Here is a 288,358-nt window from a genome sequence, read left to right on the forward strand (position 1 = left end):
GGTTAATAGAGTGATGAATTTAGTCATCTAAATTATCAATATTGAGAAATATTTTTAAGACAACCATTCTCCCTTTTTCTATGTAATCCCTTGTTGAATTAATAAACTATTAACTATAGTATATTTGCTTAAAAGAAGGAACTTATTTATCTTGAGAAACATGTTTAAATTCAGTCTACACTAACTACAAAAATAGTTTCATTTTCAATCATTTTAACTCACAGAGCTGTAAGAAAAAGACTGAATCTTTCATAGTGTTGCTTCATTTTCGCAGTGGTTTTTAAATGGATAGTGAAAAGCTGTCCACTAGAATTCATATTACTCAGAAGCATCTGAAGACATGCTGAAATAGAAATATTTTTATTTAAAAAAAATTACGCTGCCTCTCCCCCCAAAAAATTCAGGACCTCACAAAAATTTACAAAAATAAAATATGTCTATCCTTGGAAAAGACTTTTTATGTAAATTAGGTGTATGAAACAGAAACCAAATACACTACTTACAAAATACACAAAAAAAGCTGTGTATTCAATCAACATTTATAAAACATTTATCAAAGTGCTTTCAAGTATTGATATAAAGCAAAAGTGCAACTACTGTTTCTGCTAAACAAAATGCTAGATAAACGTAAAAGAGAAATTACATCTCTGCGTTCTCCCCGACAGGATGGTCATTCACGTCTTCACACATTGCTGCTGAGCGTGGCATTTGAGGTCGGATGGTAGTAAAAGGGTGGTTGAAATTTAATGCTGACAACACCTGCTTTAAAACTCACGGCTTCTGTTACTGGGTTTATGACTCAGATGTCATTCCTAATATGGTTGTTTTTTCTATTGCTGTTTGGTTTTTAAACTCCTACTAGTTAATCTATAAAGATGAATCACTGCCTGCTTCAGATCTTTCAGCCATTTTGCAACTTTCCTTCAGACTACCCAAATTACCACTAATTATTATGAAAGCTAATGTATGTTAGTAATTATTCACAAATGATTTCAACATGTACTAAATGTTTATAGTATGTCAAGAAGTGTGCCCAATGCTGACAATCTAAAGAATAAGAAAATAGACCCTCAAAATAATTTTCAGCACTCTATATTCTACTTTGATAATTATTCAGAAAATATTGAACATATGTAAAATAATAGTGATACAAACATATTTTGTTTCTTAAAACAGGCAGCTCATAGATTCCATTCTTGAAGTTTGAATAAAGCAAAACAGGCACCACAGATAATGTAAACAATATTCCTAGATATCTTTTCACAGCTCTGGGGGAAAAAGATTGCCTTTGCTGCAAGCTAATGTGGAGAGAGATGAAGAATAAATATCATCCTGCGGAAAGAATCTGTCTCTGTCATAGTAATTTTATTGTACCCACTTTTTTTGTATTTAGTTTTTGTAATTTAAATTTTTTTAAACATGTTTTCAAAATATTCCTAAATCCCTCCTCCTTTTCTGAAGGAAGCATTAAGGACCAGAAGGCATATGAACTGTTTGACCTAAGAGGATATATTCATGGCTAGAAAAAGGAGCAAGTCCATGGACAGGCATATGAGTGCTCAAGTTTAGTTCGGTCGGTCCGGCATCAACAATAGCGCCAGCAAGCTTTAGACTGGGTCTGACAATTTTGGTTCTGAATGCCTCATCCACAGTGGGATCACTGTTTTCCATATCTTGAAGAAGCAAGTAGGATTTTTGAGCAGTAATGTTAATAGCTTCCCTGACCTGGAAAAAAATCTGTGGAAGAGAAGCAAAAGCAAGTGGAGCAAAGCAACATTTATCAATATAAATCTAAATGAAACTTAGCTCTCTTTTCATTTTCTGTCATCTTATAAGCACATTCATGTTTATTTTACGTTGCCAAGTCCTATTAGAAGCTGAAGAGGCTCAGGCCCACTGTGAGTTTACGTTGAAGTGACAAATGGGGGGAGGAGACAAAAACTGAACTGAAAAGTCGCCTACATCAAATATGCCTGGGACACAGGCCTAGCCCTCAATGGTTGTTAGTGCTTACGTGCCGCTTAAATTCTGTTACTGTAAAGACTTGGTTTGGGGGGTATTTTATTTGTTTGTTTGCTTGCTTGTTTTAATTGTTTTGATTAGATTTTGGTCTTCTTTCTGTTTTGCTTTTATTTATACTTTATAAAGTGAGTTACAACTTCCTAATGAAAGAGAAGATTAAATGTAAATGTTTAAAAAGAACACTAAAGTTAAGCACTCTGCTCACCTCCCTGGAAGGCTTAAGGGTGTGGTAAACAAGGAATGGATTAACAGGAATGTCATAAAGGCAAAAAAAAAATATATGCTTTCCATGTCATTTGGTGGGATTATTGCAACAATGAACCCTCCCTGCACAGGCTCCCCTGGGATATTACTAGTTGTGGAAAATGCCCTGAAGAAAGCAATGAAGTCAAAGGCACAGGAAACAAAAGCTGCATCCTCAGGCTTGGGGGTTGGGTGATTGTCAAGAAAGCTGAGCGCTAGCATTGACTCACATGTAACTGTCTATAAAACGTTGTCAAAATATAGCAAGTATTCTTTGATGATAACCTTAAAACACAGGTTGCAAAGCCCCATATGCAGATTCTCATTCAGTAGGTCTGGAATGAGGCCCAAGAACTTCTGTTCAGTCTTCAAATGATGCCAGTGTTTCTGATGAGACCTTGAAAGAGAGAGAGACAGGAAATCATGGGCCATAGAAGGAGAGCGAATGCGAGAAGTTGCCACAATAGAAAGGGGTAGAGCCTGCAGGAGCTCTGCCTGAAGCATTCTAGTTGGAAAGAAAATAATAATAATTATTATTATTATAAAATAAATGCTCTTCTAGCTAAACTAAAAAGGTGAGCCTAAGTCATACTGTTAGCTTCTTGAACTCAAAGATCTATATACTATTGAGATTCTCAATGCTCCAAATACACATTTGATTATGACTTTATTAAATTTGGTCTCTGCATGTTGATAGCAGAAAACTGAAGTTTATCAAGAAAACTAGAAACTGGTCATGGGAAAACTGTCTCAACAAGAAGGACTTTAAAAAAATAATCACCTACACTGAAGAATCTAGGGGTTGGCTGCCATTGGTCCCGGAAGTTCAGGAGCAAATGATAAAGTCCCAAGCGTGAGTAGCGTGTTGTGATGTGTATCCAACAGCCAGGACACAAGGAAAGAACCGACATTTATTGGGTGCCTGCTATATTCTGTGAGGAGACCTTAGAATGCTTCCCTCATTTATTCTTACAACCATTCCCGAAGGTGGTAGCATTAAAACATGTCACCCATGCAGAATCTGACATTCAGAAAGACCAGGAAAATTGCCCATTGTCCCATGTTTAGTAAATGTGGGATCAGGAACCTAAGTAAGGTCTGTGTACTTTGATGACATTTGGGGTGTTTTATTATATCCTTAGCCTTTCCCTCAGCTGAAGTATGGAGAACATTGGAGGGTCTCTCTCTTCATTAAACCTCTCCCTTGTTCTAATCTCCTATCTGAAAATAAAATTACCAAATTCCCCTTTTTCTTGCAGTCAAATAACACGGCCACAACCATCCTAGAAGACAGACTACACATTTATTTATTTCATCAAAATACTCTGGAGAAGGTGAGGTAAAATGCAAAGAGCAGGAGTCTGGGGTCCAACTAACCTGGGTTTAAATCCTGGTTTTGTTACTTGTTGTCATGCTCCCCTTCTGGGTGACATACCAGTGTGAGGGAAATGACTTCTCATTAATATTAGAGTAATCAGATCAATACGATACAACTGAGAATTAAAGGACAGAAGCATAAATTCTGCCACATGGCAGGTGATAGGAGAAGTATTTTCTCCTACTTTTCCACGAGTAATATTATAAGCCCAAACCCTCAAAAATGTTTGTACTACTTGTTAACAACCCTCTTTTGTTTTCCTCAGCCGTCCCTTATCTTAACTCTTTCACTTTTGTTTCCTGTTCCACTGGTCTCTTCCGGCTTTGCTATGCTTCTAATCTTCTACTGAGCAAAAAAATGCCTTTCGTCTCATTACCTCCTTAGAAAACATACACCAGCTAAGCTCCTAACATTCTCTGGAAAGAAACGCTGTCTAAGTGCAAAGTTGAAGCACTTAGCAGTCTGAAACTGCTAAGGAATAATCACGTTCCATAGTTCGTTTTTTTATGTTTATATTTCTTTGAAATTAGTTATAATCTTCCCTGATTATAAAGGTATATATGCTGATTGTAAGAAATACTAAAAACACAGATATTTTCTTTCCTTCTTAATTTAACTCTATTTTATTTATTGGATTTATTGGGGTGACATTGGTTTGCAAAGCCGTACAGTGTGCAGCTTAGTGAGACATCAGTGCACACTGCACTGTGTGCCCACCTCTCAATCAGTCTCCTTCATTCCCCAGTTTCCCCCCTGTGCCCACTTCCACCTGCCCTTCCAACCCCGTCTCCCTCTGGCCATCGCCACACTGCCACAGATATTTTCTTCAAAGAGAAAAAGCCCTCCAAAATCCTGCCACCAAGGGAAGAAATCTACACCGCTAATATTCTCAAGTATTTTCTTACAGGCTGTACCTAAGGTACAGTGTGTATACGTATGTTTATAATTGGGTGTTTATGGCTTATTTCACTTGAAATTATATTATCTTCTTTTTCCCTTGTCATTATAAGATAATTTAATAACACAGTTTTTACTGGTTACATAATGTTTCATTATATAGCTACCCTTGCCTTTTTTATCTGTTTGTTTATAATCCCACCCCCCACCCATGAAACAAGCCACACTATGAATATTTAAATTATCATTGCTTGAAAAATAGGATTAATGAGAAAAGACATGGTATAATGCATGTTCAATCTCATTGTTTACTTAATAATTTGGAAAAAGTATAGAGTGCACAGCTATGGATTTGGCAACAAAAGAAATTAAACTATCTAAAAGTCAGTATCAGTGGCTCAGGAGCATTTTTATAAGCTCATATTATAGATTGTTATTATGAAAATGTTCACTGACATATCATTTCTGTTACTGTTTGGAAGGCAACCACTTTCTATAAATATATGTTGAGGCAACTGAAAATACAAATGACTTTCCTATCTTTATATTTCTGTGATATAAAAAAGTACCTTTCAAGAAGAGAATCGTTGGTTCCTCGCCTTATACAAAATGTGCATGGTACATGGGTGGGGCTTATATACTCACTGAAAGAAGAAAATTTCAGATTTTGGATTATATTATTTTTTTGTTTCATATTCAGAATTCTCTGTCTACTCTTTATTCATATTGGCTACATGAATCCAGGAAATTCTTTCATTCATTAACTCAGTTTTCTAATCTGCAAAATGATGACAATTGAACTATATGATTAGTTATCTCCATAACTGCCCTATAATCACGAAATTCTGTGTTCTGAAAGGTTAATTACTACAATTTCTAAAATCAGAGCATAATAAAATCATATAAGGTGGCTTGTTTTTGAGAATGGGAAAGAATGTACCTTAAAAGCTTTATTAGTCTTTTTTAGACATACTGTTATATATCAGTTATGTTAAAACATTAGAAATTTTTAAAAAGTGCCTAAGTGCATAGAGTATCCTGGTTAACTACAGCCACTGACTACATATAACTGTCTTGTGGATGTTCCCATAATTCATTATAATGATTACTTAAAAATATTTATTCAGTTTTAACAAAAAGCTCTATAAAGAGTATAAATGTGACTGTCCAGGAACCAAAAACGTCTCATTAATTAGCTCCAATCTAGGACACAGCTATACAAACACGTGAAGGCACAAAACAGGCATAAAAAAAAAGAACCTGCTTAGTTGTAAAACACTCCTATTAGAGTACAAGTAGTTTTGATAAGACAGCATTTAGTAAGTGACAATGAATGAAAATATCCCTTTATTTTGGAAAATAAAGAATTGCATAGGAAAGGACACACTATCTCAGATTTCAAGAGTTTAAAATATCTGATAGTATAGAGTTTTTTGTTGGCTCAATAAATATAGTCCATAAGAAGTTATTTTTGAAGAATATATTAGGAGTTACAGTCTTCTCATGCGAAGGCAAATTATATGTGCATTCTTGCTCACAATGTCTCTTTGGCCTCTTTTGACTCTTTTACGAAAATCAATTTTCACTTTTTTTAGCTCTATGTAAACGGTGCCAATATGTTTGGTCAAAACATGGGAGAAAGGAAGTAAGAGCTTTTTTAGACATCCTGTAAATGAATACTTCTTTTACTGCTGGCATTTTTCACATGTACACAGCCGGGGCCTGGAGGCCTCTGTAGAGCAGGAATGGAGATATCCAGAGAACCCATCAAACATGACTAAGCCCAGCGTGGCTTCTACTCTGCCCTCCTGTTTTAGCGATGGCTCAGTCTTTAAGGAAATGTGTAAAGACATGTTTGAGGTGCAGCATGCTTCTCTTGTTTTGCTGATAGAGCCTCTGCCATTAGCCAAACAGACTTCTTGGAACAGTCCCTGTTTTTAATGGCAAGCTCCCATGTCCTCTAATAAAAACCTTCCCCCTTCACATTTTTTTCTAAGCAGTTTGCCTGTTTTCGTGTTAGTGTTTACTTCTTTCCTCATAGAAGCTTGAAATGCCTTGCGCTTTGGCAACATGAACTGATCTCCTATTTTGGCTTCTGAAGTACTTAAAATAAGCAAAAAATATTGAATGCTTGAACTTTAATGGTCATATCAATCAACATTCCTGATCTTCTTCTCATAGGAACTAACATTACTGAAGGTATAAAGTTGCTATGATTTCAGTAATATAAGTAAATAAGAAAGTATAGTCATTTACCATTTCAACTACCAAAAGTTATGGCAAAAAATCAAAATGTGTATATATCCGACCTGCAAAATAGCTGTAGTTAAATATAAGCTGTTCAACATTAATGTTAGCAACCTCACAAATACCTTCTCTACAAGCCAGGCCCTTGCAGAAAACCATAAAAGGGAAGGAATATAATTTTGTTTGCTGGCACTCACTGAAAAGCAAAAATAGAATAGTAACAGAAATCGTATTGGCCAGTTCTAACCGAAGGAGTTGTGAAACATCATCTCAGAAGATTGTAAATTATTGCAAAAATGTTGTAGTTACTGTGTTATTAACTATGTTACATAGGGGTTGAACTTTTGTTTATTTTCAGCAGAAAATGATTTAGAACAACACACAACAGTTGAGTAGCACACAGGGATCCAAATATGCTTTTAAAAATATATTCCATACAGTGATATGTAGCATTTTAAAATTTAACTTTAAGTTGGAATATGGTAACCAATTATTTTAGTCCCTGATGATAATTAGAACTTCTGTAATGGTGGTTTTCAAGTATGGTGATAGAGGTTTCAAGTAATATCTTTGAAATAATTCACTTCTTTTTCAGTGGCTAGCCTGGAAGGACAATAAACTATGTGTTGTTTATTTCATAAATTCCGAATCTTTTAAAGCAAATTTTGGTGTGTGATGTTGGCTAATGCAGACTTAGAATAAATGGTTTGGTTCCTACATTGAGTTGTCGCTCTTTGAAAAAGTGGCTCACTTTTTCATGGTTTAAAGTGATGTAACCCTTTCAAATACGCATATGTGTATATACAAATTGCACATATTTTGCAAAATTCATAAGCTGTAAATTATAGAGCATGTTTGAGTAACATGCCACTTGGCCACAACTCTAAAAATGTCAGTGCCCGATGCAGGGTCTTTCTGCTGACGCTGCAATACGCACACTTCAGTTCATCTTAAAAAGTGACTCCCTATATTGACTACCGAATCATGTCGTTACATTTTTGTGGATTTTCCAGGGCAACTGCGAAAGCTTTATGGAATTATTTTTCATTTATTTTCTAATTACAATTTTTCAATCTGTGTAATATCCAAGAGAACATAACAGGAACATAAACCAATTTATATCTCTGTGGGGTTTTTTTTAATAAAAAAACCTAAACTTTTCTGAACATTATTTCTGAAATGGTTTTATACTGCCTGAAAACCAAATTTATCTTAAAGTCTAAATTCAAATATAAAACCCTTTGCCAAGTTATGCATTCAGCATTTTTTTTTCCTTTCAGAGAACTTTGTTCTCTGTAAGAACAATTTCTACTGTTAAGGCTTTAAGTCCCCAAAATAATTTTAAAGTGGAAAAAGTGGTTTTTAAGAAACCTAAATACTCATTGTCTCTCTTAAACAGATTTACTAATGCCTCTTTTCTCCTTCCTATCTTCCAGACACTTCAACAAGCCCACCAGTCTAATAACCCACCTAGGGTTTCCTCCCTCCATCAAGTGCTCTGCAGGTGCTTTTTGGGTTGTCCATAGCTAAGGCAATGCAAATGCTATGCAAATGAGTCCCTGGGAAACATGTTACTGAAAGTTATTCAGTCAATGCTAAAAACCAGCTGGCTTCTTTGTTTCCAAATTCTGAACTATTACATAATTGCAGAATAGGTTTAGGCAATGCATGAACTTCTGTCCAGCTCGATGCTTTGTAGGGAAATAGAGCTGCTTCAAAACCAGAACAGAAAATGTGGCTCTTCTGAACCTAGAAGAGAAAACCTTGACTCCTCCTGCTTTCTTATTTCAGTGGTTTGGTGAACCAAAGTTCAACTCCTTAAACTACTTGAAGAAGTAGGTTATTTTGTAGGGCTGGGGATTTTGCTAGACTTCTCTTTTACAGGCTCTCCAGCTCCAGGCTGTGATGTATCCTGGTCTTCAAACCTCAGCTTTGTGTGCTGTGTTAGCTTCTTCTCACAAGAATTTGCTCTCAAGATTAGTTGCCTGTGGATTTTTTTTCTGTTCTTGTCTTTTCATCCATGGCATTCCTTAATTTAGTTTCCTGGTTTAAATTTCTACATGGAAGACTGTCCATTAGCAGTGTCCTCTCCTCAGCATTTTTTATTGCTTCTACCAATGCATTTGATGCTGACTATTTTTTAAAAGATGGGGAACTAAGATATAAGTAGAAATTGAGGGGTTGTGTTAAATCATAAACAAGAAAACTATTGATGCTACATTTAGCTGGTAGGAATCTATACACTCAAGTATTTGAAAAATTGCATATTCTTTTACAATCATAACGTTATAATTTAATTATGACACTGAGACTCCTTCCCAATCAGAGCACAGGAAATTCAAGCCCAGACATCCTCAGTACTCTCTAGTTTCCCTCACCTCACCCCACCCTGCCTCAGAATTGTATAGGGGACAGAAATCAAATGAGATGCAGAGATGGTAACAAATGGTACCTTTTCAAGAATTTACTCCTCCCTTACTTAGGACCATCTGATTGTTGATTCTGTTTTGACAGATCTCCTGTTCTTTCCACAAAAGCCACAAATCTTAATTTTCATGTATTTTTCCCAAATTGTGTCTATTTAAACAAAATGTAGTGCTGAGCCACTTCAGGTCAATCACCCCCATGTTACAGCTTTTTTCTTGGTGTTGGTAAGTTCCATCAGGCAAGAGGTCAGCCTGGCTACCAATTCATAACTTTTCAGGACAAGGGGTTTCAATGAAGATGTGCACTTAGATACCCTCTACTCTAACATGTGGTGATTATAATTTACTACATAACACTTTGTAGTTCTGGATTTTTCTGGTGCTAAAGGCTGCATATAACCACCAAATAAAAAATTAATTATATCAAATAATAGGCATTGCAAAAGTTCTTTATTAAACTATATTTTATTGATTATGCTATTACAGTCATCCTGATTTTTCCTCCTTTGTCCCCCCTCCACCCAGCACCCCCACTCCCTCAGGCAATCCCCCCACCACTGTTCATGTCCATAGGTCATGTGTATAAATTCTTTGGCTACTCCATTTCCTATACTGTACTTTACAGCCCCATGGCTATTGTGTAACTACCTGTTTGTACTTCTCAATCCCCTCATCTCTTCACCCATTCCCCCACACCCCCTCCCATCTGGCAATCATCAAAACGTTCTCTGTATCCATGATTCTGTCTCTTGTTTGGTTAGTTTGTTTTTTAGATTCAATTGTTGATAGATTTGTATTTTTTGCCATTTTATTGTTCATAGTTTTGATCTTTTTCTTAAATAAGTCCCGTTAACATTTCATATAATAATGGTTTGGTGATGATGAACTCCTTTAGTTTTTTCATGTCTGGGAAGCTCTTTAACTTCCCTTCGATTCTAAGTGATAGCTTTGCTGGGTAGAGAAACCTTGGCTGTAGGTCCCTGCTTTTCATGACTTTGAATATTTCTTGCCAATCCCTTCTAGCCTGCAAAGTTTCTTTTGAGAAATCAGCTGAGAGACTGATGGGAACTCCCCTGTAAGTAACTAACTGCTTTCCTCTTGTTGCTTTTAAGCTTCTCTCATTATGTTTAACCTTTGGTATTTTAATTATGATGTGTCTTAGAGTAGGTATCTTGGCATCCGTCTTTTTTGGGACTATCTGTGCTTCCTGGACTTGCATGTCTATCACCACATTAGGGAAGTTTCCTTTCATCATTTTTTTCAAATAGATTTCCAATTTCTTGCCCTTTCTCTTTTCCCTCTGGCACCCCTATGATGTGAATGTTGGATCTCTTGAAGTTGTTCCAGAGGCTGCTTACACTATCCTCATTTTTTGGTATTTTTTTTCTTCTTGTTCTGATTGGTTGTTTTTTGGTTCCTTATGTTCCATATCATTGATTTCATTTTCAGTTTCATCCACTCTACTGTTGTTTCCCTGTAAACTGTTCTTTATTTCAATTAGTGTATCTTTTGTTTCTGACTGGATCTTTTTTACGCTGTTGAGGTCCTCACTAAGTTCCTTAAGCATCCTTATACTCAGTGTTTTGAATTCTGCATCTGATAGTTTGCTTATCTCCATTTCATTTAGCTCTTTTTCTGGAGTTTTGATCTGTTCTTTCTTTTGGGCCATGTTTCTTTGTCTTCTTATTTTGGCAGCCTCCCTGTGTTTGTTTCTGTGTATTAGGTAGAGCTGCTTTGATGCCATGTCTTGGTAGTGTGGTCTAATGTACTAGATGTCCTGTAGGGTCCAGTGGCACAGCTTCCCCTAGCCCCAAAGCTGGGTACTCAAGGTACACCCTTCATGTGGACTGAGTACACCCTCCTCTTGTAGTTGACCCTTAGTTACTGTTAGCAGATCAGTGGGAGGGATTTACCCAGACCAGTCAGCTGCAAGAATTAGCTGTGACCACTTACCACCAACCTCCACCCTCCATGGAGGGATAGCTGTGCAGTGGTGGTGTCCTTGGTGGTGCTGCAACATGGTCTGTGGATCTCCACTGGCTGCACTGGCCCTGGGCTTTCCTGGGTGGTGAAGGCCAATGTCTGTACCAACCTGCGTTTTGCCAAGGGCCACCCTGCCTGGGCTATAAAGCAATCTCAGATGGTTGTTACTCGTGCTGGGCTTGGAGATTCCCAGGCAAAGCCAAGCTGTGAACCTAGGCTGGTTGCTGCTAGTGCTGGGCCTGGGGCTCACTGAGGCCAGCTGTTGCTTGTTTGAGAGGATTTAAGAAGTTGTGAAGCATGAACCAAGAGCAGACATTCATATGGAAAAATGGCGTGGGTGTGCTGGTAAGCTGGTGGGTGAAGCCTCTGGGGATCTCCAAGGCAGGTCAAACAGTGTTAGTCAGGTTGATGGAGGCTCAGATATGGCACCAGCTTGCTGGCTCTGTGGGGGGAGGGTTTAGAAAAGGGACAATGGCCTCTGCACACCTTCATGCCAGACACTTCAGTTTCTCCCTGTGTACCACTGGTGCCTTTCAAATTGCTACCCTGGTGCTGGAGCTTGATTCTATTTGTGGGTTCTTTAAAAGGAACTGCTGGAGGCTCCAGCAGTTTCTTCCACCAACTCAGTCCCTGTTGGATTTTGCAGCCAGAAGTTGTGCAGACTTATCTTCCTGGTACTAGAACCCTGTGTTGGGGTACCTGGAGTAGGGCTGGGACTCCTCACTCCTAAGATATCCCTCCCAAATTTTTATCCACCCCACATGAATGAGGGACTGGTCTGTTCCACATCTGCAGCCCTCCTACCAGTCTGGATGGATGTGGTTTCTTTAATTCTGTAGTTGTCACACCTCCATTCAACTCAATTTCTGATGGTTCTGAGTGATGGTTGTTCTATATTTTAGTTGTAATTGTGATATGGTTGTGTAAAGGGGCAAGCCATGTCTGCCTACACCACCATTATAATTAATTTAAAAAGTATAAATGAAGCATAGGTAAACCATGCTTTGTAGTGATAACATTAGTTTTATTATCAAAGTTATAAAAATTGAGCACTGCCCCAAAGTTTTTTCTGAATGCTTCCAGTAGTTCAGCAGTTAGTCACAAATTTCAGTGACTTCTAGGGTCAGACTGATCTACACCATGTACCAACATCTTGAAGGAGCTAATTCAGTGATTTGTTTAGGGCAGTAGAAGGTGGCACCAAGGTGAACTGAGTGTCCTGCTTCCACAGATAATGTGGAATAAAGAGTTAACCTATTAAGTGAGTTTAGGGGCAAACTCACCAAATTCGAGTTGAGGCAGGAGAGACAGATGCCAGCAGAGTTCACATATACAGGTAAGACACACTTTAGCATTAATAAGGAGTTTTTTTCTTAGTTGCAAATATGAAATAAGACAACAAAGTGCCAGCACAGCATCGCTGAGATAGTTGGCACTAAACAAAAGTTTAGTAAAAAGAAAGAAAACCTTCTCATATCAGGTGGAACTCGAGAATGTGTTTGGCACATTGGTTTACTCCTTGCAGAGACTCTAAAACTTGAACACTATGAGGAATATGTTACTAGAAGGAGAGACACTAGAGGCGGGGATGCCAATGTATGATATGCTTCAAAAGTCCAGGCAAGAGCACATAGCTGAGGTTTGAATACAGATGTGGAGGATGGGAAGAATGGCAATCCAAGTTGCAAGAAATAATGTAGAATAAAATGCGTAGGGTTTGGTACCAAAGATATAGAGATTGATTTGGAAAAGCAAGCTAGACATAGATGTCTAAATTCTAAAGACTGGGTGGTTAAAAACATAAAGGTTCCCTTAATCAAAACTTGGTAAATGAGGAGTTAGTTTCGAAGGATCTAAAATATGTTCTATTTTGGACAAATCACATTATGAAGCTGTACATCTTAAGTTTCCATTGGCTCCCTAGTGCCAACAGGACAGATTGTAACAAATTCTATTTGATCTAAAATGTTCTTTAACAGATGACCTCACAGTGCCTCTCTAGTCCTTTTATAGTGCCCTGAATGCTTGATGTTCTACATCTACTCAAATACTCTCTCTTTTTTTTCTGCTCTTTTCAAAGCATGCCAGCAAGTGCCTCAGGCATGTTGTCTCGGTTTGCCATGCCCACCTTCCCCCTCTCTACCTAGCAAACATGCCCTTGTCCTAAACTCAGTACTGAAGATGACACATTGGTAAAGCCATTCCCAGATTTTCCTGGCATGCCTGATCACTCTTTTTTCTCTGTTATAATAACTCTCCTTCACAACTCCAATATGTTCGATCTCTAGTCTATTGGCTTCTTAAGGAAAAGGACCATTTTACCTTTACATTGCATGTACTGTCTGTGGTAACCATTTAAACGTTTGTTAATGAGATGGGTTGAATATTTGAGAAGGAGAGTCGTGTGTGGTGTTAGGCTAAAAGGTACGAGTAGTTTAGGGAGAGACGCTGGATATGGGGATCTGAGTGGTTATCTGGGAGAAAACTGTTCCAATGGGCCAGTGAAGTCAAAGTCTCGACTCTGAGTTGCTAATGAGAGAGAATGCCAGGAAAGGAAGACTAGCTTTTAAAGAAGTTGGGCTCTGAAGTAAGAAAGAAAGTCCATGTTTTTTTAATTGAAAGCAATAATGAGAAAAATTTGTTTAGTTTGGTGACTATTTGGGCCTATGTTTATGAAGGAAAACAAAAGGATTAACTAAATAAAAGAAGGCAAGGGAGGGGAAGAGAATGTATTCAGGAAATGGGAAGAATTAGCCTCAAAAACATAGGTGGTATGGTTTAGCCAGGAAAATGGAGAGATCTATTTCCTTCTAAAACGAGAATGAAGAAAAAGAGTATTTGGGATGAGACCATTTGATGTTTGAGGAGAGAAATGGAGGATTCGTACTAAACAGCCTAAAGCCTCTCAATGAGAGGGAGAAAATCAGGAGTAAGTTTTAGGTAGACAACGAGCAATGGGGAAGTCAATAGAAAATAAACCAGTAACATAATGAAAACATTAATGAGCAACACTGGAAACTCAGCTGAGGTCAGGAGCATGCATTAACAGTCCTTACAATACACATCACTATGTGGCACCCTTGAGTGACATGTAGCCAGAGAATAGCCAACAGTGAAGAAAAGCCACTGTTGAATGTGTCCAGGATTGGGGAATAAGGTAGAGGGACTAATAAAAATCAAGTTTAATTGATTATGAGATCTTTAAGTGGGCAATGAGGCCAAGGAGGCTGTGTGGTATCTCCTACCTGAGGAAAGTACCAAGGGGTTAGAAACAGTCACAACAGGGAGAAAGCAACAGGTTCCATAAGAGTACGGAAGCTCCTGGTGTGAGAAGGACATTGTGGACTGAGAGGCAGGTTTCAGAATTCATCTTGAAGGACCAGTTTTGAGTAATGACAAGGGCGTTCCTACTAGTGTTGAACAATTGGGCGGAGGTGGTTGGAAGGACTCCAGGAGAAGGGACAGAGTTCAATTCAGGTGTTGACGTGGTAGACACTGAGTCTCCTGGAGGTCAGTGAGTGGCACCTGTAAGGAAAGCAGCAACCACACACAGGTTTCGAAGGAAAAGGTCTTGATGACTTACTGTTGTGGAACCAAGAAGCCTGGATGAGTTCAGGGAGCAAGAATGACATCCTGTCCTGGTTCTGCTTTGGGGGAGTAGGACAAGGACAGTTGTCCTTTTGAGAAGGCAGAAGGGAAGTGGTGTCGTGAAGGGAAAGCAGTAAAGAAAATCTGGGAGTGTCCCAGACAAAGTTGATTTATGTGAACAAATTTGTTTCCAATTGACAGATGTTAAATATTTACTAAGGTAAATATAACTAACACAAAAAATAATAATAATTTCCTATTCAGAGGTTACCAGTTTACTTTGTGTAAGTATGCAAATAATATTTGAATTCAAAAAACTTGGTGGCATTTAAAAAATAGATTATTTTAAAGTTTAACCTCATTTTAATAAACATATTTAAAGAGTTTAAACATAAAAACAATATTCAAAGATATTTTAGAACATTAAAATAAAGTAAAACTAGGTTTGCTTATAAAATCTCAAACATAAAAGTGTTGAATTTAAAGAACTGAATCTTGAATATAAGTATTTATGCTCTGAAAACATTTGGAAAATTTAGGTTTGTGTGTCATTTACAATTATTACTGTTTTATCAATACATATTCAGAAATGATGGGTAGAAAAACCGAACACACCTTTAGCATCTTATACAAAACTTCTAAAACTTTGATGGTTTTCATGTTACCTGAAGATTTAATATATTTTCAGCGTTCAGGATATTCTAAGTTAAAAAACAAAGTCATTGAACCATCAAAGAAAAACAGCTTTAAAAAGTAGCTCTTTATTGTAGTGAATACGAAAACCAATTTTTTTCTTATCATATAATTGTCCTATTGGGTAAGAGTAGGAAAATTGTTTCATGATTAAACAGAGACCAAACAGCTCATTCACCCCCTTCTGCCTTTTTGGAAAGTCAGATGTATGTGGATGCCAAGTCACAAAGAACCACAAAAAGGTGTAGGACCAACGGTCAGGACTGTGAAGACTATTAAGGAAGCTGGTTTCATTATCATGCTGGTGGCTGGCTCTCTTAACTGGGTCACTGTAAACTGAATCACCATTTTTATAAATTCTGCTGCAGAAAGCAATATTTCTGCAAGTATGAAAAGGAAACTGCTAAACCGAAATGTCAATTTTTCACTTTCTATGGTTGTTTTACTACCCAAGACCCTATAGTTCCAGGTATTCATTACTAAATTGGCATAATGAGTCTATTCAAAGCAGTTTGAATGTGCCTAAGATGCTCCAGGTTTTAACTCTTGCCTATCTTCCCCCAACAAATTGACATCGTGGGAAGAATTAGCATCATTCCATAAGGTCTTTTTTTTTAAAGCTGATAATATACTTCAAGGAAAATGAGAACTCTCTACTATTTTTACTAGTTGAGTAGCTTAGAACAAATGACTAAGCCCCTTTAAAAAAAAAAACTAGGATGCTTATTTCAAGCATTAAATCAGACCATGTTTGTACAGTAGATACTCAACAAATGTTAGATTACAAATAACTGATTGACTACTTGGCCAAAAGAAAGTTGAGACTGCAAAGTACAGGAAATGAAAAAGGCCATTGAAAGATAGAAGGAAAAAAAAAAGAAAATACAGATAGTTATGTCCCATCAACATGCCTTTTACTCAGACAATTAAATGGGCTCTTTCCAGAATATTTAAGATAATACAGTTGTTGGTTTAGCAAGTGCTAGGAATTTATATTGATTTAATAAAATACTAATTTGGCAGAAGAATTTGAATTGCCTTATACATTGTAAGATTTGAGACTAATATTCTATTATCTTAGAAATATTTAAAGTAAGTATCTTTTCCAGTCAAAAATCACACCTAATGCTGCATTTTTGCATCAAGTGATCTTATTCCTGACGACAGATGGTCAGGAAGGGTGGGAGGGCACAATAAACATGCTTGAGGAAATGCCTTATATTTCTATGCTTCCCAAAAGATTTCTCAAGGTGAACTAGGAATGAAAACCATTTTTTACTACAGCAGTGAGCTTGGTTTTGAGAAAACAAGAGAGAGTAAGCCTGGCCAAGAAAAATGAGCCCTATACTCTGATGCCCTGGAAGGGAAGGGAAGGAGTTAAGGGAAGGAAGGAGGGACGGAGGGAGGGAGGGAGGGAGGGAAGAGACAGGTAATATCTGTTTTTGTTAGGATTTTCAGCCACAATTTCCATCCTGTGTTTGCTAAGCACCTGTCTCTTGTCTTCTGGCTTAGTTCTCCTCCTGACCTGACTCTATATTGCTAGATGCATCTTGGTTCTTACATCTCTGGCTTTAAACTTGACTAAATCCTGTCCTTTTCCATTCTCCCCCCCACCCCCCCAACCCACCCCCACCCCCCTGCCAAATATACTGTGTGCTCACTTCCAGCCAATGACTGCCTTGTGGCCTAGGTCAGCTACTATCTTTTCAAGCTTCCCCAGGTCAACTCTGTCTGGAGAATCTATTCACAAATTCTCCCACATCTACATATTACTTCTGTGCAACCGTTTATTCTTTTCACAAAACTGGATACTCAGAAGAGAATCTTTAGAAAAGGTTGTTGATGACTATGGAAAGTTCAGGGATACCCTTCTACCTCAAGGCAGGAGTTAATTTAAATATTCTCAAACGGATTATCTCTTTCCGGGTCCAGCTTTCTCCTTACCTATACCCCTAAAAATGCAATCAGTTAAGGCTTTGTGCAAGCATGCCCTGGGGTGAGGAGGTACTTCCACTGACAAATCAAGATAAAGTTCCTCAAAGGATCTGTCAGGAGGAGGCATGTTACAGTGGACGTTGCTAACAGAGGCAGTTAATTTGCTCCTGCCCTGGTCTTATCCTTTCACCTCTTGGAAAGGTTCAGAGAAAAAAGTAACACATTCATCCCTGTAATTCATTCCAGGGATTCTCCTAGCCTTGTGGCTATCACATTTAGTTTTTTTAGATGTTCATCCCCTTTCTTCCTGTGGCGATGTATGTCCACTCCCTTTTTGCTGAGTTCGGGGCAGCTCTTCAGTCTCCCAGAGCTCCTGCCTAATGGTCCCTGATGGTGTTCTATGTGTTCGTTCAGCGTATCAACCCTTTTTCTCCTGCTTTGCTTCCTTGGGCACAGTCTCCAAATTTTCATTGCTCAGCTTTCAAGATCTTCATTACGGTTATCTGTGTCCATGTCTGTGTCAATTCAGGCCTTAGACTGCCTGTTTTAAGAAAGGTTTCAAAAAGATAATTTCTTTCTTTTTCTCATGTAATAAGAAATCTGGAGATAGATTTCTTACATCAGCTCAAAAATGTTAGGGCTCAGGCCTATCTGATCCTCTTGACATTTGTGGTCACAAGACGCCTGCTCTAACTTCAGTCACTAGGTCCAGATTCCAGGCAAGACAAAGGACAGGGAAAAGGCCAGGGGGCCACATTCCAACTGAATCAGCTCATCCCTTTACAGAGAGCTTTCCCAAAACTACATGCAAAAACATCTACCTAGGTTTCACTGGCCTAGAGTAGCTCTGGGAAGAATGTAAGAGTTTAATATTTAGAAAGGCTTGTTGGTCTTCACACACACACAAAAAAACCCTGTTTTGTTAAAAAGGAGAAGAAGAGAATGAGTATTACATAAGCCACAAGCAGCATATACTGCTTGGTCCATTTTCTTCCACTGGGTCCTAAACCCTTATTCATAACAGAAGGAGCAGAGCACTTCGGATTAAGAACCCTGAGTGTTATGGTTAATTTTCTGTGTCAAATCGGCTAAACCAAGATACCCAGATATTCAGTCCAACACTAACCAGTCTAGATGTCGCTGTGAAAGTATGTTTTAGAAGTGATTAACATTTATATCAGTGGCAGGCTTTGAGTACAGCTGATTATTCTCTGTAATGTGGGTGGTTCTCATCCAATCCACTAAAGGCTTAATAGAAAAAACTGTCTTTCCCAAGGAGGGGGAATTCTGTCTCCACACTGTCTTCAGACTTGAGCAGCGAAATCAACTCTTCCCTGGGTCTCCAGCCTTCCACTCTGGCTCGCAAATTTCAGACTTGCCCCCAAGAAAGTAAACCACTTATTTCAAATAAATCTCTCTCTTCCTTCTGTGTCTCATGTATACACATATATATAAATATTTATATATATTTATATATAATGTAACATTATATATACATAATGACACACTATACATATAAATACGTGTGTGTGTGTATAAAACAACACAAATACACATCGTATCCTATTAGTTGTGTTTCTATGGCAAACCCTGACTAATACACTGGTTTGAGTTTCGGGACCCAGACTACTAGTTGGGCCACTCTGGACAAGGCACCTGTCACTCAGGCGTAGTTGGAATGAAGCAGGAATGTTAAGACTGTGCTCAAAAGGCCTCCTATAGGTGTGTGTGGTGCATGGCGGCGGGGAGGAATTTTGGACTTTCTCATTTCTATACTATTGTTTTAACTTCACCTTCACTTCTGATTAGTATTGTTTTAATTGAACTTATCCATTAAATTCTAATCGAAAAAGTAGGTCAACCAATTAAAATAACACACCAACTGATCTTTAAGTTTCACTCTAGTTCTAACAAATAAGTGACATCATCAAATGGCTTCCAAATGGTGGGGCCAGTTGGGACTGTGGCTAAGAGAAATGATCCCCGAAGTAGATGATCTCCCCCAAAGTATCCAGCGCTCCAAATGGTGGTGTCTTGAAAGAGATGAAAACCCAGATTAGGTTAGTGTAAATACACAGGGGTTCAGCCTAGGGCACAGAGAACAGCAGTGAGAGTTCCCAGACGGCAGCGATTAGCGGGTTAAGGTGCTATGGCCTTAAAGCCATTGCTTAGTTTGCTCTGAGGCTGCACAGGTAATTCTCTGCATCCACCTAAGGTAGGAGTGATGTTCCTGCTATCCTTGCTCCTGATCACATTGATTCAGGAACAGAGGGTATAGGAGTCTGTTGTCATGGTGAGTCTGGCTAGGGCACCTAAGGTCTGACACTAGACAGTAAAACTTTTTATTGTCAGAAAGTCTTTGTCTAAGGAGATACTCCATAAAAATATGATATATAAATTTAAATCCTCAATATCACTGTAGTCGCAAATATGAGCCCAAAGGTCAGCATAGTATTGAATGTAAAAATATCATCTCCATGTTTTTAAGATGTTCTCATTAAAGTCTAACAGATTATTTCCCCCCAGAAACAAATCCTTGTTTTTCTAGTTGTAAGGACATTTCTGCAGAAAGGCTTTTAACAGGAAAATTGGTATATGGTGTTTTAGATCATCTTACCACACTACATGAAAAGATTTCTACAAGGGGAAAAAGGCACTTTTTCATAATATGGTGAAATATAATACAAGTAGCTTTTATTATTGGAACTGCCTTTAGTATTGACCCAAACTAATTCTCTATGAAATTTGACCAGTCTGTATTTCACATTTCATTCCATTTGTTCTATAATAGCTGTAGGAGAGGTGGTTATGACCAAAAAGCTACCAGATATAGCTTAAAATTAATAATTTAAAATCTGTAGCAGTATAAGTGATTGAGGGTTTTTTTTTTCCTTTTTGATAGTAATATTTCGTTTCAAATACTGAGTCTGAATATTTACCAGCTGTGTGACCTTGGACAAATTGTTCAATCTCTATAAATCTCAATTCCTTAATTTGTTAAGTAAGAGTAATACATAATAATACCTACTGCTTGGTTAGGTACTGAGTTTGAAGATTATATGGGGAAGTTCATGTAAAATGCTTAGCCAAGAGCCTGGAATACAATGAAAATTTGACAAGTATTAGTTATAATTTTTTTTCCATTTTGAAAGAAAATGATTGCTGTGTTTCATAGATATAAATCACCTTCAATTTCTAAATAGAAATGAAATCTTGTTAAGTGGGTAGTGATCACAGTGATATCCTATTTACAGAGTTTCTTGTTTCTACATTAAAAACATTACCTCGATAGTATCATGGTCTAAAGTGGCTCTGCTCACTCTGACTTTGGAAAAAATGTTCTAATGAAATGAAAAGTCATACTTCAGATCAATCAGTGTAGGATCAGAGAGGAGAGGAGGTCAGGAAGATCATTCCATGAGGAGTTAGGAGGGAGGGGTGGGGAAAGAGAGAAGGAGGGGAGTAAAGTTAGGGAGAGGAAGAGGGAGGCCTTGTACAAACGTGGTTTAGGCGAACTGGTTTGTGGGTAATTGGAACTGAACCCTCAGCACTGGGGCTGGTTAACAACTGTACCTCTGCCCTCCTCTCCCTGGGTGTTGCTGCTGTTCTGGCTCTTTTCTTCCTAGTGGAACCCATAGGGTGATCCTATGGCGACATTCACAGAAGCTACTTCGAGAATACCTAGAGGTTAAAAAATTGCAGCTACTGTTAGTTTACTATTCAAACTCTATAGGATCACAATTAAAGAAGAAATAGTAGAAGTGAAAGTTATAAATGATATTAAGCTTACTTAGGGCCCAGCAAAATGAAAATTTAGCTCAGTAGCTCAAGGATAACTTTTGAATTGTAGAGTATGGTGAAATGAGGCAACTAGTTTTTAGCCAGAGTCAAGGAGTTTGAAGTTAGGACTGAAATCAGAAAGAATGCCATCCGGGAAGAGCAGGTAAAAACAGAACTGACTGAGGCTACCTGGCCGCATTAGTGGTGAGGCAATAGGTCTCTCAAGGAGACTCACATTGTTGGAGCTGGAAATCTGAAACGTTCATATACTTCAAGAGCATTTTGATCAATATCTCTAATCCTTTCTGCTGTGATAGGAAATCTGTTTCTGGCTGTTGGATTATTTAGCTTTAATCATGCCTCAATTAGCAATACCAGAGTTGCTCACGAATCTATATTTAACTAACACTTACTGTGTATTTTTTCTCCTTATTCTTATTCTACTCTCAGAAGCAGTGTAAGTTTTAAGTTCACATCTGTAACTAATGCTATAACATTTCTAGTTTTCGGTGTTTGCCTTCTGTTGTCACTTGCTCTGGCGTAGGGTCTTCATCTCAGCCGGGAAGTGGGAAATGCGCAGTGCCTGAGGCAGGCAGTTTTCAGTCCAAGTGGGTAATCCTGCCTGGAAAATCCTAAAGCAAGAATTGTATAATAAACGTGCAATGTCTCAAATTCTATGTACGAGTTATAATAGTAAAGGCTTCTTGCATGAAGAATTCACGCACATGCCATTACTTTTGTTATTTTCCTGTTTTCTATTCCAAGTGATAGTGTGATGAACTAGAAAGAACCTTAAATCTTGGACCACACAGACCGTATTTGAATCCTGACTCTCCCTCTTACTCAAACCTTGAGCAAATGACTTGACCTCTTGAAAGATCAGTTTTCTTTTCTTTAAAATGAGAAAACTTCTTTAAAATGGGGTACTGCCCATTTTAGAGAACTGTTAGAATGAGGTGAGAAAATATATCGAAAGACCTAGCACATGGCAAGCATTCAATAATGTTTTTATTATTCTTGTTATCATTAATCATATTTTTATATTATAAAATCAGTAAAATATTAGTGATTTTGACTGTGTCTTATGAAATTATCCTAATTTATATACTTTACTAATTAGAGAACATTTGCCATTGGACAGGGCTTTTAAATAGGTACTTCTTTTAAATCAAAGAGTTTATAAATATGTGTGATGTGATGGTATTTTTATTTTCAGAAATCTTAGTATTGAATGCCTTACTTTTAAAATGTGGTCATTTAATAACTAATGCAAAGTGAGGCACAATTCCTAGCCTCAAAAAAAAAAACAAACCTCGTGTGGGGTATGGATGAAACAGTGAAGAAAAATACATGATACTTTATATCATGTATAAGCATGATACAAAATAAAGAGAACATTGGCTAGATGGGCCAGAAAGACTTTGACGGCTGTGGAAAGATTTAACATGGAACATGAGGAACAGGCTGAAAAGGGGGGAATTTCTGGCAAAGGAACCAGCATTACAGTAGATACTGAAAACTGGCATGTCTTGTGATGAACTTGTAGACATGTTGTGGAGCAACTTTTCTCAAACATTTTAGTAGACTGAAATCTTTCCTGAATAAAATGTTATGCAGAACCCTCATATCAATAATATTTCTAAGTAATAATTATCCTCTAAGTTCAAATTCAGCACAGTTAGCCCTGTGATGCTTTGGTATAGAGGCATTTAAACATTTGAACAACAGGGGAACAGATGATAAATAGTTGCAGTCTTTCTTGCCTCTACCCGCTCTCCTGTCCCTCCGGCAATCACCATACTGTTGTCTGGCTATACAGTTTTTTTCACCCAGACCCCCTTAATATCTCATTTATTAATCATCACCAACAAAAGTAATATTCTGTATAGGTGAAAACTCCAAATAGCAGAAGCTTAATACTTTAAATGCTTCTTTTCCCATTCTGATCACGTTGAAAGATGTTTAAAATGTGTTCCATGTTGCTATTGGAAGAACAGTATTATTAACAAAATCTGCTTTGTATTCTTTTTTAAAATTCAGGTTCCTTCCTGGCTCTTATTTGGTCACAACTATTTCCAAAGTGCCTGATTCCTTCAGATCTCTCACTTGCTACCACCAGTCAGCCTTTACGGAATGCCAAAACAAACAACAAACAAAAGCTTGTCACAGTTGCATATAAAGTGAAAGTTAAAATATAAGGGATGATCTTCAACACCATTTTGTGGCCGCCATGTAGCAATCAGATGTATTTTATTGGTGTCCTTCTGATGGACTGCGTGAGGGTAAGGTTACTGATTACTGATTACTGATTAAGTAACGTATTACTACAATTTTCTGGGACAGTCATAACTTAAATGTTTAAATTTGATACTAGTGATTTATATTAAAAGATATGATAGGAAGAACTTAGAAAAAATATTCCAATAATTAAATACATTGACCATTGCTTTGAGGCACAGTTGCATGGAGAGACACCCACTCAGTCACTCAGTGTTGGATGTTACAGGGGAAAGGTTTTTTGTTGTTGTTTTTGTCTCTTTTTCTTTTATGAGCAGATAGGTCTGTACTCCTACTGCATCCCACACTGCCTCATGTTATGGTTCATGTCATGTTATTTTACAAAAATTTTTGTTTAAATACTTCTGTCTCTCTAGACTGAAAAAAAAATCTAAAGCTAGGGATATGCCTGTTTTATAACACAACTAGATACCCAATATGCACTTTTGTCTGGTTGTAATTAAAAAGAATATTTAAAGTTTATATAAAACCAGAAATTGAGACAAAGGGAATAATTCATTCTTTCTAATTCCAACCCTTGATGGAATCTGCTAGAGTTTTTTCAAAAAGGCAACTTCTGCCGAGCCCTACATTTTATCTCTATCCTAACTTTCCAGTCTCCTTTTGCAGCACTTCTGGATAATGATTTGATGATTCTCGGCTCCAGTGCTCAGCGGTTACCACATGGCACCACGGAAAACTTCTAGACCGTTTTCAGTCCACTGAACTCAGTCTCTGGCACTGTCCAACTTACTCGCAACCCCTTGAAGCACAGAGAAAGGTCACTGAATTGCTTCAGCATTTTTATTTTGAAACCAAAGGTTTATGAACCTTAAAAGTGACAAAGAGGCAGTGGGTAATCCCAACAGTAACTCCCTTTTATCATTCTCAATCTGTGCTTCCTACAGAGCTAAGCCTTCTGTACACGTCCTTTATGGCCCCAATAAGTTACTTTTAGACCCATTTTAAGGTCAGAAAACCGAAGTTCAGACAGGTTAAGTGGTATGTCCAAGAACACAGAGGAGGAGGTTGTAGTTCCAGGATCAAAGGCAGGTATGTTCTACCCCCTAGTGCTGCAGACAGTGTCCTTGTGTTTCCGGTCTTGTCTTTTGTTGCAAGGAAGTCTCCATTTTCAGAAGCAACCTGGAATTTTCACGGAGGCTTCCCTGACAAACCGTTCTCCCTAGTTGCCAAAGCCCTTTGCTTCTAGGTTTTGTAAGCCTAGGAGGATAAAGCTGTTAGCTTACAAATAGCTACATATGGAAAACAGATTGATACACAGTAATCAAGAACTTGCATTTTATAACAGACTTGGGAAAAACTAAAATATTTCAGGAGCATGCTGGGATGTCAGGCATTGTGACCCAGTTCTTGGAAGATAGGTATTTTCGGGCAAGGATATTTACTGGAGACTTGTCAAAATCAGGAAGCTTTTTCCTGACATGTGTATAATCCAATGTTTTCTCAACACAGAATGACAATTTATAGCCAATATTAGAGTTGTTTTACTTAGCATGGTACAAGGGTATTGATGGAAATGGTTGAGGTCTCTTGTCTGACACGCAGACTGAACAGGAAGAATGAACCTTTTGAAGTTTGTCAGGCGGACAGGAAATGTGACAATTGAAAGGAATGTCAGAAGGCAAACAAATGCAGTAGATTTTCTTTTCACAGAATAACAGTTCCCTTACCACGACAAGAGACAGAGGGAAAGTAAGATTTCATGCCTAGAGATGACAAGCAATTTTTGTCAATTCACAGTATTTCTCTAGGTGAGTGCAATCTGACAGAATTTCTATAATGATGGAAAGCTTTTATATCTCAGCTGTCAAGGTAAGTACTATTGAGCACTTGAAATGTAACTAATTCTACCAAAGAACTGATTTTTAATTTTTTTTAACTAATGTAAATTTAAATAGCCCCATGAAGCTGGTGGCTACCATATTGGACGGCACAGCAGGAAGGATAGAAGTTGAAACCATTTCCCCACCTTTCATTCCCATCCAATTAAATGAGTTTTGATACATATTTTTTTCCTAAGTATCAAGAAAGATTTGGGGTTACATTGCTGGTAGAACTTAGCTATTACCTGTGAGAAATCTAAAGCAAGTGCAATAGATCAGACTTCTAAGTCTCGATCCATAATTTCAGCTATCCCAAATAATGTTATTAAGATAAAAACAATTTTACAAATATTCACTAATAATTTCTGTCTAAAGACAGAACATGAAACTCATTGGCATAAAATAGCATAGGATATTAGTGAGTTAAAGTAAAAATTACTTAAGGTGACAGTTCCTTTTGTGACATGGAAGAACCAGCCAATGGTGACATGAGCCGCCTTTCTCAGTGGTTGTACATTGGAAGGAACGGAAGAACCAGTCACAAGAGAGGTAAGGCTATAATGCAGGCTTTGCACAGTCAAAGGTCTCCACGGCTGAGAAAACTGTGCTAACTAAGTGTGAAGCCGAGAGCACTATTCTCCCCTGCCCGCCACACCGCCCCCCCCCCCCCCCCCCCGCTCTGGGTTCACCAGGGAACCACCTGCTCAGCCAATCTGCCCCAACGCTGCCACCACTGCCCTAATCCACCTGGAGCAGCCACCTGGGTTCTTTCAATACCATTGTACTAAATGATTTCTAAAGTTCCCTTCAGTTCTAGCATCTTTGATTCTAAGATTATATCAGTCCAATATCTTTGGTGGGAAAAACCCAGTTTTACTTTGTTTTGTTTTAATCAAAATGCTAAATCTTGGAGTTTTGATTAATAGGGATAACTTTATAACAACTACACGTATTCATGGGATGGGGATTTAAAGATTATTATATGCCAATTTTTTCTATGTAAAATACTATTCATTGTTGATTTACACACCAACCCACAACCTCTAAATGACAAGAGATGACAAGGGGACTGCCATGGGTACAACCTAACCAGTGGTATCTGTGCCTCATATATTTTGCACACCACCACCATATAATCACCCATCACCAACAAACGAGGAATACAGCAGGCACTCAATGGATGTTTAATAAATGAACAGTTCCCAAATTCTTATAAATGCAATCAAACCTTTGTACAATCAGATTAGCCAGTAATTTCAGACTGAGAAACTACTAAATTGTCACTACCTCTGATGTGACAATGTCTGATATCAAAACACTCCTTTCACTTTGTGTTTTTGATGTAGTTTATGGCTCAGTAGTAAATGGCTTATCTCAATTATAACCCTAACTTACCTCAATCAAAATCCTAATCACCTCCATTCTTAAAACAGGTACCAAACATTGTGAATTTTAGGTCACCGAGTGCTGGGTTTTGCTGTATTCCTTTAAAGATTATCAGGCTTGATCCTCCTTGTATAACTTTGATTTTTGAGACATCTTTTAAAGTCATTTTAAGGAAAGTATAGAATAAAAATTATTCTGGGCTACTTTAGCCCCATGCTGAGATGTAGAGTCTCCTAAATGTTTTGTGTATTCCACAAGGCATCTCTTCTGTAGCTGATGGGAACTCAACTCCCAGCTGTGTGTGGGTTTGGGGAATTATTCATCTTACACCAGTATAATTTTTCTTCCCCTGAAATATGTTTTTAGTCTGGACTCATGGGCTTCACATTCCTCCCGTGTATTTGGTATTCACCAAAGAATATGGATCCCTAGTCAGACTGTTGTAGCCCTTTCTCTACGAAGTTCCTTAATCTTAGATACTTCATCCTCCAAATTCTAACAGCTAAAGCCTCCTCAAATTGGGATATCTATCTCCCCAACTCAGTGAGATTGCCAGGCTTATTTTGGTTTCTTCATTCCTATAATTGCAGCCCAGAAATTACCTCTAAGCCAGAAGGTCAACTTACTCATTTTTTTCCCCTCAGGGACAATTAACTGCACTGCCAATGGTCCTGTTTCTCAAAATAGATGCTTTCTATATTTTGACCAGTTTTCTAGTTGTTTATGGATGGAGGTTAATTCAGGACTCTGTTATACTCTCATGGCCAAAAGCAGAAATATCTTACTTTTTTTTAGAATTATCTTAATTTTCAAGCATAACTTCCTGTCATGCCTATAATTTCACTTTAGTTTTTTTTTAACACAAGATCCTCTCTCACCATTGTTCCTACATGTGTACCAGATAAAACAGTCCTGAAAGTAATTGTCTTCTCTTTGTTGCTTTTCTCTCTTCTCAAGAGATTCTAAATTATTTTTTATCTATATTATTGACTGGGTGTATGAAATCCCTCAGGGGACAAGAGGCATTTGAACTCTAGGTGGGGATGCATGAGAAGAAAGAGCTGGGTCTGTTCACTCTCAGTTGCAGTCATCAGCGGCAGCGCCTAGAGCTGCAGGCTGCCATGAAAATAAACTTTAAACGTCAGTGAAAATGAAAGTATGATACTCTATTGATTTTTACTAGAACTAATTAGTTATATGATAACTGAGAAAAATTTTCCCTCAGCAGTTAACTTTTGTTTCTTATTCTAGGTGTTTTAGGCACTTCTAAGTTTTCAGTGAAACTCAAGGTGATGTAACAGAAAGATTTTTATGAAAAAATTTTGAAACCTAGTCTCAAATGTCGAAGTTGGCAATTACTATTCATTCCAAATCAGGAAGAGGATGTAGCTGCAGATTTAGTTAGACAGAAATTATTATATTTTTTTACCCTAGAAGATGAGCAATACAGAACTATTATTAATATTGATCTAAATATAACCATTATGAAGTATTAGTGAGCACAACCCTTAATAACTCAGTTCTATTTGAATTAGAAAATTTACAGGTTTTATGGAATGCAAATGGTACAACAATTATGTCTGTATTTTTATACTGCTATTTAGATCTCCATAATACAATTCCATTTTAAAAATTAGTTTTAGGTATACAGTTAAGATATGCTGTGTGTCCCAGAGGGAGGAGAATACTCAATGACCTGAACCTTTGTTCAAGGGTATTCTTAGTTTAATAATAATGTTGTATAGTATAATGTTGTAAATACAGTGAATCATTTTTAAATGCTAATATACATATATAATTTATATTAAGTAAAATTACTAATTTATTTAGATAAACAGCTGAGACCTTTATGCAACATACTTGAGTGCAATAACACTGTGATTTTTTAAAAAGATTTTATTTACTTATTTTTACAGAGAGGAAGGGAGGGAGGAAGAGAGAGAGAAACATCACTGTGTGGTAGCCTCTTGAGCGAACCCTAATTGGGACCTGGCCTGCAACCCAGGAATGTGGCCTGACTAGGAATTGAACCAATGACTCTTTGGTTGCCAGTCCAGAGTTCGATCCACTGAGCCACACCGGCCAGGGCAACACTGTGATTTTTAAACTTCAAATATTTTAGCATAAACAGTGGTGAGATTGCCTTAGACAATTTGGAAAATTGCCTGGAAAGAATCAGGGTGCTGCAAATTATTTTAAAATAATTGAAATCTGTGAAGTGGAGAGCTATAAAGCACTCTGCACATAGGTACCACCACATACCCCTCTCCCTTAGAATTAGTTATAGGAGTTCTTTGTAACAATGTCCATTTCAAAAATATTTTAATGGATGGTAGTTCGCTGATTCACTCACATTTATGCTGTTTTGTAGTACAATTCAAGATTTTATTGTTTTCTTGACCAAACTAAAATAAAACAGATGCAAATAAATCAGACAAAGATGTGAATTTAGCATATAAGTCAAGAGAGGGCAAAATTAATAATTCTTCCTTGTATAGTTAAACAATGTTAAACATATTCTATTTTGTTATGGTGGAAAGGGAGTGATGCTTTACTGACAAAAACAGTTTTGTCAGTTCTGAAATTTGTAATAAATTAAGCATTAGAAACAGTAAGAAGAAAAAAACAGAAACAAGACACCGAAATGTGGCAAATCTACTAAACAACAGGAAGACCTCTGGTCTTAACTCCAAGTCTTCAGTTCTAATCCTCACATTAATTTTTAAAACAGTTATTTTTTATGTGGGAGCCTTTTTCCTCGGCCTTGAATACCTACTAAATTAACAGGGTAGCTCATTCATTGACTTGCTCATTCAAATACCTATTGAACGTGGTGGGTGGGTGTGGCGTGTATACAATTATATATGTAATTTTAAATAATGTGCTGAGTGATGCAGAACACTGATTACATTTGGTCAAAATGCAGCTACCTTAATATTCACTGTGAAGTGAGAGGAAGTCATTATCAGTATATAACAAAGAGTAATTTATTTTTAACACAATAAATTTACATTCGTGTTTTACAAGAAAAAGGAGTAATTTCAAAATGTACCAATAGGTACCAATGTTTACAAAATTAATGAATCCATAAGTTTGGATGTGTTCAAGGGAAACAAAGCAAAGTTTTGGTCAAACAAAGACAAAATAACATATTGATGCTTAGACTCATGGACTGTGATGTTCTTGCTTGGCAAGAAAATTTAAATATAGGACGAAGACATACTAGAAAGATGTCAGGTTATTAAGAATCTATGAGAGTTTAAAGGGAGAGCAAATACCATTTGCATTCTAAAAACATTACTTTTAAAATGTATATATATTCTGGTCAAATCTTTCAATAACGATACTCTCTAAACTTTTCTATCATACCCTATTATATCAATTTTGTTTATAGTCTTAACTAGACATTCCTTTATGTACACTAAAATATAGTGTAAAAGATTTGAAATATATTTTTTCATTATTTCTTTCAGCATAATTTAAAACAGAAAATTATGATAAATCTAAATACATAATATTTTAATAAAATGCTCCAATATAAATAAACCAATAAAGGAAAGACAGGGTATGAAAAATTATTCATAAATAAATTGATTAATAATAACATCAGATGCAGGGAATCATTTGAGAAATATTTCTTTATTTGTCTAAAGTTTTCTTTCTAACTAAAAGAGAAACTTCTTCCTTATCTTTCCAAATATTTTATGTCACCATGGAAAAGACTATGATTCATCAATATTTATAAGTTTTATTTAGGCTTTCTGTGTAACATTTTTTGGAATTTTTAATGAAAACAGCTGAAATTCTTTCATTTAGAGTATACTTTGAATATTTGTACCCTTTAATCATGCTAACTCATAATAAATGTAACTTTTACAATATGTAATTTTTAATTAATGTTCAACAATTGAGAATTATTATTTTTTCCTATTTACTACATGCTAAAGAACCAAGGGATTTAGTCTGTTGAATAAAAAATTAAAATTTCTTCCTTAAGAACTAAGAGTTCACAATAACCTGTTTATTACTTAAATAATATATCATACATACAAATTTTATATAGTTTCTGAAAATTGTCCACAATATTTGATAGGAAGTCACTGATGGATTTCATTTTTCTCAAAAAATATACTATGGATATGAAAAAAATAGGTACGTTTTAATATATCAGTGATGTAACTATTATTCTCAAACTGGAAATAATTTGGTATTTCTATTATTTTTAAAATTTTAAAGGAATCAAAGTATGTTAGTGTAGTTCCATCAACAACTCCTGCCCAAAACAATACAAAATTAATTATCTACAATGTGGTAGGCTACAGGCTATTTACAATTTTTAATTAACTACTCATGTCGTCAACATCACAGGTCTTATTTTTCTAAACTGTTTCATTAATTTTTGAATAATTCAACCCTTGCCTTGTCCTCTGTTCCAGTTTACATATAATCAAAGAATAGTAAAGAATTTAAAGATAATTTATTCCAAGTCTCTTCATTTTAAAGATGCAAAAACTAAGGACTGGAAAGGTGGTGTCATTTTTTTCTTTATATTTGAACATTTAAACCGATAGACAGTTTTAAGAATAGTAGAAAACCGACTATATAATCTTCACCAGTGGACACCATTTGACAAATTTGGTTGTTCTCGCTTTCTCTCTCTCTCTCTCTCTCTCTCTCTCTCTCTCACACACACACACACACACACACACACACACACACCGCGTGTGTTGAACTTGCCATTGAGCATCACGACACTTCAACCCTGTTTCAGAACACATCTCCCGATTAAGGCATTCCCCCACAAGGGCATGATACCGTTAATAACCTCAAGGTTATTTACAGTAACTGAGTTATGACATCTAATCTGCCATCCATATTTAAATTTTTTGTTTCCAGTGTATCTATTATAACTATAATTATCAAAACAAGATTCAATCAAAGTTTACTTATTCCATTTGGTTAAATCTCACTGGAGTCTTCTCACCTAAAATAATCCTTATGATTTTTGGTTGTTATTTTTAATGACACAGTTTTTCTGAGTGTCCAGGCCAGTTGTCTAGTAAAATGCCCCGTGTTTTGGATATAGGTGATTATTTCTTTATGATCAGAGTCAAGTTAAATATTTTGGGAAAAAATATGACATCCATGACAATATATAACTCTCATTGCATTAACCACGAGTCACATAAATTACTATCGCTAATCTCAAATTAGATCATTCAGTTAAGGTAGTAATCACGCGATCTCTCCAGTATGAAGGTCCATTTTCTCTTTGTGATTAAAAAAGCTATCTATAGGGTATTATTTGAAATCTGTGAATATTCTGTTCTCTAATAAATTTTCATTAAGTGATTGGATATCTCTGATACCTTGTTTAAATTTCATGTTACATGAGGAATTGCGTAATAATAATATGTTAATTCTATCATTCGCTGTGCATTTATTGCTAACTCCCTTCTGTATAGACAACAGTTCCTCTTTTTCATGTCTCCTTATTTGAACCCTATGCCGCCTTGATTTCAACAGTTTGAGACCCCGATGAATGCAGCATTCCTGGTCCGCTGAAACAGACATAACAAATGTTGTTGTTTTAAGCTGCTAAATTTGTGGTGATTTCTTACACAGCCATAGAAAACTAATATTTTTTTCCTTAACATCACCACCATTCTGTTATCATGGCCAACCATCACTGTTTACTGTGCATGAGGTTTGAGGATCCTAAAGGAGCTGGTCACCATGGCTGCCACCTCACATGCTAAGTAGGCTTTTAGGACCCAGCCAAGACAGTTAACAATGAAGCGTAACCTGATTATCATGGGGGAGGAAACTCAAACAACTAGGATATAATAAACTTTTGGATGGAGTTCGTCTGTATTTTTGAAATCAGTTAAAGAGCTATAGTCCAGTAACTGTGGAGACCAAATTACTTAGAGCATGTTAAGTTACGCCATAGTTAACCTCCCCTCTGCGATGAGTCTCTGCAATTTTAAATAATTCCAATGAGTCATTTTTTGAAAAGTTTTTTTTTTAAGTGTGTGTCATTTGTATTACATATGAGTTATTTCTCCCAAAAGTACTTTTTCCTTTCTAGTCTTCTTTATAATTTCCCAATTTACTCACCCATTCCTTGTACTTCAAGATTCAGTTTTTTAAATGAAACTATACATGAAGAAGAAAATATCTAACAAAGAAATAATTAAGCATTAGTAGTTTTTCATTTTGATAGTGAGTATACAACTGTTCATCACATTTTCTGAACTTACCTTTATATAGAATTATTTTTCCAAATTTTTAAAAATATCAGTGATTTTCTAAATACTACTTCTGCTGCCTCTGACATAAATTTCTTTGTGAATTTTGATCTCTTGATTATCCTCAGTCTAATTAGTAGTCATTGCACAGTTCTCTTAGCTTTAGACTACACATGTCCCTTAAACCTTCATTTGCCCAACTAACTTCCTTAAGGTTTATAGTTCCTTCTTTAAAGACTTCCTCTGGGTCTTGTCTTTCCAGGGTTTGTACACTGCACTCACCTTTAGCACGCAAACCACTAATACTTAATGCCTGAAGTCACGTAATTACATAATCAGACAGGCTGATTCCCAAGCCTGTCTCTTGCGAGTTGAGGCCTATTCAGTTTACAGCAAATAGTCCATGCGTGTCTGTTGATAACAACCGAAGCTATGGCAGTTGAAATTGCTTGAATGTAGAACAATCAACAGTGTCACACAAGCTTGGCTTGTTTTAAAAGATTTCAATCAGTGGTTCTAAATATGTGGGACCTATTTTTTATAAAATGTCTCTAAATCATACCTCTGCAAATATTTCAGTTGCCTGGATGTGTATGTGCTGTAGGAATATATGCTGCTATGTTCAAATGTGTGTAGGTGATGTTTTGAATAAGAACTATTAGTAAATTAATAGTAGCTTTGTCATGATGGATTTTCCCAATCTGTGAATAGCAAAAATAGAAAGGAAGTGATGTAAGATTCTGCTATATATGAATGTGAATCTAGAAGGATATATATAAAAATTGAATAGTAATAATCTCCAGCCGATTGAAACAAAGAGTAATCTTTTTTATCTTCCTCATGTTTTATGATAATGGCATGTTGCTTCTGTAACTCCCATCCACCCCCCCAAAAAAACCCATTTATAAGCAAAGTGTGTATATGTGTACCTATATACATTATATGTATAAAGCGTTTTCAGGAAGCAGAAGTGCATCATATTCTGACACTCAGAAAACCTTGCAAACCTCTGATTTAGCTGAGAACGCTGTACCAGCATTTAGTTTCCTGTCTGCGCCAAAGATTTGAGCTTCGATATTTTTGTGAATTTTCAGGCACGGTAAACATATGTGACTTGATCTGAAGCCTTCTGAAAGCTGTGTAACTGCTGCTAATTGGCTTTTGGAAAGAACAGAACACATTAAGACTCGTGTAAATATTTTATAACAAAACAGCACATTGTAAAGCTTTGCCCTGTGACCACCAAGGGCCCACTCTGTAGTAGCCAAATGACATCCACACTTCCCATCAGCTGTCAGAACTGGCCTTCAAAACTCAAACGCACTTAACTAACTCTACTGAGAAACACAGCTGCTTCCAAAGAACAGACATTAAATCCCCCTTAAGAAACACCACTTCTCTTTTTGGTGCTTACAGTCCCATAAACTGAACCCCCATAACATTCTGAAATATGTATCTCAGCATCGCTCCAAACCAAAAGCAAATAAATGAAGCCCCTGTACCATTTTAGAGAGCTTCTTCCCACATGCCACCACACCGTTGTTCCCTGGAAGTCTCATGAAAGCAGCGCAGCTATCCCACGGGGGCTCTGGTGTGTGGCGGCCCTCACCAATGGCTGTTGCATTACGTGCTGTAGATTTAAATGTGGCCAGACCCCAGCAATTTTCCTCTGGGGACTCTTTTCTTGACCTGACCTCCATTTGGAAACACCTTCTTCTGTTGTAGGGGTTGTGTGCTGTGGAAGGCAGACATATCCTTTCTTGGCTCACCACATAAATCACATGCCCTCTCCCAACTAGCAGACACAAGGTGTTTCCCTAACCAGAGAAAGTGTCTCTGCTCAGGCATTAGGAATGTTCTTACAGAAAAAGGGTGTTTCTTATTTAAAAGATTCTGTTAACATCATTCATGTGCTAAGACACGAAGACTCTTACAATTCATATACTCATTTGATTAAAATTGTAATGAATGTTGAAGGAATGAAAAGTATTATTTCTTTAAATCATTTTGCATTTATGTAAAGAAATTTTAAAAATAGAATATTGATTAAAATTAATGAAGAAGTTAATCAAATATGTTAATTAAAGGTTGAAAACTACTTTTAAAGTGTTCTCTTTATTTTATGTTATCCAAGAAAAATTGAAAGACTACCATTTGTATATTATAATTCACTAGTTTCATTAAATACAGTTTTTAGAAAACCTATTAAGAATAGAAACTGGGATGGGGCAAGAACAAAGTAAAGCTTATTTCACCCCCTTTGGAGCTGACAGTATATAGTGTATTTTCTTCAGTCTAAGATTCTTATTATTCCCTCCTTGAATAGGTCTCAAATTAGGATCAGTCTTTTAGTGAATGCATACATTAGGGAAAAAGGTTTTTAGTCATTTCTGCATCTGACATTTGGCTTTGTCATCCTACTGTACCTGATCACCTAGAAGCAGGAATCAGAAGCTGGCACTCCACCGAGGGCCAAGGAAATATTCCAAATGTCATTAGGGCAAAAGCACGCATAGACAAGGACTTAAGAGAATTCTGTTCAACACAAGATTGTTTTTCAGACTGCCTTACTCAAACCGAGCAAGTATTTCTGCCCCTAGAGAATCTGACATGTGTCCTTATGACTCCATGCAATTATAGTTATTATAGAGAAAGGCATTTGACTGGGAAATAAGGAAGCTTTAAGGATGCTGTAGCTGCGAGTTTATTTTGCTGAAGCATTGTTTTGCTTACATCAATCACTTCCATATTCAAAAATGTTAAATAGCTGTTCCTTCTAAGGTCTTGCATTTTGGCTGTGGACTCAGCCTCAACTGGACCTTTGTCAGCTCCGCTGGTCTCTACAATCTAGTCCACAGTTGTGCTAAGTCCACTGAGCACTTGAAATTGGGTTTAATTTTAATTAAAGTATAAATTTAAAAATGAAACAATACATTTATGTAGATTACATATTGAAACGGTAATATTTCTATATATTGAGTTAAATAAAATACTTTATTAAAATGTATTTCACATGTTTCTTTTTAAAGTAAGATTTAGAAAATTTTCAGTGAAGTCTGTGGCTTGTATTATTTTTCTATTGGACAGTGCTGGTCTGGGGACAATAAAAAACCTTGCTTTTCTTGATATTCTACACTTACAATAAAACACGCCTCCTCCTCCAGATGTTCCTCCCTGATATAAAAGATGCTTGTACTCCCAAGTGTCAGAAACCTAAGAATTTATTGGCACAATAAGTGAAAAGAACAGAGATAAGCTGTCAGAGACTGTAATGATGTCATCAAAATTCAGTCTTACAGATAGCTCATCCCAGCAAAAGCAGAGTTTAAAATTTCTAGAGATAAATCCCATTGGCTGACTTGAGTCATATGCCCCTCTTTGAACCGATTACTGTGGCAAAGGGGAAGAGATAAATTTATTGACCAGACATTGGTCACATGCTTGCGCCAACATTAGAGTAGGAGGAAAATCAATGCCACCCGCCTGACATGGGCTGATGCCAGGGATGGGCTCAGTCTGGTCCTCAATGAAAAATACCACAAAACTTGGTACCAAGAGAAACAGTAATGGGTAAGAAGAAGAATAGATGCCCAGAAGACCTGATTGCTCACCTAAATGTTTTTGTTTTTGTTTTTGTTTTGCTTCTTTGGGACTCATATTTCAAGGCACCATTTCCTTCCATACCCTTTGTCATTCCCTCTGGCTTCATCTGCTCCTTCACCACCCCTTTCCCAGCCTGCTGGGAACAGCATACCACATGCAACACCACAAATGTGATGCTCCTTCTTGGACTTCAGTGCCTTTTCCAGTTCCTCCCCCTTCTCAACATCCATGAAGTCCTCTTCATCCTTCAAGCCTCAAGTCATTCTCACTTTCTCTGAGTGTGACCCTTCTTTCCCCCCACCTAAGACATCTATAACTTTCCACTTTGTGTTTCCTCTGAAACTGTCATACACCTTCTCATTTGTCACTTTCAAAGTGATATGCATGATTTGATTGCATAACAGGACTAATGTAGATGTTGAGAGTAAGGTTTGCCTGAGTTGGTGCATTGAAAAAAGTCTTTCTCTGGAAATTTAATGGAGGATTATTGGGGGGTATTGAAATGATTAGGAGTCAACCAGGTATGGTAAAAAAAAATACAGAAAAAAAAACCCCAAATCAAAGGTTGGCAATGGTAAAAGCTGTTACCCACGCTAGACCTGAAAAGCAAGGAAGAACCATGTGAATGGAACTTGGTCAGAGCTACAGCTGAGTTAGAAGAGCAGACAGAGGGGAGGGGCTTTAAGGAGAGGAATAGAGCCACCTCCCAAACTGTGCCCTGACAGGATGAAGGGGATACAGAAACACACTCCAGTTCTCCTTTCTCTGTCCCCTGTTGATGCATCCACTGGCTAATGTTAACCAGAAGGAAGATAACAAGGGAGCATGGGCTGTGGTGTGTAGAGATCAGCTTCTAGAAAAAAAAAAAGTGGAGCAGGGAGGGGAGAAATGCACAGAGAATAACCTACACAGTCTAGTGATTCTTCTGGTATTCCGAGCTCCTGGTGCGACTCCTTACATGTAAACCTAATACATATTGAATGGATGAAGGACTGACTCTCCACAAACCTCTGTATTTCTAGTTCTTTTGATTCATTTCTTAAACAAATATAATAAAAGTAATGTTTTCAAATAAATTTATAAATGAGAAAAAAACTTGTTCAATTGTATTTTCTCCCAAGTTGGGAATTACCAGTATTGTATTTATCAACAAACTTATTCCGCTTGGCTTTTTACCAATAATATCTAATTAATGCTCACAGAACCCTAATAAAGTTGGTATTCTCACCCTCATTTACAGGTGAGGGACTGAGGATCAAAAGTATTTGAGAATAATCAGACAATGTTTTTTTCTTCAATTCTCCACCTGCATGACATCAAAACAGAAAAATTAGGTGAATGATTAAATATTAAATCCATGGCTTTAATAAGTTCAGAAATAAGTCAGTGCAACAGTACTTCTCTCACCACTCAGCTATGCGGAGAGCAACTGAAACACTAACGTGGTCATTTAATGTCGGGGAAAAAATGATGGCTAAAACCATGAATATATTTATTTTATTTTAATTGAACACTTTTTTAGAGACATATGAGCAGACACTTGCTTACTTTTAAGTGATAAGTGCATAGTAGCCAAAAAAAATAATAATAAAGGAAACTGAAGGATAGAGAATCATAGTGATAAACAAGGATGCAAGTAACAAAAATACAAAAGCTCTGTCATATTTTCCAATCTAATGACTTTTGAAAATTCTTTGAAAAAGTATTTTTGAACTTTCTATATGTGAGATATGACAATTATTATGTCATTGTCTTTCTTTATTAAAACATTCTTTTATAAGAAAACAGTGCCCAATTTTAACATATTTTCTTGCATAGGTATATTACTTTTAAATTATTTTAGTGCAAGATATGATATAACCTTAATGCATATTATAAGCTCCTAATACATGTTTAAATATACCTTGCAACTATCTACTGCTTGGCGTATAGAAAAACTAACATTTTATTGACTCACTGCTAATGCTTATAACAGCCCAGTTTACTCCAGCAGCAATGAGCATCACTAAAGTCTAAGTGTGGTCTCAAAAATCCTGGTCCCTTGAAAGGAATCCAGATCCTTTAGGGAAATGGGAAGATTACGGTCTCAGGCAGGAAATATGCAAAGTGAGCTTGGGCTATCTTGTTGTACCAAAACCAAGGACATTATCAAAGAATTTTAGGATTACATAAAAAAGTTACACAGGCAATTACTGGAGCGAGAATGGAAAAGAACAGATACCCAAAAGACCTGAGTACCCACAGTGAAAGGTTTGGGTTGGCTTTTGTTTTAGTTTTTGTTTTTTCATCTTCAGGGATAATATTTCAAGACGCCATTCCTTCCTCTCTAGCTTCACCTGTTAGGCTACTTCTCCACCCACTCTCCTTTAAACAAGAAGAAAGATTACAATACATTGAAACAAAAGGTAAATTTAAACCTACAAGTCAATAAGCTGACAATGATCCAATAAACAAATGTCAGAAGTAAATGAACAGGCAATTTAAAATCAGCTAACATAAAGAGGGACACCAACTTGAAAATGTTATCTAGAGTAATTAGGAAAATACAAATTTAAAATACTAAAACAGCATTTTTCTTGCCCATCAGATTGGCAAATCTTTAAAGCTTTGATTATATCAAATACTGACAATGGGTTGTAAAACCAGGAAATGGTGGGATTTCAAACTGGGGAAGCTTTACTTGACTGGGTAATTAGGCAGTAACACTCCACATTTTACATGTATATACCCTCTGGCCCAACAATTCTACTCTCCTGTATTTACCTAAAGGAAGACTTGTACGTAACATTTAAAGGGGCATTTATAGTGCTGTGGCCTGGCTACACTGTTTTTAATCATGAAGAAGTAACACCAATTTCAACACTGGGGGATTTATTAGATACATGTGAGTCAGCTGAGAAGGGAAATCTTGAGGATGTCTCCAAGCTATAGTGTTAAGTTTTTAAGAAGTCACAGTGGAAAACATACAATATAATGTTATATACATTAAAAACCCACAAAATTATTTAATTTTGTATGTGTCCTGTTTGTATACATGTATTTACGTGGGAAATAGGTCTGCAAAGATACACATAAAACTGATGGCTATAGTTACCTCTGGCGAGCAGAATCATATCAGAAGGGGAAAAAATGAACCTCTGCTTTATCTGTACTTTATACGATAAACACAGTAAAGAATTCCAGTATCCTTCATTTTATGTTTTTGAATGCTGAAAAAATAATATTCCAACAACCCTTTAAGACAGTCATTTAAGGCCCCTTTTCCTACATGAGGAAACAGGACTCAGAAACATGGCTGACCTGCCCCAGGCTGACCATAGCAGAGGGGACAATTTATTCAGGGTGACCTTAGAACCTATACAAAGACTTTCTCCTCTAGATCACGTAAAAATGATCTCGCATTTGGCACTGGTCAAAACTTCTCTAAGGAGACATCTGGGTGGAAGACAGATTGGGAGTAAGAAGTATTTGCCAATGGAAACCCTGGGATTACATTGAGGAGGCTGTGGATAGGAACAGGAGCAGATCCAGAACAAAACCCTGAGGAGTGGCAACCTTCCATGGATGAACCTAATGAAGGAAGCTGCTAGGAAAGCCAAAGAAGAAAGTGCTACATAGTCAGGAGAGGTGAAGTCAAGAACTCAAGCACAGAGGGCCCTGCTAGGAAGAGGAAGTGGTTCACAGAGGCAGGTGCTGTGAGAGGTCAAGTGAGCACCGTTTATGTTTGATAACAAAGTCTTCTGGTGACTTTGGGAGGAGAAACTTGGTGAATAGGAGAGGCAGAAACCAGAACACCAAAGGATGAAGCACGAGGGAGGTAAAAGGATTTAACAGTATGGCAGGTTCTAAAAGATTTAAACAGAATTACCATATGACCCAGCAATTTCCCTTCTGGGTATATAGCCAAAAGGATTGAAAGCAGAAACTCGAACAGATACTTATACATGCTCATTCATAGCAGTGTTATTCACTATAGCCAAAAAGTGGAAAAACCCAAGTGTTCATCAAAGGATGAATGGATAAACAAGATGTGGTACATACATAACGGAAAATTATTCAGACTTAAAAAGAAGAAAATTCTGGCACTTGTTATAACTGCGTTGAAACTAACTGAAATAAGTTGGGTGCAAAAGGACAAATGCTCTATGATTTCACTTATATGAGGCGCCTACAGCAGTCAAATCCACAGCAGCAGAATGTAGAACGGTGCTTGCCAGGGACTGGGTGAGCAGCAGCGGGGAGTGGGGAGCCATTTTTTAATGGGTACAGAGTTTCAGTTTGGAAGAATGAAAAGTATCTGGAAATGAAGGGTGGTGATTGTTGTACAACAATGTGCATATACTTAGTACCTCTGAACACTACATTTTAAAATGCTTACAAAAATAAGTCAGTTTTATTTGATGTATATTCTCACATACACACACACACAAACTATAAGGTCTTGGAGGAACTCAGTGTCGACAACTTTCTCATAAAGGGAAGTAGGTAGGGCAGGTCAGTCAGAGGAGCATGTTTTAAGATGCAGGAACTTTGAGCAGGTCCCCAGTATGCAAGGGACTGTGTGAAGAAACGCTTGTACGTTTGCCCACCATCCAGGTCAAAGGGACACAGGACCGAGGCCGCCCCTTAAAATCCCAGACATTGAACACTGTGTTTCCAAAGTGAGTCTGTGCCCTAGGAGAGAGGCCGATATCTGGGCCTACTCAAATACCATAATATTAAAATTTTCTCCAAATAAGTAACACCTAAGTAATGTTATTCACATTAATAACTTCTTCAAAGATTTTTCCTACAAGTATCTCACTAAAGAATTCAAATCAAGTTTTATATTAATGGCATGCTGATGGGATTCTGTTTGGAGGTTTTTTTTGTTTGTTTTGTCTTATGTGAGGGGACAGTTGTCTTAGCAGTGTTTGTTCTCATTTATTTTTACTTCCTGCAAATTCATATGAAATATCAGTTTAGGAGAAGTGGAAAATGTTTCTATCTTAAATCACCCCTAATTACACTTTACTGCTCCTTTTGAAAATAGAGTTAAGAGGCAGAGGTACCCTGATAGTACAATAGTTTCTAAGGTCCAGAGAGTGGTTCTTACAGTATGTGGAAGTTTGTGTAATTATTAAGTTTTTTTTGCAATCCACCTCCTTCCTCTTCCTCAACAAGCACAGGAGGTGGGGCTGGGACTGCCACATACAAATTGCAGCTACCCGTTTGCTTTTTTTTTTTTTTTTATTGTTGTTCAAGTACAGTTGTCTCCATTTTCCCGCCACCACTTTTCCCCACCCCACCCACCCCCACCCCCACCCTCAATGCATGTCCCCTTTGGTTTTGTCCATGGGTCCTTTATACACATTCCTTGATGAACTTTTCCCTTCTTTCCCCCATTTTCCCTGTGCCCCCTCCCTTCTGGTTACTGGCAGTTTGTTCTTTATTTCAATGTCTCTGGTTATATTTTGCTTGCTTGTTTGTTTTGTTGATTGGTTTCCACTTCTAGGTGTTTCTATTATGCAGTGACAAGGGAGAATTACATATATAAGTATTTCCTTTTATTTGAAGTTGGCAATTGTATTTGCTTTGATCAACTGTTTTATTCCCTTTTTTGATCATTGTCCCTATTGTCCCATAAAAGTTGTTTAATGCTCCAACCTGTTAGAAATTTAACCAGTTAAATGGTCAGCGTTGCAGGAGGTGCACCCGTTTTTTGTTCTTGCAGCTGAAGTGGAGAAAGACCGTAGCACAGGGATAAGAAGCAGCTTTCGGTGTTGCAATGCTTTATCTGTACGTAGCAGGCGGCTACTCAGGAGAAAGGAAGTTTAAGACACATAGGTAAAAAAACCCACTACCCAGATTCCAGGAAAATGCCGTTTACTGAACTAAAATTTTTTTGTTTCTTTTTACAAGATGTCTGTAGTCAGATTAGCATTTAGGTCATACTCCAAAGACTTTAAATTAATTAGCTTTATAAAAGCAATTTCATTCCTCGTGTATCAGCTTGGCAGTTTTCTTCCACATAGAGCAGTATTTTCTGTTTTTCTATGATAATCATTCAACCACACACAAGATGTTTCCTTATGTAAATGAGCATTACTTATACAAGTACAGTTCTCAATAACTTTTCTAAAATTTGCTTACATATATAAATATGTGTATACATTAGTTATATATGTGCACCTTCACAAATTATAGCCTGTGACCGTGATTCCAAGTATAAGCTTTGTGCATAATTTTCCATTTTTATAACATTTATAAAGCATAATGACTCTGGTGTTTCACAACTTCCTCTTTTGGTAGACTATCCTTTTGCAGAGGAAAAAGAAAATGACTCCAGAAGACAGTTGAGGGGAGAACAGAGCTCTTTGGAGGTGCTGGTAGTTTAACTCAACTATTTAAGCAGCTCAACAAGCAACTGTAAATAAGACAGAGGTAAGAAGAAACTGTTACTTGCTATTTTTTATTTTGTTATTTGGATTCCTATTGATAGAACAGCAATTTAAATGCTGGCTGGGTTACAAAGTAGATTAGGTAAATAATACCTCTCTCAAGTGAGTAGTTAATATATGAAATGAAAAAGTTTTAAAAATTTGTAAAGTTGCAACTTTACATACAACCTTTTAAAAAGCTAGAGATTTAAAAAATTCCAATTGATCTCATTATTTTAGCTGCAAAATGAAAAATACTCTTTCTTCATAATTTAGTGCTGCGGGAACTTTTGGATTAATAATAAACTTTGAGAACTTTTTTCCTCCTAGCTCTAGTTTATTCCTAATACTTGCAAATTCTCCTACATATATCCTTTTGTTAATTTTGCATTTTACTAATTGGACGTTATCCAGGAAAAAAGAAATATTACATTTGTGTTTACTTACTGCCAAAATACATTGTATTGTTTACATTGTGATATTTCAGTATTATTTTTCATATTATCACATTATGATGATATTTAAATACTAGAGAAATAGCAGTTTATAGTATAGATAGTATGACTTTGAAATCTAAATAAGACAAGTAAATCCAATTTCAGAAATTCAACTTTTTCTTAATAAAATTAATTTACAATAAAAATGCTGAAAAATAGAGCAAGAACTAAAACAAAGTAAGACCATTTGGATTTATAATTGGAGATCCAATTAAGCAAAAATTGATCTCATTAGTGAAATGCTAAAATAATCTAAGTCCAGCAGAAATTTTTTTCTTGACTGTGCCCATCTAGAGCAATGCTTATACATATTAACTATTTAATATTCTATATTTATTATTTAGCAACTTAAATCTTCCTTCTAAAAACAGTTGGTTCTTTTTACTTTGGTATGAACATTACCGTGTATAATACATTTTTTAAAATGCAAAACAAACTCTTCTGTTTGTACGTATGAAAGTTTGGATAGTTTGCCGCTAGCTACTCATTTTGAGACGGTGATAAATATCATACATATGCTGTTTGAAATTTGGTAAAGGTAAATATCCCAAGTAATAGAATATTTAAATGCTTACCTAATTTTTTAATTTTTTTTTAATCTCATGGCTTCCGAAAGGGAAAGTTCTCATTGTTCCATCCGATCAAATAATGGATTTAATTTGTATTAATTTGGGTAAACAGTGCTCACATATGGTTCTATTACATGGAAAATAGGGTTTTTTGACACAAAGCACTATAACAAGAGATTGCAGGGAGAAAGAAAGCAGACTTTTAGTATTACAAATTCAGGAAATGCACTGTTGACTCAATCTGACATCCTTCACAAGACCAACGTTTTTAAATGAAGTTGACAGTTGTGAGAAACCCATAAATATTGTGCCTCCTCAGCCTCTGTATCACACACTAATTAAACACAACTAATTCCATCAGAGTTTGATTATGTTATTTACAACAATACTATTTTAATGCCCTCTTTTTTTTTAAAAAAGGAAGAATTTTACATGTCCAGAATTTTAAGTATGAGATATATTTGTTCTATCATGGACTAGTAACTGTTGTAGCTGGGTTACACGTAGTGTGGTATTACACTGAGTAACCGCTAATGGCCAAGCAAACAGCCCGAGGAGATCACAGTCTTAACTGACAACCGCTGTAATTAAGAGCAGCAAATAAAGGGCAAGGCAGTAGAGAAGATGCCATCTTGCTGGGAAGACAGATGTGTTGATGTTGTTGCTGTTAAGAATTATTAAAGTTTCTGAATGAATAGCCTAGTTCTAGATTATGGAAAATAAGTTTAAAACTCATCCTGGCTTTGAGAAAATTGTATACAGAAAAAATATAGTGCTTATCTGGCTGCATTTCCACGAAACATAAAGATTGTTGAAGGCGACATTCGTGACATTGTCAGGAGACCAGGGCAGGCATTGCACATGCTTTTTATTTCCCACACTGTTGTAAGAAAAAGCATTTCGAGCCTGCCCCTAAAGCCACGTTTTTAAAGTGAAGTGAGATAAAATGTTGTAAACAACTTATTGCTGGAAAACAGAGATTTTGACTTTCGAACTATAGATACATGTTTTACTATGTTTCATTAAGGTTGCCTTCACTTGTCCCACTAAGACAAAAATTCGCATTGACTAATAAAAGTTGAGACTGGATGATTTCTGTGCAGCATTATAAAATTTAACATCTGTCTTAGTAAGACATGGTTGCTTATGACAAGCGAGGGAGCTTGCTGGGGACCTGTCAAAGGATCGATCTCCAGGGTTGATTCAGCTAATCTCACCGTGTAGGGGTGACTCCGTCCTTCAAGATATGAACTTACCACCTGTTGAAGCTGCTTATGGTGGACTCTGTCCCATCCCTGCTTCACTTACGCCTTTCAAATAACAATTCCACTTTGAAAAAACAATGCTATTTGTTTTTTTCACATAAAGGAGACTTCCAAAAGAACTTTGAAAGGTTGAAATATTTGTTGGTTTGTTTATTTTGTTTTTCCTTCGGTTGGTCATTTTCATAGTTACAAAAATACTAAAGAAAGATTATGATTTGGGTGCCGACTAATTGGGATGGAATTCAGAAACAAAAATCCTCTAAATCTAGATAATGTGGATCTTCCTGCCTTTAAAAACAAATTTGTGTCCGCCTACATTTGTTGAAATATTTATTTGTAATACATGTGACTTTATTTTAGTTGATATGACATGTAGCATATTTGTCTTTATCATATTAGTTAAAATATATGTTATGTAAATGAAAAATTATTGTTTTCACAAAAATATGCACTGTGGCAGTATACATGCTCTGTAAGAGAGAATATGTATCCATTTCCATATGAGAAATAGTTTCTGCCAATATAAAGGACAAATGCAAGTATTTTTGCATTTCTGAATATTTCCATTTAAAGTGTAATTAAATACAGACAATTTACACATCTCTACTTAGAAAATAAAAACTGTTATTTTTATAATCTTTAAAATATAAGTTATTTGTTGTTTGAGCATTATTGTTATATTTCCAACATTTGCTTGATTTTTGACATCATTGATATTTTTATTTTACATGAACTAAAAGTGAGAACTTAGACTCAATGTTTTCCAAATTCCTTCCAGCTTTATTTTTTCATCTTTCTAGAAATGTGCAGACAATAGATTTTCAATTTTTTCAGAATGATTGAGGAAAATGTTAAATTTGTATTTTTAAATCCAAATTTTTTTTAAATGGCATTTAAACTGTCCATTAACATTGGAACCTTGGGAAGTGGATCAGAAATTAGCCTACAGGCACTGCTCCGTGAACTAGCACAAATGCCGCACCTCATCGTTTTTCTACTTTATAGAGATTTCATCATACACTCTTAGTGTTTTATATATATGTGCTGGTTATCACATTCTCAAAATTCTTCGTATTGGGAAACAATATAAATAGTAATATGATCTTGAAAAACATCACCAGTTTGTTCTCAATATGAAAACAATGAGTATTTTTTTCTTTAAATATACTTCAGTTGAATTTACTTTCACTTTTTGTAGGAAAATAAACTTAGATGTTTTTATTCTTTTTCCATGTTGCTGAACAGATCTGAATTAGAGGAGAAACATTCTCCATGCAATGAGGCTGTTTTCTGATGAAACTAAATTGTTTTTAAGTGCTCACTAGAGACACTTGTAATACTTCATTTTGAACATTTTTTAAAATTCAGAAATAATTTCAAGCTTAAGAAAGTTCTAAAATAAAAATAATAAGATAAACTCCCTTATACCCTTGCCAAGATTTGCCTAATCGAAATTTTTTTTACCCTATTTACTTTATAATTCGCTCTCATTCTTCATATCTTTCATCTCCATAATTTCTTTCCTGAACCACCTGAGTCTGAGTTATAAACAGCATAGTCCTTTACTTCAGTGTCTTATCACTAAAAGTAGAGGTAGTCTCTTACATAGTAGTTACATACAATTATCTACTTCACAAATTTCATGGATGTGATACTTTTATCTAATGTGTCCATATTCTCGTCATGCTACTCACCCAAGAATACTCTTCATGATATTTTCTCCTCTAGAAAAGAATTGAGTCCAAAGTCAAGACTCACGAGGAGCTGCAATGTCTCTTTAGCCCCCCTTAATCAGGAACACTTCCACGTGATTTCTTTGTCTTTTACGAAACTGAGAATGTTACTGAGTGCAGCCTATGCACCAACTCCTTTCTTTTCAGCAGCACGTGTCTCACTTTGCGTTTGTCTGACATTTCCTTGTGATGAGATGGTGGTTGGGCATTTTCTGCTAGAAGGCTGTGCAGGTGACGGTGTTTCCGCTCTGGCTCTCGTCTCTAGAGTGAGCGCACGATGTCCGTCTGTCCCACACTGGTGATCGTTTTGGTTGCCTAGTCAAGGCAGTGCCTGATTCCTCCATTTTATAATGATGGCTCTTCATGAGAAATTTCCCATTGGGTTTAGTATTAATTGTCACTCTGATCTGATGTAATCTTTCTTATCATCAGTACAAAGTAATGACATTTTAACTCCAAGACTCCCTGCACATTTGTGTCAGTGTTTTGCTTTCTACTGCAAGCAAAAGAAAGTCACTTCTCTCCCATTTATTTAATTATTTATATATGTATCTGTTACTGAATTTCTGTCTTTCAAGTGCTTTGTAACTCATTACTGCCTAATTATTTGGATGCTCCAGTTGTCCACATTCTGGCTTCTACGTCTTTGTGGCCTTCCCCCATCATATGAGTGAGTGCTTAGTTATGTGTACTTTGTGGCTTAAAAAGATGTTCGGGCTGATCTGATGCTGATCCTGTTCCACCCCTAGAATCATTCATTTCTCATTTCTTTTAGTGGGGAATGGTGTTAGAGGCTAAGATCTGGGAGTCAGGATGCTCACTGCCACTGGAGTATATTTGCTTCTTGAGCCTTTCAGGTAAATGTATTAATGCATACACACAGGTAGAGACACCAATATACAAGTGTGCATACACAAACCGATATGCATATATACATAAACACACACACACACATATATTTTGGTCCTGACGAGTTCATCTGATACCTACAATTCCAACCTGTCTGCACAGGACTTTTGTTTGCCCTCCCCTATTCTATATTCGTGTGCTCCTTTTTTCCACAGTATAAGCCCTGGATCCTAACAATATCATCATGCTTACTCATTTGCTCAATTCCATCATACATCTGAAATCACTTCTGAATTGCTTTACCCAAACCACCACAATGTACAAACCTACTGAAAAAGAATGCAGGATTTGTGTGTGCTCCTTCCCCCCACACACTCAAATGCCACCAAATACTGTGTTTATAAGTTATTTGAATGAATTCTCCCTTCCTTCCTTTCTTCCTTCCCTACCTCCCTTTGTCTCTAATTTCCTTCCTCCCTCCCTGCTTCCCTTCCACCCTGCCCTCCTCCTTACGCCCCTCCCTCCCGCTCTCCCACCGTGTTCTCTCTTTGCTCAGGGTTATCATAGTGTTCATTTGAAATACAATTGGGTTCATTTGTTTCCGCTTGTTTGCAGTTTTAGGATCTTTCTTCCCCTTTGCATTCTTATTGATTTAATTTCATTTTTTAAATTGGTTTACTTTAATCTTTTTTTCTCTAAGCCATGAACATTAATTGCTTCTTGCCCCAGCTATTTTTATTAAACAAACCTCATATGTCCTAATTCAACCATTATGATACAATTTAGAAATAACTGATTGAGTTATTAGATGAGCTTCTATCTTTATATTTCAATTCTGTCCAACTACATTTACTGTAGTCTGAGGTCAGTTACCTTCTTAGGCATTCCAAAAACGGACAATTTCATATAAGAAAATAGATATCTACGGTACTGGTCAATCTTATACATTTATTATTGCAGAGGGTATTTCTTTTTAAGTCTGAATATATCATCACATAATTAGATAAGGAAAGAAACAACCATGAGTTTGTATCGTTCATAAGTATTGGAAAAAATTCCAATTTTTAGATAATATAATTTAAAATCACACTCTCATATTCCCCTTTAGAGAAGTGATCCTAGAATATTCCTATTCTCACTACTCTCCCACATTCTACTCTAGTAATCATAACCCTGAATACCTGTTAGCATTTGTGGTAGCAAGAGAAAATGGGCCTATGTCAAAAGATTTATTTTCGATTTCCATTCTGTCTGTGGATCTTGGATAAGTTACTTCTCTTCTGTCTCCGGATATCTTGTCCATTAACTTTAAATTTAAAAAAGAAATCCATATTACCTTAACTTTCTGCCAATTTCTAGACTCATACCTCAAAGAGATCATTAAATTTATTTATTTGGATATTGACAAGCATCTCAAAGTCAACATGTCCACAACAAAATTCCTCACTGCCTTCCCTCCTCTGCTCCATCCCCACTGTTTTTTGTTCAGTAATTGGCATCGTCTTACACCCAGTTATCTAAGTCAAGAGCATCACTGATTCCTTTCTTTCCCTCACCCACATCCTACTTATCCATAAGTTTTAAAATATATCCCGAGGCTGACCAGGCTCATGCCTTCTACCACCTGGAGTACCACCTGAGACACTACCGTCTCTGTTCTAGACAGCTCTGTTCTGGTTGGAGTCTCCTCTGAAGTGTCTCTTTTTCTCCTTTTGCATCCTTGTCAGCATTGCCTTTTAAATTATAAGTCAAATCATGTGGTTCCCTTCTCAAAGTTCTTCAATGGCTTCCTATTTTAATTGGGATAAAATTCTCATAACTCACTATAGGTTTTATGTGTTGGCCTCCACCTACACCTCCCCTCTCATATCCTATTGCTCATCCCTTTATTCACTCAGCTCTGGCTCTACTCCTTATTTTGCCCCTAGGATATTGTAACCGCATTTCTGACTCAGGGACTTCACACACGCTCTTCCTTCTCTCCTGGCTTGCTCTTCCCGCATGTATTACTGTGACACGGTTCTTCTTTGTTTAAATCCCTGATCAGATGTTCCTCCACAGGGATGTCTGCCATGACCAGCTGCACATTGTGGTGTAAGAATGTCTAACCCAGTTGCTCTCTATCCTTTTACTCCATTCTAATTTTCTTAACAGCACTTAACACTACATAAAAATTTCACCTTTATTTCCTCACTCAATTATTTATTGTCTGTTACTCCCACTAGAATGTAAGTTCCATGAGGGTAGGGATTTGGTCTGTTTCTTTCATGCTCTGTCCTCGGTCCCTAGAATAATGCGTGGAACATAGTAGGTACTCAAGTAAATGGCGATTAAGATAAAGAGCTCAACATTTCTGAGCCACGAGTACAGTGAAAATAGGCATAGTGAAAATAACACCCACGTCGCACGGTCGCCTGGAGCAGGCCATGGTCATGTTGAGGCTCCAAACGACCGTGCAGTTGACAGCTGGGGATATTTCTGTTAACACGGAGTGAAAGGAACTGAAACAAAAAAGTGGTCTTCGGAGACAACAAGTAGACCGAGAAGTTCTCCTTTTTTCTGTAAGGGCTCTTCCACTGAGCTGAAAAAAGATGAGGTCACGGTGGCTGCTGCTAGTCTCTTAGAAGCCTGCGTGGCAATCGCTCCGCATTGCTGCCCTGCTGCCCTTGCCCTTATCTGCCCCAGCCCGCCCCACCCAGCAGCGCATGTGCCCACCTTCCTTTGCCAGCCAGGATGCACTGCTTTCCTCCAGCCAGATGGAAGCGCAGTCTCCTTTCCGAACCCTTTCCTGCTTAACCATCTGCCTGTGCTGGCCTCATGGTTGTGCATATAGTTCACATATTGTTTTGCAATTATTTCCTGCTTCTATTTTCGGTCTTGAAGGGGATTACAAAGCTACTCTAGGGAAACTGTTTCTTTTGTGCCAGCATATCAAGTTTAAGGTTATAAATATGAGTTGGTTCTTGAGAGCATTAGGCCCTAAGTAACAAAATCGACCACGATGATAATACTGACAATGTTAATAGCAACTGCCTTCCTATTACATTTCTTAGTATCAGTTTTTAGCACCATTGCATATCATTTTTAGTACTAGTTTTTAGTAACATTTTAAAATATCTATGTCAGGTGCTTCCCGTGATTAACCAATTTCATACCCACAGCCAGCCTGTGAAATAAATAAAATTATTTCTATTTTACAGATTTTTAAAAAAGCTTAACGAAGTACAGCACGGGGAATATGGTCAATAATATTGTAATAACTACATATGGTGCCCAGTGGGTACTGGACTTATGGGGGGACAATCACCTGTAAGTGATACAATTGCCTACCCACTATCTTCTACACCTGAAACTAACCTAAAGTAACATTCAATGCCAACTGTAATTGAAAAAATATTTTAAAGGAAAAATGCTTAGAGTGTGAAAGATAGCTTGATAACGGTCACAAAACCGATCCGGGAGTGCCAGCATCTAAGCTGGGCATTTATCATATAGTTATTCTCCCTCTGCCACTTATTTATTGGGAAGGAAGGCAGACAAAGCTGTAGTTTAGACACGGCTAGGACTCTACAAATTAAATGGTGCAGCCCCAGCCTCAGATGTCTTATACTCTGGTATGAAAAATCAAAAGAAGCAGATTTTCAGCCATAATATGAAAAATAAAAAGTGTCGCCTGAGACATAAGGATAATTAGCAGTTACACTTTCAGGAGCAGTGATGGCGCAAGGCTTCCTGGGAAAAAGCAACTTTAAAGTTGAAGCATCAAAATTGTCATTAGGTGGAAAAGAGTTGGGGAAATCCATTTTCAAAAACCTCAGAAAATTCTCAAAGAACTGAGAACACACTTTCATACTACATGAGATTTATTTTGAGCCATTTTTTCTCTAGTCGATTGTCTTCATAGGAGGTACTTGGTAGGTCTGACTTTGTGGTTCTTCTCAGGAAGTAGGTGGTGTGAGAGAGGATTGTAGTTCTTGTGAGAAGGCTCTGTTTTCGTTTTGAAAGGCGTTTGTTCACTTACTTATATACATCAAGCATCATCCATTTGAGCACTGATCTAGATACAGGGAAGACAGTGATGGACGAGACCAAGTTTATGCCCTCAAGGAGCTGAACTTGAGGTTACTGGGGAGAGACAATCAGCAAACCGGTAAACAAGTAAATGTTTAAAAAGGAAGTTTCAGGTGATGATAGCCACGCGAAGAAGATTCGGCAAAGTCAAAGGATAGAGAGACAGAGGAGGAAAACAGGTTTACCAAGCTGGCCTCCAGGGCTGGCCTCTCAAAAGCGAAATAGTTAAGCTAAGACCTGAACGACAAGAAGGTTGGAGCGCCATGCAGAGAACTCAGTGAAGAGTGGCCCGGCAGGAGTGATGGGAAGAGCAGAGGCAGGATAGAGGCTGGCATATTTGAGAAGCAGAAAGGGGGAGTACAAGTCTTAGAGGGTGGGGGGAGATGAAGCTAGGGAGGTGACAAAGGACTAGGTCACCAAGGTTGTGGGCCAAGAAAAGGAGTTGTACATTGTGAGCAAATATTTGCAAGTACATGCACACGCGTGAACTAGGGAGAGGAAGGCAATGAATGAATCATTCATTATCTGTGTTTAACACAGGCCAGGAGAAACTGTTGTTTGAAGGCAAGCAGGAATGACTTCTTAGGTCAAAAGCTTTCTTCGGAAATAAATTATTATATTTAGAGAAGTTTCAGCTAAGCTGCATTTACCTTCAAAGGTTAACTGCATTTTCCTGCCTTTTCATTTCCATAACAGCTGTAAGTCTGATAAAAGTGAAAAGGGCTCAAATATTATTTAAATTTGCCAACTTAAAAATTTTCAGCTATTTTACTATGGAATAATTGACACTGTTATGGCCATTGAAAACAGGTACAGTGATGTCTGGTAATGGGGTCATTAGGCACATTCACTTTTGCATGGCTATGAAGCAGAAAAGAATAGAGAAAGGCTATTTTTCGGTCTCCAGTGACAATAGGTGTTCCCTTGTCTCAGTGCCAATGACAATAGAGACCCGTGCAACATCAACCTGTTTCACTTCTAAGTAGTAGTAACTTACTCTGCATTTTCCACAGTAATTATAAATTTGCTCTGATGTATTTCTATTATCTCTGTAGATCTAAATGACCCAATTATTACCTTTTAAACCCCAGAATCAGTTGCATACAGTTTTTGGGGGGAGCTGGCAGGTTGAGTGTGATTTCGAAAAGGAATGCAACAGCTTACTGAGAAGGGAATATTCTATATTATTATTATTATTATTTAAACAGGGTCAACATCTATTCATTAAGAACCCCAAGAACAAATGCCCCCCCCAATACTGAAGAAGCTAACGACAAAGAGAGGAAGGGATAGTTACGAAATGGCCAGGGGGTACAGAGCACAGCGTAGGGGACAGAGTCAATAACATTGCAGTAACTGCGCATGCTGCCCAGTGGGCACAGGAAATATCAGGGGGAGCACTTAGTAGAGTATGGCTGTCTAACCACTATAATGTACACCCAAAACTAGTACAGAATAATATTGACTGTAACTGTAATTGAAAACTAAAATGTAAAGTTCTTTAAAAGTACAAAATAAAAAATAAGAAAGAATATTTATAGAAGTGAACGAAAAGTTAATGACAACGAGCATGGCTTCTATTTCTGGTTAAGAGATGACAATGAAAAACCCTACTGTGGCCTTGGACGGCGTGTGCTAGAAGGATGCCAATGGGTGGAGCGTGGGGGAACACAACTGAAACTTCCCCAAGGCAGGCAGACAGCATACTGCAGGAGCCAGAGGCTAATGTCTGAGTGCTCCTGGCAATGCCCAGGTAGGAAACCATGTGCCATTGGTATCGGGAAACATGGAGGTGTACAGACGACGTATATGCTCTTTAAGCAGTGCATTTTATCTTATCATGTAAATATGATGATCCACCATATTGCAGGATTACTGCAAAGTGTGAGATGCTGTGTGGTTTCCAAGGGTATGTGTGTGAGAGAATAAACGTGTGAAAATCTGCAATGTGTGAATATAAGAGAACACTCCTAAAACATGAAGCCACTCCCTGACTTGCTGCTTACCTTAGGGAGACAGATTAACCAAGTAGCATATCTATTGAAAGTAGGAGAGTAGCAGGTTTTCTGTCATAAGAGTAGTGCCATTTGTTAATGTAGGAGGGGAGCATAGAAAGAGCATATGGCCTTGAGACGTGTGTGACTCTATTTAGTTAACTTGATGATCACTCTCCAGAACTGGATGCTAAGGATGCTTCTCCAGGGCCAGTCCGCCTCTCCTCCTGCCTTATTTGGCTTTGTTCCTCTGGTTGGAAAAGAATCTCTTTCACAAGTGTAAATTAAATATTCCTCTTTCTGCGGATGATGCCATCATTCCTGTGGGCCAAGCTTTTGTTACTAAGTCATACTTAGCAACACATTATCATTCTTTTCTCCCTTCGAGTTCTGAGCATGTTTGTTCTGATGAAGTTGAGAGACACATTTTTCAGCGAGGTAAAAGTAAAAGCTGGGAGGAAAAAGCTATGCTTGGAAGGATCTCTTGACTGTGTTACTTAAAAAAAACAAGTAGACAACTGTATTTTTATCCTACGGCAACAGTTCTTACCAAGTAAAAAAGAAATCATATATGGCTCTAAAGGAAGAAGTTTCCATGCAACTGTGCATCAATATACTCTTCTTGAAAGTGGTAGATGCTTTTTGCTTGGCTTGGCTTGTCCCCTCTCATGTTTTGCCTTGTCAAGCGGGTGGGGGGAGGGGAGTTGAACAAAAGAAAGCTCTGCGCTAACCAATTAAGACTGATGTTTCTGAAGTGCCTGCTTCTCATTCCAGAGAACATCATGGATTCCCTTTTAATTACACCCTACCTATCTATTAAAAAATCTGTAAGAGGATCAGCTTCTTATCTTGCAAAGGGTAGCTGTAAATTTCTTCAAGTTGTAATTAAGTTTTAATCCTTATATTTAGAAGATACCTGAAGTTTAATATGACTTTATTCTTTTCAATATTTTAGGTTTTAAATTCATAGTTATTGTCTATTTTAAATAACAGAAACAGCGACCCTTTCGCAAAGGCCTGACCTACGTTAGGTTCACTTCCATGACGGCTTTCATCCTCACAGTGTTCACGGTACGCACTGTAAGTCTTTCAGGAAGCTGAGACTAGAGACTGTCCAGAATCCCGTGCCTAATAACAGACTCCAAAGACTGTTTTTCTTTCACAGGAATTAAGGCCAAGGGCAAAACAGCAGCCTTTGAAACAACACCCCCTTGTTTTTTAACCTGATTCTTCTCAAAAGTGTGGTGCATACACAGACCAAGGGAGGTGGGTTTGTTCCATTGCCAAGGGCAGTCAACAACGTGTGCAGAAGACCAGGCTTGCAGCAGCCCTGACTGTTACTTATGGAGACTGGCCTGTGTGTCATACTTAGCAAGTATGTGCCTGCTGTCAGTAACTCCAAAGCAGACAGCGTTCTCCCTTAGTCACCTGGTAATTTAGTCATAAATGAAACAGATTTACTTGAGTTGGCTTCTTCTTTTATTATGGCAAGGAATATATCCAAAGCTGTGCCCAGTATCATCCATGGGCTGCCTTTTCCTTATAACTGATGTGGCTACCTCATATAAATTGGATATTTAATGCCAAGCCTGCTCTTTTCCGCAAGTTCAAATCTAATCTAACAAAGTTGATGCCACCCAGGTCTGTGTAGAGTTTTCAGTATTTAGGGATCCTAACAAATATATTTACAGCTTTTCCCAAGACCTATCTACCAGACTGTGTAAGAATAAACAGACTTCATAGTCTTCACAAGGTAGAAAAAATATTCCGACTTAGTCTGTAATTTAGACTATCTTTAGAGAAGAATGACTTCATGAAAAGAGACGCCCGGAGTGGCCAGCCTCTATTATCCAGTTAACTTTTTCTTTACTTAATTGTAGAGACTAAATGACAGGTAGGGAAGTACTTTTGCAGGAACGTGGGAGTCCTGCAGCTGTAGAAAGAAGTTATACTGTGCATGGGAGGAAGCCTGTGGGCTGGAGTTAGACACTACGGCTCTATTGCTACTCTAAAGTAATCAGGTACAAACATCTTTATAATGGCACCTGAACGCAGTTAATAAACTCCTATTAAAGGCACTTGACACATTATTTAAAATAAGCACATATTACCTTTTATATCCAGGAACAGCAAAAAACATTTGCATCCAGGAACATTTTTTTTAAGAGTCTTTAACTTGGACAAAACAAAAGATAATACCATTGGCTTTTTTAAAAATATTCAAAATGTATTTATTGATTTCAGAGAGAGAGAAAGGGTGGGAGAGAGAGAGACATTGATTTGTTGTTCCACTTAATTATTCATTCATTGGTTGATTCTTGTGTGTGCCCTAACCAGGGATCAAACCTGCAACCTTGGTGTATTGGAACAATGCTTTAACCAACGGAGCTACCTGACCAGGGCCTATTGGATTTTCATACATTAATTCAAAAGCTGGCATGCTATACTTTCTGAAAGTATGAAAGAGAAGCTGGCTTTGTCAGTAGCAATCAAAACCTTAAAAGAGTAAACCTAGGAGATGAATGAAAGCAGACACACAAACGCACACACAAAATGTATCCACAAAAGCCAGCGCAGCCGTAATCAGTCAGACGAAGGCTCAGTCCTTGCTCCTGGTCTGTGTGGTGCACACCCTGCATCTTAACAGAAATGAAGTCGCTGTTTCACACCACTAGTCATAGAACTCTGTCTTACACATTCTATTTTATAAATCAGTGTAGACATATGACGGCTTTCTCCAAGCTGTACTTCTAGATGTTTGAATTCAATGAGAAAAAACATAAAAATAATGATAATTGTTGATCTTTTGAGTTTAGATTCATTGGCTGACACTTGTTTTTCTCTTTCTCTACACTTTGCACATTTGTATTACTTAATTGATTGTAAGTATTTACTGTTTCATATCTGTTGTCCCTGCTGGATGGTACATTCCAAGAGGCTTGAGGTCTAGTTGCACTCACCCTACAGCCTTAGGTTCTAGGAAAAGCCAGAAATATGCCAGGTGCTCAGGGACTTTTTGAGAACTGGATGGGAAAGTGGGTAGTGAAAAGGCTCAGAGTGAAAATGCAGTCGTTGGTGATGACCTATGCCCAGGAAACTTTGAGAAGGGGAAAGAATGTTCCACACTGTCTGAAAATACGTTCACCACTGAGAAGGCTAGTGGGACCGGGTCCTGTCAGTGGATGCTCATTGCTGAGCTTATGGCAGAAAAATGGCCACTCGGATCCACCCAGGTGTGGCCAGGAGGGTTATTTGGAGTGATGGCACATTCACAAAGACCATAAATTAAAGACTTCTAACACTACCTGCAGATGAGATGCAAATGAGAAAGGTCTTATTAATTTATTTGCATTTATAATTTAACTATATTAATTTGTTGAATGATTATATAATATTGATTATAATATAATGATTATTGTATAATATACTAAAATTTGCAAAAAAGTTTTTATCACCAAAGTCGTATATATAATATATATGCATGTATGCATATCTATTCTACACCATACATGTATTCTCTATTTAATATAAATAAATACAAAAGGAAGTGCCCCAGGGCCCTTGTGGCTCTCAGAGGCCACAGTGTCATTCTCAAGGAGCATTCATGATCACGATTTATTACTTTTCTCCCCCTCAAGATGATTTGATCACATTTTATTTTATTTTACTTTACAATTTCTTTGAAAAACACAGGGTAAAGAATTTTAAGCAAACAGCAACCTGAGCGCAATAAGAGTATCCTCTGTGTGGCCTTGATTGCTTGTCTCATTTGTTTTTAAGCTCACAAGCTGCTGACGTTTACCTGGTAAAAAGGGAAACGTATTTCCGTTGCCTGAGAAGCACGGTGTCCAACCAGGTGCACGGCAGAGGTGCACCACCACCTCAGCTCTCTATCCCTGACTCTGAGACAGTTTCCTGCAGACAGTGCAGCTTCTATACAGCCAAACATACTTGCCAAAGGGAGAGAAATGGAGCAGGTCAGTGGATTGCCACTGACTGATTTTAGGTAATTTCATTACTTAAACTCCAGCTCAGTGGTAGGAAACCTTCACTGCACATTGGAATCATCTGAGAATCTTCAAAAAAAATAAATAAAATGATACTTGAGTGTCACTCCCAGGAATTCAATTTCATTGATCCAAAATGTCTTTAAGAGCACCTGTCCGAGTTTCAGTCTCTTCATTTGTCACATGGTCTTAAATGTACCATCTCATAGGCCTCCTGTGGGGGTTCAAGGAAATAGTATGTGTAGTTAGAGTCCCTGATATTTCAGAACTCACCAGCTTCCCTTCACAGAAAGGGAAGGGACTGGGGGTGGGGACTCTGGGGAGGTCAGGAGGAGGGATCCTTTCACAGCCAATTAGTGCTTTATTGTAGTTAACAAACTATCCTTTGTCAAAGCAAACACTTTTAAAGGATTAAGCCTCATTCTCGCCTTAGTGTAAATGACTTTAATCAGATAATCTCCTATCACCTCTTTGCGGATTTATTATCCAAGGTCTGGGGAAGCAGGAGGCGAGTTCCAAGGCCGGCCTAAGACTCACTGAAGGCAAGGTCAGGAAATCTGCAGTCTGGGAACTCCAGGGTCTGGGAACTGGGCTTGACACTTAGGAGGCTAATGGCAGCGTGAAAAATAAGAAAAACAAACTTTCTCCTCAGGTTGCTAGGGCAACGATTTGTTTAAAGTGTTCCTATGATCAAGCTGCTTGTCTGTCTAATGGCCTGCCACCCCTTTCCTGTGTCATTCTTTCTGCCATGAAGCCCTAACGTGTGCCAGGTAATTTTACTGTTTGCCAGCTGTTTGGGGGTCTGTGCGGAGCAAGACCTGGCCCAGTCCGATCCCCCTTGCCATCTGCTCGGCACATGCGAGCACTCAGAGTTTGCTGAATTTAACTAAATTGTTTCATTCACTACTCTCTTTTCCAAACGTGTGAGGTTCTTTTTTTTTCTCCCCGCCCCCCACATCTGTCTCCACCAACTAGGCTGCGAGCACCTTGAAGTCTGAATAATTTCTATAGTACCAGTGCCAAGCACAACTCCTGGCCCGTAGTCAGTGCTCAATAAATATGGGTTAAGTGAGTTAAGGAGCAATAGCCAGCACACTGAAGCTCACATTAAGACGCTAGAATGAATTTCTGACTGTACTGCTCAGTTGCCCCACTGTTGGCCATGGCAAAGAGGGGAAAAGAGAAAAAAGGTGTATGTATGAAGCTCCCACCATTTATTAATGTGACACCAGTTGTTCTTATCGAAAAAGTCCCTTTAGGGCATTTCTTGAGACAAGGTCTGAAGGTAATTTTGGGAAACAGAGAGGTAAGAAGGAAGAAGAGGAGCCAACAAAAGATTCAGAGAGAGAGAAAAATCCCATGCAATGGAATGAACAGAGAAAAGAAAGGATGGGGGATATCACGGAGTCAAAAGAAAGGAACTTCAAAAATGAAATGAAGAGATAGATATAGTACATGTTTAGGGGGGAAAATCAACCTTCATATTGGTGATTTGAAAAATTTGTTTGCATTTAGGAACAAGTAAGGCAACGGCTGTATTTTTCCAATTGCTTTCATTCTACGTGGAACAGAGTTAATACATAGAAATGTTTGGAGTATAGTACATAAAATAGTTACACTATCACATTCATACTATATGACATATTAGATACTACTTTTAAAAGATTACAAGGGGATTCTGGGCTAAGCCACACACAATACGCAATTTTATGAAATGGCAGAAAGTGTTTCACACAGCTACATGTAATTTATGTTACAAACATGTCTAAGTAATACGTGCACTTTGACCTTCTGACTACCTGTTTCATATTTATGTTGTTACTATTTATTAAAAGAGCACTATTGTATGTTTTCTTTTCCTTAATGACAGCCCCTATTAGAAGACCTGTGTGTATCCCAGGTGGGGTGTTTAGAAATATGTTATACATTAGACGTTAGCCCAGGACCTGAGATGTAGGCTGTGACACGCTGCGCTGCGGGGCAGGAGATGTGACCCCTGATTAGCTGTGAGATTATAATGAATGACATGGGGGTGCCTTTCATTTTATAAAGTTATATTATGAGAGTACAAGGGGGGAATCGCAGAGTACAAAATGGCAAACTACATAGTACAGTATCAGTTACGTAAAACTGTGCTGAGAAATGCTTGGAAGGGTTGTGATGTTACCAGTAACTATCTCTGGGAACTGGAACCACTGCCGATTTTTAGAAGTATATTCTACCTTCTTTAGTTTCGGATTTTCTATACTGTGTTGACTTTCAGGGAAAAAACACATTTCACATTTATACACATCACCTATTTCACATCCTCCATCGTCTTCTGGATGCTCTGCAGCTCTGATATGTAAGACTCCCAAGCTTACATGTCTCACAGCTAAGGGTCTTCAGTCAGACCTCTTTCTTCTGCTAGATCTTCGGCCATTTGGGGCCCCTTGCCCTCTGACCAGGGCCACTCTTTTTGGAGCATTTGGTACATTTTGTTCTGAGACTAAGCAAGCACGTCAGTGGTCCCCACTGACCAAAACTATCAAGACTGTAGCTATACATTTTGAATGTGATTGATTTAAGATTCATTGTTTCTCTGTCTTGACTGTAAGCTCCTTGAAGTATCCTACTGGTTTTTATCCGCCATTGGACTTCCAGTTCTAGCCTGAGTTTCCTATTCAGGGCTCTAACCTGCGGTTCCCACTACTCTGAATGGTCCTCCCACAGGTGTTCCTCCTGTCCTCGAGGACCCTGCCAGCCTCTGACACCTCGGCCCTTCACCACCCTGGTCAACCACAAACTCCCCCTCATCCCCTCAACCTGCTTTCTTTTACTTTGCGGCACTTACCTTGATCTCAAATTGCCTCCTGTATTTATCTTTTTCTTTGGACTTATTCTTTATTTGTTTAGTGCCTGACACCCTCCCCCTAGCAGACAGTAAATTCCTTGAGAAAAGTGACTGGGCCTTTTTTTCTGTAACCACAGTACCCAGAATAGGACTTACCATGGTGGACGCTCACTAACCACTTGTGAAATGAGTAGAGGCATCATGTGAAAGGTGTCTTCTGTCTAGAAGGAAGGAAGGCAGGTGAGAAATATGGGAAGGATACAGTAAGAAAAAAGGAAAGCAGGAAGAAATGGAGGACAAACTGTAACGGAAATCTTCCCTGTGTTTCCTTTCCTTATTCAAGTTGGGGAACCATTGTGCTTATATTAGGGTTTTTGTTGCCCAGAGTCTTTAAGACAAACAGGAAAACAAATGGCCTAAGAGAGGCAGTAGACACGAATGCCAGCTCTGCTCTGTCACAGGCCAAGTTGCTTACACAGTGAAAGTTCTCCTATCTATCCAGGGAACAGGGCTAGATGGCCTCCAATGCTCCACTCCATGCTGACATTGCATGGTTCTAAATTTTTAATTCTGAAATGTTATTTGTTTCCCATTTCTCTATTCAGATGCCAGAATGATTACATTGAAGATTGAGATTCAGCTGTTAAACAAAAATCACTTAATTGAGAAATGCATAATCAAATCAATGTTTTAACTCAGTTTTAATCTTTATAAACTTGTAAGACACACTGATTTTTATCTAATATTTTCACATTTATGTGATTTATACATTAAGTGGCTTATATATTATATGTATAATGGTTTGTAGGACATACTATACTATATATGTACAATCTATTGTGTGTGTGCATATGTTTGTGTGTGTACATATATTATACTTGTTCCTTGACTTAGGATGGGGTTATACACCAATAAACCCATAGTAAGTTGAAAATATTTTAAGTCAAAATGCATTTAATACGTTTAGCTTACCAAACATCATAGCTTAGCCTCGCTTGCCTTCCACATGCTCAGAACTTTTACTGTAGCCTACAGTTGGGAAAAATCGCCTCGCTACGATCTTCCGGCAGCGCACTTTATATCACTAGCTCAAGAAAAGATCAAATTCAAAATTCAAAGTATGATTTCCACTGAATATATATGATTTTCGTGCCACGGTAAAGTGAAAAATTCTGAAGTTGAACCATCATAAGTTGGGGACTGTCTGCACTATCTATTCACACATATATAATAGAATATATATTACATATATATTTAAATACTGGGTATAATTTTTAAAACTTACTTTGGTGTGTAAAGTATACAAGGGTCCTTGAAAGTAGACTAAATGCATGTAATTCTATTGAGTATGTTTGTTCCTGAACAAGTTTGAATCCAGGCTACAAAAGAGGGTGTGCCTCCTTCCCGGCTGTGAAATTTAACAGAGATTCATTTACTGCATCGCCGTTAAAATGGACTCTCTGTATGAGCGTCTTTCCAACCCTTCACGCCTTCCAGCAGCTTGCCCTCTTCAACCATCTATCGTTAACATGGACTAGAAAGCAAGGGACCTGAATCTGGGTCTCAGTTTTGACACTGTCTTGCAATGGGTTATTGTAATCCTAGTACAATAGAAACAGCATTCCTAGATCAGGATTTGTGACTCATATTTCGATTTTTGAAAAGCATACCTTCATGGTATATTTTCATTTATATGATTTTGTGTGTGTATGTGTGGCGGGGAGAGGCCAGAAAAGGGAGGCGGTGAGAGCTCATTGAGCTAGAAATGTGGCATGCAGGACAAGAAAGACACAGTTCAGTATAGCTATGCTCACACTCTTACACAGGTGCTTTAATCACCCCTGTTTGAGGGAAACAGAGAAATGCTCCCATCTTCTTTACCTGCCTCATTGGTAAATCAGGGAGTTGGTTATTATCTTTTAAAACCATATTTCTTAACTGTATTTCTATTGGGATTAACTGGTATAATTAAGACTTGAATGGTCTGAAATATTTTAGTAACCTGCAGTGAACATGTTCTCTTTTATTTGGAAATGTAGTTTTATGTCATCTGAAATTGTTTTCCATTATTTTCCTCTCTTCCCACAAATGCTCTTCTTTATATTTATGGATAGACTCACCTATCATCCTGTGGACGATAGAACGACACTTCACAGAAGTAAGAGCAACCATCATTCTCCCCTGGCACTGAGAGAATATCAGTGGGTATTCTAAATGAGGAACTATTTACTTTTTATTACTATAATGATTTTTTAATAATTTCCACAATTTGAAATGTGGTTAGAACTCCTCTAGTAGTTGAAAGCTGGCAACATGAGTTAATATTTTTAACATAGGAGCTGGTGTTTGCTACAGTGCTTCAAAATTTAAAATGTCATTAATCATGATGTAATATTATAAATGATAAATTAAGCTAATTCAGTGACAGTGAAGTGTTTTTTATCATAATTTATTTTAACTTATCTTTGAGTCCTTGTTTGACCATTGTTTTATAGGAGTCCTCTTAGCCATCCCTTTTTCCTTTCTCGGATGTAAAATAAAATTTTCTTCTCTTCTTTGTTGTTTACTGGGATGTTTATTTTGTGTCTCACATTCAAGGGTATTTCTTGCATTTCTTTGCATTCTGTTCCATGGAGCAGAGCACTTGTCTCAGTTTCAATTTCTCTTTTGTTCCCAGAACTTCTCCCCTCCTCCAGGGTGAAGTGGAAAGATAATTTCCCCTCTTGGATAATTTCCCCTCTTGCACCATGCACAGATTCAAAATCCTGCTTTTCTCCACACTGTTTCAAATACCAAATTTTCTAACCCACAAGAAAATAAAAACACCAAAGCACTCACGTGGAACTCCATCAGGGTCAGAGAACCATGGAAAATAATTCCCTACAAGTGGGCTAGCCCTCGGCTGTTTACTGGACGTTAGGAGGAGAGAAACATGGAAACCAGTGGGGGCACCAACCTGCTAGCAGATGCACAGGTGGCTCAGCTCAGAAGTCAGGGTCTGCTGTCCAGGAGCATGGGGAATAAACGGAAGAAATTCAAAGGCAAGCAGCAAACAACTCAGTGGGCTAAGTCAGGGATTTGAAAGTGTCCTAAGGCTCCTCCCTTCCTCATTCCCTGCATGAGTCACCGTTCCAGTCTGTCCACACCCATCCAGACAACTCCCAGAGCGTGGCTGCTACCCCACGCTCCAGTCCCCCTTCAAGCTGTTGCCATAGGATCTTTCTGAAATACACTTCCAGACTCCACATATCTCCTTGCTGTGTCAACTCTTGCAGTTCTTCACACCTTTCAGAGTAAAGTTGAGACTCCTTGGATAAACACAGACCTACTTTGGGCTTATCTGCCACTCTCCTCTTCTGATCCTTCTCTCACCTCTAACAGACCAACTGGCAGGTCTGTTGTATTTGCTGTGTGCTCTTTTCTCCTCTTGACAGGGGCTCAACTTCCTTTTCATTTTGCTAATTTCCACACACCTTTCAAGGTACCCGTTAAAATAACGCCCCCAGGAAGCCTTCCCCCACTCTCCTCAGGACGCCTTGGGCTTGCCTTCACCATCTTAGCATTTATTGCTCAGGAAGAATTATTTGGCTTGTCTCTTCCTCAGTAGGGTACTCTCCTTGAGAGTAAGGATCCTGTCTTATCCATTCTTGCATCTCCGGCACAACAGGCATTCTAGCTGTTGAAGTGAGTGCTGAATTAGAAGGAAGTCCTCATAGCTGTTAACTGACAGGTAGGGAATGCCCGTCCATGTCCTTTGAATTTGCTTCAACTGTGTGTACACTTGAACAGTTTTTAATAATTAACACTGAGAGTGGCACCATTTAATTAATTAATTTGTTCTGGAGTGGAGCAGTACGCGGTGTTAACTTGGTGTTTTGTGGGTCTAGCCAAGGGTCAAGAACTCAAGTTTGTTTCCAAAGCCTCTGGAAGCATTTCTGTATTTGAGCTCAGTTCAGGACGCTTTCCTTCTCCTTCTGAAGCTGGCCCCACCCTTTGCAACACAACCAAGTTGTAGAAAGAACAGGGAAGTGTATCTAGCATCTTGTTCCAAATTGTGTCCAAATATGAAACAAATGCTTTTAATTAAAATCATTGAATAAACTATCAACATTCCTTATATCCAAAGAAAATTCTACTCCCAAATCTCCAAAACTTTATCATATCACGTTAGTCCAGGATTCTTTCCATTCAAAGTGAAGCCAAGTTGTATCTTGTAACACCCAGTGAATTATGATTTGGGGCGGAGGTGTCTTTTGCTCCAACAATATTATGACTTATTTGCCTTGGAATATTCCAGTATTTCAGAAAATGGTATTTTATTTTAAGAGTGTGTGTGTGTGTGTGTGTGTCGAGGGGGCCGTTGGGGACTCTGTTTTCTATAAATCAAATAACTCAGAGCGGGCAAGGAAGGGGATTTTACATTCCAAATATTTACGAACGAGATGGGAAGCTGGTCTGTGTTTGTGCTTGTGTGACAATTCCTTTGACTAAGGAATTCCAAAACTGTGGACACCCACCCCGTGGCTTGAGAAAGATACACACTGGCGGGTCGGTCTTGCAGACGTTTCTTTCCCGCCTGTGAGCCATCCAAGCTCAAAAACCGTGGGGTGCATTTTTTGGGCGGCAGCCCCACCAGATCCTAGTGTTTTGCCTGCCTCGGCTTCTCACCTTCAGCCTAACCTTGCAGGATTCCTTACAAAGCTCATCCACGGGCCTTTGTACAAAACGAAGGCAATCGTCTGCCCCCCTAGTCGGAGGGAGCCGAAAGTCGTGGGAGCGCGTCCCGCTGGCCCCCTCGCCGGGAGGTGGTAACGTGGAACGTATAAGATGGAAGATACCACGGGGTGGCTGCGGGGATGCACCTCGCCAGCGCCGGCTCGGGTTTCCTTTTGCTTTCCGCGCCCACTCGCGAGCGGCCATCACCGCCCCCCGCGGACTCCGCTGGGTGCAGGGGCTCCCGAGCGGCCGGGGGGCGAGCGCGCGGGCGGCGGAAAGTTTCCGAGCGCTCCGCGGGCGCCGCGCGCGTTCCGGGGCTCGGCGAGCCCGCCCCGGGCTTCCTGGCGGGGCTGGGCCGGCGGGGGAGGGGCCGCGCAGCAGCAGCGGAAACCAGAGCTCGGCGATAAGAGGCTGCACCGCGAGCAGCAACAGTCTTTTCACTGCAGCTGAATGAGTTGTGGCGCTCACAATGCTCCCGTGACCGGGCGCTGACAAGTTCAATTTTAAATCGCGGGCTGCTCGCCATCGGGGCTCCCACAATGCCTTGGGCACTGGGTCGGCAGTCGGGCCGCCTCTGAAAAAACATGTGAGAGGTAAGTTTCCCGGTCCCCGGTCCCCGTCTGCCCGCGCCGCCCGCTCGGCCGCGCGGCATTGTCTGCGCGCCGGCGCGGCTGCTCGCGGCTGGAGGAGGGAGTGAGGGGGGCCCCGGGCTGCGGCTCCCCGCGGCCGCTAGTCCCCGATCGCACCATCCAGGGCTGCAGGGGGAGCGGGACGTCGCGGCCGCAGCCCGGCTGCTGCAGCCCGGTCCCCGGGCTCTGCGGACACTGTCAGAGCGCAGCCAGCTTCCAACTTGGCAGCCTGGAAAGAGAGAGAAAGGAAGGGGTGGGGAGGATAAACAGGTGCGTGCGAGTGTACTTACAACTTGATGACCTTCGTCGCGGGGGGAGATGCGAGCCGGTCCGGTGGGAGCCCCTGTTTCTCCCAAGAGATCTCCCATCTTTATCTCCGGGGCTGCCATCCAGCCCGGTTTGCATCTGGGCCAAATATGTGCACGCAAAGGTTAATTCTCTGTCTGCTACCCATAAATTACGCATGGCATGTTTAGCTCAGCTTCCTTATATGGAGAGTGCTGTATTCCAGTCCAGTTTGCCTTTTTGCCAAGTTTACAGAGCGGAAGACGCCCTGCTCGAGAGGGCTCCTTCCCCCCCACCTCCCGCCCCCCGTCGTTTCGTAGTGCGTCACTCAAAGCTGTAAGAAAAGTAAGTATAGACGCTCTCTGGGTGGAGCCGCAGTTGGTTGATTGAATTGCTTCCGTTGAAGGTTGAAAGGAATGAAAAGTAGTTAGTACTTGGGTTCTGGTTTTTAGACAAAAGCAGGACAAATATGTAGCGCTCCCCCCACCCCGTTTTTTTTTTTTTTTTTTAAGGGAGGCGGAATCTGTTATTGGTAGTAACGTGTCATGTGAGAATACTGTGATTCCAGAGCCTGTAACACGAGCAGGTATATGGTGGAGCTGAGCTTGCCCCTCGCACCGCACTTTACAACCGCGGGGGTGCTGCCAGCACAGTAATTGTGTTCTTAAGTCTCCGCGGCCGGGAGAACGTGCAGCTGCCGCGCTTCTGTGGCGTGTGTCCGTGGCGTGTGCTTCTCTGGGATTAAGGCTGAGCAAGAAGCTGCCCGAAGGGTTATTGCCCGTGCCTTTACTCTCTGTGCCCACCAGCGCGGGCGCAGCCGAGATAGCAAATGGGAGGTAAACTCCGCCACGCACTGAGGAATTTCTTAAACAAATTACTCCACTGAGCGAGAAGTCCTAATGACTGCCGTTGGATTTGCAGGCCCTTTGCAACGTGCTTTGAAATACTACACCAGTGGACGCGGTGTTCCTCTCTCCTGGGTTTGAACACCGTGTCTGTTTATGGACGGGTGTTTAGCGCACCCCTATTCTAAACCAGCCTAAGTGATCCACGCTCTCAAGAACGTGTGGGTTCTTGAGAGCGTTGGTCTGTCTCCTTGTCTTGTTGGGATAAAATATTATCAACCGAGACAAGTTAAAATGAAAGTAGAACGAACGTAAAATTCATCCTGAGAATATTTCGTTCAAAAAGCTTAGAAGTTAGAATTCTGTGTTAGGGGTAGAGTTATAGGCCAGAGACACTGAATAAAGTTATTTTGTAGCCGGAGAAAGCACATTATTGTCAATTGTATCTTCGCTTCATTAAAGTTGGTGACAAGTACAGCCCCAAACTGTTTTTTAAGGGAACCTACGGTGTTCTGATTTTCATCTGTTATGTTTTTGCATGGGAGTGAAACAGTTTTTTTTTTGACTTTTGTGTTAGACCTTTTCACAAGATATGGACATAGTTTTAAGTTTTATTTGTTTAGTGGGTTCCTCACTGAGGACTACAAAAATTGCCTTTTCTACTTTAGGGAACAGGTTGGGTCAACACCAGAAAACCTGTTCACCCATCCATCTGTCTGTAATTACAGCGTCATCGGAGACATAATAATCAGGTCTTATTATGATGGAGAGACTCAGAAAACCTCGCATGTGCTTAGTTTCATTTTCCCCCTGTAACTAAGAACAAATTGTGTGCAGATACCCATCAAGTGTGATCCTCTAGGCAGCCATGCCAACGGAGAATCCAGAATGTGTTTTATGGTTTGAGATATTATTGCGTGTGTTTATGTTTCCACATTTGAGGCAAACTTAGACTCCAAGTTGAATTCATTAAATTTTGATTCCAACATTCTGTTCTTCCTCTGGGCATAGAATTCCTATGAAATGAAACACTGGGTTCTGTTCCAGAAAAAGAACAGAATATCCCAAGGTTTCTCCTGGGAGGAGCGGGGAGTGGGGAGTGGGGCAAAGAGTAAAATTGTATTTCTCATTGAGGAAGGGTGTATTACTTCATTATATAAAATTTCCTGTCTTCATTGTAAACAAAAAAAAAATTGCCCTTGTGTTTATCATTGTCACCATACATTAGGCCTGTGTTAGATGTATCTATTTATGGAAACAGAGAGAGAATAGCCTTGCTGCACTTCCTGGTTTTCTGCTTTGTTAGAAGATGCTCAGATTAGAGTATGCCTTAGATCTTGCTTGGAAAAAGCTGAAAAGAATAGGTGATTTGGAGGTTCTTATACTCTTAACAAAAAGACATCAGGGCAGTAGGTAAGTGGGTCCCAGGAGTGGAGAGAGGAAGTGAAATACATTCATTTAAATGTTTAGCGCTATAATCCTAACAGTAAAGCCTATCGTAGAGGATGTTACACAGGAAGATCTTAAAGTGTGTGGCCTGTTAGGCTGAAAAGCTTCATATTATTGGAAATCTAGAATGTACAAGAGCCATTGATTGCATGTGGCTGTTGAACACTTCACATCTGGCTGGTCTAGATTGAGATTTACTTGAAGTATAACATACATACTGGATTCTGGAAACTTTGTGCAAAAGGAAGAATGTAAAACATCTGCTTAATATTTTTATGTTGATTATGAATATGCTGCTGTGATAATGTTTTGGATATATTTGTTACAATAGAATATATGATTAGATAATTTCACTTGCTTTTTAAAAAAACACTTTTTAAATGTGGCTATTAGAAATCTTTAAAATAACAAAAGTAGCATGTATTACATTTCTATTGGACAGTGCTACTCTAGAATAAATCCTGAAAACAGTATTCTGGCAGAAAGCCTAAAGAGTTTGCTGGTCAAAATGCAATTAAATGAAGTTTTATTTTTTCAAGTTAAAGAAGTTTATTATATCTAGAAATTCTTTGTAGTTCTTATCCACTGTAACCAAAATTTGGGAAAACATACCACCTAACATCTATTTTTATTTCCTCAAAACTACTATTTAGTTTACAGATTGAATGGTGAGGTAGTAATAACACAGAAAAGGCTTATAATTAGGGGGTGAGTGTTAACACCTCTCAGAGGCCAGGATAGAGGATGATTGCTACTTAGAAACGTTTTAGAGACACTATAGTTATCATTGTCCCAAAGTTGGCAAACAGAAACGAGTCACTAAAATTTATTTTAGAGTAGAGCTTTCAGTAAATAGCAATTATCTTCAAATCCTTAATATGTATTTTCCTTTGCTATGACTTTCCTTCCTTAGAAAATAAAAATGCCAAATAAATCCAGACAAACTCCTGACCACATGTTAATCAAAGATTAATGAGTTCACAACGATGAAATATTTTCCTCTGTAGGGAAGAGGACGTTGTTCTGAACGTTAGGAAAGGTGAAAATACATCTCTGTGTTAACAGTATGGGCTTTGGAGTATTCCTCTACGTGGGGACATTATCATTATAATTCGAACACTTCCTTGAGAAAGCATCTGACTGGTAAACAAAGCACAATGGCATAGGTCCTGGATACATTCCTTCTAGATATTTTCATAACTGAAGTCCATTTTGCCGTGCGCAGGGAGGGTTAGGCTGACAAAAAACGCAGTGCTTTTCTATCTGTATAAAGTATGCTTACTTTTATTTCCTTGAAGGATGCCAAAGATCTAAGACAGGAGGGATGTAGTGTTTCGTTTTTGTTTTTTTTTCTGGGGAGGGGGAGGGGCCAGGTTTTATAAGGTACCTCAGAAGAGTTGCCTTTCTGCTGGTTGTCATCTTGAATCTGTCCCCCACTCTGTGAGGCGTAGCCGTCATTAGTGTCGACACATGTTTGGAGCACGAGGCAACCTCGATCCCCGTGGACTCTGTATGTCGTTTCTGATGAGTCATGGAGCACATCCGCTCTTAGTGCCTGCAAAGCTGAGGACTCAAGGAGAGCTGTTGACATATGACATTACATGTCTCTAGGCATATTTTGTATCTTTAGAGTTGGGGTAGGGTAATTGGTGTGTATGCATTATTTTCACGTTATACAATAACCTACATTTCTGTAAGCATTACCTTTTATCCTTGGAAAAACACTTAGAAAATACATGGTTACACTGTTTCCTACATATTATTATTAGTTTTTTAAGTGATTCTAGTACACCTCTTTGAGGTAATCATGTTTTAAACAATTATAGTTGGTTTGACACTGAATTTTCTCTATATTGTAATAAGGTTCCATTCACATTTTGTTTCTGTATTGTCTGATTACAAGAGAGCATTGCCTGTACGGTGATCTTTCGGCACTCTATGTGGATAGATAACTCTCCTCCTAGCAGAAAGATACTCCTAGGTGGGGGGTGGGAATCAAGTTAAGTGACAGAATGAACAGGAGGGCATGGCCTGCCCTGGCGCAGAAGTTGGTGGGAAAAGCTCTGAGCTGTTGACTGAACTGGCCACACTCAGTGTTCTCCAGCCCAAAGCCCCCATGGGTATTTCTGTTTACTGAATTGTAGTTTCAGAATGCCTATGAAAAGATACATCAGTTCCTGTGAACACTATATGTATCTACTTTGTTTTGCAACTCCAGTCTGTGTTGCAGTACAGGTAGAACAAAAACAGACCACACGGGATAACATTTATTGCAAGTGCAACACTTTATAAATGTAGGAGATGATAGCAATGTTGCTGTCATTTGAAATGTATTGTATCTTTCTATGCTTATTGCATTTTGGTCTATGTCTTGAAAGGAGTAATAGACTTTGGTGGGGCGAGGGACGCAGACGACCTGACAATGTGTAGCCATCCCAGGTCTGCCTAGATGTGTGGCCTGTGAAAAACCATTTACTCTTTCTGTTCCTTAATTTCTACATCTCTGAAATTACAAATACGTAAATAATAATTAATATTAGAAGCTGCCACTCTATACATTTCTTTACAAAATATCGCATCTCATCATTTTTACAGCTGGAAAATATGCTTTACAACCTTTTTGTCACTTGTACAGCGATGAGTCTTCTTTATTTCAATGTCCCTATTTTTAACCATTTTATTTTGTCTTGCTGCCAATGCTGTGTAATGATTAGTGAGGAGTCTGATAGCTATACCAGTGATTACTAACATTTCAGACTCCTTTCTATGTGCCGGATTAAGGTTTATTAATGAATTCATGTATTTCTCAGAACGACCTGTGACATGGGTACTGTTAGTACTCAGTGTCCCAGATGAGGAAATAGGCACAGGCAAGCCAATAGCCCACAGTTACTTCACTAGGAGTGGTACAGAGCAGCGCTGAACCAGGGTAGTCCAGTTCTAGAACCCAGGGTTGTATGTGACAGTATAAAAACAGATTAAAAACTACTTGTAGTGTGGTTGCTGGCAGGAGATTGAGAGCGTCGGCAGTTTGGAATACTCTAGTCGTGTTTTCTACGGCATTCGCAGAGACTTGAGAAGAATGGGTACAAAGTAAGAGGATAGAGAGAAAAGGCCTGGGGGCGTGGGGTGGGCAGTTAGTAGCTAGGAAGAAATGAGGAATCAGGTGGGAAAGGGAGATTGGTAACTACAGTTTGAGAGCATTGCGGAGCCAGTAGTGAGTTAGATACCTCGTGGGGAAGATAAGAAGACACTTGCTTGGCAAGCAGCCTTACAGGAATTGTGTTGTAGTGGCATTCTGCAGAGGAAGAATAGGACACATGCAGGATGCAGTAGAGATTGCAGAGTGGAGGTGAGGGGCTGCAGGAGGATAATGATGGGAATGAAAGAGAGGACGTGAACACGGGAAAAGTGACAGGCTGAGGTTGCATAGGATGTCGCAACTGGTTAGACATAGACATTAAAAGCGATCGGAGGCATTAAAAATTATTTTAAAAATATAGTCAGATTTCAGAAAACTTTTCACCAAAAATTCCTTAAAAACTTTAACATTATCCCTGTTCATCGTATTGCTATTTGTGAGATCCTATAGTATAAAGAACTATATTTGAAAATATCAGCAAGAGAAAAACACTTAAAATTATGTTTTATCAAGGACTATAACTTAAGCCAAAGGTACATATCAAATTCTTAAAACATTTCATTTTGTACCAACCTCTTTTAAGGCACAGGATCAGATGAAGTATAGAACAGTTGCCAAATTCTTTATCCCAAGGAGGTAATTAGCTCTAAAGTAAGCGTAATTTCATCGTTAGGGGCATATTGTGATTAGCTGGGAAATGCCTCATTGCTGGCCAGGCAGTTCTGGCCTCTTCCCGAAGTTCATGCAGAACGTCCCTGTGGGTACGCTAGCTAGCCTCAGTGACGGCCCGCGGGCAGATGGGTACATGATAGAACAGGTTTGCAATGTACCCCATGTGGCTGACGTTTGTCCTCCTCAGACCTTGCTATTTTAGGGGAGGTATCAGTATAACCATGATGGCCTTTTTCCTGGAAATAAAGATCCTTAATAATCAGATACTCTTATAAACAGAATGATTTACATATGGGAATAAGTAAGCAGCTGCAGTGAGTTAACAGTTACCTGGGGTTGTGAAGATAGTTATGTTTCAAGTAGAATAGAAGGCTTTATGGATGTACTCATAGGCGTTCTTACTTAACGTCTCTACATGTTTTTACAAGTGAATGATTTAACATAGTTTAAGCAGAAACGATCAAAGCAATGATAATTTCATATCTTAGAGAAATTCCCATGAAATCAAGACAGTATGCAAAAAAATTATAGCTATTTACCACTTTTTGTTAATTTAAATGGTCTATATGTACAAAAATAATTGAAAATTGCACTGTTTATATATCTCTAAATATGATGTGTTTACGTGTAGCCAGAGAAAATTATGTTAACAGTGCTTTATCTCACCTTTTATTATTATGCCTTTAGTATTATGTGAAAGCCACGTTTAGTACATCTTTTTCTGTTATTAGATATTTTCCTCTCCTTATCTGGATTTTGCCTTGTCTATAAAGATATGGTAAAAATCTGTTTTGTTATATTAGATAATATTTAGAAAATGTTGCTTTTAAGTAACTAAGATTAAATAGCTTTATAACTAGAAATTCTTTGCCTTCTCTGTTCCTTGGGCAAATTTTAACTGGACAAATTTACTTTAAATCATTTTCAGCCATTCTTTTAAATGTCATTGCTCAAACTTTTCAGGGAAAGCTGCATTTTCCACTTTGTGGCACTCACATAAGGTATTTGGGTCCTAGACACCCCCTCCAGAAGACTTAAGAGTTTTGATGGGCACAATAAAGATGAGGAACAGAGAATAAAAGCAAGTCTTTGACTCAGGGGTAGAGTCTGTTCCAGGTGTTGTATTACCTTTCCAAACAATAATCTGAAATGTCCAAACAATAATTGAGATTATTGGTAAAATATATACAAATAGGATTCTGCATAATGCTCTCTGGGGGACTGCATACACTGAAAATTACACTTGGGAAATTACTTTCTCAGAGAAATATTGTTTTGAGGATTGGGTTTTTAAAATAAATATTGTTTGGGAAGCAATTAATATAGGAAGAAGTTTTCTCTGTTTCTCAGTAATGGATTATAAAAGTTAGGTGCTTAGATATTTTCACTTACTAAGTTCTTTTACTATGTTAACAATAAGGTGCCCTGGTTAGTGTTGAACAGTGGATTGAGTGGGCGCCTGTGAACCCAAGGGTTGTGGGTTTGATTCCCAGTCAGGCCACAGGCCTGGGTTGCCGGCCAGGTCCCCAGTAGGGGGCGCACGAGAGGCAACCACACATTAATGTTTCTCTCCCTCTCTTTTTCCTTCCCCTCCCCTCTCTGTAAAAATAAATAAAATCTTTAAAAAAATAAGGTGATATAAGCAAGTCACTTCATCCGTTGTATTCTGCTGAATACTTCATTAACAAACATGTTCTGAGCACCTGTTAGAGTTAAGGGATTATAGTCAAACTGAATTGCAGGCAGGTCATTTCTCACTTAAAAAACCAGCATTCTTTATTTCCTTTTTATGTATCTGCTAGGAATGAATGTGGTATAGTTACAGTATTATAAAACTTCACCCATACAACAACTGACGTGTCAAGAAGGTATACATTTAATTTCATAGGCTAGTGAATAAAATTTTGTCTGTTTGCTCTTACATTGGATTACAAATGGCATGTAATTTGATAAATGCTTATAATTATTTCTTTGGTTATGCAGATATGATAAGGGCTGGCGGTACTGTACTGTTGCACTTGGCCATTTGTGGTCCTTTTCAGAGGAAGCTTTGCAAAGTTCCAGAAGATAATGTGCTTTCACACCAGTAACATAATGCCATAAAATTTCCACCAAGAAATGATACGGGTAACTCCAGAGCACATGCTGAACTCATTTGTCATCCTCACGTGGTGATTTTAGGCTTTCTGTTGCTTCATTTTCACACACTGGTCTGTGCTCTCTGCCATGATGTGGAATAGCTTATGACTTAAAAAGACCATCTATTCCTTGAAGACTTGTTTTGTCGGAGACATGTCATTTTGCTAATGAATTCCCCAATTCATAGAGTTATTCGGAACACATACCAAGTAAAATTACATGTTGTCTAGAGAAGGACAATGGAAGAATCTTATGCCATGCATTGCTTTTGCCCTCAAAGGAAAGCACTCTTCTTTAGCAAATATTTATTGAGTGCTGTTCCCTATGTGCCACCTATCATGCTATGTCCTTCAGAGGATAAAGAGGTGACTAGGATGTGCTCTGTGATCAAAGTATCTTCCAGGATAGTGATCAAAATATTCACAAGTAATGTACAGGCAAAAGAAAGTGGACTCAGAGGAGCCAAGAATAGGTTGCTTGTGGGCAGAATGTGGAATTTTCCTAAAACCATCCAGCAGACACATGAACTCTTTATATACTTTGTATATTGGGGAACAGACACCACCAACTCATAATTTATTAAAATTCAATATTTAAGGCATTTATTTTTCTGTTTGAGTTTTTGGTAGGTAAGCTTGATCCAAATATAGTGTCATCCTAGACTAGACAGAAGAGATTAATTTATTTCTGCCGTTGATACTTAGTGGAGAAAGGTGGAGCACACTCATCTGAAGCTTCTTCATGCTAACACCTGGTTAGGAGGTGAAAACACTCAGTACTTACAGTCAAGTTTCGGAGCCTGCATCTTTCATGCTAACAGCCAAGTCTGTAAGCAAGAGGTGAGCTGATGAGCTGTATTCAACTTTAATGACAACGGGTTTTAGATATGCCCACGATGCTCTTTTTCCTCCAGCTTTTCTTTGTGTGCAGAAAATAAAGCAGGCTGGCTTCCAAACTTCCAAATGGTGAAAATGCAACTGAGCGTGTTCTATAAGACCCCAATCGGCTGGGAAGTGTTCATGCCTTGTTTCCAGGATGTAATCTGCATTCTAGGTTGGAAAACACAGCATTTGTATTTTACCACTTACCATTATTCATTTTTTACTCATAATCATTTATTTAAAGCCCTCTGCATTAAAAGCTTTATGGTTATACCTTGATGGAAATTTTCAAGAGAAATTAAGGTTAGAGTTCTGCTTTTCTGAAGTTTATGGCCTAAAGGAAAAGGTGCGTTCATGGTGAAATAATGGAGCTCAAACAAGAGCCACCGAAGACCAGACCATCAGCAGTCATAATAATTACGAAAATAACTACACGCTTGGTGGGACCTAGGTTTTTGTTTCTGGGATTGTGCGTAGTTGTTACACAGCACTGTAGATTTATGTATTGCTGTCCCTCTCCAGTTCACGGGTGAGAAAATGGAGGCTTGGCAAGGTTCAGGTCAGGTACTTTGCTCAAAGGTCATGTAGCAAGGTCCTGTGTGTGCTGAGTTCTCTACCCAGCACTTGTGCTGTTTGTTGCCATTAGTGTGGTATGAATTAGGTACGCAAATACTCATAGCAATATAGATTGGAGGCCTAATCCGGGTTAGTCCTAGAAAGACAAACTGAAGGAGGTAAGATGTGAAAGACAGGTTTTGAAGCACTGTGGTCGTAAAAAAGCAGAGAGGATGGAGCTGGCTTTGAAGTTTCCCTGGCTTGGAAAGGAAGGCCGTATCAAATGGCCTAATCTGCCTCTGTGGTTTGCGCACTTAATACCCTCTGCCCCTGCACTCGCCAAGATCAGCAAAATCTACTTTTAGACTCAAAATCATTACCACCTGTGAAGTTTCTGGTGTCACTTGTGAATGACATAGCGTTCTGCCAGTTGTTCCGCTGGATGGCTTTAAGTTGGACATTTGTGAATGCTCCTATAATTTATTCAACTATTGTACATTATTGAAGGCATTAGGATAATTCATTTCTGTCATCATCGAAAGATAGAAAACTGTTGCCAGCATTAAAATAACCACTCGTGTCATTGAGAGTTGACATTCGCTTGGAGATTTCTGATTACCTTTTCTCACTTTCCCCCCAAACGCTAGCAGAGGCATTAGAGCATGTCTGTGCATGTCCTGTGTGCATATGTGTGTCTTGTATCCATTGTACATATGTATTCCATGAAGGATTATGAACTAGTGTGTAAGTTATAGCTAAAAATGGAACAGTGAGTATATGAAGCTAAGGGATACATTCACCAACTATTGTGAGTCCCTAAGTTTGCTTTGAAATATTACTCTTAATATCATTTTGTGGTTTTCTGAACTAAATACCTGTAGGACTTGTGAAAATACAGTATATGACCTGGCCCGGTGGCTTGGTCGGTCGGAGTGTCGTCTCGTACACCGAAAGGTTGCAGTTCCATCCCCAGTCAGGGCACATGCCCAGGTTGTGGGTTTGATCCCTAGTCCGGTGTGCATGGGAGGCAATCGATCAATGTTTCTCACATCAGTGCTTCACTCTTTCTCCCCCTTTCTCCCTCTCTAAAATCAGTAACTATATACCCTCAGGTGAGGATTAAAAAAAAAGAAAGTATAGTATGCCATAGATGCTAAGTAGAAACATACAGGATCTTGTATCAACAATCCTCCTGCATATTTTTTAAGAGAAATATTCCATGCGAATATACTGATTTTCAGGGAAGAAAATTAGGCACCTGTGTTTCAGTTCAATAGTTCTATGATAAATGAAGTATAATTAAGCGCACAGATTCTGCAACATTTGCTTAAATATTAATTTGGGTTCTTTTATATTCCAGGCACTATGCTAGGCATTGAATATATAATAGTTAACATAAACAGATGCAATTATAAAAGCGCAATTATAAAATGTAAACATCTCTCAAACTTCATATTGGCTATTGCAGAAATAATGCAATTATTATAGTTCTTGTTGCCACAAAATTTAAAAAATCTTTTCAGTAATTAAAAAATATTTTGTATAGATGTCAGTAAATATTCATTCTAAAGCCTCTACCAATGTTTGGCTTTACTGCGTAGAAGCAGAGCATCTTCATGTGAAGAAACGTACCATGTTATGCTTACACTTACTGCTTTACAATTAAGCAAGAGAAATAATATCACAAAGGAATGTAGAAAGAGAAAACTCAGTTTTGATTGGCAGCACAATATTGTGAGTTTCAAAGGTCAGGCTAGTACAGGAGGCTCCAGTTTTGCCAGTCAGTATCAAGCAGAAAGCTGTGACAGCCAGGGCTGGTACTGCTGAAAATATCTACAGCCTTGGAAGCCTGGTAAATTTCAGAAGGTCATTTTGGCATTGTAGTCAGAACACTGATTCACAGGGAGGGTTAAGCTGGACAGCTGGCCAAGAAGATGTGTTGCTGACCTCAACAGTTGTAGATTTTAGAGCAATTGTTAACTGCTCTAACTTGGTATCCCAATTCTGTGTGGCCATCTTTCATAGAAATTATATAATAGAGGAATGAGCTTTAGTTGACCGGTGAATTCAAACTTCGTTTCTCTTCTGAAACTTGGTGTTGCATCTATAACCTTACCTGGTATCAGGGCAAATGTGCTTTCATTTTATTTATATGTGATGTGTGCTACATCCAAAAAGGATATGAGTCGGCTTTCAACAATAAAGTGCACATAAAATAGGACCGTATAAAAGAGACATAACAAATCAATTAGAAGGAAAAGAGATGAAACAAGTACTTGAGATGAAATCGAGCACTAAATTTATCTCTCAGCTTTCTGGCGACCAAAGCAAAAGCTTTAGGAAGTAGAAAAATCCCTAGTTTATTTAATAAGATTTCTTCATATCCGATATACAGTCTTACTGTTAACCCGTAGGATATTTAGTTAAATATTCTGACTCTGCCCTTGGGTGAAATCTTGAAATGGATGAACTCCAATTAATTAAGAAGTGCAGGCAGAATTTTCACTGATTTGGGTCCAGCCCCAAGTTCCAGCTTTACCTCCTGCCGCCCCCATTGGACACGTGTGCTCTGAACTGGTCAGGTCCCCAGCATTCACATTCTCTGCTTTTCCGTAGCCTGCCTTTGCTCTCTGTACTCCTGCAGCCTGGGTTGCCATTCCTGTTTGTCTGTAACTTAATGAGACTGACTCATCTTTCCATACCTGCCTTCGAAGTCTTTTCTATCTGGAAACTACCCCCGATTTCTTTAACTCACCAAGCTTTATTGTTATCTCTGCCGTGTACTTCTCCCTTTTTTATGCACTGTTATTTGTGGGTTGGTTTTACATCCCCGATTAGGCAGTAAATTCTTCAAAGCTGAATCCATATTTCCCCCCTCTGTCTAGGCTACAAAAGAGGGTCATCAATAATCCGTTAATGCAATCAGTGCATATTTTATTTATGTATTGTTTATTTTCAATGATTATGTTTATTCATTGAACCTTAATAAGGTTATTGACTGTGTTGGATGTACTTGGATTTAAGAGAAACATTTCTTCTTTTAGGATAGTAGGGAAGAAAAATAGCAACAAAAACAGCAGTTACAATTAGAAGAACAACACCTGCAATTTTCTTTTCAAAGGAGATCTTTTGGGACAGTGGAACTGGAATTGCAATTTTTTTCTTAGTGTTTTGACTTTGGGCATTCATACTAGGAAGGAGCTTAATATTTACCATTTCTCTGTGTCATGAGGTAACTAGTATCAAAGAGAACAGGTTTGATACAAGTAAAAGTAAAGTGCCATTTATGCTATTTCAAATGCTCAGTGCTTTCTCCCTGATACACTTTTTTTTATGGTTTTAATAGCTATTAAAAAATCTGACTACTTGGCTTAGAAGTGTTTCAGACAGCTATTCCATCTCCTTTACTGCTTTTCAAATACTGTTTTAGTGGCTGATATAGGTCAACCTTACTATATGCATACTTGCTTAACACATACTGTTTTATACTTTTAGAGCAGAATTCCATTTTATGTGGAAGGTTTCTGCTGATACAATTTGAACTCCTCTAATGAAAGCTCTGAAGAAAATGTAGGCTCTTCTTGCCCAAAAGGGAGACAGACAAAAAAATACATGCTCCAAGACCTCTTCTCCAACAATTAACCTTTAAATCCCGTACTGAGAAAGTAGAGCCTTGTGTTGTATTAATTACTAGATTAAACTGATTAACGATCTTAACTGAGAAGAAAGTGATAGACACAGTGTATAATTTTCACATCTCTAAGCATCCATTATTGGGCTCCATTGCATGCCCCACAGTCAGATGTGCAAGGACCACAGCATTGATCTCTCAGCTCCACAGAGGGGCTGTTGCATCTCCGTAGGAGTCCGTATGCAAGGCTTTCTCCTTCACCACAGTGGTGCAGAGCTGGTGGCTTCATCGTATCCCACTCCACCCCCACACTCTGGTTTTTGGCTTCTATATGTTTATAGTCGTTGTCATTGCCATAAAATTTGGCATCAAATTGACAGCATGTGTTGTGAATTAAATTTCAAATTCAAATCAGAAGACCGGGTTTGGGATCCTGACTCTTCCGTTTAACGAGCTTAGAGGACTTTGGTGAGCCAGTCACTTAATGTGCAAGCCCAACTGGACTTGTTCACAAGTGGGCAAAATGATATAACCACCTCTTAGAGTCGTGAGTAGCAAATGGCAAAACTCAGATGGAGGAAACTGTACACACAAATATAAAATACTATTTGCTAGTGTTGAACAATAAGAGAATATATGAGTTCTGGGGGAAAATAAATTTTTCTACTTGGCTCCTGCAGTAGAAACTTTTTGTTGAAGAATCAGAGGAACACTTTGAAGATTTTATACATAAATAGGAAAGAAATGTAGCATAAGCCAACTTCTTAAAAGTTAATCTCTTCAAGGGTTATTACTTAATGACGGAGCATAGTTTGTTGTTTTATCTAAAATAAAGTGTTTCTAATTGTAAGAAGATTAAAACATTATTTGTCTTCCCCCTATTAAGTTTAACACACAGATTTTACTTGAATTTAAATAAAGAGCTAGGTTTTAGTTATATATGAAGAACATGATTTGACTAATTCCTGCGTTAAAGTTTTTCCCTATTCTTTTGAGAATACATGTGCACACAAACATTCATGCATATTTACACACCTGCACGCGCAGTAATGCTTGTTTCATGTTGTATCTATTCTGTTAACAATGTATTTGATCATATTGTAGTGATTGTGTAGGTGCTCATTTTTTTCATCTTTCTGCACAATAATTTTAATATTACAGATTATTACAAATACAACATAAGGAGACGAAATATCGCTGTCTCCAGAGTACTTATTTTATGTATGGGTGTGTATATAAAGGTGCATTTGACATTTAAATGATAGGAGTATAGTAGAAAGTTTTACGACTGCTTTGTGATCACTCTTTGAATGTATCTAGTGTATTCCTTTAGATATACTAGGAGGATTCCTAGTGCTGGTGGAAACACATAGAACTTTAATCACCGTCTCATTAGTCTGGCTCTCTGGATTACTTTATGTGTTACAGCTTTCCCAGAATGCACAGAACCAAATGGACAATTAAAAGAATTAAGAAAGGGGTGTTCTTTTTTGATTTAGCAAAGGAATTAAACCGTAAGCTGCCATGTTAGTTTGTTCATTGTGTCCTCAGTGTGTTTACTCTTTTGCAAAGTACAAAATCCTAAGAATAAATTCTTTGATTTCATCTCCTGAGAAGTGTGATTTTATTTGTACTTTGACAACATGCTGAAACCACATTGAGAGGTAATAAAACCATTGGAAATGCCCACATTTTGCCAACCCAGCATCTTAAGTCTTTTGAAAATCCAGTTGCAAGTACTTCTTTATTCTGTGAACTGTTTTAATAATTGAGAAAGAACTGATTGAGGAGGGCAAAGTGAGGGGAGAATGGGGCATATGGCCATTGGCAAAAATCATATCAGAAATAACCTGTGTTGGTTATTTTAATTGGAAGTACACGCCACTTCAGGGTCAGGAGTGCTGCAGGAGGGACCGTAGCCCCAGGGGAAGTCACCGCGCGGGAAAATGTGTTGGGGCCTACAGGGGTTCACCAGTTTTATTGTGCCATAGCTGGTTTGATAGCACCTTGCATTATTTATAGCAGTTGTCGGAAACCATTTCCTCTAGTCAATTAGTGTCTAAAAAAGGAGGGAGTGGAGCAGGGTATTTTCTGACATTAGTAGAAATAATGTGTAAAAAAAACATTCCCTTCATCATATGATACTGTGCTGTAAGAGATTTTCCAAATATAACATGACCCGCAGACTCTGTTAACTACATGTTTTGTTTTTATAAATAAGACTTGTAAGTTACATATTGTTTGTTTTGATACTCTGTCACCCCAAACATTTATTACAACTTTCAGCCCCTGTTCTTTGGCAGATAATTACAAAATGTAAATATCGTAGTTGTTTTAGCAATGAAATGATTTATATTGAAATAACAGGAGTTGAAGAACTGATTTTACAAATGTTTCCATTGATTAGCTGCCATGTGAGGGCTAACAATTCAAAATGTTTTGCCAAGTACAATGACATGGTTTAGTTCTATTTGTAGGAAAAAAAGACACGTCTTTTGCCTATTCCCACAATAGAAATTTACAATCTAGATTTAGGGGTAGTATCTTTTTAAGATCTAACATAGATTTAACACATATCAAAAAACATGTTATTTGTTGTTGGTAGACATACATTTTCATCAACATTATTTTGGGAAAATGTCGTTTTAGTTCAAAGTTAATATATGCATACACTGTATGTTCTAAGTATTTATATTATTAATACCACTCAAATGTAAGTGTAGTTTGGTACATGCAATTGCACATTGCTTAAAATAATGAAAATTGACATTAACTTAGGTGACCACAAATAAAGAAATGGACATGCAGTGGAATAATACATAGCTGTTAAAAAGTATGTTGATCTACTTCTATTGACAAAGAAGGTCACTAATATATATTGTAGAAAGTGAGCCTCAGAATGACATGCTTAGTATGTTGTCGTTACTTCTGTAAGATGATAAACTGTGCATGTATATAAGTGTGTAAATGAATAGAGAAAGGACTAAACACATCATGCTAATAATGGTTGTTACCCTTGGGATGAGGGGGTTCTGGTTTGGAAGTAGAGGGAGGGGAAATTTATTTGGACTTCCAATAAAACCCTTCTGTATGGTTTAAATTCATAGCACTGAAAACACATTCATTTACCATTGTCTAAAACTAAAAAAAAAAAGAAAGAAAGAAAGAAAGAAGGGGGAAGGAAGGAAGGAAATGATGCGGAATTAATGTTCATGATTCATATAAATTATTTGCTAGAGATTTCTGTTCATCATTTGACCTTATACTTTACTGTCTTTTTCCATTGTTATTTTGTGGTATCTCTGTATAGGAAATAGCCTTAAAATTTATATCTATACTCAATACATTAAAAAAGCAGAACCATAGTTAAGAGTACAAATAGTTAGTTCTTTGAATTCAGATTATTGCGGTCACTGGAAATGTGGAAGTCTAGGTATGGAGGGAGAAAAAAGGTTCAAAATTTAAATAAACAATGTTTGATTCACATTTTAATTTTCTTCTTGAGCCTTTACATTTCTAATGTGAGATCCTTTATTTTCCCATTCTTAATCACACTGCATGGTAGGTTTTTATTTTATTTTGTTTTGTTTTATTTTATGCCTCTTGGCATTTTCACGTATGTTTGCAAAGTTACTGTGAATGGATGACTCAGAGATTCCAGTTTTGCATTGTTGTTTGATGCATATGTAATGATATTTCAGTTCTTAAGTCTGTTAGATATTCAGGGAAATAGAGTTGCGACACCAAGTGTGGTAAACGATTTAGGTATAGACGTGGAGACAAATTATCTTTTTTTCCAGTTGGTCTTATGTTTTCAAACTTGCAGAACCTCTTAGCGTGTTTTTTCTTTTTTATAAGTTAAGCCTAATAAGAAATATTGAGGTAGACACAAACAAAATATGTCCCCTTGTTACCACATTTTAAAAGACACGTTGGAGCTGCCTTTTGATATTTTATGCTTTTGCAAAATACAGTCTGAAGCTCTGGGTTACTATATACTGTAGCATTGCAATGATGTTAGCATAATTTGTTGTTTTTCAACATCTCAGACATAGTTAAATATGTGAGTTTTGTAGAACTTTCCCAAAAGGATACTTATGCTACATAGAAGTGAAAATAACAGTTGTCAACACATATCTTTGTAACATTATCTTCCTCCTTTAAGCCAGGGAAAAACTACCGTGTCTTGACACATTATTAGTCAGGGAAAACAGTTCTTACTTGTATGTGAGGATATGTGAATTTGTGACTGTATTTTAAAAAGCTTAAGTTAAACTGAGATTCTAATATTTTATTGTTATAGGAATAAATTCAGTTGACATCGATACAGCGTTAAGACTACCTTTGAGACTTGTTAAAAAGGTAAACTTTAGGATGAAATATATAAATCAATGGAAATATCCGCAGCATTGTAACATTATACTGTGTAACACCTTTGGCTTCAGTATTTGTAAACTTTGCAGTAGGAGCTACATTTGTGAAACTATAGAGACTTCTACTGATTAACTGGAAGGGAGGAAATGTTTATGCATTGTCTTGTGTCATGGGGTGTCCATTAATTCATTTAATTAGGATGCATTCAAGTAATACCATGCAGTGTGCACAACTGGATTCATTTATTATATTTTGAAGAATAATTATTTCAGATCTCTTTATTTAAGCATAAACAGATTTTTACATACTTTTCTCATAATGATTAATAAATAAGCTACATATTTTGGATTGTCTTTAGTAGAAATAAGCCAGTAAAAATTCTTAGATTGAAGTTATTATGTGAGATTTAAATCAGACACCTGGAAATTCCAGATTTATCTATGAAGATCAAGCTTTGCAGTTCAGATATAATTGATAGTATTGTGGGCTGTTGCCACATTAATGTTTTAGAAATTTTGGCAAGTGCGGCAGCTTTGATTGTCTGGTCCTAATAGAGATATGCTTTATATGTTGGCCTGAATTTTAGAATTTCTTCACATGTTGATGTTATAATTTATCTCAATTAGTGGAGCATGCTCAAATGGAGCACAGGCATAGGTTAATTAGGGGGATGCGGATGGCCCTCATCATGAGAATGGTTTCTGCCTTGGAAGGGAGGTTGGAACAGCGGGCAAAGGCGCACACACACAGCAAGTTTCAGTGATGTGCAGGGTCTGTATGCAGTTCTCACGTTTTTGAGTTGTGAAATAGTGTTATTGGGAAGCAGAGATGAGTTTGCTGCTACTTCTCAAGCAACGAAGACCATATTTAAAGAACGTATTAGGCAGTGGTATCACCGGTCGCAGTAAGAAGCTAGGTGATATTGTTCAGAAGGTTGAAAGTTAAAACAAAGACTTTGGCCCATAGTCACCATGCCAGACAAAACACAACTCACCCACGTTAACGTTAGCATCAAAGCCCATCATTAGGCATTGCGTTGGGAGTGACGCTGTCACAAGGTACTGCACCCCATTTGCACCCGCAGTCTGGTCATGCTGACCTCACGTTGGTGGATTCGGTCGGGTCAGTGTATCAGTCTTCCCGAAGATTGCCAGGACGGTGAAATTTCATTTTCCTACCATTTTGTTCCTGAGCACATGCCAGCAGTATTCATTTTGTTGTATTCTGTATTCTGACTACTAATTCACATGGACACATCAGAAATGACTACCTGAGGCGAACACGATACCTTCTTTCTGTAGTAAATAAATAGAACACTAAAGAGGTTTTGTGTTTCCTGTAAAAGAATGATAAAGTAGCGTTTGTGGTGTTATTTCATGATACTTTCTTGTAGAATAAGAAGGAAATGTTAAAAGGCTGCCTGTTTGAATATCATCAAAAAATGCAAATTTTCTCTTCTTTTGCCAGAATTAAAGCTGATTTTGTCAGAAATTCACAGATAATTATTTAAATATTTTAAATTCACAAAGCTGCGTGTAACTGTCTTCAGTAATTCTGTGGATAAAAGAAGATCTTCCATCACCTTCACCACTGAGGAGATAGATAAATGTGGCTCTGTGTTAATTTCATCGCCGAGTGCTCTTCCCATCAAGTGGGGTTTGACGCTGGTTTCATTCAGTATGAAGGGGACGTTACTAGTGCATTAAACTGTGTGTCTGCATCCCAGACATTGGAACCTGTGGGAAATACTTACAACCTAGTATTCAGATACACTGAAAAAAACTTGAGTCCTGCCACCCATATATTGATGGCTGGCCTGCTCTGGACCGGGCACTGACTGGGTGCTGAGGGTCTCATGGAGAACTAGCCTGGCAACGACCACTCTCATGGAGCTTATATTTTCCAGATAAAGGTAGACACTAAGCAGAGCGTGACATAGGTCACCATTTGACCCCCTTTAACCTCTTCATCCTCCCCTCAACCCTTCTTCCTCTGGTAACCACCATACTGTTGTCTGTGTCTGTGGGTTTGTTTTGTTTATTTGTTGCCTTTTGTTTTCCATCTCACATGTAAGTGAAATAAATGTTTTTACCCTTTTCTGTCTAGCTTATTTCACTTAGCGTGATACTCTGAAGACTCACCCACGTTGTCACAAAAGGCCATATTTCATTTTTTATGGCTGAGTACTATTCCTTTGTGTGTATCTCTGTGTACGTGTATTGGGTTGGTCAAAACTTTCATTTGTTTTTTTTCCCCCCCCACAACATGTGTCTAGTAGAGCTTAGTTGTCCTTAACTTCATTTGAAACAATGTTGTTAAATTGTATTGTGACAGCTGTCATATTAGCATGCATTTAAAAAACTTAGCAAAATTGGTGAATTTTTATGCAGCCATTCTAAGATTGAAGATGGAAGAAAATAAGCAACATTTTTAGCATATTATGCTTTATTATTTCAAGAAAGGTAAAAAACACAACTGTAACACAAAAAAGATTTGTGCAATGTATGGAGAAGGTGTTGGGACTGATCGAACGTATCAGAAGTGGTTTGCGAAGTTTCGTGCTGGAGATTTCTCACTGGACGATGCTCCATGTTTGGGTAGACAAGTTGAAGTTGGTAGTGATCAAATTGAGACATTGAGGACAATCACTGTTATACCACGTGGGAGATAGCTGACATACTCAAAATATCCAAATAAATAAAGTTATTGGTGAAATGAAAAATGTGGGGTATTTTTTTATAGAAAAAACTAAATGGACATTTTGGCCAGTCCAATATATATTCTGAATTTTTTGAGGAACCTCCATACTGTTTTCCAGAGTGACTGCACCAATTTACATTTCCACCACCAGTGTACAGGGTTCCCTTTTCTCCACATTCTCTCTACCACTTGTTACTTCTTGTCTTATTGATGGTAGCCATTCGATAAGACAAGAGGTGATATCCCATTGTGGGTTTCCTTGCATTTTCCTTACAGCTAGCGAAGCTGACCATCTTTTCATGTATCTGTTGGCCATTTGCATTTGTTCTTGGGAGAAGAAGACACTTCTCTGTTCAGGTCCTCTGGTGGAATGCTTTTGAAAGTGTGCTGGAAAAGCTTCTAGGAAGATACTGCGGTGGGGACTGGATGAAGGCCCACTTAGGTACGAAGTTAGTGTCGTAGTATAAAAAGTGCTGTGAGCCATTGTGGTCAATTTATCTTCTAATGACCTTTAAAGCCTGGTACATTGAAAAATTTTGCCTGATGGAGGAATCAATTCAAAATTGACTTCTTAATCATGGCGTGAGTAGAGGCTTCATGTTTTCTTTTGTCTTAAATATAAATACTGAAGGGACACTAATCCTGTTCTCATTTGAGGGCAGTTGGGTGAGTTGCTTTTAGGATTCTGATCTTTGGCAGTCATCTAACCAACACTCCTTTGTTATCCTTCCAGAGAGAGACCACTTGACGATTAGGGAATCAAACCTATCAGAGTTTTAAAGGCGCGCTTTGGCAGACCTGCGATTGCTGGAGTTGGTCAACACAGCCTTCTTTTCTTGACTGCAGCTCGTCAGCCTTCCCACCTTGCAGTGTCAGAGCAGACGCCCTGCCCTGCCCTTCCAGAGGGTGTGTGGTTGAAAGTTATCTTACATGCTCAGCAGTGTTTGTAGAACCAGTCATTTGCATATCTCCTTGGTGATTTGTGCCAATATATTTACTTAGTCTTATTCTTTAAGTTCTTTTTATTAAACTGTGGCCTCCTCCTAAGCTGTAATATCTGTGTAATCACAGGCGTGATGGGCTCGTTTTAGCATTCTGATGCATCTGTTAAAATTAGGTTGTTTCGGTATCACTTAAAATTGCCCTGGTGCTAGCGGTAGTGTGCTTACCCCTGGCTGAGAAACACTGACCTCAGCTTTTTGTTCTGTGGAGTTGAATACTGCTGAAGACTGCATTAACCCATTCAGACCACAGTTTTTTCCTATATAATAAGTAACAGCTTTGCGTGAGTAGAGAAATGGCTGTACAGCCTCCAGAAATGCTTAGTTGGTTGTGTACTGAATGCTCTGTAACATTTGGGACAAATCCTGGGCAAAATTGTTCTGTGAGCTAACTTAGTCATTACTAATTTTCCAAATAAATTTACTGTTTTGTTATCTATCTATTTACAATATTTACTTACTAAATATACTTTATAACTTATTAAATAAGTTATTAAAATAATGCGTTGCTAATTATGGACTTTTTGACACCAGGGAAGGGGATGAGAAGTTATGGTTTTGGGCAAGGGGCTCCTTCTTGTCCCCTCCAGGTATACACAGCACAATCGGACATGTCTTCCACTTAGACTGACATTGTCTTAGTCAATAAAAAAAAATAGCCCTCAAATAATTACTCAGTTAACTTCCTCAGTATGTAACCTATTTCAAAAATTGAAAGCTATTAAAAAAAAAGCCCCTAAAATTCCCAGCTAATATGACTCTGGGATGTCACAGGACCAACCTGCCTATAATTTGGTTCAGAAGAACTGAAATGATTCATAAACATATATGATTAAGAAATTTGACCTTGCTCATAGAAGCCATCCAGTTCTCCAAAATAGAACTTTAGTCTCATTCCTTGTACGTGTTTCTTTATCCTCTATTGAGGTATGTGTGTAGCCCTTAAATGGGTTTTAATGTGAAGCCATCCACTTCATATGAGGTCAGTTTAATGCTGATGTATATCAATTACTATGAGAATAATTACTAGTAATTTCCCATGCTTTTTAAAAGCTTTGTCCTTGGACCTTTTCTTGACTTCCTTTCTTCTATTTTTCCTTGTTTTCCCTTTTTATTTCCCCCCTCATATCTTAAAGTAAAAAAAAAATATGTGATTTATGATATTGCTCGGGGAGAAATTGGTTTTTGGTTCTTGTGGCAGAACATGCTTGTTTGTAGAACATCTCACATAATGCGAGGAACTATATAGCGGAGTGTTTGGGATTCGATCAACAGGTAAATGAGGACTTCTTCTTAGGCAGGTTTTAAGTAGATTGATTTTCACTGCAGAGCTATTAAATTTCCTAATTTTTGTTGTTGTACAGGGAAGTTTATAATCTGTTAAACTATAATAGGTTAGAAATTCACCTCAGACACAATTTGCCTCTTAGTAAATATCGTTACAGTAGCAGCATTTCCTTTAACAATTAGTTACAAACAACACTGATATCTAGGGCAGATGCGTTTTCAAAAATTCTCACAATCTGAACATTACCCAGGTACGTTTCAATATTGTTCTATAGAACAAAAATTCATTACTGGTTGAGGTAATGTTCTGGGAATTCAGTATTAATTCAAATCCTATGGAATCTTAATTTAGCAATATACTCCGTTTTGAGAAGATTTTCAGTCTTCCCTGAAATTCTTTAATTCAAGTGAAGAGAGAGATCATCGAATATCAGCAATTCATGCAAGCCAATTTATAGAACATAATCGAGATTTGTCACCCTCCAGTGCCAGTGCTGGGGCCAGTCGAACAATGTGTTGAGGTCGGGGTCTGCTCTGATTACAAATAATTTCATGATCACCCTTGCCTGCACACTTTACAGGTCAATAGCATTTTCAATGTATGAATGTATCTACCATTCTTTCAATAATACTTTTTGAAATCAAAAGAATTTCTCTGCTGTAGAAATTTAAAATGACCAGAACATCTATTTGCCATCATTTTAGTAATTAAAATATATTTTGTCCTAGAGTGGACTATGCCCGTAACATGGCAGAAAGGAAAAACACTCAACTCTCGAAATGGATTTTGCAGGTGTATCTTCCTGTGACCGCCGACCCGGGAAGAGAGTTACAATAGTGCCGTGCTCCTTCCCCACCCTGTGGACCATGCTGCGGTATTTCCTCCGCGTGGGGGATGCGTTCTCGTACAGTCGCATACCTGCTTATCACTATCAGTTTGAGCGAAATGTATTTATCAAACATCAAAAACACTCCATTATGTTCTAGGCTATGGGTGAAAAAAAATGGCAATATACCCTGTTGTCAGGGAGTTTGTAACTTGGGGGACAATGGAACCAAGAGATACAGAGTACCAGGCATTTTCTGAGATGGAATAATGTTTACCAGAGCAGGCCCAGCCTTATTGAGAAGGTACTGTTTAAACAGCAGCCTAAACACGGATAAGGGGTTTGCGGCGGGGAAGGGATGAGGAAGTGCGTGTCAGACCAAACAAAGGGTTAGCATGTCACAGACCCCAGGAACTCGCAGCAGCGTGGCTTGTGCCCAGAACCCTCTGGCTCCTCACAGCTCCTCTTCAAGACAGTGATTTTCAACCGGTGTGCCGCAAGAGTATTTAAACCACCCAGTACCTGACTTCTTAAGTCAGGGACACTGACCTCGTTTCCCTCCGATTGTCAAGTGAAAAAATGACAACAGCCAGCACAATAACCGTCTGGTGCGAACAAGTTAAAATTATATCTATATTTTTTTGCAGATTGGCAGAATATGTATTTTTGAGTGTGCCACAGAATCTTAGCGGTGAGCTTGTGTGTGCCACGGGGTAAAAAAGGTGAACTGCTGCTCTAAGAGGGGGTGCTGGAGTACAGCAGTGGCAGAAACCAAGCAGTGCAGTGTGTCCGTTCCAGACAAGGGGGAAGGTTCAAGAAAGAGAAAGTTCCAGACTGATGGCCGGAGGGGAGGCAGCTGGCGGGGGGGGGGGGGGGGGGGGGGGAGAGGAGGCTGGGTGAAAAAGGTTAGGGATGAAGAAATACAAATTGGCTGTCACAGAACAATCTCGGAGTTGTAAAGTACAGTCTAGGGAATCGGTTGGAGTCACTGGGTATGGTGTCGGGGAGGTACTGGAAGTGTCAGTGGGACCACTTTGTGTAACCACTATGCTGTACACCTGAAACTAATATAAAATATTATTGAATGTATACTGTAACTGAAAAATAAACTTAAAAAAAAAAGAAGGAGTTGTAAATGGTATGAGAGGACAGGTAGTCTTTGGATTTAGCTTTTATGGGAGCAAGGATGGCTGTTGCCGAGCGGTCAGGTACCAGGTGTGGAGGTCACACTGGTACAGATTCCGAAGTGAATGGGAACGGGAGAAGCAGGAGTACGGCACGTGTAGATGACCCTTCAGGTGTGCCACCTTTTGGTGTCTCTGGGCCACACATTAAATACACAGACACTAACGAAAATGAAAATATCTCATAACGTTTTAAGTAAATGATTTTTACTTAAACTGATTTTGTGACTGGGCCACACCCATAGCCATCCTGGACCATGGGTTGGATACCCCTGCTAGACATTTGTCTGGGGTTGACGAATTAAGAGCCTCTGGGAGAGGAGGTTGCCTCGCTAGGTAGGGTGCCCTTGCTCCCACCAGGCCACCACCTCCCTTTTGGAGTTACTTCATCCCTTTGAGGGCTATGGAAGAAAGAAAGAACCGAGGAAAAGGCAGGCATTCATATAGACAGGGAGTACACAGGGAAAGAAGTCTTGAGAAGGAGTGGGTGAAGGTGGAAGCTCCACTGTGGGCAGGAGAAGGGGAAGCTCCTGGGAGACTGAGAAGATACAGAACGTATAGAGATGGGTGGCGGGAATGTGAGAGAAGATTCGTGCCCAAGGGCCACTGTTTGGACTTTGAGGTATCTGTGACCTACAAGATCACACCATGTGGATAGTGAGAGGAACACGGAGGAGGGGGCGCTGCAGGGCGCTGCAGGGCGCTGCAGTTTCAGAAGAGTTGCGGTGTGGAATGTGAGAGGGAGCTGTCCAGGGCAGGGCCATTCCTAAGGGATGGGACCCAGGAAGATAGTAATTTATAGCAGCAGTGGTGGGTGTGCGTGTGTGTTCAAGTATGTGATTGCATCCACGTGTCATGTTCATATATATGTTTATATGGGTGTGTTCATATGTGTGTGTACTTTTGTGCCCTGGAGGTAAGTCTAGTCCGGATACAGTGATGGATCACTTGATTTACCCACATTTGTGGCGATCCACCTAGTCTTCATTACTCTGCTAGGGTTACTGCGAGGAGTAAGATTGTTTCTGCCCCTGGGAACAGGAAGCCTAGTGGATCGGACATGTAAGGGAGTAGAACACTGCAGGGGCGCAGCGCTGTAATTCAGAGGAGGCAGTGTTAATATACGACTGGTGGAGATGGAGGAAGTGACATCTTGGAAGCTTCTTGGAGAAAGTGACCCCTTAACTGGCTTCTGAAGGAAATGAATGGTTACAGGGGAGGCATTTCAAGACCCTGGAGGGAAGGACGGAAGAGATTTGTTGACTCATGTGCGGTACAAGTTCAAGGCGTGCGGTAGCGGAGAAACTCTGAATCAGGCTAAGATTCGGGAAGGTGGATGGATCTTAGTGTTTATGACCGACTTCTTTTTCTTTCTTGTTTTTTTTTTTTTTTAAAGAACTAGGAATTAGGACTAGAAAATTTTTGAAAACAAAAACATTTCCTGAGCATTAGTATGAGTTGGTTCTTTTTCATCTTTCTCAAATATTATAGTCTTACTTGAATATTGTCCAAGCCACATATCTGGTAGTTTAAAAAAAATAACATTAAGAATGATGGTATTAATCCTAAAATAAGTTTTAAAAAAAATTGCTAGATATTCATGTTTATATGCATATAATGTATATCCATATTCTACATCCTGATTCAGTTGTATATTCTATATTATATTCCATGTTCTGATGTCCAAGTTATAAATGTCCCATATGCCAATTGACCCTTGAAGAAGTATAATCAATCACTATTTATTATATTGTAACATTACCTCTGTGGACTGTGAAACTTTTAGAGTTACTAAAGCCTTGTTTACTTTGATGGTAACATTTATAAAGGAAAAATAATGCACTTTTGTTTCTGTATCTACTAAGCATTTTCTGAAAGTGTTTCCATCTGATTGAAAGAGAAAGTAAGTTGCTAAAAGCAAAGATGCCTTGCTATAAGGAGCAGCCTGGTATTGCCTAGGTAATGGATCATTAGGCAGTTGGGGATCCCCCAACCCCCACCCTCCTGTTTCACTCGTACCCCTGAAGTGCATCACGCTGCCCAAATCAAATTGCTCACTTAATATTTAATGTTTCTGTGATGGAATCACTTTCTCCCTTGAGGTTGACTTCAGATTTGCCAGACACACTGACAACACTGCACTCCTTATTTTCCCCACATGACCTCAGCTTCTGCTTAAAAAATGTTCGAATAAAGGATGCTTTTGTTCATACCTCGCCTGCCTGTGATATATTGACAAAGTGTCTGCCGGCTGAATGGAATAGTTTTACAGTATGAGTGCTGCTTTCAGTGGAGGGGCAGGACTTGGGCTTGAGAAGGAAGTGAATTGGATAGGTCAGGAGAATGTACCATTTGTAAACACCCCTTTCCTTTTTTATTCACGTGTCAGGACAGCAGGAGCAGGCTGTTCAGTGCCCGTCCCTGTGCAGAGCCAGAGGGAAAGCAGCTTGGAAGTCAGCTGCAATTTTTTAAACCTTGCTTTTTTCCCCCCCAGCGGGTCATGATCTTCAAGTGCTCGGACTTGTTTTAGAAGCTGTTTTGAAACTAACATGGTTTAGTCCACTAACTGCATGTTGGGTAAATTCAAAACCCACATGCTCGTCCTCTTGCAGTGGAATAAGTCACATCTGATGGACATTTTCTGTGCTTATAGCATAGTAATGAACGTCTGACAGGCGCGACCTTTCATAAGACAACCCACACTATTGGCTTTCTGCCCAGAATATTGCTGCAACACTATCTGTGATTGGTTATCTCTCTATCATGCATTGCTTCACAAGGGGAAACGGCCCCTTTTTTTAATAAATCTACGATGGCTGGCTGCAATATGCCTCACTGTAAGTATTGTGTGTGTGTGAGTGTGTGTGTGTGTGTGAGTGTGAGAGAGCGAGAGCGAGAGAGAGCAGGCTGACAGGAATATGACTTAGTCTGGTAGCACATGGCAAGGTTGGGATACTGTAGGACATCAGTGAAGTGCTACTTAGTAAATCTTAACCTATCTCTTTTTTCTACAGGTTGGTACTAAGAAGTGCCTTTCCTGACGTCTCTGCTGCTTGGAACCGCTTCTAGAGCAGTCTCTGCTTTTGCCTTGCTTGCTGCCCAGCTAGACTGTGACGACAGCACATCCACCCTCCACCTCTAGCCCAGACACCCCCATTTCTACTTATAATCAAGAGAAAAGCTCTAAGTATCTGGCATTGCCCTAGGCTGCTTTAGTTTTAAAAGAAAAGTTTGCTGAAAAAGTAAGATATCTTCTGCCAGGAAATCAAGGAGGAAAAAAAAAATTATTTTCTCGATTTTGCTCTAAACTGCTGCATCTGTCTATGCCAAACTAATCAATACCGATTGCACCACCAAACTCCATTGCAAATTCAGCTGTGAGGAGATTCCCTTTCAGACAACTTTGCTGAGAGCAGCTTGGAAAATCGGTGTCCAGGGGTCTGCCACGTTTTCATGCTTGCATTTTGGGCTCAAAATTGGCACTGGGAAGGGGTTATTGAGAGCACAAGGCTGATTCGAGGCCCTACTTTTAAACAGTCATCTACTTAAGATCCTAGTATTTGTCTAAAAACCAAAACCTCTTTGAATTAACAGTTTTCATGCTGTGAATTTCTAGTGGGAGATCTTTTCCTTGATATTGACAACCCAATTTTCCATGTACTTTTAAAGCAGGGAGTGGGGGAAAGTATTTTGGAGGGGACGTTTTCATCATCATTTTACAGTTTTATCAGTTCAGCTTTTTTTTTTTTTTTTTTTTGGTTGTTGCTCTTTTTTGGGGGGGGTTGGGTTTGTTGGTTTCACTGAAAATTTTAACTACCTGTAAAATCTAAACATGGCTGTTAGTGTCACACCAATTCGGGACACAAAATGGCTAACACTGGAAGTATGTAGAGAGTTCCAAAGGGGGACTTGCTCACGGCCAGACACGGAATGTAAATTTGCACACCCTTCGAAAAGCTGCCAAGTTGAAAATGGACGAGTAATCGCCTGCTTTGACTCATTGAAAGTGAGTAAATGTTATATTATTTTAAGGATATGCAATAAATGAATAAAGGGGGATATGGACATAGAGTTCACTGATTTTGGAATTATGGGTTGCTTTGTTAATAGTTTAGTTTATACGGTGTGATCTTATTGATGATGTCGGGGTGGGGGAGACTTTATTGAGTAGCAATAGCATCAAGTTTGGCCAAACTTGTTTGTTATGAATAACTTTATCAGCCCTTTAATGCAATGATTTTTCTTTTGCAGAGCAGAAAGTGTCAGCGTGCTTTTTAGCTTAGGAATAAGTCAGTGTCTGTGCTAACAGAGTCAGTGTCTGTCTCTAGGAATATGAAATGTAGATACATGTGTAGATACATGTTAGCATATGCATAGGTTATACACAAGGCCATGCGGTAGCTGGATGAAGACGGTTTGATTTTGCTTGTTTCTAAAGGTGCAGTATTGTGAAAGAACAGCCAGTAATTAGTGCGCTAAACTTGGGTAGATGTTTTATATTAATATTTTGATGTTATGGGTTGCCTTTTGATTGCATGAGCGTGTTGTTTTAAGGCCAGAAGCAATGCATTTTGTAGAAAATATAATTGGAAGGAAGGTTCTGAACTGCTGCTACAGTACCCTATCTAAGCCATAAACTTTGAATGTGAGTTTTATAAATAAGTTGAAACTCTTAAGTACTATTATTAATTGAAATTGTGTAGCTTCCCAAATTCTAATGTGAAGGAACTTAGCTGTTTATTTTTGGTTAGACCCTCACTATTTTTTTATCTGTAACAGTCTCAGCTTGAAATGTTAAAAGTTAGCTTTTGTGGGCACCATAATACTAAAAGATTCACTTTAATATATTGAGACATTCAAAAATGCCATTGTATTTCACTAGCAGGTTTGAAAATGGGTCTTTTAAAAGACAGCGTACATGTCTTTATTTTGACATGCAAGGTCAAGTCTAGAAATGTGAAGATTCCTGGGTGCTCTGTCTATTTGGTTGAATTCAGTTGCCTTTGAATACTAGTCTGCCAATATAATTCCCTTTTTCAACTTTTGACACGGGGATCTCTGTCATCTCTACATATATAAAGAAGTAAAAGTCTTAGAGATTTATCTTTTGTTTTGCAAAAAAATAATAGTGCTACAATAATTATGCTTTCCCTAATAATATAGAGGTGAATTAACTGAAATAGTTAACTCATAAGTTAACACATAATTCACCCCGATGTTGTGAGTTAACTTAAGAGTTAACTGTTTCAGTTAATTGCTTTTTGGTCCAGGTTGGAGTGCTCACTTTGCTAATAAAGTTTTCTCCCAAAACAAGGATATTATCTTCAGAGTAGGATTAAAAAATGAGGTATTAACAACAACAAACATAATTTATCATGTTAGATTATTCTTAATGTCATAGTCCCAAGGACCAGTTAGCAAAAGTTGTAAGTTATCATTTTTCCCCTTTTTCTCTGAAGGCATCAGTGAAGGGCACAGTGGTTGGACCTTTGTGACTGTGTATTCCTAAGTTCGTGCTGCCTGAATTTAGGTGTAATGAGAAACTGGGACCCCTCAAATGAGGGGCAAAGGGCTAATTACACTTGTCGGTAAACAGCTGTGCCCATCAGTAACCCTGTTTTGACCCAATTACTAGTAAATCCAATTTTTAATCCTACAGACAGTTGATGGTGCACTCGTAGCTGCAAAATGAAGGACATTTAACTTGGCTGTGACATTGAATGGTTTCACAGAAGACTTGCCTCCCCAGCATTTGGAAACATTGTGAAACATTAAAATGCAGTTGCTATTTTTCCACCTCAAAATATTTTTGTAGTCGCAGTTCACTCGTGGCCGCAGAACAGTCCCCCTTTGAGTGAAGCAGCCGGCCGCGCTGCTCACAGACATGCTGTGTGGCCGCAGGAACCGACCGCCACACCAAGGACTCTGTTTTTAAACAGCAGATAATTCGAAGATGTTTAATTTACCTACGACATGAACTCATTTTAGCAGCTCTTCATGGCAGACTTTGGCCTTAGTCTGTGTCTTGCTCAGGGAAACTGAAATTTAATGTATAGTCTAACCCTTGGTAACATCTTTGGATTTGAGTAAGAGGAAGAAAACAAATGTGTTTATGATGACACTTCATCCCCAGAACAACAGCTCCTTAAATGTGCGGGAAATAAGTATGTTAAGAATTAATTTAAACATTTTAAATATGTAATTTAAATATTCGTATTTCAAAAACCATGTTTTTAATATATATTTCTAACATATGTGATTCTTAATACAGTCTTTAGAATCCTACCTTTTATATAGTAGTCTTCCTGTGTTCAATTTTGTGGCTAAAATAAATCAAAAACATATTTTAAAACAGTTAAAGTAACTCTGTGACTCACGCTTGAAGTTCTGAAATTTGGGAGCATTATGAGATTTCCATGCCAGTAACTGCGGGATCATTTGTATTGTCTCAGAGAGTAAACGGAAGGAATTTAGAAAACTTGTAATATCCTGGCTTCTTTAATAAAATGTGTTCTGTGTATTGCTACAGTCCACAGTCCAGCCTTCTCTGAGTTCTTGAGCCATGAGATGGAGGTAGCCTGTGTAATCTGCTATTTTTAGCAAGTTAGCAAAGCACACCAACCCTCCGTGAGAGGACCCTGTGAAACGGCCCTCCCCTTCAGCTGCGCTGTTCAGACTTTGGCTGGGCTCCCAGGTGACTTACGTTCAGAGCAGACTTCTGCTTAGAAGAGGAGAATTTGTTTCATTAAAAACAGAAGTCAAATAGTTCAAAAGAGTATTTATGTAAAAGAAGTCAATTGGCATATTACTAAAGGCAATAGGAAGAAAATTAGCCAATTGTATTTTAGTTGCATATTGGTGATTTTAAAGTTTAAATAACCTAGATTAAATTTACTGCATGAAAACAGAATTCGGTATCGCAGTAAATGTGTTAAGTAAAGTGAGAAAGCGTGATAATGAGGAATATATATATATAAAGTACATTAGAAATGGAATGATAATAATAAGAAAGAGCTAAAGGTATAATAATGTGTACTGGTTCATAAATTAAACAATATTTTAAGCACTTAATTTTTCTCACTTAATTTCTTTTAAACTTGCAGTCTTAATATACAACAGTCTAAGAGTGTATTAAAATTGAGAATTAAATTGCTTGCAAAACTATAGATTGAAGGGTTTTAGCTACTTCACAAATTCTGAACGTTTGAAAAGGTACATTATTTTATGCTGGAGAGGAATTTTTTCTTATGGCTTTTGAGATGACAAAATAGAAAAAAGTTAAAAGAAAAATATTAACTCTGCAAGCTGCCATTAGAACATTATATATCAGAAATGATTATTTAGTTAATAGTTAATGCCAAGTCACCTATTTTTTTTTTTTAGTAGCAATCTCTCAGCTAAAATTTAGGTAGTTGATGTAAAGGAGCCTACAGAATGTATTTTAAAGTGATGCCAAGTTATTTGTGTTATGAAAAAGCTTTCATCTTATGATTAACAGAAATAGACTATTGTATCTTGATTTTTCTTTTTCAAATACTGTTCATTTTCCAGTTTGCTTGGGTTGGGGAGATATAACCTTTATGTTTATTATTTATTTTCCAAAAATGTAGCAAAACTCTTATATCTGAAAACTCTAGTCCCTTGTTTTCTTATCAAATTAGGCAATTTTGTTCAAGATAATTAAGCATTTATTTCAGTTTTATACACACTTGTGTATATAGATACCACAGCCAATCACATTTATCAGATACATCAGAGATCAGCTTCCACTGCAACGTGGCCTAAAATCAAGGGCACTGAGTGAACACATTTACAGTGTAACTGAGGACCTTGAAGAGTATACAGAGTGCAGAAACCAGCCTTTAGAAGACACAAACAAGTAAACACCAGGTGAAGGAACAACTGGAAAACTCAAAGTCATTAAGGGCTAGGTTCGCATCACTGGGCACTATGAAGTGGCCCTGAAGGTTTTCACAGTTACATTTTAGAAGATCCTCCGTTGTCAGCACAGCGTTTCCCCAACTGTGCAGCTCTTCATAAATCCCCAGAGTAGTCTTTTCATCCTATTTTTTTCAACCGGCTTAATTGATAATCCTGACAAAATGGTATCGGCAAGTTTCAGACTAAACATCCAATTTTCAATGCCGGCTTTGACCCGGTAGACTCCTAATTGGAATAACTTTTCCCAAGAGTTTTGTCGGTGTAACTGTTCGGTTACGTTTGCGAATGCTTCTGCAGTGTGATAGTAAAACTCGGACATGTTGTATTGTAGGTAGGAACGTATTCAGTATGTCTTTCGGTGACAGGTTGGCACAGGACTTCCTCGTTTCCCTGCAAGGTGGACTGACTGGAAGGCCTAACTTGTGTAGCAGTGTGTCCTGTCCAATTTCCAGGTGTTTCTTTAAGCAGGAAGTTCACAGCTTTGTAACAAATGCCCTGTGAGTGTGCTGTGATATCATCAATGTGGACATGAACCTTTCTTTAATGAAATTCTCAAGCTTTGTATTGCTTTGGCAATAAAACTTTATTCATTTACCTATTTACATGCTTTTTAAAAGTTAGTTAATTAATTATTCCTCACCAGAGAACATTTTTTCATTGCCTATAGAGAGAGAGGAAGAGAGGCAGGAAGGAGAGAGAAACATTGACTGGTTGCCTCCCATACGTGCCTGGATTGGGGATTTTACCCACCCGGACTGGGGATAGGACCTACAACCTACGCATGTGCTCTGGCCTGGAATCGAACCCACAACATTTTGGTTACGGGAAGATACTCCAACCAACTAAGCCACACCGCCCAGGGCCCCATTTACATTCTTATAGTTTATTTTTTTAGAAAAATACTGTTTTAATGAGTTTAGATTTTTAAACTTTTGGACAAATTGCAAGTCAGATTTCAGATCATGTTACCTAAGACACTAATTCTAGAACTAGTTAGTTTATTTCCTTCCATAAGATTTTGGTACACTGCTTCTCTTTTTACTTTTTCTCATTTAAACCTTGCTTCAATTTTGTGTGTGACAGACTAAAAACAATTTAAACCTAAAGCAATGTGGCACTTTTACAATTGAGTTCAGCCTTTAATTGTAATTCAGACTTCTAAATGTACACAGCATTCTGATTACACAAATAGCCTCAGAATGATTCCATATACAGGGCTGTTACTGACTTAGGAGTTCAGGCCGCGTGGGGTGAATCTTCTAGTGAGGAAGTGAGTGACGTACCCCCAGTTTACTCGAGAGGTGAGAAATTGGGTGTTTCTCGGGCTCAGCACAGACACCTCGGGACCTAGTTTGGGAAGCTTATGCTGTCATTTTCCTTGCCAAGGATAAGAAGAGGATTTCAGTTACCAGCATCACTAATCCGTTATCTTTCCTGCTGAGCAATGTCAGACTTGGACAAAGCTGGTTATTTTCTTACAAAGAAATCCTATTGAGGATATTTTGAGGGTTTTTATTTTTTTAAACTTTGGCAGGGACACATTCCATGCTTTTAGACAGAAGAGCCGTGTTCTGTGTTAACAGAACATAGAAGGCTGCATAACTTACGACGGTCAGTGGAAGTGGGTAACTAAACAGGTAGACTTGGTTTAGCACTAATGGTAGTTAATAATATGTAGAAACTTCAGTCAAAACAACTGAAAATGAAGCAAACTTAGTGGTTTGAATTATAATCGGTTATTAGAATTGTGACTTCTCCATGAATTTCACTGTACTCAGGAGTAATTGTAAGAGCTTCTTACTCCAGTATTCATTTATAATGAATGCAGTTTTTCAATCTAATGTTATATTATACAAATAACATCAAATGCACATTACCTGAAGCATTATTCATATTCCCTGGCACATTTCTGAATGATTTTCAGTTTGAGATACAGTTGTTAGATGAAGTTTGTTAGAGTTCAAACTTTCTATATTCTAAGGACTTGTGTTTTGAGAAATACTGATAGTTACAACTCCTTGTATATCACAATTTGATTGGAAGGCTGTCTCCTGGATACCTTTTGGCCTTGGTCATTCCTGACCTGTTTTTTTTTTCATGTGTTTTATCTCTGAGTTCTTTCCAGCTTCCTCACTGTTCAGCTTCCTAACTGTTGGTTCTGATCCCTCTTTATACTTTTCTCTGGAGCCACACAAAAATGATTTGTCTTCAAGGAATTACATTCAGCATTGATTATCAGAGATACCTCCCCACTACATTGAGCACTGATTAACAGAGAGTCCCCCACCACATGTGGCATAGGCAAATGAAGGGTTTCTGTCTCGGTCAGTTTTCCAGCCTATATGATGACTCCATAGTCATTAGAACAAGGTTTCTTCACCTGTAGTTCCTGAGGAGCACACGACTTTCAACATTAGGGTTATTTCCAATATGCAAGATGGCCACTGCAGTGCCAGCCATCACATCTGCAATCCCGGGAGGCAGGAAGCAGCTCATTTAGGCACCTTTTGGTAAAGATCCTTTAAGCTTCACCCAGTGATTGTTCCTGGTCTTCCATTGGCTGATTTCAGAAGCAAGAAAAGCTGGAAACTGTGGTCTTTAAATTGTTGCTGTGGTTAAAGGCAGGCCTTTGGTAGATAAGGTTGAAGGGGAGAACGGATGTTCGGGAGGCCACTGGGATGGGAGAGTTAGAGAGATTTTTTTCCCCAGAAAACTTCTAGAATCAAGTCACTCTCCCTGAAAAACACCTGGGTATAGGGGGTTGCTGAGGGGACATCACTGCTGAAGGGAAACGTATCATCTTCTCTTGGCAAACCTGTCATCACTCTGGTTAACTAGAGTTTTCTCTTTCTTTTCTTTCAAATGATGATATATTTAGTCAATAAAGCCTGGCATATCACAAATGGATTGATTTTTACTTCTATAGAAAAAGAAAATTGCTTCATTTTTTATTTTTCTTTAAAGCTTTTAAAAAATTTTTATATATTTATTTTTAGAGAGAGGAGGAAGGGAGGGAGAGAGAGAGGGAGAAAACATCAGTGTACAGTTGCCTCTCATGTGGCTCCCACTGCGGAGCTGGCCCGCAACCCAGGCATGTGCCCTGACTGGGAATCAAACCCGCGACCCTTTGATTCACACCTTGTCTTCAATCCACTGAGCTACCCCAGCCAGAGCTATTTTTCTTATGCAGTGCGTATTTATGTAAACAGTTATGTATTTATAACTGGACTATAACAGGAATGCATGTCATGAAAACAGGCCTCAAGTGATTTTATGTGAAAAAAGGAGTCTATAGTTTTTATGATACCTATGTGTGCTTCTTCTGCAGATGTATTTGTTTTTATTACTCTGAAATAAAATAAAATGAGTCGATGTTTATTGTACTTACTATATGCTGGTCAGTATTTTCAGTGTTTTTTTTTTTTTAATGGGCTTTAATTCTCACAAAAACTCTTTGAGAAAGTTAACTTTATTACTACCATTTCACAGATGGCCACACTGAATTGGAAAGTTAGGTGATACGCATGAGGTCGCCCAACCAGTAAAACATAGACTCCAAAGCTGGTACCCTGACTTCACAGCCTCCACTTTTAACCACCTTTCTGTAAAACATTGCTTCTTAATTAACACATCTACATGCTAAGGATTCAACAAACACAACATATGAACAGCAGTGCTTAAGAATAAAACTTAACGTTTAAGGCAAACTTATGGCACAGGACCTGAAACATACTCAAAAATAATTATATTTTAATTCAACAAATGAATCAATGAGTGTACATGAGACAGCAGCAAGAACACTGCTACCAACTTTGAAAGATTATATATCTTCTCTAAGTATATGGCCATATAGAAAAAAGGTGGTAAATTAATCAGCTTCAACAAGTAGTCACTGTGTAAGCTATACAGTTGCCTGCCAATGTATTAGAAAAGGGCATATTCCAAAATTTCAGTGGTTTAAAAGGAAGCATTTTCCCACAGAAGCAATGTGGTTAAGTCATTAGGCCAACCCTGGGAAGCCAAAGTAACGAGAGGATGCTTGAGTTATAGTCCTGTACAAACAGTACCCTGAAGCCCTGGTGATTAATTAAACCCGGGAGGCTCCATAGAAGCATTATGAGTACCATCTTATCATAAATCTTAAGTACTACTAGCGTCATAGACCCCGACTGCTTTTGTCAAAATGTTTCTATGGAAAAGACGTATTTCCAGTTTCAGTGTGGGGCTCCAGAAATTCACATTGGCCTAATGCAAAGGAAGTGGCTTTCCCAAACTCCTGGGACACTTTCTACAAGTCAGTGCAAGAACTTTCTGCAGCTCCAAGTCTGGATTGCTCCTCTTCCCTGGCGCTGCTCCCTTTGAACAGGACAGAGGCTCAGAATCCACAGGGTCTAAAGACAGGGTAGGGGTGAGGGCTGCAGTCCTAAGCTTTCTCGGGATGAGGACTCTTCCTCATCAATATGTCTTCCAACTAACCTCTTTTCTTTTCTCCTAAAAGCCCACTTCCTTCTTAAATGTATGGCTTGTTAGTCCTGGGTCGGGTTTACCATGGAACTTAGTATTAAAAAACTCCTTCCTTACTCCCTCCCTCCCTCCCTCCCTCCCTCCCTCCCTCCCTTCCTCCCTTCCTTCCTTCCTTTTTTTTTTTTTTTTTTTAATCTTCACCTGAGGACATGTTTCCATTGATTTTAGAAAGAAAGAGGAAGAGGGGAGCAGAGAAAGAGAAACATGAAGTGAGAGGAAAACACTGATTGGTTGCCTCCAGTATGCCCTCCAACCAGGGATTGAACCTACAACCTAGGTATATGCCTGACGGAGGATAGAACTGGCAACCGTGGGGTGCACAGAACGACAGTCCAACAAGCTGAGCCAAGTGGCCCCCTGGGCTCCTTTCTCTTCTGAAATTTTCAAAAGTATCTATTGTTTTGACACTGTTGCTTTCTAATTAGTAGTAGCAATGTGGAAATAGGTAAATAGTGAACATGTGAAACTAAAAAAAATATTGTGGGGAGCCATTTTATCACAGGATATAATCAGGGGATCAGCAAAAAAAGAACCAGATGTGAGAAGAAGAACATCTAGGAAGTGCCAGGAGGTGAGGAGGCAGATATTAAAACGCAATCCTCAGGGACTAATTGCTAGTAGGGAGCCCAGTGTGTTGGGTGGTGGGGGTGGAATTCAGAGGGGTAGCTTCTCAGAAGCAGTCGGAGGGTCAGTGGGAGAGGAACTTAAGGAAAGGGAAGAGAAATATCTCTGGTGGTTTATCTTTCCCTTTTCTTTTCCTTTCCCTCTCACAACAACTAATTCTGAGACCACAAGTGGGAACAGAAGAAGTAGACAGGACGCCCAGTGTGAGAGTTCCCATGTCCAGAGGCCACCAGACTGGGGCAGCCGTCCCTGGATCATCATTGGTCAGTTGGGAAACCTCTGCATTTCAATCCTAGGTCGCAGTTTTAGGCTTAGCATTCTTTTGCAGGTATCTTGATTTATTTAACAATATTTATACGTATTTTTAGTTTTGGTAATGTTAGGTTGAGACTTACTGATTATTGGTACCCAACACCCTGTGTTCTCAAGACCTTGTATGATGTAAGACATCCTAAGTTAGAGTTTATTATCTCTGCATAAAATTCAGACTTAGTTGTAGGCTTCTGGATTTCAGATCACTTATGCTTAAGCCTGGGCTGTTCTCGAATAAGGCAGGAAGCATCTGTGTTAATAGTTGACAGTAAATTACACAAAGCAAAACATGGAAAATTAAAGTTAGAAAAGCTGGGAAGGTTTTCTATCATTTTCAATTTTCTGCACAAGCATGGACATAATCAGTGTTTAGGATGTGCTTGTGATGGATAAATTACATCTGTAATTCATTCTTTCCATGTTACTGCATTCAGACGATAACTTGCTTTCAGATATCTTTGTTCATCTAATATTCTGAAATCGTTCTTAGATTGAAAATAAGTCTAATAACATCTCCCAATCCCAGGAAGCTTTTATAATTAAGCAGTGTTAGTTTACCACATGGGCCAAATTAAAAAAAAAAAAGGTTTTAGAGAAAAACAAAGCCAAATTTATCATCGCATAATAGGATTCCTCTCTAGGAATGATATTACTCCTCATAGAGCAGTTCTCCTTTGAGGGAGGCAACCTAGAAATGAACCATAAAGGAAGAAAGAGCTAAAGAATTCATTATTTATATAAAGAATCCTGTAAAGAAAGATCTGTGTTCTGAATGACCTGTCTTTCTTCACATTATCTCATATCTGTTCATGGCTAAGTGGAAACTAATGAAATCTAAATGTAGCCATGAGAAAAGATTATCATCATGATTTTATTTATTGAATTGTTTTCCACTATTATGAACTTTTACTCCCAGACATTGCCTTCCATGAATCATAGTGGAGTAATAAATTGAAAACAAATGTCCACATAAGAAAACCCAATACATTAAAAAAACAAAACAAAACCCAAAACTTAAACTCTGATGAAGTAAAGAGTTATTATCCACAATGAAGAAGAGCCATTTCCATAGCAGGTTTTTGCTTGGTGGAATCAGTTTAAGTCGCTCTCCGGAAGCCTTTAAACTGTGATTAACATAAAGTAGCCTAACATGTAACATACGCATAATGGATTAAGTGTGCATAGTGAGAAGTGCAAAGTTATTTGATTTTTTTTTTTAGCATTCCCATTAGGTACTTTTGTCTTTAGGGATGAGTAATAGTAAAGAAGAGATTTTCACCAAAAACACATGTTTACATTTCGATGTCTTTAAAGAAATTGCAGATGAAAATATAGGCCGCTTTGCATCTCAATTAAAGGAAGGTAATCCATTTTCCTCCCCTTTCAGCATGTATTACCTGCTATACACCAGATACTATACACCAGATACTGTGATGTGCAGATTCTGGGTGGTTGGCCCGGAGCCCCTGCCGTTTTAGATGTTGATAGACTACTCGATATGTAAGCCGTCAAGCTTCCGAGGAGGACAGTGAAGATTATAATGATCGTAGAATAATGAAACATTGTTTTAATTCTTCTAGCCTTTACTTTGAACATATCCCAGTATAGCACAAACGTGTCCATGTAAAACACAAGTAGGCACCACATGTCATCATATGTATGCCTGAGAGATTTGTTTTGAAAAACGTGGGAATCCATTAGGTAGTCAGCGCAGGAAGAGCAGATGGATTTCAGCTACAGTTATGTTTGCTGCCGGAGAAGCTGTGTTTGCATTACTTACAGTGGGTTTACCACTAATTTTGACATGGTAAGATTTATACCAGACCCATTATTATACTCCATATTTTAGCTGGAGGAACCTGAAGTTAGATTAAAATCTAAAAATTTTTAAATTTAAAAATGTAGATTAAAATTTTTAAAAAATGTTCAATTACAGTGACATTCAGTAATATATTAGTTTCGGGTGGACAGCATTGTGGTTGGACACTTACGTAACTTCTAAAGTGACCACCGGGATCAGTCTCGTACCCACCTGTCCCATACACAGTACGTGTGGACTACCTTCCCTATGCTGTGTTGTACATCTTCGTGACTATTTTGTGACTGCCAGTTTGTACTTCTTAATCCCTTCACCTATTTTACCCATCCCCCAACCTCCCTCCCACCTAGCAACCACTCGTTTGTTCTCTGTATCTATGAGATTGTTTGTTTTGATTGTTTATTTTGGTTTTTAGATTCCACATATAAGTGAAATCATACAGTGAGATTGATTTGGGGGTAACACTTGTAGAAGTGGTTAATTTTACTCCCTTGATTTGATCACATGTATTGAATACATAAAATGATGAGGCCCAAAATGACTGAATAATCTATACAAGGTCGCACAACCTTGAAGTAGTTGAAGTGGGATTCAACACAGGCAGCATGTCTTCAGAGCCTGTGCTTTCAGCCTTGACTTTCAGTTTAACTTGCTGGAAGTGGCAATCGTAGTGACCTTATGCACGGAAAAATGCAGCGTTCGTTATTGGTGAGACGACATAGTAGAGCAGTGAACATTCTTAGGCAGGTCTTTGTGGAATCGCTGTAACGGCCTGAGTTTTAGACCACTGTAAGTTTTAAAAAATGCTCACTTACAACTTACTTTAATTCGGTAAACCATTCCTGAATAATTGCTGATATGGGACATCTATACTACACTTCAAACTAGAAGTCTGATAATCTAGAGAGTCTTAAATTTAGGTCAAGGAAAATTTTAAAAGTCATGCCAAACTGGAAACAGTATAGCAAATCAGGATACTAGACTTTTCTGGGAAAAAGAGATAGAAACAGAGAGACAGAAGGAGAGACAGGTTTTCAGGATTCCAAGACAAGTGAAGTGAAGTAAAGGGCGCCATATAAGGAGGTTTTCGCTTCATAAATATCCTTATTTTTTTTTGTATAGAATATCTTTTCTAATTCAAGGGAGTCATAAAATTGATGTTCTTCCAGTGCATAGAGCCATGAGACATGATTTTGTGAGAGGCTGAGATTTTGTTTTTTGTCTTTCATTAGTTTTACTTTCATTACTTAAATGATATTGGACACAAACAAAAATGTGCTTAAAAACCTTTGTACGTTATACTATATGAAATTAAATCTATAGATGAAACCATTCACCTGCCTCTGACAGTAATTCATATTGTCTTTCTATCCAGTGTCACACACATATATATTTATGGCAAATTTTAATATTACATTAAAAATTAGGAATAAAATTTTACAAATTAATTTTAATTTTTGTATATTTATTTAGTGCTTAATATATTAATGCTGATATATCTAGATCAAGTGAGAGAAAAATTTTCCTTAATTTTAATGATGTATTTTCAAATAGCTCACATGATTCTTTTAAAAACTTCTGCATTATAGGTAATTGAAATAAAAACCAAGTATATAAGGATAAGAAACACTGATTGCATTTTGTTCCTGATATGGCAAAAAGAGCATGTTTGCTTTTAGAAAAATGTGATTTCAAGATTGTAAAATTTCTGGGCTTACTGGGGATTTAGTAAATATTAATTTAAATTGTAATCCTGGAATGTTAAGAGGTGCATCTCAAATATTAGTGTTCATTGTATGATTTAAAATGCTCTGAGAAATATGTAATTATTCTCACAGAGCAATTCATTTGAATGAATAACAGCTTGGACAAAAGAAGAAGAAAAACCTTTAACATCAATAGGCAGTGTTACAAATTCCTTTCCTTAAATGATTAGAAACTCAGTGCCTTTTAGCTCTTTTCTTGAATGTATCAATTTACTGTCTTTTTCAGACTATAAGACACCTAGGTTTTGGAGGAGGAAAATGGGAAAAAAAAAACCCTCTCCACCCCGGGCCCCCCCCCCCCCCCGTCAGTCCCCCCTTCCCCTCCCCCACCCACCATGAGCCAGGTAAGCTACCTTTGGACTATAAGACACACCCCCACATTTTCCTCCCAAATTTGGTGGGGGCCGGGGGGGGGGGGAGTGTGTCTCATAGTCTGAAAAATATGATAGTCAAATAGCCAGATAGAAATGTTTTTAACCAAATTGATTGTCTTTGATATATAAATTCAAACTCGGTTTATAAGTCAAGCCTATATTGTATCCAAAACTAGATTGATCACAGGGAAGAGTAAGCAGTATTTCCCGTCCTTTGATTTCATTTCTTTGGACATTTTGTCCTTATTTTGCTTTACTTTTAGCTTTACTTGTGTGTGTATGTGTTTTCTGAGTGTCTAGATGGGCCTCTGTGCCTTTTTCATTGGGAAGAAATTTACAATGAATATTATTTTATAGCAACTAAATATTGGCACCAGGAATAATGAGAACGTACCATTGATGGTTTCCACTGAGTCCCAATGCTGCCTTGCAATTTTCATCAAAGTAGGATCTTTAGAGTAATTGGAAAAGCCATACACAAAAATGTGTAAGTAAACAACTTTTTGTGACATCAAGTAAGACCTGGTTAAGAGCCCAAACCAAGAACTGATTGGATCTAGGTTTGATTCCATCAGTCACTCTCGGGTAACTATGCATCACTCCGCAAGTCCTGTCAGTCTGCTCCGGTGCAAGAGGAGGTGGATACTGCTGCTGTGCAGGTGTGTGAGGCTTCCATGAGGCCAGCTGTATAACCCAGGTCACTTCGTGCAGCGTCCTGCTCAGTGTCAGTGTCCCATAAATGGTAGCTGGTAGTGCCCTTGTCGGAATGCTGGAATTCAGTTTGAGTTACCTTTCCCTTCCTCGGAAGAACTTCGCCTTCTGTCAGAGTAAATGTCATGTTAATTTTAATACCATACTACAGGTACCTGTGTGTTACTTTATTAAAAATAATTAAAAGTGACTTTAATCTGGAATGTGGATAAATGTGCATTATCACACACTAGCTTATTTAATTACCTGTTCCCAAGGGAAAATACTCCTCAACCTCTTAACATGTGTAGCACTTCACTTTAAGCTCATTGGGGTAGAACTACTAAAATAATTCCATATATATATATATCATTGTCTGTGCCTGAGGACCCGTTTCAAACGTGGTTACCCATGAATGAAAAATGGGTAGTAGCCATCTGCTCGAACTCTAGTTTCACTTAAAACGAATGCTGTCTGTGTGTCTCAAATAATTCATATTTGATGTTTCAAATGCTATATTATTACACAGTGATGTAACATGTAAATAGATTATTTATATAAATTTCTTCCTAAAAGGCTCACCTAAGACCTTTTGCAAAGATAAAATTGACATTTATTTAGTAAAGTGCCTGCACAGAGTGAAAGGTTAAATCTCATGTTTTTTTCGAGCTTAGACTATCCCTGCTTTGTTTTTTGTGCCTATATTAACTTCCTGGGTGAAATATCTACTACTTCCTCAAAGCTGTGAAGAAGTGTCCGAGTTTATAGTACTCTATTTACCGCATCCTCATTGTTTTCTCCCTGTCACTATTACTCAGCATTGATAGGGGTGCAATTCTAGCCCAGTAAGGTGGCCAAGTGCCCTAAGAAATGTGAAGGTGCTGGCCTAATCCATAAGTTTGGGACTTTTTACTTTCCTTAGGAAGTGGAGAGCATAAACCTTTTTCAGCAAGTGGGGGGAAAAAATCTTGATTCCTGATTTTACTGGTAGTTTCTAAAAGCACAAGCCTGAATATAAGTTGTGCATTTACTGTTTGAGATACTGAGCCATACCACTGCCTTCTCGTCAGGACTATTGATTATGGCCCATTCTGTTCTGCTGTGTATTGATTTAGTATGTGGCAATGAGTTCGATGTGTTCCTCGATGTTGAGGGAGGATTAAATATGCATTCAAAGGAGATGCTTGTAGTCTGTTTGAGTTGGCTATTTAGGCTTTTTACATGTTGAGAAATAATTAGGAGAAAGTACAAGAGAACCTCTGAGAGCAGACAACATAAAACTTGTTTTCAGCATTTTGAAGATGCCAAAAATTATGCAGTCAGGTCTTAGTGGTATTAAATAGTCAATTGATATTAGTTAGCAGATGTGTAAAGCCTGGGGTTTCCCTCCTCCCTTTTCCCCCTTCTGTATTTGTCTTTTAAGAATCAGGGTAGGTAGCACCTTTAGATGCTCATATTTGATTGAGAATAATTTACTTCTCTTTAAGAATAGTTGCATATAGAAACTACTTCTTATTGGACACAAGTAGAAGTAGCAGCAGGGTGAGTGTATGTCAATGGATACTCACGTATTGGGAGCATTACTGAGGTAGAAAATTGAGCTAAATGGTTAAGCTAGGAATCAAATGAGTTCTTTTTATCTACTACCGATTTGTTTTATGTTTCATAGTGAAAATTGTTTTTCCTTGTAAATTATAACATTAAAGTCAGGCCGATATTTACTCATATTCTCTGACATTAATTGTTTGAATTTCCCAAACTTCAGACAATTCCTACTTGAAGGAAAAACATTAACCTTCAGAATGAGATCATGGTCCCATGATCCTCCAGTGAATGTTACCTTTTGTTTTAGCAGCTCAGTTGGCTCTCAGCCATGGAAAAGTTTTTATTTCCCATCAGCTCCAAGGTGGGAGCCAAACCGAAGTTAAAGAAACATTTTCCAGCAGACAAGTTTCTGCAGATAATATCAACAGGCCAAGAGCCCGCGCTTGCCTCACTCTCTCTTTCTCTCCCTCTCATGCGCACATATGTGATCGGGGAAAAAAATGCAGTACTGATACTGAAAGTAACTTTTATGAACTCCTTATTAATGCCTCCCAGTCACATCATGGCCTCCAAGTTTGCTGACTTTTTCAAAATGTATTTGCTTCGGGATGATTGAAGGAGGATCACTCTCTCCTTGTGTTAATACCTTCCAGACTTTTTGCCACCTCTGTTGTGCTTGGCTAGCATATAAATTTTTAAGAAAGAGGGAACATAAACAATTATGACTGGCTTTTTTTTTTTTTAAATCCTATTAAAATCCTGGCCTCGAAAGCCTGCCATTTCAGAAATTTAACAGTAGAAATGTAGAAATGTGAAAGCTCAGCGTTGACATAGAGCGTGTGGGAGACATGGTGCCAGTTGGACCACTTTGCTACAAACACCTACTTGACCCAAAGCTTTCCCTTGCCGAGGGATCAGCTGTAGTAACAGTGGGCTCAGCTTCATGCCAGGTGAGTCCACAGCGTATGTGTCATGCCCACGGTGTGCCAAGCAGCATCTCAGGTACTTTTCCAGGCTTTCTACACGAAGCCAGAAGCCATGAAGAAGTGTATTTCCCCTGCCACTTGTGCCACCACCTAAACCTACTCAGTTGGAATCTCTAAACTGAGAGTCATGCCCAGATATATTTTGTAAAAGCTATATGCTTCTGGATAGCAACCAGTTTTTAGTACTGCTGAGACATTCAGGGGAACATAGTATTTTTGTCATGACTTCTCAATCTATAAAGAAGATGTATTTTTTGCCTATGGATAAAGCCATCTGGAAATCTTCGCATGCTCCAGACTCTCATATACAGCTGGCTTTGCTTTCTGATTAGTGCTGTGGATAAATTTTAAAACACGATTTTAAAAACAAAATAACCTTCTCACCCACTTAGTGTTTCTTATTCACAGTTAGAAGGTGGAGTCACTGTTTCATTAACGCCCCCATTAAGTTTCTGATTCAGAAGTAATTATTTCACTCTAAATAACATTCCTTATGACTTCTGTTCTCAAGGAAAAAATTGATGTGCATTGATTATAATTAGCTTGTTTCCATTGACTACATATCTTCCATTTTGTTATATCTCCTCTTAATTGTAATGAAACAGCCAGTTGGTAAATGCATGAATGTTATTTTTAAAAGATTCTTATAATATGTATCAATAAATGGGGAGTTCCAGCGATGACCTGGTTAATCTCATAACTATTTTATTTTTTGTAAAGAATTTAATATATTTTCACACAATTTATTTTATTTTATTATCTCCAAATAACTCCACATAGAGTACTCTCCAAATAAATCTAATATCTTCTTATTAAATTTCTAATTGATTCTTATTTGTGGCACAGAAGTTAGAAAAGATGAGTCTGTGCCATGGCTGGTGTGACTCAGGGGATTGAGCACAGGCCTGAGAACCCACAGGTCGCCAGTTCAGTTCCTGGTCAGGGCACATGCCTGGGTGGGAGGCCAGGTCCCCAGCTGGGGTGTGGGAGAGGCTACCAGTTGATGTTTCTCTTGCACATTGTTGTTTCTCTCCTCTTTCTCCCTCCCTTCCCCTCTCTCGAAAAATAAATAAATAAAATCTTTTAAAAAATGGGTCTATTATAAAGAGACCTTACTTTGTGCATTTGGTTTTTTTTAAGTGTATTGAATTTAAATTACAAAAGTTTCCTTGCATCAGTGGTGGTCCTCGGGTATAGGAAATGGGTAGACTAGCCTGTGTGAGTATAGTTTTATAAGCTATCAACACATGAAAGTGGCCCTAAAACCCCAAGTTCTGTTACTTTAGAACCTCATGCATAAATTGCCTGTGTTGTTCTAGGAAACAGGGAAAATCAGTGGTCAGCCTTAGTCTATAGTATATTTTGACAGCGTGAATGAGTCAAGCGAGCGATTTTCCAGACTGTTTAATAGTACAAAGGAAAGGGCTTCTAAGGAAGTCATTCTTATGACTGGCTGAAAATATTTTTCTTAGTAACTGTTACAGAGAAAAACAGGTCACCATTGGAAGAAAAATGAAATCTCCAGTTCATAAATTCTGAAAGTGATTTGATCACTAAAATGTGTTTATTTTATGATAAAACTCCTTAAAAGGATACACTTCCAAATATTTAATGAATGTTGACTTTAAACTCAACAGAATCTATGTTACACCATTACATGAGTCAATTTAATCACCGTGGTGGAAATTGGGTCATCTTACTTTTTGAACTGTGTTTTTTTTTTCTCATTTGCACAAATAAAACTACATATCCTAACATTAAAGATACAATGCTTTAGGTTTATACAATTACTGCATATTTTTCACTGTGTGGTGGTTCTAAACCGTGTTTGAATGAAAATAAGACTCGATCGATGGGAAATCACTTATTGGTGGGTTTACAGATTCTATTCTAGGTCATTTGTCCAGTTCTTCACCTGGCGACTTAATACTCAGTGTGAGCTTGATGGATTCCAACCACTGACATTATTATTACTGCATAGATCTTTGTAGGGACAAGCTGCAAATCTCGTTTCTAAGCCATATGAGCTATTATGTCAATTGCAAGAACAGAAGTAAAATCAATCCACATTAAAAAAAAAATCTACAGTCATTCATAGATTGCAGCCAACTTTCGACTTGTAATATCCTGGCTCATTAGGTACCCGCATTATTATGGTTTTTCAATATCAGCTTAATTTTTAAGTTTGGGGTCTCACCAACTAACCTCATCTTTATTGTACCACTGGAGGTATCTCTAGCATTTTTGAAGTGACTTAAAAGAAAACCGAGATTGAGCTGTGATTCCACTTAGGCTAAGTTTCTACAAGGGAACCTGTTATAGACGCAAATCACCGAGTAGCCAAGACTCCACTATTGTTAAAATGTATTAAAAAATTTTAAGAATGAAACTTAAGGTGCTAGGTTTTTTCCATGAAAAACCTGCCTTTCCTTCTTGCCTAAATTTAAGATTTGTTTACTTTGCATTTTAAATGAGTGTGCAGTGTTCAATGGCTTAACTTGATATGTAGAGATAATTTTTTTCTTTGTCACTTTTCAAACTCCAGTGACTCATAGGTTCTTGGGAATACAGTTAGAAGAGTCTTTAGAAATAATGTCATGATATCCATTCATTTTTCACGTGAGGAACCCAAGAACCACTGGAGAGGTTAAGGGCTTAATCATAGTTCTAAAGACCCTGAGACCACCAGGAACCTTGAATTGTGACTAGTCGGTCGGCCACAGCAAAAGCTGAGATACGTTGTCTTCATTCCATGAAAATGGCATTATTGACACACTACTATTAACGTCTAGCCACTGCTGTCTTCTGCTAGGAGTGTGAATAACTTTCTTGGCTACTCTGGTGGGTTGATTACTGGCCACATTAAAGGTTTACAGTGTTTTGCTGTTTAAAGCATGCTCTTCCCCCCCAAAAGTATGCATGTGTATACCTCAGTTTATTGTAAAATGTACTAACATAAAGGATGTATAGGACACAATTTAAAATTATAATAAAATATGTAATATTCTGTATTTTAAATTCTATTTAGCCATTGATTCTTACAGAATGCATGTTTTTGTTTGTTTTGGGTTTTTTTTTTTTGCTAAACTTTTGCATTTGCAGCCGGCCTTTGGCTGCTGGTGAGAGATGAATTTAGCTCTGTTCATCTGATGAACGGAGACAGAACTAAATTATCAGAGGCTCTCATTATACGATGGTTATCTAATAAGACATACTTCATGAAATTAATAGCTTTTTTTCTTTACATTTCCCTACCATTTTATATATCACAGAACAAATCACATTATCCCTGATTTTCCAGTTCGTTTATGCATGTTTCTTTTTTCCCATTACTTTATAAACTCCTTCAGAAAGGGAAGTTTACTTTATCACCTCTGGATGCATGGTGTTTTGAATGTATTTGGCATTCATTAAGTGTTCAGTGAATGAATTGAAAGCCATGTTTCTTCCTGACCATGACCAATAATTGTGAACAGATTTTATGCGCTTTTAAATTAAACTTTAGAGAATTTTTTTTAATGTAATGGGACATTTGTTGGATAGCCACATGTAATTATTCATAAACTGTTTCTCTAAGCACTTCAATGCCCTTCATTTAGGGTGGGACTCATCCAGTTAAATTGACCTGGCATTGTGGTGGACTCTTTATGTTCTGTTGATGGGAATTGCTGGGACAAGCCTTTATTTGGACTCATGCCATCTGCTGTGTGTTATCTTGTGCAAGCAGCACATGGGGACCTGGTCGGGCTTCCTGGCACGATAGCTCTGTATATAGCTCACGTCTCGAGAGGGGGATGAGAAATGCACCCATGCCCTGGCACAGCACACAGTTATTTTGACAAAAGCATTTACTTCCGTTAGTAAGAGTGCTTGGTTGGAAAAGTATCATGCTTTTGTAGAATATTTACCTTTTGAAGGTTGCATAGGGAAAAGTGATACTACCAGGATCACACAGTCCAGAATGCAACAGTAATTACTGTGTTTTTGTTACAGAACTAATAACACTAACAGAGACATGATATTTACGGGGGTATCCATGCATCTATGTTGCATTTAAATTTCTCTGCACACTAATTTTAGAAACAAAATTTTGTTTTTTCTTTCCAGTGCAAAAACTTTCCAGGGAGAAATCTTTATACAGTGTTGCAGATCTTCAACCCAAAACAGAAAAGGAAGTCCAAACTTGGGAAAAGTAGAAATGCCTGGGCCCCTGCCACTTGTTAACTTGCTAATTTTTCCCCTCCAACAGTTATTTTAGGAGCTGTAGGATATAAGCTATTTTAAAAAGAACTGAAAAGTTCTAGAGACTCAAAAATGGCCCAGATTATGTGTTGATGCCGGTAATCCTAGCAAATTAAGAAATTTACATTAATCCACTTTGAAGAGGCTCATCAGGAGGCATTAAAAATTTAGTACTTCAGGCTCATTAAGTGTTAGAGTGGAGTAATTATGTAGCTAGTAACAAATGTTATAATCACCACTTGAACATTAAGGCACGTTGCTCATTGAGACTTACTGGTCCTCTTCAAGGAGTTTCACAATTGGTAAATGTCATTTGCTTAGAGAGTAAGTTCTGCTGATCCATTTGTTTAGATTTGGCATGTAGTTTTCAAAACAGAGTGTGTTTTCAGAGAAGGTAAGGCCTTGATAATAATTTTAAAAACATAACAGACTCTGTAGAGTATCTCCCCTTGACATGAAGCAGTACTTCCTGCCTTGAACAGTGAGCCTGTGCTTCATACTGTGCTTGGAAGAGGTTAGTGAAGAGAAGACCTTACTTATATGTATTTTGTTTGTTGATAATTAGGATGCTAGTCTAATTTTCTGAACTTGCAAGTTGGAAAATAAAATGCTCAAGAAACAACAGATTAAGCCTGAGGTGCTCTTCTTCTTCATCATGAACATTTTAAGGAGTTTTACTGTAACTCTGCATTTTTGTATTTCAAGTCTTGCTTCCTGACTTTGTTGTTGCTTTAATCTGGGCATATCAGTTATCACATGAGACTACCTCTGAAGGCCTAATCTGAAACACATTCATTGCTCTTTAGCTATGATTCTAATAAGGCAGGTAATGTTACCTTAGTATAGAAATACGAGAACTCATACATTACATACTAGGTTATTTTACTGCTACAGGAGAGAAACAGTGGAAGTCTGTCTTTTCCAAATATAGACCATTGTTGTTATGTTTTTATCTTTAGGGCTCCATCTGGAAGCTTTTTATAAGCAGAGACAGTGCCTTAGTCATCTGTGAATCTCTAATGCCTCTCTTTGGGCCTGACATGTGGTAAACTGCCAATAAATATCTATTAATTTACTAGGATTGAATTTAAAATGGGATGAAATGTTGAATACCAGCTGAAATAGTAGCTCCTGATCCATAGCCTTCCTTGCCCCCACACATAAGATTTTAAAAATGTCTATTAAACTAATTATAGTTATTACAGTTAAATTAAACCATACATTTCATTACAAATTGACACAGTCACCTCTTTGAAAGGCCTCTCTTTCATTCAAGAAAATGAAAACTAGCATTGTATATAGAACACTAAAATTACTTGACTGGAATTTCTACTTCTCAGCTAATTGATGTATTGTAAAAATAAGTAATACACACCTGCAGTCTCATCTCAGCCTGGTAACTGGACTGAAAAACATGTCAATTCAGTTAAGTAATAAAATTGGTTATTTGAATTAGGTACTAAGCAAGTGTTGTTGATTGATTTAAAAAAATCCTATTTACGTATTCTGTGAATTTTTCTCCCCTAAGGCGGTAGACTGAAAAAGTGATATTTTTCTGCCATTTATAAACATTGTGAATAGAAATCAATGGTTAAATTGACCCAATAAAAGATGCCCAGGATCTACTAATGAGACAAGAACATCAGAAAGCAACATACATGGACGAACTCTAACAATGCTCAAAAAAATCTTTTGCATATGCATTAAATAGCAGGGCTAATAAACCACATGTGCTTAGCAGAGTCCATTTACGCCAGGATTCTCTTAACTGATAGGTCGGCTGCAGATTCTTGAGAGCCAGATTCAATCCCAGGTCAGCAACAGACTTGCTACATTCCAAAAGTGGGGCATACTGGTTTCAGGTTACTAGACATCTGAATAAATTTGTGTAGAATTTATACTTTTTGCTCTGCTAATCATGTTACTTCTCTAATACTATATTTGCATTCTATGTTTAAAGTAGATTTTATATTCTATTTAAAATTTATCTAGATATATTTATTTATTAGATGCTATTAAATGATATAGGAACTTTATGAGGAGTTAGGACCAATATTTTTTTTGAAAAGATTTTATTTATTTATTTTAGAGGGGAAGCGAGAGAGAGAAACATCTGTGTGTTTGCTTCTCACACGCCCCCTACTGAGGGCCTGGCCCGCAACCCAGGCTTGTGCCCTGACTGGGAATTGAACTGGCAACACTTTAGTTTGCAGGTGGGTGCTCAATCCACTGAGCCACACCAGCCGGGGCAGGATCAATATATTAATATTCATAATTCTACCTCCCTTTTATACACATAAAATTCATCTAACTATGATGATTCCTTCAACACTATTATTAAATCAACAACCTAAAGGAATGTTTTTAAAGCAGTAATTTAAATATATTAATATTAGTAATTTGAATTCTCCTATATATCTGTATATTCTTAACATACAAATAAGATATATATATCTAGTTTTACAATTGGCTTTTTTGCTTTCTCTTCCTGATCAATATCTATCAATACCTTTTATATGACAGGTAGTTTGTACAGAACAGGGTACGCAAAAGTATCCCCCTCCCTTTTTGTTTGTAATGTCTGTTGCTGACCCCAAATAGTTTCTTTCAGCTTCTCTAGATGGAAATAAATCCTCTTGTGTGTTCCCAGAGGGAGGAATAGTTCAGCAGGAAATCACTTACTAATCACAGTTCATTAATAACATTGAAAAAATACTTTTGAAATGTCAACTCTGTCATTCATAGAAAATATATGTTTCCTTGAGGAATCCCTATGAATTACTTGTTTATCCTCATTGCCTTTCATACAGTACATTGTACTCCTTAGCACTTCATTAATTTCTAATATAAATGAACTGTTAGTTATATACAGAGTCCTATAAAAATAGAGATAGCAGTTGCACCTTTGCTTTACTTGTTATCCTCCTGGTTATATAATTAGCCTGCTAATTTTACTCTCTACCTTATAACTTGTTGAAGGCTGTGGGCACTGGAGCTGGCTCACATAAGATCTCTTCCCAGTTCAACCTTCAGTGACGTCATGTTGGGAGCTTGAAATTGGCTGTAGTGGGAGTATTTGCACCAGGGTAATTGGCAAATGCTAAAACTTAGGGTCCTCCCCTCCCCAGAGAGCTTCTTAAACACTTAGCAGTGTCATTTCTCTATCATTTTAAAAATCATTTGCCCATGTGGAATAGCCACGTAGAAATTTTTTTCCAAACACTTTTTTTCTACATTGTTTGAAACACTCAGAACATCACTCAATATACTATTGGCCAACAGAATGGCCAAATTACTTTGTCCTTCTATCATCCTTTCTATTAGGTCGAGATAATAGTTCTTACCTCCAGATTGATAGGAGGTTGAGTAAGAAATGCATTTATCTCTGTGTGCTACCCAAATGCCTGCTACACAGGGAGTACTCAAATGGTGCTATGTCTTATCTCTTCGGATCTAAATTACTAGATATTTATTGATCTCTTGCTAAGTGATTAGCATTTTGCCGAGTCCAATGGGTCATTGATTGACACCTACTACCTGTAACACAGAGTATTAGCCACAGTCCTCATTTGCTGTTCCAACCTTAACATTCTTTGTTCTTTTTGTCTTTCTGCTTAGAAAATGTTTCTCCCTTTATGAGTGCTGCAAAGTTTTTTAAATATTTATCTTTTGTTTAGACATTATGTCCTATAGGAAACTTCTCACCTCAGGCCTGGCCATGCTGTTTTGCTGTCTGTCTGTTTCTGTAACAGGCTAAGTTCCTATCTGTGTAACTCTTTCGGCACGTGAACAATTTTGCATCTCCGTCCCTCTCTGGATTTGAGAGCATGGCCTGTGATGTTCTACCTTTATGTTCTTACCATTTAGGGAAATGCGTGACAGCGCTTACACTCACAAGAAATACCTGTTGACTGGTTGTCGGTTGAAGGAACTCGACACGGACTCTGCTCACAGCGGCCTGTTCCGTAGCTGGAGACAGAATCCATCCGCGTGTGACGTGCAGATGTCCACAGAACATTTTACTAGTGATGCCTATATTTTTAGACTTTTTAAATGTTTATAATTTATTTTTACATATATATGATGTTTCGAATTAGGTAGTACTGTTATTTCCCCACTACAGATGTAGACATTTACGTTCACAGATGTAACTGAATTTAGTCGGGTCAGCCAGTCAGACCGAAGCCTCAAAGCCCACCTTGTCAATCGGGTTTGTGATCCCGGGTCAGAAATACAAGAGCAAGTTACCAGTATTTTATTTTTCTTTCTTTCTTCCTTTCTTTTTGGTAGTTTTTACAACTAGAGAAACCATTGTAACAACCTCTGTGTATGTATCTGCCAGCATTTTTTGTGCGTCTATCCATGTACACGCGCATCAGTCAACATTTTGCCCACCTTCCTTCATTTTTTACCAATATGTACTTTAAAACAGAACTCAGACCTCTTATCATTTTACCTATAAATTCTTTAGTATGTATCTTTAACACATAAGGACTTGTTTTAAATAAAACTTTACTTTCAAGTCTATCAAAATGGACAATTTCATTATATAACAATACCCACTTGGTTTAGTTTTTCACAAGTCACACACCTATATTTTTTTTATAGGTGTATTGTTCAGATGAGCATCTAAACAAGATTTATACATTTTATTTGTATGTTATGTCTTTTAAGGTTCTTTTAATCTGTGCTAATACCTCCCCATCCATGCCTTTATTTGTAGAAAAATTCTCATCATTGTCCTACAGCAGATCTGAGATCCTGAGCTTAGCTACTTGCTTCCCTGCTGTGCCATTTAACTTGCTCTTCTGTTACTCATATTCTCTATAGACTAGAACTTAAAGCTAGAATTGAGTTTATTGTACATCATTATTTGGTGGGAATACTTGCTAGATGGTGCTGTGACCTTCTGATCCTGTCATATCAGGAGGGCATAATTTCATTTGTACCCTCTCTTTTTTTTAATGAGTAACATTTTACTTACTTATTTTTACATGTTTACATTGTTTTTCAAAACATTATTGAATTTATTGGGGTGATATTGGTCAATAAATTATGTTAATGATACAGAAATCTATCTATGAGTTGAGTTCAGGTGCGCCAGGGCCAACCCCAGTGAAGTTCTTCTGCAGAACTGGAACCAATAGTTTTACCCCATTGTTGATTATTTCATCCTTCCATGGTTTTAAATGGATTTTTATTCTATCATTCCTGCTGTATTATTACCTGTAATTTTTCTATGAAGAACTTTTCCTTCATAACAGTTGGCAACTCCACAATACGGTTTATATCAGGAAGGTGGAGAAAATGCATGATTCTATCAGTTTTCAGAACCAGACATTATCTTCCAGTGTAAGATACAGATATAATTATAGATATGTTCAAAGTACTCTAACAGACTTTTACAAAGGTTTTCTTAGGGAAATTCTTTGAATTATTTCTCCAATTTTTTTTTGATTAATGCATTTCGATAACATTATTTTCCATGGTGCCAAGTAACCCCCCTTGTTATTTTTTACTATAAATATACCTCTATATAGTGGAATTTATTCACCCAGAAGCTGTTTATTGAGCATGGTTTTCCTTGGCAAGCACTGTGCTGAGGATGTAGCTATGTGCTCTGCTTTTTCATAGACTATGCAGTTTGGATTTGCTTCCACTCATAATGTGATGTGATTAAAAAGCAAACATGTTTTGAATCTGTCTTGCTTACTATAGTGTTTCGTGTTCTATGCTACGTGTTTTAACCACAGTATTTGTAGCTGCTTTTAGAGTCTCTGGCCCTAGTGTCTAAAACAGGGCAAAAAGGGGATTGGAAAATGAAGTTGCTCCTGCTGACCCAAAGTGAAATATTTCCATATGTCATTGCATGTGACAAACAAAGACATTTTTATTATTTGGGGAAATAAGAAGATGGAGTAATGGGGATCCCCCCCAAATGAAAAGTAAGTGACAGGATCCTGTGCTGTTTCAACATAAGCAAGTGTTTGAACATAATTTGACTTCCATTGTAGGGAAGAAAGGCTGACATTTTATGGCTGTCTTTATCTCCTCTAATTAAAGTGTTTTCTTAGGAGTTTTAAAGGTGTTTTTGTATTTTAGAGAATATACAATTTCTGAAGCTTTTGGATCATAATACCATGTGTGAATGGGCCTAGTACGATGCCCCTTTCTCTGGGGAGTTCTGTGACTATACTCTGCGATAGTGACCATGATACAATATTGAATTCATCAAAAGATGTACTATGTAAATCTGAGGTTATGCTTTATATTGTTTTGGTAGGCATGTGATACTATGTTGTAAATTTTAGATAATATTATTTAAGTAGTCGTTATAATTCTAAAACTCTTCTTAGATGTCTTTTCTAGAATAGAAACTCTTTTACTAATGCTAAGCTGGTATTATACAGCTGTTCTGATTATTTGAGATGAAGGCAGAATGCAAATTTTTTGCATATACTTAAAAGTATTTTCTTGCCATTGAAAATTGGGAAGATGAAAAAACTTTACATTCATTCTGCTTATGAGTCTCTGTTAACATGTTTTATGATGTTCTGGATAAAAGTGCTGGGGAGCAAGACATGTTTAGAGTTGGTATCAGGTTTGCTTTGCTAGCACCTTATTAAGATATTTAAAAGAGATGAAAAACATAGCCCTTTAATTGTGCTATCTGGTAACTCGAAGGATTAGACTGAATTTACCTTTCAAGATCAACAAATGGACATGCTGAAAGAATGTCAGTTGAAACAATAGTTGCATTTTTGACTTGTGGAAAAAACCTTGATCTGCATAGGACAAAGGTTGTCAAAAATTTGCTAACACATAAGTATTGACAATTTTAATTTGTTGAAACAGAAAGGTAGCATCAAGGATACAGTCATAAAATTCTAAAAGAAATCAGTAAAAAGTAATTGTTATGCAACATGAAAAGAATACCAGGGGAAAAACTGACAGAGTAGAATAACAGGAAGATTAGTCACTTCTGGAAGGAAAAAAAAAGGTGGAGAGTTAGGGGAAGAAATATTTTAAACAGGAATGTAGAGCTGCAAGTGACATGCTAAAAGAACAAACGTGAGCTTTTGGGAAAAAAGGGGATAATATTGGTCATATTTAATTTAAAAATACAACATTTGTATTAACAGCAAACAAAAGCAAATGGGGAAAATTTTCTATTAGGGATTAAGAGAACCCTGTAAAAATAAGAATGAATTTTTCCCCTCAGCTGAGGTGACTTCTCTTAGGCCAGCTAGCGATGTCGAATATTTACAAAGAAAATTAATTCCTTTTAAAACAAGCTAAGGTTCTACTATATTCAAGTGTTGGATACAATAAAAGTATCTTGGGCATCTTAAAATATGTATGCTATTTGGTTTGAAATAATTTTCACCTGTACATTTATTTATCTGACAACTAAAGGAGTAGTAATGTCCAAATATTTTAAGAATTATTTTTATAAATTCTTAAAAATATGAGTTGTAATTCTTAATATTTCATATATATATAGTAGTCCTTATAAAGAGAAAATGAAACAGTAAACATCACGCGTGTGTGTGTTGTTGGTGGAATCCCATTAATATATAGTTTCTACCCAAGATAATTGGGCATTCGTGGACAGATCTTGCTGGACACTTTTTTAAATATCTCCAAGCATTCTCATCTGTCAAATGGGAATAATAATACACCTGACTTAAGGTCGTGTAATGAGAATTTGTAAAAGAGATATCAAATAGATAAAAAGATATCAAATTTGTCTGATTTAGAGATTTAAGGCTTCTATTATTTTATGTAACCATGTGGAATGTGTCATTCTGTATCATGGAATTCATAGAATTGTGATCTGCATCAGGTACGGGTTTGCTGTTGATTTAGTGATAAATTGCAGTACTCTCATGGATCGCGTGCACATAGCTGGCTGAGATGAGTTCTAACTGCAGCACAAAACAAGCAGTTTACATGCACACCAAATTACTGCTGAACAGAATCCCTCCCTCCCTTCCTCCTCACTTCTTTCTCTTTCCCCCTTTCCGCCCTTACCCACAAAAACAGACACTCTTTCAGCCTTTCCCTACACATGCTCTCTGTCCCCCAGGAACAACTGCATAGGAAATGTTTGTTTTCCAAACTACTGAAAACAAATGTTATCTCAAACATTCAAAGCTCTTCCTGCCCCTGGTTTGGAAACACTAAGTCCTATTGAGGTACTTGTAGATTTTTTTTTTTTTTTAGCCAGTATTTAGGTTTATTTAAAGCATAAAGTTCTGAGTACAAAATGACTCAGGAAATTATAATGCATAATTAGAGCTTTTCACTTCTAGGTCACCAGTTTATATTTGGCTGTCTTAGTATTAGTTAAGGATTGGTTGTAGTTGGAGCATTATTGTTTGGTTTCTAGGAGAAGCTGGGGAGCTCCCTGCAACGTCACCTGTTTTGACCTGAGTACCGCCTTGAGTGATATCTTTCCAGATAAAGCCAACTTGAAGGCATTAAAGAGAAGGGAGTATACCCAGTTAGAGTTGAAGTGTAAGATATTAATTTATTCATCTAACTTCTGTTGATTGATTTTTCTAAAAGTAGTATGTGATCATGCACTTATGTTTCTGTTTCTAATTGCACTGTCATTAACATCAGAAGAAATAAGAGTTGTAACTGCACTGGATAAGTTTAGCAGTCAGAAAAAATTCAAATATATATATTTGTATGACTGTGTGAGTGAGTCATGAGCGTCCCCACGTATCACTTCGTATTGCCAAGGTCGTAAAAGTCATGTGTTAACGGTCTGTCTTGTTTAAAAGTCTGTGGGGGTCACTTTGTTTTGCTCACACAACAGATGTCAAATGTATTTAGAATTTTTGATTAACTTTCTGTTCATTCAGTGTTAACATGGAAGACAGATAAATCTTGTTTTCAGCTAAAGAGAAAACCAGGCTTATGTGGGTACAGTGTATAATAAATACCACTGCTCAAGAATTTTGCAACCAAGATGGTTGTCTAGAAAGAGGGAAAGAATTGACATCTTCCTTCTGTGGAAGTTTTTGATTATAAAAATGATTGAGTGTAAATAGACTCTAATGCATCACCTCAAACTATGCCACGTGGACACCTAAATTTCTTCTTACGAAATGTCACCAAATGGCTGCACTTTCTTACAGCTTGTGGCTAAATTCTAACAAAGGGTAGATGCCTTCACCATGACTGTATTGTCCTTCTGAAGTTTTCATGGTTTCTTGTGCTAATTTGTATTTGGTTAAAGCCAAAATAGTCGAAGCTAACCAAAATTAGTCCAGAGAGGTAGGCTTGCTGCCAAATTAAAGAGATTGGTTGGTTTCAGTGTTCTTCATCAGTTTAAATCTTACATTTGGGACCCTACGTTCTTGGTCTGGGCTGTCTGAGATGACCCAGATGGCTCTGTGTCCTCAAGAGCAAATTCAAGGAAGGCCATTTCAGCTGCTGAATATTCAAGCAAGTCTCTCAGCTCAGGGTTGGTTCTTCCCCATCTCAAGGGATGACCCCTGGGTTTGTTGGGGTTTTTTTAAAGAGTCCTCTATCATGCTCTTTTGATCCTTGGACTTCTAAAGCTCCCTCTAAGCTCCCGATTACTCTCTTGGACATGCACAAAATTGCATTTATTTGCCAATGATGGGGGTAGAATATACAAATGACTGCCAGCAATGATAACCCCTCAAAACAGAACAGCTGTCACTGTGATGATAATAAGGTTGCCGTTAGTGCCTCTGAAGATACAGTACACTTGAAAAAAAGGCTAAAACTGCATTTGTCCTTGACTTTTTTAAAATCTGAGAGTCACATAAAGCATTTGGTAATTCCTTAAATTAGTAAGCATCATGAAGACAAATGGATGTGGAATTATGTATTATATAATCCTTCGTGCTTTATACATCTTAAGTTTTTGAAAAGAGACAGGGATAGGGGACCACCCTCCTCCCACTAGGGTTCTCGCCAGACCTGACATTCCTCACTCTCTCTTAAGTGTCCAACCTGCCATCCATCAGCTTTCAAGAGAAAGTAGAGGGTTGGAGTAGGCTTAAAACCATAACTCAGGAGCTGCATTCCTTGGATCTAAGACTTACATTTGCTACTTGGTAGTTACTTCTTGGTAGTTGTTTGATCTTTGGCAGTTTACCAAACACTCTATGCTTTGTATTCCTCAGATATGCACCGAACTGGGAGTCTGTCTACCTTGTTGGGTTGTTGTGAATCTGAAATAAATTAATACACTTAAAGGACTGACGGAACTTCAGGGCACACATTAAATACCATATATATTAGCTATTATGAAATCTTAATTTTATATAAATGTTTTCTAATGTCTGCTTAGTAAAGGCAAACTTACAATGCACAAATAAATAAAAACCAAAACTAATGTTGCAATTTTAGCAAAATGCTTAAGAGTTTCAGTTCTGGAGCTGTACCGCCTGGCTTCAGATCACATGGGAGCTCCGTGACCTTAAACATGTGGTGTAACCTCACAGAGCCTCAGTTTCCTGATTTGCAAAGTGGGGCAATAAAAATGTCTGGTCTGTAGTTACTGTGAGGATTAAATGGGACAACACGTGTGAAACACTGAGAACAGGGCCGGGCCCTTCCTGACGGTTCAGCGTGGTAGCTATTGTTCTTGTTACTTTAGTGACGAAGAGAACGTGAGAAGTTTCTTACTGCTTTGATAATGAAGTGAACATTAATGCACGAGAAGCATGTTATGCTCAGGGCCTGTGTATGTAGGGTTTCAGGGTTGCTAGTTAGAATCGTTGTTCTCTACTGAGCAGAGGTCACGTATCTTGGAGTTCATTTTTCTCTAATAAGTAAATGCTTATTAGGAAAAATAATCTGTTTTTTACTTATCCTTTGTAGAGCTACTTCAAATTTTTAAAACCTCTAGATGCTTTTTATATCTATAGGGTTTTAGCTCTGAATAAATAGTTATGTAAATACTCTAAGTAAATGCTTTGTTGATGACGTTACCTGCTTAATTCTTTTGTTCAGCCATATTCTAGCCACTGGTTAAGTTGAACACCACTGGGAAGAAGACAGGCTCATCAATAACATCAAAATGGGAGTAAAAGATAGAAGCAAAGAAGTCATTGTTCTTTCTGTAACATACGGATCATAAGACCTGATATTTCCCCATCTGTTGGCAGTGTTGTAAAGATTATGAAAACATTCACATTGGCAAAAAAAAAAAAAAAAAAGATTCTATGCCAGGAAAGCAGATAGAATATTAGGAAAGAAATGACCAAAATTGCATGATGCCATTTATTTTATATGGTAACATCCTCTCTTTCATTAACAGGAAATTTTAGGGCAATCCACTTGCTTATTAGGTCCGGAAAGGGTGAATGAAATTTTAAAAAGGATTCATCAAGCCTTTTAAATAATAAAGTACACCTTTAAGAACATGTTTTCCATAGAATTAAAACCTTAGAAATTCACGGTTGCTGTATACTTATCACCTTGTTTGGGAGCAGATTTTAACCATGATCCCAGGAAAACACCTGTTTGGACACTGTCGGCAAGGTGCACACACGGGGTCAACTCTGTCTAGGTGTAGAGTAAACCGAGTGCTTGGCTACCATCCTGCAAGGAGCTGGGTCTAAATGGTCTGCTCCAGCTTCTGCTGCCGCCGCTGCTGCTAATATTGCTGGGAAGGAGACGTGGCTGACCTGGCATATCCTTTACTCTTGGTGCTGCAGCAGTTTCAGGAAATGCTGTTTAAGGGAACCTTCTGGATCCTTTTCACGGCACCGTGGCAAGAAGAAGCCGTATGTTATCTATTGAAGATAAAGCATGGAGTTGGCTAATGGATGCTGGTGAGTGACTAAGGCAAATGGGGAGCCAGTGTACTGATACCTTTTGGGTAGGCTTGCTCTGTCAAGGGCTGAGACGGCATCCATGGGAAAATGGCCTCTGATAATCTGGGCATCAGTACTTGTCTGAGAGAGGACCCATAGTTTCATCACCAGTGCCCTGAGCCTGTGATCCTGTATCAGTTCCATAAGTAAAGTTTATGTGTATATATATATTTTCCTGGCTTTATTACTTGAAGATACCAATCCTGAAGTTTGTTAGGTACCTCAGTCTAGGGAGCACAGTTTCTCATGGAATTTCTGTCACTATTTGATCTTTACTTTTGTTTTTCACTTGACCCAGAGTGATTAAAAAAAAAAGGGTTTGTAGTATATGCAAGCAATTATTCTTCTTTTCAGTTCTAAATGAGCACCTCCTTTTTTACAACAGTATAGAATTTTAATTTAAGAAATTATTGAATTTGCATAATTTAACACTTTCCAGGAATATTCTTTTCAATTCATGATAATTATGTAAGTAAATTTATAAGATACTGGTCATATTAGGTAGTTGTGCAGAATGGGTCTGGGACATCAGTGATAAAGAAATTCATTGCAAATGTATTTGTATACCATTACATGTTACTTTCCTTAAGCAAGTTTCTTTATTGATAAGGTGAATAATTTGAATGAGCTGTTTCAGTTTTTCTGACTCTAAAATTTTCTCAATCTCAAATTTTCTTTCCCTCAAGCAGAGGCCATTTTTAATAAAGATTTTATTTATTTATTTTTAGAGAGAGGGAAAGGGAGGAAGAAAGAAAAGGAGAGAAACATCAATCTGTGGTTGCCTCTCATGCACCCCCCTACTGGGGACCTGGCCTGCAACCCAGGCATATGCCCTGACCGGAAATCAAACCTGTGGCCCTTTGGTTCACAGGCCCATGCTCAATCCTCTGAGCTACACCAACCAGGGCAGAGGCAATATTTTTGACTAAGTCTACTATGTGATTTGAAGTCCATATATATTTCTTCCACCTTATAATTTTTAACGGACATGACTATGTTCCAATAAATAGTTTACCTATGTCTTTCCTTACAAGATTGGAAGATATAGAAATATTAAGTTTTCCATAGAGGTATAAATCACATTTTTTTAGAGTAATTAATCTATGATGAATAGTCATTTCATAAAAAGGGTAGATTTAAGGTTAAGTTGGGAATTTATAGTAACATAATAAAGGCTCTGACAAGTCATGTAGGAATTTACCTGTTTAACTTTATTTTAATTTTTAAGAAATTTATTTGACCATAACCCCTCCCCCAACCCCCAAGACCATCTTGTTGAGGAATGCCTTTGAACATTTGGTACCACCATTCAACCAGTTAAATATTTATTGGACACCTACTGTGTTGCCAGACTCGGTGCAGGGGTGCAATTGAGCACATTTATGAAAAATGTACCCTCTTGCAATGCTTAGCAACAGGGAAACACTGGTTTAGATGATCTGGTCTTATTACTTTAGTAAGATACTGTAGTTAGTAGCAATATAATATTTACTTTTAAAAAGCCATTACCAATTTTTCTATTTCCACTGATAATAATGCTGACATAGCATCTAATCTGAAGAGCTTTATAAATGGACTCTTACCATTTCACATGGGCCGTATTTATTCATTTCCTTGTCTTCTCTTGAACATTTTTTTTTTTAGTTTTTATTGTTTAGATTGCTGAAACAGATTATCATGAGTGGGATTGAGAACATGTAATTGATTTTTAATATTTAAAGTCAGACTATGACATTTAAAAAATCCACTTCCATTTGGTTTTGGCCATAGGGGCTCACTAAATATTTTCTTCTGCAAACCTATCATATTAACAAGATATGTTTTAAAAAATTAAGTTTTAGTTTAAATCAACATCTCAACTTAGACACTGTTTATACAACAGAAGTATTGTTAGAAGGAAATTTGGATTCCTCATACCCTTCCCTTATAAAATCTCAATTCTCTCCAATTTAAAACACTAGCTGCCTAGACAATACTGACTATTTTGTAGTATAAGGGTTATTTTATAAAAATGTCTGACTTAATGGACATAAGTGAGTTTGCCCAAGCAAGAGCTACTTGTTCATGTAAACTGTTCATGTAATAACATTATGTATATTAGGACATGTATATTTATATATATTTACAAATATATGAATCAGGTGAGGGATGGAAACCAGTCTTTTCCAACACAAGATTATTTCAGCTATTTGACACCAAGTAAAATAGATGATTCATTACTGTTTTTTAACTTGGGTTAAAAAATATATAAGTAAATACCTGAGGTAGTAGAGTTTCTTCTTATTTAATTCTAAAATAAGTACACAGTATTGGTTAACTTGCTTCTGGTCTTGAAAAACTGCCAGTTCCTAAATGAGTCTGATTGTTTTTATTTTGATTCAGGTATTACTGAAGTTTTGTCAGAGTTTATATTTAGTCTCTGACTTGATTTTATCCAGCTCATTAAAGCAAAATTGTCTTAGGGTCTGTCTCTGGTAGCTATTTAATATTTCATATTCAGTGGGCTCCTGAAAAGGCTTTTGAGCAGTTGGAGAGCTGTGAATAGTGGTTAACAGGCTGTAAGCATCTCCATGGAAAATATAACATTATGACGTCCCAGGTTCAGGAGAATTTAGTGAGTACTTTGTGTGACAAGGCATTGGAAACCTACTAAGTTAATCCCATTTTCCTTTCCTCTTCCTCTTTTCTTCTTCCCTTTTCTTCGACCTCTCCACTTTTCGTCTTTGAACACTCTTTGTCCACTTGCTTCTTCTTCTTCATCTCCTTCTCTTATCTCATCGAATTCCTTCAGTATCCCTCATCTGCTCATGGTAGAAAGTGATGTATTTGATGAAATATGTTGTACTTATTTAAAAAGCAGTTTTAATTCTTTTTCAAATTAACTTTCTTTCTTTGCATTTTCTCCTTTAATAACGGACAACTTTGCCTTTAATCTCTGTTGCCTTGTAGCTTGCACCCTGTGATGTTTTATATTTGTAAATTTCCTTATCTTAACATAAATGTTACAGTGGCAGGATGTAGGAATTTTATGAAACATAGTAGATTTTTAACGTGATGCAGTAGGCATACTATAATGTGTCTTCCTTACTTTTCTTTCTAGAACTAGAGCTCCATTCCCCGTCCACTGTGTTTTGGGCTGTCTTACAGGATGCTAGAATGGCCCGCCTCCATGTATTTTGTTGCATTTCGCCATTGCTTCTTGTGTTCTGTCGGGGGAATTTTGGTGATTCTTTTCAAGCGCTACCTGAGCTCTGTGCTAGTTGTTCCCCTTCCCCCAGGGTCCCCTGCTGTGTGGCCCTGCCCCCACTTCCCTTAGCCCTGTCCGTTGACAGAGCCTTGGGTTCCCTGATGGCTGCCTCTAAACCCTTGTCAGGGCCGGAATATTCCTCCCCCTGCTGCTACAATTGAGCCCAGTGCTGGGTACCACGTTGCCTTCTACACTTGCTTTCAGTTGTTAAGGCTTCCCAAGCTTTGGCTGTGGCTCAGTGATCCTGCTGGCAAAACCCTGGAGCTTTCCTAGCCTCGACGCTCAGCGGTAGCAGCAGGTGTTGGGATTTCTCCAAGCCCCTAGGGCCCTGGGAGCGAGAGAACGACTGTTTGACATAGACCTCGGGAGTTTTCAAAGCACCACGAAACCTCTCCAAAAGATGTGTAAAGGTAAGATTCCGATTTCTCTAGGGAGCTGCTGAGAAGCTAAAACGTGGGGTTAATGTAGACTAAATAGCATTGGAATCTATAAAACACTTTTTTCCTCCTTTATAATCTGCATGGTATATCTAGAAAGAGAAATCTAACTGAGAATTAAAAGTTAAAAATAAAACAGAAAGGATTTATTTTTCCAAAGCCTGTATTCCATTTACCTGCTTGTTAATGTTCAAAACCAAACATATTAAATGATTATGTCCTTCAATTCTTCAGCCCCAATTCCTAAACCCATAATTAACTCAAAAGGAGTAGGAAGAACAACTCCAATATTGGTGGTGCTAGGGTGCGTTATTGTGCTTTGTCAAAAATTTCTGCTTAGCATCCTAAATGTAGCAGTTCTTCCTCTTTTTTAGGGCTTTGCTTCCAGTTTATTATTTTTTGAAAGGGGATTATTCCCCTGCTCCCGGTTTCTTTGGGGAAAAAATGACTCCATATGGGTATAAATAACCTGGATGACGGACGTATGTGGGGCATTCATGTGTGTGATGAAGGGTGGGAGAGAGAGGAGTAGCATCTGAGAGTGAACAACACACATTATTTCTTCAGCATTTTAGCGTTCGTGGCAACGCATATTTATTTATATCCCTTTGTTCTTCACCTTGGCTCCACTCGTGGGCATGAGTCTGTGAAATGATATTAAGACCCTTCCGCTAATGTGAGCTCTTTGGCGGCCTTACTGTCAAATCCCGTCTTGTTTCCCCCTTGTTTTCTATGGACTTAATCTCATAATTGATTCCCTATAGTTGGAAGCAAGGCTATTAGCTGCTGTCACACTGAAGCTCTTTCACTTCAACAACTGAAAATGTAACGGCAGTTTCAAAGATGAAAAAGAAGAGCGTGTACTAATAGCTTTACAAAGTGAAAAATAAGATTTATTTTTGATAGTGCTTACTTCTGATACTTGTTTTTAAAACTACACCGTGTTCAACAGCATTGCATTTGCACTTGAAAATACCTAAGTTTTATTTCCTCTGGATGGAAAGTTTTAAAGTCTTTCTAGTATAGTAAATTGGGTAATAGATTTCAAATGTAAAACTAGAAAAGGGGAATTTTAATGCTTTCATTCTTAATATTGATAATGAGTTTGCAGTTTTGAAAATGTGTGGCACAGTCTTGAGGTAGGAGTTTGCCTCGTTCTCAAGTGGGCCTATTAAGTGCATTTTTTCTCCTTTTAAAAATTTATCGGAATTCTTGTATTTCCCTGACACAAGAGATTAAATAGAATATTTATGTATATACACACATGTATACTTTTAAATGACTTAATTAAATATTAAGATAAAGTGGTAGATTGAACTTATGGATATTTATAAAATGACTTTAAGACTTTAAGTTCAAAATATTTTTAACAGAACGTAGTGAATTACTGGTATTTCCTGTATTTAATATTTTATCGATAAAGTAACTTCACAAAAGCAGGACACCATATATAGTAAGATTTAGAGTTTAGTGATTACTTTGGGGGCATGCAGAAAAGGTACATGATTTAAAAAAAATAGTGGTGCCATAAAGGCCTTCGAAATATAGGACTCAAAATATCCGAAGCCCAGAGCCGAGGCCAGAATCCAGGTCACTGAATCCTGATCCAGGGCCCATGCCTCTATGCAATGCTAGTTACTTGAAGTTGCAATACATTGGAGGGGCCACCTTACCAATGTCTGCAGAGTAATGAATGGATACCAGGAACTGAAGAGATTTTCCTCAGCACCACCTGTGTCTAAGCCTGGCTGATAAATACGAGCTTCTTGTGCATCGGAGCCTGGTTGAGGCCTTTAGAATTCCTTTTCTGTGTCCGCCTTGTTTAGTGTGGATTTTATTATAGTGGGATTTTGAAAAGTACTGTTGAAGAACCATTAAAATATTTTCTGCTTGAAGGGAGCATAGAACTTCTGGCATGCTATTTATTTCCGTTTATGATCCTGTAAATTGGGCAATTATCTGAAATATTAAATTGTTAGAATTAAAAAATTAAAACAATGTGCAAATTATAGGCAGTTTGTTTTCTGTTTGTGCAAATAAAGGCAGTTTATTTTCTCTTTCTAAGCTAAAATTTTTAATTGACTTCCACTGTTTCCAAACTTGGAAAATTCCTTAGCTTGCATCTTTAAAGATAGCTGTTTACTTGTGACATCCTAAAAGCAGAATGAATGTACATTACATTTGCATGAAAATTATTTGCTGTATTTGTTAATTAAATGCTTTCTGGTCCCTGACTTAGAAATATTACTTCAAACTCAATTGTTTCCCGACTTTACTGGATACCTACCATCATTTCCATAGGACATGCTCGGGCTCCTTCTGTGTGATTGCTTGGGAGATACAGTTGTAACCCAGACCCCTTGCGTGATGTCCAGGATGGACTCAAGGCCCAAAATGGACCTAAGAAAAAAGCTGTGAGCAAAATTAAGAATGTAAACTAGGAATTCTCTTTTCAGGAAATTTAATTTGAAACATAGTTGGAGTATTTTTGGCACAGGAATTTATAACACTGATTTAAAAAAAATATATGAAGCACTTATTCATGGAGAATCATAAAAGTCTTATCCTGTTTTTCAAAGTGAGGTCTTGACCCCATCATTATTGTCCCCGAGTGTCTGTGCCGTCACTCAACACACAAGACTCCTGCCTCTGAATTCCTAGTTATTCTTTGTCCCTTCTTGGGGAGTATGAGAGCTGTCCTGGCTGGTGGGCTATGAGCAGAATATTTACAATAGATGTTGAGAAATGTCAAACATAAGCCTTTCGTGATATCATAAATTTCCTTTGTTGTAACAAGTAAACCAAAGTTACTGGTCTTGTTAGACATGACCACGCAGGAAAGAAGGAGCAGAACAGATCTGCACACGGTCTGAACACCTGAAAGAAGGGGCAGATCTCAGGATGAGCCCACATACTGACATTTGTGATATGTCAGAGCAGTTTTGCACTTCAAAAATAAAGTACTCCTGTTTATTATTTATTTTGTTAATGTGGAAGTACAAGTTGGCTGGATCGGAATTATTCAAAATTAAAGTTATCTCTGCAGTTAACAATAAGTTATTGATGACCTACCACCTCCAGCCTCATTATAATCATCTCATTTACTCTTCCCAACAACACCTTGAGGTAGGTAGTGTTATTATTGTATGTTTACCAAATGAAGAAACTGAAGCCGAGAGAAGTTAAATGACCTGCCGTGATGTCGTAGCCAGACACAGGGATTCGAACCCAGAATGCGTGGCTCCAGTGGTCACCCTCAGAGCCCCTTATCACTGGAAGCACTGGCAGTGAGTGCCCCTTCTCAGATTCAGTCCTCACCCCTTCATGCAGAGTGCCAGCCAGATGCATCAGCCTAAACCTCCTCGGACTCAGTATGGGCCACTGCTGTTCACTCACTGGCTACTTGACCTTGGAAAGGTTATTACTTATTATCCTCTCTCAGAATAGTCCCATCTGCTCTAAAATATCAATAATGTTATCTCTTGTGAGGGCTTTTATGAATATTTAATTTAATGTAATGAGACGGTGTACGCCAAGCACTTAGCCCAATGGCTAACATATAGAAAACAGCCAATAAATCGTTGATGTTTTGTAATGTCCCCAAGGTCACACAACTAGAAAGTGATAGAGTCCCGAATTCAGACCCAAGTCTGTGTGTTTGGAAAACGTAAGTAAAACAGAAACACATACACACATACACTCTTTCTATAAGCCACAGCAACAACAGGAGCCACAAAGCGAAAGTCGTGCGTCCTCTGGACCCTGACACTGCCTTCCGTCCCTAACCATACTGTTTATGATGAAAAATCCCCATGTCCTGTATACTGACGAGAAAAGTAGTGTCGTTTAGTGGTTAAAGGAAAACTAGAGGTAAGACTTCCAAGGATTGGAATGTCAGCCCTGTACACACTGTGTGATACTAAGCAAGTTATGTCACCCCTCTAGGGTTCTCTATCTGTATATGAAGCTGATAATAGGACCAATTCTATTGGGTTATTGTGGGTAGTAAATGATGAGTTCCAGAAATGGGACAGAATAACTCACTGCAGGATGTCACAGTCGCCAAAGGGCTTGGTTGCCTGGCAGGAAGCATGGGATGCCTGGGGCTCCCTCCGGGACCCAGGGAGGGTTAAGGCAGATCCCAGGGCGTGGACCAGGGAGCTGAATGTCCAGAATCTTTGTAGTGACTGGTTTTGGGACCTGGCCAAATTGAAACAGTCAGTGTACCCTGATTAATGAGTGTATGAAAAAAGTATTTCAAAATCATTTTAAAACTTTCAAGCAGTGAACATTTTTCAAGAACTAAAAGCTATTGGAGTCCATTTACATTTGCTTTTTCATACAGTTATAGACAGTATGCTGGCGTGAAAAACTCAATTTTGGTGCCAGAAACCTGAGGAAAATGAGTCTGTAAATGTGTCATTAATGTACATACTCATATAAAGAAGTTACCAAAAATAAACATGTAACATTATAAAAGTATAATTGGTAATAGAAGAATACAAAATTAAGAGCTTATGTGGATGACGTGGGAAGTCAGAGTAATTCTTAAAGCTGAAATACTTTGGGGGGATAATTGGTAAAATGTTGAGCACTTTTCATTATAAATTTTACACTCTTTTGATGTATATTCCCCCCAAATAACAAGATTAAAACATCTTTTAGTCAAAATCTATATTAAAAGCATAAAACATACTAAAAAGAACAAAGAAAATTAACTATGCCTAATGTTAAACCCAACAATTATGTTGATACTTAAGTTGCCATAAAGGTGTTTTTTGGATCTGACCAGGTATTCTAATTATTCGGCTTGGTATACTCTGGCCAGACACATGAGCTCCTCGTGTGCAAGCTCCGGATACGTGTGCTGGCACCTGAAAGTCAGCTGTTTAGAAAACTTCAACTAAGAGTTAGAATCAAACCAAATGTTTCCACGAACATTTGAGTCTCCTTCATTCGAAAAAGACTGTGTTGCGGCAGAGCTTCTAGAATACTCAGATAGCATGGATCTCTTTTCAGAGTGTCTCAAGGTCAAACTCCTAAATCCAGTGCTAAGTTGTTACACATATTAAGAATTTGGCTTTGGGAAACACGCACTGATATGAAAGTAAACAAAAAGTTGAGTCCAGGAATGGAAAAACTGTCACTAACACATATACCTGATTTTATAGAAAGGTAGGGTTCTTCCATGCTTTTCTATTTTCAAATGTGCCTTCCTCTCTTCTCACTCAATCTGTGTACGCAAACATGCATACAGAGGGAAGTGATTCACACACGTGCACACGCACACACGCTTAGAACAGGAAGTGCAAGATGCCCACTCTCTGCAGGTCTCTTTAATCGCTTCTGTGGGGCTGCCCCCTGAGTCACGTGGGCGTCCAGTGTACTGTTTGTGATTTGTAGGTAGAAGCACCCTGGCAGTACTTCTTTCTTTTTTCCTTGTTTCTTCTTCCCTAACTCCTGCTTTTAGTGTATCTTGGCAACCCATTCGGTGAGTTTTCATTAGGTACTAAGTTTGAGGAGTTCAGGAAGCACTATGTAGTAACTTAGAGAAGGCAAATGCACGGTAAAATCCTTTGCTCATCACATAACTTAGGTACCTCAGTACTGGTTTCTCTTCTCCCAGCCCTTGCTCCAGACCTGTGCTTGGCCATTTCATCTGGTCTGTTTTACCCTTTTAAAAACATACAAAGCAAGTGGTACAAATGAAATCAGTGGGATCTCTCCTGTAGGAGAATTTTGTCATTGGAAATAAAAGTGTCGATGCTGAGAAGAAAAAATGTTATAAACACTGTGACTGGTGTTTGGTAATCATCAGTCTCTTGACTGCTTATCTGGCAGCCGGCCATCCATGTATGAATTTCTTAAAGAATCTTGCAATTAAAAAAATTAAAATTGCCACATGGAACAAACCAAATGAATATTTAAGAATACTATTTTTATTTGGATGGTCAGTTGTATAGTTAAACCACTGTGCATGTGTTTATATGCATGTGTGTTTATAGTACATGAGACGTAATTGGCAGAAACTAACGCTCACACAATTTCTAAGTAGAAATACAAATACCGTAGTTTAGCTTTCCAATTAAGAACATTGCCTCTGCGGCCAATTAACATGGGCTCAAACCCCAGCTCCGCTTGCTTACGGGTTGTGTTTTCCTGGATAGGTTATTAGGCTGCTCTCAGCCTCAGATATCTAATCTCTATGATGGGGATAATAAAAAAACTGTAGGATTATTTTGTAAGTTAAATAAACTAATAAGCTTAGACCATGCAGAACAGTACCTGCCATACCCTGGGTTTTTGATGTTATGATTTTTTTTGCTCTTGTTTTTATTTTATGCCTAGTTTCTAACAGAAGTGGTTATTTTGCCTCCTGTCTTAGAAGATAGGGCTGATGGGAACTGACATTCTTATAAAAAAGGTAAAACTGAGAGTCAGTGAGAATTTTAGTCCTTTTTCCTTTTTGCTCGATCCCTCCATACCCGACCCTCCCTGCCCACCCCCCAGAGCTGTCAGCCTGCTGTCCATCTATGAGCCTGTCTGTTTTGCTTGTTAGTTCAATTTGTTCACTAGATTCCACATATAAGTGATTTCATATGGTGTTTGTCTTTTTCTGACTGGCTTATTTCACGTAGCATAATTTCTCCAGGTCCATCCATGCTGTCGCAAAGGGTAAAGTTTTCAAAGTCTGGGATTGAGGGATCGAGCTTATACTTTCTTTTATGTAATTTTAGTTTCAGAACTGTGTTGACATATTTGCAAACAAACATTTAATAAATTCTCATGTAACAAAGGGGTACCTAACTGTACTATATTAAGATTACCATATGGAAATAGACCCCTTTAAAAAGGACATTTTAGCTCAGAGCAAAATTTGATTTTTAAGTTCATTATAGGACAAACAATATTTTTAAATATCTTTACTGGGTTGAAAAGTAACAGGTTAAAAAATAAAGTTAATTAATTTTGAAAAACAAATTGTTATTTCTTAAAAGAACAGAACCTCAAATTGAATTAAAATTATCCCTTAATTATTTTGTTTTAATTTTCCATTTCAAAGGTATTTTAATTATGTTTGTCTCCATATTTCATGTTAAAGTCTTCAGATGTTACGCTTAAGTCTTCAAAGAGGCTATTTTCTACTTATAACTCAAATATACTAATTCTTATGGAATCAGGTCAGTTTCTACTTAGGGTTCATAATGTTCTTGGTATTTTTGATGGCAGTCAGGATCTTTACCTCAGAGAAGACTAAAAATCATGTATGGAAACTGTGACATCACTGAACTCTGACTCTGTAACTTAGTCTCTTGTGACAGGTCTCCGTTTAATCACCGTGTGGTATGTGTGTATCATATCAGGTGCCCTTGGCAGCGCAGCCTCCCTGGACTGAATAAAGTCTAACAGAGACAGTACAGAGCACAACCCCTTTAGTGAATTCTACTTCATCTTGTTTGTGAGGGGATGCATTTATCTAAAAGGCAGTATGTATGCACGTTTAAAATTACACCGTGAAAAGTAATGACACAATTGTATGTTGCTCTTGTGAGCACTAAAACTGAAAGTATAATTATTGTTTTTATAATATAATTGGTAGGATGAATTTTAATCATTTAGAAGACTAGTAGGGTGGGAGGAAGGAGTCCAAACTCTTCCTTTCCTTCAAGATAAGTCATAAATTGTAGAAATCAAGATCATCTTTAAAATTTATTCTACAATTTTGAGACTGGTTTCTGTTGCCCAAAAGAGTTTAATAAACACTAGAAAAGATAGAATTCATTATGTCAACAAAGTATATTATTTCCTCAACAGCAAGATAAGTCAATGTGTGCTTATTGAGTAAATGAATATGTTCTGGTTAAAATCAATGAGTGAATGAGTAGGTGAATGGTTGGATAAACTTATTGGTAACACAGTCTACTTCCTGTTTATTATTTTTAGGAAACAATACTTAAAGTACTCTAAAAATGCATTGAAAAAAATCCTTATTTTCCCTTGTGGTAACAGCGATGAGGACTGTAGTAGGATGAGGACTTTGTAGGTTATAAGGTATTGTTTATGTAGGTTGAATTATCCTACATTTACGGAACTTTTGGAAATCATTAGATGAGAATACACAAATTATAAGCAAAACGGCAGTTAGTACTAGTCTAAAAAAAAATTGGTCCATGTAATTGCATCCTAAATAAATAGAATATGGATTTTAAATAGGAATGGATTAAGAAAAGTGCAGTGGTTTAGAAGAATTTAGTGTTTTTTAAATCCCTATTTTCATTTGGTTTTGATGGCAATTGTTATTTAAGGAATGCCATGCACTACATATTTTTTTTATTTTTAAATTTTTATTGTTATTCAATTACAGTTGTATGGTACTACATATTTTTAAACATTTAGCCAGCAGCAGCAACACCCAAAAGTATATTAGGTGTTTTTGCTGACAACAGAAAGCATTGGACTTGACGCTATTATGGCAAGTTTTTAACTATGGGAGGAAGAGTTTGAAGAAACAGGTTAAATATCCATATGAATGTAAGGCTTGGAAGTCTTAGAACGTAATGGAAGCATAATAAACCTCACTAAAGCCAGGGAACAGAAAGTGAAATAAACTGGGGTGGAAGTTGCAGAGAAGAGCCTTTGCCGACAGAGAAGCAAGTTCTCATTAACATACCGTCTCTTGACCTCTCTTGGGGCTCATTCCCCAGGAACGTATCCCTTGTGCTAAATAGAGTACTTGTGTAAACACTCTGTAGACATTTGAAAATACTCGAACAACAGTTCTTCAGGGGTTACTATGTAATTATTTCTAGCTGTTGCATTTATTTATCTTGGTACCTGTTTATAGAGCTAGATTTTGACTTGTGTTACCTACAGTGTCTTATTTCATAGCTTGAAAAAGTACATAAACAATATTTAAGAAAAATGCAAACATCAGTGGCTTTATTCAGTAAGTAGAACAACTGGAAACTTATTTCATATTATTTTGTAAATGAATAGCTGAATGTAACATTATATCCATGGCATGTTAAAAAAAACAAAAAGAAAAACAGAAAAAGAGTGGAAACTTGGACTTCTGAATAAACATTTTATCAAAACACTAGCTTTTGATTTTTATCTGAGCTTTACTGTAGAAAGTTTTTTACTGTTTCTACAAAGCCTAGAGGAAATTACTAAACTAGAAAAGCTGAATGTTATTTTGGACTAATCTTTTAGTCATCCTAATAATAGGGAATTATTTAGTTCTTATTTTTCATAAGTAGTCCATCTTGAACAATAAAAATCACATAGCCCACTCAAGGATATTTCAGGAAAACTGATGTGAAGCTTTAAAAAAAGGGTAGTTAAAAAGTGAGCACATAAATGTTTCACGTTGTGGTACTGTTTTATCACTCAGCATTCTCAGCGTTAGGAAAGTTAGCTGAAAGTGGGCCGGAGGTGTATAGTTTGGATGATTAGGTATGGGGCACTGCCAATGAAATATATGTGTGTTCTCTTTCTTTTTATATTGATATCATATTAAATATATAAATAAATGTACAATAGAGAATAGTGATGAAAATACGATATTGATTTGTTTTTACTTTTTAGGTAAAATGACCAGGGAGCAGATAACTGATTTGGTTGGGGATGGTGTAATGTACAGAAAAAGCATGTGAAGGTCATTCACACGGAAGCTGACAGGGTCGTGTAGTACAGGATAGGGCCATGTTACACTCAGAAGAAGGGATACAAATGAGATCTTAGTGATCTCCAGGGAGTCAGCAGTCAGAACGGAGAAAAATCAGAGAACATGACAGAGAACGTGCAGATTAATAAGTAGTAGAAAAGGAAGATGGTACAGTATCAACAAAGATAAAAGAGAAATAGGGTGGTTCCTGGTGCCAGATGCCACAGAGAGCACGGGAAATGAGAAAAGGACGCTTAGGCTGGCAGTGGAGACCAACCTTTGAGAAAGCAATTTGAGTGGAACTGGGAGGGAGGAGGTAAAATCCCATTGGCGAACCAGATTCCAAGATGAGTCACTAGGAGATTGGAAGGTAGGTAGTAGGACTCAAATTTAGACAACTCTGTAAAGAAATTCAGTAATAAAAAAAGAGAAGACGTGGATGGCAGCGGAAGAACTCAGCAGGAAAAAGATTGTCATAGAAGAGTGGAGGTTTGTTCTGCCAACAGAAACATTTTTTGCCAGTAGAGGAAGGTACAGGAGGCATTGGAGAGGAAAAGAATGAAGATTCACGAAGGTAGGGATAGTGGAGGGCCCTGTGTCTTGGAGAAGTTGAGAAGAGGTGAAAAAGTGGCTAGGATGTTGACCTTTAGAAAGGTAGATGAACCCAACCCTTCTTGGGAGGCAGGTGAAGGAGAAGATGCTCAGCCAGGGGGATTACTCGCTCGAGCATCACCTCCCCGTACCTGCAGTTTCTCCTGGTTTGTTGTGTGTTGGCTCACCGCCTTGTGTTCACACTCCTTTGTGTATTGCTTTTTAAATCCTGCAGTTTAACTTTGCTTTGCTTATTGTCCCCTCTTGACTGTAGATTTTGTGAGGGCAGAGGACTTGTTTTGCTCATGTACACAGTGCTTAACGAGCTCCCTTTTCACGTGAAACCCTAGTGGATTTCACTGCCATCAAAGCCCGTGCTCTGAGCGGAGAGGCCTTGCAGCCCAGCCTGTTCGTTAGAGCACAGTGCTGAAGGCGAATTAGCTACCCATGTGAACCTCAGAAGGTGTTTCTAAAACATAGCCTTAATTTCAAATGCCTGGGAAAGGTTATGAAATCAGACTTTTTTTTCCTGGTTAAAAAAAAAAACCATGACATAACAAAACATAACTTAGAGCTCAGAAGTGGATACTTCCAAACCCATATAAAAATTTTAATCATAATTCAATGTGGAAAGTGGAAGCATTTTACTGAAAATAAAATAATTACAAAAAGACAAACATTTGCAAAGCAAATATTTTCTAAATCCTGTGGTTTATACCACTGTTTATATCAGCCAAATAAAATTAGGTGATGCCTTCACTTTTTGTCTCATCTACACTCTAAACACAGATCCTTGGTTACAATAGTTAAATTATGTTTTCTGTTTCTTTCTTAGCAAGAGTGATTCTAAACAAAAGTTAAAAATGAAAGGTTGTCTTGGCCTCTGATTTAGAAAACATAGTAAATATGTTTCTATGTGTTTATAGAAAACTGTTACTATTTGTTTTATGGTTGCTACTAATCCACTCTCTTTACTTTTTATATAAATGATCATCTTTGAAAAAAAGTAGAGCTCCATAGACACAAAACTATTATAGCTACTGTTTTCATGGTTTTAGACCCAATATTGTATTGAAACTGAAATTTTATGTCTGTTTAAATTTCTAAATTATGTAAAGCTATAAAGTTGATAATGTATGCCATTTGATTTCATTCCTCCTGAAAATATGTGGTTTTATTTCAATTAACAAACAAGTAGGGAAGGGAAAAATTGAGGGGTGGGACAAGATATTTAAATAAGTAAAATGTGACAAATGACAACTTTTCATATTTTTATCACTATTATCCGAAAGTAATTTAAAACCCTGATTGATTGTGACTATTGTGCAGTTGCACAAACATCTTATTTTCTCCTGAAAGTGGCCAGGAAAGCATGAGAAGTTCCTTTAATTTCATTGGAATTATAAATTGAAGCATGATTTTTCCCTGGTCCACCCCCTCAAATGACTCTTCAGTCTAGACTGTCCACTCCAGCCTCCCTGGAGTTTTCTTACGCACATCTCACTGTCTCACACTTGTACTTCTCATCATTCTGCCTTCTCATAAAAGCCTCCCCACTCTTGTTTTCTTAATTAACAGCTACCTGTCCTTCTAGACTCAATACCAGTGACGGTTCCTCCGCGGAGCCTCCCTTGGTCTTTCCATTCCCCAGACTATGGGAGGTGGCCCCATGGAACGCTACTACACTGGTTTCTATTGTAGTTGTAACACAGTTTTCAAGCCTCTGGGATGCAGCAGGGGCTGGGAACCTTAGCTCTGTACCCATAGTGGCTAACATCATGGTGTAATGCTCACCTAGTATTGCTCGAATGACTGCATGCACAAATAGCTGGGTGTTAAAATGATTTTCCTCAAGTTTTTGCTCCTATAGAAATTTTCATGTTTTTGAGGCATAAATTTCGTATTATTTATTATTATTCCTCCAGTACGTGCTCAAGACATGTTTATTGAGGGAAGGAATGAGCAAATAACTAAATGAAAGTATTAAAAAGAAAAGAATAGCACCCAATTCCTGCCCAAATGTCTGCAAGGGAAAGTAGCATCATGATTTGGTAGTGGGACTTCCGAGCGAGGCTTCCTCTCTTCACATACCAGGTCCACCTCATACCACAGCCTGCAACTTGGCAGTCACATGACCTGCCCTGTAGTGTGATGAATGCAAGGTTTAAGTGAGTTTGAGTGTGGGACCGCATGGGGCGGTTGCCTCTGTCCGGTTTAAGTTTGCTTTACACATTTAAATGCCAAGGATTATGTGTTTAGGATATAAATGTTTAAATTTCTGACTAAACTAATATTAGAGAGTGACTATAATTTGAGGTTGATTGATTAAGAGGAAGCAAAATATTTTAAACTTTGGCCTTTTACTATGCATTTGATAATCCTGGAAACTGAGACAAAATTCACATTTTAGTTCTAGCATAAAATATTTGCACATTATTTAAGGTATCATGAAGTTTAAAAACAATTAAGTTGTATAAGATTGTAGAATTGACCTTTTCCTTCAGATGTTATTTTCTTTCATTGTCAAATGAACATTCCGTTAGAAAAACGCAGCCGTTAATTAGTGAGCAGATGATAGGGTACTGCTAGGCTAGCTGTGTTATTAGATGCAGTCCACAATTTAGACTAATATAAGTATTCGCCTATTCTTTTAAAACTATGAATTTCAAAACCAATTTAATATGAAAATTTCCCACTAAATGTACTTTGTTTCCAAGAATATTTAATCTGCTTCCAGCTGATTTCAATATTCAAATAGATTTAATCAAAAGCACAGAGTGAAAAGGCAGCACAAGATAGCACGCATTGCCACCACGTTGCCTTGATTCCCCCCAAGACACGAGGGAGTCACCCTGGAGCTTGTTCTTTAGCCTCGTACCTGCTGCCCAGGTGAACTGATGAACAGTCATGGCAGGGGTGGCCGCTGCGGATCTGCAGCGAACTGACTTCGGTACCTACATACAAGCACATGCAAAATTGCACCTGACCCCTTTCATGACACTGTGTTTGTCATGGGAAGAAGCAAGAGCCCCAGAATGGTGTGAAGTGGAGACTGTGCTTTCGTTTGAATCGGGTACCTAGTGATCTGGTCCAGCGGAGCTAAGCATGAGGCAAGCATCTGTCGTCATGTGGTTTTTCTAAACTGTTTCTGATTCATTAAAATGTGTGCTGAAGCAACAGTCTCCTGGCTTATATTTTATTATACTCAGATGCAATTTTTATATTCTCACACTAAAATAAACAAATATCCCAGCACACATTTTACATATAAAGACTGCCCAGAGAATTCATTACTTTGTTCTGTTCTGAGACTGAGGAGAAACTTAGTGTCTTGCTCAGTTTTTATGTGCCACCAAAAGCATTAAACTTTTGTGAGTTAAGCATATTGATCCTTTATAAAGTATCTTCATCAGTATCTGCTCCTTAAAGGAAAGAACTGAATCCTAGCATGTAATATATATGGAGGCAAGAATGCTACTTAGTAATCCAGGTTTGCGTAACGAAGGACCCCCTTAAAAAGTGTCCTGGTTCTAAATGGTATACAGGTATTTCTTCCCTTTTTTCTGTAATTCTTAAGAGTTGGACGTTTAGCTAATGATGTCTGTTCTAGGAGAAGTAGAGTCCCTAAACGGGTATATATATCCACGTTGAAAATGGAAATTAATTATGTGGAATAAATTAATATATTTCTCAGGACATAATAATATAATAAATTACTATATTTCTCAGGACATTAACTTTATAACAGTAATGATATTTTTTAGTTTTTAAAATTATATCAGTGTAATTATTTTTGTTCCCTACCCCAAAGGAGGTGTGTATGTGTATTGCATGTATGTGTCTGTGCATGTGTGTGTTCTTACAGTGCTCCAAACACATTTTAATTCAAAGTCATGCATCTCCCCTGTGATATTCCCATGCATAGAACCCCAAATGTAGTGAGTCCTGTGGTGGAGGGACAGCCCAGGAATGAGAAGACGGGTTCTATCTGCCAGTTCACTGTTTACTGTTGATACGAGTTTTGGGCTCCACTTTCCACATTTTCTAAGCAGAGGTCACACAGTCCTGAATTACAGAGTGTGCCTTATCTGTCCCCACGAAGCTGCTGGGAGAATATAATTGTGGAGGCCCTCGGGATTGGTCGCTGTGGTTGGTGAGCTTATCTACCATCCTTGAAGGTGACACAGGGCAGAGGGCCGGCCAGTTGTCAGAAGCCCAGATTGTAGTCAGGACCACTGCTGTTCACCGGTCCCGTGACCCTTGGCCAGCACTGCACACCGCGGAGCTTACCTCTGAATTAAGGTAGCAGACGTCTGCCTCGGTGCCGTCCGATGCCTGTGGTGCGGATTTGAGAACATCACGAGGGGCAATGTAAACAAAAACGGGCGGTTTTCCCATACTCTCTGTGGTCCTGGGTCCCCGTCCCTGACAGGCAGTCTTGGAGGAGCTGGAGAGCAAAGGTGGGAGGGATGCTTAGAGGTTCCTTTTGTCTCAGTCATGTGACAGCTAGGGTTCTGTGAGTGTGTGTGTTATTTTTGTGGGGGGGTGGACAGAAGAAAGAATATGTAGAAAAGTGTCAGAAATTACATCTCCCAAGGAGTTTTCCATTTTCCCACTTTATTCTTGTTTCTTTCTGTTGCTACTCCCACAGTAGCTCCCGGTTGCAGACGGACATGTGAGTGAGCACTGTAACTGGTCAGGAAAACTTGAGCTTCAACGAGGAAACACGAAATGATCAAAGCAGTGGGATGCACAGAGTCAGGAACAGGCTGGCCCGGGCCGTGTGTTGTCAGCGTGTCAGGCTGTGGGTGGTGGCAGGGAAAGAGAACTCATGTGGAAGTTAGGAATATGGGCTCCCTCGGGTCTGTGAACAGAAAACACTTCAGAGGTTAAAACTGAAGATGGAGGTGTGAGAATGTGTGTGTGTGTGTGTGTGTGTGCGTAAGTTAAGAAATGAGTATTTTCGTGGGTGGTATTTAAGAAAAAAATGGATTTGTTTGGCTTAGAATATTAAATTTCATGCCACATCAATGAGGACAGCTTCTGGCATCCCATGGAAAGTCAAAATGTGTATAAAGGAAGAATTATTAAAATTAAAAAGCAGATTGTGATTCAAGGAACTTTAAAGTCATATGCAAGTTTATTCACTACTTATAAATGTAATTTTCTTTGATTCCTGATATTTTACTTAGAGATTCTTTGAACTTATTCATATTTAAACATAGATGTATTGCTAAAGATAGTAAGTGTAATGTTTAATTACTGCCTTCTTAAGAATTGTATAGCCTGATTTATGAAAAAAAGACAAATGAATAAAGAGGAGAAACATAGAGTTAAAAATTACCTTTTGGGATTTAAGTGACTTGTTAGAATAAAGAATAGAAAAGGCGACAAAAGCTATGTGTAAAAAAATGTATCTCATTCACTTTTAAATATCCAAGTTGAATTACTTTCTTCCTAAATATCTTTCCTTTGCTCTTAGGAATGAAGAGATGTCTAGATGATGGCATTAAGTTTTTTCTCTTTTATTCACACTAACAGAACATATTTTGCATCTTTTCTGATTGTGATTTGCATGAGAAGGCACTGGTTCAACTGTCCTTTCCATTGAAGGAATATGATGACCCATGTGGGTTAACTTCTGAATTATAAAAAATATCACCTGGTCTTTAAACTAATGCTATAGAAAGATATCAGTTGCTTACAAGTACCTTAACAGATATCTCGTATTAGTTACTTTACCCTGAAGGGAAAACAGCTTGACCCTTTAAAAACTGCACTTAGTATTTATGAACAAAGACTAATTACTCCCCTGGAGAGTAAAACCTTATATTTGCAGAAAAACACAATTTAAACTTGACCACCTGTTCCACCATTTGACATCATCTGCATGTATAAGCAAGAAATGGCTTTGCTTCCTTCTTAGTTGACACTAGCAGGAAGTACACATATTTTGACCTTGTCACTGGGGCAGGACAAATGATATCAAAAATTCCAAATACTTGATTTACCAGGAGAATCCAACTTGATTTCCTGCTAAGAGATTGCTGAACAAATTTCAAAATTTTTCTCCATGTCTCATGTACCTTTTTTCTTTAAAACCCATTTAGTCAAAATCTTCAGTTAATATTTATCATGAGATGTGTAGTTGATTTCTGATTGTCTGTGTTGTAAATGTTAAACAAGCGGCTCTCTGGGAGGGGAAAAAAAAGGAACCATCTTGATTTATTTTGTCTGCTGATTTCTGTGGTAGAAACACTAACACCATGACAGGAGGTCACTGAATGTGGAGGTGAGGACCGATCCATACAACCAGCTACTCCCAGCCAGTGCAAGCCAGCCTCAGCATACCCCTGCAGGGTCTGCATTACACAGTCCCCAAGCGTTCCTTCTAGGGTCTGAGGAGGCATGAAGTGAAAGGTGCAGGATGGCTCTAGACAACCTCCATCACGGCTAGGGAACGCGGCTGCTACACGTAAGCCCAGCTGTAGGCCCCAGGCCCCTTCTTATATCCAAACACAAAGTCCTTGGTGATTCCTGGTGAATTAAAAAGCTAGAAGAGGGTTCAGACAGTGAGTCAATCATCCCTGTTTTGCAATACCCAACTTTCTTCACCTGCAGTCACCGGACTCACGCTATAAAACTCAAAGAAGAAGAATACTGAGAGTATATTCCCCAAGAGATTTAGAAAATTACAGCCTTACTGCCTCTGGAAAATATTGGCCTTTCTCCTCCTTGTTCAGCTTCTCCCTGGATACCTGTCTGTCAGGTTTTCAGTAGATTCTTTGGGCTTTGTCATGGCAACCAAGCACCTTGGCCAGCGTTCTGATGATTTCCAAATGTTTAATTATCTCTTGTTTTTAATATGCTTATTCTGTCACTTTTTTTAGGATGCTCACCCTACTACTTCTTGAATAGGTCCTTGTCCTGCACTTATGATCAGATTAGTATTCCATTATTTCTCCCCTCCTTCAATATTTTCCACATTTATTTGAAGCAAAGGCAGCACCCATGTTATACCCTAATATCACAAAACTGTAACAAAAGCCCTACATCCAAACCCTGGTGATTACGCTAAGTGATAGCCAAAAATAGTACACCCACCCAGTAATTGTCTGTGGTAATATTAATATAAATTTTAATTTTTTTAATGGATAGAATCAGTATAATCCAGTGGCTTATTCCATGTAGGTCATTCACTCATCCTGGGGCCTCCTCCTCTTCCTCCTTTCTCTATCCCTGCCTGTTCTTCAAGACCCATCTCAGGAATCTCCCTTTCTGTGCGGTCTTCTTTGATTAGCCTCTTTGCTCCCAGGACTAATTACAGGCTGATCTTACTCTGCTTGGGGCTTCCTTACCTATCAGTTGACCCTTCTTGGACATTTATTATAATTGCCAGTATTTTCTTTCCAAAATTTTACTGAAGAAATTTCAAACCCAGCAGAATTGCAACGCCAGTGACGTAAATACCCATAGGCCTTTTAAGTAGACTTGCTAAATAGATTTATGCTTTCATACACATTTCTTTTTCTGAATTCACTCCTTTTATTAGACAGCCTTCCCTAGCAAAAGAGCTTCCTGCCTTTGGATTAAGTGTACTCAATCATTTTTGGAGGTTTACGTCTTAATTTGTTCATCAGATACTTGTTAAACTAGCTACTATTGTAACAGACTCTGAAGCTGAACCTTGAAGGTTTCAATGAGTAGATAGCTTGACTATAGAATATGTATATAATTGAGGATGGTTGGGTTATGAGGAGAGGATAAAATGTTACCATTGTTAAATGGAGAAAAGAACCCGGGAAAGTGCCATCATTCATCCATTGGATGATTCAGGCTTTCAGTCACCATGCTCATTGTTCTGTACCAGGCTCTGCCAGGAGCTCTTAGTGCTCACAGACGAGGCCTCTTAACCTTTAACATTTCAGTCGCACAGGTGAGAGTCATCAGAGATTGCAGTGGAATATGCTCATTAAGGGAGGTGCCCCGGGTGCTAGGGAAACAGGAGAGGAGAGCAGGCCAGGCCGGGCGTCCTGAGCAATTTCAGTTGATGCTTGGGTAGTAATTTGAAGGATAAGGATAAGGAGTAAACCAGGCAAATAAAAAGAGAGAAAGCACATTTGAGAGTGAAGCATCAGAATATTTCAAGTCAAAGGAGCATGGGGAAAAAAAAAAAAAAAGGGGATGTTCCAGGAACTGCTCAGCAGTTTGGTGTAACTGGCGTGGCAGTTGCCAAGGGGCATTTGTAAGAAAAGGAAACGCTTGTAGGCTAAGGCCCCAGTGATGAGGGACTTTCTGAGTTCAACTGAAAAGTTGACTCTTTCCCTGAAAGCTATGGGAAACCATTGAATGATTCCTGTGCGGTAGTGATAAATAGCAGGTTTGTGTTAAAGTAAACGTAACCTGAAAAAGATTGTAAAAAGGACAGATCTTAATATTTTTAATTTGGGCAGACTAAATATTGCTCTAATGGGGCTAACTGAAAGAATAAAAGTGATTCAATGGCAGGGTTGGGTAATCGGTGTGCATTTAATAAATTAATCAAATTATTGTTACCTCAACTAGTATATCTTACACAAGAACCAATTTTATTTTATTTCAGACATTTTCTCCTAAGATAACTGACATGTAAAGTAAAAGAAAAATACTGCATTGCTCACAGCAAGGAGTTAGTAGTCCCTGCAGCTAATATGCAGAAGGAGAGAGAGAGGGAGAGAGAGAGAGAAAGAGAGAGAACAGGGGAGGGGAGGGGAGGGGAGGGGATCAGAGAAAGAAAGACACAAATTGAAAAGGAGAAGGAGCAGCTATAATTAGACACTTAGTTCTTCAGGGTACTGGTTGTCGTTTAAATTATTTTATTTCTTGCTGCAAAAAACTCTGTTGTGTAAGTGAATAGGAATTAATCAATGAAAACATAACAGTGATTCTGGAGATTTTATAATTGATGTGATGTTTTTGTTTATGGGACCAATTAGGCCTGATTGACTTGCAGATTGCGGCAGCTCTGACAAAGCAGCCTTTGCTCACATTTCGGTGTCCTGCTAGCGCGGGGTCGAAGCGCCGGCAGGATCAAAGGGCTTCCGCCTGCTTCTGAGATAGCACTAATGGGGTCACCGGTGCAGACGGTACCAGTCTGCGATGGGGATTCCAAAAACTTACCTAGCTGTGTTCAAAATATCCCATTGGGTTTGGTTTAAACTCCTGCAGACAAGCAAAAGTTAATGCCACAGATGAGTAAATCAGCTTGATTTCTGAAGGCCATGTTATTAAATAGACTTTCATGTAGACCAGGGTTTCTTATCTGCGCTATTCACATTTTGGACCTGATAGATATTTGTTGTGGGGGAGCGTCCTGTGTACTGTGTGTAGGATGCTTAGCAGCGCCCCTGGCCTCTACCCGCTAGCAGCTCCCCTTGAGCCTTTAGTTCTGATAACAAAACATGTCTCCAGATATTGCCAAATGGTCCCTAGTGGGCAAATAAACAAACAGAAAAACAGTTAACCTTCTTATGGGGTAATTGCATTTATCCTTTTCTCAAATATATGTATCTATATTTATATAAATACAGACAAAGTTGCAGATATGTTTTGGCACTTTGCTTGAGTGCTCAAATTTAGAGAAGATTTCATAGCATGAATAACTCTGAACTATCTGGAACTGTCTAAATTTAATATATGTGATATTTTAATATTTAAAAAATTAATGAACAGAAAGAAAACTGAATTACAGAAATGTATATCAAATAAAGTAGATGAAATCCCTTAACAAATTATATATTTTTACATAATAATAGCAGAATTAGGATTAAAGCTGTAAGAATATAACCAAAAGATAGTTGGTCCTTTTTACTCATAGTTTATAATATGGGAATTATACATTATTTTGGAATCTCAATTTTATCTGCAAATTTAATATATTTCCACTTTCGAAATGTTAGTACTAGTTATCTGAAAATAGTATTGAGATATAAATTTAAATTGTTATGGGAAAGTATATGTACCTTACACACTAAAACCTAATCTTTATTCTAAAATGTTAACCACTCAATGTTAAGTTTATAGACTAAGCCACAAGATACCATGGTAAACGGTACTGAAGGAAGCATTTAGAAGGGACATGCAACTATTATTACATTGAACAGAGGTATTGGAACTTTTCTAGCTAAATTTGTAGAAGATCAGTAAGTTTCCAAGAGGAAGAGGATGAAGGTGGTAGATAACTAATCTGATGAAATTAATTTGTCTTAGCCCAGCGTTAAACTATTTCTTGCATTTTTCCCACTCAGTTTTTACTGAGCACTATCTATGAGGCATTGTGGTGCCGCTCTAGGACCTTACATGATTTTATTCATTCTGTAAAGCCACCAAGTCAAGTATTGATAGTTCTGTTTTAGCGATAAGAAAGCTGAGAATTAAATGCTTCAATATAGGCCATAGAGTTGGTCAGTATCAGAACCAGAGACTGAGCCTAAATGCTACAGTCCTTTCTTACCTGGATATATTCAGCAAGTACCTGCAATGTACCAGGGACTTTGCAATGAAGAAAACATGGTACTTCTCAGATGTCAGTTCCTGCCCTAGTGCAGATAACGGCCTTCATCAGATCATCCTCACACCGCATTCTTTTTCATACACTTTGTCTCAATCATCATGAGGAATGAGATTTATCCATTATGTAGCCAGTGGACCCAGGGAACGTAACCTGTGAGTTGGTACAGTAGCCATGTTCCATCAAAACTTCCATAAAGAAAATGTCTGTCAGGTGAACTTTCTGTTCCCACAATATGTTGTTATAAAGTCCAGGTGTCCTTATTCTTCACGTTCAACTCCCGGAATAGAGTTCCTTCTTTCTCTAATTCGATCACTTCAGTTATGTTATTGGTAGAGACTATAATATCATCTTTGTTTTGTAGTGCCTGCATCTTTTATATTTAAAATTCCTTAAGATGAGTGACATCTGTGTACAATGTAGCTATAGTGTGACTTACAATAACTTTGTGTTTTTGTTATCTCAGCAAGAGATCACTTGCAAGGAGACAATGTATCCTTTGTGATTTCTAGTGAAACACTGCATGCTTTTCCATGTCTAGCATATGTGCAGCGTGGCAGAGGTCAGGGAGGATAAATCCGTTGCATGACTGCCATCACTCCAGAAACCCGCTGCCAGTCAGAATTGATGTGGAAATGGAAACCTGCCTGACACCCTAAATGATACATTAATCAGATATGTTCTCTGAATTGTAAAACAAAGGCTTTAACTATGCTATATATTTATGGCCCAAATTGACCCACTGGTGAACAGATTTCATTTGAAAGTATAAATGTGTCTTCAAAAACATTTTATGTGGAACGTATTTATAACTTCAGACTATTTTGCAAATCTAGTCCTGCCAATAGAATTGATCTTCACATAAAATATTTTAAACTAGTAAGTCTCCAACCTGGGAAAAAAAGTCAGTTGTAGTGAGAGAGATTATAGCAGAGAGTAAAATTGTTATTACAACAGTGAAAAGGAATCCGATTTATTTTGTGACTTGTTCTGCCTTTTCTTTCTTTCTTTCTTTCTTTCTTTCTTTTTGGCATAACCATTTTTGAGGTTTTAAGTGAAGATCCAGGGCAGTGCATGTGAGGACCTTGGTTACAAATGTGCTAGGAGCTCCATGGAAAGAGACTGCTTTGCCTGAATGCTGAACTGTCTTCCATCACCATGAGCTCAGCCATTTATAACCAGCCTTTCTTCGGGGAAGCTCTTCAGATGATCCCAGCCACTGAGTCTGCACACCACCAAACGCAGGGGGTTTGCAGGTGGCTAGCTTAGAGAGCATTGAACTATGTTGGAGTTTGAAATATACACAGGTCATATCTTTAGAAGATTTACCACCTGTAAATATATTTTGAGGTGAATTTCCTAAAGAGTAATCCAAAGCTCACTTGTTTAGCAGTTTGTAAATTTTGAAAGTAAAGTAGATACGCATCCCAAACACATTTTTTTGACAATTTTTATAATTTTTAGTCTCTTTTGTTACTTAGTTAGCTAAGTGAAAAATTACTGTGTGACTCAACTTTTCTCTTTAGGTTCCAGCAAACAGATAAAATGGTTGAATGTATTATTTCCCCATTGCTGCACTACAAGGCAAAACAGCTCATGTATCAACACTGTCATTCATTCTCTGTCTGAAGTCTTGCAGCCTTTCATTTCCAAATTGTGATATCTCAGACTGGATGAATGTAATTGAGTCTTTAAGCACAGTTTATCTTGCCTAATAGAGAACTTGCTTAAAAAGATGCGATAGAGGTTAAGTTGGTGATGTTAAGCAGGGTTCCCCCTCCCCCAAAATATAGCTTCTGAAAATAGAGTTAAGGAGTGTTTGATTAATTTTACTTTGTCTTAAGAACAGTTTGGGAACAACTGATAGAGCCTTGAGGTTAGTATAACAGAACTACTTTATTTTAAGTACACTATTCTGTTAAACATCTTTCAAAATGCTGACAGTTTATGCAGTTTTGTTTTCCCCCCAGAATTCCAAGATAGTTTCCAGGGACCTTTTCTCATTTGAGATTTTCTATTAGCTTAAATAGGGGAAGATCGCTCTGTAATATATATATATATATATAGTATGATTTATGTGTGTGTATATGGGGGGAGTGAAGGGGGAGATAAATTTCTGGACTCAGAGATATAAAGGAATCTTTCAAAAGCATAAACAGGGCAGCCTGTGTCAAGGCAAAATGTCAAAGGATGCTGAATTTGCACCAACCTAGGAGGAAGGCAGGACCGACAATCCATGAACCTTCATTGCTTTATCTACCAAATTAGGTGTTCATATAGCACTATTTCTCAATTCTATTCTAAGATTCTACAACTTGGTAACTGCAAAATGAAAACCACAGAAACAGAAGAGGAGTCTCAGTGATCCCAGGGGTGCTGAAAAGCTGTTCACTAGGCTTGTAACCCAAGCCAGAGGGTTTGTTGCTATTTGAATATTGAGTAACAGCCTTTCAACCTTGTATTTAATTATAATCAGAAATGTCTCCTTTTGGTCTTAAAGACCAAGATATATCTTATTTTAAGACATAATTTTTAGAGAAAGTACATGTTTTTTACCCGGTGTAATTTTTACCAGTTGATTTTTATAGCACTTAATTTTATTCCATCTCAATCTATTTTTCTTTTTATTTTGCTGTGTGAGTCATCTTGCTGCACTCTGCAGAGTATAATGTAATATCCTCAGCACCTAATAAGCTGGCAGATACCATTTCCATTTGAATGTGGAGGCTATGGAAAATTTAACTGAATTAAGCTATAATGCTTCACTTACTTTTAAGTGGTCCATGTTGGAAGATTAATGAAGGAATCTTTCAGTTTATTGTTACATTTTGAAAATGTAGCAATCCGATGCTTTGAGAGGATAGGTTATGACAGGTGCAAGACTGAAATCTAAATACGTAGGCAGAATGAAGAAACAAATATCACAGCCAATTAGGAAGGTGAGCAAGTTTTTGAACATCACAGTCATCCTTCCTTGTTTTATTATTCATTATGTAAATGAGGGACATCAAAATCATTGCTTGCTAATTAGTTATTAGGGATGGTGAATTAAGACAGATTTTCTTTAGATACCATCTCATTTGCCCTTAATTAACAGTCAAGTAATAGTTTTTAGAATATTAGACATTACTAGTTTGATGTAGCAAAGATAGACTAAAAGGATACAGTGTTCATATTTTTATAGTAAACTTGAAGATGTATTAAATATTTACTTAAAGTAATTGATGCTTTAATTCTAACAGGAAAATATATTAGACATAGTTTATATTTGCCTCTAGTGATTTGGTTGATTTAGGGAAAGTAATGATTTAATGCAAAACTCGATGTTTATATATTTCTAAATAATTTTTAAAGGAAGATTTCAAACATATACAGAAGTGGAAAGAATAATATAATGTAGCACAATGTCAGCATTTTCTTGGGTGTGTGGATGAGGGGCTTGTATTTTAAAGCATATCCTAAATTACATGCAATTTCTTGTGAAAATGCTTTAATGTGCATCTTTTACATATAAATACATTTTTTAAAAAAATGAGGATCCTTATCTTTTCTTTAGAAACATTTAAGTTTAAATATAATTAAAATCAGAAGAGAAGAACAGCCCAGTTACAGAAGGAGCACTTATAAAATTACCTCTTATTTTTAAAGTACTATGAACAATGATTTCTTCTTCGAAAATTATCCAATTTGTAGAATTCTAATGAAAGACAGTTTCATATTTATTTTATTTATTTTTCAAGAGGAGGTGGCTGGATAGAGAAAGGCCACTTTCATTTGCATTTGCTGGGGAGCGGGCCTGTGCGATGACCTGATGCAAACAAAACGCTCTGGGGCATCTTCGCTGGACGTCATCTGTCCCACTTTGTGTAATGGAGTCAGCCACCAGCGTCTCCCAGCAGCTCTGCACGGGGTCACTCCCCAGCTTAACATAAATCATTAAGTAGCTGCACTACAGTGGCTTAAACCCATAGCATAGAGCTGACAGATACACCCTGGCACTCCCTTCACATGTCCTGACCTTTCGAACCAGGGTGTGAACTTGGACTCAAAGGAAGCAGGCTGAAAATGGGCAGCTGTGATTGCTGGGAAAGTGCAATTGATGTATTACTTGTGGAATAATCTAGATAAAATTTACCAAGTAAGAACAGAGTATTCAGTGTGTACCTGAACGTGGAAAGATAACTGGAGAGGTACAGGAGGGCTTCAAGGATGTTGGAACTGCCGACTGGGCAGCTTGTCACCCCAGTGTACCCACCGCCCAGAGCCTCTGTGTGTTCTCCTGGGTCTCAAGAGGACTTGTAACGTGGGAGTAATTATTTTTCCCATGGACGAAGAAGAACTGACTTCATCATGTTATTTCTCAGAATGTTTCTGTTATCATGTCTTGTTTCTATGAAAAAGAAGGTATCTTTTTACACTTGTACATTATAAGGAGTGGAGGTTTTTAGCTCCTTTTGAGAGTAGTTGTATTCAGGGGCGAGTAAAGATGGGTTTGCTCCAGATTTTTTTTTTTCTTCCTCAACTAAAGCATCGATGCTACAAGTCCCCTTTCGGCAACTTGTTTCTAGCTCTTCTCACAACGAAGTGTAGAGAATTGAAGGTTAATTTCATGGAAATCATAAATGCACGGGGACTGTAGATGATCAGTCAGTCAAGATAAACACCACTGATTACTGTTGATTTTGTGTAAAAGTATTTACAACATCCTGGGTAATGCATTCATGAAAGTATATAATAATTACTTAATAAGAGAAGCCTGTTACTTAAATTTCCATACATTTCTCGAATCCGGAAAGGGTTTTTTCCCCACTGGCTGGTACTGTTGGATAGTTGAAGAAGTACTGGCAGTGCCTTCTGAGCCCCATTTATTTCCCTTCAGACTTGAGAAGGTCCAGGCTTAGATATCGGCCCTTGATTTCCAGGAGAAGTTTTCACGTAGTTTTATATTCCTGCTACAGGACACATCAATATACTCATAAGTTAATAGTTTGAAGTATAATGCAAATTCATGTTTTTAAAAGGAAACTAACAATTTCAGAAACAGTTTTTAAATTGATTAAAATACTTAAAATCGAAAAATGTAGGTATTTTCTTACGACTATTTCCTGTTAAATTGTTCAGAAATGTGCAAATATTTGACCCAGCTGTCTTAGAAAATATTCTCACATGTTGTTTGGAAGGAATATGAATGGAAGGGCACTTTAAATTGTTTATCGCTACTGTTTCAGTCTTTGTGTAATGCTGTGAAATAGTTCTGCCCTTCTGGTTGGAATCTCTTAAATTAGAGATTCTTTGAAAGCGCTGTTGTTATTTGTGGTTCATACCTGAAATACGAAGTTGTTTCATGAGCAGAGTGAAGTGTTTGTGGTGGCTGAGACTTGCTGACTAACAGTTGTTGGAAACTTTCCATTGGTCAAATTGTCATGTAGACGATCATATATTAGATCGAGCTGAGAGGTGAGCCAGTGCCCAAGGAATTGAAATAACACTGTTGGCAAATAGTGTATTTTTGGGAACAAGGGCTTGTTGTGAAAGATGCAGAAGCCTCACAGTATTTGTCCCAAGCCCTTCTCTTAGCAGATGATCTGAGGACCCATGATTCTGCGTCTGCACCTGGAGGTCCACATGCTGACTCGGTTCCCCATCTTCTCCTGGCGAGTTTCCCTTTTCCTCACTTCCTCCTTTCCTTTGTCTTCCCTTTTGCTCTTTTTCCCTCAACTCAAATGTGATGTGGAGCAGGGGTTGTGGGTGGTGATTCACATGCCAACTTCCTATTATTTTAAGTACAAAACCCCCCAAACCGTGGTGGCAAGGAAAACACAGCAATAACAATGAGGCTTTTCCAAGTAGTTGAGAGATTTTCGTTAGGAGTAAGAAGCTATCCATAATGGTTATAGTTGTACCTTCAAAAATGTTTTCCTTTTTAACAAGATGACACTTTGCTATGTTTAGTAAATTATGCTTGCATATGAGGTTTTCCCCACTAAATTGCCTGGGTCCTTGTTCTTAATGCGGGCCTTTGATTCTGGGTTGATCTGAAAACTGCATTCCTACTGCACTCCTGCCAGACCGTCTGCAGAGACCTGATCCTCTAGATGGTGGAGAAGAGGGAGCATAGCTGGGTTTTAAGTGGTTATAGAGCCCAAGTTAAGAAGTTCAAACTTGACAATTGAACATATCAGCCATATAACTGGTGGCTAATTGCTTGACCTGCTTCAGTTTCCATTTCATTATCGTTTGTGGGTAATAATAGGCCTGCCAAAAGGATAGTAGGGGTTTAAATAAGCAAATATGTGAAGCACTTAGAACAGTGCTTAGCACACACTATATGACAAGAAATGTTACTTGCCTTTAGGTGTCCAGTGACAAATGACTGATGGAATTAAACCTCTGCTGTGACATACCTCGGTGTATTTGGAGGTCACATTCATGATTCAGAATCTTTGGCACTTATTGTTTAAAATTCTTTAACATTGAGTAAGTTATCTTCTGCAGTGCCCTAATTTCTTTTACACTGAGAACTATTATTACATTGATTAATTTATTGTTTGATAAAATGTACAGCTGTCATATTCTGGGCACAGGGACAGGGAATTAAGAATATTTCATAGGTTCTTGCTATACAAATGAAATGTAGTGGTACACTTGTTTGTATAATATTGACCAGTTTTAACTGTTTTGTTCTATGATAGCTAAACTCACATTTTACTGCTGTGAAGTAGGTATAGAATGCACACATGTTTTTAATGCTGTTACCTCTCTGAATTTATTTAAATGTTTAATAGTGTAAGCCTCTCTGCTATTTATATAATAGCTGAACAGCTTTTTGCAAATCCCTTTTAGACGTACCTATGTATCATTGCTTCTTCCTCACAAAGATTTCCTCTGAAAATTTTCAAAACTTTTACAGTCCCAATAATATCAAGAAACCTAACCCTAACCCTTCCTAGTATACATTATTAATGTATGTTTGTGGTAGACCTAATACTCTATCAGTAATGTTTTCATTTATAATATGATTATCCTGCATATTTAGCATATACTGAATAACTTAAAACTAGGTTGGAAACCTAGCAATTAAACATAACAACATGTTTTATAGGAGGTTACCACTGACATATCTGACAATTAACCTTGAGTTTTTCTGTTGAAGATTGTATAGTAAATTAACAGGATGTACAGTGAAGCAGGAATTCCTATATATGTAGCTCTCTGCTCATCTGCGAGCATGGTTATTTATGAAAAATATTTATCAAAGTATCTGATCTTTTGCCAACCAGTGGTCAAAATATCGGGTAATTACAGTCTTCTCCTGTGCAATGGAAACCACCTGTGGGTGCATAGTAACTTTTCTTGGAAGCTCAAATGTTAAAATTATTTCAGATTTTCTTTCAAGATACTGTTTTGATTATACTTTATATTTTTGGCAAGATGTAGTTTCCTTCTCTGGGACCATTCCAAATTGCTCAGACTTGTCTTTATTACATTTATTGGAACACAGATTTTTCTAACTGACATTTTAATAATTGTTACAATCAGCAGTGAAGAAACAGGAGATTGTGGTAGGATTGTTGAGGTTTTTGTTGTTTGGTTTTTGATTGTTTTGTATTTTTAGTTTGACTTCTTGTGTGTGTGTCAAAGATTGAGGTGAAGATGGGTTAAGGATTAAAGCACCCTCTCTCTGCTTCATCTGAATTGGTGAAGGACTCTAATTTCCTTGAGATAAATTGAGGTTAGTGACATAGGATGCTTACCCTATAAGGCAATTAAAGACCTTCTAAATCAGTATAGTTTCTAAAAGTTAAACATAGCTTAAAACCACAGGCTACTATTCCCAGCCTGGATGAGTTAATGTTAATGCTAAGTCACAAAGATCTCTTCTTAAAGATTTCTAGGTATGACGATTTTTATACCATTGTTCAGTAATACATTTCAGGTTGCATAACCTTCAGATAAAAATTTGCCTTCACTGTTCATCACTTACTATGTTCTGTGCGTTTGAGAAGTCTCCTTTTGTTACAGATTTGAAGTTTAAAAGATGCGTCATAAAATACAAAAATAGGAAGTACCCACATAATCCAACATTAACAGTTATAGAACATATTGGTCCTTGAATGCCTAAAATACAGTGCCTGAAATAATTAAAGGAAAAAACGAAGTGGGGTAATTTGAGAATGTGTCTCTGCCTTTATCTTCCAGACTGTTCGTATTGGACTCTTTCCTTGCATTTAAACTCTTTTAAGTTTATTTTCAGGTCTAACTGAGGCCGATCCCCAAATAGAAAGGAGAAAATGCAAAGATAAGGAGCATGGGGAGGCAAACAGGAGCAGGGATGGAAGATCTTTCAGATTCTTAATTGATTACTAGGTATAAGCCCCTGAAGAGGTTTTGAAATAGGTTTGATAGCTTTTGCCTTGTCATCCTGCCCCCCCCCTACCCTGGTCCCAGGCTTGCTAAATATATCCAGAGTATTGTGAACTTGAATAAATAATATTTCTAATATCTTAAAACATTCTATTAAACCCTCTATATGGGAATTACCACATTTTAATGCTATATTTTAATACAGGTTTTACACATTCTCCTCTATTAGGTTCATTTTTTAAATCACTTATGAGTGTTTATGTACTTCAAGTGTGTATATATGTTACCTGCACATTTTCCTAAGCTGTGAGTCATTATTTTGACCCTCTAAACATTGGTGTGTTTCGGTTTAGCATTACATAGGAAGACTCTGAATAATCCAAACATTCATAAGCCAACTCCCAGTTGAGTGTCTTCCCTTAAGTTAGCAAGTTCTAGAGCATTTGTGAAGCACACAGTAAACGAAACAGATGAGGAGGCGAGACAGGAGAACTGGTTTGTGAAAGAAAATACTTCCTTGTTTTTAGACAAACCCAAAATGCGAAAATCATACATGTCTTCCCAAACTAGGACTTTATAATAGACGTTTTCATTATAACCAGTTTTATTTTTCCATGACATTTACATAAAAGCAGCTCTAAACTCTGCCTGTATTCACACTTACTGGTAACAAAGTCTGGATTGGAAGAACACACCTGGGTTGGGGGTGAGTGGGCATGTGGGCCTATGTGAAGGGCGCAGAAGTTTATAGGTTTTCTTGATAGACTGTGTCTATATTCTTCAGGCGGACTGTAGAAAAAGCCCAGGGCATACTGAACTAGTATGTATTCTTACATGCTAAACAATCAAAACAGCAACAAACTCTGCCTGTAAATGCACACTATTTTCTTTATTTTTTTTTGTTTACAGTTTGAATATTTTAAATTTTGATACATTAAACAGGTGAATAATTATATTTGGTTAGTTGTTGAATTATAGCAGAATAAGAAAATATGCTCTGTGTTGTTTATTGAAAAATGCATCACAAAATTCAGTTTGGTGTTGATTGAGTGTAGTCAATAGTTAGCAAAATTTAATTTTATTTTAGTTTTCCACATTCGGATTCCTGTGGAAATTGGTCTTAATTTAATATATAAATAAGTATTCTTTCCATTCACACATGGTAGTTTCCGCGTGTGTTTCTCCGGGAGGTGTGTGTCGTATCTCTCTCAATGCTCTCTAGTTTAGCTTTGCAGCAGCTGGGTGAGAAAAGACTAAAGTCTGTGTTTCTCTAAAATGCTTAACTTTGTTTCAAAATAATCAAGTCAGACAAAGATTTGGAAGGTTTCAGTGATTTGATGACAAATGATTGTTTGATTGTTACTTTGTTACTTGATTATTACTTTGTTTTCCAGTGGCTCTTTTGACAATCTGACCTTGAGTACAGGGGTCATATTTTTTGAGGCTAGGGACATATTAGATGTTTGCTGTATTTCTCAATTGATTTACAAACAACCTTAGTATAACCACGTAGTCATAACACACTCCTTGGTTACCCCACGGACAGTATATTTAGACTTGTTTAGTAAGCAGAGGTGGCAATGTTTAATCAAGTAAGCAAATATAAGTATGAAATAGTTTGCCTTTAAACCCACTTGGCAGTAGATAGAGCCAAATGGAAAACTCGCTGACCACTCTTACCCTGTTTGTCTTACACAGTATTAAGCTGAATGCCACGCCGACAACGATTTATTAAAGAAATTGCCCTAAAATTGCAATGTACCATCATCACTATAAGAGTATGTTATAAGTCTGTAACAGAATCTTTGTCCTTTGCCATCATACATTGGGCCACACAATTTTTAAAAAGGGACAGAAGCTGAGGCCATGCATTGTGTTAGTAAGAACTGGAGGGATAATAGAAATAAGATTTTCCTGCCCACTCCCTAAAGCTTCAGGTACTTTGAAGTGTGAAAGACAAAATTAAACTTTGACAATTCAAAATAAATGGGAAAACTGTGTTTTGCTAGAGACTCTTTTTTATTTTTACAATACTTCTTTGATAATACTGTTTTTATAGTACTTGTGTCCACGGATGCCACTAGTACGAATCCCAGGCAGTTGTGCAGAGTGTGGGGTGTCCTTAATCTTTTTCAGTTTGCGGACACTTGTCCTGAGTGGCAGAATATGAGTAGGAGTTGGATAGGTGTTGTTATATCTCTTATTACATCGATCAGCAGCTGTTTCCTTCCTTTCTTACCTTTTGAATTCAGTTTTTGTTATTCTGACATTTCTGCAACTTCACTTTGCTTTTTTTGTTGTTGTTTTCTCTATCCTTCTTAGTTCTATAATGGTAGTTTATTTTGTATATCATTCCATACTTGTCCACACTATGTTTCCACGGAGTGTTGAGCCTCCCAGTAAATCTCTCTAGTCCTCAGCCGGGAGGTTCTCAGTCTCACAGCTGGAGAAGGGACAACCCGCTTTCGTCCCATATCTGGACTCCAAGGCCCATGAGACATGGCTGTCCTCGAAGGTAGTGTCAGAGTTTTGTTTTGATGCAAGTTTCTACCAAAATTTCTCTGAAATCTCTTGCTGTTACCCACTCAAAGCCTCTCTATCAGACGGCTTGCAGAGAATGATTCTGTGCGAAGATTTGCCTTTGGGCGCCGAGCCGAGCGCCACTTTCTGTGGTCAGTAACAGCTGCCACCACGGTGGAGCTTGGGATTGCACCTTACACTGGGGGTCCTTGCAGCGTGCACAGAGCTCCTGAAGGAGCCCACAGTGTTACTGGGGCTCCCCAGCCCTGCTCTTTTATCTTCATTCCACATGGGCCAGTGCTGGAGCCTGGGTCCATAGCATACACAGGTGTCCCTGGCCTTGCCCAGCTTAAGAGCTGTTTATATGCCCAGGCAGAGCCGGGATGTATTCTGAAAACAGCAGAGATCTGAAGACTTTCTCAGATAGAGAAATACTGTCTCATGAATAGAGAATACATTAGATTAGATTAGATGAGCTGGTGTAAAGGGTCCATTGTAAGGAGATCAACAAAGGTCTGTTATCCTTGTGGAATGCCTGCCCTGGAGCTAACTCCCCAAGTGGTGGCTCTCCTGGGTTTGGAGAGACCCTCTGGGCAGTTCTGCATGGTATTGATGCTGAGGCTGAGAGGTGAACACTTTTCAGGATGTAGTTGTGTGGTGATATATTTCAGGGTCTTTTTACCCTGGAAATTATGTCCGACACGTTGGAAAAAAACACCTAACAGAAATGATGACTGGGAGAGTATGCCTTTAACTTGTGACTGAGAGAATTAGTGAGTTCACAATCACTCACTTCAGGTTCCCTTTGTCTGTAATGGACATTTGAGGAGATCAATAGCACCAAAGTAAATCTATACCATTAAAGGGGGGGTCCAGATTTCCTATATATCAGATTTATTATTTATTTAGACTAAATGAGAATGTGACATAGCAACCTATGTTAGTTATTTGAGTAACAAAGTGACATTTTCATGTTACTTTGCAAAATGTAAAATTTCAGTAATTTGTATTTGAATTATTACAGACCCCCATTTGCTTAGTGTACAGCAGAAGTTTATAATGTTTTATTTTAAGAGAAGTTACACTGAGGAGGGGCTTGGTGGGTGGAGCTGTGCTATGGGAAACTCTGCCTAGAAGAAATGCTTCTTAGGAGAGTAACTACCACTCATTATACATTTTATCCATATATCAGGGTATATTTAAAACTTTATAAGAGTCCTTTTCAAAATCTTTCATTCCCAAACAGTGCTGCTCTGAGGTTTTTGCCTGGCTAGAGAGTCAAGGAAAAATAATTGAAATGAAATGTATACAGTCTGAAAAGAATGCCAACTAAATATAAATTGATTTTTAGAAGTTACATTTTTTAAAAAAATCAAATTTTATTGTCAATTTAAAATCCATAACATGTCATGACAGTATCAGAGATAAAGAAACTAAACAACAAATAGATTATAGCCGTAGTGTTTACCATCCTTTCAGGCAGCGCTGGTCGTCCATCCAAATCAGATGGGCCTGGAAGCAGGTCATTTTCATCCTTCACTGGCAGTTGTGGAGTGTGTGTGAGGTTGGCTTTCCAGCCTTGGATTTTAAAACCTGGAATCTAAATCTGCAGAGGACATTCTTGCTTGATAAAGCAGATATTCCTTTGTGTTGCTTTGGAAATGTCTAACCTTATAAACCAACGTTGTCCAGAGTTTGGATCTCCAGACTCCGCACTGTTGGATTCTAGGCTGTGGGCCCGAGTTGACCAGTTGTTTATCTGCGTATTGCCGGAAGCTCTGATTCTTTAGTGGGCATGCTCTCATAGAACTTGCTTAAGTGGTTATTCACGCTTTAGGCCCGAAAAGATGATCAAATAATAATGGTATCATTTTCAGAATTATTTGTACTTTCATGTAATGCAAGAGAGGTTCCATATCTCTAGTAGAGATCTCAGAAAGAGAATTCTTTCCATGTGGCGTCAACAGTTAGTTTTGAAGTATGATTTGCATCTTTTTTTCAATTTGAAAAACCAATAGGGTAAGGTTTTAAAAAATGAATGTGTAAGGTATTTTTAAAAACATACTTTCTTCTAAGGATATTTCTTCTTCCTGTTTTTAGCTCTTTCAAGAGCTGTTGTTGCCTTAAATAAATAAGGTATTCCCTAGTCCTCTTTGAGGGCAGAAAAAGAGAAATTTATAGGACAGGTCCTCTTCCATACTTTTTAATGTTTTAGCTCAGGTGATCGATTTCCTGTGATTTAAAAAAATCCTCCTCTTTCCTAACAGCTACTTTCTTTCACCTACAGTATAAAACTTCAAAAAAGTATATTCAATTAAAATCTTCATGGATTTCAATTATATCAAATTATATTATTTCTGGATAGTCAATAGTATATATATTAATGTATATTTAAATATTTCATTCAGCACCTTTTCCACATGACAGATAATTCTATCCTCAACTGATGAAGGAATAAATCACTTTAAATTTTTATCAGTCATAGGATGACTTTGTTATATATGTAATCAATCAAGTCACATCATAATAGATGGGTCCTTTAAAAAAAACAAATTTTAAATGCGTCACTTGTTTTTTGGAGTGATTTTGAAATGAGTACATTTTGGGAACTAACTGCATGATAGAATTTCTACAAAACATTAATATTTATCTGTGGGTCACCACCTGAAGACTAATAGCACTATGCCCAGAATTCTTGTCACGGACTATGTTAGTCAAACAGTAATAAAAATGATAAAGTAGTTCACTATTTCATATCCTGTGGCTGGTTATGGTTATCTGGCTGGAGTCTCACCCATATTAATCCCTTGAGTCAACAGTCAGGAACATTCAATGATGTACTTAAAATACTTTTTAACATGTGGTATTTAGAGTGTTTAGAATGTCAAAGGATCCTTTGTAATGATCTTCCCCTTGAGTGGTTCAAAAGATGTTTTTAAAGTTATTTTTCAAAGAGCACAGTGTTTGAAGACTTTCAGAAAATATAAATCTTGTAGAGTACTTTGGGGGTGGAGGGAAAGCTTAGTTTTAGAAAAAGAAATCACACCCTCCACTGAAGTGATATATTAGTCAAATAATCTATGAAAAATTCAAGAAAACAGAGTATGTGTTCATTTTTGGTTGAGAAAGGAACTTTTTATGTTTTCACGAACAGGAGAATGCGTTTGATGCTCCCTTAGGGAGCTACACCCTTCTCTGTAATTGCGTTTTTCACATTTATGTTCAAATGTAAATGACAGAAGAGAAAGCATAATGTGTTCATATTTTTCTTAAAACATATTAAAGCCTGTTTCTATGGCAACAACTTTTAATTGGCAAATCCCATTCTGTCAGTATTCTCAGGCTTATTTTTCTTGGGTACATTGAACTGTTAGAAATACTTCACAAAGTAAAAGTTATATTTGGCATTGTTCTTTGCCATGAAGGATGTTCATGGTCAAGGACGTGTTTTATTGAATAACTTAGCTGTAACGCGTTTATGTAGTAGGTTGCTGTAGAGATGACACTTCTAACCCAACACAGTGTTGCGAGTCGGGAAACCTGCAGAGGATTAGCACAGGCACTCAGACTTGCAAGTGAGAAGAATCGCAACTTGTGTTATTTCATTTCATACGGGTATCGTAGACAGCCGTCTTACCTGGCGGAATAAAGGGTTTGAAAAAATCAAAATCCTTTGGCCTATGTCTCAGTGTATCCATGGTTCCCTACAGCCTTGACATTAATAGTATAGAGTAGATTGATTTGTTAGAAACAAACGTAGTTTGCAGCTTGCTTCTCGTGAATTTTCTCTCTTGAATCAATGTGGTGCGGAGTGTTGAAGCAGGTATTTGGTAAGTTGGATTTGGCTACTGCAGTGTTATAAAAATAGATTAAGTAAACAGGCACAGCGTGCCAGTGCAGCTTGGATTTTGAACTCTTCTGAGACCCAGTATAACTTTTAATAGTTTATAGGTCTGGGGAGAAAGAAATATGAATCCTTGAGATAATTTTAATATTATATAATGAAGGAAGAACTATTTTACAGTAAAGAATCAGGTGTTGTATCTATTCTAATTGTTTCAGAGAGCTTTATCCAAAAGCTTCAATTCTTGTGCTATTCTAGTCTGCTGTGAATTTTTTTTTGCCTTTGCTATTTTTATATTACTGCAATAGCATAACCCTGCACCAAGCACAAGACAGCACTGCAGTTGGTGTTGAGTGTAAAACTGTTATTAAACGAAAGCTAACAAAGTAAATCCTTGGAAAGAAAGAAATCGTCTACATTGAAGACTGACAATATTACAAGTAAATTTGTCTTCTAAAAATTAAAATGTGAAAGGAGTAAATGACACTCTATAGTTCCTCCTTCAAAAGCCACAATTTCAAATGGTCAAGAACTAAATATGTTTAGTCACTCCTTTTAATTATCCTCTACTGTTGCAGATTTGTCTGAAAAGAGTATTCCTTTCTCATATATCATCTTTGTCTCTTAAAACTGTACTGCTTGCATTTTTGGTTAACAAATGACTTTGTTCCTCTCATCAGAAGTCACAGCAAGCATTTATGGGTGGCGAGTTCAACTTTCCCTCAGTAAAATGCCATTGTACCCTTCTAATCGATATGTTTCCTGAGCAGCTATGATTCTCATAGTGTTGTGATTACTTACAGATGTAGAAAAAGTATATGTGCTATTTGCTATGTATATGAATGGTATACACACACACAGATACACACATACACACATACACAGCTTTGGGGGTGGGTTTGACCATATCTCACATGTGTCCAGTAGCCTAAGAAAGGTGATAATAAGGGCATTTTTCCTTTTTATCGAATTTATTGGGATGACACTCGTTAACAAAATTATACAGGTTTCAGGCACACAATTCCCCAACACGTCATCTGTAAGCTCTTATTAATTCATGTAAATAAAGAGTGGTAAGTTAGCTTACTAAGGTCATTTTAAAAATGGAAGGGAAAAGTACAGTTAGAAATTATAGCCTGTAGCTCTCTGTTCAGTGCTTTATTCTCTAAGCCACAAGCCCTAAGTCTTATGGGCCAAAAGGATGACAGCTAGACCCTACCCATTCTTGTTTGTCAGTATTCAGAAGCAATCCCAAAGATTGGTGACATGATGGTGTTGGTACTTGGGAGGAAACTGAAGTCACGTGCCCTGAGTCTGCTCGATGACTCAGCTGGAGAGGGCACCGAGTTGGCCGCCCACCTCAGTGTGTCCTTGTTGACTGTTCCCAGGACCAGCAGCCCTGACAAAGTGGAGCATTCTACATTTGGGAAGGTCTGGGGACATAAAGCTTTAAGATACCAAGACTCTTTTTAAGGCAGCACTGTAAAAACGGTTTGAAAGTGAAAAAAAATCTAACAAAGATTAGTTATAATTTTTAGATCTTCAGCTTTTCTAACCCCAGATGTTCAGTCTCATAATTGAGTGGAACAATGTTATTCTTCTTTCTCCTCTCTACCCTCAGTTCCTACTATAAGAGCGTCTGTCTTGGCCATGGGGGCTTCAGGTCCCTGTTCAGTTCTTACATCTCCTCCCCTAACATCCAGTCTGGGCTGTGTGACTTTGAGGATGAAGGACTAGAAAGGTTGTGCGAAGAGAGTAGGCGACACAGATTTTCTGGGAAATGGCCAGCAAGTCTAGTTCAGAGACCTAGCAGCTGAAAGTTGGGGCTGGAAACGTGGAAACTTCATTGATGGACTTTAGTAGGTGGTCTCCATGTACATTATTTATACAGGTATACAAATAATTGAGCTGACCAATTGAGGGAACAAATGCCATTATTGCATGAATCAAATTTTGGCAAAAATTTGGGCAAAGAGAGAAAGTGAGGTGTTGGTGGCGTTTTTAGTTTTCACTGTTAAGTGCTGTCTCCTCTATCATTTCTAAAGGAACTTCACAGCCTAATATTACACATAAAAATGCTCTTTTTTGGAGAAATTAAAATGTGTCCTAGAATGGATCATGACGGTCCCCCTGTTGAAATATGACGACGTCTTCCTGGCTAGGGGCAGATGTGACTGCTTAAGCTTCTGTTCACGGATGTCTGAACTTGCCCTTCAGATCTTGACCTTCATCCCATATTTCCATTTCTTCTTCCTCCCCCTCATACCTATGAAGCTTCTTCTTGACCTTGCCATTTTCACTTGAAAACTTCATTCAGACAACTTGCCTGAGAGTCACATGGGGGACAGTAATGCTTCTTACAGCTCTAGAAGATTTTGGGGAAGAAGGCCGACTGTATTGGGGGCTGACATTTTGCATGCTTCCTAATTCTCTGGGCATTTAGCTCCTGCCTAACATGGTTTTATTTGTGTATCATTTAGCTAAACATTTGCCAGACATGTTGCAGTGATATTTTCTATATGAAACACCTCGGTATAAGTCAGGATGAAAACCAGAGTGTAAGAGATGAGAAATCAGATTTGATCAGCCACGGGCTGACATCCTAATTGGAAGCAGGGAAAAGTAGCACACCATTGCCTCAGACAGGCTGAATCTGTTTGTCTCTCCCTGCCCACCCCAAACTCACAGGGAAGCACATTTTTAAAATTCTGATGAGTGCTTTCCAACTCTATTTTGGTGGGAAAGGCTGAGTTTGCAGGGAATTGGTAATAAAGTATTGGCACTCTCTTAGCTCCTATCATCTGAATGAGTTGCAAGCTGCTTTTAAGCTTTTGTTTTACCTGGCATGGGTTACAGATATAGGCAGCATCATTAAGCGCTGTCATTTTAGGAGGAAAAACATGTTTACATTATGGAGAGGCAGTTGCAATTTTATAAATAGTGGATGGTTGTATAAGGACTTCTTTTTTCTTTACATAATGCAATATAAACAGAAATATCATTAAGAGGTCCTCAGAGATGGGCCTTATTTTTTTTAATGTAATCCTTCATTAGGTAATATTGTAGCCAAATTAATATGTAGTTCACTTCATATTGCTATATTCTGTGAAAAATTTCAGAACATGATTCTGAGACAAAAATTGAGAACCAACTTAGACACGAGACCCATTTCAGTGGTGTTAATGGGGGCAGAACTGAAGAAATTGAGGCTTTTGTACATACTTGCATTTCACGTGCTATTCCAAAACTCCAGAAATGAATGGAATGCTTTTGAAAATCCACATACTTACCCTGCTTCTGCACTTTGAATAAACAACTGCCCCAGAATTTCTGCTTTTCATGACAGTTTTGTCTTTTGAGGCTTTAAAAATTAGCCTGATTATTTTGTTTGCTAATTGAGTTTAGGATTCAGTATATTAAAAAGAAATATTTTTTTCATTTTCTACAGAAATTTTTTTTCAAAGAGTTAGTGGAAATCTTGTGCTAACCTTTATGACTTTTGAAGATATATTTTTTCCTCAGTTGGTTATTTTGTCAAGCAAGTATTTATATTTCAGCCATATATTAAGGTTTATTAATTATTATAATAATTTTAATATTTAAAGTTATAAAATCCTTTAACATGAATATATCAGAACTCATAAGTCTAGCCTTTTCGATGGCAGATGATTGTAAACATTTAATACTTATATATTCTTTAATTAAAAATACTCAAATAGACCTGTGATTTAAAAGATTTACTTTATAAAGCTATTTGTAGATGCAATAAAATCTTATTTATCTGGATTCCCAGTAATCCGGAAGGAAGAGGATTCTGGGGAGCTGACTGACAACCATTTGAATGCCAGATTTTAAATTTTTAAGTATGTTTGCTAAAATATTTTTAAAAACATACTCTTGATTTTTTTAAATGGGCTTATTATTTTTAAGACTTTTCTTTTGATGATCTAGCTGTATCATTCTGAACATCTGTTATTGTTATATAATGTAATGTAGCTGTTGTTATAAACATTTGATCTCAGTATATCCTGATCCCAGGGGTGTCACTGGAACTTGAATTATTGGGGAAAAAATGTGAATTTCTGCTTTTCTTAAGCAGCGACATGTACAAAACCTTCAAAGTGTTAATTTTTATTTTTGAATAATATATGTCTCCTTTAACATTTCTTCTTCACTAACCCTTTTCTATTTTTGGCAACATTATGTAACAGCTTTAATTGGGTGAGCCGTAATCTCAGGGTGGGAAAGACACAGGAAGAAGGCACATACATTATAAAGCAGCCTTTCAGAAGCTCTCAGCGCTCTGCCAATGCCAGCGCCTTCTTCTGAAAGGTAGCTACTCCCACTTTGAGCAGTAATGTAAGGGAATCTTCATATAAGATGCAAAAATATTCCTGAGAATTCATCCAAGTAGAAAATCTGAAAGCCTCTTTATCTGTTTTTAACATGCAGATGATCTGTTGAATTTTTTTTTAGCATTTTAGTGCCATGTACAATTTGTTGCCTTAGCTTCTAAGTTTCTAGAGTGGTGTCATCTTCTCTCTTCAAGGTACCTCCTTGCATCTCTTTCCTAGATGCCATTGGAAGGTAACAGAACTCCTAGACACGAGAGCATCTCTACCATACCCACCTAATCCTTAGTGGTCTGTCTTCCTATCTCCTGTCATTTCTCCTCAGTTCCCTTCTGCCCATGTGCCTCTTTTGCTCTGAGATCCTAGAAAGTAGTGACATTGTATTCCCAATTGAGTTTATGTAGAAGGGGCCGATGACCACTGGATGGCTTTTAAGTCTGTAATGAAGATTAAAACCACAAATTTTCTTGACACTGGAGTCCATCCTGGAGGATTTTTTGATACCAAAACTGATTTAAATGGGCATGATCCTTCCAGCCGCTTCACTTTTGGAGATTTGAACCACCACAAACTGGCGGCAAAGAGCTAAATGTCTCTGGAAACACACGACTTGCCTTCTCAAGAGAATGAATGGGGTGGAATCGGAATCCTCTCAGGTCTGAGAGGATATCCTCAGATCATTTCAGACCGCCTTTATTCCTAACTCTTATTGAGGGTGTATTTCATGAAATTCACTTCCAGGGACGTCTTCTGCATCTGACGCCCTTTACCAGTCGGAATTGCAGTCTGTATTTCTTTTTCTGTCCTGTGTCACCCAACATCATGATAAGCTAGTAGATATCCAATATATATTTGGTTATAAATCAAGGTAAATAAGTATATTAGCAAAGTTATAGCTATATGTTCCTTATTCATACATATGAACAATAGTTGGTGCAGCGAATTGGAATATTATATATAATTCACCAGTTCTTTGTAGGACTTGTTTTCTTAAAATAGTCACGTCTTTCTCAGGGTCCTCAGATATTATCACTTTTAGTAGCAGGTATTATATAAACGTTTGGAGTAATTTTTTCTGAGAACTTTATTGAAAAATGTCTAATTTATAGAGCTTTTCTAAGAGTTATTGTGAGTAACCAATTTATTATGAATCTATTTTTATCACTAACATTCATTTCATCTGGCATGGTTTTCTAAGATGAACCTACAGCTTTCAAAACCAAGATAATCACATAGCTTTTCTTCACAATTTCATCCAAAGTGAGAACCACTGAGACCTGCTATTATCCTTGCAATATCAACACTAATACTTTGGGGAGAAACTGAGTTTTTCCCATGGGGCGACATACACGACTTTGTTTATGAATTACAAAATGTCATAGTCAATTCATGTGAAATCTGTAGTGCAGCTAAATGTGTACTGTGGTGATGTGAGAAGTCTTATAGCTATAGAAAGTCTGACCATATATATATGTGTATATATAATGAATAAATAGTGAATATACACATATAATGAAAATGTATAATGGAGAGTCATGTAGAGATTGTTTTCTTAATTCTGAATTTTAAACACCACTGACTCTTTGAATTTCAACTTGATACTGTTTTCATTCTAAATATAGCCTGGAAAATTTGTTTATACAGTAAATATGAATCAGGCAGATGAGTCTCCGTCACTTTAATTGTTCTGTGACTTTGTACAAATTACTTGATTTCACAGGACCCCTGCATCTTCGTCAGCAAAGTGGGATTGGGGTGGGGGTAACAGGACTGTCATCACAGAATTGTGGGGCGGACTCTGTGAGATCTGTTCTTCCCTTCCTTCAACCCTGTGGCTCACTCTGAGCTGGGAGAAACAAGGCCCTGCCTTCCTGGATCTTACATTTCCGGTGGAGTCAGTTGGTAAACATATGAATAAGCAACGTAACTGCAGGTATGACCAGTGCCGTGAAGGAGATAAACAGGGCAGCGTCAGGAGGAGCCTGGCCCCAGAAGGACCTGCATTGACTAAGTGGGTTATGTCCACTGCTCTGTCTTGGAAAAGCATAGACAGTGAACATTAATGACTTTTTTCCCCCACTCATCATTCATAGTTCAGTTTCTTACCTTGTATTTAACTATTACATCCATAATTTATAAAAAGAGAAATATGGATAAATAGTTCTTATTTCATGAGAAATTTTTTTTTTACCAATGTAAGGTTTCAAAGCAGGTATTTACTGCTTCAGGGTTAATAGACTGACTAGGTTCATTTTCATTTTTTATAAAATAATAAAATTGTTTTAAACTCAATCAAATGGTAGTGCTGATTATGGCTTGAATATTTTTCTGGTCTGCCATTTTGGTGTTTAACAAATTTCACAGAGGACATTCGTGTGCTAGCTCACCTTGTTTAACCCACTTGAACAGTTTAGGGCACAGGTGGCAAACACAAGGCTGGCGGGCCGAATCCGGCCCTCCACCTGTTTTAGCCGGCCTGGCACCTTGTTTTTACCTGGTGGCAGCACCAAGCTCCTTGCCCCTAGTTAGGGAGTAGTTACGCTTATACAGTCCTAAAATTATATTCGGCCCTTAGAAGGCAACCACAAGACTGATGTGGCCCCAGTGAAAATGAATTTGACACCCCTGGTTTAGGGCAATTGTTTGGTCTTTGGCTGTTAGGTATCTATCATATCACCGGCTGAACAGTCATTATTCTTGAGTTTGTTGAATGAGCACCATCTTTCTATAGCCTTGTGACTTAGGCCTTCTGCACTATAGAGTGTCTTCCTGACGTGCAAGTAGGCCTCAGCAAAAACGTTCAGTGAATGGATTGTTTTTGCTTGTAGATTTCTTGACCCAGCATTTACGTCACTTCCACTTTCTTTGCTTTAACTCTCTGAACTTACCTTCCCTGAGCAAAGTCTTTATCCCAGTCAGGTTGGTATAGCCCCAGTCTGTTGGATAGCCTGAATATTCCCAGAGATGTGGTTTTACTTACTGCCATTTTACCTATCAGGACCACCTGGCTGTTGGGGTTCCTGGAAAGCCAGCTGTGCATAGAGGACATGGTCCTCAGACATGGCATCAGACCTGCTCTTGAGACTTCAGCTGTGTTTGCTACTTCTGTGACCCTGGACAAGTCATTTAACTTCTCTGAGCCCTAATTTCTGTAGCAGCATAATGTAGTTAATACCTCTTACCCATATGGTTATTGTGAGATTAATTGAAAAGGATTGTGAAAGTGCTTCATTCCAAGTCTGTTTTTCTCTGCACTTTGTCCACCTTGGTGCCACAAGACATACGGCCTAGTGTTGATTATCCATTTTCACAGATACACCCTATGGTATGCTTATGGTCTGCCCCACCCCACTTTTTTATTTTTGGTGCTAACAATGAGACAAAACAAAACAAAGCATAATTTCAGAAATTGCTTATGGAGACTTAAACCTATTTTGCATAATTTGGAACTTAATCACATAATTATGATCCAATGAAATTATTTTGGAAGAATGGGTTAGAAGTAAGCAGATATCCCGACTTGTTTATGTTAATGCACTTTCTACACCAATTTAGCACAATTTCTTTTAATTTAAAAAGGGCCTTTGATGTTTGATTTTTATGGTATGGTGGAATTTTGTTAGAGTGGGTAATGAAATATTATTTCAAATATTATAGGTGAATATGTCACAATCAGAAAATATACATTAAAATTATCAACATAAACTACTAGTAGAATAAAATGAGGCAAACATGAACATTGTGTTTTACTGTCTTTGGCTTCTATGAAGTCAGCAAACATAAAGTGGTTATTCTAAAAAGGAACACTACACAGGAGGGAAATTAGTTCATTTTGTTGGCACATCCTTTGATCAACGCATCAGAATTTGTACTATCATTTTGACATTTCTAAATAATATTTTCCAATCTAAGTAATCTAGGTTATAGTTACCATTTATTTTTTTCTCATGTGAATATAACAGATTATATTCACATGAAATAAAGAACAGATTTTATCTTGGTATGAAGGAAACAACAAAACATCAAATAATGGACTGATGATTGAACCAGAAATTTGCTACTAAGTTATAAGAACTTGGAAAATAATAAAGCTTAATTTGGCAGTTAATTAATGTACATTTTCAAACATTGCTAGGTTTTGCAAAAGCACTGTTCTAGAGGTAGTGTGTTGGAAGTTAGACAAATAGTTAATATATGTTATATATGTATATGTGTATGTGTATATTATATGATGGACATTCTGCTTTATAAGCCTCCTTTATTCATTCAATGAGTTAACACCTTTTCGAAGCCTAACACTGTTGTAGGTGTTGTCATTTGGGGAATGTACCTGGAAAATAAACATTATGGTTCTTGAGCCTGATCTAGTGAAGTAAACAGACAACCAATAAACCATTGTAATAAAGTGTAGTGAATGTTCTGAAACCAGCTAGAAGAACATTAAACAAAGACTTGAAGCTGGTGACATTTAACTCTGACTAGAAGTTACCCAGGCCAGAAAAAAAAGGAAAAAAAGGGGTGGAGTATCTTCATAGGTGAACCTACATGGACAAAGTTATGTCTTGTGTAAAGAATCAGCATTGTATGACTGGGGCCAGGCGAGGGGAGAGGAGGGAGAGAGAGAATGAATGAATGTGTTTATCTGTGTTTGTGTGCATTGGGCGTGGGGCAGCGGGTTGTGGGAGAGATGGGTCTAGGTGATTATGTGGAGAGTGGTCAGGTCTGTGTTATTCTCGCCTGGACTATTAAAGGATTACCTTATTTGGTCTCCCTTCCCCAGGTCCTTTGTCACTTCCAGCTCTCTGTGCTTCTTTCTGAAGAATTCAGGAAGTGCATCTTTGCTCATGTCATCCCTGGCCCCATCCAGTGCCTCTCCCTGGCCTGCAGAAGGAAGGAGACAATCTTTAAGTCAGGTTTTAAAATTAGACTAAGTTAGACTCAGGCTACTTTTCAACCTTGTTTCCCACTTCTCTTATTACAGATTTATTGCTTGGCATTGATGCCTCAAATTATGCTGTTTTCTCCACCTGGAGATATTTTATAACTCCTCATCTATAAATACCACCTCTTTTTCAAAGCTCTTATTTGATTTTTCTAAATTGGAAACATTTTCTTTTTTCCTTCAGAGTAAAAGCTCTTTATCCAAATGTCCCTTATGACACTTTTTCCTTCTAGCCTTATATTTTAGGTAACGTGTGTGCCTTATTTCCCTTCATAGACTATGTGTCTGATTCACTTTGTGTCTCCACTGCCTCATAGCAGTGAGCACGTGAGTGGTCTCACCACAGAGTTGGTGAGTAAATGTGTAAATGAATTATTCTAGAAGATAGTGAGATTGAGTGTAAGGTTTATTCAAGGCAAGACCACTTCTACATTTATTTTATTTTGCTCATTGGCCTCATCCCTTCACTTCCTATTTCCTAACTTACTTTTTGGGTTGTGTTGGGAGACAGTGAATTATTTGCCCCGTTCTGCTCTCTCTTTCCCTTGTGTGTGTGCGTGCGTGTGGGCACGTGCACACTATATTTCTGACACGAGTATAAATCTAGCTCTTCTAGAACAAGTTCGTAGATCATTGAAAGGAACACAAACTTTATTTTTGATGATTTCTAATGGGGGCAGCTCATATCATCAATTTTCAGTGTCTGTCCCTGGATTGTAGTGAAATCATGTGTTATATCTGAAAACCAAGAACATTAACAAATTAAAGTTGCCCTCTGTCCCTAGGTTGTGTAGGCCACCTTTATCCTGCCTACCCATTGGTGGGAGCCATGCTGACCCAGACGTGACTACTTTCTAACTTCGCCTCTTAACACTGGTGGGGGCTTACATGGGATATGGAACCTCTGGAAGCCTCCCCTTCCTCGTTTGGCATAGGAGGCTCATAAGAATCAGGCCTTGGGATTGCCCTGAGGGTAGATGACACCTTTTGTTGTGGTAGTTAAGGAGAGCCATTGTAATTGCATCTGACCAGGACACTGAAGAAGAAAGGCTCCGTGAAAGAAAGAACTCTGCCCCTCACGACAGTCTTCTAAAGCAAATGCCAGTGAATTGGTGGAGAACTCTTACATTCTTGCGTAAAAGTTTATAGCATGCCAGTTTCCCTTCCTGCAGCTATGAAAATTTAACTTGAGCAGAGGCCACTTATTCCTGAGTTGTAAAAGCAATACTGTCAAGTGAACATCGGGGCCACCTGAGACCTCTAACCCACAAGGAGGAAAATGAAGCTAAATTGTATAAGATCTGTCATTACTTATATAAAATAAAGGTCATCGGTAGCCTCTTTCTCTAGTGTATCATCTATGTTGAGTAACTAGAAAAAGAATATGCAGGGGCTCGCAGGGGTACATTGATGACGTGGATCCCTTGATCCTCTTTTCTCCCATGGACTCTTTTGCTTTTAATAAGCAAGGTGTTTAGCAACACCTTTTTTTGGCCAGAGGTGCTGTTGGTCTGGAGGCTTCGTTCTAGGATAGTGTGCCTAAGGAAACAAAAGGCGGTGGGTGTTCTTGTTCAGCGGCTTGCCCTTGGGTGCCCAGGGACAGGATAGGAGCTATGAAGAAAACGACAGCTCAGATGCAGAGGAATCAGGCAACTGACGGATAACGCTGGCAGTTGTCTTGAAGTTGCTGGCCAACACACTGGGTTTAAGTGAACTGTGGAGAAGGGACTGTGAGGACGACGGTGGTTGACGAGTGAATGAGAATGTGCATTGGTGTACATGGATTCACCAGTGGCTCTCAGAGTAGCAGTCATTAGAATTGTCTGAGAGCTTGCCTAGGACCCAGCCAAGATCAGTTAAATCAGAATTTGTGGGGGTGGAGGCTGGGTGTAGGAATTCTTTTATTTATAACGTATGGCATGATTGAGGACCAAGGGCCTGGGCACTAGAGTGTTGTCTCAATGGTGTGAGAGCTGGAACACCAGGAAGTGCCCTCTGGGATCCCAAATTGCTTATTTATTCTACAACATTTACTAAAAATGCTTAAGTTGCTCAATTAAATTTAGTCCTGTCTTTAGCAAGTTCTTAATCTAGAGGGGTAGACAGACTTGTAGAAATTATCAGTAATACAAGTTGACAGGTGCTGAATTCACTTGTGAGTTTATTCTTCCTGGCAAGAAAGGCACGAGGAGGAAGGGAAGGGAAGTGAAAGACACAGTGTCCACAGAGAGTGACATTTGATAAGGATCCCCTCTTGTAAAATCAAAGGTAACCTTTGAAAATAATTCCCTTTTGTTACTCACACATTTTAAAATACAGAGGTCCAGTTTCTTAATCTTGACTTTGGGCACTGGTGAAGCTTTCTCCAGCCCCCCAGGGGTTGTACTGGATACAGCTTCACACAGGAGGGCGCCGTTTGCGGTAGGAGGGCGAGTCTGTGTGAGGTCACAGAGCTGGTGAGTGAGACAGCCACAGTGAATCCCGGCTCCTGGAGAACTGTTCTCTCCACTGGACTCTGCGTTTGCCATCCTTGGCCACCTGAGGCTTAGCGTGGGCTCTTTCATCAAAAAAGATTCTAACTTATTGGTGAGGTGAAGGACTATGCCCCAGGGGGGCCTGAAGGAAGAGGATCAAAGGGGACTTTGGAGCATATCTAGAGAAGTGGCCTGGGTGACAGGAAGCAGGGGTTGCCAGGTTCCAGGGATGGGAAGAAAATGCAAGGAGAGTGAGAGGGGCCCAGTGATTTCAATTTACTGAGTACCATGATCGAAGCTCTTGTATTCATTCCTTCATTTAATACATCATTCTCTAGGATGGTTTGCTTCTCTTCCATTTCATAGAAGAGGAAGTTGCAGTTCAGCAAGGTTGATTAATTAACCTAAAGTCTCACTGCTAATGAATAGCACAGTTGGCCTTATGAACCACTCTCTGATTCCAGTCTGTGTGACCATTCAGCTGGGCTATAATGCTTCTTCATGTTGAGTCCTTGGGCGTTTCTCAGTGTGTAGATTTCTGAGGCTTGTGTGTATGAGAAGCTTCCATGCTAAGGACACAGATATGGCTGACAAGTGACCATATTTCCTATTTGGGTAGCAGTGGAGTACTGAGTTGTGGGTAGATAGCAGTACTAAGAAGTTCCTGGGAATAGGAGCCCATGGGAGGAGACTGGCGGCAAGGAGAAATAGAATTGAATGGAGAGACATGGGTACAGTGGGTGTAGGTACTTAGGAGGTCCTGGAGAAGGTGCAGAAGGCATGTTTGAGAAGTGCGTTACTGGACAGAATATCTTATATTCTGAAACGTAGTCAGGACTCATTCATTGGCAAACAGGTAATGAGCGCGTTGGCCTAGCCGAGGCTGTGGGTGCAAAGCCGAGGCTTGAGCCCCAACCTGGAGGCATTCTCCAGGGATGAAGACATGTAAACCATGCACAGAAAAGCCAGGTGACCCTATTCGGACAGAGGCAAGGACAAAGTGCCAAAGAGGCAAGGACAAAGTGCCAAGGAAGGTAAAACAACTATTTCTCTTAGCAGCCCCATGCTTAGCCAGAGGTAGAGTGTAAAATTCATAGGTACGGTGCTTGACTCACCCAAGCCTGGTGTTTAGCAGATCTGGGCTTTCAGCCTACATGTTGTTGATGTGATAGCAAGAGAAAAACATCGTGTGACAGCCGTCTGTGCTTGTCCCCATTACGTTCCCATTCTGGCTCATTAAAAAACAGTGTTGCCATGGCTGACGTTCCTGTGAGGCCCAACATCTCCATACTTCCTATCTCCTTTTTTCTTTTGTTTTTTCTTGTTATTGAATTTACTGGGGTGACGCTGGTTAACAAAATTGCACACGTTCAGGTGCACAGTTCTGCAGCGTGGCATCTGTGCACCGCCTTGTGCCTTCCCCACCCCGAGTCAGGTCTCCCACCCTCCACACCGACTGTCCCGCCCTCCACCTTCTTCTACCTCCCACCGCCCCCTCCTCCCAGCCAATCACCACACTGTTGTCCTTGTCCAGGAGTTTTTTCTCCTTTTTTTTTTCGTTTTGCTCAATCCCTCCAACCCGAGCCCCCCATACTTTATATTTTAAATAATCACTTAAGAATACCCTCTGCAGCTTCTGACTGCTGTGTAGAACAGAGTGCTTTGTGCTGATTAGGCTTTTTCAAGTGCCTAGGCTTAAGTGATGGCTTCAATACCTTCCTGCCTTGCAGGTGTTCTGTAAGAGTTCTGTAGCTTACAGGTTCCTATTTTTATTTATGTGTTTGTTTATTGTTCATATGGATCCTTTCCCTAAAAAGCTATTCAAGGCTATTAGAAACATATGAATTCTTTCTAAAAATTCTGAGACTTTTCTCTTTTAGTCCCAGTGACAATTTTTAAATAACTTTTGTTGAGTGTTACTCCTTTGATGTTTGTGGACCTGTGTTAGAAAGCCATTGGAAGTCTCTGGGGGAGGGGGTGGGGTGCAGAGGAGGAGACAGGCTCAGATGACCTGTATTGTGATACTGGTTTTCGACTTCAGGAGATTTTTTTTCCACCCTTCCTGCCTCGGCTGCTGCAGTCAGCATCCAGTAGATGTGCTCTGGGCTCATGAGCCAATTGTCTTTCTCCTCCCTGCAGCCTGAAGTCTGAGACAGAGCTGATGGCTGTGTGCCATTTTAGCAAGTCGTCATGGGGCTGGTGGGGGGGCAGGGGAGTGCTGTCCCCACAGGGACAGAGCCAGTGTCATTGAGCACATTGTGTTCAAGTACAAAGTCGGTCTGTCTGAAGGAGACAGTGGTCAGCGGTGGTGAGGACCTTTGTCTCTGCACCTTTTCTTGGTGCTCTGTCCTTGTGGTTTGTGTGAAGCAGTAGCACTTAATGGCTGGACTGCAGGCAGGATGTGTGAGGTCAGAAAGCGACAACATTTGTTTTCAGTTAGGGCTCCAAAAGGTTTGTGGAGGAGTCCGAAGGAAAAATTGGGGAAAAGAATTGATATTTGGCAAAAGCAATGTTGTTTCTCAAAGACTGGAGAGCAGTGTAATGCAGTGATTTCTGTACAAAACTGACAGGCAAATTTTGGACATCTGTTACAGTTTAGAAAATTATTTTAGCACTAATCAGATACATAATATCCATGGCCCCATCTAGTAGACTTTGATGGAAGATTTACAATGGGAAATATTGATTGTTTCAATGACCTTGAAACATTGCGTAATACTACAAATTTATCATAACTAATACTGTATTATCCTTCTGGGTCTGTAAAAACGGGGTGTCTTTTCCTATATTTGTAGGCATCTGTAGGATCTAGCACACAGGTGGCAAACACAAGGCCCTAGGGCCGAATCCAGCCCTCCACCTTGTTTATCTAGACTGGCCCCTTATTTCTACCTGGCGGCAGCACCAAGCTCCTTGCCCCTAGTTAAGGAGTAGCTACATTTATACAGTCCTAAAGTTACATTTGGCCCTTTGAAGGCAACCTCGTGGCTGATGTGGCCCCTGATGAAAATGAGTTTGACAACCCTGATTAGCAGGTGCAAATGCATCAGCTGACTTCACCAAAGGGCTTCACCCCTTCGATTTTCTTGTTCCTTTTGTATTGTTAAATAAAATACTTGCCCCTTAAACCTACCGTTCTTTCCATGTTACCAGTTTTATATTTTTCATCTTATATTGTTTCTATATGAAAACACCACATATATGTGTGTATGTGTATATTTGTGCTATATTCAAACCCAGAGGCCAGGCCGGTGGAATCCACAGATAATCCAAGAAATCTCTTGTCTCACCCAGTCTCTTGTTGCAATGGATAATATGAAGCAGAATTTTAACTTGTTTGGAGTTGAAAGTATTATTATTTTTTTCAGTAGATAAGATCAGTTGATCCTATAACACTGGTGCTCCTGAAGGAGAAGTAAAAGAATGAGAGATAAAATGAAATTTATGAGAGAATGTATTTTTTACCCATTACATTTTGGAAATACTATGTAGCTCAGTCTTCTCCAATATTAGTTGCTTATACTGTCAAACGTCTTTTTATTTGCAGAAGTCAAGGGAATTGAAACATCCATTGGTTGGGACTGATTCTGCTTTTAGTGTGAGCAGTGATTAGGAAAACGTTGACCGCTCACCGAATGACCATCAGTGTGAATGCCTGCCTCTGGTGTACAGTGGAGAGTGTCAGCCCTGTAGTTAGGCCGCCCGGTTCCAGGGCTCAGTCATGATGTGCCCGTGGGCAAGGACCTGCCACACACACTGAAGGGGCATCGAACCCTGGAGAGCTTTTGCTTTGTCAGTGCACTAGGAGCTGGAGTAGGTCTGTGAAGCATTGATTAAACAAATCTTCCCAGAAATTCTTAAGGAAAAAATTATGTGCCTTTAACTTACAAAGTTTACCTCTTTTTTTTATTCTCAGGAAAGCTCTAGAAATATAATAGAGACAGTCACGCTATAACCCACCTAATAATGGTGCGATGATGAATTGGGTACGATGTGTAAAACATTTTGTATTTCTCAATTCAAAGGCATGCGCCACAAATAGAGCACTGAATTTTATTATGTAAACCTTGGGGCTTTTCATTATTAGCCAAGATTGAAAAGTGTCAGATTCGAATGCCATAAAACTTCAGAAGTGTTTCTGCTACAAACAGTTTTGAAGTCTGACAGTTGCTGTACCGAAAAAAATGAAGCAATTGAAAAAAAAAAAGAAAAGAAACATAGTGATCTGGCATTTCCAATTTTATGACGCTATAAAAAAGCAGCCAACAAATGTTGGACTGTTTAATGACGCTGGCACCTACCAAATGTCACTGGGCTTTCACAAGGTCAGGAGACTCTGGCTTGGCTCGGGGATGCTGGCCAGACCCATCTTTGGAGCCCAGAAGACTGTGGAATGAGGGGGAAGGGCGGGCAATAGGTGCCAGTTAAACCCTTCACGGCCCGTCAGAGGGGGCTACGCCCTTTTGTAGGGTTGTGTGGGAGTTAGAGCAGGCCATGGGCAGAAGGAAAAAGCGAGACCTTTTCTTCTTCCAGCGTCTCGTAACCAGCAACTCTAAATATATGATTCTGTGGGCCCTCTGTGAGGAGGCTAAGATTTCTTCAGATGACTATCAGCTAAAATTGTATGCTGATATAACTGTTGCTGCCACAGTTGTGTGTATGTCTAATCTGTCACAGACAAAAGCTGCTGAAGAAAGGGGTGGTATTTCTGTAACCAGAATGTGTGTGTGATTTGTTGCCTTTTTCTCTTTTTCCACCTCCTCAGCAGCAGCGAACCCGACTCTCATGCATTACATAATACTTATCTAGATGTGTAGAGTTTCAGTTTTGCCATTTTCAAGATGATTAATGGGAGTTGTGCAATGAAAGCTCCTAAGTTCTCTGGGAAAAGTCATAGTATCCCGATTTCGAGTTAGAGTGCATCGATACTGCGTCAGCATTGAGTTTATTTTGGGTTATTGTAAATGTCACTATTGGCTTTAATGTTCGAGAATCTTCCTCATCAAACTTAGGAAATGTTCTTTAAAACCGTGCCTAGAACACCCATTGATTACTAGAGAGGACTCTTTAAACAGGTAGAAAAGCCAAACCTAAAATCACTTGCTAGGGATCAAATTGGACGTCGAGGAGAAAATGTTTAAGGCCCATGAAACAATCTGTTCCTTTTTTTTTTTTTTAACATTCTTAAAGGCCAGAGTAAAAATCACAGATTTCAACCTTATAGTTTGTGTGTATGTGAATGTGTGTTTGTATTTTCCTTTCTTTCTTCTACTGGCCCTCTCAGTATTTGTTACTCCACAGTGTATGTGTGAATAGGAACTTTTTCTGGGATCAGGAAAGGAAAAAAACCCTAAACTTGACATTTATTATATTTCACTCAAAACACATTTTATGTCTGTCATAAGTAATTGAAAGAAATTAGGACTATTTCAATGAAAACACATTCATAAATTTCTGCATCTTTTTTCTTACTGGCAGAGGGAAATCCTCCCAGGTCTTGTGTCGAACTGAGGGTCAGGTACCTGGTGTTATGTTGATTGAGGAAATAGCAATTTTCACCCAGAAATTTAAGTTTTAAATTTTGATCCGTGTTGTTATATTTACTTCATGTTAAGGTTAGAAGACTGTGGGGTAATTGCCCAGCAAGATAAAAGCAGGCCTGGCTCTTTTCCTCACACTCTGTAGGGATGCCAAACATTTGTTCTGGGTGTCACCTGAAAATCCAGTGAGGAAATTAAAACAGAAGTCGTGTTTGATTTCAAGATGATCTGAAAATTTTTCTAGCCTTTCCAAATGAGAAAACTCTAAAATAAGTACAAAGGTGCCATGATATTAAAAATAGAAAATTATTCAAGAGAAAAAATCCCCATGTACCTCAGTTTTAAAAGGTCTTAATATTTGAGAAAAAATAAATAGGGAAATTACTGGTAGTATGTCAGTGTAATATAGTATACCATACTATTTCAATATAGTAAATATATAGTATTGACTTATTAACAGTATGTATGCTACATATTTTTATGATATTGTATCATGTAGTCGTTGTAAAACAAAACAGAGCAGACAATAACATCGAATCAGTGAAATCACCATGGAGACTTCCAAAAGGGGAAAAAATATCTGGTTTGACTACTTTAGCAATTCCTACCAAATGACAGAAATCTTTAAATATTTTTTCTGAGTTCTCTGGTCACTTAAATTTCTCAGTAACTTCTCTTTCAAATGAGAGTGTATATTGCTGACTTTTTTTTTTAATCCTGAAAAGACTTTTTAGAGGGAAGTAAAGGCAGGAAAATGTTGTTTACCCTTAAAAAATAAGATCAGCATCTTTAGTATTTTAGTTAACAAGTGAATGAATTCCAAAATTAAATGTTGGAATTTAATTATTTACTCTTCGATATACTACAGTCTTTATTTGTTTTTATTTTAAATAAAAGAAAGAAGATCCAACATTGACACTCACATGCTCACGCCTGGAAAGATTTTAGAAGCTGCAGCTATTAGACTTTGGCAAAATTAGAGCAAATAAGTTGCCAACCACCACTCCTCCTGAGTCAAGTTTTATAGTGTGAGTCTATTATCTTATGTTTGAGGAAATTCCCAGAGTAAAGGATCTTAGTATTTAAATGTGAGTGTGAAAGTATTGGCAGCCATTGACAAATAATTTGGGGTTTGTAGTTTTTATGTATGTGTGCCCCTTTTATGGATTGAATGTTTGTATCCTCCTAAAATTCCTATGCTGAAGCCCTATCATCTGTGTGGCTGTATGTGGAGATGGGGCTGTAGGGCAGCTGTCTGTCTGTAAGGCCGGAAGAGAGTCTTACCAGAAACCACATCAGCCAGAACCTTAATCTTGGACTTCCCGCCTGCAGAACTGTGAGAAAAGTAATTTATGTTTAAATCACCGAGTCTATGGTATTTTGTTATGGCAGCTCTGGCAGACTAATGCAGCCCCCATTAAATTCCATTAGTTATAAAGCAGTGGCTGACTCTCAACGGGAGATGATTTTGCTTCACCCTCGCCCCCAAGGCCATTTGGCAATATCTGGAGACAGTTTGAACTGTCATAACGGAGGGCAGGAGTGCTACAAGCATCTCGTAGGCCAGGTGAGCTGCTAAACATCCTACAATGCACAAAACAGCCCTTGTAACTGAGACTTGCTGGCTCCAAATGTCAATGAGAAACCTTGAACCTCTTTTTGGGATGCATGTGGCCTTGTAAGCTGGCACAAGTCTTTTATGGAAATGAGACTGTAAGGAAATAACCCATTCAAGAGGTACTATATACTGTTTCTTAGAAGCAATTAATTTATTTTCAAGATTTGCAAAAGCCACTAACCTGCAATTCTAGAGTTAATCAAACATATTCACCTAAATGAAGACGGAACACTGAGTGTATCATGTGTGCGTGTTTGTGTGTGCATAAGGTATATTTTTTCTTAAAGTCAGTTACCTTTAAAACTGTCATTAATTTCCTATCACTAGGTACTTGTGACCTTAAAGTAAATATTCTTTACAGAAATTTATTCACCTTTTTATTGAATTGATGCAGGAATTGATTTAAAAGCATGACAGAATCGGAAAAAACATTTTGGGAAATGCAGGAAACAATACTTTTGACTGCCAATGTTTTTTGCACCCCACCCCCAACTTCGACAAGCTTTTTCTGAGATTTTTGCATCATCTTAACTGAAAAAAAAAAAAGTAGGAATTTTTAGCAGGAAGCTACCAACTTCCTTTGCCAGAGCTCTTGGCCCTATCTGAGCAATGCATATCTCCAGGCAGTGCTTCAAAAACGCCTGCATATCCCGACTGTCCTCCAGAAAATACTGGTTTTGTTGCAACTACTGAAGTAAACGGTTGCATTTGAACGGGCTTACCAGAAAAGCAGCATTTCTAGGGAAAGTTGGAAAAGACTTATATGAGTATAAGCTTGTACCCCTGCAATTTTTTCATCGCCCTTTTATTTCCAGAGTCTACCCAAATATGACTCAGTAATTATTGCAATATAATCCTGCCACGTAGTTACCGTTGGCAACTTAATAAGATGTCTTCTTATACTCTGGCCTCATACATCACAATATTCCTTTTATTTTAGATGGAGGAAGTATAATTAAAAATGGAAAATTAGTCTTTCCAGTTTTAAAATAGAATTTTAACTTTTTTTATTTTATTAAGTTTGGCCAACTTCTAAGTAAGATATTTTGTTTTTGATTGTTAACTTGTTCTTAATTAAATATTAAAATAGCTAAGAAATAGGCTTTTTTCCATATCTCTAAGTTGCCATCTTTAGTTTCATTCAGTTTTATGTTTGTTCTACAATTTTTATGTCAGTATATATATCACATACACGTCATTTATATGTATGTGCTGTATATAGAAACAAGTATACTTTATTAAACTATAATGTTTAAGAATTAACAAGGCATTTATTTTTAAGCTCAATTAATTAATCTAAAGCTACATCTTCCCTTGTTAGAATCACAAGCTTCGTGCCAATTTCAAAGGCTAATGAAAAAAATTCTGAAATTCACAGTTGAGTAGTTTGTAACTTCAGAAATTGGGGACTGGCTCAATTGATCTCTCAAATGACCAGTATGGGCCGTATATAAACTTTTAAGACTACAAGTGGAAAATGTTGACTTTTTTGCCCAGCTTCTAATTTATAGATGTAGAAAACTTATTAGAGAAAAATGGACTCAGTCTAAATCAATATTATTGAACTTCCTCCATTCCCTTAAAATACATGGTCCATGCGTTACAGTGATGTCTGTGGAACCTGTGTTGAGTTCACCTATAAAAAGGCCTCTTGAATGGAGTCTAAGGTATTTGTGGCTCTTTCCAGGGGCCTGCTAGTCATCTGTGCAGCTTACCGAAAAGACTTACGTGCAGTCGACGAAAACAAACCACAGAAACCGAACGCTGTTAGCATGGCCTTTTCCCTTGGTGTGTGTGGCAAGCGCAGAATGATGATTTAAGGGCCAGTAGCACTTGCGTTACGTTACTGATGATTGACATGCATTGTTTCTGTGTTTTGCTAACTTGTATTAATTTTTAGCACTATGAATAAGTAATTGTGCTAAATTAAGCAGCTGCTGCTTATTATTTGCATGAGAACTTAAGGAAAGTGAGAAAAATAATATTTATTGATAGACTGTTATACCAGGAGCCACATATGAGGTTGACCACTGTCTTGCTCAATCCTCATACGTCACCAATGAGATCAATGATATTGTTACTATTCTACAGAAAAGGTTTGGCCAACTCAGTGATTTTAAGTAACTTCCACAGGGTCAGGCAGCAAGTAAGTATCAAAGCTGCTATTTGAACCAAGCTATGATAAAATGTACAATTAAATGGCACTAGTTAGAACTAAACATAGCAATCAAAACTGAATAAGAGCTTCTTTATGTTTATATTTTTGCATTAATCCTAACAGTTTAATTTACTAAATCTTGAGGTGAAATCTCTGGATGATTTAGAGTAAGTGTCTGTACAAAAATACGCATAAGTAAGTGCTAGATACTGTTTGAATTTCTGCTTTTAGATTTTTAGAATGTATTATCACTGTATAGATTTTTAGGAGGTCATTCTCAACACAAATCTGCTTTTTTTCATGGTGAAACTTGCAAACCTGCCACCTTTTTCCTTTATCACGGCAAGCTTTTTTACTGGTCTCTGAATAAATGTACCGTTTGGTTAGTACAACTCAAAATCAAAGTTTGGTATTAGATTTAATAGTTTCCCTTCTATTATCTTTATTGTCTCCAGAATAGAGTTAGAATAGAATTCATCTTTAATTATTCTGTAAGAAGAGCTCATTCATTCATTTTGCAATGGTTACTGAGGAGTGGGTGCTGAGACAGATGAACCTGGAGAGGTGCCAATGTCGGGTTTACCTTAAATCTCACTGGAAGGCAGGCTGCCTGTGCTTTTCCCTGGGGCTTTGGGCAATCCTCTAGAAAAGGATGTTTATTCTAAGTTATTCTTGACCTTTTTATTTGTCAAACCACAATTATTCAGCAGCACAGTTAGCATTAAACAAGTTTTGAATTTCCCAAGAAGCTGAGTTTATCTAATATTAATTGCAGAGGCTACTCTGTTATTTTTTCCACATGTGGCAATGAAAAATTCATGTGACTTTACAGAGTTTGTTGTGTAGTGTTTTATGCTCTATTAGAGTAACTGGGGCCCCGAGATCTGTTGCCACGATCCCTCTGTGGAAGAGGCTTTGTAGTCTGTGTACTTTTTCAGAAGTACACTCAGTTGATTCTTAGAGGCATAGCTTTTTCAAAGTGAGGCTCCAATGCAATCAAGTCGAGCTGGGCATAGGAGGATAGATAACATGTAAGAAATGTAGTAGAATGGTATTTGTTCCTGACTGGAGGTTGCAAACACAAGAAGAAAGCCAAAGGTCTGAGCTTCTATTCAGAACTTTGAGATGCATTGACAGAGGATGTATGGTGGACAAATAGGATTTCTCTCCTTCATTGTTTCAGTCTGGGCCGTGTTCGTAGGAAGGAGGCCCGGTGGTTTGTGTTAAGGGCGGCACTCGAATAAAGTCCCTAGGAAAGCTGCTGTTGGTGCTGGCAGGGCCTGGTTCCTGACTAGGGCTGCCTCTGTGCTGTTTATGGAACTGCGGAAACTGAGCCGAGGGAATGACAGTCACTGAGTCCTCAGAGTGGACATAACCCTGCTAATCTGCACTTAAGTCCAATCTTAGTAAGAAATATGATGTGGAGCTATGGAGAACAAACATTTCTCTTAGGGCCAGATTGTTCTTTGTATGGAAAAAGCAGGTTTTCTCTGGGAGGCTTGAACTGAATGACCTTGAAATCAGACTGTCACCCCTGAGCTTATTCACGTTGGCCGTCGTTCTCTGCGACTCTAAATGCTGTTTGTGTAAGAGATGCTTTGCATCTAGATGCTTTTAAGCTACTAACACGCTCACATGCTGAAAGCATGGTGACTTTTCGTGGAATAAGTTATAGATTCCTAAATTTTACTCCATTTGTGAACGTGTCAGTAACAATAAAATTCCCCGCGCGCAGACCTTTACCTCACTGGGCGAGCAGCGCGCTGAGAGCGGCAAGGGCGCGGCGCACCCGTTGTCTTCTTCGGTCTTCATGACAAACCTCTGGAGTAGGTTGTGGAGGGATGCTGAGATGTATAAAATGCCCGAGGCTTCAGGCAGTTAGTTTTCTATGTGATTCATGCAGCTGACGAGTGAGAGAGCTAGGTCCACCCCAGGTCTTGAGGCCTGCAAGGTCCTTGCTGTCAGCTACTGTCCTCCACTCCCTCCCGATTTAAAGCATCGTATTATTAGTAATGCGTTGTTACATAAAGCTTGTTAAAGTACCAGGGAGTATCCTAAGAGATTCACTCTATGTAGAAACTTATTCTTTAAAACCCTTAATCAAAACAAGCTAGAAATTGATCATTGAAATTAGAATCTTCAGATTTTATCACAAATATAAGCATCAATTTTCTGTGTCAAACTATGAGAAATAGATTTTTAAGCTCAAGAGAATGGTTGATGCCCTCAATTAAATCTTTCTTTTACCGTGACAAACAGTTCTAATTAGAATTATCGGTAAAAGAAGTTATCCGCGTAGTCATCGATGAGATCTGTAATTATCAAATATGACTTGGACAGTATATTGAAATAATACGGGTGCAGCCCCTTATGCATTATTGCATATGACAGACTTTAATATGTATTTTTGATGAGAAGAATCCTCCCAAATGGAAAGTATATTCACATTTCTTATTTTATAGTAATTTATTTTACGTTGAAAATTTTTTGGTGGGTAAATGTGTTTATTTTGGATTGATTTGTGGTGCGTGGACAATGGCGACTACTTTTACCTTTGAAAGGTTCCAGGCTACATTTTTCTACCAGTGTTTCACTGCACTTGCTAATCTCGGTGTACAGTGGACATGTGGGCATGTCCCTTTCATCTGTAACTATCTTTTAAAGCTTAGTAGCAATTTCAATTTTATTTGTTGTGAGATGGTTGTGAAGGCGCATCACTGAAGACACCATGTGCCGTGAGCCCGCAAAGTACATTTCTTTAGAACTCAATACAAGTAAAAGTAGATGGTAAAGCTTCATGATTCTTTGGGGTTCATTAAAGTTTACCAAAAGATATTATGGAAGGAGCCTAATATTCTTTATTTGGTATTGTATGTTTTAGTATTATGCTGGCAATTGGTAGATTTTTCAGCTTGGATCTTAATGTAATAGTGCTAATGTTAAAATAAAAGAACTTTTTTAAGCTTTAAAACCTTTCCCAATGATTTAGTACCTCATTTTTGTAATGCATTGGGGTGAATCCATTACTTATTTTACATGTATTATAAAGTGATATGGGCCATAAATACATTGTATAAAAATCCCACGGTGGATTCAAATGGTAAGGTTTACATTATTATTTTTTAAGGTTTGCTTATTTTATTCTTTTTTAAGATATTTTCCACTTTTGTTTTTTAGGGTCGTTGCTCCAGGGAGAACTGCAAATACCTTCATCCACCCCCACACTTAAAAACACAGTTGGAGATAAATGGGCGCAATAACCTGATTCAGCAGAAGAACATGGCCATGTTGGCCCAGCAGATGCAACTAGCCAATGCGATGATGCCCGGTGCCCCGTTACAACCCGTGGTAAGCTTGTTTCCAGTCCTTATTTATTAAGTATGTAACTCCAAGTTCTCAGTTTCACTGGTAAAGTGATGAGGGCGCTAGTTCAGGTGACACAGGGAACAGTGTGAGTTGCCTAGCACTTTCTAGCGAAATTATGAGTCACACCCTGAAACAGTTTTCACACTGTAATTTATTCATCTGCTGAGTAAATCATGTGGAAATTTGCATTATAGAATGTTTTTCCCCTGAATTTTTCTTGAAATTAAATCCTCTGACTTTCAAATGTAAAATTTCTTTTGTTTGTTGTTTTTGTTTTTAAAAGGGTCCTCAAAACACATCAATCTAGTCAATGTGCATTTTCAGGCAACTTCAATGGTAATAATAAAAATTGGCTACTGTCATCTTTAATTCTAGAAACACGTTTTCCTTTCTTCCCTCCTCTTTCTTTAAAAGGAGACTGTGTTATTCTTTTAAACATAAACTGAAATCATTTTGTTGTTACTAATACTGAAAGAATCACGACTGCAGTGAGTCAGTATCGTGGACTTGGAAGTCCAGTAAAAGGAGAAATAATCAGGAGAGGCAGAAACAACAAGGCTTTTAGAAGAGACCTAAATTACATAAGCTGTAGGTGGCCACAGCAATGTAACGATTACTGAGCAGTACAGGTCCCCGTCAGTAACGTTGGAGTCGGGGCCATATGCTTGTTTATTTACTTGGATTTTGGGAGGCTGTATATGATCAATGACTTTTTAATAAGCCTTACTCACATCGATTTGTAGAAGTGTAAGAGATTAATATCAATTTTAGGTTGCAAAAGGTATTCTGATGTTAATTGTGATATGGTAATTCTGTATTTAAATAAGTGTTGAAATTTGCAATGATAAAAATGTATCTGTCAGTAATTTGTCACTACCTTGTATGTAGTCTTAGGGGCTCATGGAATATGTGTGCTAATTTTTTTTCCTAATACATTTTAACACTTGAACTCAATGTAATTGTTATTCTCTCTTAGAACTTCATGTACCAATCATTGCAAGAAAGAGGGGTGGATTGTGTTTTGAGGTGGGAGGGATTTCCATATCACATTGGCAGTGATACCAATTATCAATACTCTACAGGTGTAAGAGACTGTTATAATTCTTTGTCTGTTTTAACCTGACATATATATATATACATATATATATGTATATATATATATATGTATGTATATCTATTCATATTCCATTATTGGGGGCTCAGTTTAAGATATGATATCTGAAATTTATTTTTATATTATCTGCTGATTTTCATATGTCTGCATTGGGATAGCACAAACTTTTCCATTTGGTTAGAGAAAAGTTTAGTTAGAATCATTTTCTCTAGCATAAAATATCAGACAAGAATCCTCTCTTATACTTGGCCCTCACATATACAAAGATCGGGTAAATCCTTGGGGTAGCTGCTACTTAAGTTGGTACAGGATCTCCCCTTGACGTGAGATACATTGTTCCACTTAAACACTTAAAGCGTGCTCTACCTCCCAGTGACGGAGAGCACCTCTGAGATCAGCACAAGTCCCAGACTGCAGAGAACAGCATTGGTCACGGCAGTGTTTCTACTGAGTTAGTCCTTGAGTTTTACTCCCAAGGCCATTTCCAGGGTCATCTCATGCACAATCCTGGAACAAAACTGTAAGCAACATCTATGCTCTTGGCTTTGAAATACTAGTAACAAATACACTTTGTTTAGGAAATCACTAAATGACAGGTTTCCGAAACAATTAGAAAAATCACCGCATTTTCTGGTGTTTTAGTTGGAAAATTCTCAGCTTAGACAAAGCATTAATTTTCATTAGCCGAGAGCACATTCAGGCTTTATGTTCATTTTCCCTGATAGGACTAGACTTGAATGTGGAATTACCCTTTTGCCAGAGGCATCGTGAGATCACATTCTAAAAATATACTCTGTGCAGAGTGACGTTTTTGTAATAAGTATAGAAGTCATTTTAAATATTCAATTGTACAGCATTTGGGTGTTTAATAGCTATCGGGAAGGCTTTTGATCCAGGAAATTTACCTTTAAAACCTCACCTGAGACTTTCTGATCCTCTCTGGAGTCAGCTCTGTTTGGATGAGGGTAATGATACGGAGATTCAGAAATAAACAAGATGGTCATCAGCAGCTGCCTACTGGACCTTTAATGCAGGGCAAACAAATAGGGAATCTCACAGGGCTGGAAGCAGCCAGGGGACCGATACAGAAAAGGATAGCCACTCAAAGAGGGAGGCCCTGGGTATGGATGGCAGTGTTTGAAAATGCTGTGTAAGCTGGGATGCACCCTAGCTAGTGGCACCACCAGAGGAGACAATACTGTGAGCAGATCCCTCATGTCCAGAGTGTCGGCAGCATCTGAGCAGGGACGGGGCTGGGGGACACCCAGGTGACACATCTTCGTTTTTCCTAAGGGCAGCCAGCCTGGCGCCCTGCACTGAAGCTGGAGGAACACGAACAGGACAAGGGGTTAGCCAGGTCTGGTCTGATGCACGAGTATCTAGTGTTGATCCTGGCAGGTAGCAGAGATAAGCCGTTGCTTCACAAGTGAAAGAATGAATGAGGGAGTTTCCCCGAACACAAGAAAAGCAGGCAGAGGTTCACGGTGGTTTACCTTCCCCAGGAACGGGAGCCCAAGCCCAGCTACAGAGACTGCAGGAAGAATGGGGGCGAGAGGTGGATGCGTTTCAGCAGACTATTAGCACAGGCAGCCGGGGCTGCATGAGGGTACTTCGGGACCAGGAAATTGCTATTATGTCACTTGGTTTGGGTTCTCATTTTCTCGTAAATTTTGAGAGCCTGGGCTATAAATCTAAGATCTTTGGAATATGACACCAGGCTGACTTGGGGAATGCAGGGATTTATAGGAGAGTTTCCTGTTTTTATGGACTTTTATTAAATTGTAATGAAATGCACCAAGCCAAGAATCAGAAAGAGGAATTAACATTTTGGGGACAAATACAGTACTATACGGGCATTTACTGAACTCAGTACTTTTTGTACCATAAGTCCTCATGACTGCACTATAACGTAGGTAATATTATCCCGAATTTGTAGATGAAGACTCAGAGGTTTGGAGAGTTTAATGAACATGACCGCTGGCCCTGCTGCTGACCAGCTATGTAATGAAGATAAATGGAAGACCTGTAGTATTTAATTATCCAGATTTAAAAAAATTAAAATTTTTGCATTTATTTCCTAAGTGCTACTTAATTTTTTTTTTTTTTTTTACTTTGCCATGTACTGTCTGATGTAGAGGTAATCTAACAAGAAATACTAAACAAACTAACCAAAGACAGATTGCACCTTGTCGCTTCCAACTTGGAGGCATCTAGTATATGTCTTTGGTCCATTCCTGAAGGATATCGCTCAGAAATTCTGTTGACTTGAGGCTCTTGTCATCTAGCCCTCCAAGAGCTGGCATGTGCCTTTTCCCTGTGCTCGCAAAGGTTAGCCTTGGTCATCCTTAGTTTCTGATGGCAGCTGTCTTTAAGGCACACACACCTAGCTGTCTTGAGTTTCCTAACTCAGGTCAAATTCCCTGTGCATTTCATGCATTTGAAGTAGTCTAAGGACAGGGGAATTCAGAGTTACTGGATTTGGCTCACGTCTTGGGAGTGTCTCTGCTGCTTCTGCTATCTTGTGTTCCTCTCGCCTTGTGTCCCCAGGATGTGCTGGCAGTTGGATGCTGAAAGCTTTGAAGTCATCATGTGTCACACGTCCAGGGACACCTAGGAGTCTTAAATTACTTTTTAGTGCTTTACCTTCCAGTTTATCCAATGAGTGGTTGAGATAAGGCCACTGCATCCCGAAGTGTTTCTGGTGAAATGTTTCCCAGTCAGCCACCCTGAATCACGTTTCCTCCATCCGCCCTTTTTACCGCCCATTTCAGTCAAGGAGCTGGCGCTTCCTCCAGCAGCTTGAGAATGGGCCCCAAGTCATAGCGACGGGCATAATTGTTAATACTTTTCTACCTGGAGAGCTAGAAGTGAGTCTTCTGTGTTTACATGTTCAGTCAAACTGGACTGAAAGATAAAGCGAGATTAAGAATAAGACAAATGGTCATTTGACTTGCCCAGTCAGCAAGGCAGTCTACAAAGACTTTAAAACGGTATTGCTTTGATGGTAGTTATATGCCATCTTCTTAGAAATATGCATTGTAATGCCAGTTTGTTGATAACTCTCATTAGCTTTTGGCTTTATGTTTGTATTCAAAATAATTGTTTAGAGAGGCTGTTTATAGCTCTTGTACAGGGTTGTACAAGAAATCCAGTTGTACTCAGAAATCTGGTTTTATACATCTTAATTGTGCTGTTAAATTTTTTTAAAAAGATATTTTTACTCTTTGCAACTTTGACCGTGACAAATACACACACACATATAAAATCTCGACAAATCTGACTTAAAATTTGTGTTCTGTAATGCCAGTAGATACTAATTATCTATTATTTATTGTATATACTCCTTCCATTTTATTAAAACTTGCCAACATTGTTTGCAAAACAAATACTACTTCCCATAACGTTTTAAAATTAATTAGGGCCTCTATGACATTTGCCATATTACAGCATGGTAACATGACAAGTTAGAAAATTCAGTATTAAAAATTGCAAAATGAAAGGAAAACAGATTAAATTCTAACAAGCATATTAGACACATTGATTAAATTTTGAGGTAAAAGGAGGTAATAACATCAGATCTCTTTTTTAATGTTTAAATATCTGTTTCTCGAAACTATTTAATGCCCCTGCTAGTTTCTGTGGCAGAGAAACCCAGCACACCCACCGCCTCGTGTGTTAAGCGCTGTTCGTTCAGGACACTGTTTGTTTAGATGCTGGTGGCAGGATACATACAAAATGAAGGAAATGCACGCAAGCCTGCCTTCTGAGAGCTGGCAGTCTGGTGCAAGCAGGAGTCATGGTCAAGGGTGATGGGGTGATAGATGCTAGACTTGAATGATGAGGAATTCTAGGTGAACTGAGGGCAGGAAAAGATTGTTTATAGTTGGAGGTGTGGGTGGATCAGGGGAAGGAAACTTCACCAGGGAGAGTCCTGATTCTTGAAGCTACTTTAGGAATTCAACTCAACTGGGCTGGCGGGAGCAGCCTTGGATGTGGAGGGAAACCAGGTTCAGAAGACGAAAGCCCGAAGCAAACACGTGTCCTTAGAGACCTCACACAGAATCAGAACACGGAGCCCATTTTTGTTTTTAAATAGTAGTAGAAGGCCATATAGTGTAGGGAAAGGGGATCATCCAGGAGCATTCAAAAATTTCTGCTTACTCCTTTCCTCTCCCAGAGATTCCGATGAGCGGGGAGTGTAGCAGGGCATTCAGCTGTGAAGTTCTCCAGGTGATTCTGATGGACCGCCAGCACTGAGACCCACTGTTTTCAGGGCCCCCCGGAATCAGACACACCTGTGTCCATGTCCTAGGTCTTCTGTGCACTTGTTTATGACTGTGGGCCCATAATCTCCGTGAGACCTCTTCTTTATCTGCAAAATGGGACCAATTACACCCACCCAGCAGGCTGTAATTCATTCACACATTCATTCACTCACTCACTCAGGCACTTATTCATGGTATATTTGTTGAGTGCCTACTGTGTGCCAGACATTTCTCTAGGTCTGGGACTTTAGCATATTAAACAGGTATCCCCCCCAACCCTTTCTTAAAACAAAAGCAATAGAGTTTTTGTGTGTCTTTGTCCCCTGAAGTTTATACTCTAGTGTTACGAGGATTAAGTACAAAAACATAGGTAAAGCACTTAGCACAGTGCCTGGCACACAATAAATAGAGGGAATTATGCTAATAACCCTGTTTTCACACACTTAAATAGGGTCATAGTGTAACACTTTATAATTAAATTAACATTTAAATAACATCTTCATTTATAATAAGACCTGAGGACCTTAATGGAATCAGAATGTCTCATTTAAAACAAACAAATGATTAGCTCATAAAAGTACCAGCATTAGCGAACTTGCTATTTTTCTCTGTTCAGGGTAAAAAGACAGTAATAAGCCAACCTTCCTTATGCCTTTCGGGAACCAAGATATCTAAATAATTATTACAAGGAAGCAGTTAGTATCAAATGTACCAATTATGTAGTTATACATTATCCTGTGGATACTTCAGAGAAAATAGGATGCTACTCGATAACACCATTGAGTTAATATCCATCCTTGTGATTCTGCAGAAGCCTCTGCGTGCAGGGTCGCTTTGGGAATCGGAGAATTTGGCAGTGCAGCAGTTCAAGTTCTTTGCTGATCCGATTAGGGCACGGATGGGTCCAGCAGTGACCTACCTCCAGCAAAGTGCTCTGAAAAGGAGATGTAACAAATTTACAAAAATCTCAAAAGAAATAAAGTAGTGGTGTACTTTTTTTATAGCAGCTTTTTGGAATCACGTTTCAAAGCATAGAGCTATTATTATTGATTGCCTGCTTGTTTAGCAAATAGCTCTACTTATCTGGAGAGGGAACAATCTGAGATAATGCTTGCTGAATAGTTGATGTTTCAGATTTTTAAAAGCTGCTGCAGGTTTTACTCGAGGAGAACGTCCTAAAATTCATCAGATCTGAATTTATTTTGCTGAATTAAGTTAGGAAATCAATTCATGTGACAACTCTATAGAAACAATCTAAGGGAAAATTGTTGCCAGTTAATAATACCCATATTTTTATCTAATGCAAATATTCTTTTCTCTGTAATATGCAGCTGCTGTATTACATGCATTGTGGGTTATGTTTATTTTATTCAATGGGCTTTAACAAAGCTGAATTTTATTGGCCACTGGTCTTATTTTCTTAAAATCGAATGCTTTTCTTCCCTCCAAATAAGTTGGTAACCTTGACCTCTGATTCTGCACAATTATATTAGATTGTGTAGTGACATAAACATCTCAATACCTTTCTGAAGTATATATTAAAAATGCACCCTCTGGAAATACATGTTAATTCATAGCAACAAATACAAAGAGGAATGGTATTACCTGGTGTCTGTTCTCCATATTCTAAACTAGTCTTTTAGCCTTCAATGCTAAATTTCCTCTAATTCTTAACTATCTAATAGAAAAAACAGATTTGCCAGCCTGGCTGAAATTTCATATATTGCATTTGAGAGCATGCAACAGGGTAAGTTCTACCTGAATATTTCAGAGTAGAAATCCAAGTTCAACATGCATCCACTGTGCAGATTGATTCTTGTCTTGCTGCCCCCTTGGCAGGCAGTGGACAGCGAAGCAGCATCAGACCAGCTGCTGTTCAAGTAGCTGTTGTTTGGCAGAGATTGCCCTGGGCCGCAGCTTCTGACAGGTTATGGATTGCGACTATCTGGAACACTTGGACTGTTCTTGTTGTCAGTGTGTAGTTGATTGGAGCAGGGATGAGCCTGGGGATGGGAGGTGTCACTTAAGGCCACTGCATCACACCAAGAGCCATGGACCTGGCAGGGTAGTTGACTGTGGCATTTAAACCAACACATTTGCAGGCATAATTATTTTAACTTGAAAGTATCAGAGGAAATAGGGTGTATTGTTTCTCCTCCCGAGTAAATCAAATTGTATATTATGTATTCTGTTTTTCATGGTCCTCCTGGTAAAACTGTGTATGCAAGCTGCAGAGACTGTCCTGAACACAGTGTGTGAGGTCGCGAGAAGAGTGCCTCTTTAGGGTGGGATTCTCTCCTCGGCCCTGTTGGCATTTGAAGTGGGATAAATCTCTGCAGGAAGGGGTTCTCCGTGTGTTGCAGGACACCTAGAGCATCCTTGAACTCTATGCATTAAATGCAGTGGTGTCCCCAGCCCCCAGCTCTGATAGCCAAAAATGTCTTTAGGTTTTGCCAAATATCGCCAGCGAGGCAAAAATCACCCGTAGTCGAGAACCGCCGCCCTGAGGAAAAGGGAGTTCCTGCATTCCACTTTACCCTTACAAATACAGAGTAAGTCAGGGCTGGACCAGATAAAAGAAATGCATATTTTTTAACATGTTTCTTTTGAGCTGTAAGATTCACTTTTGTAATATACATCTTAATTGTGTTACCACTTACTCCAAATTTCTCTTCAATACTGTATAAACCTTGGGATCATCTTCTTATTCCTATGAGAAGGAAGAATTAGCTACATTGTAATGTGCCTTTTATTCTACAGAAATTTCTATGATTCTTTTCCTTGCCACAGGGTAAAAGAAAATAGTTAAAAATTTCCTTCAAGAGCAGATCTATTTTGTCAATTAGTTTTTGTGTTTGGGTTACAAACATGACATAAAGCATTAAATTTTAAGCATTGAAACTCCATTGAATTAAGAAGTTGAAAATATGTATCATCAATAAGATGAGAAATTGTTGTGCTAGATTATGCTTTTAGAGCTGGAAAAGTAAAATGCTACAGTAGATTTCAGGTAAATGATTTAATCTATCAAGGACAGATATATTTCCTGATATGACAATTTTTATATCACAAATAGAAACTATCCTCATACATCCATGAAAACATTTCTGGCAGAAACCCGATCTTGGAGCATTTTCTCTAGTGCTACTATAGGTCTTCCCTTGAATAATCTTGCAACACTTTGTTAGAAGCGTTTCAGACTTCACAATTCCGAATGGCTACCCCCAGGATGGTGTGCTTGTTGTTAAATAGCTCACAGGGGTGTGATAGGCTGGTGGAATATTTATAATTTCCCCAGCAAACCTGCAACAAGTGCATGTGCCAAACACTTATCCTCTGTGCTCGGAAGGAATGGTGTCATCATCTCCTTTCGCTTTTCCCGTGAGATTTACTCACAGTTTACACCGACTGTGAAACTCAGATATCCACTGAGAGCTCTGCTTTATTTATTCCAGGTAATGGGACACTTGCAGCCTATTAACAGTTGTAAACAGATCTTTCAAGTACATCTGACAGAGCAATTATGAAATATGTTTCTTAGACAAGTTTCTAGGGTTAAATCAGGACAAAGATGGAGATTAGATAACCCAGACATTTTCCCTATTGAATAGTTGATCTATTGTTCATAAATAAATTGCAAGTATTATAGACCCGAGGCTTTAAAATTTCAGTGGAAAATTTCATGGTATGTTTCCTGTTATACTTTAGAAAAAATGCATTGCTTTGATCAGTGCTTATTTAAGAAACTTCGTTATCCTGAATGAAACTAAATAAACACAGAACTAAATGGAGAGAGGGAGGGAGGGAGGAAAGGAAGAATAGATTGGGGATGGATGGATGGGTGGATGGATGGGCAGATGGAATAATGTAGGATATCAACTTTCAATCAAGACCTTCATATTAAATTTTACTTTCCTCTTTATTTTTCAGCCAATGTTTTCAGTTGCACCAAGCTTAGCCACCAATGCATCAGCAGCCTTTAATCCTTACCTGGGACCTGTGTCCCCAAGCCTGGTTCCAGCAGAGATCTTGCCGACTGCACCAATGTTGGTAACAGGGAATCCTGGGGTCCCCGTACCTGCAGCTGCTGCAGCTGCTGCACAGAAATTAATGCGGACAGACAGACTTGAGGTAGGAATAATTAGCTGGTTTCTTTATATGTACTGTGTTCTAACTTACAAAGTGTGCTATTTCTTTGTTTATAAAAATTTTTAATATAAATTAAAAAAAATTAAAGCACAGGTTTGGGTTTAATGTTTGGAGAAAGCCACAACATCCTTATGTAATATAATGAATACAAACTTGGACTCTGGGGTCAGATGGCCTGTTATTTTGTTGTGCCTCAGTTTCCTCATTTTTTGAAATGGAGATAATAATGGCACCTCCAAGAGCCAGAAGAATGTCTGGCACCCAGCAGATGCTTCTTAAATATTTATTGTTGTTGTCGTTGTTACTATTGAGAACAACAAATTTTATCAGTCCCCTCGGGACTTGTTCTCAAAAAGATGTTACTTAGTTACTATCTCTAAAGCACTTTAAAATTTATATTGTTGCAAATTGCCTCATATGCTTTACGATATTTTGGTTGGAATAGCAAGGCAGCTTTGTTTATGATGTGTGCTCTTGTAAACATTTTTAATTGCAATTGGTGGTGCCCTGAGTCCCAGAGTCAAGGATGATCCGTTCTATGTGCTTTGCTATTGCTACATGAAAAAGAAATTAAAGATATAAATCTTACATTGAAGTTGTTGTTCTGAGTTGCAGCATGGCTATAAATTAATGGATTTGGCAAAGTATAGATGGAGGGGGTATTGGCAACATTACTGTACATGAAGCCCTAAAAACTGGCATCAATATCCAACTAAAGAACAAAATGACCTTTCCTCTCTTCCCTGGTTAGGGTGAGGCAGTACCGAATGATAAGAAGTTTTGCACGTATTAATTACTGAGAAAGCAGCAGAATAAGGCTTTTGTGTGAACATAATTGACACTAATGTCAATGTATCAGTTTAGCAACAATTTATTTAATAAGCACCAATTTCTTGTTTATTGTTTCATCACATGCTGCACAAAGGATCTCAGATTTCAGCATAGTTATAACTGCTCCCACCTTATTGATGGTAATAATACCGGTTGATACTTATTGGATATTTATTATCTACCAAATACAGAGTCAACCCTTTACATGCATCACACATTTAATCTTCAAAACAATCAATGAAGGAAGATTCCATCATTAACTCCATTTTAGAGGGCAATAAATTTACGGGGAGAGATGTGACATAATTTATTCACGGTCCCGAAGGTAGGATGTTCCAATGGGGTATGCACTTAGAATTCCACTTTTAAACACTATACTATTCTCCCATCCCATACAGGTGATAATAGAAAGAGGAGACAGCAAAATTTGGCTCCTGTATACTCTTTAAAGTTTTGCTTGTTTTAGGCTTATTTTTTACCTTTCCTTAAACATTTTAGATCTAACTGCTATTTAAATGATTACTGTAAGTAGGACCCAGGAAGGACTTTGAGATCTAGTTGCATGCGCTTTGAGGACAAAGGGCTCAGCTGTGTGCTAGAGAGATACACCTGGACTTGTATGTGGTTTATCTTTGCACAGTTACACTTGTTCATTAATTAATTGATGCTGTTTGCAGATATATTAGGAGGAAATTTAAGAAAACATTTTTAAAAGGATTTTATTTATTTATTTTTAGAGAGAGGGGAAGGGAGAGAAAAAGAGAGGGAGAGAAACATCGATGTGTGGTTGCCTCTCGCACGCCCCCAGCAGGGGACCTGGTCCACAACCCAGGAATGTGCCCTGACTGGGAATCAAACTGGTGACCCATTTGGTTTGCAGACTGGTATTCAATCCACTGAGCCACACCAGCCAGGGCAAATTTAAGAAATTTTAAATATTTAAATATTATCAAATGCTCAACTTGTAAACCACCTCCCCCCACCAACTTTTCTGAAGCAAACCCTGGGTTCATAATGCATAATTTTTGATTAATGGGAACCACATAAGCAGTCTGAGATGAACTTTAGTGAATTATTGATAAGAAATGGTTACTTAGCTGAGAAAATACCCATATAACTCTTTTTAAAAGGCTGAGCTGTGTGGTTAGAACTCTTGTAAACTAATCCTCTCACAATTTTAAGTAGTCTGTAATTATATTTCGTATAGTGTTGAGTTAAAGTGAAAACTTTTGTTGTTTCATTTTATTTCTTTTGTTGCGGGGGAGCTATTTTGTGTATTTTGTCTGTCGATTTTGCTGTCGTCACAACAAACGACTACTGCTGCATCGACTGTCATTTCCTTTTTAACCTGAACGCCACTTATCTACACGCCTGATGGTAGGGCAGCTTCCTGTCTTCCTCTTGTTTACTGGGCCTGATCCAGCATCACAACCTGGATCAGTATCCATCCAGTTACAACCTGATGGGCTATTGCAATGCGACCCTAAGGGGCATGTCCTCCTCCTGGACAGTTGTGATTTTAGACACTCTTATCTTCAGGTTGTTTCCTCTCTTGCTAATTGCTCTGCAGATTGGGGTACAGAAGACAAGGCAATACAGGCACACACTTATTTGCTAATAGGCCACCGGTTTCGTTATTCGGGGGTTAAATCTATGCTCTGCTTTTTTCCTCAAGGAACTCTGAAGTACATTATCGAATTTTGAATTTCTGTTGAGGCAAAAAAAAAATTAAATCACTAAAATATTGGTCACTGTTTCTTGCCACTATCTTCTTTTTGCTACAGCTTGGTAGACAATAAAGAAATTTAGCCCTAGCTGGTGTAGCTCCGTGGATTGAGTGCAGGCCTGGGAACCAAAGGTTCCCCAGTTCAATTCCTGGTCAGGGCACATGCCTGGGTTGCAGGTCAGGTCCCCAGAAGTGGGTGCTTGAGAGGCAGCCACACATTGATGTTTCTCTCCCTTTCTCCTTCCTTCTTCTCTCTCTAAAAATAGAAAAATAAAATATTTTAAAAAATTTTAAAAAGGGATTTATCAGCCTTCTGGTTCTTATATAATTGCTTGCATGAACTGACATGTATTTATAGCACCCAAAGTGATTCTACAAAAAATGGTAAATTGGAAAACAGGAATCCAAGGATTAGCGCTAGTGATGTCGCTGATTACTTCGTTGTGTAAGCGTGGATCAAGCTTCTCATATTCTCTGAGCTTCATATTCCACACGTATAAAATTAGGGGATTGTACTAGATAAATCTCTAAGATCACTTCCTGTTAAAACATTCTAGGTGCATTTAGGTAATTTTCTTCATTTTAATGCCAGCCACAAGCTTTTAAGAGTTTATGTGTATATGTAAAACACGTATAAGCTTTTTATCAATATTCGTATTATCCATTCTTTGTTGGACATCCTTTAAAAGACTTTGTAGCCACATAACTTTCTACACTATAAAAGTCAGTTTTCATCCTTTTCTCTAACGAGGAGCAAATGTCTTAACTATCAGTTGTAGTGACTTTTAAAGTTCCATTTTTTGACCTTGGGATACTTTTCTGTAATTTCTAAGCAGCAGTTGATTTTGACTGACTATTTTAAGAAGTTGTTAAAATCTACAGGTAGTACTGGGAAGGACTGAAAGTGTTAGTCGTTGTCCTGCTTCACTATGAAGACTAATTCAGGAAGTCATTGTTTGACTTACCGCTAAGAAACGTAATAATTTTTTATGGTACAAAGAGGACTCCTGAACGCATTCACTCTCTCATTTATTCAGCAATATCCGAGGAAGAACTGTTGACCAGCTTTCAAGTAAAAAGTATTGTGCAGGATATCGCTGAAGTTTCTCAAGTGCTCTCACATCGACCACGAGACAAGGTCCGCATCAGAGCAGGGCCGGCCTCAGGAGCGGTGCCCAATGGCTGGTTAAATGAATGAATAAACGAATCAGTCAGTCAATTAGTTCATCAGTTAATCACAGAAAGACACATGCTCTCTTGCAGAGTTTAGAGGGATCCAACAGAGCAGTTAAAGTGTGACACATTTTTCACTTTTGTTAGCATTCTCCTTGGGAACATGTTTAAATGTTGAGCATTCCAAGTACAAAATATGATGTCTTGTTTCCGCCCCAAGTCCTTGGGATGATTGTTACAAATGTGGGGCTTCGTTCCCAAAGACTAATTTAGATGGTCTTCAGTGGGGCTCAGGAGCCTTGTTCACAGATCTGAAGGGCAAGTCTAAGGACAGAGAGTTCATAGAACATTTCCTCCAATGGATGCCAGAATCTCTTCTTCACATCCCAGCCTTTCACCCTGTACCTCGTGTACAGTTGTTTGTGACTCTGAATTAAAGGTCTGCCTCCTCCAATTCACTCAACATCCTACCATTTCAGTTGCTGAGACCAGAATGAACAGCATAGTAAAATGTTTTAGGTAGACAACAGTAATTAATAAGGTAATTTATACCACATGCTAGCATTAGCATGAAACAAAAGCAAACCAATGGCCACGTATTTCAGATGCTGATGAAGCTAAAAGACTTCCATTGGGTTAACAGTAGTGTTTTTGTATCAACAGTCTATGTGGGAAAAAACATACAAAGTAATTCAGGACAGGCGGACAAACAGGTTGGCTTTTGATATCTTCAGTTAGAGTTTGTTTTAAAATAAATTACTCTTGTGCTGAAAGTTGTATTCTACTGAGCTAATTGTGACATGGGTTTCTAATTCAGGCCACTGGATACTGGATGCTACCACTACATATTGACAAAGAAGACTCTAGTGACTATTATATATTTTTATTGATTGATTTTTGAGAGGGGGAGGAGGGGGCAGAGAGAGGAAGAGAGAGAGGCACCAATTATGTGCCCTGACCCTGGCCAGGGATCAAACCTGCAACCTTGGTGTATCGGGACAACGCTCAAACCAACTTAGCCACCCAGTCAGGGCTCACTGGTTTTTGATAGACCTAAAAATATGATACCTACTGACTAATCAGAAAGCAGCATGTGAAGCTAAATGAGGATTAAAGTGACATAAAAGCATGCCTAGATTGGAGTTTTATAGGAGTTGAATGGATTTGGCATGATCTATTAAATATAAAAGACATTCAATTTGAAAAATAAGATTAGAAAAGCAGATGCTTTTAATAAAAGAAAGGCTTATTGATAGGATTATTTGAATTTTGTATTTTTGCAGAAAATGCTTGGGTACTGCTTATACGATACTTTGGTTTTTCTAGAAAATTATTTAAAAATCTTAAGACTTTTGTGCACACAGGTTTATATACAGGGTCCAGCAGAAGTGATGCCTGCTTGAGTGTGGTTGGCAGGGTAATAATATGGGTGTAATAATTTATAGTTTTCATTTGAACATTTCACCTAAAATGTCATAAGGTGTGCTTGAGTGTGAGAGTGTTATGTTACAGAATTACATGCTTATGATTTTGTAATAAAAGATTCTGTAATAAAAAGGGGCGATATTTGTGCCAGACCCTGTAGTTTAAAATTACTTTTAAAATCTCTAATAAAGCTTAGAATGGTTCTTAAAAGTGTGCTCCCACTCTTGTTTGGAACATCCAGTGTGCTGTGTCTCTGTCTTATCTTGTGAGTAGCTTCGCTTCGTTTGGAGATGACAGAGTTGTAAATCGTTTCTGATAGGGCGGTGGCTGATCTTGGCGTGGTCGCTCGTTTTTGCTGTTCTTCCACTAATTTCCTCATGGAAATTAAAGCTGAAATTCCTCCATCTTTGTAATTATTTAGAAAGGGTAATTAAAGTAACTGCAGGTTTGAGCATTTTGACATATTAATAAGCTTCTCTCATAGTTGTTTGTATTTCCCTGTTCACTTGCACATTCTTTCATAGGAATGAATAAATTACGACTTAGCAGTGGATTTAGTGGGAAGTTTTCTTTAGTTGGTCATTCCCATATATTCAGATTTGATTTTTTTGTCAGATGAAGTCCAGATACAAAATCCTAGCTGTATCATCTATAGAAATACGCTTGTGTTCCCTGACCTGCTGGTAATTATGGGTCTGCCTTGCAGGTTTCAAAGAAGATGCCCATTTGATCTGAACAGAAGTCCTGTGAGGTAGTTGAAATGGGTGCCTTTTTCTTCATTTTTTGAAAGAGGAAAAATGAGGTTCAGGTGGACCAAATTTGTATAATTTGTAGGTAGTAGAAACTGGATACCATCTCATCAGATTATGTTGAATGCAATTACCTAAGCTCACTGCCCCTAATCACCGGAATCTTAAAATGTGGAGATTTGAATCCTTTTTAATTGAAAATACGGATAATTTCTTTTCATTAAATTGTATATTCTTGACCAGTAATGCTGTGGATACTTATAAAATTCATTGATTATCCAGCATTACTTTTTTAATATGTTGTGTTAGCTCCAGTTAATAGAAAATAAAGCCTCCAATACATATTGTTAAACAACGGGTATGTATATGTCTTTGAATAAACTCCTTATTTAATGTTGATCATTGGGTTTAAATTGACTTCCCAAGTATTAAATGGATGGAGTCCCTGTCCTGTTATGAGCAGCCCCCTGTTCCTGCTTTTGGATGCCATTCTCTCAGGGTGAGTGAGTTTAACTGTGGCAGGCACACACCCTGTTACTGAAAGGGCCTCTCCTTAAAGAACCATGCAGCTGGCTGTCCAGTTTTGAATACGTTCAAACGCTGACTTTCATTTCCTTAGAATCCCAGTGCCTTAACTTGCAGAGAACTGATGAATTTAATACTACTTATAAAACCTATTATTTCGACCATTTAAAAATATCTGTCATGTTTATATAAAATTAGAGATCATATAACAGAACTGTCCATTTTATCCAGATGTGTGTGGTGTATTTTAAGCTGTTTACATTTTCTTAGTGTTCGAGATTCCATAGCCAGTAAGTGTAGGGACTAGAACCCACAATTGCTGAGTGTAAACCTGTTTTCTCCCTGTAGCACTGCTATGTAATTAACAGGAGATAATTTATGTAGAATTAATTTGCATTTCTCTGGGAAATGTTTCTGATTAATTTCTCTTTTGATTATTTTTTTATTCCATAGATGTTTTTCTGGAAATAGAATGTAGCACTTAAGTGTTTTCAGTGAATATCTTCACTGAAATGATGTTTTTTACCTTGAAAGCAAACTCTTATTCCTTTTTGTATGAAAATATATGACTTTCCTGATTTACATAACAAATCCTGCTTTACTACTTAGAGAGTAAGACTCAACCAACATTCTTCTTGATTGAAGCATGTTACCCGTTTAGCTAAAGGGATGGAATTATTATAATCTAGGTTTGAAAAGCCACTTACTGAACTATAAAAAGTACTTATGTTTGTTGATCCTCTAATGCCATTTCTGCACATTTATCCTTAGACACTGATCAAAAAATGTCTAGAGTCGTGAATATATTCTTTGCAATATTTATGGTATTTGGGAATGTTGGAAATGACTTACATGGTCTCCAAAAGAGTTACCTATGTTATACATGCCTATTATATGTTGTTAGGATTTTCAAATTTAATTTTACCTTCCATGTTCCAAATTTTCTGAGTAATATAAGAAATTCCACAGTTTATTATCCCTATTTGAATTGCCAGATGAAATTTTGTCTGTCAATTATAATCTGCAAATAGAATTCTCCGTCTAAGATATTTCTTTCGGGGACCAGCATAGTGTGAAGTTTTCTGAATTTGTGAGGGAAGCCAGGCCCAACCAGCCCCTCCAGCCCACAGTTCCCACAAGCCCAGGTTTTCACAAAAGATTTTCTTACTTCTTTATTGTTTCAAAGACAGGGATAATGGGAGGACAGCTATTTCAGTGTATTTCTTCTGTTCCATTCCCCATATCAGGAGATACCTTGAGCCGGACAAAAAATGAAACAGTCAAACACATATCATTAAAAGCATTTGACTAAATTCTTTGAAGTTCAGAAAAGGCTGGCATTAGAGCTGGTTCTAAGCTAAGTGCCAGTTATCAGCCCTCCTTAACTTGTTTTAGAATTCTCCCTATATGTGCCTTGCAAGTACAAAACCACAATAAACCATTACAATAAACCTGTATTACGAATAAACCCATACAATAAATAAATAAAGCTATACAAACAGCACACACCCGAATAAAGCAAATGGAGAGGGATGAGACCGTCAGTATCTTAGAACGGCCGTTTTTACGTAACCCAAATTTAAGTCCACGTCACTAAGAATAGAAAGAACATTGAAATAGAGCAATAAAAAGTCAACATCAGCCCAGCACTTCGGTTACATTTTGGGAGAACAATGCTCAAATTTCTGGCACCAGCACTTCCGTAACTGTTTTTAGAACATAGCAGACCTTTGATTTTAATAGTTATTAAAGATCCTTCAAATAGATTACCTCTAGATCTTCTTTTTGTCAATTTGGCAAAGAGCAAGGTCAGTTGAGAAGCAGAGTGCCAGTTCACCTGCTGACAGCTTCTCGGTGAGCCTGTCGGAGAAGCACGTGTGATGGGAGCCAAGAGCAGTAGGTGAGGGCACGTGTGGTGTCCTGTTGGGTAAGGCCGTGTTCACAGATTCGCTTGCACAGAAAAATAGCTTTCTGTTTATCATACTATCACTTTCGCATAAATTCCACCTATATACATGACAGATTTTTATTCTCCTGTAAGTGTATCTGTCTTCCCAACTATGTTGATGAACCTCATTTAGTAAACGTTGGTTAGGTGCTGGGGATTTGTGGGTTAGACAGCTCCCAGCTGCTTCTGGTATTCCGCCTGAGTAGGGAACCATAGGTCTGGGTAACGGCTTTACCATCTTTGCTTTTTGAATGATAACCTCCTGGTTATCCTTGGCATTTTTTGTTTTTGGTATTGTTGTTGGTCAGAAAGACAAATGAAATGGATTAAAATAGGGTCATTTGTAACTTTCCAAGTCATTTTTGTAAACTCGATATCTCTGAGTGACTGGCACATAATAGTAGTTACTCAATGAATATTTTTTAATTAAACATATTGAATGAGATGGTGAAAAGAGTTGGCCATTGTTATGTATGTGGAATACAAAGCTTTAGCTAGTTTGAGGTTTCCAAATAGTAGAAAATGTCATTATAATGTTCTTTTTAACAAGGAGCCTGATGCAAATTATACAGTCCTTCTTAAAGGAAGTGCTTTCTTCAATAATGGGGTATGAATAGAATGGGGAAAAGATCCAGAATTAAATGTGATCATTTTATGTATGCAGATCCAAGGAAACCTTTGCTGTTTTAATAATAAAAGTATCCCCAGTCCTCTTTCTTGCCGATAGATAAAGTGCTCGGGGTCTTCATTTGCTCAGTAGGTGAAAAGAGTGAAAAATAAAAACTGTTTCCTTGTAGCCTGAAGTAGCAACAGAAAACTATCAGAAGAACATTGCGTGTTGTAGGTGGCCCTCTTGCGGTAGAAAGGCCAAACTATCCCAAGTGAAGACAGTCTGGGAAACCTGGTAGAAGCAGGCACCATGACCAACTTTTAACAGTAAGAGTCAAAATTGAGCAAAGCAATGCAAAATAACCCATTTTCACTTTCCTCCATGGTCCCCGTGGCAAAATTAATAGCCATAAAACAAATTTACAATAACAAAAACTAATCATTTTCAATCTGTTTTATATAACTACCATGTAAATTTCTAATGATCAAAAAACAAACAGCTCCTGGAAACATTTTACTAAAAGCCTATTAAATTTTACTTTTTATGCTTTTACTTAGAAATAATTTCATATTAGAACAAAAATTGCAAAAATAGAGCCAAAAGTTGCTGCGTATTTCTCACCCAATTTACCTAAATAGTAACATCTTATATAACCAGGGTCATTTACAAAACCAGAAAATTAGCATTGATATGCTGCTCTTAACCAATCAACGGGGCTTAATCAAATTTCATCATGTGTCTTATCAACTTCCTTCCCGGACTCCAGAGCTGTCAAATCTGTGACAGTGAGAGCCTCAGTCTTTCTTTGTCCTTCATGACCTTGCCCCTTCAGAAGAGCACTGATCAGTTATTTCGTGAAATTCCTTCCATTTCAGTTTGTCTGCTGTTTCCTTGTGACTAAACTCAGGTTAAGCATTCTCCGCAGCCATGTCACCAAAGTGCTGCCGTGCCCTTTATGATCAGTGCATCGTGAACATAGGTACAGGAACGTCTCGTTGCTGGTGATACTAACCTTGATCACTTGTTTAAAGTGGTGTCTGCCAGATTTCTTTGCTGTAAAGTATTACGTTTCCCTTAGTAATTGACAAATATATCCACCTATCCTATATTAGAAGTTTAACACAATTAGTATCATCAGGGCATTTTCTTACTCATGGACATTTTACTGAAATGGGTTATAACTTGTATATCAAAATAGGGATTTGTCAAGATATTTTGTGCATTGTTTGCAAAACATCTTTCCCCTGTTCCTCTGTAGTCTCCTTTCACCAGTCTTGCACTGTAAGTGAAAATCTTCAGAAAGCTGCTGCTTCTCCACATTGACTGACCCCCGTGCACTTACTGACCTTGCAGGTATGTCGAGAGTACCAGCGTGGCAACTGCAACAGAGGAGAAAACGATTGTCGGTTTGCTCATCCTGCTGACAGCACAATGATTGACACCAATGACAACACAGTCACCGTGTGTATGGATTACATCAAAGGGAGATGCTCTCGGGAAAAGTGCAAATACTTTCATCCTCCCGCACATCTGCAAGCCAAGATCAAGGCTGCCCAATACCAGGTCAACCAGGCTGCAGCAGCACAGGCTGCAGCCACCGCAGCTGCCATGGTGAGTAGACACATCAGCTCGCTCCTTGTGAGCAAAGTGAACAAGTATATCTGACTACAGGCTCTTCATTTATTAACTTATTTTTTTTTTGGCTGAATATATGTTTGTTCAGGTATCCCAGACAATGCATAATGAAGTTACTGTTCCCCCAAGTGAGGGTAACTCCTCAAATGGTTCACATTGCTTCTATACCTTTGGCCTAACTCTTAATATTCTGTCTCATTCTGGATGTAGGGTTTCTGAAACTTCTCCTCTGGAAGGCACACCTGTCTCTTTTTCAGTTTAACCATATTGCCACTCTCGGCACTCTTATTTCTGCGTGCCATCTACTCAGCCATGGTGTGCTCTTCCACACACTGAGACTCTTCTCTACATATATCTTGCTTTTTACAGTAACATTATCTGACACTACTTAGGAGAATTGCTTCAGCATAATTGTTTTTAGAATTCACTACAAGATTTTGAATGGTACACTATCTAGATTGTTTTAAATACTATTGTGGCATAAACCTAATTGTAAAAGGAGAAATGCTTGACTATGCCATTATTGAGAAAGGAGAAAGAGAGCAGTGCTCAAAGAGTTAGGAATGGGATCATTTGGAGCAGACCCTAAATTATATATAGTCTGAAGGTAAATTTTAATGTGGTCTAGTAGCTGATCTTAACGAGCCCATTCTTTGTTCTTTGCTTAGCTGTTTTAGTGTCGTCCCCTTGTTTACATAAATATATGACTATGACTTGACCGTGGAATTAGTCACAAAAAGCACTGTGTGGTATTTCGTAGCACAGTACAATAATCACGAGAGAGGTCTTTTCTGTGTTTGTTTACGGATACTTGAGCAAAAATACAGAAGGCTGACTCTCTCCTCCTCTCTTCCTTTCACTCTTTTTTTTCTGTTAGAGTATCTTGTTTGTAATTAACTACAAAGAGGAGTTATCCTCCCAATAACAACTCAGTAGTGCCTTTATTGTGCATGCTTAGTCTTGTTATTCGTTGTATATGGCATTCCGATGATTTGTTTTTTTATTTGTTTTTTCTCACCTACCCAAAAATGCACTGCTGCCCCCATGATGCACCTCTGCTTGCTGTTTATGTTAATGCGCTTGAACCCCACTGGCCCATTGCCATCATGTGCTCGCTGCCTGCTAATTAAGACTCAGTCGGCTGTCAAATCACTGAAGCGACCCCTCGAGGCAACCTTTGACCTGGTACTATGACCTTTCACCTTTTAGCTTGGCATGTAGCTTTGTTGTAGATACAAGTTTTTTTTTTAATCGATTTTAAAGTATATATTCCTTTTTCTGTTATAAAGTTGCAAAGTACAATGAAAAACTGAGTGTGGTTTCCTGACAAAATGAGTGGAAAGACTATAATTTAAGTACCTGGATGGATATCCTACAATGAAAGATTCTGAAAGCCCAGCAGCCCACATTCAGTTTAACTACATTGTAGAACATTCTAATGAAATACTTCAAGGACATTAAAAATGTATTTTGACTGTATATTTATGTACCTATTTGGTTAGCATGGCTTTAGTGATAGAATTATTGACTTTTTAATATTTATAGTTCAGTGTTCAAGGAAAAAAAAAAAACTTGCATGCTCTGGGACATTTGCATGTCTAGGTAGAGCTGGGGGGAGGAGCCGAGTGGGATTAGTTTTTATTTTACCTGTTTCATTCACTCTGTACAATTAACTATTAACATTGCTTATACTTGTCGATCCTCATGGAGCTCACAGTGCAGCTTTTCTTCTTTTCCCAAGTCAGTGGCTTCTCAGAGAAAGCCTGAAGCATTATGGGACTTAAAACACTTTAACACATTATAACATGTGCTCATGTACTAGTGGGTTTTTTTTTTTTTGACAAAAATAATGCTTCCTTTAAAGCTTTTATCTTGCCTTTGTTTTAAAATTTTTTTTTGCGTATTGGATTTTTCCCTTCTTGGTAGTTAAGTGCTCTGCTGCCTGCTTGCTCATGCTTCCTAACAATTTTAGCCTTCAACTGATTTTTCTTTTTTCTTTTTCTCTTTTTACTGGTATTTGTTTTTTATACTCATTTACTAAACAGGGAATTCCTCAAGCTGTACTTCCCCCATTACCAAAGAGGCCTGCTCTTGAAAAAACCAACGGTGCCACCGCAGTCTTTAACACTGGTATCTTCCAGTACCAACAGGCTCTAGCCAACATGCAGTTACAACAGCATACAGCGTTTCTCCCACCAGGTAAGCGGTTTCAGTTGGTTAATACGTGAGCCAAACAGTGCGCCCAGAGCCCTCCTGGTAGAGTAGGCAACCAGCCGTGCCCCCAGTTTGTCGTTAGGCATGAATAAGGTGGAAGGTAAGATGGTCAACAGTGACAATTTCCCTGGGATGATCTCATGTGGTTTTCCCGAAAAGCTGAGAATTTTAGCATAATGAAACATGGACTTAAGACCAGTGATGTTGTATGTATGTATTTTTGTTTGTGTACTTTGGAGTTGAAGCTCAGTTCTCTTTTCTTCTCACTCAGAACTGTTGTATGTCTGTCAAGCTGCTTTATGGCGCTGTCCTGCTGTAAGGCCCCTTTGCCTTCGTGACAACAGAGAGCTAATTCGAATTATTTGAAATGACACCATCAATTTTGGTTTTTACTTTCCAGCCTTTTTGTTTTCAAGGTGGAGAGTAAAAGACTGACTGTGTTCTAGAGCTCTTAAAAATGCTCTTATCAGTACCAGTCAGTGCATTGCTTAAAGTCATTATTGCCCCTAGGCTAATACTGAAATAGCCCCAAGTGCCCAGTGGCGTTTACATTTACTACTGAGTTTTACATTTGTGGTTTCAGTTGATTTCCACGTAGTCACATAAACATACTCTGGAACTGTCACAAGGATGTGGAATTTAAAAGCGTAAACTAATCAGTCATTTAGTTACCTGGACATTTATTTTAACTTGCTCTTCATTAACTTCAGAAAATACACACTACACTCCTTATAATCTGAAATTCAACTAACCAGAGACTGAGACCATTTTCTTCTTTACCTCTTTACCTTTCTTCAAAAAATATTACTGTGGTTTCTGAGACTTCTCTAATAAAATAATTTTTATTTTTTTTAGTCAGGTTAATACATTTTAGACTAGGTGTTTCAAAGATGCAGACCCATTGGTGTATTTACACTATGGACAGTGCATTAGGTTCATAATGCTGTGAGGGAATGTGATAATTTATTTCTGAATAAGTAAAAAAGGATAAATTGTATTCACATTAGTTTCACTGCTAAGCACAACTTTTTATGCCAGTTTTCTTTGGAAACTGGTCATCCATGTGTAGAATATGTAGCAATATTCAGTGAGCTAGAATATTCCACTAATTGAAATATGCTCTGGACACTGTGGAAAAATGATGTTTGTACTCATGAAATAGTATCTATCAAATTGAAGTTTGTTTGTTTTCAAATGAAAATAAGATAATTTAGATCTGTAGGATATTTTTTGCATTCTGAGGTAAAAATCACATTTCTCTTATGTTTGATAATATTAAAACTTTTCCCTCAGCGTAGTGCTCCTGACATTTTGAGAAATTATTTTTTTTTGCTCTTATAAAAATTGCCATGCCCTAAATTTATGCTGTCTCTAACAAATCCATCAACTTTTTTTCTATAGTCAGATCACTAGACAGTTTCAGGGAATTATAGATAACTGCTATAATCTCTTTGAAGAAATTTAAAATTATATTGTCAGTTTATTTCATTGAATAAAACATTGCTGTTAGAAATGAAGTTTTCCCATTTAAAATCTAAAAATAAAAACAAATCTAACTTCTTCCATATATTGTTTAAAGAAACCTAAAATAATCTATATTATTAAATGGATTTTGCATTTTCTCCAATGACATATTCAGATGACTAAGTAGTTTTCTGGATAAGCATAATCGTTAATTGCATGATGACCCTTATGACAATAGTCTTTTCCTAGAATGGCTTTTTGTCTGGATAGGGGAGCAGAAGGTCTTAGGTAAGGGTCAAGTCAGGGAAAAACAGCACATTCTTAAATCCGAATATGCTTATCCTTCTATTCTTGAAACTTAGCATTATTAGCATTAATTAAATAAAACCTGCCACAATATATTGAAATATGCTAAAAAATTTAAGATATATTTGCATTTTCATTAATTTTGCATCAAAGATATTCTTTCTTGATATTTATCATCAATATGATATGCAATGATTGCAATAGTAATATAATAATAACACTATTTGTAACCCTGTTTTAAAGGACTTAAGCTACTGGTTAACCTTTATTAGCAACATAATCAGAAATAGGTAGTACCTACATCATTCTTTAAAAATATTTTTGTTATTTGTAATATGTGCTTGTGTGCACAAAACTTGACCTTGTGACATTGAAACATTAAAATGGGTAGCCATCTCTACTTCTGCCAAGCCTTTTGGTCAGATAGCCAGAAAGCAGACAAACCTAATGCAGAAGGTAGAAACTCAGGGGCCAGGCAGGAACCATAAATAAGCTGAGCCAGAGAACATCTGGGAGCTTTGGGCCCGAGAGGCGCTGGAGAGCACAGGCCCAATCTAATGCAGACGGTCAGTGTTCAGACTGAGGCTTTTGTTGCACAGAGGAGTACCTGCCTGGCAGGTTGTACCTGGTGTGCACTGCACACCTGTGGCTCCATTTACAGCATAGTCTGTGTGAGCAAAGGGTGGCTGTGCAAACCTGCACAGCCTAATGTGGCCCTGATGTGCCGTGTTGCCACATATTATGACTTTTTCCAGAGATGGTGGACATTTGGGTATTTATATGTGAAATCTCTCAATTTCTGAATTTTTTCAACCAACTCAGTATTTTTGAAATACCCTTTAAGAAACAAAATCCATATGTAATCCATATGTAATCTCATGTATGATGCCTGGAAGAAAAGGAAGTTTGTTTGCCAAAGTCTAGGCTGTTCTGCAGGAGTACAGAAGAATTATATGATCAGAGCATCCCATCTGACCACAATGTAATAATTTGGAAGGTATATCCTGAAGTCTTTATGGAAACCAAGAAGAAACAGAAATCATTTATTTTTTGTGGCTTAGAGTTTTAGAGCTCTGTAGTCTGTTGCTTTAGTAATAACTTAAAGAGTATGAAGGCCTGTAACACTGAAGGTATAGTAAAGCATGGTTGTCTAAATCCTTAGATCAGGTGACTATGTCACCAGACTAGGTTGCTGGCAAAATGTGATGGTTCAGTGTCAAGCCAGCCAGCTAGTTTAAGAAAATCTAGTATATACTATAATTTTTAAGAACAATATTAGAGTTATGAGGCATCTACCCATCTCTGTCCATCATTCATTCATCCATCCATCCATCCATCCATTTTACCATCCATCTTTCTAACTGTCTGTCCTTCACTTCCTCCCTTCTATTCCTCCCTCCTCTATTCTTTCCTATTTTCCATCTACTCCCCCATCCACAAACCTACCCATTTATCTATCCCTGTCTGTCCGTCATCCATCCATCCATCGTTCTATTCATTCAGTCAGCAAACATTTAGTGTGTGCCATATTGTGTACCAGTATTTACACAAGGGATCACTAACTTAAGATCCAACGACTAAATCTGGAATCCAGAAATATTTGTCTAAAAATGTACCAATGAAAACAAAATGTAAATTCTTTAGAAAGTGTGCATGCTCTCTAGTTCCAAGTCCCACAATTCCCTATTACCTAGGCTAAGTTGTTTCACACATTTTATTCAAAAGAGCTACCTCTTATTGAGTGTTTGCTTCATACCATGCTGCAGTAGGTGTTTTCTATACAAATATCTTACTTTTTCTGACAACAACCCTGAAAGGTTGGCATTACTATTCCCATTTTACCAAAGAGTAACTTTGGGCCTAGAGAGGTCCAACGATTTGCCGCAAATTACATGGCATGTGAGGTTTAGATAGAATTCGAACTCAGGTCAGGTGAACTTGGATTAGCTCTCAAAATCTGTCAGCTTCCACAAAGACCTAAATAAGAATTTGAGAGAATGGAATTAATGGAACTAGTCCTACAACTGGTGTTTCACACCCTCCATCTCATTTGAAGATAAAGACAAGGATTAGTATAAGTTCGCATTGAAGTGTTTTTTTTTTAATTTTAGATAGAAACTAAATTATTTTACCTTTACCGTTCAAGACTAAATTTATTATTTGCACAGGTTGAGCACAATCCAGGGCCTACTTATGTTGTGGGTACGAACTGCACTCCCCAAAGTAAGGTGTATAAGAAACACCACTTTTACTTATATCAGATATACTCCTGAGTTTGTATGAAGTCCCACTCCACTCTAAAAACTAATCTCATTGTGTTTGATAGAAATCCCAGGTGTTACTGGGATTCCATGACCCCACCCACCTTCCAGTAATCTCAGACTACCCATTCTTTTGTCTTCAGTCACCACTGGTCACTGCTAATGTAATCACTGTCCACACTTCCAAGATTTCTTGAAGGCAGGTACTCCAGGGGTTCTATGTCTGCTTTGTGTCCCCCTTCCCTTGCCTCAGCGGCCCTGACTCAGAGGCAGCCCATTCCCTGGAAAGCCTGCTGCTTACAGGGCTGTTGTGAAGGAACAAGCTACATGCTTGAATGCTCATGGACCCGGCAGACTGCCCTCCTCCCCAGAGTCTTGAGGAATTGTTCTCTCTGCTCTCCCTCACCATTCTTGCCTACCTGCCATACTCAGAAGCCCACCTCTGTTCTCTTCTCCAAGCATATGGCCCTCAGTCAGTGTAGGTGTCAGCCCGTGTTGCAACTCTGCCGGGTAATAATGTTCATTATTTTACAGGGTTATGTTTCAATGAGTTTTAAACATAATAGGATAGCACATACTCTTAAAGCAGTTTTACAGGCAGGTCTAAGTGTTTAGAATAATAGCTGAAACATAGTAAGCACTAAGTTTTATTTATTATTGAATAAATAATATTTATTCAATAATAATTTTATTTCTTGAATTTAATAGCTCAATAGACTAGAATTCAATAGATTGAATAGAAACAGGAATAAATTACATGACACTGTGGCTCTTTGGATATAAATTTGGAAAATAGTTCGATTTATTATGAAGTTTTAGTCCTAGATGATATAAATTATTTTTAGAAGACCTTAATGCAGCTTTATACTTCTTATCATAATATACCTAAATAAACTTTAATAATGACATCTAAATTCAAACCTCTAACCAAATATGCATTATAATTCTTTTTATATCTTCTATTTCTTTGTCTTCTCCTTGAAATGATTTTAACTATGGATACATCTCATTCATAAAATTTCTTCCTAGTTGTTTTTTTGGATATCTTCATACAGATTGATTAAAAATTCAATTTTGAGTCAAATGTAATTAAAATAATACATTCCTCAGAAACACAACATTTTTCTATGCAAATATCTTAATAGGGAAATCTGAAATTGAGAAATACATTCACTTAAATTTGGCCTTGGGCTGAAAATTGAGGAAAAAATTTAATTGGCTATTTGCACATCTATATGCATAAATCAAACAATTCGATGTTACGATGGATATTATGGTCATTTCAAAAGTGATTTTTGTTTCTGGTAAGTGGGTCCTACAGCGTTGTGTTTTCATATTTGTGAGTTATTGCACCCTAGCTAGTGTTTTTATTGCTGCCTTATATTTATTTGCTACAAATCCCTCTCAAAACTGTGTGCATTGGTTATAATGATAATGAGGAAGGTAACTCAAACTAAAATCCACATTATAATATCTTCAGGGTTTTAGAGAGATAGGGTAAGGTGAACTCATTCTCAGCATGGGCAGGCTAATTACGCATGGGATGAAATATAATAGGCAAATTGCAGCATAATAATAAATAATAAATTGAAAACATACAACCTGTACAATATTTAAACAGGCTGTAATATTCCTAAAATACCACATTTTTCTTTTTCATTTATCTTTTCATCCTCTTGCCCTCCCATTCGAGGATAATGATTTCACAGGATCTAGACCCAATATTACAGTCTTAAATTGTGCTTGCTCTACTGTTTGAAATGAATGTCCTTGTTATCACCGGTTTGTTTTTGTTGTCTTCCACAAGTCTGCGACCCAGTAGTTGTAGCAAATGACAGAGATCTTCAAGTGTCTTAAATAATGCCCATCACCGTAACAGTACGCCACCTGAGAGGGTGCCTCCTTAGCTTCATTACCAAGTTTAATCACTGTGCATTGTGCCCACAGTCTCAGTGGATCACAGACCGATTGCAGCTGTTCCAGGGTTGCCAGTCGAGTAACCCGCGGTTCTCAATGGCAGCTTTGTTGTGTAGGGCTCTCTCCGACAAGGCTCGATTAGCAGATATTTCCTAACAAGTGTTCATCCCAGTTGCCGCTAGTATGTAAACAGGGTGTACCGAGTTTTAGATAGAAGATAAAATCATTGGAAATCTTAAAATCTAGAAGTCTAAAATAACCTTAGAAAAAGAACAATGGTTCCGTATGTAGGAAAGTGCCCTGTACTTGGTAAAATAAATTAGATTTTTTAATGTTTATATGTCAAAGAGAGCCGGGGGGGATATATATATATATGTAGTTAATTTGACATCATGGTCAAATTGTGAGCATCAGTGCTAACAGCACATATGTAATATATGTATTTTCAATATATGTATCTCCCATTCAGGGTTTGTATTAAACTCTAATTACCAATTTTTCGCGTGTGAAATTTTGTATAATACCTGCTACTCAAGGAAGTCCTGAGGGTCTAAACCAGCAATGAAACTAGTCTGTTTTCCCAGATACCTACTAAGTAATCCAATTCAAAATATATGAAAGTATATGGCCTCTAAATATTCTTCCAACATTTCAATTCCAGGCTCAGGCAGTGCAGAAGTTTCACTTGCTCTTTATGCATAATTTATTGCTTGGTGTCCTTCCAAATGAAATCGCTGTGTGGATAATCACAACCTCTTCCATGTCTGTGTGGTCGCTGCTATAGTGAACAGGAAAATAAAACCAAAAGAATGAAAAATGAATGCTTTGGTTTCCTTAGATTACTAAGTCAGTTTTGTGCATTGAATTGTTTAGCATTTTTATAATAAATAATATTTCTAGTTATTTAACTTGTGCTCAATCTCAAGAAAACGTTAACGCATTCCTGTGTTCAAGTCAGAAATGGCAGTGCTGCAAGGTGGCTAGTAAGCAGGTTAAAACAAAACAGATTGCGATGTTATTGTTGAAAGAATTAAGCAGGTTGAAATTTTTCCCAAAGTGCTTTTATTTATAGGCAACCATTAGGAGAAACATAGTGTACCAGCACACAGTTGAACTGGCTTTTATTCTTCACTCGAGACTAGTTCTAATTGATCACTGTGCTATTGTATGATTTGATTGTGCTGACAGTTACATGCCACTGTTCCCATAATAACAATTTTTCTTCTTTGTTCAAATGAATTTCCTAATTACACGTGTGATGGGATGTTTTAATTCTTTTCCCTTTTCAAATCCACCTTCCTGTTGCAATGCATGATGGGCAGGCTCAATATTGTGCATGACACCCGCTACAAGTGTTGGTAGGTGCCAGCTTTGTTTCTTGATTATCTTAAACCTATGGTGCACCTCACAGCCCCTCAAAATCCACTGCTAAGTTTAACTTATATCTATTGGGCAAGTCCATTTCCTTTTACTAACACCTGTCAATTAAATGCCAATTTCTATTTAATTGACATGGACTCACATAAATGTTTTCTTTACACACAACTTTTCCTTTAGACACCTTTAGTGGATTTTGATTGGACTATGAGTTCTGGTGTGTAAAAAAGTCTTTCTCATTAAAGTAATATATTGTATATTTTTATAATAGTAAATAAGAAAAATTACTTTCATGAAAACAGTTAACTATTATATGAAGTAAATACCTGTGTTTTGACTTAGAATTTTAATGTCTGACTATAAACACTATATAAAATTCTTGTTTTTAACTTAGCAAATTAAGCCTGTTTGTGTCAATTTTCTTGATTTGATGGTAACAAGCTTTTTTTCCCCTTTTTTTTCTCTTTCATCCCCCTTCCCCTTCTCTCCTTGGAATGTTGTCCTGCTTTGCGCTGTGATTGCATGTCACTCGCTGGTGATGATGTCCCGTCACATGGCTTATTGCTGTGATAAATACCATGCCCAATTATCTCCTCCATGTTGCCATGGTTTCCATATTGCTACACTCTTCTGTGTGTTTGCTTATATGATTTTCCCTCCGAAAGTTCCCATGGTGCACGGTGCTACGCCAGCCACTGTGTCCGCAGCAACAACATCTGCCACAAGTGTTCCCTTCGCTGCAACAGCCACAGCCAACCAGGTTTGCTAATTTACAGCTTTGTTTCTTAAAAATCAACTCTCATAGGGCTCAATCGACAGCCCTTGCGCACGTGGCGCTCCCACTGAGGTCAGTGGGACTCGTGTGTACGTGAGGGCTGTGGTGGGTGCTTTAATAGCATGGGGTTTCAAAGATTCCTCTTGTTGGCCTACACATTCTCTCTACGACGGGCAGCAGAATGCTTTTTTGCCGTTTACAAGTTATCGCAGCTCCGAAGTTATCGCAGCTCCATTTCTAAAGCTACTAAAATGATATTTACACAAGCAATTCTCATTTAGTCTCAACCAATCATGCGGGTAATTTGACAGATCGAAAATGTGGGTAATTTAAAGGATTTTATATTATAAATATCTGGTATATACAATTTCTCAGTTCTTGCCTAAATTCTTAATAAAAAATGCAATATTTAAATGTGTGACATATGCCACAAATGACCACTCTTGTAAATAGAGCTTGTTATAAATTTGTTATAGTTTTCTTTCCTAAGCCAATTACATATTCAGAGTAGATTTAGTTTGTGTTTAAGTTTTGATTCTTAGTGCTTTAAGTGAAAAAAAATCCTTTATATATATATATATATATATATATATATATATAAAATAGCCCAGCATAAATGTTAGGGAGTTATGAAGGAAAAAAAAGACATCAATTCTGTGTTCCATACAAGTTTATAACATAACAGTTACACAGGTTATTTTTAAGTAAAAGGGGTGTGATTCAGAAATTTAAATTTTGTGATGTGTGAGAATGACTATTTAAAAGAAAATGATTATTGAAATATTTAAAATTTAAAAATTGACATAGATTCAACAAGCATTTTCTGATCCTATTTAAAATTATGTTCTAAAGAATATTGGTTGAATTAAAGTCAAACTTATACAAAGTACTTTTTTACCAGCATGTTTGTTACAAAAGCAAAGTTCAGTAGGGTTAATAGAATATGAAAAAATTGCGAGCCAAATCAAATTTCAGATAACCCGCAGACTAAGGTTAAATGTAGCCAAGTGGATCTCAAAAGAGTTGGAATCAGATGGGAATCAACCTGTTGTCCTTTGGGAAGAAAAGACCCATTATGTGCCATTTGAATTTGTAGTTATTGCTATGAGGAATAGCCACCCTTGTTTCTATAACACAGAATGTACTGTTGAAGACCTCTAAGCTCTTAGCAGAGCCATTAAAAACTTGCAGAAACAGTAAACCAGAATGGATGTATCTTAAACATTACTCGACAAAGATCATTAGTTTTACTGAAGCTCCTCAAAATAGCTCTGGATTTATGCTAACCCATCAGACTCATTTACAAGAATGCTAGATTGTGCATATGTAGCATGTTAGTAAGTAATCTATGGCAGAAATTTCTTAATGGATTCAAGGCAATCCATGTATGGTGTAGATCACTGATGCTGAATTCTCCTGTGTGTACCATGTATGACTGTAGAATTGCTGGTGTAAGCAGAACTATAGCAAAGCAAATTTCGACATGCCCTTGGCCACCTGGGTTGTAGGGGACACTTTACTTTTTGCATTGTGCTGTGACCATTTCATGCATAATCTTGGGTCTTCATACTGTTTTACAACCAAAAGAAAGAAAAGGAAATGGATATATATATACACACATATATTATATCTACATATACATACATATGTATATGCCTACAGTACATTAGCGATGCTGGAAATAGCTGATGCCACAAAATGCAGCCTGCATGCGTGCAGAAGTTTATAGCTGGCCCTTCATCTGCATCGATTGGTGTTGAAGGTCCTTGGTATGTTTCGACAGCCCCATCCTTGATGCTTCTACACTGTTGGGTGCCACATCCTGTCCTGCAGCAGCAGGAAAAATGGTATGAGAAGCTTCATTATGCTTGGAGCACATTTTCGTGCCATTTGCCGATGCTGTAAAATTGTGTAAAGATGTCAGCTGAGAAATGGAAATAAAGTAGAGACATATGAATTTACACTCCAGACCGTGGATTGTAGTATGTTGCATTAGTCTAAGACATCTAAACTGAAGCAACAACAACAGCAACGACTGCCTGTACGTGATCTCACTGTTCTCCCATCAAACTTGCTGAAATGGGATGAGCGCCATTTATAAGTACAGGGGCTTCAATAGAGGGTGATGACGTGCCTTGCTCAAGGTTACGCAGTAGCAAATGGGTCACCAGGGTCAGACCTGTGCTTTCAGCCCTCCGAGAGTCTTAAGCTACTGTGCTGCCTCTGCGAGGCTGGCAGCCATATTCCGGTTTGGAGGAGAGTCAGTCTACACGTTGGAAGTTCTTGGCTTTGGGGACTATCGAAATACGTCACCTCTATATTGGTTTTTTATTCTATTTTCTCTCAAGTTTTTAAAAATTCTCTTGCCCATTTAAAATACAAAAAAAAAATGTGCCATCGGGGTAGAGAAATAGGTTTTGATGTAAATTTATGCTCTTACCCTGTTCTTTTGAAAGACTCCTCTACGATTCCTCCCTGGTGTTTTAAATTGGAAAAGAAAAAGTTAGACACCATAAGACGAACAAAAATATGGTAGAAATTGGTTGCACAACAATAGGCAAGACGTTTCCTACTTGGATTCCCGAGGACCCGAGACCAGGGGGGGTCGGTGTGCGTGTGTTTGTGTGTGTAGGCCAACAAAAAGGGCTTCTTTCAATGACTGCTCTGCATGAGTTTTTGATAGTTTTACTTCTCTTACTTCTTAAAATCCAGTAACATTTATAGAATAGTATTTAACACAAAGTTTTAAAAAATGAGTGGCTACTTTGGCATTAAGTTTACATTAACTTACTGTTACGTTGACCAGATAAGAACTATCACCTCACAGCTGAATTTCACTTTCCTTAAAAATTTTAATATTAAAATGTTTTCATCTCTTGTTGTTGGCTTGCTTGCATGGATCATTCATTAAATAATTTTTTATTTGCTAGATACCCATAATATCTGCCGAACATCTGACTAGCCACAAGTATGTTACCCAGATGTAGAATTTTCATCACTAAACAGTAAGTTTATTATACAATACATAGTGTATATTTGTGGTGGTTTTTTAGATTACAACTGTGTAATGTATTTTAGAAATTTTTTGCAAAATTTTAGAGAAAATTCCTGTGTAGAATTCATATTCTTTTCTTAGGTGGGTTGTGAGGACTTTTATCATACAAATGTGTAATAAATATATTACTATCACTTAAATATATGTAAAATATTTAGGAAAAATAAATTTTGTCTTATTTCGTATTAGAAATAAACACAAGTAGGAAGAAAAAAAATGACTTCAATATAGATAGAAGGTGTAGATCAGGGGCTGGCAAACTTTTCTGTGAAAGACCAGATAGTAGATAGTTTCAGCCGTGTGTACCATAAGGTTTCTGTCGCCAGTCTTCTCTGTTGCAGCTGCCTCAGCTCCGCCACTGTAGCAGGAAAGCAGCCCGAAACAATAGCAAGCAAAAGGGTGTGGCCGTGTTCCAATAAAACTTTGTTTGCAAAAATAGAGAGCAGGCTGGATTTGGCTCAGAGGCAGTAGATTCCTGATCCATTTTGTAGATCCTCATTTATTTTATTGTTACTATTTTTTTTTTTTTTGCAAAATCTTAAATGAGGACATGTACCTATTTCCCTCCATGTTTCACCACACAGGATCATTAGCATATAGAGTCTGACTTTAATTATATACACACACTCACACATATGTACACACACACATGTACACATCTAAGTGAACTTGGAAATACTACCTTGGAGGATCTTATAATTTTGAAAATGTTGCCATTGTTCAGAAGTGGCTTGAAAATCTTGTGGTTTGCCTTCACACACATTGCCTTACATACTTGCAAAGGTGGATATATTTTCCTTCAGAGGATATATTGTATTGCATGCATCTAAGTTATGATATATGCTCAGAAGTATGTCAGCAGTTATTTTTACATATAAAAGGAGTCACAACGTTTACAACTGCATCTGGTAAATAAGATGGGTGATCATTGTCTGTTGCTTCCCTTCACTCATGTCTCTTCATTAACACTTGACTTTTCGGTGCTACTGCGTGTGAGTCATCATGCCAATGAGTTAAAGGCGAATAGACGATGCGACAAAGATGTAAACTTCGGCACACTATATTAAAATAAGAGAGGTTTGAATAAATTTTCCTTGGAACAAAGATAAAGGAGCCACTCTCCAACAGAGTCAGAAAGTAAGGAAATTTGGACAAAGAAGGTAGTTACAGAGAGAAGGTAGGAGGACGGGCTTCACAGGAGAAGGGACACTGCTGAGTCAGGAAACGGTGGCAGAAAACCAGTTCAGAGGCCCTCTTGATAATCACCCACAACGAGCATGGGACGAAGGTCGAGCCCGTGAAGAAGAGGGCGGACGAAGTTTGGGAGTCACTGAAGAAAGAAATGGTAGGCTGTGTCTGACAAGTACTACCAAAGGCCTGTCGCAGCCACGAATTAAATGACCGAGCGCGACTTCTCCATCCGTTTCAAAGCTCTGTCCGTGCCATTCTGATAGTGAGGTTTGTTATTCTGAACAAAGCCACGTTTTTGAATAAGGACGCTACTTTGTTCTTTTGACATGGTAAACAACTGTTTTGATCTTTTATCGTCAATTGGGTAGGTGTGGGTGTATACTTGTAACCATGTTCTGTTTCTCAGCAATCATCCAGGTTGAAAGAAATGACAGCACAGGGACGTAAGTCCAACAGTTAGAAAACCAGTGGATTTGTCTGTGTTGAAGCCGAGGCTCTTAACACTCTGTGTATATAACAAATTGGTCATTTTCATGAGCTGCAGTATTGAAACTGGTTTTGAGTGCAGCAAAAGGTGGTTTCTTTCATTCTCGAGGTTGTATTCTAAAGTATACTTTGAATATGTAAAGACTCTCTGATGAGAACAAATTTCATGTAAAAACCAGAACTACTTACAAGTACAATGTGCTATCTGTTTACCTTAACTCCTCAGGAGTATAAGGAATAATATTTTTCTTGGCTTTTGGGAAAAAAAATCACCCCAAACTTTCAATTATCCAAAATAGTTAAAGTATTATTCTCCCCCTCCCTGCCAAATGCATACTGTACTAATCAAGTATCGAAATACAGATGTTCCTCAGCTTGCAGGGTTAGGTCCCGATAAACTCATTATCAGTTGAAAATACACTTAGTACAACCTAACCCTCCAGACATCATACCTTGGTCTGGCTGGTTTCTACTGAGTGCTTATCATTTCTGCACCGTCGCAAAGTCAAAAGAAGTTAAGTCAAGCTATTGTAAGTCAGTGACCATCTGTATAGCGAATTGTGTTTAAGAGGGCTTGTTGCATGGATTTTAATTTTGAAAACCAAATCATTACTCTTAAAACCCCTTAGCTTCAGAGCAGAAGTAACGTTAATTTAAATTCTGCCCCACAATGAGAGGGGTGGAGAGGAGCTCAGCTACATTATGCCCCGTGATCCTGCAGATATGTTTTGCACCTTTACCTTAGTATTTGAGCCAAGTCTACAGTTTTATTAAGCTCTGCACGTCATTGTATTCTTACAGAGATGACAAAGAAATAGAGATCCATTTGTACTTGTGAGGTGTTTTTTTGTTTTCATATGAAGATATAACAACATACATGCATGTGTTCACACTTTTTAAATCAAGAAATAACAATTGTCATCTTAAATATATACCGGAAACTGCTTTTAGATATTGTCTCTTGTAACAAAGATTATCTCTTTTTTTTTTCCTTATAGATTATACTAAAGAGAAAAGGACAGTGTGCTTGGTTAGAATACAGGACGAGGTCATTAGCCATATTGTATATACCGTCAAGCAACTCACACAGAAACCCCTCAGCCACAAGACGTCCACATATTGCATGTTCACCAGAAGAAAAGACAACATGGGAATCCACTGCACACTGTTGCCTATACACTTTGTACATTTAATTGATATTTGTGCTGAGGCGATACACCTGTCTGAAAGAACAACATCGTCTTTCTTTTCTAGCACAGAGTTATGCATTAAAATATGCATACCTAATTAGTTTCCTATATATCCATGCCACCTTGAGAAAACAGACTATGGTGTAACCATGATTCTATTATGTATTGGTACGTCTGTAGACCAAGATATAATTTTTTAAAAAAATAAGTTTATTTCTTTCAAGGTTTACAAATAACAAAGGTGCACCTTGTATTTAAAATTGCCATTATAGATGAGAGCGTGCATGCACAGTCATTTTTGTTTAAGAGTAATATTTTTAATGTAATAGATTGTAAGATGCGGTGAGGGAGGGATCTGACAGAGATGAATGTGCCAAGCAAAACCACAACTGTGTATCTTTTAAAGCACATCATGGCTTTAAGTACCATGTTGTTAAGGATTCTCATGAAGTGCCATAGACTGTACATCAAATTAGAGTATTATTTCTTCAGTGTTACTGTTTCGAGAGCCACATTTTGTTGCTTATTTGCTAGTACTAATCAGTCAAAGGGCACCATTCTTTTTTTTTTTTTTTTTTTTTTGGAAACCAAAGCTGTCTCAGAAATGGCCAATTTAACTACAGTAACAATAGACAGCACAACACAAATTCTCTCAATACAGATAAACTCACACATACTGGAGATATATATAATAGATATATATGAAATTATTTTAATGCATTGTAGTGTAATATTTATGCATATTATACTGTATAACATGTTATTCAAAAGGGATATGCCATTTCTGAGACACGATAACAAAAAAAAAGTTTGAGGAAATTATTTTGCTTCTATTTATAGCTCTGTCAAAGTCAAAAGACTATAAATGCTTTGCAACAATGGTTTCACGTTTGCTTAAATGCTTCATCACAGTCACATTGAAAATAGTGACTCTAAACAAAGAAGAAAGCAGCACTGTCATCCGATGCATGATAAACCAAAATATGAAAATGGGAAATGTTTCATTTACCTAGTAATTGGGTGGGTTACCTACATGGGTGAATTTTATATGTGATTTGTTTTTGTTTTGTTCAGATTAACTGCTTATAGCCTTAGAAAGCCTTTTACAAAATTAAAAAAAAAATAGATGTGCATTCAGTTTTTAAGAATGGATTCATCCAAAGGAATTCCCTTTTTGTGGTTTGGATGTTGCAGCTAGTAAAGGATATTTTTGCTCTGTTCAGCAGTTGTAAAAATTGCTGAAGTAGGGGCCAGGTCACTGGTAGTTATAGTGTGGAATGGGAGAAGTGAAAGCTCTGTTATAGAACTTTCCATACTTCCAAGTTTACTGCAAGTTTTTATGCTTGAGAGAGATGCTTTCTAATATAAGACTGATGTGTTGATTTTACTGATTGTACTGTACATCTATTAAAGCCTTAGATTATTACATTACGGGTTGGAACCCATACCAATGTAATTTCAATCGTGTTAAGAAAGTAATGGTGACTTCACATGTTATTGTAGTTAGTTACATTATAGAATATTACTTATTTTTCTTGTTAAAATGTAGTTTTTCATTTCCTACACTTATTAGATTTCATTTTGTATTAACAATTGAATACCATTTCAGTTTATAGACTATTGTTTTATTAGATTTTACCAATGAATTTTTCAAAATACAAAAAAAAATTAAAGTAGTTTTTCCTTCATAACATACTCAGTTTTGAATTACATGTAGTGTCATTTGAATATTCGTATTATTGTTAACTAAATGATTTATATTTTACTGATTTAATATTAAAGTGTAAGAATGTCAGTCATTGTTAGTTCTTGTCTAGTTTTCATTAAAAGAACAAAGATCTTTTATATGGATATCTTATAAATATATAATCATTGCTAAGTAAGAAGTTAAGTTGTTGCTATCGCAACAATCCTGGCAGACAATTGAGTAATATTTTGATGATTTATTTTGTTTGTAATTAGTTATTATAAGAAGATCTAGATCCTAGATATTAGAATAAAATTTATTTTCTACTGTATCCATTTCAAATGTTAAAGTATTGTTTAATATTTTTGAAATCCCTGAATATCAGGCCTTGTTATAAATAAGCTGCATAATCAATAAATAGAACAAGGGACTTTTTGTTGATAATCCAAATACTCAAAGTTTACGTAATGAGAATTCTAGCGTGTGTGCAAACTCTTGAGGGTTGATTATGCTGCAATCTAGCATGTTGGAACGTCTAGAAAGGAGGTTGACTTTTTGCACTTCTGTATATAGTCAAAAGAGAGAACCTGTATAATAGTAAGATCTTATTTTGAATAAAAACGTCTATAATTACAAGGAGTTTTGTTAAGGCTAATAAAATGACAGATTGAGCAAAATTGCTTGCAAAAGTGGCACCGAGTTAGCACTCCGTACCCCTTCAAACACGTTGCTTTGCTTTTTGTGGACAGCTTGTAGTTTGCCAGGGTATTTTCAGCTGGAAAGATATGCCATCCTTCCGAGATCTCGTGACTGACAAAAATGCCATCGGGCCAAATCTGCCTGAAGACCATTACCAAAAACAGCAGGCCCTTCAACCATTAAGGTGAAATCATGGATTAAATATTCCTTACATTTTTCAAAACTACTGCATGTTTAAAACTTCAACAAAAAAAGGAAAGATCTATACTAAAGACATATATTATTCAAATCAGTTTCTGCCAATTTCAGTGGTTTATTGTTCACACACACACACACACACAAATCTTCAAAACAAATATTGACTTTCACAAAAGTTAAACCATAAACAGGCAAACCAGACAGCACACTGTAGCTATAGTTGTTATGTGATTGTTTTTTAATTGCTGTAGGAGCCTGTTCTTTCAGCAGGTGAAACAATAAAACACAGTTAAATAAATTTCACGGTTCTAATTTTCAACTCAGAAGCACTCAAAAAAGCAAATGTGATCATAGGCACTTGTTTAATGAATTAGTGTAGCCAGCCCTCTCTCCAGCTGGTTACAATGTTGCACTTATCCGCAACCCTACGGCTTTCATCTGCTGACAGGACAGATGTGCTTGGTTTTACTCTTATGTAATCACAACTTACTTTCTGCTTGTAGTTGCTTAAAATTATGTATTTTGTCTTGGGCTGCAATTTGTTTTATGCTTATTTTATTATTACTGCAGTAGTTGACTTTGCTGTATGGAAAAATAAAGTGAAATTGCCCTAATAAAACTTCTCTTTCTTAAGTATATTTGTGTATCTGAGATTGAAGAGTAAATTATTTTTACGCCTTTCAAGTATGCATGTGTATCTGTCACTATGAACACATCGATACGAAAACTCATCTACCGGTTTTACCTGATGGCAGAAAAGATCGTCACTGTCTTTGACACTGACTGCCCTTTGATGCCGAGAGTGAGAATCGGAACCTGATGTATGGCCGTGTAGTTTCCTGAAAAGTCTCTCCCTCGCTCCCCTGACCTCTTAAATTCTGTTCGGTAGGGATTTATGTATAGGGGGAAAACTATAAGGGGAAAGAAATCGTCTTACTCTAGAACACTTTCTGTTAAAGAAATTTTATTTGCCTAACTTCCCCAGGAGACTTAACACTGGAAATCAGGCAACCTAAGGGAATATTTCAGTAAAAAAGTAGCGATGACACTTGATTCACAGAGAAGAGTTCACACACACACACACACACACAGCTAAGCCAAGTCGTATAACTTACTCTGGAGTGTATATGTGTATGTGTGTCTGTGTAAATTTTTTAAACAGTCAGTTATAAATTTGGTTGAACTGAGGCCCCATTTCTCACATGATTTGCGGTTCACAGTTCCCACAGGTAGCCGGTGAAAGCCAGTTCCAATGTGCTAATTTGATCATTTAGTGTACTTTATGTGACCGTACCACGTGATATTTGGCCAAGCCTGCAAATTCTCCTTGGCAGGTCAATGGTTTTGTTCTAAACTTCTTGCAATAAATGTAAGTGTGATATTGACAATGAACACAGTTCTGTTGCTGGTCGAGTTCTATGGAACATGCCTGTTGTTCTGACTAGACCCGACTACCCTAGACATTGCTCATCAAAAGGAGAGTAGCTGTCCTAGTGATAATTATCTGACGCCGGAGTTTACAGCTTTTTAAAGTAACTTCAATACATCCAACTCTCCAGTTAGTGGTAGTACTCTGGATATCTCTCTTTAATTGAAAAAGTTATAGTAACAATGACATTATAATATTTTTGTTGTCAGTGCAAATCAGGCTTTTTCACAGGATTGCGAGGAAAGCATTCCAAGGACCCACACACGGGGATTGTGGTGTGGCATGGTGGTGGTTTATTCAGATGGAAATAGGACCTGTCCCCTGGGTTTCCAATGCCCCATCTCTGTCTGTCCCGCCATGGAAAAAGTCCAGCCACGCCCTCAGCAAGGCCAAAACAAAACCCAGGGGCCAGAGTTTCTGCTTCATATTAAAGCTCCGTCCTTTGGAGTCCACAGGTGGCTGCTAAGCAGTCTTAGTCCCCATCCAGGTAGCTTAGTTTGTTCCCGGCGGAGTTGCGTGGCTGCCAGCAACACAGCTGCTAAGGCCACGTGGCTATGGAGATAGAGTGCGCGGGTTCATGGGGTAAGTGTGGGTCGCAAGCAAGAGACTGGGAGAGAGAAAGAGCTCCTTGTTCCCCTAGGGTTTGGGTTTGGAACAGACCGGGGGCTTTTTCAAAAGAACCAATCAATTTCCCAAGCTTTCATGGGTTTTTGATAGGTTCCCCCCCAACCCCCCCAGTTAGACTGACAGGCCTCTATGGTCAAACTCCTCCCCCTGCACCTCCCAACACTCCAGTACTGGAGGGGGAAGGGAGGAGTATTAATACCCTCCGGGCAGAGCAATGCTGTGATCCCTGATGTGTGAAGTTGTAGCCTCCTGGTGAAGTAAGCAGACTCATGCTCACCAGTTTATTAACTCAATGTCCAATTCCCTTTGCCCCCCTTTATTAATAACTAGTTAACCACTGACAGTGACATTTTCAGCACTTTAAGTGAATTGTATTTTGTTAATCACAACAGCATATGCATGCATTTGAAAAATGGTGTCTAAGATACTTACTCTCCAGATGCTTATTGTTCAGAAGGAGTTCTTACAACAGTGACCACTAGGGGTCCCCAATTCACAGGATGGGACTGTGTTTTAGAAGTCATTAGTTTCTTTTTATTTGAGAAACAGTATTATTTGCTAGAACAATTATTTCATTACAGATCCTTGACACTCGTGGAGTTTACACTCTGGAATGACCCTGAACGTCAGTGACATGTAGCAATCTGTAATTGACATGTAGCAATCTGTAATTTTACTGAGGGTCGCTTTGAACACAATACCTTCCTTTATACAGGAAATAGTCACTTAACATGTACCTGTTAAGTGGGACACTCAGCAACAAGATTCTGTTATATTTCTACTTGTTATTACTCCATGTCCAGATGAATCTGAGGTCGTCACTTTAACATTGGAGGCGCTTTAGATATTCTGGAGAAGATATTATAACATTTTTCAAGATTTGGAAACTTTTGAAAGCCTACAACATGTCCACTTTAAATGTTTAAAGTCTACTGTGCTAAATCATGACAAGATCCAAAACTGAGATACACATTCAAACGTCAAAGACTGTTTTGAGCTTTCTTGATCCGTCAAAACAACCCTGCACCTCATTGAAATGACTTTGAGGTGGCCCTCTGCCTCCAGCATGTCTGTCACCCTGGCTGTGGTTGGCCCTAGAAAGGGTCTTGGCACCAGCAGTATTGGGGTGGGGGGTGAATCTGAGGCTCCCCTCAGGTTTCGGCTGTGTGTGTCCACATAGGGCCATGGCCTGCCCTCCACACTTCTTCGCAGTTGACCTTCAGCTGGACTCCCTGGGTCCTGTGTGTCCTGATCCCCAGAAGAGCAAAAGCCAGATGTGTGCTGGGGCTGACCAAGGCCTGGGGCTCGGGAACGCTCCTCCTTCCACACCCTCTGCCGATGTGCTCAATGGTGTGTGTCGTTGCCCTGGACTTCTGTCTTCCTTAGCTGCCCTGTGCTGCCCCAAGCCCAGGGGCCTAGGCAGCCAGCGGGATAGGACTGGCTTCTTTTTGTCTTCTGAGGACTCTGGCCCCCTAGTTCTCCCCCCTTTTGCTACATGAGTTTTTTCATTATTCATGTAATTTTTTTCTTTTGCTAATTAAATGTGGGGAAATGGGAGGGGGTGGAGAAATAGTCTGCCCTTGAATTTACCATTTTAATAAAAAATAGCAGTGGCAGTTAGGACACAGATGAAATCTGTTACTATTAGTGGTCTGTTCAGGTCTTTTCAGAAATGATTTATCGAAGCAAAAATGAGAATGATCAGTTTCCTTCTCCCCTGGTTGGGTTTCACAATGACAAAACAGAGACTTGCTTTTTGGACAGATAAAGAATAAACCGGAAGGTGTATTCATAGTGGTTGGGAGCCACTGGGTTGTTATGAAAATTCTAACTGCCACTTTCCCTCACTTTGGCCTGTGGGTGGAGCCTGGGATGTTGAACACCTGAACTTGGAACTGAGAAGAGTCGGGTTAAATTGCAGCTTGGGTGGGCTTGTGTGATTTCACTGCACTGGACGCAATTTAACTGGAGAGAAATTTTAACTGTTTCCACGAGTGTCTGGGACATGGTCCTGAATACATACCAAACAACAAAACAGCCACAGAAGCAAACATGCTCTCCATAGCTGGGTCCCGCTTCTGTGTGACTCCTCAGGCCCAATGCCCAGTGTATTAAATGTGCTCCTGAACTAGATAAACAGTTGCTCTGTGGGGATTAAAGGTTGAGTTATACCCACCCCCACCCCCCCACCCCCCAGTTATAACTAAAGGGTAACTGCTTGGACTGGGATTGCTATGACCAAGATTGCCCATTGCAGACAAGATATTCAAGTTCCTAATGGACTTAGAAAACCACAGTTATAGTGGCCCTGAAGGCCTGGAAATAAGTGAGCCATCTGCAGAAGTACATACTGAACATAAATTTAGAGCAACGAAGTGCCATAGAACCAAACATTCAGCCAAGCAGATCTCCAAGTTTCATTTAGAATGGCAGACAGCACATGGGGCTGGAAGAGAGTATAAGCTTACTCTTGCCACTATATAGTAAGTAAGGTCGTATAGTAAGGGAGGGAAAGCTAAACAGAAAACCTGGACCCCTGAAGTCTCCTAATATAGAGTGAATTTAGGTTAAGCAGAAAGTAGAAAGACATAGGAGGAACTAGGAGCTTGAGCAGAGGCTGAACAGAAGAAGCCTTAGTAATTGACATGTAGCAATCAAAACCTGGGCCCCATGAATGGGCCTCACAGCAGGAAGCTCTCTGCTCGCCCAGCTTCGTTTCACCACTGGGCCCCTTCCTCTTTCACAAGGACCACCGCTTGTGTGTGGGCGTGGGTGGGCTCTAAAATAAACCAAAGTAGTGACATCTGGGGAGGAGGGGCTGGGGAATTGGGGCAGAGAGAAGGGTGGTTTTGACAACCTTGCACACAGTAAAGATCGGTACTTCTCAGGGAGACCAATGTCACAGATGCTGGTAGGAACAAAACTGCATAGGAATAGGTTAAACTTCCTAAAATATTGTTAAGATGTGCATTGAAAATTTCCTTAAACTCATGAAAATCAAGGTTTCTCATTAGAAGTGGCACTAAAGCACCAGGGGAGACACTGTCGTAGTTAAGATCAAGGGCTCTGGAATCAGACCACCTGGATTCATCTCTCAACTTTTCAGCTCTTCGACTTTACCTCTCTGTGACTCGGTTTCCATCTTCAGGATATGGAAATACTTACAAGAATATTCATCTTGTAGGGTCCTTGATTGGAATTACCTACGGGATCTTTAAAGATTATTGACACTTGGAGCCTACCCACAGATATTCTTATTTAATTGTTATGGAGACAAACACTGGACACACACACACACACACACACACACACACACGGCTTAGAACAGTGCCTGATATATATAGTGAGCAATCCATACATGTTAACTATGATCGCTATTTTGTTATTATCCATTTTGCAAATTATTCCACTTAACATTTAATTTTTCATCCTAGTTCTTGAGTGACACATCCCTTTCCAAGCAGCCGTGCACGCACGCACTCTGTCTTTGCTGTTCCGGGGTGAAACTCTGCCTTCCCGTACATTGCCGCCCAGCAGATCCTGCGCATTGCCGCACTCTTGTGGACACTTGGGAAATGGAACCAAGTCCTTTCTGACTCACTCTGAAAACTTCCATTTCACGTTCCAGCACGGTATGGTCACAGACCACAGCCTATGTCAAACTGAAAGTGACTGTTCAGATGCAGTTCAGCTTAACTCTCTGAATTCCCCTTTGATGTACATTGTTCTCAAGAACAAACATGAGAATGGATGCATCCATCATCGTGAAAAGTGTTCTGTTAAAGAAGGTATTTCAAGCACCTTATTATATTTATTGAAATAATACTTCTGGTTACATTTGAGCAGCACTACTAGATTTCCATAGCATATATATTCATAGGCGTTTTTTAGATGCTTTTATTAGCACTGACTCAGTTTCACAACCACACATTAAAAATCTAGTTTTATGCCAAGGACCATGCTTGAAGATCGAATGGCAAGAACTACTCAGAGTAATGACTAAAAGCAGATCTACCGGATACTGAAAACACACTGATCTAGTACTTGCAACCTCCCACTCCGGTCCCAAGCCCTTTAAACACACCACCAAACAATTTAGAATAAGACTGAATGAAAACCACCCTCTCCTCTTGAGGACAGTTAAGTTGACTACCGTACTCATTATTCAACTAATTTTACTCTTAAAAAGTAACCTGAATATTGAAAAATGATTTGGGAATAAATATGTTATTGCAGCATTTTAATTATAGCAAAACCAAGAACAATCTTTGTTTCAATCATTAGTAAATAACTAATAAAGAATTATACAGTATTATGTACTTAAAAAGCATTTTTAAATGATTTAATTACATGGGAAAGTAATTTGAGTGGTTGGATTATAAGACACTTTTTAAATACTCTAAGTTTTCAAATTTCCTGTTTGTTTTAGTAAATATTGTTTTTCATTTAAATTATTTATATTATTTTCCCTTATTTTTTACTTTGAATTCATTTGCATTGTTTCTTAAACCATTCACCATTTAAATGAGTAAGTTTTCCAAATTCATAATATCATACTATGTTGTAAAACATGATATCTTGACAAATTGTATGAATATATGTATATTATTTTATGGAAGAAGAGTAAAAGGATATTAATAAAAACTCCTCTTAGAACAACCTTTGGTCTTAATTCTAAACTTATAACTACTTTATGTGTGATTATATCATCCTCTATTTACATTTTATTTATAGCACAAATTTCTATTTAAAGTGAATCAATCAGTTAATCTTTAGGCGGTTATCTTCTCACCCTCCCCTCTCTCCAAAAGATACCCTAATTCATCAAAATGGGTTAATATATATTTATTATCATTTTATTGAGAAAGACAACTAACAAGTGTGTGCCACAGACCCTGGGAAAACTTTGCTAGTAGGGTCACTATGTCAACCAGGGAGATGAGGGGCCAGGTGCTCTCTCCACAGAGGTGACATTGGATCAGAAAGCTAATGAAGGAAGGAGGTATGTCATCATGTCATACCCTTTCCAGCCATCATTCCTGTTGAATGTGACTCATCCTTTCTGCTAAGTCCCACTGCATCCAGAAGCGTTCTGACTCCTGACACTCATTTCTGAGAGCTTATTGCTTTTACCACACTGTCTTAGTGCTTCTTTTATTCTTCCCCCTATCAGAGGCTAGTTGTTTACAAATCTGAATCCACCCAAAGAAAAGGTACTTTCTTACCAGGAGGAACCAATCTTACTCATCTCTCTTCATGGCACTCGCTGCCTAGCACCCAGGTTTGTGTTTACGAGGCACTGGTTGAAAGTTTGTTTCCTTGCATTTTAATTCAGTCTCTCCCCTAACCTCCACAGATAATGCAGAGCAGGAACAGTTTATTGAACTCTACTTTTCAGGCTGTCAAAACAATGTGACCACTGGTTATCTAGAAAGACTAATAGAATCTCAATATTTCCCAGTTTTTGAAAAATAGTGTGGAGGGATGACTGGTATTTCCCAACCCACAACCTACTCCGAACTCCCTTAACTGTACCGCTCAATAGAGTAATTTACAATGTGACTCCGAACTCCCTTAACTGTACTGCTCAATAGAGTAATTTACAATGTGTCTAATTAAAATTTCCTCCCTCTTCGAATGCAAAAAAAAAAAAAAAAGGTGATTACCTAACTCATTATCTATAGAGAAAAGTATGTACGCAACAAATACTGTGGTTGGTGTGGTATACTTTATAAATATGTTCTTGTAAGGAGTCTGTGATGAATGAGAGAGAATACCTTCACAATCTTTCTACATCCTTTGAAATATACCTGTCAGAAATTCAGAAATTGTTGCCTTGCATGCAATTGCTTTTTCCTACAATCTGTTGAAATACTTTTATTTATGTATTTGTTCCTTTGCCTGGGCACCTAAAGCCTATGTATTCATTAGCATCAACAGTGGCGCACAGGAGGAACATAAGCCAATTACTTGTGAACAAATTATAAGAATTGCAGCTGAAATTGATTTGTACAGAATACACACCTAGAGTCTGCATGCTTTTTAATGTCTTTATCTTGTTTTAATTAGTTGGTTTCTTTTTCTTCCTCCCTGCTTCCTTTATATCATTTCACAAGGCTCTGAGCTCTACTAATGATTTTTTGGCTTCCTTAGCTCCCAGAGGAACCCTTCTTATGGGAGAGGTATATGGAAAGATGTATTGAATAATTACTTTATCAGATGTGACTTAAAAGAGTCTGGGCCTTTTCTGTTCCTCCACAAACAGTTTTCCCACCTGCTCACTGCTAATTAACAACCTCTGGACAAGAGATAAAATTTTTCATTCTATAGTTAATGAGATTTAAATACTTTAAGAGACTTTATGGAAAAATGATTTAAATTCATATTACTTTATTTTTGTCCTCTGTCTCGCCATTCCTCTCTCCCATCCTTTCTTCATCTTTTTTCCCTGTCCTTTCTTCTGTAAGAATTTAGAAGATGCTCATTTGTGCCCTGCACCATGGTAGACATGGAGAATAACAAGATTAACTTGAATCAGCTCAGAGAACCCAAAGAAGAGCTGGGAAAATATATGTGTGGACAAATAGCTGCAGTACGTGGGATCTGACACGTAGCACAGTAGAGACCACGGCAGGCTGCTGGGGGAGGGGAGAGAAAGGTCGCTGGCTCCTAAAGAACAGTGCAGGAGAAAGAGCCCCAAGGGGCGTGTATGGGACGCAAACTTCCTAGCGTTGCAACTTCCAAACTGGGTTCAGTGTTGGGTCACTTTCTAAAGGCTCCATCACACTCATAAGGGCGCCATAGAATATTACCATTCGCCTTCTGTAACTGCATAATACCTAAACTTTGTTTGTTACGTCAAAAATATGACAATCATCTATGGTTTTGACCCACAAATCTAACAATAATGTTTCTTTAATTTGAACTGACTTATGTGTTGGCGAAATGTGGATATTTTTTTAAATTCTCTGATTTGCCAATATCAAGTGCACAGCCACCACAAGCATGGGTAAATGGTTATGCTATTTCAAGACAGAGATAAAATAAATTGTGAAAATGCTTATCTCAGTGTATTTCCCCCCAAATTTCAAAAGACAAGACTTAGCTTATTAATTAATCTTATTGCAAATAGGAATAGATGAGAGTGAATGAGTAAGCTAGGTCTCCACAGAATTCAAACTTCAGATTCATCATTAGTATTAACATTGCCTTTATTTTTATCCAGCGTTGTTTGTCATAGAAAACTGGCTGATTCTAATTGGATCTTACTTTCCTTCCCTGGCTCACTCTGGTGGAGGCTCTCAGAACCCTGAATGACGAAAACGTGGGCGGCCACCGCTTTCCTATGTTATTCCCTGAAGTACAAATAATTTGTCCTTCAATAATTTCAAAATGCTTGAACAAATTAATTGATTATTTTGTACTTTTAGACCTTCTAATGATAGTAAATTAGTGAATTACTAGAGTCGAACACTTTCAAATTAAAACGAAATATGATTGAATGATTACTTTGGGGTAAGCATGTGCTGGCAGTGAGCATATGGAGAAGCCATAGATAAGGGCCTGCTCTTGGTTCAGTGGGGCTGAAGATACAAAAGAAGTAACATAGGAACCTAGAAATATTTAAGACATAGGGCCATTGCGGGGGTCAGGCACTAAATCTAGCTTGGCGTGGGGACATCTGGTCAAGATGGTAGCATAGGGAGCCATGGCTGGTGTGGCTCAGAGGACTGAGCACCCACTTGCAAACCAAAGGGTTGCAGTTTCAATTCCCAGATCAGGCACATGCCTGGGTTGCAGGCCAGGTCCCCAGTAGGGGGCATGTGAGAGGCAACCACACATTGATGTTTCCCTCTCTCTCCCTCCCTTCTCCTCTATCTAAAAATAAATAAAATCTTAAAAAAAAAGAGTCAGACATGACTCGCCTCTTTGTACAACCAAATCAAAATTACAACTAAACTATAGAGCAACCATCACTCAGAACCGTCACAAATCGTGGTGAATGCAGTCTGACAACTATGGAATTAAAGAAATCGCATCTGGCCAGACTGGTAGGAGGGGCGCAGATGCTGAACAAGCAGTTTCTACATCCACATGTAGTGGATAAAAATTCAGGAGTGATATCACGGGAGTGAGGAGTCCCAGCCCCACAACAGGCCCCCCCAGCCCAGGGTTCCAATGCCAGGAAGACAAATCCTCATAATTTCTGGCTGCAAAAACCAATGGGGATTCAGTTGGTGGAAGAAACTTCAAAAGTGCAAAGCAGCTCTTCTTAAAGAACCCACACATAGACACTCAGACTCACTCCCTCTGAGCTCCAGCACTGGGGTAGCAGCTTGAAAGGCACCAGTAGTACACAGGGAGAAATTGAAGTGTCTGGCATCAAGGTAAGCAGAGGCCATTGTCTCTTTTCTAAACCCTCCCCTCACAGAGCCAGGAAGCTAGTGCCATATCTGAGACTCCATCAACCTGGCTAACACTATTTGATCTGCCTTGGAGATCCCCAGAGACTCTGCCCCACCCAATTCATGGGCCCACCAAAGCTACTTTTCCCTGTGAATGGCTAGTCTTGGCTAATGATTTACAACTTCCTAAATCCTCTCAAACAAGCAACAGCCAGCCTTAGTGAGCCCCAGTCCCAGCACTAGCAGTAGGTAGCCTGGGTACTGATTCACAGTTTGGCTTCTCCTGGGAATCTCCAAGACTAGCACAAGTAGTAGCCATCTGAAATTTCTTTATAGCTCAGGCAAGCAGGGTGGTCCCAGGGAAACCACACGTAGGGGCTGATCTTGGCCTGCACCACCCAGGAAACCCCAGGGCCAGCAAATCCAGGGGACAGCTGCAAACTACACTGGAGTACCACTACCCTGCCCCTGCACAGCTGATCCTCCAAGGAGGGTGGAGGTTGGTGGTAGGTGGTCACAGCTAATTCTTGCAGCAGACTGGCCTGAGTAAATCCCTCCTATTGATCTGCCAACAGTAACCATGGCTCAATTACAAGAAGAGGGTGTACTCGGCCCACATGAAGGGCACACCTTGAGTACCCAGCTTGGGTGGTAGGGGAGGCTGTGCCACTGGACCCTACAGGACACTTACTACATTAGGCTACATTATCAAGACACGGAGTCAAAGAAGGTCTATTTAATACATAGAAACAAACACAGGGAGGCTGCCAAAATGAGGAGATGAAGAAACATGGCCCAAGTGAAAGAACAGATCAAAACCCCAGAAAAAGAGCTAAATGAAATGGAGATCAGCAATCTATCAGATGCAGAGTTCAAAACACTGGTTATAAGGATGCTCAAGGAATTTAGTGAAGACCTCAACAGTATAAAAAAAGATCCAATCAGAAATGAAGGATACACTAATTGAAATAAAGAGCATTTTATAAGGAAACAATAGTAGAATGGGTGAAACCAAGAATCAAATCAACGATATGGAACATAAGGAAGCAAAAAACAACCTACAGAGCAACAAGAAGAAATAAGAATCCAGAAGAATGAGGGTAGTATAAGGAGCCTCTGGAAGAACTTCAAGAGGTCCAACATTTGCATCATAGGGTTGCCAGATGAAGAGAAAGAACAAGAAATTGGAAACCTATTTGAAAAGAAAACTTTCCTAATTTTGTGAAGGAAATAGACATACAAGTCCAGGAAGCAGAGAGGGTCTCAGACAAGATGGATGCAAAGATATCCACTCCAAGACACATCGTTATTAAAATGCCAAAGTAAAAGATAAACAAAAAATCTTAAAAGCATCAAGAGAAAGAGGATAGTTACCTACAGGGGAGGTCCCACGAGACTGTCAGCTGCTTTCTCAAAAGAAAGTTTGCAGGGTAGGAGGGATTGGCAAGAAATATTCAGGGTCAACCTACAGCCAAGGTTGCTCTACCCAGCAAAGATGTCATTTAGAATTGAAAGGCAGATAAAGAGGTTTGCAGGCAAGGAAAAACTAAAGGAGTTCATCATCACCAAACCATTATTACATGAAATGTTAAAGGGATTTTTTTTAAGAAAACAATCAAAACTATGAGTAATAAAATGGCAAAGAATATAAATCTACCAAGAATTGAATCTAAAAAACAAACTTAGCAAACAAGAAGAGCAGAAACAGAATCATGGATACAGAGAGCATTTTGATGGTTGCCAGATGGGAGGGGTGTGGGGGAATGGGTGCAGAGGTGAGGGGAGTAAGAAGTATAAATAGGTGGTTACAGAATAGCCCTGGGGGAGTAAAGTACAGTATAGGAAATGGAGCAGCCAAAGAATTTATATGCATGACCCCTGGACATGAACAATGGGGAGTGCGGAATTGCCTAAGGGAGTGGAAGGTGTTGGGTGGAAGCGGGTAAAGGGGGAAAAATCAGGACAACTGTAATAGTCTAATCAATAAAATGTAATTTAAAATAAAAATAAATAAATCTAGCTTGGGTTGATCTAGGAAGCTCTCCTGGAGAGGTGCCAACCAGAAGAGCAGTTGTATCTAGTCAAAGAAGTGGGAAGAGCATCTCAGGCAGGGAAAGCCACCTTAGCGAAGATACAGAGGAAAAAAGTACAAGACATGAATGGGAGGCTTCAGCCAATTGAATGTCATTACACACACTATGTGAGGCAGAGAGGGGCAAATGGGAACGCTGGAGGGACAGGCTGGAGTGGGATCTGGAGACCTCATGGGCCTCAGTAAAGGGTTTATACTTTCAGAGGACAGCTATGGACAGATGGAACCTTCTGGTTGCCACTGGCAGAGGACTTGTGAAGGATACTAGAAGCTGGAGAACCAGTAGTTAGTTATGGAGCATGATAGTCAGAATTAAGACAATGAGTACTTAGGGTCTTCTAAGAAGCACATGATAGGATGGATCAAAAATGCAAAAGACTTACTGGGGGGGGGAGCCTGAGAAAGTGGGAAGAGCCATCAAAGTGTCCTGTTGAGCAGAGCTGACACCTTTGAAGAAATGAGTGAAGGAAGAGTTGCAGATGCAGCAGTTTCAGAAAAGTTTCAGCCAGGCCAACAGGGAGACTCCAAGCCAAGTGCCTGTTAAAGGATTCTCATATCTTGCTATAATGTGTCTATGGTGTTGTTGCTGTAGGGTTTTGTTTTATTTTGTTTTGTTTTTCATAGAGGCAGGTTTATTTCACTGCTGGGGTGGGGGTGGGATCTGGACAGATGACAGCAGGAAAGCCAGGAGAGGTTGACACTTGGACCTGGTCTGGGCAGGGAAAGGGTTGCCCCCAGGCCTATTGGGAAAGGGAAACTGAGGACAGCCCTAGTTGAGACCTAACTTGGGGGGGTGGGGAGGGTGGGAATTGGGTCTAAACAAATCAGGGACCCTCCTTCCAGGCTGGACATGAGTCCCAGGCCTTGTTTCACTTGTCTCCTATTGGCCCTTTGTCCCTCCTGCTCCCTGAGCCTTGGGACCCCCCAAACTTTGCTGCCCCGGAGCAGAGGAAGGGGCTGGGCCAGAGAGGGCAGTGGATTGGGAGCCTGAGGGAGGAGTTAGGGAGTGGGGTGGTGGGGGGTTGGGTTGTAATTGAGAAGGCGCAGCTAGGAGTTTGGTAACATGACTGCCGATGTTGTATTTCTTCATTTGAGTGATGGTTACATGAGTGCTCATTTCATCATAAGCATTAAACTGTACATTTGTGGCTTATGTAATTTTTGTAAACTCATTATATTTTCCAAAAACTTTTAAAAAAGCAAAAAGGAACAAAATAAATACCCGTTTCCCCAGGAAGAAAATGTATGAAGTAAATTTAGAAGAAAATATGAATATCTCTAAACATGGAAGGCACACGTGAGGAAGCTAAGAGTTAATTTTTATAGGTTACAATTATAAATATACTGGTTCAGGTTTTTAAAAAAAAAATAAAACAAAATATATTTTTTCGAGTCTCAGAATTTTTTTCTCTTACCAAATAGTCTCAATCAGTAAAGAAAATAAGTATAAAAAGAAATATTTTACATTTAATCATACTTAAAATTCACAAATAAACAAGGGGAGGAAAGTACATTTTTCTTCACTTTGACTATTCCCTAAATACTTAATTAGTATCACAAGTGAGACCGCAGAAAGGAAACTTAAAAGAATGGGTAATATAACATCAACCATAGCAACAAACCACTTGTCAAAACTGTGTCCTCCATATCCCTGAAAACTGAGGGCTCAAAATGATTTAGTCTTTTCTCTGATCTGGAGAGCACAAACTATGCTATTTATGAAATGTAAAGTGGAAAGTAACTGAATCCTTCACACACAGAGACATGTATTTACCTTATTTTGCTTTTTAAAAAATCTAATATATGTTTGGGGCCAATTCAGAGTCATAAATCTATGGCCATGTTTATCTTCAATATTTGTTTGCCAAGCTTCAAGTCCCAAGATGGTCCATGCTCACGTTTCTTTGATACATTAGTTCTTCGTTTGGGTTCTGAGGCAGTGTTTCAGTAGTTTCTTTTCAGCTTGTGTCTGTGCCCTTTTTTAAAAACCAACCGCAGAAATGTGGGCAGGGTGTCCTTCCAGCAGGTGTCACTGTTGGCATTTGATGGGATCTAGGAAGCCCTCCAAACCTAGGGTTGGACCTTGAAGATGAGCAGAGCGCTGTGCAGATCCTCCATTCATGTGAGTGTGGAAAGGTACTCTGGATGAGTTCTGTTCTTCTGTGGGATATCACCTGCAGAAGTGATATTGCTCTAGGTTAGAAAATAGATATGGTCTCAAGAGTAGTCTTCCGTATCTTTGAGATTTAACTTGTTCTAGTTATACATAAATTATATGCACTCATTCTTCCTCTTACTCCAGAAAGTATATTCATTATCTATTCTTGAATTTCTCCCCAGGATGATTTTATTTTTGGCTTGAGGGATTTCAATGTGTTTACCTCAGAAAAATATATTTAGCACTGACTAGGTACCAAAATATATAGAACAGTCAAAGCTGCTACTTTACACAGTCTTGTAACTGTGGGGTTAAGATCTATCACAAGTGTGGACAAGTTACTAAGTCAGCACAGACAGCGGGCAACAGATACTGTCTGGGGGAGGAGAGGTAAGCTCCACTGGGGAAGGAGTTCGGAGACTTAAGGGATAAATGTGAGCTTTCTAGGGAAGGATTTTCAGAGAAGAAATGATATGGAAAAATTTAATGAATGTTGGTCACGCATATACCTTCAATATAAGTGATTTTTAAATCATAGGTCTTTTGGAAACTCTTTGAAGTATATTCAAGTAGTTAAAAATAGTTTGGAACTGGATAAAGGCCATTTACTAATAATTAAGAATACAGACTTAGGAGTTTAGGGCCTACTGAGATTCAAATCCTTGCTTTCTAATCATTAGGTTGTGATCTAGGAAAAGTAATTAATACTTTTGTGCATCAGTTTCTTCATCTGAAAAGGAGACTAAATTCACACCAACATTTTAAAGTGCTGTTAAGAAGATTATATGAAATGAATATAAAGTACTTAGTACAGGGTGGGGAACACAGTGAGTGCTCAAAACGGTCACTCTTATTACTAGCTATTTTATCTCATTAGAAATAATGAAGACGCACACAAGAAAGTTGAAATTGGGTAGAGGTACTCATAGTTTAGCTAGGAAAATAAGTGAACCATTTTTTTTAACCAATAGCTCACCAGTGTTTGGTATTTAGCACAGAACTTACTCTGTCCTCTCAAAGAGAACGTGTCAAAACAGGCACTTAAAGCACTTGTCCGTTCTGCCTATCTTGCTGTGTGGTTTTGGATCATATTCTGCATGTTATCAGTGAAGGACCAACTCAGGTTTCAGAGCACACCCAGAGACGGCATGCTTAGAGAGCAGAATGTGAAGAATCTCTTCAATGCAACAACGGTGTTCAAATCAGAGAAAATCAGGGGTATTGAGGACTCTGTTAATGTGAGCCTGGAAGCCAACACCCTCCCACTTGACAAGGCTGATCATCCAGAAGTCTGCTTTCCTTTTCATCTTGTGAAGAATGGTGACTCCTTTCCTAAGTCACAAGATCCAAGAATGAAATGCATTGGTTGAAGGAGAGAATGTTATCACAGTCTTAGCACCCAAGTTTATTTACTAGAGGATCTCCATCACTGGGAGGCAGGTGAAGAAGGATGGACATTATCAAAATTGGGTTGACTATGTTGTTCATTTTTATATTTATTGTATATAAGTAACATGATTTAGAAAATGAAATTGAATAAAAAAACAAGAATTAGAGAACAAAATCAAATTTTACATCCATTAGGATGAACAGAATTCCAGTGACTGAGCAGATATGCCTTATACTGATTTTCCAGGCAACCAAAGTGTAAAGATGGACTAGCTTGAATTATTCACCTGAAAGGACTAATGCATTTTGACAACCTGATTCTAAAGGTTATATAGAGAGGCAAAAGACCCAGAACAGCCAACATGGTATTAAAGGAGCAGAACATAGTGCGGGGTGTGGGGGGACTGGTGCTATCTGACTTCAAGACTTACTATACAGATGCAGTAATCAAAATAGGGTTATACTGCCAAAATAATAGACACATAGAACGATGGAACAGAATTGAAAGCCCAGAAATGCATCCACATAAATATAGTCGCCTGATTTTTGACAAAGAAACAGAAATGCAATGGAGTAAAGATAGTGTCTCCAAGTGGGGCTGAAACAACCGGACATCCACATGCCAAAAAACGCATCCGGACACCGACCTTAACCTTTCACAAAAACCTTTCACAAAACTAACTTAAAATGGATCGTGGACCTAAATATAAAATGCAAAACTACGGAACTCCTAGGAGATAACATAGGAGAAGACCTAGATGACTCTGAGTATGGTGATGCCTTTTTAGATATAACACCCAAGACACGACCCATGAGTTAAATAATTGATAAGCTGGACTTCACTAAAATTAAAAACTTTAGTTTGGTGAAAAACAATGCAAAGAAATAGTAAACAAACCACAGCCTGGGAGAAAATATTTGCAAATGACACATCTGATAAAGGGCTGTTATGAAAAATATACAAAAATTCTTAAAACTCAATAATAAGAAAATAAATGACCCAATTAAAAATGGGGCAAAGATTTTAACAGACAGCTCACTAAAGAAGATATACAGATGGCAAATGAGGAGATGAAAAGATGCTCCACATCCTATGCTATTGGGAAAATTTAAATGACAGCAACAATGAGATACCACAACACACCTACTAGAATGCTCCAAATGGAAAAAAAAAAAAGTGGCAATGCCAAGTGTTGGTGAGGATGTGGAGAAGCAGAAACTCTCACTCATTGCTAGTGGGAATGCAAAATGGTACAGCACTTTGGAAGACAGGGTGGTGACTCCTTACAAAATTAACCCTACTCTTAACATATGATTCAACAATTATGCTCAAATAAGTGAAAACTTAAGTCTACACAAAAACCTTCACATTAATGTTTATAGCAGCCTTCATACGTAATTTTCCAAACTTGAAAGCAACCAAATGTCCCTCCGTATGTGATTGGGTGAATACAGTGTGATACATCAAGCAATGGAATATTTTTCAACACTAAAAAGAAATGAACTGCCCATCCATGAAAAGACAAGGAGAACAACTAAATGCATACTACTACGTGAAAGAAGCCAAGCTGAAATGGCTACATACTGTCCAATTCCAACTATAGGACATTATGAAAAAGGCAAAAGTAGAGAATATAAAAATTACGGTGTTAGCCAGGGGTGGAGGGTGGAGAAGGTTGGATAGGGGAGAAAACACAGAATTTGTAGGGCAGTGAAAATACTCTGTATTATTTTATAATGAGGGATACATGTCATTATACATTTGTCCAAACCCAAAGATTGTACAGCATCAAGAGTGAACCCTCCAATAAGCCATGGACTTTGGGTGATCAGGATGTGTCCGTAAAGGTTCATCCTTCCCACCACATGGACCACTCTGGTGGGGGATGTTGATAATGATAGAGGCTATGCATGTGCAGGAGAAGAAGGTATATGGGAAACCTCTGTACTTTCCTCTCAATTCTGTTGTTAACATTATACTTCTCTCAAAAAAAATCTTAAAAAAAGAAAAAGAATCATATCAGTCTCATTGACCTAGAAGGATTCAATCAACTCAAGCAGGTGAGAGAAGCACTGGAAATTAGCTATATATCCCTTGGTTTAAAATTTGAAAATATGAATTAGTTACCACTCAGCACATGTAATTTCTTTGGTAGTTGAAATTCAACATGGAGAATATACAACAATAAATAAAGGAGTTAAATTGTAGGTAATTTCATTTCTGAAAATTGATATAATTGTGGGGTAGGAAATACGGGATTACCTTGACTTTCTTGCCCTTAGTCCTGGGGCATAAGGTCTAGATAAGAATCCTGGCTTCTCTCTCTGTGGCGCCAAGCACCATCTTGGAAAAGCATGCATGCAAAGTGCACCTTTATTTTTTCCTACAAATGAATGTTGTTTATACAAAAGTTCTCATTATGCTTGATTTAAAAAACAAACAAACAAACAAAAATCCACCTGATTCTAATCACTCCCAGGTAAACACAGTCAATTTACTGATGGAGCATTTGCTGCCCAGTCCACACTGGCTTTCTTCTGCGCTAACTGCATTCTCAACCAGTCCCTGGCAAAAACAGCTTGGCACACACCCACTGCAACAGAACCCCTCGCCTTGGCTGAAGGAACTCACTCTCTCGTCCAACTCTGCACCCTTTCTCTTGGACACAGAAAAGTCTTGGCTGCTCTCACATGCTCCTCACTGATTTTTTGATCTACCTTTCACACCATTTGGTGGGAGGACATCAACACAGCTAGAATCACTAGAATCACTAGAATCCAGGAGAGACTGGTGATTCACAGGTCTTCTCACCTCCTGAATGGTCCTCAAATAGTTGTGAGAAATTCTATTGCTGCCCCAAAGCCCATCCAGATACATCCTGGGGTGGAGTTTGGGAGCAAGGCATAGAGAACACCTAATGTTAAAATAATCTCAATTCTCCTTGCTTTATAGGAGTTTTATCTTGTCTGGAGCTGATGGAAGTAGAAAAAACTAGTTATAGGCTGATAACTGGTTACTTCCTAAGTTATTGTCTTAAACTCTGGTGGTAGGTTGAGTCAAAAAGCTAAGAAGTTTCCTTATTAATCTCTCCTTGTTTTCTGATGACTCTTCGCTGAGCAAGACAGCTCATGACAGCTATCTCTTAGCCAGCCCCCCTTCCTAATCTCATTATTTTCCCACCACTAAGTTTATTAAAATTGGCCTAGAAACTGGTGAGGTTGTAAAAATAAGCTCAGTCACATTAGTAAGTTAAACATTTACAGGGGCTTTTTCATGAGGGAAACTTTCTTACACTCAATTGCGTTTGGTGTATACCTTGGGGTATAAGTTCTGTAAAAGAACTTGCATATAAGTAAAGCTTATATGCAACATATATTTCCATTAAATATTGCATTTCTTCAAAGAGAAACATTCTCGGAAGAAAAAGAAGGGATATTTATTTATTTATTTACTTACTTACTTATTTTGTGACAGTTTCTTTGTATTATGTGCACCTGAGCATTAACAAAAGAGAGAGAGAGAGAGAGAGAGAGAATAGTCTACGTATAAAGGATGCACTTGGGACATATACAAACCAAACAGACTTAAAATCCATCTTACTATCGAGATGACATATTAGTTCAGAAGAATATGTATTTTTGGAAGTGGAGAAAAAAATATCATGTAGTTTTTAATATCAGCCAGAAAATGTAATTGTACCATAATGATAATAGTGGCCCGGTGCCAGGCATGGTGCTCTGTTTTTTTTTCTGAAAATTATTCCATTTAAATTAATTCTCACAACTAACCTATTGATGTAGGTATTTTTACCTCCACTTGGGAAATAAGAAGATGAAGGCCCAGGGAAGACAAGTGCCTTGCCAGATAGAACATTAATAATTAATCAAGAATTCAACTGAAAAAAAAAAAGAATTCAACTGAGCTCTGTCTGAGCCCAGAGGTCTTGAGGAAACCTTGGGATTCTCAAGATAAATGTCACTGGCTTTTTCCATTTCAAATCCAGGTTAGCCTGATTTGTAACTGTTTTATTATTTCTTAATATAAATTTGTTTGCAATTATTTAAGCCCACAACACATTTATAGAAATTATGCAGCTGGTTTACTCAGTCAGCATTAGTTTGGGTTAAAGGATAGGATATACCAAGATGTACCATTTATTTCAATAATACTTTCTCTTTTTTAGGGAGAGAGTAGATGAAATACTTAGTTACAAAGATTCATTGATTCCTTTGGATCCTTGAGCACATTTTGCAAGAAACCACTTTTAGTCATTCGAATTGAATCAGTTGAAAAAGTTACTTACAAAGAATAATTAATGAAAGAGAAAAAAAGTCTGTCATGAATCATAGCCATACAATACTTTAAACTCGAGGCAATATTTTTTAAATTTTTATATTTAACATGCAAAACCGGTGTTTGTAACTTTGCTTCTATAAAGTCAGCTCTTAATATTTTACCAAATATGGGTGAGGCAGGTTTGGGTTAATATGGACTATTTGCTAGTATTGGCACTCCTTCATTATGCAAAATACTTACTTGCTTCCATATAAGATGGGCAAGCTCCTTGTAAAACCATGTGTCCTAAAATTGGGGAAAATAAATCTTGAAATTTATATTTGAATCATCCACATTATTTATACCCTAAGACCAAGCTCAATCAGTACATTTATCGCATTGCCCTCTTCAGCAGGATCTTGTTGGGAGGTAGATTAGTGAAGGAAGAGGTACAGTCTGTGGCTTCTAAACCCCTGGCTCTTGGTGAAGGCTCAGCAATGACGTTACATGTGGGCGTCATTGGAGGCTTACTGTTTACAAACAAACTCATCTCACCGTGCCAAGCTGACACCGTAATTAAAGTAATTGGCTTCTCAGTCCCACATTTCACTAGGGAAAATGAGATGCGAATATATATCTTAGGAGTAAACACAAATGGTTCTAATTTTTTTGAGATATAGTCTCAGTGGGAAAAAAAAGGTGAGAGGAAAAGAGAATTTGGATACTTTCTGTAAGAGCTCCCCTTTATAAATTTTATAGAAATAATACAACTTAATTTAAGGAAATCTTTTGTGCCATTCGGTTTCATTTCCCAGGGGGACTATCAGAATTTCTGAGACCCCTGAATCTAAGACAGGTTGATAGGGGACTCAAGAGCTGGAAAATTTTAGTTTAACGTAAATAGTTCTAAGCCTAGTAAGTAATGCATATGGTAAAGCTGTTGTTTCAGGAGCAGCAGATAAGGCCCACAGCTCCTGGGAGATACTGCCGACCTCCTGGGCGTGGCTAAAGATCACCACCTGGGGGCCAAGTGGAGGCATCCCGGCCATTGTGTTCCAGGGAGAGACAGACGACCGCCCCTGGGAACAGCTTACTGCCTAGCGTGAGAATACTGTGGTTTGTTTTAGTCTAATTTTCCCTGAATTTCAAAACCCCGCACCATGCTTTGTTTTCTGTTATAAAAAGGCTGGCTTGGAAAGAAAATGTAAGATGGTCTGTTAGGGTATGAACCCGCGGTCTTCTCAGATCGCTGGCCGTCTGAATAAAGTGCCCATAAAGATTCAATCCCTGTCTCTGCCTATTAGGTTTGGTACGTGACAGGCAGCCCGGACGCCCGTGTCTTTTCCGGTTTCATATTTTCTTCATTTCCCATTAAAGAAACCAACAAGATGGGCACACCCTGTGTCAGATTGGTCTGCGTGTGTTGAGGGGTGTGCGTTTGTGCGTGTGCACACCTGTGCACTTACTAGACTGCTCAGATTTATAATCTCATGTAATCAAAGGGACAGCCTCTTTTTTCTATCATAGAGAAAAAAACAACTCCTGGTTATTTAAAACCCAGATTTACATGGGCACTTCTGCTTTCTATGAGGTACGGCAAATTCCCCTTAATGGGGAGGGTAATCTCCCTGTTGTTCTCTTCCCTTGAGTTATCAAATTTTAGAACAATATATACAAATGCAAATGTCAACTACGTGGGGTATTATTGTCGTAGTTGTTGTTAATCATGTAGAAGAACTGAATTCTGCCTCTTGATCAAGCCAAGGACAAGGCCACAAACAGGCTTGTGAGATGAGACGCACGCCATTATCACAAGGGCCCCGGAATTATGAGCTGGGGGTGATTACAGGAAGCTAAATCCTGCAGTGCATGGAAACCTTATGGGAAGGTATGATCGAGGAGGAAGCGTGTGCAGGTAGGTAGGTAGGGCCAAATCTGTCCAATATGTTCATACAGTGTAATATTGCGGAAGCATCGTACTTTATTTTCTGATGTTTGCCCATGGACAGCTGTGAAGTGTCTCCCCTCCTTTTTCGCCTTCTGCCCCACATCTGAGCAAACTGATAAGAAAGCCCAGCACTCCCTCTTTTGGCCCCTGCAGAAGTTCAAGCCACATACAGAAATTCTCCCTGCATTCTCCCACTCTACCCCCATTCCCAAGCACCAGGAAAACCCCAGGCTACTTTCCTTTTCCTGCTCTCTCAAATCACTTGGGACCTGCCTTGGAGGCACACTGCTGTCCCTCCCCACCAAAGCCTCCATGAGTAATAGATCTCTTCCTACTCTCTTGAGGTGTGTGTGCTGTTCTCAGTCTCAACATTAAATCCAAATACCATGTGTAGGTCTTAGAAATGCCTGTGAGGCTGAGGTCCCGGGATAGGATATCCAATTTAAATCCTGGGCTCTCAGAGAAATCGGTGTTCCTTTTAAAGCATAATAAAACCCAGCCAATTCTCTTAGGAGTTATTAACATTTCATCGCTATGTAAATGTTCAGCAGAAGCAGAAGGAAGAACTGTATTCAGGGAATAATTCTGACAGATTACAGTTTGAGGTCTTGTTAAAGGTTATTAAAGGTTATGTCCTCCAAATGATTTATCCATTACAATAAGAATAGAAATACCAAACAGCCCGAATAAGAATTAGCACTGCCATTTTAATTGGGTGAGCATTGGATTGTTAAAACCCAAACAAAAAATAATTGTAATAGAGGAGGCATAGCAAAACATTTTTAAATAAAATTTTTGTGTCATTCAAAAATAGCCTTAAATATTTCTAGTTAACCCACTCATTCTCCACATACCCTTATATTCTTTTCACCATCTCTTAGATGGATAGACTCTCTAGCTCTGAAGTGTGGAACATTTTGGAAATGATACTGTTCTTGAAGGTAATAAATATAGTAACTGTAGTTTAAGAGAAAGGGAAAGATTGTGATTATGTGAGTAAAATCAGAGGCTCACAATCCACCTGCAGAAAACAATGGAATGTCCGCAAAAAAGAACAGTAACACAGCAACGTACTTTATTGGTATCTCCTTATAATAAATCATGAAATTACGAGCAGTTAGATTCCAAGAACCCTACAAAACAAATTGCTTCCAACAAAGTATTGATATTGTATAATTGTACCTAAGCAGTGTTGGATTAAAAACAATAATTCACTATTCATACCTACTTTGAAGACAGAACCTATAGGTAAGGAGCAGAAATAAAAATCAAGGCTGTAGCTAATTGTTTTAAGAGACAGCAGCCAAAGAGTACAGAAGAGCACTTTTCAGGGAGGTAATTAGGCTTGTGGGAATCAGGATGCAGTCTTGTTAACGGTATGAGATTCTTTATTCTTTTCCTCAATCAATTATTTAAGCCTATTCCAGGAATTTACACAATGAACATGGTCAAGGTACAGAGATTTTGGAGGACATGTAATCGTCCAGAGATGCACTAAAAGTAATTTAGTCTAGGCTGGGAAGTTTCCAGCGTATAAGTACTTGTTAAAAGTTCTAAAATGGATTGTCTTCTCCAATTAAAGCCTTGGCAAGAATTAAGTAGTTTAGTAACTCTCAGGAATGACAGAGCCTAAGCAACTCAATTGGAGGCTTTTAACACAGTACACGTCCCAGTCCAGCTCTGGAAACCAACACAAAAGTAACAACTCTCTGTCGAGCGCCTGTTCTGTACCAAACGCTCCGCAGGCCCGTTACACAGGTAATCTCATTTAAGCCAAGCAGAACTTTACCAATGGTGTTTTTAAAGATGAGGACATTGTCACTGCGAGAATTTAATAGTGGCCTGTGGTCACTCAGTGGGTGAAAGAAAGACCGAGGGTTAATGAAAGGTCCAGCTTTACTCTAACACATTCCCCTTTGTCTATTCACACAGGCAATGACGAAGACATAATGCCAGCTCCTCAATCGTATTGAGAGGTAACCTTTATACCACTCTTTGAGGGGTTATTTTGTCACAAGGCTAAGGCTAAAGGTCAGAAATGCAACAGTATGAATCAGGTCATTCTCTGACAGCCTCCAGTGACAGGCTGTTTTTGTAAACACTCCCTATGTTTGGTGGTTTATAGTGGTTACCGTACATGGTGGGTGAGGTCTAGTTTTAGCTGTGGCACTAAACAGCTATATAACCTTTGGTATTACACCCACTCTAAACTAAACTTCTCTTCTGTCACCTCTAAACTGGCAAGCATAACTACCTGCACCACAGGACTGACAAAAATAAGTGAGAATATGTGACATTTGTGCAAAGTGTCATCTCTACTGTGTGCTCAATTTGTGTTTGACAGTTAGACTGGTAAAAAGCTAGTTTCTATGAGCAAGAAGTAAGATTGCTGAAAATAGGACAACAAGGTTTTAGAAAGTTATTCACTTGGTTATTTAACAAACTATGATAAGTATTCCTTTGTTACTTAGCATCAGAGAGATCTATAAAAAGCTCATTCCTAAGGACAAAGGACACAAAAAGACAATTTTCAGAAGAAGATACAATTAAAAAATGGGGAAAAAATTGAAGTTAATCAGTAATCAAAGAAATGTATAATGTAATAACACTGAGATGCCATTTATTATTTATTAAATTAAGCACCCTAAAAAATTCCATTCAATGATTTTAAAAGTACAGTAGAGAAACTAACTTTGTACATTGCTGATAAAAGGCAATGTTTTGGAATAATAATTAAGTGATATTTTTCGAAAAGTATAAAAAGTGTTAATTTTTAAACATCAATTCCACAACTGAAAATCCCCACTAAGGAAATTATTTAAAAATGGAAAATCAACATAGATACACATTTTCATTGTAGTATTATCTCATTGAGCAAAAACTTGAAACAGTCTAATTACCCAACAGGAACAAATTGTTGGCAATAACTATGGTGTCACCTCTTTTTGGCATATTAGGTACCAACCAAAATTAAGGTTATGGAAACAATGTTGCATCATGATATGGCTTAGGAAAACAAAAGAAAAGTGTGATATAAATCTTGCGTAGGCTGGTTAGAGCTAAATGAGAAGACGTGCCCAGGAAAAAAATAATTGCACAAAAATTCAAAATGCTCATAGTGTGTTAGTATGATGGAATTTGGGGTTATGCTTCTCTTTTTAAAAAGTATTTATAATTTCAATATTCATTGTATAATATTAAAAAAGTGACTTCATTAGAACAGTGTGAATGATAGTGGTAAGAGGTTGTTCTGTCTTGCCTAATATAGCAACTCTTACAGCTACTTCAAGTTGTTGAGTTCCGAACATGATTTATTAATTACTAAGTTCTTTATGTGCATAAAAATACCAAGAACAAATAATAAAACTCATTCTCTCATAAATTTTTGCTCATCACTTTTAGAATTATTTTCAATTAACTACATGATCTCTTAAAAAGAGTCACACATATGTTATAGGACTAATTATATGCATGTATCATTACATGCTTTATGCAATATGTTAAAATGTATGCCAAATGACCAAAATATTTGATTTCATTTGCTATGGGCATTAATAATTTGTATTCTCAAAGTCTAGATATAATCTCTTGTCTTTGGAAAGGTTCTTCAGAAGGGTCAGCAACAATATAAGTATTGCTATTTTCTTTCTAAAAAGATTTTTTAAAGTACATTTGATATATCATTGATAGAGTCAATTCTTAAAGCTACTGTTATTACTAAATATTTGGAGACTTTTGTTTTCAACTTAGTTTCTTTCTAACTCAGTAGAGGATTTTGAACTAAATAGTGAGGGGTAGAGGTGGAAGAATGTAGAAAATGTACACAGTCAACTATTGTAGCAAAGAGCCAGAGAAGGCCTTACTTTGTGGACAGGGTCCCTTTCTAATAACATGAGAATCGATGAGTCTATGATAACAGCATATAAGACATTCGAATCCAGTGCACTGTAACATTTACTGTGGGTTTTATGCAGTGCTAAGCATGGTGAACAGAAGCCAAGAAAAGTAAGTTACAGTTTCTGGTAACAAGCATGCCTTCCAACAAAGAGAGAATACAGGCAAGCAGCAAAAAACATCTAAGAAGTGACTGAGTTCCATTTCTTTCCATCATGCTGAACACTTTCAGAAAATTTAAAGTATAGGCTGTTTTATTGTTTTATATTCATTCCTACGTACATAAGGAATGTTCATGCTTACCATAGAAAATGTAAAAAAAGGGACCGATGATGAACAAAATCACCCATAGACATCTGGCGGTCATCAAAATGGAGTAAGCCCACGGTAGTTTACCTTTCTCACTAATTACAACCAAACACTCTGGATAAGATGCCAAACACAAACAATTGCTTGATAACTGAAGATTAATAACAGCAAATAAACTGAGGATGGAAGAAGAAACTTGGAAAAAGACCCCTTAGAGAGTGAGTTTCCTGATCATTTCCTTTACTTTGCGCCATAACCAAGGGCGGCTTCAGGGTGAAGCTGTGCACTTGGTAGCAGCCCAGGATTTCAGAGAGAAACTCTCTCTGGCCAGAGAAATAGGAAAAGGGGCCCCCGTTTGCTTCCAGGGCAACCCCAATTGTGCTAACTGCAGCAGTGCAAGTAGCTAAAACTCTAAAAAACAAAATGAAAAACAAAACAAATTAAATTTTCAAGCAAGAGGAATGGAAAAAGTTCCCTGGGAGTCAGAGTGCAGGTGGAGAAACGGAGGACGGGAGGTGCTCCGATTGGCAAACTCAGATGACGTTGGAGCTCTACCCCACAGAAAATTAGATGGAACTTCAAGTTGCAACCCGGCTGGGTTCATTGCTTTGTGGAAACCACCACCGCAAAAACAAATCTGTATTCTCCAGTGGATTGTTTCAGGACTCAGCCTCTCATAATATAACATTCAAAATGTTCAGGATACAACTCCAAAATACTCAGCATGCAAAGAACCAGGGCAGTATGAGAAATCCTCTAAGAAGAAATAATCAACAGATCAACAGATGGAACCTCTGAGATGAACCAGATGTTGGACTTAAAGCAACAATTCTTTTCCCCCTCCCTCCTTCCTCCCTTCCTCCCTTCCTCCCTCCCTCCCTCCCATCCTTCCTCTTAATATTGGTTTAACTTGTTCCTATTCCATATCATCCTAAAGTAGGCACTTAGATTTTGGGTTTTAGGCCTTTCTTCTTTTGTAATAGAAACATATAAAGCTGTCACTTTCTCTGTGTTAGCTAAATTACACAGGTTTTGTTTTGCTGTGCTTGCAGTATTATTGTTTGAATTAATTTCTAACTTCTCTTGTGATGTCTTCTTTGACCCATAGGCTGTGCAGGACTTATTTGTTTGATTGACAAATACGTGGGACTTTCCTGGATGTTATACTTATTAGTAATTTTATTCTCTCAGAGTCAGAGAACAACTTCTTTATCCTAAAGAATTTCCATTAGCTTTTTTTTTTTTTTTTTTTAAAGAATAGGTCATCTGGAGATGAATTTCCTCATGGTTAATTTATCTTAAAACATCTGTATTTCCCTTAATTTTTAAATATAATTTTTCTAGAAAAAGGTCCTTTAGCACTTTGAATATAGCTTTGGGCTTCCTTTTATTATGATTAAAAAATCAGCTACTAATCGTATCATTGTTCCTCTATACATTTTCTTGTTAATTTTTTTTTTTGCCACTTTCAGTCTTTTCCTCTTTATTTTTAGTTTTCAGCAGTTTGGATCTGATGTTTTCTTTATATTCACCTTGATGCACGCGCTTTTGTGTGCGGGGGTTTGAGATTCTTGGATCTGAAAGTTAATTGCGAGGTGTTTAGTCACTACTTTTTCAAAATGTTTTTTATACCCGCTTCTCTTTCCTTTCCTTCTGGAACTCTACTTACATGTGTATAATGCTGCTTCATATTATTCCAAAAGACTCTGAGGTTCTATGTATTATTCTTCAGTACTTTTCCTCTCTGTTTTGGGGGTTGAGCAATTCCTTTGATCTTCTTATAAGTTTCATCAATTATTCCTTCTGCTACTTTTAATCTGTTATTAATCCTATCTAGCAATTTTTTAATTTCAACTTTTATATTTCAGAATTTTCACTTTTAATAGTTCCCACTTGTCTGAGATATCGTTTCCATTTATTCTATTAGACCACTTTTTCTTAATTCTTTGAAATATATATTTTTAGTTGTTTGAATACATAATAGCAGCGTTAAAGTATCTGTTTGACAGACCTATCAGCTGGCCAACCATGAGTTTGTCTTTTATCCAGATTATATTGGGTGGGCCAAAAAGTTTGGTTTTTTTCTGTAAAGTAAAACACACATTTCACTTTTACCAATAACTATTGATTTGGGTATTTTTGAGTATGTCAGCTATCTCTTGGGTGGTATAATGTTGATTATCCTCAATTAATATTTTAATTTGTTCGCTATCAACTTCAACTGGTCTATCCAACTGTGGAGCATCGTCCAGCAAGAAATTTCCAGCACAAAACTTCACAAACCACTTTTGACATGTTTGATCAGTCATAGCACCTCCCCACACACCACACAAATCTTTTTTGCATCTCAGTTGCATTGTTACCTTTCTTGAAATAATAATGCATAATATGCAAAAATGTTGCATATTTTCTTCTACCTTCAATATTAAAATGGCTACACAAAGTGCACCAATTTTGATAAGTTTTTTTTAACTGCACGTTGATATGACAGCTATCACAACACAACTCACAAAATTATTTTGAATGAAGTTAAAGACAAATAAGCACTACTGGAACCATCTTATGGAAAAAGACAAATGAACATCTTAGGGAAAAAGACAAACCAACTCAATAGATTACATTTTCCTTTTTTTGCATGTACAGTAATTTTTGGTGAAAACTGGACATTGTAGATAATATATTGTAGCAACTCTGGATTCTATTGTGTTCTTCTGGAGATTTTGTTTTGCTGTTGTTATAGTAGTCAGTTAATTTTCTTGGATTCAAACTGTAATTTCACTGTTTCCTGTGGAATGCCACAGCTAGTAACTCAGTTTATTTTTTCACAACATCCAACTACTTCTTTTTCAGCCTTGGCCCCTGAGGGTTTCCATTGTGACTACATGGTGATAAGCTGAAAACTGAACAAAATGTATTTTCCCATTTTTAATCTCGCATATCATGGCTACTCTGCTTCTGGAGATTCTCCCTTAAATTTCCAGATGCTCTGCCAGTGTCAGGCTTTTCCCCTGATGTTTCAAATCAGTGAGTGTTTCTCTTGCCTGATTGGCATGGGAGTCAGAGAGAGCAGTTGGTTAAACAGAAACAAACTCATAACTCTCCGCACCTGGTGAATCTACTTTCAACACTGTATTCGCCTTTGGTCTTTCCCTGCTCTATGTGCCAGACACTCAGCACTTTGCTTTGCATATTTGTAGTTTAGTTATCAGTCAGGGATTCCGCAGAACTTCCTAATGCAGATATTAGATCTTAACGCTTTTGCACTTCTCTCTCAAGATCTGCCTTTTAAATTCTCCTCTCCTACTGAGCTCTTATCTTGCATTCTTGAGCTGGTTAGGCTGTTTTCTCTTCTCTGCAGGCGGCCCCTGAGGGAGCACACTGGAGCATTTCTGACCCTTTGTTAAGGACTCTTTTTCAAGAATACAATTCCCCTCAGCTTTGTTTGCACTCGGGTACCTTGTAGTGCCTTTAAACAGTTGGTGTTTTAAAAAACAGATTGTGTCTAAGTCTTAGAATTTTTATTGCTGGAGAGGTTCACAGGAGATCGTTTTGCCGTCGTTATTTGAAATGCACCTACCCAGCCCTTCTATGTGCACCTCCTTCACGGGCACTTTCTGTAGCTGTCTTTTCCCTTCCCTACTACAAGGGTATTAAAGCCAGAAGTCTAAATACTCAGTTTTTAAGGATTTTACTGTCAAATAATCTAAGAAAAGACCATTTCACTAGATGTCAGTAGATATGGGTACTAGTTTCACTTAATTTAGGCAAATAGCTTGCCTGCTGTGTATCATAGCTTTCTTTTTTGAAACGGAAGAAAGTGAATGAAATATACAATAACTTCTGTCAATAAAGTTCTATTTTCCCCTATGGTCAAATCAGTAAACAAGACTTCTACCTAATTTTAGGTATACTGATTATTTATGCTAAGATTTTTTTCCTGTCTCCTTTTTCTCAGATAAGAAGCCATTTGTCAACTGAGATGTTCTCAAGAATTGAATGAAACATTTTGTCTGTTGTTTCTGACTTCCTCTATCCTACTTTCAATTTCAGTGTCAAAACGGTCAGTAGGCACATGACTCCCAAGGTGAATTTTGTGGTGTTGTCTAGCTTTCCAATAAGAATGTCATTTTTCTTTCCTCAATTTGCTGTCAGTTTTCTCCTTTTCTTAGCTTCTCTGCTATCACTCAACTCTAATTTCCAATTCCTTCTTAGGATTTTTATATCAGGTTGCATTGTTCCTAAATAAAAGAAAAAAATTCCATTGTCTGTCTTGGCCCAGAATATTTTTATTCTCTGCGCAATTTAAAAGATGGATGTTGAGCCGTATTTTCCCTGCTGAATGGCAAAGTCAACAAAATAAGAAATATGTCAAGAAAGTGTCAGGTTCTAGCAAGAGATAGAAAATAAGAAGGTGAGCAAAATGTAGAAGAATTCTGCCACAAATGAGCTCTTCATAAACTATGAATAATAGTTTTTGTTATTTTTTTATGTCATATATTTGAATAAAGTAATATTTATCTTGTTAAGTTAGTTGTGCATACTTACTACATCCATTATATTCTCATCCAACTATTATATTTTTTGAATTACTACCATATGTCACAGAATAGTGAACAAAGTCTCTTACTCATTGTTGTCACCAAAAATCATAGAATGATGAAAAGCTACTTAAAATTGACAATGATCTTTACATTCAGATTCCATAAGCTACAGCACAAGACAGCAAAAGTAGGTAATTCAAGGATAAACATCTCTTGAAGGTAATATGAGAGATGAGATAGAAAAGGAAAGATTAAAGAATGTAAAATAATTTGTTTTGCTATTTTCTCACCAAATTACCCAAATTATTTCTTATTAAATTTACTAAAATCCTATTACATTACAAGAGAAATACCTGCTCATTGTGACAGTTCGACAAAATTTAGGTCTGAAATCACCATTTACACTTAAGTAAGAAATCAATTGCTTTGATGTTGTGTTAACAGGAAGTCAACGCCATCATGCATTTTCCTTCTTTTTCTGAAGTGCACACCAGAATATAATAATAACATTAATATAAACTTGATGTACCAAATCTTCTAAAACTGGCTCACCTGAATACATTTTTAATAAACATTCAATTAATATATGCAAATTTTTATAGATCACATATTGTATTGTGAATGTATATGAATCTGTTAAAATAACATTTACTTAGAAATACTGCTTTATGTTTCACAAAGTAAATGGCATCTTCCGTATTAGCTATTTGGAAAAGGGGTTGAAGTTGCTTTTCTGTAAGTACTCGCTCCATGACACTTTGATTTGGGGGATACTATATTTCAGAAACTAGATTGAAAACACAGAGACTGTCACATAAAATGTTATAGATGTGACTTCAATCATTAAATATTACAAGTATTTATACTTTGATTTAATATGAAATATGAGAATGCTAGAATTTTTTTAAATGATGGATTGCCTATTTGATAGCTTATGAGTATCAGACTAGAAATAAGCAGCATCCAAGACTACCTTTCAGAATGCCCTATCATTCAATCCTTTTTTCCCAGTGGTGGGAATGAAAAGGAGAGATAAGAATGTCTATACAGCAAAGTGGAATATTGGGAAAACAGTTGTATTTTTGAGTAAGAAAATGTAGCCATTTAAAAAATATAATTTGTATGTAGTCTACATTTACATAAAAGAGCTTCTTATTTTCCTGGGCTTATATTAGCTTGGATTTGGTATGAACCAGGTGCCTTTTCAAAATGATTGATGAAATTCCCAAGGGTCTGTTGTTTTTGATAGGCCTACATCCCCTAGTTAGACTGGCCTCTCTGGTCAAGCTCCTCCCCCTGTGCCATTTTGACTTCCATGGCACACATGCCTACCTCCCCCTGCACTTGGAATCTGGTACCCGACAGAGAAGGGAGGGGTGTTAACCCCCTTAGAGTGGAATGCTGTGGACCCCTGGGGTGTGAAGCTGTAGCTTCCGAGTGAGACAAACAGGCTTATGTTCCCCAGTTTATTAAACTCCGTGTCTAGTTCCCTTTGTTTTCCTTCTTATTAATAATAAGCTGATTACCTATGGTAACAGTTTTACTTAGCTATTATTTCAAGTACCAATTTTTCTAATTTGTTAATTATTGTCATAATTTTTCTCTTTTTCCTTATGTTGAATTTGGAATTTTTTTAGTTCTTTCAAGTTCTAAGTTCATTTCTTTGATCTTTTCCTTTTGATTTATGTATCTATTTAAAACAACAAAATTTCCTCTGAGTGCAGCTTTAGACAGTGCACTATATAAATGAAAATATTCTAGATATTCTGAAATTAAAGATTTGATTAAAGGTTTGATATTCCAAGAATTTATGAGAGATGAAAGATTTATTTTTCATCCCTTTGATATTTCATAGTTAAAAGAGATAAAACAAAACAATTCTATTGTTCATGATCAGTTTTCATTTTCTTTTTTACAAATTTTGATGCTAAATCATGCATTGATTTGTGGAAAAATTAACAAAAAAGTAGTATATAAAATATTCTCTTACCTTTATTAAAATAATTATTGTTAATTTTAATAACTGTATCCAACCTTTATATCATATCAGTTGCATGTACAAGGTGCTATTCTAAGCTCAACATATATATTAATGCATTCAATCCTTCCCATTTTGTAGATAAGAAGTGAAAAAACTGAGTCTTAGGGAGGTTATATAATTATGCTGAGTCATACAGCTAGGAAATAAGAATAGACTCTAACCTAGGTCTCTGACTGCAGAGCAAAAGCTTCTATGTCACAATTCAGTGTAGGGGAAAGAACAGAGAAACGAGAGTCAGATGACTTATTCTAGTCCAATCTCTGCTACAGTAAGATCTGGTACAGGTCCATCAATCTCTATGGTGCTGAGAGAGGGCGGTGGTCAATGTGTTCAAAAGTCTACTAAGTTAGCAACCATGTTATGTGATCCTCAATTTGCTATTTCAGGAGTGATGATAAAATTATGCACTCCAAATATTGCTGCTGGTGGTCAGTAGCATCCTGGGATTTGACTAAGAGAACATTCTGGAGTCATAAAACAGAAACACTACCTGAACACGTTGGGACTGATTTCATTAAGGCTACAGTGTAACCAGCTGTGCTCAGTAAGAGTGACCTAAGATTCCATGCAGGCCTAGAACCACTGCTAGAATCTCAGGAGTCCTGGGGGGCAGCTGATGTCAAAACAGTCTTAATCCATGTGGTGACTGCAGTAGACACGGACCTCAGATTTAATCATTACCAATTATGCTCGTTTTGACTGACCCACTGTTGGACCAACTTGGGGCATGTGTTAAGTATAACTTGGAATACAAAAACCACTTTCGTTTACTTAAGCAAAAAAAAAAAAAGAAAAGATCATATAGCTTCCCCTCCTCTAAAAGAAAGCAAAGATTATAAATATATATATAAATTTAAATTTAAATGAATACATATATTTTTTTTCCCTTCAGTATGGCACTGAAGAAAATACAAACAATTAGGGCAGTAACGAAGTGTTCTCAGTATCTCATTGGCTAAAAACAAAGAGCTATCTCTTTAGGATGTTGCTAGAAAAAGTGGCTCCAAAAGCTTCATCTTCCTGTCACTCAAGGTTCATGATTATGACCTATGGAATCCTATTGGTCAAGGCTCATCAGGATCATGAGTGGGCCCACCTCTTGCCCAGGGATAAGGGCATCTTGTTTCATAGTCTCACCAAAAGAACCTTCAGTGATGGAGAGATGGCTCCACAAACACTGAGATAATGTTGTAGAAGAAGAGGAAAGGATGCTGGCAGGAAATTATGAAAAAGAACAGATACTAACATACACACAGAATTTTTTTCTTTGTGGTTTTTCTTTGTGGTATCCAGAAAGTAAGTTCATTGGACTTAGTACAACATCTTGCATCAGATTGTTACCATATTCAGTTTGGCTGTGTATATCTGAAAACACAAAATAGTGGCTTAAGTAAGATTTAAGTTTATTTCCCTCTCACATAAAAGCAATAGCTGTTCAGAACCTTTTCATAGTTAGCTGGCTGCCTTCTCCAGAGTACCTTCAAGCTGGCTTCTGGAACTTCACCCATCAAATCCAACTTGCAGGAACTATGAAGGAAGACATAGAAAGCAAAAGAACATTCCTCCAAGCTGAGTCAGCTCCTGATCAAACAGCCTCCTCAGAAGTTCTCCCCTAACACTGTAAATTACATCCCATTATCCAAAACTTTGTTATCTGACCATGAAGGTGCCTGGCTGGGAATATAGTCCATTATTGAGTGCATTGTAGCACCCAATGTAACCAGCGTTCCAAACTAAGAGAGAGTGAATGCTGTCTCTACTATACTTAGAAATTTCTTCTCTCATCTGCCTAATGCAGGATTAATTCAGGGCAGCTAAAACAATCTGAAAGTTTTAAACAACTAAATTTTTTAAGTTCTCTTTTTTCCACCTTGCCAATCATTTGTACTTTTTTCCTTAATTGGCTGCTATGTTCAATTAAGTACAATTGCCCTAAAGTAAAGTTAGAGTCACATTCCACTGATTAGAATGGTCTTCTAATGATTAATGAGTCAGTCTGAAATTCACACTGTGCTTATTTACCACACGATAGCGTCATTCAGTAATGAACTTTCAAGAGATTATTTCATTCCCATTACCATGTTTCTAATCAAGTGCTCATATGCATAATGAATACTTCAAGAGAAATCTGGTTTTTGCCTCATTTACTAGAAGAGTCATCTTAATGGCAAGCTATGAACATGTTTAGATGGCTTGTCTAGTCAGAGCTGAACATGAATTAAAATATTACACAGAGTCATGAAACCGTAAAACACAATGGTCTTTAAAATTCTGGTAAAGTCATATGAACTCAGATATGTCAGAAACCTTGAGATTCACTTAGTCAACCCCTAATCCAATTCTATGAATATAACCATCAGTAGGTGACTCTTTTGCATCTTGAGAATGAACTGCAGACGTTGGGCACTTGCATCAGTCCCGTTTAGACGACATGTGCCAGCCCCTTCTAGATGGCACTAACTATTGGAACATTCTTTTATTGAGCAAAGCTACAAAATTTACTTTTCCCATTATCATCTTTAACTTTTCTCTTTTCTGCCATGGTAGATGTTTAGGCACTAGGTATTTATTTTAGACAAATAAAGTGTCATCAATATTGACAGCCATATTAGAACAAAGCTTAATTTCAGAACAGGAGAGCAAACGTGGAGAAAAGATCACCATAGGATTACACAAGTCAGGGAAAGGGAGACAGGGTGAAGGGTCAGGGAGGGCCAGGGAAGCCTAGTTTGGTAGGTGAAATCTGAGCCGAGATGAGGGAAGCGAATGAAGCATGCATGCTCTGCCCAGAGTTCAAGGCAGAAAACAGAAAGTGAAAAGGCTATTGAGCAACAATTAAAAAAAAAAAAAAAAAAAAAAAGGCTATTGAGGTAGAGCTTGAATTTGGTGGGAGTGTTCAGGAAGTAGCCAGACTAGTGCAGCCAGAGCAGAGTGAGAGAGGAGAAATCACCCATAAACCCTGCTTACAAGCTCATAGACTTGCTGACCTGTAATTCCTTACTCTTCGGTGAGAAGAATCACGTTTCTGGGAGTTTCTCCTGTAACAAATCCTTCCTTCCTTCAAATCAGGAAGGCTTTATGTTTGTGTTAAAAAATGTTAATAGTGAAGCAGCAAAGCCAGTTTGTCCAATTTTATTCCTCCTCGTGGAAGATAATTATTCACAGCTAGAGTCTACCGTCAAGTTCTAATTGTTTTTAAACTTTGAGTCACTCAGAGTGTCTCCACAGTGACCTTCCTGGTTGCCCCATGGAGAAAATTCATTGAAGTACTTGCCAAAATATTACCACCTGAGCCATCTGTGGTGGCCATAATAATGGTCCTGAAAAATGTCCGTGTTCTGATCTGTGGAACCTATGAAAATGCTACTTTCCATGGCAAAAAGAGACTTCCACAGGTGTGATGCTAAACTGCCTTGAGGAGCAGAGATTATCCAGGTAGGCCCCATCTAATCACATGTATTTTTAAAAGCTGTTTATATTTCTCAACTACTGTCAGAGATGAGAGGACAGAAGAAAGGCTGGAGACATGTAATTTTGTCATCTTTGACGATGGTGGAAGGGGCCTGAGCCAGGCAATGATAGAATCTGGAAAAGATAAGGAAATGGATTCTTCTCTAGAACCTTCAACAAAGAAAGCAGCCTTGCCAACATCTTGATTTTAGGTCAGTGAGGGCTGTATCAGACTTTTGACTTACAGAACTGTCTGATTGGAAACTTGTGTGGCTTCACATTGCTGTAACTGTGGTAATTTGTTAGGGAGGCAATAGGAGACAAATACAGGCTTCCTGAAACCACAGGACTCAGTTACTGAGCAGTAAGTGCCGTTCTGTTGCCCGTCGCCACCCTCTCAGCACGATTCCCAAGGCAAAAGGTTTGGTGATCAAGAACAGGAGTCTTTATTCCAAAGCTAAACAATTTTGGGATAACAGCTTTCACTTACGCCTATCGAGGCTAAAATCTTTAACTCCTGAGTTCCCCTATCATTCTCCCTGTTAGTTTTTAATGATCTTATTTCTATAGGATTAGTTTACAAGCTAAAACAATACAAGATACAAAAGCTACACAATTTTGGAAGAATGGCAGGCTTCTGCCTCAGAGTCCACCCCCTCTAGACTTGAACACACAAAGAAGAATAAACCTGCCACGCCCTGCCAAACCAGCCCTATCCTAGGATGCACCCCGAGTTTCTTCTCCCATTCAAACTCCATCCAGAACACTATGCATTGAGAAATGCAGGCAGCTGCAGCAAGATCATCCAGATGTCCTCAAAAAAGAGCCAGTGGCTGCTTTCCTTTTATTTTAAATCTTCTGGCCCATAACTCCATGCACTCTGGAGGCATTCAGCTTCTCAGCCAATCCTGTCCTGGGCTGTTTATTTTGCCCAGGGGCAACCTTCTCCTACGGCCTCTCCTTACTCCTTCCCAGTGATCCAATCAGATCTCTCTGTTACAACTTGACCTCTGCCAAAACTGGCTGTGAGTAAGGCTGTCGGTGTGCGCATGCCTCAGAGTCCAGAAGAGCATCCTCCTGCAGGAAACACGGTCGCACTGCTCCACTGACCTTCTGTTGTATAGATTTGAGTGTCTCCAAACATCCAAAAGGCATATATAACGAGAATAGTTATCGTACATTTCAGGGTGGCCATTTTGGGATATAGCAAGATTCAAAAAGGTATTTTGAATCATCAACTTAAAAATATGGTCTTCAACATTGTTTGATTTATTGTACATAGTATTGTTATTACATTTTCGTTATTTTAAATCTTTGAATTCATCAAGGCCCAGAACAAATTCAGGTAATCTGTTGCTGAGAAGCCAGATGTGACAGGCAGTGCCCCATGGATCAGACCTATTTACAGAGTAAAAATAAACATACTTTTGATGCTTTCTCCTCTCGGCCATTTTACAGCTTAAGTTGGGGCTTAACATTGCAAAAAGTTGACATCACTCTAAAATCGCTCCATTCTACACTCTCTTTCTTTCCCTAAAATCAGAACAGCTAGCACCTCAGGTGCTTATCTTGAGCAGGTAGGAAACTTTCACTCTAAGGATAAGGATAAAGGTTTTAACCATGTTTTATAAGGTTTGATGGACTAAGTACAACTGTAATCAATGGACCAAGCAGAATATTTTGAAGAGATGTGTTTACTGCAGGCACACACACATATATACATATATATATTCTCAATTCTGTTTTTATTTTTATTGATTTTTATTTTTTCAATTATAGTTTATATTTAATACTATTCTGTACCAGTTTCAGGTGTACAGCATAGTGGACCTTACAAAGTACCCCTCCTGTTATCCCAAGCAGCTGCCTGGCACCACACCTAATCACCACAATATCACTGACCATATTCTCCAGGCTGTACTTTACATCCCGTGTCTACTACATAACTACCCATTTATACTTCTTAATGCTTTCACCTTTTTCACTCAGTCCCCCAATGCTCCTCCCCTCTGACAATCATCAGTCTGTTCTCTGTATCTATGAGTCTTGTTTCTCTTTTGTTTGTTTATTCTGTTGTTTAGATTCTACATGTAAGTGAAATCATACGGTATTTGTCTTTTTCTGACTGACTTATTTTTACTTAATACTACTCTCTGGGTAGTAGTGCCATGCTGTCACAAATGGAAAGATTTCATTCTTTTTCATGGCCAAGTAATATTCCGTTGAATATATGTATCATAGATTTTTCATCCACTCACCTATTGATGGCCACTTGGATTTCTTTCGTACATTGCCTACTGTAAATAATACTGCAATGAACATGGGGTGCATACATTCTTTTGAATTACTTTTTTGGATTTCTTCAGATAAATACTCAGCAGTAGAATTGCTGGGCCATAAGGTATTTCCATTTTTAATTTTTTGAGGGAACTCCATGCTGTTTTCCATATTCACCATGCAATCTTCATGCACGTATTGAGTATCTGCTAATGTTTACAATATGGCCCTGAGGTTTAAGTCCAAAAACCAGGAGACAGACGAAGCTTATTGAGCTCAGGCTCTGTGTTGTAGGAGCTTCTGCTTCATCATTTGTAAAATAAAGATAATAAGAATGACCATTTCTTAGCTTTATTGTGAGGTCTCAGTAAAATCACACACGGCGACTGCTTAACACCGTGCCTGGCGTAGAGTAAGCACTCCCTGTACCACATCTGTCTGTCATCCTCTAGTTCTGGATCTGGATAAGGCATTTAGTGGAGACATGGAAAAACAAAAAAGCTATAGCCTTATACCCAGTGGAGCTTTTCCCCACCCTCCAAACATGCCCTGCCAGTGAACTACGACAGAAAAGTAACAGCTCACTTTAGAAAGTAGTTAACTTACACACACCTAGGCCTTCCAAACACATTTTACCATCTAAAAAACACATTATCTAAATCCTTGTGTAAGTATGGGTATTAACTTAATCCCTTAGCATTCTCACAGTTCAATGGGGAAGAAATACGAAGGAGAAAATATATAACTAATTTGTGGAAAATTTCCTCTTTAATCATAAACACTAAAGAAATAAATAGAAGTAATTTAGGAATGATTATCTTGAAAAAACTTTTCATGGTAGTCCAAAGAAAGGCGTATAAATCTCGGAATGTGTCTCTACGGCTTCTGCAGGAATTCTGACTTTGTCCAGGTTACTTCCGTTACCGCTGTGAAGTAGAGACATTGGGCTGTGTGCAGGTGAGGACATCCAGAATAATTTGTGAAGGTTGTTAGCTGCCAATAACTATTAATGGGTACATTCCAACGACTCAACAAAACAAACCAATTTTCATTTTAGAATTTAAAAAAATGATAAGACTATAACCCCAACTTAAGATAAGGTAAAATAACTTAAAAACAACTCTCTTAGTATTTCAGGAAAGAAGAATCAAAATGTTTTTCAAAAGTTAAACTTTCGGGAAAAGTCTTCTTATAATAAAAGCAGGTTTTCCCCTTAAGACATACTATTTTGAATTGATTACCTTCCTTCACAGGTTGCAACAATAGGTGTGATTGACAAGCATGTCAAAGGCTTCATTCTTCTAGCTGAGTATTAACTGTTCCTTCCGGGAGCTGATTTCAATGAGTTGTTACATTTTGAGGTGCTGTCATAGACTTACTGGAAGGAACTAGAAATGTTAGCTCTTTGTGTCTGGAATTCCAGCAGGGATTCTAGGTCTGAACATTAGATCTAACTTAATAATATAATTTTTAGAAGTTTTTGGAACTGTATAGAGAAACAGAGTAGAAAATTGCCTTAATTAAATATTTATGAGAAAGCTATAGGACATCAGAACAGTGCTTTCTGTATTCACTCTTACTTAACTTCTTGTCAATGTGAACAGATATTTATTTTCATAAACAGTGAATTGAGTATTTGACTAGCATGTAAAACTCAAATGCAATATTATTACTTTTACTGTTAATACTTCTTTGAGCAGAAATTGATAAATACCCCGGAAGCATGACAGGGTCAGTCTAACTTGTAGAACATCAGTACCGGTTAGAGGGAAGGCGTGGACATTTATAAATTCGAAGTGAATCAATATTCCCTAGGATAAATGAGTCTACAAAAATCACAAACTAGGCCTGTCTAATCTGCACAACAAGGTATCATCTCTCTAGGAGTAACCCATAAATTACTCAGCATGGTGTCTAGCACACGACATGTAAATATTAACTATATTACCATCTAGAGGGATATTTGATTTTTGAGTTACAAAGATCTAAAAGTAAGTGGCTTAAAAACACATAACTTTTCTCTCACGCACAATGGAGTTCAGAGGTAGGCTGTTCAGGGCTGGTATATTGACTTCTTTATATTATTGATATCCTAGAATAGCTCTATTTTCTTCTTTGCTACTCTTAGCAGAGGCTTACATCCTCAGAATCACCTCACGCTCTCAATATGGCTGCCGTGATCCTACCTACTACATATAGGTAGAAGAAGGAAAAATGCTAATTGTGCAAAATGGTGAAGGCCAGCTGAATCCAGGCCATTAAAACAAACAAACAAACAAACAAAAACTTCTTCCAGAGCCCAAACCAACACAGCCCCATGCCTTTCCTTTTTGAAAGGTAAGATGAAAAATGTTTTTAAATAAATGCATTGCCAAACCTAACAAAGACAAAGTTAAGAAAGAAGGCGAGATTGGATTTGGATAGGCAACCAGCTGTTTTTCCCACTGTTATTATTATGATTATAATTATTAGGAGGCCCACAAATAAATGAGTCCTTTTTCACTGGTTCACTTCTCTATGTGACTATAACATTTTCCTTTCAGCAATGTGCTTTCAAGAGCTGATAGAATTCAAGAATTTTGCATGTTGGTAATAAAACATAGCTATTATTAAAAATTAAATAATATAAACATAATTAAATCCATTATATAAGAAGCACAGATAACAAACATTTAAAACAGATAAGTTCTTAATTATTATATTATAAATTACAATTGTTTGCTTCTTTGAGGTTATGCATATCCATTGCATCTGTATGGTAAAAATACCATATAATGGAAACCTATAGAATAGTGTGCTGCCACATCTGTCCCCAATTCTGCATTTAGTGACATCGCATTGGTAACTTAAAACTGATCATGGAGGTAAATATTTTTCATCTTGGAAGTTGACAAGTACTAAAGTGTGGCCTCTTTTCCTAGAAAGTAGATTGTAAATACTTACTAGCACACTTCTGTCTTATATTAACAAAAATATTTTTAATAGTTTGCTATATTAATGCTCGCCATTATAGAGATCAGTGTAGGGACAAATTTTATGTTTCACTAACATAATCACATCCAAGGTTAACCAGTGAACACATTAGAAGAGGGAAGGAATTGTTCTTCTCTATTCATGCCTGGCAACAGCTCTCGGGGGATGGCCAGCAAAGCCAGCCAGACATTTGAGCTCTGAGCTAGAGAAGAAGAGGTTTTTTTTGTAACTAATCTCTGGGAGAGATAGGCAAGGAAAGGAACTGTTACATGTTTTCCCCTAAAGACTAATACTTTTGTTTATGTCCTTTGGAGGCTTGGAGCACTCATCAAAAAAAGAAAAGAGGTTCTTAAACTGTGCCTCACTGATTGTCACTCTAGAGGGTAACAAAATGAGACATTCTGGGTAAATGAAGATGCAATGTAGCCCTGGCGGGGTACTCAGTTGGTTAGAGCATCATCCCCATATGCCAAGGTCGTGGGTTCAATCTGCGGTCAGGGTACACCCAATGAATGCATAATTAAGTGGAACAACAAACTGATGTTTGTCTCTCTCACCAATAAATTTTTAAAAATGTTAAAAGATGTGACATTAACCAGCAAATCAATGACACAATGTAGTGGGAATAAGTTGAAAGGATGATGAACAACCTCTTTCTATACCTAGTGTTTAAACTGACCCTATTAAATGAAAGCTAATTTTGTTTTTTCGTGTTGAGTGCTTTTTCTTTAGCCGTCTACAATTGTGTGTAAACCTTCTGTCCCACTGTCTGGGGTGTAAGATGGTGCCAGAGAGAACTGCAGGAGAAAGTGCTTCGGCTGCTTAGTGCTTTGGCAAGGCTCTTGGGAAGCAAGCAGTTTGCATTCCTGAGGGGAGTGTGAGTTACTATGACCTTTATGAAGGACAATTTGGCAACATTTGTCAAAATCACAAATGCATATGATCTTTGACCCGGTAATTCTACTTTTGTGAATATATTCTATATACTTATACATATGCTAAATGTTATAGGTTCAAATTTATTCATTGTAACACTTTTGCATAAAGGAAATGGTTACAATGAACTCAAAATTTATCAGTAGTGGGTGGTTACATAAATTATGACATTTCTGTAGTGGATTTTTATGTATGTTAAATATAAAAAGTCCTAGGAACTATACAGTGGGGAAAATGTGTCAGGGCACATGTATCTCTTTTATGCAAAATAAAAGAAAATAAAAATTCAAGTTTTGTGTCTTTTTGAATATGCATAACTCTGGAAGGACCCATAGAATCTAAGAATAGGGATTTCTACATGGAAGGGAGGGAGGTTCTGGCTAAACCAGAAGCAAAGTTAGAAGGAAAGAAACATCTTTTGTTACTTTTAACTTTTATAGTTATTCATTTTTCTGAGCCATGTGAACATATTATCTAATTTAAAATTCTTTAAAATATCTTAAACCCATATACATAGCTTTCAATGCTTAAAGAGAAAGAAACTTGCTCTCTGTCAGCACAGACCTTTAATCTGATTTGATAAGTTCTCGCTGTGAGATGAAGGGACCATGTGTAGAGATGTGCTGATAGGAGGGACTCAACATAGGAGAAGGAGGCCCTGAGGAACTAGCAAGAGCAGGATGCTAGCCCAGTGCCAGGTCGGGCTGAAGGGGTGAAGGGTGTGGAGCTGCCACAGAGGCCCTGCAAGGACCAGAGCCCTGACTGCAGAATGCACCTTCTGCCAGACACAGTGCGGGGATGAGCAGCAGGAAGAACCAAGATTCCAACCTTTCTGTTGTCTGCACTTGATCTCCAAAGAGAGCGGTACTGCTACTTGTGAGAATTCTGCTGGATTTCACGGTGTAAGTTAGTAAGTGTCCAAGTCAAAGATAAACCCAGATCTACTGTGCTAATATGCGACAATCTCCAGACACATTAAGTGAAAACAATCAAGATGCAGAACAGTGTGTAAGGGTCCCATTTGTATTAAAATATTTATAACATATATTTATTTATTCATGCATAGAATATTCATGCAGGACTAGCAAAAAATTTATAATATATGAGGGAAGATGCAACTGGATTTGGACCACCAGAAGATGAAATAGACCTTACTACATAAATGTGTGATTTCAATTTTATAAACACGCTTAATTAAAAACAGACAAATTCTTTCACTTTTAGCTATTGATTATACATTATTTATCATAAACTTCAGCAACATAATATGTAACGTATACTGCATTATGCAACTGGAATATGTTTGCTTCGGTTCGATTCCTGGCTCCGCAATCTTTTTAGCTTTATGAGTTTAGGCAAGTTATTTACTCTTTTATAGCTTGGTTTCCCCTTCATTTTAATGGCCCAAATTAGGAGGTTGTTCTGAGGATTAAATAAGATAATTGATATAAAAGAGTTTATACAGTACCTGCCTGACACAGCGAAAAGATAGTAAATGATAGCTTATGTTAAGATTTAAACCTTGCTGATCATTACTTAGTTCTTATATTTGCAAGCACATTAATGTATTTGCATCCTAAAAACTAATCACTAATTAGAGAACAGAAAGTCTTAATATATTATCATAGGACACTACTACTTGACAATCATTATACATTCACTCTCAAAACATTTGTTTTGTAGGCATATTTTGAAAGTAGTGCCAAAACTAGGTTGAAATATCAGAACAGGGTGATGGGCGTTGTTGCTTTGTGGAAATGCTTGGTCTGCAGACTGTACACCATCCGATAAACACGTGCACGGAAAAACCACATTTTACCATTTGCCAAATATTTTATATGAGTATTGGGGAGTGTATCTTCTGGACCTATATAAATAAATAATGACTTTGTTTATGAAATCATACTGATGCTTAATTTAAAATTGTAAGTTAATGAAATACTTTGGCAATAGTGAGAGAAGGCTTGGCTTCTAAAAAATTCTAATTTATTCTTTTACAATGAGAAATATGACTCATTATCAAATAGACCAAAACACCAGACTTCACTGATCACCATAATTTCTTCCTGGAAGACCGATTTACTTTCGAAGCCAAATTCTAACAGAATGTTCAGCTCGCAAAGTACATCCTCTGAACTCAGGGAGTTGGGTGATTTTCAGCCACGAGTCTACCTTCTCCATAAGGAACATATTCTGACTTTCCTTGACTATCCACCAGAACTGGAGACCAATCAATCCATTTTAATTGTTGGATTTTTGTTGGTGTTTTACCATTTGGTTTTATTTTTAAAAATTATTTGTTTTGTACATGTTAATGATATTTACTTTGTCCCAGGCCAGGCATGCTAATATCCTCAGATACTTCCTGTCATTACTCTGAACATCTAGATGGAGGTTCCAATAATCTAAGCATTTCTTAGATTTCTGTACTAGTTTACTACAGCTGCACAACAAATCCCCACATACTGCATGGCTCAGAACAGCATAAAGGTATTGTCTCACAGCAGTGTGTGTGCTGCAGGAACCAGGTGAGCAAGGACTTCGGCTCAGATTTGCACTGGGTTGAAATCAAGGTGTCTGATGGAGCTAAGGTGTCCTCCAAGGCTCAGGAGGCTCATTTTCCAAGCTGGTGGCTATTGGCAAAATTCAGTTTGTTATGATTGCAGGTCGAAGGCCCTCAGATCCTAAAGGCTGCCCAGCGTTCCCTGCCATGCGGTTCTCTCCACAAGATGGCAATTTGTTTCTTTATGGTCAGCAGGAGCGCATCTCCTGTTGCTTGGAATAGCTTTCCCCACGGTCAACAGAAGTTTGTAATCGTAGCGACGAACTGGCTACCCTGTGTTTGCGTTGGTTCTGCCAACACTCAGAGGATGTGGGTTATACAGAGAGGGTGTAGTGTTGTATACAGACACACCGCGGGGTGGGAGTCATGGAACCCTTTCAGCATTGTGCCTGCCACGCTGTCTGTGTACCGGTTATTATGAGGGCAAGAGGGGCAGAGCGGTGGGTTTGACGCGAGCTATGAATGCAGTGAAGCACAGCTATCAATCTAGATTCTCGTGTGTCCAGCTGTTATTGCCCCCAAGTTTCTTCCTACTGCAGTTTGGTCTTTCCATAGCTGTCGCAGATGACTTTAACCTTGGATTTGAAGAATTAGATTTGAGGAATGCTACAAATTTACACGGGGGATAAAATAATGCTGAAAAGTTCTGGTATGCTGCTTTTTGAGGAAAAAATAGCTCATTTTCTACATAAGTTTGTTTTTCAGGGTTCATAATAACAAATTATGAAATTAAGAAATAAGAAGAGTCACTAGTTGAATGCCTATCTTATCAGGAGCTTTACATATATTATTTCTTCCAATCTTCCCTATGACAGAATTGAAGCTCAATTAATATTAACGATGAATAAATATTACAATGGTAAGAATTAATTAATACCAATTTATTAATACCTGCAGCTAGTAGGTCTCAGAGCTAGGGTTTCAAATCTAGCCCCACTTGAGTTTGGAGACTATATTCTCTAAATTCTACACAGTTACTAACACTATGACCCTGATAAATTCCCATTGAGTTTGTCCACAAACATTTATGTAGGGGCTGCTATGTGCTGGCACTGCGCTACCCACAAGGAGTTAATAGTGCACAAGATAGATACAGTCTCTGCCTTCTAGAATAACAGCTCAAGTTTCCACTAGAGCTGAATCATAAACGTTCTTTTCATCAACCAAAGAGCTTATCTATATTATTGGTATTACTAATACTAATTAGTCATGTTAGTAATACTGCTTTATATTACATATAATAACTAACATAATCACAGTAAATACACTTTTTGAACTACAATAGAATAAATACTATAACAATTTTATTTGCAGTTTCTATTGGAAAAAGTAAGAAATTCTGTGCCTGTGTGTGTGCACATGACTGCTTTAGTTTAAGAAAAATAACTTATTTGGTGAAGAATTATTACCAATCATCTATGAATGAAAAATTTCATCTAAGAATGAAACCGTCACTATAAAGTGGGTGGTCCTTGTAAAGGGTGTCCTTAGGTGGGAGTAGGGTTACCCGGCTGCTGGACTGAGTGGTGCCCTGGGCACGAACGAAGAGGGGCACAGACACACAAGCAAATCAACAGAGAAACACGTGGAAGGGAGTGTGCGCAAGAGAAAAATGGAGAGAGAGAGAGACTGACATTGTTTTGGTTTCAAAGAATTTATACAGAATTTTGAAAACAGAAAAGCTAGAAAAAATTAGTATATGTGTACATGTAAGTTTTATTTAACTGTTTTTATTTTGTATTATGTAAGGGAAGAAAACTAAATCATGTTTGCAATGACTTGGGGCTTCTAAAAATCGTAATACAGCCCTGGCTGGTATGTGGCTCAGTGGGTTGAGTGCCAAAGAGAGAACCCAGAGAGACTGGGTTCTCTTCCCAGTCTAGGGAATAGCTTCCGGGCTAGGTCCCCAGTGGGGGGTGTGCAAGACACAACCATACGTTGATGTTTCTCTCCCTCTCTTTCTCCTTTCTCCTCTCTAAAAAATGTAAGTAAATAAAATCTTTTTAAAAAATAAAAAAATAAAAATCCTAATAGTCTCATTTAGAGTCAATTACTTAGCACTTTGTTTCTCTTTTTGTAGGTGCCATCAAGACAGAAGGACTGTTGAAGTGAACTAATAATGTTTAACCTTTCTACACTACAGAAATCAAAATGTAAAGTTTTTGTCAATTACAAAGAAACAACTGTGCCACCTAATGGTGGCAATGCAAATTGCAGTAGGTTCCTATTTTCTTTAATAATCATATACAATTTTTATAGCATATTGGACTATAAAAATGGTGTCAGTTCAATATGCAAATAACATTAAAATAAAAAATTGTCAATGGTAAATATGGAAACATCTATTAATATCACTAATGCAATATTATGCAGTTACCGAGTTTAGAAAACCTTTATGCCTCATATTAATACCAGACATTACTAACAGTATTGATGAATGTTTTCATGATGCTCTTCTATTATAACAAAAGCATAATATAGTATGAGAAAATTATTTTTATGACCAGCTGGGTTATTCAATTACATTGTAAAAATCTACTAAATACACAAGGTTAATTGCTATGAGTTTACCACAAAATAAAATCTAAATATTTGGTAGTGGCTTTCTAATTACTTTTTGTTCATGTATTTAAATGTACCATGAATTTTATTTTCTCTTCGGAGTATATCTGAAATGTTTATTTAACACTGATGTTTACTGTGTAATTTAAGATGAATTACTATAACATCAAAGTTAGGTGATCAGTGTAGTAATTTAGTGGGGATGTGATAATCATTAATACTCTGGATATGCTCTCTAAAGAGACAGCACAGATAGTCGCCTACCCAGTGGGATATGTAGGTTGCTCAGATTACCCCGGTATCTCACTGCTGTATTGCCAAATTCAACGATGAGAGAATGTCAAGTCGTTTCTCAGTTACAGCAAAAGCTGCTGTTTAAGATGGCTGACTATATGATGCTTTTGTTCACGTGTAACCTCATGAATAAAACACCTTTTAAAAATGGGAAAAGAACTTCTTATCTGGACAAATAAATAGGCAATCGAGATTAGATTAGATTCTCAGCCTTGATTAGAGAAAATGAAAACCTAATGATGCCCATGAGAAAGACATATTTGGAGCATTTGTTCAAGCAATCGTGTGCTTTCCATGTCTGAAAGACCTCTGGGCTCACAACTTATGTTTTTCATTGAAAATAAAATTTCTTCATCATTGTTTTAGGCTTTTCACACAGGTTCTAATATTTTTATTAAAATTTTAATTTGTTTTTTATATTTTTAAATTTCTTCTTTCTCTATTTTTTCTCTATGTAGTTTTCTACTATAAACAGACAGATAAAAGACAGATAGATATGTTAGAGAGAGATTTCTATGATTCTAAATGCTGTGAAACATCAGTCATTGGAAGAGAAGTTAGAACGTCTAATCACACAATCACACATCTGTCTATGTATTAAGATGGGCAAAAAATAGCTTCTGAACAAATAACGCAGCTTTCTTTTATTGAGGAGCATCTCCTGGTTATTTCAATTTTTTATTGCTGTAACTCAAACTTTCCAATGCTGTTTGCTCATCAACCTCATAAATATGTCTTGAAAAACTGCAGTGTTTTTCTGAACAACTAATGTTTTTACTTACAGACATTGACATATATATTTAAAATAAGCTTACTTTCCTATTTAGCCCCTAGAAACACTAGAGATAAACTGTGAAATATCTCCAGGAATTGCATGTCATCCAAGTATTAATTTCGTATAGATGTCTTGTCTCCAATTTCATTTTATTCTTTCTTTTATTTAGATTTTTGCTCTCTCTTTTAGGTTATAAGTGAGAGAAACCTAATTTGATCCCAACTGACATACATTCCACTTACACTAGCTTAATTAAAGAACAGAATTTATATTTTGCTTGCTTGTTTGTTTTACTGGTTAGGTTCCACTTATAGGTGAGATCATATGGTATTTGTCTTCCACCACCTGACTTATTTCATTTAGCATAATGCTCTCCAGTTCCATGCATGCTGTTGCAAAGGGTAGGAGCTCCTTCTTTCTTTCTGCTGTGTAGTATTTCATTGTGTAAATCTACCACAGTTTTTTGATCCACTCATTTACTGATGGGCACGTAGGTTGCTTCCAGCACTTGGGTATTGTAAATTGTGCTGCTATGAACATTGGGGTGCATAGGTTCTTTTGGATTGGTGTTTCAGGGTTCTTAGGGTATAATCCCAGCAGTGGAATTTCTGGGTCAAAAGGCAGTTCCATTTTTAGTTTTTTCAGGAAATTCCAAACTGTTTTCCACAGTGGCTGCACCAGTCTGACAGTAACCAGAAGGGAGGTGGGAGGGGCTAATGGGAGGAAAAGGGGGAGGGGCTTTTAGGAACATGTATAAAGAACACATGGACAAAACCAAAGGGGGGTAGGATTGAGTGTGGGAAGTGAGGATGGCTGGGATGGGGGAGAGTGGTGGGGAGAAAATGGAGACAACTGTACTTGAACAACAATAAAAAAATTAAAATAGTTTAAAAAATAATAGAAAAAAAAAGACCAGAATTTATTATCAGGTACTAGTTGTTGTTGTTTTTCTATAATACAGCCCAAAGGAGAGAACTCCATTGGCCCTCAGGATTTAACTAGGACTGCAGACTGAAACATCAGCAGGAATTTGTTTCCATTTTTTATCTCTATTCTTCTTCACACAATTACTTCACTTTTTTCCTTTTTTTACTTAAAGCATTGACTCCACATGATGGTACATGGTCAGTATGAACTACAGAAAAGGGTATAATCAGAATTAATGTAATTCAAATAATACATATTGTTATTCAGTGGGTGTGTGGAATTTTTGATTTAATTTAGAGCTTGTCAAGTATGCATATTTTTTAAAATTTAAAGTAAAATTAAAAATAAAACTAAGGGCACTCATCAATCAAATAGAATCAAGTAATAAAGAAAAATAATTAGGAAAGGAACAATATTGTTACAGCACACAAATTAATATGAGATTAATACATTTACCATAAGGGACCACAATAAATGTAATAACAAGGTAGAAGATAAGATTCTCTGTTTGTTTATGATATTCAGCTATATCTTGTTTACAAGAGACACACTAATAACAGTGTTACAAAAATTAGTACAAATAGATTTTAAGTTAAATACATTTATGGAAAAGAGGGCATTACATGGTAAAATGAAGATATTGTGATTTTGATAATATATGATCCTAAAAACCCAACTTTAATATCACGAAGCAAAAATTATAAATAGAAATTTATAGATATGCAATCATAAAGATTTGTAACTTTGTTTAATATAATTTTTAAAAGTTAGCTACTTGAGCAAAGAAAAATTTAGTACCATTATAGAGGATTTGAGTAATATAATTTATAAGTTTGAAATAATAGCCATACACGAATGTTCATAAAACAATTGGAGAATACATTCTTTTCAAGAACATAATATCTTTTTTAAAATGAACACACATTGACCACAAAAAAACTCTCCACAAAGAAACTCAACAAAATCAGAAGTGAATAACAATAAAATTAGAAATCAATAGCAAGAACATAGGCATTTGGAAATTTGAAAGTGCATGTTAATATTATTTATTGGTTAAAGAAGAAATAATCAATTCTCTATACCTTAAAATAGATGTCTGATAGATGTCTATGCCTTAAAATAGATGTCTGTCTAATATAATATTTAAAAAGTTGCAAATTCATAAAACAATAGCATTTATGTAAGTTTAAACCCATAAATCACAGGTGGCACACACAAGGCCTGTGGGCTGAATCTGGCCCTCCGCCTTTTTTATCCAGCCTAGCACCTTGTTTTTACCTGGCGGCAGCGCCGGGCTCCTTGCCCCTAGTTAAGGAGTAGTAACATTTATACAGTCCTAAAATTACATTTGGCCCTTCGAAGGCAACTACAAGGCTGATGTGGCCCTGGGTGAAAATGATTTTGACACCCCTACCATAAACCATTCCTATGTGTGTCAGTACATACTAATGTACATAGTAGTGTATACATACATAGCACTGGCTACCAGAACATGCATGAGAATAATGTAAAGCATCTTCAGAGCAGTGGGTACTTCTCAGAAATCAGGAAGAGGAGGATAAGAGTTAGAGTTGTAGCTGAATCTAAAATAATTTGTTGTAAAAAATAAAAGATCTGAAGTAAAAGTGGTGAAGTGTTATATTAAATCTGGTTGTTGGATGCTGAACTTTTTAGAATCTTTTTTAAACATAAAAGATACGTTGCAATTAAAATAAAAGAATATCTTTTAAGAAATAAATCAGCAAAGTAGACAACAGTCTCCTTACAGTCTGGGGAAACTGTTTCTATCCTGGCCCTTCCACTTGGGAGTGAGGGCTTTGGATACGTCACGTCATTCCATTGGGCCCCAGCGACCCATATCATAGAATTGCCCTGAGCCTTGTATTGGGCTTCTATATTTTGTTCCCCTAAATTAGAACTGCCACATAATAGATGCTCAACAAATATTTATTCCCATTTGTTGACTGAATGAATGAATAAAGGAATAATCGTGACCTGGAGGTCTAGGATCATAATGAGTGTGCAATGCACCCCCTTCCTCAATTTAGAATCCAGGATCTTGTCTAACAGAGTCAACAAGAAATAATCATTTCTGTGTTTGCCAAGAGGTATGCAGTGATGCTTGTCTTGTTCTGACCTTTACCTTTTGCTTGCAGCAAATCAACATTACTTTCTGCCACATGAGGAAGCTGCACCTGTGGTCATTATGTCTATTATTTATCCTGATGTAAAGATGTTTTCCAGTGTGTGTACCCTTCAAAGAGTAATTCTTAGGTAGCCTTCTCAGCAACATCTATTTCCCTTAGGAATAAAATGGGGCTTAGATTTCGGATATGATTTTGCTTGTCAAAATGAACACCTTTATTTGGCAATATTTAACCTGACGGTCATTAAAAGCAGGGCTTCTTTCTACCACCCTGCACCTCCAGCGCCAAAGGCACATTTCTGTTGAGTAATTCTGGGCTAAATATTAAACTTCCATCACAGAACATGAAGTTTCTGAACTACCTGTTGCCAAAATAACCAGTTGAAAGGTGAATAATCCAGTCACGTTGATTTTGTAAAATTCTTTAGAAGAAAATACGCTTAGTTTAAAAAAATAATTAGCCATTTCCCTGAACTCAGCTTCTTTTTCAAATGAACTTATCAAAACCATCTGTATGTCTAGACATGGCCCAAGATGAAGTGTTCCCAACAGTATATTAAGTAATGAAAGTGAACAAGTTAGAAAATGAATGGTACTTTAGGGAATATTAGTAATCCTGGTAAAAGAATTTAAGGCATGGTTTAAGTTCGAAGTCTGCTTAAAGGCTGTAACATGCTTAGTACTCCAAGATGAATAATTTATTAAAATATTAATTCTAAAAACAGAGCTATTTTACCATCTGGAGGCAATATTTTGGAAGGTATAACTTAATTACCTAAGACCTTTCCAATGCTTCTCTGAAAAATACATGAGGATGTTTTTCTTTGTGGAACTAATAGGTGAGAATATTGATTTTAAAAATCTGATATATTTTACTCTATATGTATTTTACATTCACTTGCTGTAAATCTTATGAAATAATTAAACAGTAACCATGTAGGTACTTTTGGTTTGTATAATTAGTGGGCTATATATGCTTAGGCTTTTATTTCAGGCCTAATAACATTCTCAGTTAAAGCTCTTCTAATTTTTCACAAAATCTAGACAAATAGAAAAGCAAAATTCTTAATTTCTCCTGTTTCATCATGGCCCTCTCACTATCTGTTAGAGAGCACAGACGTGAAAGAAGCAAATCCATGAGAAAAGTGAGACTATGACTCGGCACCATTGTGGGAACTGGGAACCCACGCGGACTGTGCCCCAGCATCTGGACCATGATTCGGTTTTTAACAAATCAGTTTCCTTTTCTACACTGTTTTATTGAGATGTAATTCATTTTTTTTCTGTTTTGTGGGTTGTCTTTTCACTTTCTTGATGCCGTCATTTGAAAGACAAATACTTTTAATTCTGGTGACATCCACTTTATTTTTCCTTTCGTTGCTTACGCTTTTGGGGGCATATCCAAGAGGGCTTTGCCTGGTGAGATCATGAAAATTAATCTGTGTTTTTCCTATAAGTTCTATAGTCTTAGCTATTATATTTATGTCTACCTTCTGGGAACTACTTTTTGTGTAAGAAAAACAGCACAGCTTAACTCTGCAGGTGGCTATCCAGCGTCCCAGCACCATATATGGAAAAGACTACTCGGTCTGCTTTGAATTGCCTTAGCACCCTCTTCGAAAAGCAATTGAACGCAAAGGTGAGGATGCATTGTTTGGACTCTCAGTTCTAGCCCATGGATCTCTATGTCTACTGTCAGACCAGTCCCAGCCCCTCTTGATTACTGAACTGAGATTTGAAATTGGGCAGTATGAGTCTTGCGCCTTTGTTCTTTTATTTAAGGATGTTTTGGCTATCGTGGGTCTCTTAAATTTCCACATACATTTCAGGACGAGTTTACCAATTTCTGAAGAAGCAGAATATAGGAATTTGACAAATATTGGGTTGAATTTGTGCATCACTTTGGGAAGTTTTACTATCTCGACCATATTGTCTCCTAAATCTGTAATCATGAAATTGCTTTTCATTTATTTAAGTACTCCAATTCCTTTCAACAATTTTTGAGGTTTTTAGTGTACAAGTATTACACCTCTTTCTTCAAATTACGCCTGAGTTTTGTTGTTTTGGATTCTGTTGGAAAATAAATTCTCTTATTAATTTTAGTTTTGAAATATTCCATTATTAGTATACAGAAATACAATTGATTTTTGTATATTTTTCTGATATTCTTCATCCTTGATTGACTCACTTATTAATTTTAACATTCTAAAAGATTTTAGTGGATTTTAGTTTTAACATATTGCTAGAACACGATAGTGTCTCTTGAAAATAGAAATAGATTTGATTCGTTCTTTCTGGTGTGGATGCCCTTGTTTTCTTGCCAACTACATGCCTTAGATAGAACCACCAGTAAAACAAGTGGACATCCTCGCCTCGTTTCTCATCTTCGGGAGAAGACATTTGGTCTCCTCACTAAGTATGATGCTAGAGAAAGTATGATGCTAGGTGTGGCTGTGGCTTTTTTTTTCTTAGAAGCTATCTTTCCGGTTGAGGAAGTTCTTCCTATTCCTAGTTTACTGAGTACTTCATTTTTAACCATGAAGTTGCTTTTTCTGCATCTGAGATAATAATAAATTTTCATCCTTTAATCTATTCACATGGTGTGTTACATTAAATAATTCTTATATGTAAAACAACCTCGCATTCCTAAAATAAATTTCATTTAATCATGGTGTATAACTCTTTTTTACATATTACTGGATTCAATTTGCTATACCATGTTGAAGATCTTTGCATCTATATTCAAAAGAGATGTAGATCTGTATTTTTCTTTTTTTTAATCTGTATTTTTCTTGCGTCATCTGGCCTCAGAAAATGAGTTAAGAATCATTCTTTTCTCTCGGACTTTTGAGAGCTTGTGAAGAACTGGTGTTTATTCGTCTTTAAACACTTGTAGGATTTACCAGCGAAGCCGTCTGGTCTGGACTCTTCTTTGCAGAAAGTTTTTAATTAACTAATTTGAGTTTTTTGACTTACTATAGGCATATTTAAATCTATTTCTCCTCTTTTCAGTTTTTCCAGTTCTTTTCTTTCTGGGAATTTGTTCATTTCACCTACATTATCTAATTTGTTTATATACAATTATTTATATTATTCCTTCAAAATCCTTCCTCTTTCTGTAAGGTAGTGACGTTCCTTCCTTCATTCAAGCCTTTGTTTTTTTTCCCAGTTAGTCTTGCTAAAGATTTGTCAGTTTTGTTGATCATTTCACCATTTTGTTCCATTGTTTCTCCATTGTTTTTCTATCTGCTGTTTCATTAATTTCCATTCTGACTTTTACTCTTCTCTTTCTTCTGTTCGGTCAGGGTTAGTGTGTTGTGGGAGGAACAGACAAATGTAATCAAACAGTGGCCCAGCTGCAGCTGCTTTGCTAGATGTGGTGTGTTTGCTGGAGCCGACCAGCACAGCCTGTGGCTGCTGTTGGGCAGTGCATCCTTCTTCATCCCTTGAGGAGGAAAGCACACAGTGAAGCTTCCCACAGAGTTCACTTCCCATAGCAGGGCAATATCATTCGTTGTTTTGCTTTGGAATTTTCTTGTTAATTCTTTGTTGTTGTTGTGTTATATACTTTGGAAGAATTCTGATTGTTTTGACTTTTCTGGGAATATCATATGGGTCCATTATTTTAATACCACTATGTTAATTACACTTGTTGAACAGGAATTAGCATTTCCTTTAGATATCCTAGTCACATACATTTATACCAGAGGTGAAATATTTGAAATTATCTAGTAAACCACTGATCTGGGACATGATAGAAATTCTCCTCTAATGTAAAGAAAACACTTTTACATCTTGGACCTCCATTAGGAAAGAAGCATAGTGTTTTGTTGGGCTTATTTGATTTTTTGAGACAGTTTATGCCATACTTGAGAATACTGACTCTTATTCATTAACTGGATTTTGGGAAAAGGTTATAGTTTTGACTGGGGCTCAGACTGGCGATGCCTCTGCAGCACTTTCAGGCTGTGGCTCAGTCTTCTCTCTCACTCGGCTGTGTAATCCCGCACATCTGATGGTGCGGGAGGTATGGGGAGTAGACACGCAGAGTCTCTGGCAAGCTCCAATAGGAGAGTGGGAGTGAAGTTGGACCTCTAGGTTCTCGAGCTAATCCCTACTTGCAAAACATCTTCTTGGGAACTAATGGGACTTAATAGCGATTGAGAGCCTGAATAGGGGGGTGGGGTAAAAAGTGACAATGAAACTTGAGGTAGTCATACTAAATTAAATATTATCAAATCTGCAGTCGTAAGGTACATCTGATATTTGCAAAACAGGAACAGAAGTTACAAGTACATAGCATAAATAGGTGGCTCACCCTACCAGGTTAGCTACTTCCACAGAGATGAAGGAAAATTTTCACTGTGGTCAGAGCTGCAAGCAGGACACAGCGCAGTTGTTCACTCCATGTGGAGGGAGAGGGAACCTGTTATATGAAAATGTACAGAATTTTTGAGACGCTGGAAACATTTTGTATCTGTGTTGCCCAATGTGGTAGTTTCTAGCCGCGTGTGGCTGTCAATGCTTAACATGTGCCCACTGCAGCTGAGGAATGCTATTTCAAATTTGAGTTAATTTTAATTAATTTAAGTTTAAAGAACTATATCAGGTTAATGGCTGCATATTGGGCATCACAGATCTAGATCATATATATATACATATATATGTATATATATACATTGAATAATACATACACAAGGAAAAGTTATTGATCAAATTATTCCAATAATTTTCAGACCATATGATAATTTCTATATATATATATATATATATATATACATATGTGTGTGTATATATATACATTGAAAAATACATACACAAGGAAAAGTCATGATCAAATTATTCTAATAATTTCCAACTACAATTAGATGTGGCTCTGGTTAGCTAAATGATGCTTCTGTCTGAACTATGTTTTGACTGTATCTCTTCCAATGATTTTTTTACTGAATTTATAATCAGTAGTTGTTTGGAATCCTGACAGGCACCTAAAACAATGAGTTTGCCTGCTGTCCTTCTTTTTACTTTCCTCACTGCCCTCCTGGCCATGAATCTCGCCGATGCTTCCCACACCAACCAGATACTGTTCCTATGCCGGGAACTGGTGCTGGGAGCACTTGAACCAAAGGACAAGCAAGAGAGAAAGACAGGGAGGCATAAGACAAGGGATGAGATGAGCTAGATTCGTCAGTATCTAGCCAGGACGTGGTTTTACCTTACACAATGTCAAGGACACAGTTGATTCCAGTTCAGTTACTACATGGGACAAAGACAGAAGTGGGAAAAGTAAAGGAGAGATAATAAACACAAAATACAAAGTGTGAAAGGTGATCTAGGATGGACCTAAGGCTCAGTTGGCCCTGGGAAGTGGGAGAGCAGGAACAGGAGGATAGGAAGCCTCAGGTGAGGCTCCTCTGCCTACAGACCAATCATGCAGGTGAGTCCGAACGGTGCAGGTACGAGGCTCACTTGCTGAAGTATCTGCTCTTCTGGATGTTAACTGGAGTTTCCAGGACAGCCATACCTGCAGACCTTCCCCTCTCTACAAGGCTTATGTGCTCCACCAAGGATTGAATAGTCCAGTAACACAGAGCTCTCCAAATCCCCTGGAAGGCAAGTGAACACACTGCGTGGAAATGTATCTCATTCCATCATCTGTCCTAGGTCTTTGGTCATGGCTGCCTTTCCAGTTAATATCTGAGCTGGAGGGAGCCTGGGTTCCCCTTGGGCAGTGAGGCAAAGTTTCAAGGGTAGAAAGAATAGAGTTTTCTTAATTTAGCTGTGCCACTGCACCAATATTGGAAATAAACAACAGGAGATGTATATCTGGCCACTTTCCTCAACCTCAGCTTTAGTAACCTGAGGGGCATGTGTCTTAGAATCACGGTGGGCATGCTGGTATGGATTGATTGA

General features: G+C 38.0%; 2 protein-coding genes across 39 annotated transcripts; one reads left to right on the forward strand and one right to left on the reverse strand.

Annotated features, from left to right (window-relative positions):
- Positions 1–42,823: 42,823 nt before the first annotated feature.
- Positions 42,824–231,072, forward strand: MBNL1 (muscleblind like splicing regulator 1). Of its 37 annotated transcripts, none has more exons than XM_071220549.1 (12): positions 65,936–66,099; positions 94,122–95,113; positions 130,898–131,454; positions 191,278–191,448; positions 200,776–200,976; positions 211,335–211,592; positions 212,748–212,801; positions 213,662–213,815; positions 221,101–221,136; positions 221,821–221,915; positions 224,861–224,935; positions 227,661–231,072. In XM_071220549.1, exons 4-11 carry the CDS (start codon positions 191,380–191,382, stop codon positions 224,915–224,917), a joined length of 924 nt encoding a protein of 307 aa, XP_071076650.1. In that variant the 5' UTR covers positions 65,936–66,099; positions 94,122–95,113; positions 130,898–131,454; positions 191,278–191,379; the 3' UTR covers positions 224,918–224,935; positions 227,661–231,072. The 37 variants fall into 37 exon arrangements, 36 of the variants coding, with proteins under 36 accessions (XP_045052992.1, XP_045052945.1, XP_053773996.1 ...); XM_053918029.2 differs by lacking the exon at positions 94,122–95,113 and adding an exon at positions 127,639–127,755; XM_071220550.1 differs by lacking the exon at positions 65,936–66,099 and adding an exon at positions 127,639–127,755 and having other exon boundaries at positions 94,993–95,113.
- On the reverse strand, positions 57,989–66,460 carry LOC139440684 (uncharacterized). Of its 2 annotated transcripts, none has more exons than XR_011650850.1 (3): positions 66,426–66,460; positions 60,947–61,011; positions 57,989–58,171 (listed from the first exon to the last, which is right to left on the reverse strand). XR_011650850.1 is itself a non-coding variant. In XM_071220558.1 (3 exons), exon 1 carries the CDS (start codon positions 66,030–66,032, stop codon positions 65,538–65,540), a length of 495 nt encoding a protein of 164 aa, XP_071076659.1. In that variant the 3' UTR covers positions 57,989–58,171; positions 60,947–61,011; positions 63,747–65,537. The 2 variants fall into 2 exon arrangements, 1 of the variants encoding a protein (XP_071076659.1); XM_071220558.1 differs by lacking the exon at positions 66,426–66,460 and adding an exon at positions 63,747–66,032.
- Positions 231,073–288,358: the final 57,286 nt, after the last annotated feature.

This window comes from Desmodus rotundus, chromosome 2 (assembly GCF_022682495.2).
Source record: "Desmodus rotundus isolate HL8 chromosome 2, HLdesRot8A.1, whole genome shotgun sequence".
Taxonomy (NCBI): Eukaryota; Metazoa; Chordata; class Mammalia; order Chiroptera; family Phyllostomidae; genus Desmodus; species Desmodus rotundus.

Coding starts and splice junctions, on each gene's coding strand:
- LOC139440684 (XM_071220558.1), bottom strand. CDS start 66,032: ATGGCGAGCAGCCCGCGATTTAAAATTGAACTTGTCAGCGCCCGGTCA.
- MBNL1 (XM_045197010.3), top strand. CDS start 94,940: ATGGCTGTTAGTGTCACACCAATTCGGGACACAAAATGGCTAACACTG. Junction 221,137..221,820: donor GACACCCGCTACAAGTGTTG/GTAGGTGCCAGC, acceptor TCCCTCCGAAAG/TTCCCATGGTGCACGGTGCT. Junction 221,916..224,860: donor CAACAGCCACAGCCAACCAG/GTTTGCTAATTT, acceptor TTTATTTGCTAG/ATACCCATAATATCTGCCGA.